At 47.0% G+C, this 225,331-nt stretch overlaps 1 protein-coding gene across 2 annotated transcripts; it reads right to left on the bottom strand.

Annotated features, from left to right (window-relative positions):
- Positions 1-63,421: 63,421 nt before the first annotated feature.
- Positions 63,422-224,786, bottom strand: LOC135912816 (sodium-coupled monocarboxylate transporter 1-like). 2 transcript variants are annotated; one of them, XM_070523223.1, is made up of 15 exons: positions 224,383-224,786; positions 181,129-181,194; positions 180,493-180,544; positions 172,906-172,973; positions 140,663-140,820; positions 129,326-129,466; positions 118,676-118,805; positions 115,669-115,757; positions 100,248-100,357; positions 98,615-98,682; positions 94,277-94,363; positions 90,106-90,278; positions 81,980-82,083; positions 63,633-63,730; positions 63,422-63,561 (listed from the first exon to the last, which is right to left on the bottom strand). In XM_070523223.1, exons 1-15 carry the CDS (start codon positions 224,722-224,724, stop codon positions 63,475-63,477), a joined length of 1,773 nt encoding a protein of 590 aa, XP_070379324.1. In that variant the 5' UTR covers positions 224,725-224,786; the 3' UTR covers positions 63,422-63,474. The 2 variants fall into 2 exon arrangements, with proteins under 2 accessions (XP_070379324.1, XP_070379326.1); XM_070523225.1 differs by lacking the exon at positions 129,326-129,466.
- Between the last annotated feature and the right edge of the window lie 545 nt (positions 224,787-225,331).

Genomic DNA, 225,331 nt, shown 5'->3' with positions numbered 1-225,331 from the left:
TCTCAGAGTCCACAAAGCGGCGCGCCAGCTTTCTTGAAACAATTCCAGATGGCGCTCGCCTCAGCCGCATCGCGGCGCACACGATGCTACATTTGCACCAGACAGCCCGCCTTCATGCATAGGGTTCACCGCGAGCGTTTCCCGGCAAACATTACGGTTGCATACGCTGCAGCTGCCGGGAAGCGTGAGACGCAGTAAGAGATCTTTAGTTGCTATTACGTTCCGCACTTAAAGACGAAGCTTAAGCTTCCTCCGAAAATTTTTTTTTTTGCTTTCGGCTAGGTTGGCCCTGACACCTGCGGTCCTCTGCGCCTGGCGATGTGGAAGTGCGAGCCATTACAACGTGCCATGAGCATGCAGCTACGACGGACGGTCGTCAAGTATCGCTGCTGCGTCCTCTTACTAAGGATATGAGGCACACAATGCCAGGGGGGGAGGGGAGGGGAGGTTGAACTACAGCCGAATAACCCAGACCACTTTATCCGTTGGGTAGTGAACTACGCTTGCACTAATTCGTTGCTGCAGTACCTGCATCAAAGCAAGCTGAATGCATTTGGTATTTGTTGGCATTTATGCCTCGCGCCAGGTCCACATAATAAAAAACTTGCGATACACTCCCATAAAATTACTACAGGTGAGGCGGCGCACACTACAACAAGATATATTATTAATCGGAAGCGTCAACATGGTTCTACGTGTAATTCTGCGTATTCTACACAGCGATATGTATCCTATTGGTGACAAATCTTGATAGAACGTACGCTGGTTACAATAGCAGTTAGACGCTGCTGCTGCTACAAATACAATCGTTTTCTTTCATTCATGTTGAGCGACATCTCCCTAGTATTTTTTTTCAGTGTTCATTTCAACAAAAACAGAATTGCGCTTCTCCCTAGCGTGTCAGGTCATGATCACGCATTTATTCCGCTATTATTAGGCCAGAGAAATCTGTTTACCACATTCTGTGTACGCAATATAGATGAAGGACGTCTAACAACGCTGTTGCCAGGCACAGAAACAAGGTAAGCTTACGGGCAGTGTGCACGAAACACCTCCAGCAGATGTCGAAGTACCATCAGTCATTTTGACACAGCAGTGACATCTATCCCACCGAAGGACGCAACTAGCGGATGGAGAAGCGACACGTGGAACACGCTCTCGTCCGAGCTTGACGTATATAGTAAACAAATGCACAGTGCGAATTAGTACCAAAATTGCTGTACAAAGGCAGCAATAAGGCCGATCATCTTTATAAACATAACGACTTTTTCGGTGGCCTGCTTAATCAAGTTTTTACGCTTTAGCAAGAAGCATTCTCAATAAAAATCTTGTCGCATCATCTTGTCATTGCTAGCACAGCACAGTTGCATACTATGCATCAAAATGCATTGTGAGCACTTCTCTTAGCATGTTTATGTATAGACGCACTTTGGAGCCTGTTTTTGTGAATATTGTACATTCGTACTCAGAAATAAACAAAAAATGTTCTCCTACAAGTTTGTTCAGAAAGCACAAAAGAACAAAGATTTACTTGCCAGTAAATTTTGGAAAGAAATGTTTTAGGCAACCATGGAAGAAGGAAAAACGTTCTTAGTGGTACAGTGATTTGATGCTTTCACCAACATACGCAACAGCGATCTTTACATTACGTGACGATGAGTTAAATGAAAAAACTCTTCCTGTTTATATGAGGTTTCTATAAAACTTAAAGATAATAAACTTATCAAAACATAAAAATCTGCTTCAGCTTGATGAACCGGCCTGGGATCAACCAAAATTACATGAAGTATGACTACTTATTAACAAAAAAGCATCAGTCACAAAATTCTATCCTGCAAAAGAGTCCTATCTCATAAGCGGATGGGATAGAGCTGCTCACTTTCAGGCCTGTGGTGTCGTGTTGCACCATCCGAAATTAATCTAGGCAATTAGCATGCTCAGACATTTCCTTTTATCACTTCAGTCAGTTCAACCTTGTCGCTATGTATTATTTTCATTTGTGATTATTTCTCGTGTCCTGATAATAAATGAATATATGTAACAGAGTTCTGCATTCCGCAAGAGGCCATTCCGTCGAGGTAATACTTTTGATTCATTCTACTGCCTACACCTTCTCAAAGCAAACAAAAAGAAAGAAGATATATATTGTGCTGCACGAGGAAATAGATAAAAAGAGAAAGTCAGATATTTTATTATAATTCTAATAACGAGTACAAAGAAGCAGTCACATGCAAATACGACTGGTATTAAAATAGGTACATAACTGTTCGAAACAAAATTTTCATCCAGCAGATTGTAGAACGAAGGTATATATGAACGCTTATGGGTTTTCCAGAGTCACTAATTTGAAGCAGGGAAGAAAATGGTGAAATTAGAATATCGTACCATATTACCTAAACACCAGTGTTTTACTTTTGTCTGCGTATCTTTAAAATGACGCTTTCAACTTTCTCCAGCAGGTTGCTGAGAAAGTTCAAATTTAGGTTTAGTCCTCCCTAGCCTATAGGCGCCCACTACGGGGGGGTTAGCTTGAGTGCTCCAGTTGCCCCCCCCCCCCTCCCAAGACTGAACATGGTGTCGATGGTCATCATGTATTCTTTTGTACTGTTTTAGACAAACTGACTGAAGAACTACAGTGGTCTAAAAGTTGAAAGAACAGCACAGCCTTAAACAGCGTTCTTTTGTGGCCAGAAAAAGCCGACGGCTTCGACACCCTCATGCGCCTATTAACAAGGCCTCCGATATTAGGCCACTTTGATGCATCTGCACCAACTCAAATTCGCACAGACGCCAATGGCCATGTTATAGGTGTTCTCCTCGCCAAATAGCAAAATGAAGTCGAGCACGTCATTGCGTACGCCAGTCGCCTGTTGTCCGCTTGAGAGCACAATCCTTCTATAACTTAGCGCGAGTGCCTCGCTCTGGTGTGGGCAGTGGCTATATTTCTCAACAATATTTGGCTGCCCGTTTTCTATCATCAGGCAACAACATGCCCTGTGCTGGGTGTCGTCAATCAAAGACCCGACTGGCCGTCTTGGTCACTGGGCACTCAGACTTCAGGAGTATTCTTTCGTTGTGATGTGCAACTGCGACCGCTTACATCTAGACGCTAACTGCTTGTCTTGTAATCCCGTCGAACCTCCTGACAATGACGAACAGGACGCCAGCACTTGCCTTCTGGCCATTCATGACTTTCGCGACGTCGTTACAGAGCAGCGAAATCATTGAGCACTTGATTTCAAGACAATCAGATCGCTCAATCAGAATGCTCGTGCTCCATGCCAACATTCTTTATCAACGTAACATCAGCTCGAATGGGCCAGATTTACTGCTAGTGGTCTCTCGTAATCTCCGTTCTAGTGTTCATGCTGAGCTCTACGACGCACCCACTGCCGGACACATTGACACCACCTGTACTTGCAAAAGAGTTCGACCTCGCTTCTACTGGTCAAGCATTTACCGTTCTGTACGACGCTACGTTGCGGCTTGCGATCCATACCAATGTCGAAAAAGGCTATATGCTCAATCTGCTGGCCACCTTCATCCAATCGATGTTCCAAAAGAGCCTTTGTTCCGTGTCAGCATGGACCTTCTTGGCCCCTTCCCTACATCCATAAAAGGTTACTAAAGGGTAGATGTTGCCAGAGACTATACGTCGCACTATTTCATTACACGTGCCCTGTCCACCAGCTGTGGTACAGATGTAGTAAACTTGTTACTTCAAGGCGTGATTCTTCACCATGGTGCACCAAGGCAGCTGCTGATACATCGTGGCCGCTACTTCCTGTTCGAAGTTGTCGATGACATACTTCGTTCTTGATGCACGGAACACAAGCTCGCAAATTGAACCCTTACGGAAATGTTATCTATATGCTTTTCAGAAGAACATCACGATTGGGACAGCATTCTGCCCTATGCGACATTTTCACACAATACGTAATGTCACGATACCACAGGCTTCTCTTCTTTGTTCCTCTTGTTTGGTTGCCATCCCACTCTGCCTTTTGTCACATCGCTATATTCCGTGTCACGACATACAACGGAACACGTCTATGATTGATTGATGTTTGATGTTTAATGGCACAAGGGCCAGGCATGGCGAAAGAGTGCCATGAACACATCGATGAAGCCGTTGGTCGTGCTCATACGGCTCGCCTGATCGCCTGTGATCGACTTACAGCGGCTCAGGCGTCGAAAAAGAGTTGCTACTACAGTCGCCACCATAACGCTTAATTATCTACCGGAAATATTGTTCTGCTGTGGAGTCCAAGTCACCATGTCGGCCTGTCCGAAAAACCGCTGTCACATTATACCGGGCCCTACAGGGTAATGCGACGATTAACGTAAACTACAATATAACCTCTGTTGAAGACACGGCATCGTAATCCCAGCTACGAACTCATGTTTTCCTCCTGTTCCGCTTAAGCAATACAGTTCATCGAGTTCGGTATCAATCTAAAAGGTGGTTAATCTAAATCTAGATGTTGCTTCAATCCTGGAGGTTATCTTACGGTGCATTTAACAGGACCATGTACCCATGAGGAAGACGAAGAGGAAGTGGTAGGCTGTCTCCTGCAGCTGTGACCTTTCTACGAACCACTAACATTCCCTTACATAAACAGTTGTAAATACATTGGTGCATCGGGCTTCCAATTCATAACAATGTGGAACGTGGTTGTAACGCAGTTGTTTAAAATAATTCTCAGTACAGATTTACAATGTCTTATTTTAAACGATATGCTTCGTCGCTAACATGAATGTGTTTGTTAGTCAGCGCTGTTGTCTCTGGCCCTCTCCTCGTCCTGTTGTTTAGCGCTCTTTTTACTGCTCGAAAAGTAGCGCGATTCTTCCAAGTTTGTCACTTCTGCGCCGGTTCTACGTCATTTTATTTCCACGTGGCTCGTGCTGCGTTTGTGATCCTACTTCTTAGTTTGCTACCGCCATCACAAGGCAATGCGTCCGTTTGATTCACTCATTTTTTATTTGAAAAAGAAAATATACAGCAGCCGTCAATCCTATAAAAAAAGAAAACATTGGTGTTTTACGTGCCAATACCGCAATATGATGTCAGGCACACCCAATTATTTTGACAGCCTCGGGTTCTTTGCCGAGTACCCAATGCCTAGTAAATGGACCTTTCTTATTTCGCCCCCTTCCATACGCGGCCGTCAAAGCTGGAACGGAATCACTTGCCTTTAGACATTGCAGTACAACGTCAAGCCACTACACAAACACAGCGGCTAACCATCTGTTTAAGATGGCTGCTAATGTTAATCCCATTAGCGCACTACTTCATGATTAGTGTGCACTTGATGTAAATGACGTGCTAGTCATGAGATATAACTAGTGGCACATATCCAGTGGAACATACCTTGTGTTACGAACCGAGCTTTTTGCATAAGGGCAGCGAGAACTCGCAGCGAGCCGTGTTTTTATTAGCCCAGGTTGGCGAGAAAAATGCTCATTCGAAAACGGTGTGTAGCTAGTGCCAGAAACCCAGTGAACCGAGTTGGTGCGACAGTTGATTTCGATAAGGTTCTCTCGGCAAAGCAGCCCGCTTACCTAGGTAAGAGACCGCTGACTACGCAGTGGCCCAGTTGAGGTGAAAGAGGTTAGCCGAGCACATCCCTCTGGCCAGGCTGGAACGTTATAAGTAACGTGCACCCGCTACAAGAATGTAAGAAGATAACGACCCAATAGACTTCTCATGTTGCAAGCAGAAAAAAAGGGTAGGTCGAACAACTGAAAGACAATCGGCAGTGACACCTAGGACTAGTGCTAATGTGAAAGCATCATAGTCCCTTAGGTAAAATGGCTTTCTCCAGCGTTCCTCCTCAGCGCAAGTTCCCGTTTGCGTTCTACCTTCACCTCGGTCAGGAAACATTAAAGCCTCCCAAGTGTCTCAACGCGCTCGCTTGCCTGCGGGACTCATGACGTTACACCACCTCCCACATGGCTGCGCCATCAAGTGTGCAATGACGCACGACGTGGTCATGGCTTTATTCAACAAGAACCATGGAGTCGGCGGGGTGAGGGGATGGCGTGCTAGCCTCACACCTTGGAGATACGAGGTTCGACTCCCACCCAGACCAAATGTTTCCATTGGAAGGCATTAATTTACATTGTTTCCAGCAACTCTCTTGGAGAAGTTTGACCTCAATCTCAGTGTTTTGTGGCGTGTTATTACTCTTTGCGCTGTCGGCCATTTTTCGTGCCATCTTTCGGTCACGCCGACGACACAATCGGGTTTTCGTGTAAAGGGGCGGAGCCCATAATGCTTTCGCACTAATTACCAATCATCTTGGATATGTGCAGGTTACTGTGCATATTAAGGCGATAGCGTTAATGGCCCCATGTCGCAGAAGATCCGGTGTCGGTCGTCGTGCCGGTAAAAAGGTTTTCGAACCACCGTACCCGGGTCCTCGATGTGGCGCACGGGAGCTACTGAAGTTTATGAATTTCTCTAATCTAAATTAGGTAGAAAGACCACAAAGTACGATTTAAACGCAACCTACAGACATAATAACGTCGGATTGTAATTTGACTATACAAGAAAACATGACTCTTTTACACGAAAACTCAAAGAAGCCCCTTTTCCAGCGTTTCTACCATTCACAGACCGGCCATGGTGTCCGCCATTCGCGCGCATTGACGTATGAGCATCTCGCTGGCCACAAAGCGGCACGGCTGGTTTCATGCAATACCTCCTGATGGTGCTTGCCTCCGCCGCGTCTCGGCTCACGCAATAGGCGGCGCTTCTACAAGAAAGCCCGCCTTCGTGCATAGCGTTCGCGCCCAGCGTTTCCCGGTAAACATTACAATTACATACGCTCCAGTTTCCGGGAAGCGACAGATGTCAGGGATCTTTGAACGCTATCGCGCTCCACTCTTAAAGGCGAAGCTTTAGCGTCCACAATATCTTCTTTGCTGTATTTACCGCTATCAGTCGCGTACGGTATTTCCTGTCCGCTGCTGCTAGTGCTTCGTTTTCTGCAGCATTTCTTTTGTTGCGATGACACGTACATGGACACACCATAGGTGCATTTCTGCCATCAGCATGAGTTCCGTATAGAGTTCAAGGGCAATAAAATTGTGTGCGGTATGTGTGAGTGAGAGCGTGCGAAGATGAGCCGGCGATCGCGGCGTAATCTTGCGCACCTAAGGTAGGAAAGCGCGGACGAAGCGTGCCGCCTTTATTCGCGTGCCGCGGTCACGTGCAAGGCTCCTGGGGGAGGGTAGAGAGGGGTTAGCCTTCTTCTCCGGGTGGCCCCCAGGCTCATCTTTACAATTGCTAGTAGGTACAGTGGGGCGGGGCATGTTTCGCGGCGCTCGACGTTGTTGCGCAGGCACGAGTATGTGCGGGTGCGAGAGAGTAAATCTGGCGGCCTTTGCTCCTTGAATGTGTGACTCTGCTTAAGCACTACGGAGGAGGCTTCTCAGCGCGTGTTGCATGCATTTGTCCCCTATACATGCCGTCATTGCGGAGTGCGGTTAGGCTCCGCAGCTGGACTCCCGCGCGATGAGTCAGTGGGCACGGACGCGCCATTTGGTGATCGCTGTGTCTGAAGAGGTCAGTTCATGAGGGTTGCAATGTGGGCTTCTTGGTAATGCATCTTCAAGGGGTGTACGGTAGCGCGATTAAAAGACGGGACAAAGGAAGACACACAGGGACACACACAGCGCTGGGTGTGTACCTGTGTGTCTTCTTTTTTCCCGTCTTAATTGCCCTACCATACACCCCTTGAAGGGTAAGATTCTGAGTGGAGTTGTGTAAGCCACGGGTCGCTTTTTTTGTCGCGACGATAGATTTGATTTTTTACAAGCATTGCTACAGGAGGGCACATGTAACCGGCTAACGGAGACCTCAGTAGAGCACCTGAGATTATAATAAAGCAGGCGGCACAGGATCCCAAGGGGTAGCGGGGGGAACAAAGCTGAAAGCAGGGTGGCCCGTGGGTTGGAACCGCGGAGGCGGAAGCGGGCCAGCGGGTGTTCGCATAAAAAAAATTGGCTGTCCGCGATAGCGGACAGCCGATGACATGCACCCCTGGCACGCGCAGGCCTATGCGAGCGCCAATCTACGGGCAGTCCTGGTTTTAGCTTTGTTGTCTACGCTGCCACTTTGGTGCCCTCGAGCAGCTGCCAATATTGCGAAATAATGCCACCTTGTTTCAATTAGTGAAAACACACGATTGAATAAACATAATTAATTCCAGCCGCCAACTTGTGACGCTAAGTTCAGCACTACTGCGCCCCGCTACTTTTGCCGGCACGCCTAGGCAAACACGTATACAACACGCGCTAAGCAACCCCTCCGTAGTGCCTAGGCAGAATCATATATTGAAGGAGCAAAAGTCTTTTTATTTCCTCTCTCGCACCCGCTTTTAGCTGCGCATGCACCAAACGTCCGGCATCTGTGCAACTGCCGCGCCCCGCTGTACCTACTACCATTTGTAAATACGCGGCCCGGGCAGGCGCATCCGCCCCGTTGAAAGCCCTTTGCAACGGGGACAGAGTGCGCCGTGCGCTGTGTTTTCGCGGCTTAGTTTGCGTTTATGCGAGAGGCAGCCCTAAGATCAATTCGCTCACTGCTACTGCGGCTCTTTCTCACCCCAGCGATTTGACAGCGAGTTTCCGCGGTCATTGAGTGAGATATGTTCATCTTTGCCTATTTGCAGATGACACCAAGCTTGTTACTTCAGTTAGTATAGCTATGCTTCCAAGTTTATACAGCCGGTGGAACCACTGTCTATGCTTCCTATAGCTGTCCGCTAATGTACTAACGTCATCGATGTTTCGCCTTTAAGGCGAAGCTGCGACTTTTGCAAGAGACACCAAGTCGAACAATGATGATATCGCTTGATCATGTCTCGAGGTTGTCAGGAAAGACACGGTTGCTACTAAGTGTTCTGATTGCTCTGGGAACTGCTCATGAGCGGGAAATCGCTGACGAGTGGCAGAGACAGCAGCAAAAGAAAAACAGGGCACCAAGAAATCATGGCAATGCTCTACATGCAAAGTTTCAAAGTTAAGGAAGAGTGACGGTACTGTGAAAGCTAAACCGGAGCAGGACGCTTACATCACTGCAGTGCTTAGCATCATGTATTAGAGAATAGTTTTGTTACTTCCACTCCTGAACGAAGTTAGCAAAAAGACACTGTTCAAAGTATCGAAAAAGCAGTCCAATTTGCTGTCTTGTATTCAAAATATGATACACTAATGACTTTGGTCGCTACGCAGTCAGAGGAAGCTGCCGAACCTTGGGCAAGAGTAGACTGAATAGATGGTCCGCCTTCACAACAGGAAGTATGGGAGCTATAAAAAAGAGCTCAACGAACTTTACCAGTGCAGCCGGCGATAAAATCTGAAAATGCATGGAGTAGAACAGAGTGAAGGTGAGCATATTGCAAAGAACGTCAATGGTGCAGCTAGGAAATGAGATCTGCCTGAATTTAAATCAAAAGGTGTTGACGCAATGGACAGGCGGTCTTCAAATCTCGAGAAATTATTCAATTTTCTAGTGAAATTCAAGGCGCGCTCAGTGAAAGAACAGCGGTCACAACCGAAAGAACTTCCGTTAAATAAGGTTCCTCACATTCCGTATTGTGACAACTTGACTGCTTGTAATTCCAAAAGTGTTAAGGTGGACTAGATCATCGATAACTGAGAAATAATGCCAATATTTGCGACAAGGAATGCCAGTAAATTGTTTAAGAAGAAGTAGGGTAACCCTGCCATGTAAATAGGAACAGAAGAGGGCCTTACAAAAAATATCTAAAGGCTGTGCTTTATTCAACAAAGCCTTGCATATTTATGGCCACAGTTAATAAACCATCTTTTAATTACCGTTACTATGACATTGCTTCAAGTCTTAGTGCCATTCAGCACAGGTAGTGTTGTCACTTTTTCCATCTGAATACACGTAGCTTGCATAACAACAAAAATAGGTTACCTTTTACTCGGCAGTGAGGGCATGCATTTGAACTTCTGGCTTTTACAAAACTTGGTTCAGGGATCGTGCTGGATATGGAGCTGTTTAATAATTTTGAATGCGAATGCCTTTGTCACGGAAAGATTCTGGAAGGAGGCGTTGCACATTACCCAAAGAAAGGACTATGTTATACCTGAGAACTCCATATTTACGAATGACTATGACTCAGGTGGTATCTCGAAGTGCACGTATACAATTACCGAGGTTTAACGACCCTCCCCCTCCCGCCGCCAATATGGTTTCGACCAAGTTTTTCAGTTTTTCGTACGATTTCTCGAATAATTTGCATGTCTAGCTGTTGCAATAGTTCTTTTAGAAGGCTTCAATGTTACATTGCTCACTTGCCATAGTACGACGAACAATCCTGTTGAGCTTATGAATGTTGCCGGGTTCTATAAGATTATTCGGTAGTAATTCCTCTTAATGCTGACTCTCAGACAGTGATAGACTTGTGCTTTTCGAACTGAGTAGATGATAGCGCTAGATGATAACCATAGCAATAATCGAACACATGCCTTTTCTTAAGAAAGACAAGCGAAAGTACAGAACCCAGACAATATTTAATCCGTAGGCTGACTATTCGTAATAGCATTCCAGAATTTTATAGCCTATTAAGTTAGGCTCCCTGGAGAGATGTCCACAACTTAAAAGAGCCTGATGTATGTATAACACATATTTTAAACAAATTAACGGATGTTTGAACGCGAAATTTCCAAAACGTAACGTACAATTATGCAAAAAAAGTAAGAAATTTTTGAATCACTAAAGAATTGCTAGAAGGAATAAAAAATCGCGATGATGTCTGTCACACATTTACAGTAAAGGGGAACAGCAGAATGCTTTCTGAAGATTAAAAAAACAAGAAACATGCTAAACACCAATTTAAATATAGCATGTAGTGCGTACTACGTAGACAAGATCACGATAACTATTAATATTTATAAAGGAAAATGGTTCCTTTCGGGGCCTTTATGCGCTATAAGACAATCTGGTGCACGAAGGAATGACAATTGATGGAATCAGCTTTTTTAACGCAGTTCCGACAGACAAGCTTTAAGAGGAAGCTTTAGCTCGCGTGCTCCTATCTAAATACATGTAAAAGCAGAATTCGTTTTTCTCGGCAACCACTGCACCAAATATGACGAGGTTTGTTGCATTTAAAAGAAAAACTCAAAATCTAGTGACTTTTGGTTTCGAATTTTGATTTAGGTTGTGAATTTTTTTTTTAAATTGGCAAAAATCAAAGATATTAATAAAACGGCACATTCAAGTTTACAAATCTGTAACTCAGCAACAATAGTCGATTATACAATTCCATGAATTGGATCTAATAGCACATCTAAAGCGGACAAAGTTGATATGTTAAACAAGACTGTCCAAAAATATAGTAAAATGGAAATACAGGTTTTGCAGAACCCTTGTAAAACACGTAACAAATTAACGGAAGATATAAAATGACGTATCGAATTTGTCCACTTTCAATGATCTGCCCGATCTCGCTTACAGAAGCGCGATATCTGCTCTTGATGCAGAGTTATGACTTTGTAAACTTCTTGCTTCTATTTTTTTCAAACTTCAATTTTTGAAAATCTCTTTAACAAAGTTCAGCAGGTAAATAGAAATTCTGTGACAAACAGTCACTAGAATTTCACTTGCCTTCTCAAATGCAATAAACTTCATTAAAATCGGTCCAGGGGTTATCTGAGAAAAACGTTTTTGCGTTTTTACAAGTATTTGAACAGGCCGCGGCGGAGTTGGGCTCGAGCTAAAGCGTCCTCTCAAGTCATTTTTTCATTTCATTTGAAGAACCTTTGTGGCGAGGGTTTAAGACCACTTAGCCTCGAATACATTTTAGGAATATTTCCTTAATTGTAGAGTGGCGTATTCTCCGTGACACATACCTGGTTACCCAAGTTACCGTCTGAGTGGTTCGTAAGTTGTGTGTATGTACATACATACATACACACAAGGACCGAGTGGCACGCATCCGTTGCTTCAAGTCAGGGTCTTAGTTTCTTCGAAAAGTGGTGCCTACCCAGTCCCGCATCTACAGTGACTTTTTTCACTCTGAAAAAGGTTCGTTGAAGAAAGGCGCGTGTGTGCACATTAGAATATGCTCGCTGACCCAAGCTATGGCGATGGTTGGTTTCGAACCCCACTGCCTAAACACAGAAACCTGATACACTAACCATTCGAGCAGGTACCGCGCAATGACATATGTAGGTGGAAAATCGGTTAGGTGCAAACATAGATGGATTGATAAATACATATCCCGCGAAGATAGGCGGATAGATCTGTCTGTCTGCATACATACATACATACATACATACATATATATTTATATATATATATATATATATATATATATATATATATATATATAAATATATATATATATATATATATATATATATATATATATATATATATATATATCCGTTTACGTTAACGCCATGGCCCAAGTTATCTACTTGCTTGGCGGGCTGCATATGTGCTCCTGGTCATGACAGTTGCAGTAAAATTCAATTATAGGGTTTTACCTATTGAAGCCACTTTATGATTATGAGGCGCGCCGTAGTGGGGGAGTCCGGAAATTTGGACCACGTGGGGTCCTTTGACGTGCACCTAAATCTAAGTACACGCGAGTTTTCGCATTTGGCCCCGATATGACAGCCTCATGGTCGTGCCATAGCCGTGATTTCAGCTTCTTGATCTTGCTCTCGTCATGCCTCCGTCGTAAGGCCTTCTACGCCACAACCAGTGACCAAAGTTGTTGGATAGCTTAGGCCACTAAGTCCTGGCTTGTGGTCGTTATGCCATTGTGGTCCATTCATTGTCGTCAGTCAAGCTTTGTCATCCGACCCTCGTCAAGGCATCGTCTTCACGCAATCGTCACCACATACTCAGTGGCCTAGCCAGAAATTTCGTTCGGGGGGGGGGGGGGGGACTCATATTGCAGCTCAGTCTCCTCCTTAACAAGCTTTAGCTCGGGCGCTCCTCTAAATACATGTAAATCCGTTTTCACGGCGGCCACTACACCAAATTTGACGAGATTCACTGCATTTAAAATAAAAACATTAATTCTGCTGACGTTTAGTATCGATCTTTTCATTTAGGTTGTCAGTTCTTTACTAAAGCTTAGAAAATATCACAAATTTTCAGAAAACGAAACTATTAAGTTTGACATTCTGTAACTCAACAATGAAAAATAACATCGCAATTCTGTGAATTGAATCTATGGACAACTACAGCGGACAAAATTCACGTTACACATGAATCCCAAAAATTTAATGTTATGGAAATAGGGCTTTTGCAGAATCCTTGTACACAACGTAACCAATTCACTTAAAATACGAATTGACATACCAAATTTGTCCTCCTCGACTGTTACAATAGCTGCCGTTTACAGAACCACGATATCTGTTCTTGATGCAGAGCTATTAGCTTTTAAACATCGTGCTTGTAATTTTTTTCGAGCTTTCGAATTTTTCAAGATATTTACACAAAATCCAGACCCTAAATCATATTTCCGCTTCCAACAGACACTGCAATTTAACGTCCTCTCTCAAGTGCAACAAATCTGAAGAAAAGTGATCGAGGAGTTGTCTCAGAAAAGTGCTTCTGCATGTTACATGCACTTGAATAGGCCGCGTCGGTGTTGGGCCCGAGCTAAATTTGTCGAGGTTTCAATTACATGAATAATAACTGCATTGACATTGCCAAAAATGCTGCAAACGAATTCTTGAACGCTACACACTGTCAAAACAAGTAAAATATGTATTTTCCATAAAGGGATATACTCGTATGTGCCAAAAATTGTGCCTAGAGTAACTGATTTCAACGCTTCCATGTTTTTGCATATTAAATAAGTAAAGAAAATTAGGAAAAACACGGGCAAGACGGGAGATGGAAATTCAAGACGATGAGCAAAATGCAAACAAGGTGAAAGCAGGAGCCAACGTTTCGACAAGTGTCCTTGTCTTCTTCAACACCTTGAAGAAGACAAGTCCACTTGTCGAAACGTTGGCTCCTGCTTTCACCTTGCTCACGTTTTGCTCAAGTACAGAAAATATTACACGAACTTTAGAACTATATCAGTTCGAAACCCGCAAAGCAGTGCATGCCGCTGATTTGAAAAAAAATGTAATGGCCATGAAATGAACAAGTTCATCACAAATGTGTTAATGAAACTTTGTCATTGTCATTCAAAAACCTTGTCTACATTTCTGTATGAATGCAACGGCCAGGGAAAAATTATAATGACGCTCTCCTTCATTCTAATGCATAGCTCAGGAACAGCTGTCACCGGTCGTGTATTATAAGTAATTGCGCCGAAATTATAGTCACAAGAGAGTGCACGGAGAAAAAGGGGGAGTTGTGCAAAATATACGAGGGCGAGTCAAATGAAAATGAGCCAGTGGGAATACATAACAAACAGGGTACTTTATTTAAAAGTAGTCTTCATGAGCATTTAGACATTTCTTCCATTGACTAGCGAGTCGCGTGATTGCCCTCTCATAAAGCTCCTTGGGTTGCTGCTTCAAAAAGCCTGCAACTGACTCTTTCACGTCATAGTCCGACAAAAATCTGGTTTTCTTGAGCTGTTTTTTCAGCTGCCCCAGCATGTGGAAGTCGTAAGGTGACAGGTCTGAGCTGTGTGGGGGATGTTGCACCGTTTCCCAGTTGAATTTGCCAGTTTTGTAATAAACACATCAGCGACGTGGGGACGGGCATTGTCGTAGAACAAGATGACCCCATTCGTCAATTTTTCACGTCGTTTGTTCTTCATTGAGATTTGCAGCCAATCCGTCATTTCACAATATTTGAAATAACAGTCCCTCAAGATTTAGCAAATTCTATCAGTAGTGGCCCCTGACGACTAAAAAAAAAACTCAACAACACCTTTTCGGCGCTAATGACCTCTTTTGAGTTCTCTGGGGGTGGTGAATTCGAATGTTTGCACTGTAAGCTTTTCCGTCGTGTTTCAGGATGGTAGTAGTGGCACCATGGTTTGTCCCCGATCACAGTTGCAGACAAGAAGTCGTCACCCTCGTTATGATACTGGATCTGATGACTCATGGCAGCGCCGTACTTCTCCGTCTTGTGGCAGTGGTTCAAAATCTTGGGCGTCCATTGCGGACACAAGAGCCGATAACCAAGATGTTCAGGAATTATGGCGTGAACCAAACCGTGACTGATTTCCACACGCTCTACCAGTTTGTTGACGCTTATTCTGCTTTCTTGTCTCATAGGATCAACAACCTTTGGAATTTTGTTTGGGGTGATTGCACGATGGCTTTGGCCCGGTTGTGGATCGTCTTTGCAACTTTCACGTGCTTCTTTGAGCCGTTTATTCCAACGCTTCACAGTGGACAATCAAATGAAATGTTCAACGAACATGGCAGCCATACGGCGACTAATTTCGTTTTGGGAAACACCTTCAGCTGTCAAAAACTTCATGGCACCACGCTGCTCAACTTCTGGAGCATCCATTACGTCATGCAACCATGTTCAACCCAGTGTATGGGAGCATTAAAGAACATTTATCCCCACACCTGCGTGCCACTTTTGTGAATGAGAGATGCCTGTGTGCCACGCGCATGCGTCGCAGATAATTAACCAAACCATGATTGCGCAGAGTGGGTAGGGTAACTTTCACTCACCCTCGTACATTATGAATGCAAAGATAGAATTGAATATATATATATATATATATATATATATATATATATATATATATATATATATATATATATATATATATATATATACCCTCGTACATTATGAATGCCAAGATAGAATTGAATATATATATACTTGCAGATATATTCAAATCTATCTTTGCATTCATAATGTACGAGGGTGAGTGAAAGTTATATGTGTGTACACATGTGTGTGTGTAGCGAATTGCTATTGCAATGCGGGAAATAGCCTAGAAATGCTCCTGCCAGTTATATCTATATTTAGCAGACATAAACCTATTTCTCAATCATACGTGGCGGACAATGGGGGATGTGAATTGAACAAACTTCAATAAAGGTCCTGCAGGACGCACGTCAGCGCGCAGTGGACGGCTCCCACGCAGGGACCGATAGGTTCCCTGCCTGGCGGCGGCTGCGCACACCTGCTGGACGGCCCATTGCTGGACTTATTCCACTTGTCGGAGGTAGAGTCGGGCAGAGCGCTTCTGCACTCCTAGAGCATGTGTGCGAGTGTCGCCGTGACCCCGAACGTGGGGCGTGCGTCGTTTAGGTAGACGTCCGGGTAGATGATTTGTAACGTAGTGGGGCTTTGATAGGTATGTGTATGTATCAAGCGTAGCATTAGAGCTTGCGGCCTGTTTAGTTCGGGATGCGGGGGCGGAAACAGACGTCGTCGCAAGGTAAAGTGTTTAGCGATTTCGTTGTACGTTAGTGGGGCTTCCCTGATGGCCTCCAACTGATCCAGACGCGGTTGCGCGCGGTGACGGCGCGGTCGGTAAGCGCGTGCGCAGCGTCGTGGGCTGTCTCGCTGAGGTAGGGCGGGGCGCCCGGTATACGACCCAGGTGGACGGGAAACCAGATGACGGTGTGGTGCTTGAGGGTGCTCGGATCAGCGCCGCAGAGGACGCCTAACGCATGGTCAGAGACGACTCCTCTCTCAAGCGCTTTGATGGCCTGTCTCGAGTAGCTGAATATAATATTACGCTTGTTGTCGAGTATTACCAGTGCTATGGCCACATGCTCCGCCACCTCGCGGCCGCGTATGAGTACCGTGGTGGCGTTTAGGGTCCGCTACGAGGACGAGACCGTTACCGCGGCGAAAGCTCGGTTGCATCGGTAGGCGGCGGCGTCCACGAAAGCGACGACATCAGCTTTTTTGTCTATGAGTTTTACGAATGCGGTCGTCCGGGCTAGGTGCCTGCCTTGATTGTGTTCCGGATGTACGTTTCGCGGAATGGGTGCGATCGCGATCAGGCCGCGCAGCTAGCGGGGCACCGGCGTAACCTCCCGTGGATCCTGGGTATTCGGTGGGAAGTAGCCGAGCTCGCGCAAGATGTGACGGCCCGTCTTCGTTGCTGTCAATCGTATTTGCGATCTCTCCCGAGCCTCAGTGATCTATTCGACCGTATTGTGCACCTTAAGCTTGAGGAGTTGATACGTTGGCGTAGTGATCGGGAGCTCGAGGGCCCGCTTCACCATGTTTCGGATGAGTATACTAAGCTTGACACTTTCCGATTGTTTCCACTTCCACAATGCTGCGACGTAGGTAAAGTGACATAGGACGAATGCGTGTACGACGTACCACACTCTCTCCTTTGAGGCCGTCGTGACGGTCGGTCACTCTACGTATGTCATATCGCGTTGTCCGTCTTTGTCGTCAGCATGTGCACCATTTGGATGTTTGATCCGCTCACCTCCACCATCATTCCCAGTACTCGGTTGTAGTCGACCCTAGGATGGGGCGACTGTGTCTGGTGCGGACGATGATGTTACGCTCGGTCGGGGGTTTTCACCTGTTAGGCCTATTGCCTTGTCGTTTCCGACAGTACAGCAACAGCTCCCATTTGGCGGAGGAGCACTTGACGCCCGTGTAGTCGAGGTAGTAGTCGGCGCCTTGGACTACCTCCTGCAGAGCGGATTAGATAAAGCCGTCCTACACCGCAGAGCAACAGATGATGTTGTCTTTCGGGTATATCGTAAAGTTCGGGCCTAGTATCTTCGAGAGGCGTTTGGAGAACCCGATGATCACTAGGTTGAACAGCGTCGGCGAGAGGATAGAGCCCTGTGGGTGCCAAGCTGTCCGAGTTCGACTTCCGGTATGAGGTCTCCGGCATGGAGCACGGCCTAGCGACGGGTTAGGAAGGAGCGGACAAACTCATAGAAACGGCGCCCCAGCCCTAGGTCTGCAAAGGCCTTAAGTAGTGCCGAGTGTTTGATGTTATCGAACGCCTTTTGCAGGTCGAGGTCGAGTATTGCGCGGGTGCTCCATGTGGCCCCAGCGTCTATGAGTTGGTGTTTCAGGAGAAACATCGTATCTTCCGTGGAGAGCCCGGGTCGGAAGCCGATCATGCGGTGTGTGAAACAGTCTTAGACTTCGAGATACCGCCCGGCTATTTTGAGTATGAGATGCTCGGCCACCTTACCCACGCACGACGTGAGCGAGATGGGGCGAAAATTATCGACGCCAGGCGCCTTGCCCGGTTTTGGAACGAAGATCGTCTGGGCGAGTTTTCAGGCGTCATGTAATTGGCCCGCCCCCATACGACATTGATGGTGCCTTTGAAGTACACGACCGAGGGGTCGTCAAGGTTTCGCAGGAGCTTGTAGGTTATGATATCGCAGCCCGGGGCAGAACGGCCGTTAAGTTTGTGGAGAGCCCGGCGCATATCTTCGACGGAAAATGAAAAATTCGGTGTCGAGGAGGGTGTTGTCGGTACCTGTGAAATTGGGATGTAGGGTTCGCGGGCCTGTGGGTTTCGGAAGGTACTTATGCACAAGGGTCTTGACGACATTATCCGCCGAAGCGACGCTTTTGGCCTGGTGAATGACTTTGGTGAGCGAGTGGCGCTGACTTGGGCGCAGGTTGGTTTCGTCGAGCAGGTTTTTGAGGAGGTTGCACGTCTCCCCTTTACGGACCCGTCCGTCGACCCAGTTATGGACCTCGTCCCACTGCTGTTTGGATATGATGCTGCAGTGTTCCGTTATGTTCTTATTTAATTGTGCAATGCATTTACGGTGCCTGCGGTTGAGACGCTGGCTTTTCCATAGTGTCAGTAGACTGTTTGGCCTCGAGCAAGTGAGCGAATTGGCTGTCCATCTTATCAGTTGGCATGTCCGTGCTGACTGCTTCCGTTTCTTTACAGACGTCGGCCTTGAGCAGAGCCGTCCACGTCTCGAGGTTCGGGGCAGTGCCGGGAGGGAGTCGTGAGGCGCGAGTCTTGCAAAAGGGATCCCACCAGACCCACGTGCACGATTTGGGCCTCCTGACAATGGTGGGTAAGAGCACGGCCAGTATGAGATGGTCGCTGCCAAGATACTCCGCAAGATTGGACTAGCGGGCCTCGGCTGTGTTCTTCACGAAGTAGAGATTGGGGGTGATGTCTCTATGCGGGAACGTGCCGATGCGGGTAGCGAATGACTTGTCCGCCTCTACGGTGAGGTCAGATTCGTTCGCATGCTGCCAAAGTGCGGCACCCATGCGGGTGTCACAGACGTAACCCCAGGTGATATGCGCAGCGTTGAAGTCGCCAGCTACCAGGATCCGGTTGGAGCCAGCAAGACAGAGGGCTCTCTCGAATAGGCGTAGTAAACGTTGAATCCTTTGTCTTGGGCTGCTGTACATGTTGAAGGCGTACACACACTGCGGGAACCCGTCGCTTGGGAGAATCTCCGTCATGACGTTGTCCGCCTCGGACGTGGCGAGGTCGTGCGCGAAGCAGGTGAGCTTTTTAGAGACCAGCGCGGCCGTACCGCGTCCTCTCGCGAGGCCGGGTAGCCACTGATAACCTGTGAACGTGGCGGTGTGTGTGAGAGTTTCTCGCATTAAGATTCCTTGGGGCTTGGCGTCGTGGCTGCGTAGGTACTGCTGCAGGGAAGCTTTCGGAGCAGTGAAAATTCTGCAGTTCCACTGCCACATGCAGAACAGTTCATCTGGCCTGGACATCTTGATGCTTGTTGGGGTCAGCCCGGGCGCCCGACGGTTGGAAGGGGGCCGCGTGGGCGGGTGGAGTAGGAGTGGTGTGTTGTGGCTAGACTGGCTTATGCTCGGCAATGGCTGGGGCTACGAAGATTTCGAGATAATGTTCGCCTTTACCCAGCAGATTGCCGTGGGCCGTGATGGGGGACTGCACGTGGGCCACATTCTCTCTGAGTAAGCGGAGGGTCTCTTTAATTGCCGACAGTGTACTTTTAATTCGACTAATTCGGCTTTCAGTTGTGGTCAAGTGCGAGCGACAACGCGTTTCTTGGCCGCACTCTCGCCGTCGGCGCTACCAGCGCTAAGAGATTGCGGTGGTGGTGACGGGGCTACTGCCTTGGCGGCGTTGTCGGCGGCGCACATAATGGGTGCGCGCGCGCTCCTGTCGTTCTGTAGTTCGGCAATGACGGCCGTAAGTTTGAGGATTGTTTTTTTCTAGCGGCGTTTTTGCGTTTCAGTAACGCTGTGTCGGAGGTGTTAGTGTGTGTATCGTGCTCTCGGAGTGAGCCCAACCTCACTTTCTTCTTCTTCGTTCTTCTTCCCTGGACGACGTGCGTCCAGGTGAGTGTGTCTCGCTTATTGCTCGTTATTTGGGCCGGCGAGCTTGACAATCGTTGACATAAGCTAGCGGGGTGGGATTCGTAATAAGAGCCGCAACGGGACCGGGGCCTGGACATGGAGGAAGAACCGGAGTGGTCCCGAGATGGGCCGCGCGGTGCATCACGGGAGCGGGCCCGGGTTCGGCTGCGGGATATCTTTGGCCGCCTGCAACGGCTTCGGGAACGGCCCCAAGATCCGGACAGGGATTGGTTGTTGACAGCTGCCAGAGAACCTCCAGGGAGGTGCGGGTAGTCGTCTTTGGTGGTAGCGATTGCCACTTTGTCTTTGTAGTACAGTCGTCTCCGTTCCTCGTCGAGCTTGCTCTTGGCCATCGCCATCATCGCACCACGAATGGAATGTGGTAGCGTTCCTTGCAGGCTTTGTCGGCGGTGAGGTGGGGGCCGCCGCATAGCTTACATTTTGCTGGACAGTGGTGCCGGTTCTCGTCCATGGGAGCCAGAAAAATTGTTTGAATTTGCATTGATTACCAGCAATTATATAAAATCTCATCATTACGCAGAGACAGATGGCAATGAGTGCGCTACAGAGGTTCCGGATCTTGCCCTTTAGCAGCAGTACAACGCACAGAAATAATGCACATTTGCTATAAACAATTTTAATAAACAAACAAGTAATTGTACTTGGCGGTTATGTCTACAGCGTAAACGTATGGCTAGTTTAGGTAATAGTATTGTCGAGATTATACGCCACAAAGTGAATGATTATATGATTATACGCCACAATGAATGAATGAATGAATGAATGAATGAATGTGTGGTTTTTATTGGCGCAAGGGCCAGTTATGGCCAAAGAGCGTCATGCAAGTGTTCTATGGAGTTGATGTGACGTGGCTGTGAAGGGGCCTAAAATATAGTGGCTGTCAAGTGCGTAAAATGTACGAGTAATAAAATTATGGCGATGACAAATGACGCGTACTATAAGCATTGAGGTGCATTTCAAAGTAATGATACGATATTAAAAATTGCATGAGTTTCTAAAATTAAGTAGAGCACCATGGCCTCGTTAGAGCCCTTGCGACACAAGGGCCTGGAGGCATGTGCTATATAAAACAACTATCACAGCGGCATCTTCTGGAAAGAGGATGCGCTACGAGTTTAATGGTCTTATGACATGTAGCACAACATCATTTAAAAAGTTGAGGACTGCTTTGGTGTCAAAAAGCGGTCCCTTACCGAGAAACATAGCCGGGTCTAGAGGGATGTTATAATGGTAAGCGAGCGGAAAACGTTTCTTTCTCTCCGTTTCGGCTTCCATACACTCCAGGAGCACGTGGAGGATGGTAAGCCTCTCACCGCATCTACCACAGGTTGGAGGTTCACTTTCAGTAAGCAGATAACTATGGGTGCCAAATGTGTGTCATATTCTGGGGCGACGGAATAGGACATCTGTTCACCGAGATTTTGTTGGGGAGGGCCAAAAACCTAACTGGGGCTTTAAAACGTGCAGTTTGTTATTTGTTTGCGCGTTCCATGTGCACTGCCAGTGATGTCATAGTTTATTTCTTAAGAAAGGCCTCAAATCTGTGACAGGCACACCAGTGGTAGGGTTAACAGCTTGCGATGTGATTGACATGGCCATCTCGTCCGCAAGGACGTTACCTTCGATTCCCCTATGGCCAGGGACCCAGCATATTATGATGTTCTGGTTAGATGAGCACGCTTTACACAATACCGAATACAGTTCATTGAATGCGGGATATTTATGTTTGTAGAGTGGCATTAGGGCCTTCACGATGCTTAAAGAGTCTGTGTAGATCACTGCTTTTGTAAGTTTTGATCTTCTTATATGATTCACAGCAGAGAGTAATGCGTTGGGCCGTAAAGATGCTTGTTTCCGGATGCAGTACATCGGATTCCGCGAAGGATGGGCCGACGGCTGCATAGGATACCCCGGCATTTGACTTCGAAGCGTCTGTGTAGAACTATGCGCAGGAGTGTTTTTACTCCAGTTCTAGGAAATGCATTTAGATTTCGGCCTCAGGAGCGTGATCTGTAACTTTTATAAAGGATATGTTACATTGTATCACCTGCCACTCCCAAGGAGGTAAGAGCTTGGTTAAGTGCATTAAGCGATGCTCGAGGAGTGGGACATGCATTTCATCGCTAAGCTCCTTCACACGCAGAGCGAGAAGGGCTGTCTTATGGAGGGGCGATTGCTGAAGAGTGTAGCGCACGTCATATCGGTAACGGTATGAAAACATCGATGTTCAGGATTGGAGCGTGCTTTAAGGAAATATGTAAAGCTAATGTATGATCTCTGTAGGTGGAGAGACCATTCATTCGATTCGGCATATAAGCTTTCAATTGGGCTTGTTCTGAAAGCGCCCGTGGCTAAGCGGATACCTAGATGGTGAACAGGGTCTAGCATCTTTAGCGCACTTGGGGCGGCAGAGTTATATACTACGGCAGCATAATCTAATCGTGACCGGATGAGACTCTTATAGAGATTCATTAGATACTTCCTGTCACTACCCCACGTAATCTGGGATAGATGTTTCATTATGTTCATTGTTTTAAGACATCTTTCTTTAAGATGTTTAATGTAGGGGACGGAAGTGAGTCTGTAGTCAAGTATGACACCTAAAAATTTGTGTTCTTTGTTTACAGGTATCTGTTGTCCACGCAGTTCTATGCAAGGATCTGGGATCATTCCTCTCTTTCTGGTAAAAAGAACGCAAGAGCTTTTGTTAGGATTGATCTTAAATCCATTCTTGTCTGCCCGCATTGAGACTTTGTTTATGCCATGCTGTACCTGTCTCTCGCAGACTGCGAGGTTACAAGATTTGAAAACTATTTGTATGCCGTCCACGTAGACAGAATAAAAGATTGCCGGTGGTAATGAAGCGCGAAGCCTGTTCATCTTCACGATGAAGAGTGTGCAGCTGAGCACGCCTCCTTGGGGTACACCCGTTTCTTGCGTAAAAGGACATGATAGTACATTGCCGACTTTTACCCGGAAGGTACGGCTGGACAGATATCTTTGTATTAGGTTTAGCATATTCCCATGGATGCCCATTTCTGACAGGCCTCTTAAGATGCCATAACGCCACGTTGTATCATAGGCCTTCTCCATGTCGAGGAATATGGATAAGAAAAACTGCTTGTGTACAAATGCGTCCCGGATATTTGCTTCAATACGTACGAGATGATCGGTTGTGGGGCGCCCTTCTCGAAAGCCGCACTGATAAGGATCAAGCATTTTGCTCTGTTCAAGGAAATGCATGAGTCGCCGATTTATCATTTTTTCAAACACCTTGCAAATGCAACTTGTGAGGGCTATCGGGCGGTAACTTGCCACTGAGGAAGGGTCTTTGCCTTGTTTCAAAACAGGGCCCATAATTGCTTTCTTCCATGCGGTTGGAAGGTACCCTGCATCCCAGATGGTGTTGAAAAGTGTGAGTAGTGTAACTTGTGTGTCATTGTGCAAGTTTTTGAGCATTTCATACATGACTCTATCAGATCCTGGTGCAGAGCTGTTGCATGCGCTCAGGGCAGCTCTCAGTTCGGCAATACTAAAGGGACGGTTGTAAGGTTCATTCTCTCGACATTTTTTTATTATTGGCTTACGTTCTTCTATTTGTTTATATTTCAGGAAGGATTGCGAATAATGATTTGAACTTGATACGCTCTCAAAGTGCTCCCCAAGTGAGTTTGCCTTATCTTGCAGTGTATCGCCATGTTTATTTACTAGAGGGAGTGAATATGTTTGTCGCCCTCTAATCCTATTCACCCTGTTCCAGGCTTTGGCCTCAACTCTAAACGAGTTAATACTCGATAAAAACTTTTGCCAACACTCTCTTCTGGCCTGTCGGTGGGTTCTCCTGCCTTGAGACTTAACTTTCGTAAAGTTAACAAGATTGAGTGATAGAGTGATACTAGTTTAGGCAGTTTCTCAAATTGTTTCTGATCGCGGAGCTCCAAGAGGAGGTCACCGCTAGCCATCCTCGACGCCTCATACCCTGGCCCAAAAACTTCGGTCAGGGGCTTCGATACAAGGAATGGAGAAATTGTTCGTACTGGTTTAGCTGGTGTTTCAGAATGGATGACGTGGAAACGAGGGAAAGATTCTTTGTGCCGGTCAAAAAATTTGAATACTTCATCGGTGCGCCCTCTTTTCTGAGGGCGATCAGGGAGTGGGGGAAGGAGTTAGCTATAAACATATGTGAGATTTCGGCAGCAACGCCAGCCGCCCATCGCGGAATCCTACAAGGGGACGCTGCATCATCATCACCATCATCACCATCATCAGCCTAGTTGCGCCCACTGCAGGCCAAAGGCCTCTCCCATACTTCTCCAACTACCCCGGTCATGTACTAATTGTGGCCATGTTGTCCCTGCAAACGTCTTAATGTCATCCGCCCACCTAACTTTCTGCCACCCCCTGCTACGCTTCCCTTCCCTTGGAATCCAGTCCGTAACCCTTAGTGACCATCGGTTATCTTCCCTCCTCAATACATGTCCGGCCCATGCCCATTTCTTTTTCTTGATTTCAACTAAAATGTTGTTTACCCGCGTTTGTTGCCTCACCAAGTCTGCTCTTTTCTTATCCCTTAACGTTACACCCATCATTCTTCTTTCCATAGCTCGTTGCGTCGTCCTCAATTTCAGCAGAACCCTTTTCGTAAGCCTCCAGGTTTCTGCCGCATATGTGAGTACTGGTAACACACAGCTGTTATACACTTTCCTTTTGAGTGACAATGGCAACCTGCTGTTCATGATTTAGGAATGCCTGCCAAACGCACCCCAACCCATTCTTATTCTTCTGGCTATTTCAGTCTCATGATCCGGATCCGTGGTCACTACCTGCCCTAAGTAGATGTATTCCCTTACCACTTCCTATGCTTCGCTGCCTATCATAAACTGCTGTTCTCTTCCGAGACTGCTAAACAATAGTTTAGTTTTCTGCAGAATAACTTTCAGACCCATCCTTCTGCTTTGCCTCTCCAGGTTAGTGAGCATGCATTGCAATTGGTCTCCTGAGTTACTAAGCAAGGCAATATCATCAGCGAATCGCAAGTTGCTAAGGCATTCTTCATTAACTTTTATCCCCAATTCATCCCAATCCAGGTCTCTGAATACCTCCTGTAAACACGCTGTGAATAGCATTGGAGAGATCGTATCTCCATGTCTGACGCCTTCCTTTATAGGGATTTTGTTGCTTTCTTTATGGAGGACTACGGTGGCTGTGGAGCCGCTATAGATATATTTCAGTATTTTTACGTACGGCTCATCTACACCCTGATTCCGTAATGCCTCCATGACTGCTGAGCTTTCGACTGAATCAAACCCTTTCTCGTAATCAATGAAAGCTATATATAAGGGTCGGTTATACTCTGCACATTTCTCTATAACTTGATGGATAGTGTGAATATGGTCTATTGTTGAGTAGCCTTTACGGAATCCTGCCTGGTCCTTTGGTTGACAGAAGTCTAAGGTGCTCCTGATTCTATTTGCGATTACCTTAGTAAATACTTTGTAGGCGATGGACAGTAAGCTCATCGGTCTATAATTTTTCAAGTCTTTGGCGTCCCCTTTCTTATGGATTAGGATTATGTTAGCGTTCTTCCAAGATTCCGGTACGCTCGAGGTTATGAGGCATTGCGTACACAGGGTGGCCAGTTTCTCTAGAACAATCTGACCACCATCCTTCAACAACTCTGCTGTTACCTGATCCTCCCCAGCTACCTTCCCCCTTTGCATAGCTCCGAAGGCTTTCTTTACTTATTCTGGCGTTACCTGTGGGATTTAGAATTCCTCTAGTCTGTTCTCTCTTCCACTATCTTCGTGGGTGCCACTGGTACTGTATAAATCTCTATAGAACACCTCAGCACTTGAACTATCTCATCCATGTTAGTAATGATATTGCCGGCTTTGTCTCTTAACGCACACATCTGATTCTTGCCTATTCCTAGTTTCTTCTTCACTGTTTTTAGGCTTCCTCCGTTCCTGAGAGCCTGTTCAATTCTATCCATATTATAGTTCCTGATGTCCACTGTCTTACGCTTGTTGAATTACTTAGAAAGTTCTGCCAGTTCGACTCTAGCTGTAGGGTTAGAGGCTTTCATACACTGGCGTTTCTTGATCAGATCTTTCGTCTCCTGCGATAGCTTACTGGTTTTCTGTCTAATGGCGTTACCACCGACTTCTATTGCGCACTCCTTAATGATGCCCATGAGATTGTCGTTAATTGCTTCAACACTAAGGTCCTCTTCCTGAGTTAAAGCCGAATACCTATTCTGTAGCTTGATCCGGAATTCCTCTAGTTTCCCTCTTACCGCTAACTCATTGATTGGCTTCTTGTGTACCAGTTTCTTCCGTTCCCTCCTCAATTCTAGGCTAATTCGAGTTCTTACCATCCTATGGTCACTGCAGCGTACATTGCCGAGCACGTCTACATCTTGTATCATGCCAGGGTTCGCGCAGAGTATGAAGTCGATTTCATTTCTAGTCTCACCATTCGGGCTCCTCCACGTCCACTTTCGACTAACCCGCTTGCGGAAAAAGGTATTCATTATCCGCATATTATTCTGTTCTGCAAACTCTACTAATAATTCTCCTCTGCTATTCCTAGAGCCTATGCCATATTCCCCCACTGACTTGTCTCCAGCCTGCTTCTTGCCTACCCTGGCATTGAAGTCGCCCATCAGTATAGTGTATTTTGTTTTGGCTTTACCCATCGCCGATTCTACGTTTTCATAAAAGCTTTCGACTTCCTGGTCATCATGACTGCATGTAGGGGCATAGACTTATACCACCTTCAATTTGTACCTCTTATTAAGTTTCACAACAAGACCTGCCACCCTCTCGTTAATGTTATAGAATTCCTGTATGTTACCAGCTATTTCCTTATTAATCAGGAATCCGACTCCTTGTTCTCGTCTCTCCGCTAAGCCCCTGTAACACAGTACATGACCGCTTTTTAGCACTGTATATGCTTCTTTTGTCCTCCTAACCACACTGAGCCCTATTATGTCCCATTTACTACCCTCTAATTCCTCCAATAACACTGCTAGACTCGCCTCACTAGATAGCGTTCTAACGTTAAATGTTGCCAGGTTCAGATTCCGATGGCGGCCTGTCCGGAGCCAGGTATTCTTAGCACCCTCTGCAGCGTCACAGATCTGACCGCCTCCGTGGTCAGTTGCTTCGCGGCTGCTGGGGGCTGAGGGCCGGGGTTTGATTGTTGTATTCATATAGGAGGTTGAGGCCAAGTACTGCACCAGGGTGGCCAATCCTGCTCTGGTGAGAGAGTGCGTTACTGGTTCTGGTCACCGGTATCAGGCCGCACTCCAGGCCTGTTTGTGGAATTTTCTCAGCACACGGGGTTCTTTTGTATTTTCCGGTGGAGAATTGCGCGGCACCGGGATTCGAATCACAGTCCTCTTGCACGGGAGACGGATACTCTACCGTACCCGCAGGATTTATATTAAAAATTAAATAATGGAGTTTTACGTGACAAAACCACTTTCTGATTATGCACGCCGTAGTGGAGGACTCCGAAAATTTCGACCACCTGGGGTTCTTTAACGTGCACTTAATTCTAAGTACTCGGGTGTTTTCGCATTTCGCCCCCATCGAAATGCGGCCGCCGTGGCCGGGGTACGATCCCGCGTCCTCGTGCTCAGCAGACTAACACCATAACCACTGAGCAACCACGGCGGGTCCCGCAGGAGTTGTACGCTTAAATTAACCTACAGTGGTGCCCTATTTGATCAGTCAAGGTGGACCAATCTGAGCTCGGTTATACCGCATGGATGGCACTCCGCTAGAGAACCTGGTATTTATGACCTGCACATGTGTGGCCACACATAAGTGAGGATATATATATACATATATATATAAATTTTTAGGAGGGTTTCCGTACATTGATAAAATGAAGGAAAATACATTAAAAAGAAAGAAAAAAAGGGGGGAGGGGAAAGGAACATAACATGTTATTTGAACTCGTTACCCTTCAATGTTGCCCGGAAAGGTAGCTCAGTCGGTCGGTTCGTCAAGCCACCGGTTACTTTCAAGCGCCATAGCTCCTGCTGCGAGCCTCACACTTATGTGGAAAGGGACATAATTCGAGGACATAATTCTTGGAAAGGCATAATTTCTTGGAAAAATGGCCGCCAGAGGAGCAGCGTGAACTCGAGCGGCTTTAGAGACTATGAAAACTGCCTTAAAAATTTAGACTTTGGGGGGAAGCTTCATTAACAAACTATAACACGGCAATCAGCACCCGAATATAATTATAACCCTAATAATAAATGTAAATATTCATCTCATCTATAGGATCTAATGCGCGCGCTCTTGCTTTGTCTCTGCGTGTAGTAGTTAAGAGAGCCAGTTTAAGGGCGGAGAAGAGGGAAGAAAGGAAAGTCTCTGAAGCAAACTTGCAGCGCCGTGGTTTTAAAGCGCAACCATGGTAGAAAAACGGAAGGCGATATAAGCGTGCGTGGCCACGATACGCACACGACAAACTGCCTTAAAATATTTAGACTTGAGGGAAAGCTTCGTTAACAAACTATAACACGGCAATCAGCACTCGAATGCGACGAGAAAAATTATTGAGACGTGGAAAATTCCCTTGAAATAAATCTGGTTTGCGAGACAAATGCTTGTATATATTGAACCTCTTAAAAGATGAGCGGGGAAATATGCGCTCACCGAGAGGGCATCGTCAGCACGAGACCACTACCAGGCACCTTACAGAGATGTGGAGAGCTTCGCGGCCGGAACGAAGCCTCCCCTCTCCGCTATAAATTGATATTTCGCAGCAACCCAATAGAAGTGAAGCACTCTTCTTTAGGTTTCTTTAAAAAAAAACATTGTTCACTTTCCTACTAGATAACTAAAGTTATCAACATATCTATTCACTTCACTCTTGCATGTTTATATTTCGTTTTTCTAGTTTTTCAATTTGAAGACTTTACTGCATCTTTGACTTGTTCTGTTGTGGATTCCTGAACCACTGTCTTAATTCTACTGCTCGGGTTTTACTTTTTATGATTTGCAGTTTGTACTACATTTACATTGCATATTATTCCACTTAGTGAGTACAACATTGCTGTTTTGTGCTGTCTATTTGCACAAATGTATATATGTTCTGACAAGTGGTGCCCTTTCAGCAATTTACAATGGGACCTCCTCCTGTATACTCATGTAAGCAAATATTTCACTTGACAGAAATAAACTGAAAGTGACAGTGAATTCTTCGCTGAAGAATCGCCACTACAACAAAGCATCTGTAGAGTCTACAAAACCATCATCAACGCTAACGCTATGCAAGAAGGTTGTACACTACGGTAAAAAGCAGTCCAATGAATTTTACATGTCTTAACAGTAAGTGTTTCTGATTGCAATTTAGAGAAAGTGTTTTCACTACAGGGGGCATACCCATTCGAAACACCTGCCGAAGTACATCCTGATATGGTTGAAGAAAACAAATTAGCGCTACAAAGACGCGGGCTAAAGGAAGAACATGTGCGGCGGACAGGCGTTAACTTCCAACTAAACGGTCATTTGATGAAACAGGATTATATACACAGAAACAAGAAAAGCACAACCGTGACTTCGCGACCTCTCTATGGCATCAGAAAAGCAATCTCTTTTTCGGTAAGTGCCACTGACGGGCAGGTAATTCACGTGCATTCCGCCTTTGCAATGCAGACTTCTAATATCTCTCTTTCTAGCCTCTCTCTAGATCGTGTCAGGAACCTGGTGTCCCGAAGACACGGACGGCATTTGTGGCGTTTACAGTGTTCAGCCAGATGGCCCCCCGCATTGTTATTTATGGCCCAATTGTGCTCACGTGCCCTCTCATTTTAACACCGTCCGGTAAGACCCATATAAACCAGGCTACAACTTAGGGGTGTCTCATATACGACATTTCTAGTGAACTCCGTGTACTGCGCTGCATGTTTCTTATAGGACATTGTTCGGGTTTAGCCTTTGTCAGCATAAAGCATATCCTTGCCAGTGTAGAGGGTGCGCTGAAGAGAAGGTTAACATTGTGTCTTTGCGCAACCTTCTTGAGGTTGTGGGACACCCTCTGCCAATAGGGTATAACTTGTAATCTCTTCGTATCAACTGACTTCTCTTTGTTAACGCCCTCGTTTACTTGTTTGATCTTTTGCAGAAGCTTATCACAGACGCTTATCACAGTCTGAGGTTTTGAGGCCTGACATTATGAGTATACTTAGAATCTTAAGCGCGCTACTGGATGTACTACTTACTCCGAGTTGGATGCTTTAAAGCGCAGCTATTAAGCTCTTATTCCTGCGTTCAGCGCCAGCATCTCTCGGCGCAACCGAGGAAACGCGTGCGGCGACGGATGAAAGAGCGAACGTGGAGCGCAGCGGCGCAAGAAAGACGGTGATAGCGAAGAGAGAGCGAGGAGGAAAATGCTGTAAAAGGTCATGGCAAAAGCGAAAAAAGTGTAGTGCCGCGTAAGACGTGTTCTGCGGCCACGATCGCTATGGTGTGGCGCCAGTGTAGCCTGCTTCGTCTGTTTCCCGATGACACCATCGATAAGGCATGCGGCGAGATAAGGCATGCGGAATACACCGATACCTTAGATGGAGAGAAAGCGCTGCATGACCGGAGGTCGGTCGTGTGTTGGACACTGTGAATAACACCCACGTGTCCACCACGCGTTGCTTATCGGCATCTTCCGATTAGTGAGCTAGTGTCGTCACACTTCGCTCCGTTTGCAACGTTCCGTACGAGACGGATTGCTCGCGCCGGTCAATGCTTCGCGAAATGAAGTTGAACTGCGCTCAGATCTTGATTTAGGGAGTATACAACTTATCGCAATTTTTTTTTGTCAATCTGGATGCATATATGCACACTGCAGGGTTGCTTTGTTAGGATATTCAGTGCAAATCCTCAACCAACAATCAAAATATATGGCGATAAAATTATTTGTTTTTTGCCAAGACTTCTAAGAATGCAGGAAGCTCGACGGAAAGCAGCACTTTCTGCACTGGAACTACGTGACCATTATTTAAAAATAACAGACAAACATGATAACAGAGAAAAAAGGGAAAATCCCTGACGATGATTACTGCGCACGCGATACACGCGTTTATGTTCATATTCGTTCGAAACGATGCCTACTCGGTAAAACACAGAGCGTAGTGATTACCTGCACAAACAACAGGAACCACATATATGGAAACCGCTTTTTCACCTAACACGCAAACCTATTCTTTCCCTCTCATCATGCGCTTCCTTTACGCAGATATACTGCAGAAAATATTCATTTGATGGTTCACAAGGCGGAGAAAGTTACCGAGACGAGGATCGGTTCCTCACAACGCTTGCATAAAGTAAAATTAAATCAATTCTTATAGAGTTATCGGGCATGGGCTGACGTAATCTACAATACGCATGCAATCGACATGGAATGTCGGTTAGGCTCATTTTTGTTTTTGAGCCTGGGATTTTTTGTCGCTGCACTACACGGGCGCAGACACCTGTACTGGCTATGGATGCCCTTTCGATGCCATTGGAAATTCGTGAGTCCGCTAATGCTGTTATTTCCGATCAGGACGAGGTGAAATACTGCAACCACACCGGCGCAAAGTTGAATGATGTACCTGAATGTCAAGGTAACCGTGATGACAAACACCTGCCTAGCCTTGACTCCTACGCGTTCGCAAGGAACAGGAGTTGCGCGATGAATTCTTTTATGCGAAGCATACTAGCCGCACAGCCACGCTCTTCCTTGCTGCGCGGAGCGCGGCCGCGTAGCTACCATTGAGGGTATGAGCCATTGTTCATTGCTGCGCGTCTCATATGTGGGTCTATTCTCTTTTAAGTTTGCTATGTTTGTTATTAAGTTGCTTCTATTTTTATGCGTTGCATATTACAATAACTCAGTTCAGCCCTTGGGCGCGGCCGGGCAGCCACCATTGACCTTTAGCGCAACCACGTGACGTGACGTCACGACAGCCGGAGGAAAAGATGGGCCCCAACTCGTGCCATATGCAACGCATTCTGGCTTAACCAAGCTAAGCCTGGCCATTTCTTTATGCGAAGCATACTAGCCGCACAACCACGATCTTCCTTGCTGCGCCGCGCGCGGCCGCGTAGCCACCATATGACGGCATACCAGCTGCAAAAACGGAGGCTCAACTCGTGCGCTCGCTTGCGGCGGCGTAGCTACATAGCCGAGTTCGCTTCCGTGCGGCCGTAGCCGCCCGCCCACCAGGGCGCTGTCCGATGAAAGCCATCTGTGAGGGGACAGAATCCGCGACGTGTTGTGTTTTGACGGCGTAGTTCACGTGAATGCGAGATGCAGCAGGAAGGTACATTCGTTCGCTGTTGCTGCCGTGCCTCCGCGCTCCAGCGGCATGACAGTGAGTTTCCGTGGTCGTGGACTGAGACGTGTTCATATCTGGTTTTGCGCGCGTAACACAATGCTTGTTAATTTAGATGGTATATTGTAGAGGTTAAAACGGCTGATAAAACTACTATCCTTACTTCGTATAGCTGTCGACTAATTTGCTATTACGATGGATAGTTCGCCTATCGGGGCGAAGCTGCCACTATTTCAAGAGAAGTGGAGTCGTACAACGCTGATATCTATTTGTCATGCAATTAGGCTTTCACAATTTTACTCAGTTGCTTTTACGCGTTCTGAATGCGCTGGGAACTGCTCAGGACCTGGAAATCGCTGATGAGTAGTAGAGACAGCAGCAAAAGCAAAACAGAACACCAAGAAAACATAATCATTGCACATTGTGCAAGTTTCTAAATACTAGCACATAGAGCTTTAATAGAGGAGTGCAAACAGCAGACATGAATTACTGATTGGTAACACACACCAAAACACACGTAATACGAGCCGAATGAGTACTGATTTTCAGGGACGCTGAGATCACTGTGACCACTGTGAATATGGACAGCAGCTCATGGCGAGAACCACTAATTTGTTAGTCACTGCGCAACGAGTAAATAGTATGTACTTCTGACATCCAGCTTCTCTGCAGTACAACGTAATAATGAACCTCACTGCCAAAAAACTAGCAAGTTGGAAACATCTCACACGCACGAAGACACTACAAGCATGAAACTCAGGCTAAACAGTTATTGGTTCAATTTTGCGTATGGTTTATTTAGTACCAGTGCAGTCGGATATGTATAGTAAACGTCGATTCCTCTTCACTGCAGCGAAAATTTGATGCGATGAAGCCGATAGATTTTGGTGTGAAAGTTCATCACAGCCACCGCTACTACTGAGAACATATAGTAAAAACTGGATTTGCATATATATATATATATATATATATATATATATATATATATATATATATATATATATATATATATATATGTATATATATGCGGAGGCGCAGTGTGCTTACCCGATCGAGCTTAAAATTGGTTCCGATAGCGTATCACTGCTTAATACGTAATGCTGCTGTAAAGCCCATTTGCGCACAATTATGCATTGCAGAGAATAACTCGGTTTATTAGTTGCTTTATTGTTGTTCGCGAGTAGGTGTGTAAAGAGGGCGCAAACAGAGAGAGTAATCATGAGGGCAAAACAATGGCTTAAAACACCACACCAGGATCGCCTCTGAATGCCTGTCGATGCACATATTAAATATGGTTCATTGCTCATACTGTGGCCTGAGATGACGTGTACGCGCATGTGTAATTAGGGACTCTTACTATAGCCCCCGTGAGAGTTGAACACAGCCCCATTTCAATCTCAGTATGCTTCACGGCAGTGCAGTTAGTATAACTCACCATATAAATTGTGTGTAATGTGGTGAAGATAAAGCAAATCTGTCGACAACTATTAAGAAACACATGCAAGGCCTTTGCCCACGTAGGTATATATATATATATATATATATACACATATTAGAACATATGTTTCTCTGCTCTGCACTGCATTTTGTACAATTGAGCCCATAAAATGTCTATATTGCAGTGAAGCTCGTTAAAGCAAATTTGTCGACAATTATGCGATGCATACAAGACCTTCCCCACGTGTGGATTTATGTGAGCTCTGACTACGTTCTAAAAAAAGTTTACACCCTTTGTGTTGTATTTTGTCGCCCCAAAATATTCGTCATTTGTCTTTCCCGCATTTCCTTTTTTTAATGCTGCGAGGCCGTTACTTCCTAGTCACGAACGGCTTGCGCGCAACCAGCTTGACACAACACTCTCGACAGGAGTGTAGCGAGCGCCGAGTTTTCAGCAGACGAAATGCAAGTAAGGCAGATGACGATTATCGCTGCGTTACAAGACAAGCCCCAAAGGGTGTAAAATTTTTTTCGAGTTTAGAAGAGTTAACTGCTGGGCTAGTTGGTGATCTTGCATACTGACATGATATTGCGCCAAAAAACAACGTACACAAGAAAGCGCCCAGGGTGTCGTCTTCTTTCTTGTGTGTTGTTTTTTGGCGCAAAATCTTTTCAGTTTTTTTATAGTGCATGGTGGGCTGTCAGTGGCTGTGAAATCTTGAACATCTAGCTTCTCTCTCTCTTTCGCTTTCGAGAGCAAATTTAGTTGCATCTAGAGAAACCCCAGCCCCAGGCCTGGAAAGCTTGATGCTCCGTGTTAGATGGCCGGGACTAAAGAAAGGAAGTGAGAAAAAAAGAAAAAAAACACACTTACATACACATCCATGCGTGCGAAATGCACTTCCACAAAAGTGATTTTCTCATTGCCTTCGTGGAGCACAGCTCTGATCCATATTTAGTTGCACCATAAATCATGTATTGTGTAGCTACTGAATTCCTAAGGACAGTGAAGGCTGTCCTTAGGACAGCCCTCACTGTTACAAAGCCCCTGCAAATATAAATCACTGGTCCCTGTCCTGGTCAACACAACAGGGGGATACATGTATGGCACGCTGGACAAATAATTCTAAATAAATTCCTCTTGAGCGCATGGCTGTTAAAGAGACCTATATCATTTTGAAATGTGTGTAAGTTTAGCTATGAACTGGTTAAAGTGGTGATATAGTCGTGGTCGAGGTAGGCTTTTCTTGAATCTACTGTGTGCAAAACACACTCACGATTGTTGAGAGTGAAATCGTTACAATTGCAGTCAGCAGAAAGACCCAATGTCTGCCTACATAGCTATATATTCTAAAGTGCTCAGAGCACGTATTCAAAATTCCACCATCTTGCTTGACTACCATGTCGTTTGTTTGAAAGCGGTGAGCTCACTGGCTACATTTTCAAGAACCATTACTTTCAAAGATGTTTGCACCTGCTGCAACATCACCATCTCCCTTTCGTGGTGAGAGAAAGCTCTATTCGAACTGTTTATGACATCTGCACCTTCTTTGTAATCCCTGTTATTTAGAGGCATACTTGATCAAGTGCCTTTACAAATTCACTCTCCTTCGCTAATAATAGTGGCCAGGGTAACTGTGAAAAGACCATCTACCACTTCCCCTGTCAGTGAAGCCACTTTGATGTCCAATGTCAGCCCGTTTAGAGTGTACCCACCCAAATATATAGCTGACCTTTCACAGATGCTACGATCCTGGGTGCTTGCCCATATCAACAAAGAAAGCTACGCATATATATCTAATGACTTTCTAAAATAAAAGAATCCGAAAGACACTTATAGACACCGTCTGTCTTTTGTGCGAGGGAACTGTCTCCACTTGCGTCCTTTCTTTCTTTTAACCCCTTACACCCTCACCTCCATGCAGGGAAGCCAACTGGATGTACGTCTGGGTAATCTACCCGGCGTTCCTTGTTCCTTTCTTTCTCTCTCAGATGTAAACCCCATGCAGGAAAACTAAAAACCACAAGAAATCTAGTCAGCCATACCTGTTGAAACTAAGGTGCGACATGCTGAAACCATCTCAGACGTGTAAATGCACCTAAAATACAAAGACAAAAAAGGACAACACACACGTAGCCCATGCACTACTGATTCTTGTCCTTTCTTTTAATTATCCTTGTATCTTATGTACTTTCACAAGCTTGCAATGCTGAACCAACTTGCTCAACTACCTACATTGCTTAAACCAATCCAACTAATCTTTGGTTAATGTATACTCAAGAATTCGTGCGATGATTAGGCAGATTCTTCTCTTGCAGAACGTCATCCTACCAAACACCAGAGAAAGGAGTGATGCTGATATGGACACATAAGTTTTGTTGGCAGTGGAATACGTTAGCTGGGGAAACTGCTGCAAGCATTGCATAGCATTATGCGTTAAAGCTGGTGAGCAAGCTGAAGTGCATGACCTGCAAATTTTCTGCCAATAATTTGCATTGTCAGACATGTGTAACGAAAGTGAAGAAAGGACTGCTGGCATCTGGACCAGGTTCTTGCGAAGTTCGTAGCAACTGCTGCTATTACATTAAAAGACAAAATGAAACAACCACTGTGTCATTTGAAGAAGTATTCTCGCTTATTGCCTAATCAAGGAAGGACAGGAAAAGCGTAGAGAATGCTGCCTTCCAAGCTTAATCACAAGCAATGCAAAAGCAACCTTGGAAATCGAATCAACTGCATCATTCTGGGCAGAAATGGGAGTAGTAAAAATATGGAATGACATTCAAGAGTACAAAATGTCTGCACATTGGCCCAGCACATATTAACTATATTATTGCTCCAACTGAAGAAAGCTGTGCTGAAAAAAAAAAGAGCAGCAGGGCTTGGAGCTGAGAAACTGCATGCCATAGTCATAATAAAATCAGCTTTTGCCATGACTGGCAGGAGCTATGTCCACATGTACAAGCATCAATTGCCAGCAAATTAAACTCCACCAAAAAGGAACTGGACTAGACAAGACATTTGCATGAGCTTTGGCAAAGTGTTATCACCTGGCATTTCTGCTTTCATGGCCTCACCAATAAAATAAAGTCGCATAAGTAATACAATGTTGCTTTTGCTGTAATGGACTTTCTATTGTGTATTTGCTTGTGTTAGTGCGTGATTTTTATGTAGTTTTATAGGTGCAACAAAGCACTAACCTTTTTGTTATAATTTGTGTTGAAAGATTTCAATAGTGGGGGTTCTTACTCCTGCATGTTTTATGCCAACCCAGTTTTATATTAGCTTGTGCCACTGAATGTGTGGTTGTGTTTGTGATGCCATCGTGTTCGTTGCATTGTCGTGATTCCAGCTTTGTCATGCAACTCTCACGCTACCTGTGTTGGAACCAGATGGCTCACATGAAAAGATATGGGGGCCTCAGCAGCAGCACACCCACCCGTTGTTGGTCGCCTCCGTTTGAGATCAAAAGCAAGTTTCACACGAGTGTTTATTTCGGAATGACCGATAGCAACACTTCACCTTGGCATAGCCAACGACCTGCAAAATACTTCACATAACATCAATCCCCACATTGCGTGGGATTTGCGCAAGTTTATCTCATAGTTTTCATGTAGAGCCTTTTGGACCTTTCTGTGAGGGACAATAAAAGGGCTTTTTTATGTCTAACTCCTCTGAAATATATAGAATTCGACACCTTGCATGCTAAGCTGCAGCTCCTTAAGTCCCAAACTGGCATAAAGAAAGCCAGGACCGCAAAATGATACTGGACTGGACAAATCAATTTTCAAAGATTTATGTTGCGTTCTTGACCTCTTTTCCACAGTTCCTGCGACAAGTTTGTGTGAAAAGACATTCTCAATGCTAACATATGTAAAAACCAGGCTGAGAAGCTTTATGTAAAGAAAGGCTTAGCTGGCTGATGGTGCCTTTGGTGAAGCAGTGACTTACAAATTTTTTATGATGTTATGAAGATAAATAGCACTATAGCATGCTCACTTATGCTGCAGCTTTCTTTCCTGCCATGCAACAACAAGAAAGCAAATGAGTAATTGCAAAGTAATCTGCATATTGTATCCCAGCTGTATTGTGAGTGCCACTTTACCAGAGAGTCCTGCTGACCTTCACTTCACTTTTCCAACACAACATGTCGTCATCAAGCCATACCCTTTCGTTGGGTGAATATATGTAGGGATGCTCATTCACCTTTATGTCAGCTTAGCTCTGTCAACAGCATATGCACTAAAGCTACACACTCTTGCTAGCTACTTCAAACATTGCAACTGAAATGAATGAAACACAGTTGTTAACAGTAAACTATTCATGAATGTATTTAAATACTTGTGCAACCCTCTTTTCGGAAAGACCATGTGGTGCCTACTGGTGTAGAGATGTCACTTGGCAAGTAAGAAACTGATGTGCTTTTATCTGAAAATATACTTCGTTGATGTTTTGTGTGACAAGGTGCCTGCTGTCTCAATGAGCACACTTTATGGCTGAGAGTATTTTTGCTGTTGCATCTGCCTTGAAAAAGTCAGGATCTTTAATCTTGCTGCATTAGAAAACACCTTGACACAAAATGAATGTAACCCTTATTGTCATTGAAAAAAAAAGGTGCTGAAAATAATTCGGTGAATACACCAGAATGAAATGCAGGGACTTGAATGGGAAATGGGTGAACAGATTACCAACGACGTTTTGTGAATGCAAGCAGCTGACACTTAACAGAAGAAGAAAGCCCTGAAGCAAGTATCCGGCTTGCAGCGAAAGACCTGTGCACAACTAGGATGATATTGCAGTATTCATGGCAGGGACGTGACCGTTCAACCTTGCGCACTGTAACACTCTATATATCTCTTTCAAATCTTCGTGTACCAACATGTACAAACTGTAAAATGATTGCTATTGTCCTACAGACAGTTTCCATGTTTATTGTATTCTCATTTTAACAGCCAACTTTAAACTTCCACATTGAGAGCTGGACGAGTTAGTGCATTTTTGAAAAACTAGAAACAGTGCACGAAGTATGAAGGTCAGTGAAAACGCAACAGGAGCACTGACTTGCATATGAATTTTTTATTCAGGTATATATACAAGAACAATATGCACACACCTGGCAATGTAAAAACAAGCAAGCAAATGAAGTGCAGACTATTAATCATGATTGACACTGCTACAAAACACAAGCATGAGTGACATCGTGAGTTGACTGCGACATGGTAATAAATACATGCAGAAAGCCATCCTAGAATTTATATGGAGATTACGTGATTCAATGAATTCTTCAATATGCTTATAAGCTATGTATTCTAACATTTTACTTGAATAAAGTGCTAAGAAGATCAATCTATATATAGCTACAAATGCCTTAGTCACCAGATTCAAAAAGAAGAAGGTCTTTCGTTTCTTTCAAAGATGAAAGAATACCTGTTGTGAGAGAATGGTGAGAAATAACAGCGATACTGAAGAGTCCATTGGGAATAATATAATGTACCAAAATGCATTAGGAATTACTTCAGGAACTCCACACTTCTTAAATTTGCATGCGTACTTCTATATTTTAAGAATATTAAGGCATACAAATTTAAAAGAGAAATGCCACTACGTTAGTATTTGTCATAGGAAATGATTTCCTAGGGGTGCATGTACAATGGCCCCCAATTGAAAATTGTACCACTAAAGCTCTACCACATGTGTTAGACTCCTGTTGACTGTTTCAACTCCAGGGAAGTCGCACAAGCCTGTTTCCTTAGTGAGTGAAAATCAGTGAGAGCAACTTGGCCTTCTTTGTAGAGCAACGACATTTGGCAAAAATGAAGCACGAAAAAGTAGAGACGTTTTGGTATAGCCTCTACAGTGAAAGATCCACTCAAGATCCAAGTGTTGTACCATACTTTTAGAAGATAAAGCATTTATTTAAACAGGTGCACAGGCTGTAAATCAGAGCATTCCCATGCGTGTGATACATACTGACAATCACCACAAAACCTATCGCATTACTATTACTTCCACAGAGAATTTTCGTTGCTGCTATGGATTGACTGTCTCACTGCACCACAATCTATAGCAACTAATGCATTGGAAATTTCAAAGGGTTCATGAAAGCGGGCTGGGCACTGGCCAGACTGAAGCAGCGGCACTCCACGCACTGTTCAACGCCCAGCCTCGTGTGAGTCACTTAAAACTCGTCACGGACACTTGCTGACACTGCCTTCAGGCGGGAACATGCCTTTCTGTTAGATTCACGTTTAACGTCCAGGCTTTCGTTACTAGGCTTCTGCGTGCGTAAGGCGACGCGAAATATGTGAATGCACTTTGTTCATCGAAAACCGGCGCCCTTACTTTGCAAAGTGTTTTGGTAATGTGCATCCACCTTACATCGACGTCAATGCTGCCGCGCACCACTTCTGTGTTTTAGAGCTCGCGAGCAGTGTGTCGACGTGGTCTCCAAGGCCAGGCGGGCATCCGGCTTTACCAGAAGACGTAAAAAAAACTTAAAGTGCTACTATGACACACGCTGCAATATGCATTATCCGCGTCGGCACCATATGCAGTCAGCCCTGTGTTACCACGGCCCTTCACAGTCTTAATAGTAGATCGGCGGCTGGACCTGACGGAATAACTAACAAGATATTAAGAAATCTGGATGATGAATCAATTTCTTATCTAACTGAACATTTCAATGAGTGTTGGAGAAAAGGGGTATACTAAGAGGAATGGAGGGTGGCCAATACTATCCTCATACCAAAGCCAGGAAAACAACTCACTCTGGACAACCTCCGTCCTATTTCCTTAACGTCCTGTCTAGGCAAAGATATGGAACATGTCATCCTAAATTGACCCACTAAATACGTTGAGCAGAACGACATCCTCCCGTACAACTTGATCGGCTTTCGTCCCGGGCTGTCAACTCAGGATGCTATGCTGATCAAACACCAGCCTATGCAGGCCAGCCCAGCGCATACGAAAGCTCTTTGGGATTGGATGTGGAAAAAGCTTTTGATCGTATAAAGCATAAGGCAATACGCGGCGTCCTCTCGGAGATGGGGTTAGGTATGAGACTCTTTACCATGATTAAGGACTTTCTTAGAAATCGAACTTCACAACTCATGCTGGGTGAGCTTAAATCAGAAGCTAAGAATTTGGGAAATAGGGGCACTCCACAAGGGGCTGTGGTCTCACCCATGCTATTTAATTTAGCTATGTCCAAGGTTGCAAGAAATCTGGAGAAAATTGAGGGTATACATTATGTGGTATACGCCGACGACACAACCATATGGAGTGCCAAGGGTAATGTAGGACAGACAGACACCAGATTACAGGAAAGCTTATATGTTGTAGAGAACACACTGAAAGACATGGGGTTGAAATGCTCGGCAGCCAAATCAGTTTCTTGGTCATTAAACATCGCAGAAAAGGTCGCAAACAAAGATGTTACATTCCGGAAGATGAGCCAAGGGTGTGCTTATACACTCATAAAGGATCCGCAGTCAGGCTAGTTGAAACAATCAAGGTTCTTGGGTATCACATAGACGGGAACAATGCGAACTATAGAACAATAGAACATATCTCTAATAAAACAGATGAAGTCATTAGGTTACTAAGGAGAATTACCAATAGACCGCGAGGCTTAGGAGAGGACAGCGCTTTGAGGCTAATGCACGCCTGTGCTCTCTGTCACTTCACTTATGTGGCTGGATTATGCAAATGGAAGCAGGCAGAACTTAACAAACTTACTGTGATGCTCAGGAAGCTCGTTAAAGTAGCCCTAGGGATACCCAGTAACGCTTCAACTGACAAACTCATGAGTCTAGGGGTGCACAACACAATGGAAGAAATCGCGGAGGCTCAACAGCTAGCGCAACACGAAAGATTGACAAAATCACGAGATGGCTGGAACATATTACAGGCAATAGGTGCAGAACTGAATACATCAAGGAGCCCAATAGAGGCTGAAGTAGAATTAAGGACTGACGTTAGGAACAAGATCAGAACCGACCCTCTCCCCAGAAACATGCATCCAGAATATAATGTCGAAAGGAGAAAGGCAAGAGCTAAAGCACTCTTGCAGGAAATAGAACAGTAAAACCAATTGGCAGCTGTAGTTGATGCAGCCTGGGTGAAAGGTAAAGAAGCATATACGGCCATTGTCTCAAATTATCAAGGGAAAGTGGAAGATGCTATCGCTATTTTTACTAAGGACCCTATGGTGGCGGAACAAGTGGCAATTGCTCTAGCCATCAGGAGTAATTAGTGGGCCTGCATTTAGAGTGATTCGAAATCCGCTATAAAGTGTTTTGATAAAGGCTACGTAGCTGGTGTTGCAGCGAAACTTTTTGAAAACATCGGGATTTTGAGAACTGAAATTCGATGGTTTCCTGCGCACATGAGAAAAGTGGACGAGACTCGGATAAACCTCAATGAGGTTGCTCATGACTTGTCACGAGGACTTGCTAACCGTGACAGTCACAACCGAGCCGTTCACCATCAAGCCAGGGAATCTAGAGATCATTTAATAACATATAATGACATTACCAAACACTACTATTTAGGACGCAGGCAATTCCCATTGCTACATTCAAAACTCAACAGGGCTCAGGCAGTCTCACTGCGCTTATTTCAAACAGGTACATATCCCACACCGTACACCAATAATAACATATATCCATTGAGGGAGATTAGGATGGACTGCAACGATTGTAATGGCATCATTGGAATCAGACATATGCTGGCGGGGTGCCCCGTGCCTCTCCCCAACCTCATTGAAGAATGGACACAGTGGGAGAAAAGGATTCAAAGCCCATTGTTTCAGGATCAACTAAGGGCCGTCCAGAGGGCCCATAATGTGGCTAAAAGGCTTGACCTGACAGTGCCAACGTGGGAGCGGCCCGCCTTGACTTAAGTCGAGCCTCCGGACCTCATTCCAATAAATGTTTTCACAAACACAAACCACAGCCCTTCGAAACCGACAGTCCAAATCAGGCGACATATCGAGCTGTTTCGTGGATGCAGTACAGTTCGTTTGCAGCTTCTGTAGCTTCGTAACGCCAACATTATTCGTACTCGCACATATTACAGAGGGCTCTAGTACTACAGCACTCAGCACACAGCCACAAGGAACCCTAATGATCCCTTCACTGCGAGCACGCATGTAGGCCACAGAACACCTGCAGGCGCCGACAGTCATTTTCTATTTTAAAACGAAGCATAAAAGAAATGCTTTATTTATTTATGCCTAGTGCATTTAACAACAGAATAATAATGTTAGCGTTTTATGTATTTTTAATAAACTTTCTTTTTGTGACGTCATCATGCGTGGCAGCAGCGGACTCCACTTGGGGGCCTCTGCTGCCACATGCGTGCACCCGGCACCGGCCATTTTTGCAGTAGTTAAGCGGCGCATCACGATCACAAGCAAAAGAACTTATCAGGTATAACTACTTGCTATCTTTCACGTATTCTCTTGTGGAAGCAGCAGTGTGATGTCTTCTAGTGTATAAAGCAGCCCCCAAATACTTTTATTTCTTATCTTAATAATGCTTAGGCTGTTGACACACATTTTATTCAGACCGATATCCCTTGTATGGAGAGTAGCAATATTTAATTCACATGCAGCTTAAAGGGACACTAAAGTGAAAGTGATTTCTTCTCCATCAGTAAATCACCGTTCTACAACACCAAAAACACCACCCTTACAACGATAGGACGTTTGGCAGGCGAGAAAAAGCGCAAGAACGAAATACGGGTGGCGACGCCTACTTAAGTTCCCGCACCTGGGGGCTGTGACGTCATGGATTTTGATGGCATCTTCTAGGGCCTACTAATTATATATAGCGGTACAGATTGATTACATTGTGTTCTAAAGGAACCAAATATTAAACCTGCCAAGTTTCGCGAACCTTTATTCAGCCAACGCGGCCCAAATGCGAAAACAAACTTTGGAATCCCTGACGTCACGCTGACGTACCGGCGCTGGCGTTTCGGCGCGAAATTCAAATACTGATACTTGGACCTTCAATTTCTCATCTAATATTCAAACTATTTTCTTGAAATGACTGCTTGCAGGGTTCTCAAACAATGCTTTATTAGTCTACACTGATTTATTGTTTCCCTTTTGTGTCCCTTTAAGCACCCTAGAACAAGTAGTGTTTATTTGCATGCCTTATACAGCCACAGCCCACTACATTATACATGTGGCGTTTTTTTTTCGTTTCTTATAGCGAAATTGTGTTTTTTCAAGTTGTGATTTTCTCAAAATTTCTGTTCGAAACATGCAGTAGAGAGCATGGCACAAGTGCAAAGCAACTCACTACATCTATTGAAATGAAGCTACTCGCCGCTACAGCAAAGGTATTCTGTGGGCTTTGGCTCCAACTACAAGGTAAACTACCGGTTTCAGAAAGGAATAAGCTTGATTTAGGCTGTATTAGCTCGCTAGTCTTTAGGTACATGTTATATGTTTGTAGCAGATGATAAGAATGTTTGGTGATATTGAGGGTTCACCATAATTGATTCGAACATAAAAAAACACTACATGAATTTGACTAATCTGTGTTCCATATGTTACTGTTCTGCCCCAAGAGATTCACCTTCAAGCACATGGTCCTCATTACAGGAACCCCGGTCTACTGCAAGAGGAAGGGGCCGGAGCCAAATTTTCAAGGCTTTTACACCACGAACAGAGAAGCGAATGCAAAAGTATTTGGATGAGATATCAAGTCTACGAAGGACTGCGACAATACTGTGAAGAGGCTCAGCCATCATTGCACGATCACGAATATTGGCCGAGTCATCAAGGAACCTCAACAAAGACGTACTGGAAATTCATTGACAAGCGCAAAGAACGCATCCATGTTTACACGGACGGTTCTGGAGCAGTGGTAATTCCCTCAGAGTATGTCACCATCAAATTCAAGCCGTCTCACATTACACCATCGCCGGCAGCAGAACTCGCAGCTATCCGTGATGCTCTGGAGTTCATTGGTCACAAATAATCACATTCATGGTCCATCTTTTGTGACTCGAAGACAGCTTCCAGTGTCTGCTGTCCCCTTTCAACCACGGACTTAATGTGCAAATTATTTATTTATGACACCATCAGGGTCAACAGACATTACAGAAGGTAGTGGTTAAAATACAGAGCGAACAACAAAATTTTAACTGCAAGAAAAAGCAGCACAATGTTTCTAATTATGCAATAGTGGTTATGAAGAGGCAGAATACATGTTACAAAGAATACTATATATATGAAGAAGCGGTCCACTGTTTCTAATTATATAATAATTGCTATAAGGAGGCAGAATCCAACAAGATGTTACACAGCATTGGCTAATGAAGTCACAAGTTTTTCATGATCTCAAATTGTTACTACCAATTTGGGAAAGCAGTTCCAATCATTTGATGTGCGTGGTATGTAGGAGTGTAGGAATGATTCTGTTTTACACTACGGAATGCCAACTTTATGAGCATGATCCAGAAGGTGCGAAATGTAATGGGGAGCAAAAATTAGTAAATTGTAGAGATGATGATACAGTTTGTGAAAAAGGCTTTACCGGAGCATTGCACGTCGAGGAGCAAGAGTACGCCGTTTAATGTTAGCTTTCATTGCTGTGATGCTCGCAATTCGGTTGTAATTACAGAGTGTAAAACGGACCGAATTATTTTGCACCATTTCAAGCGAATGCACCCAATTATTATAATGCGGATCCCAAAGCGATGCGGCATGTTCTAACTTAGGGAGAATAAATGTTTTATATAGCATTAGTTTGAGAGACGAAGGTGATTTTTGCAAAGTTACGACCAAGATATCCTAGCAAGCAATTAGCGTTGCAGACAACATGAGAGATGTGAGTACTCCGTGTTAGATTGGTACTGATGTGAACTCCGAGGTACTTATATGAAGATACGGTCTCGAGTAGGGCAATATTTAAGTGATAAAGGGGTAAAATACTGCTATATCTGGACACTCGCATGAATTTACATTTTTAATGTTTTTTCCATAAGTCATGTATTACACCACTCAAAAACTGCGTTAATGTCAGCTTGAAGAAGAACGGCGTCGTTTGCACCTGTTATTTCTCGTAAAATTGCGCAATCATCGCCAAAGAAATGAACGGCCAAAAAACGGCTAAGTCCAACAAATTAATTAGTCGCAGACATTCGGCTACTCCACCATCACGCAATCAACAAAGGGGACATCATCAACTGCGAGTGGATACCGAGTCGCTGCGGAATTTCGGGAGCAGTGCGAATGACGCTGCCCGATCAGCCCACGATGGGGCTCATATTCTACTTATACCACTGTCAAGAACAGATGCAGACACAATTCTTCACTCCTGCGCACACGAGCTTGCGCAGAATCTGTGGAACACCTGTGAATTCACGAACGCACGTCTCCACATACTGGGTCGACGTCAGCAACTCGGTCTTCCACCACGGATATCATGAGTGGAAGCTGCAATTCTCTGCCGCCTGTGGCTCCTCGTGGCATTCACAAACTCCTATTTGTTCCCCATTGTAATGGTCGACAGCCGTACTTTCGACACCTGCGGCTGCGAGGACACGATGGAGCACCACCTTTGTGACTATCCCTGTTACAATGTACAAAGAAAAGTGCTCGAGACCGCGCTCGAAGACCTGGACACTCGCCCCTCCACAGAGGAAAACGTTCTAAGCCGCTGGTCCAGACGGGTTTCGGCACTCAATGCCTTCAGGGCTTTGCTGAAGTTATTAAGGACATGCAAATTGTGTGTCCGTCTTCGAATGTTGTAGCGCCTAGCATCGCGTTACGGTGAAAGTTTTTCTGTTTCTTTTTTCTGGCTAACCTCTCTCTGGCTAACCTCTTTCTGGCTAACACTGGCTAACCTCTCTGTCTTTCGCTCCCGTTTTTCTCTCTCTCTCTCACTCTTTCTGGAAATTCGTAGTGCTGAGATGCACATGCCACATATGAAGAAGCACACACGACGCTGGCCAAAGGAGTTCCGTTAGTTTGACCTTCCTTGATCAGCTTCTTGGGTCTCAAATACCATTTGTGCAAACTACAAATTCTTTTCTATGAATGCCAATATTTTCGTTTAAAATTCGTGGTAGAGATCATTGCTCTTCCTGATGCAAACATTGCAAGTTTACCTGATTCTTTTCTGATGAATAATACCAGTCACTATGTAGTAGCATAACATATCTGTAGTAGTATTTTATATTGTACAATGCTATGAGCGATTACTCTCCTGAAATCATTGACGTGGCTTCAGCATGTGCCTTGCATTACCTTCAAAACGATTTGCTATGTAGCATTGGACTTTCTTTAACGTTTTTGGCCTTCAGTACTTGCAGAACAGAGTGGCTTCTCTCTTGGGTGCACGCTTTCTCATTGCCACATTTAATTCCTAGTATCTTTGAGGATTACTCTTCTTGTTCGATAGTATGCGTTTTCGCATTCTTTCTTGCAGCGGGCATTCGTGAATTGTGCTTGTGGCCTTCCTCTGGCGCGATTTGGCGTGAACGAAGATCAGCATACGCTATTACCTGGTGTGGAGTATATGAAGTCGATAGCCGCATGGGTGGTAAGGGCCGCAAAATTGGCCGCCGATGGTGATTCCTTTGAAACCTATCATGTCTATATAGAGGCCAAGTGGGGCACCGAGTATGAGGCACACTCGAGTATGGCCCCCGAAAGGGAAGAAACGTACAGGCTGAAAGCGAGTTAACGCTAAACAGCCGGGTAGCCCATGTGGGTGTGTTGACTGCAGCTGCAATTGCCTGCGTCGCCCGATGGCATCCAATGCAAGGTGTTCATATGGAACGGCGACTGTCAGTGCAAACAAGTGGGACACTCTGACCAATCTACTTGCGCTCCTGCTCCTCGTTACAAGACGGCCGTGTGCGATGACGAAGGTTGGCCGTTAACGAGCTCGCGGTAATGATTCCAGTGTATCTCGACATGCAAATTTTGTTTCTGTTCTTGATTACAAGGTGCACTTCTTGTCAACTACCATTTAAGTCGCACATTTCATTCGCTCGGGGCTTGTTTGTGTGCGCGTCAGTGGAGCCTCTTTGTTCTGCCGACAATCAGAAGGCACCAGCTACATGGCAGCTCAGGCAATGAATCATGCCGTATAGACAGCAGGATAAGCACAGTGCCTACTAGCGTACCTGTGAACAGCGGCCACATCAGAAATTGCTCTAAAAAGCTTCAGTTCCACTTCATACATCTAGGCAAGTCCCATGTGCTTCCGCTGCTTATTTTTGCACCACAGTGGAAAGTGCAGTTTGGATTTCACAAATCTGGTTCTTTATTCTATGGGTAGGCGTGCCGGCCGGCGTACTTCACTGCTAAGCCGCATCATGACAGCCGGAGTTGCTCTGTGGCCTGAGGGCTATCGCGAAGCGTGCGTTGTCTGCTACTCAGTTTGATGATATTGCGTGCCCATTACAATTAAATTTTTGGCTTTCACAACACAACCACACAGAAAAATGGTTAAATTATGTTGAAGCACTGAATAAAAATCTGGACGCCTAGCCACAAAGAGTTCTTACGTTAAAAGCATTCGTGCCTGCCAACAGTTGTGTAGGACATATTATTATTGAAGGCGATCAGCCAGTGAAAAACAGCACTATGAACTTTTGTGCCATACTACGTGCATATCATCGAGGCGATGGGAGCTCCCACTTCTCCGCGACGAATCAAGAATTCAACGAGGGGCACTTCAAGAAGCACCCCGTGATCTCCGCGACGAATGAAGAATGGGCGCGAGTGACGTCAGCCAAGGCCCCACGGGTTCCTGCCAACCAGGAGTCGCCAGGGGAGAATCGGCTCATTGTGAAGAGAGTCGCTTCCAGCTGCCCAGTTGGTCTGTTGCGCTCGTACAGCTACATGTGCGCTACCATTCACTAATCATTCACTAACTCTAAATATTGTATAAAATTTTTCGTTTCTTCTTCGTCTGCGGAAAGAGTTCGTCTTTCGTCCTCCACCCCGAAGTCACAACGCTGGATGGCAAGCTGTGGGATTCGAAGCCACATAGCACCCGCTACGCCGTTCAACGGCAGCCAACAATGTGGTGTCAGCTACTGCGGAGGGATCAGTTCCCGACGTGTGCCTTTCGCATCGCCAGACCTGTCACACACGAAAATTCTAAGGACAATACCTCAAGTATTATGAAAGTGTTGTAGTGGTATTGTCTTAGTTCGCTTCAGGCCTTGCATAGATTTCCGGCTTGGGAAGCAAAACTAATTTAGAGACGAAACCGGCTGCGAGCCGTCAAATCGCGATGCAGGAGCTCACGATACAGGGCCTTGATGTTTGTCAGGAGACAAGCATTTCGGTTACCGCAGCAAGGCGAAAGAAAGTCAGTCTGGACGTAATGAGGGCACAAGAGGTAAGTGAGGAGGAAGTCGAAGAGGTTTGGGGAGAAATTCTTCAGAGGAGAAGCGAGAAAAAATGCGCGAGGAGAGCAGTAAAGACACGAAGAGGCAGAGGAGAGAAAAATGTGCGACGAGCGGGATCATGCTCTTAAATTGAGAAAATAGGAAATAGAGCAAATTCGCATCCGCTCGGTGAATTCAAGTCCCCTTTGCGCTAGAGACGATACGCATAAACTGAGAATACAGAACCTGATGCTCCCGTACAGCATATGCGGTGATATCGCACATTTTCTCGTTAATTTCGAACGCATGTGTGAAGAGATGGAGCTGGACGAAATCCTTTGGTATCGAAAACTTTTTTCAGTTGTCCCAATAGAGGCCACGGAAGTTCTCGCACTCTTGCCTAAAGAAGACAATGAGAATTGTGCAAAGGTGAAAGCTACGCTTCTTCGCAAATACCGCCTGTCTGCCGAGGCACTTCGAGTGTGCTTCAGACAGGCAAAAAGGGGCAGCGAGTCGCACACTGAGTTCGCGTACGATTTAGTCTAGCTTAAAAGAGTGGCTCAAAAGTCCAGAAGTGTATGGTAACCACAAGGTGCTTGAATGCATAGCACTGAAGCAGTTTTACCGTGTTCTTGCAGAAGAACTTAGACTTTGGCTGCAGGACAGGCTCCCAGATGTAGATCTAGTGAAGGCAGCGACGCTCGCGGAGAAATATCAGACGCACCGAAACTTCCAATGAAAACCGATTCCGAAACATGGGCTATAAAAAATGACTATATCGTAAAACGACATTCCCCTCGCGACCCAATTTGGCCGAATAAGAAATCATGCATGAGCGACGAGTTCAGCAAAGCAGTATGGGCTAACGCTGAGGTGGCGAAGGAACGGCTAGCAGAGACAGCCCAATCGGCTCGGGCCGCTAAAACTAAGGCAGACGTAGAGCCCGCGTTCGGTGCCCGGATACCAATAATTTGCTTCCATTGCAACAAGGAAGGCCTCATTCCCTCAAATTGCGAGGAGCGAATCGCGTTCGCTAGCATTAGCCAGTCAGACGAAAATCTGAGGCGGCTCGAGCCATATATGCAAGATGTCTTGGTAAACAGGAAAATGTGCAGGGCACTCCGCGATTCCGCTACCACTATGGATGTTACTCATCCGTCCTGTGCTTCTCCCGGGAACTATACAGGGGAATGCGCCTGGATCAGAAATGTCGCAGGAGGGCACAGTGCGTGCTTGCCAGTTGTCAGGGCAATCCTCGAGGTCCTTTAGGAAGGTTGCAAATGACCGTGTGTCCAAGTTTACCCGAACACTTTTCATTTTTCGAACAAAGCAGAGCACCTTTTAGCAAAGGAGGGCCGGTCGTCCTCTACCAGTCTCGCTTGCATTACCGTGATCGCGGTCACGCGCCCTCTCAAGGAAACATGAAACCTCATTTTTAAACCCGGAAACTGACAATGTAATGTCTTCACAGCGGCGGTCTTGGCCTTGAGATATGGCTGATGAAAAGCAGAGGACTCGCACTTGTGATGGAAGAATTACCAAATCAGTAACATAGGGTGAGGAGCCTTGTGAGTCTCGGGAAAACGGGGCGCCTAGGGCTGAAATGGAAGGTTCACTGCTTAGTCCCGCATCCTTTTGCTGGGAGCAGCTTAGTATGGTTGAACGAGAGGCGCGTATCGCGGTACAGAAATGTGACCCTTCGCTAACTGTGCTTCAGGCTAATGTGAATGAGGAAGTGGCCCGAAAGAACCTCTCGTTCTACACTAGGTCAAGTCTCAAATAGCGAAAATATCAGGATTACAAGGGTAAGACATACGACCAACTACTCGTGCCAGAAAGGTACCGACCTCAGCTTTTAGTGTTAGCGCACAAAAATGACTGGGGGGGGGGGAGGTCACCTAGGTATCGAGAAGATAAAGGCTATGTTAACGCAAGATTTATATTGGCCACGATGCAAAAAAAGAGGTCGAAACAGTTGTTAGATCATGCGGTGCATGTCAGCGAGTTGGTAAATCCAAAGACAAGTGACAGAATTTCACTCAGAGTGAGACCGGGCAAATATGAACTTTTTTCGATCGCCTCAGCTGTGTGTTGCCTGCCCGAATGAGTGTAAGAAATTGCTTTGCAAACTATTTTTAGCTGGTTATTTTCTTTGAATGTCTATTCTTTGAGAGCACTATTTGTGAAGGTCTGTATCCCGAGCTCTTTATCTGGTGGGCGTTTCATGTTTAGTGGTGCTGTGCTGAGCACAGAGGGGGTTAGAATGTTTGTTTTCATGGAGTTTGGTATGGCGTTGTGGAGAGCATTGGGGGGCTGCTCACTTTCACCGAAGTGGTTGGCGATGATTTTCGCTCATTCCCTGAGCGCTGCCAGATCCAAGCAAAGGAAAGACCAGCGGGTGACAGAGCGGCAAAGCCATTTTCTTGACCTCACCAATGACGTCAGTCAATCAGCACATCGCATACGTCGAACCGCGCCGAACAGCACGACTTCTGGATGTATTATCTGGCGGCGGGAGTGCTGTTGTGCCATACTACGTGCATATCATCGAGGCGACGGAAGATCCCACTTCTCCGCGACGAATCAAGAATCGACGCCATTGATGTCAGAACCTGCTCCGGCTGGTTCCTGCCGGCGAGGAGCCTCCAAAGCGGAATTAAAGGAAAACCCGCGCATTGTGAAGAGAGAGAGTCGCTTCCAGCCGCCCACTCCGTCTGTTGCGCTCTTACATATACATGTGCGCTGTCAAGCACTATCTCTAAATATGGTACATAGCTTTTTGTTTGCTCTTCGCTTGTGAAAAGAGTCTGTCTCTCGTTCTCCACCCCGAAGTCACAACAGAACGAAAAGCTTTGTGCATTCGGCCTGTGGTGTTTCTTGCTGCAAGGAATAATCTTAAAAAACGCCAGTTATACTGTCTCTTAACACGCTAAAGGCACGGTGCGCTGCGCCCGTGGTCACGATAGTTCCTCGAGTTATTTACTTAGAAGTTTAAAGAGTGAAGTGGATGATGTGTCTGATGTTCACAAATACGAAACTTTTCATGGTTTGAGACAGAGTCAAGGTGTTCCTGCACAGAAATACACTAGCCGGAAGTGCACCACACACTTTGCGTCAAATCGCAAGTTCGGCTACAAACATGCAAAGAACGGGCTAAAAGATCACTGATATTACGCCGCGAGATCCACAACTTTCCTAGAAAAGTGACCTTCCACATTATCCCCCTGAGGAATTGTTTGAACCCGATTAGTCATGTTCGAGCTCAGCTTAAAGCAGCAATTAATTGAGCGTATTGTGCACATTAAGAGGGTGAATCTGCGGTTAATGAGTCACACTGTTACTTCAATAAAACTGGGATTTGGGCGAGTTGGTAATGCCACATTATCAAATAAAACAGCGCCCAAAAACTAGGATGGATAGAAGAAATGCCACGTACAGACCACAAGCGCTGTAATCTAGTCCTTCGATGTCAAACCGACCCTCCTCTGAACGAAACTCCAGGAAAATGAAAGACAAGCAAGGCTTCGACACGGTGCTGGTCGCTAAAATAATCCTCAAGAGAGAGTGAGACCCACTTGCACACACGCTTCCAGCGAAATGATGCGTAATTGAAAACGATGCGTGTTGATAAAGGAAGGATGCGTACTCGTACACAAGTGAGGAAGTGAACCTGCCGAAACGCGGCCGACCAAACAATTCTGTGGTTGAAGTTTGACGACAGTTTTGACAGTACGACGACAAATGTCAACAGGCACATGGATGGATGAAAAACTTTGTTAGGGTCCTTAAGGCTGCGCCCTAGCGCGCACCGGGCTGCTCCCACGTCGGGACAGAGAGGCCGAGCCTCTCCGCTTTGTCGCGGGCCCGTTGGACAGCCCATAACTGTTCTTCGAGGTTGGGGCTGTGAAGAAATGTTACTTTCATCGCCGCGTAACGCGGGGCATCGCCAGAGCATGTGAGGTAAGCACCAGAATAAAATTCAGCTCCAGGTACAGCGGTCGCTTTTAAGAATAATACGAATAGTGCAGGAAAGATTAGTCTTTCTTTTTCCGGCTGAAGCCTTCGGAACAGGTCGCTTGCGAGCACCCCAAATTTGATCTTACGAATGGACTCATCAAGCTAAACGCAATGTTCGCCTGCACTTCGTTTTGACGAGGATTATGATATTCCTGTCACGATCCACCGGGGCTCGCGAACAAGTGACGGCTTGAGGCACCCTCCGATAGACGGACGCTCCGCAGCGTGGTGGTGCTGAACGATAACTGACCGCCGAGCAGCCATGCTCGTCTGTGTTAATTGCGGTGCTGTGACAAATGTTGCCCGCTGAGCTTGGCAGGCCACCGAGCCTGGCGGCGAACGAACCAGGCATGTGACGCCTGTGGGGGCGTCACATGCTTGATACACCCCTTTACCCCCCAGTTTGTTTGTGAAATAAGAAGAATGGCTGTGGCTTAGCTAAGGTTAAGCCCAGGATGCGAACCATACTAGCCTTTATTTTAGTTGTTGAACCACTGTTTAGGCTGCTGAACTGCTGTTGCTTTGCTATATTTGGTTCGGCTAGAAGAAAAAACAACTCATGCGTTAGCGGGAGGAATGGGAGTTAGGCCGCAGCACCAGCTGTGCGACCGCAGGCGAGCGCAAGAGTTGAGCACAGCTTGCAGCTGTTGTGACGTCGGTGCCCTAGCGGGAGGAGCGCGAGTTAGGCCGCAGTACCATCTGTGCGACCACAGGCGAGCGCACGAGCTGAGACCCGGCTACGTAGCTACGCGGCCGCAAGCGAGCGTACGAGTTGAGCCGCCGCTTTTGCAGCTGTTATGACGTCATATGGTAGCTACGCGGCCGCGCGCGGCGCAGCAAGGAAGAGCGTGGCTATGCGGATAGTATCCTTCGCATAAAACAAACGCCCATGTTCAAAGTATGATGCTCTGCCTCCACCCCAGGTGGGCCGACGCTGCCTGCAATTCAGGTGAGTAACGGTCCAGTGGCCTCCGTCGTTGAGTACTCCGCTTGGGCAACGGTGTTGACGGGTCGGGTGTGGCAACACTGCGTGCTGCCTGAGCGAGCTTTGCTCCATCCGGAGGCTGCATAGTGGTCGGCTTGTGAGTGGTGCCGGGCTCGACACCGGTCCAATGGGTGCCACAGCACTGGCTATGGTCGCCGCCTGCGAAGTGGTTGGTGCTCCGCTGGAAACTACTGGTGCTGCCGCTAGTCCTCCTGCGGGCTGGAACTCAGAAGTGGCAGTCAAGGGTGCTGGCCAGGTCCCGAGGCAAGGCCTGACATGGTCGGCGTGTCGGTGCCACATGGCGCCGTCTGGCATGCGGTCGAGCAGCGATGAGGCGCTGGCAGGAGACACCATCTGTCCGGCCGACCAGGATGGGCCAGAACGGAAGTTCCTGGTGAACACTGGAGCTCCCGACTCGGGTGAATGTCCGGGACGGCACCCTTGTTCAGTAGCCAGCTTCTGCTTCAGCTGCTTCAATAGCACTGTGGAATGGAGGTCGGGATGCAAGACGTCCAAGGGTGTCTTGACCATCCGACCCAGCAGGAGCTCACAGGGGGCACGCCCAGTGACATCGTGGGGCGTGGTCCGATAGTGAAACAGTATCCTAGCAATCTGCTTCCGGAAATCCCCAGTCTGGTTCTTCTTGAGCTTGTCGTTGATGGTTTGCACCACACGCTTGGCTTCATCATCATCCGGCGGATTCCGTTCTTCGTCAGCCAGACCAGGTACTGTGCGCTGGCGAAAGGAGGACTATTGTTGGACACGATGACATCCGGCAACCCCTGGGCGGTGACGACCTGTTGTAGCGCTGCAATGGTCACGCCTGCTGATGGAGTGGTGACAGGTAGAACTTCCACCCACTTTGAAAAGGCGTCCACCACCACCAGGAAGTAATGGTCCTTGAAGGGTCCCCCAAAATGCAAATGTAGACGGGACCAGGGTCTCTGTGGGAATTGATAGGGGGTTATTTCCACATGACGCGAGGTTCATTGATGCTCCTGGCAGATTTGGCAGCTTTGCACCAAGTGAGCGATGTCCTTGGCCAGGCTAGGCTACCAAACATGGGTCCTGGCCACCATCTTGGTCTTTTCTACACCAGGATGACCCGCGTGCAGCAACTGCCGGACCCTTCTTTGGAGACTTTGTGGGATCACCACCCTAGAACCCCGCAGTAGGCAGGCCTGCTGCAAGCTCAGCTCTGCGGCCTTGTGCCGATAGGCCTGCTGCACTAAATCCTCTCCACGGTGCACCACCTGAGACAGGACTGGGTCCCGGCTGGTCGCTTGACATACTGAACATCTGGAGAGCACCTCCAGGCACGCGTGTTCCAGCAATAACACTTCCGCAGGTTCTGGCACAGCATCAGGCACCTCTGGCAGGGGCAGGCAGCTCAGGGTAACAGCAGGCCCCAGGTCCTTTCCCGGACGTCAAACCTGTTGGTAACTGTAAGCTGCCAGCCTCAAGGCTCAGCGTACCACTCGAGGTGATGCCTGCACAGGAACTGCCTTGTCAGGCCCCAGCAGCTCCAACAGCGGCTTGTGGTCCGTGACCGCCTCGAACTTCCAGCCCCACAGATACTGATGGAAGCGTTCGACGCCGAACATGAGGGCCAAACCTTCCTTGTCCAGCTCGCTGTAATGTTGCTTTGCAGCGTGAAGCCGACGAGAAGCAAACGACACAGGGTGTTCCTGGTCATCTTTGTATCGGTGTGGCAGGACGGCTTCCACACCATACGGCGACACATCTACGGTAAGGACGATAGGCTCAGCAGAATCGAAGTGCAACAGCACTGGAGCCTTGGTGATTAGCTCCTTGTTGTACTGGGATGCCCACTCCTGCTCCTTCTTCCAGACCCATTGTTGACCATCTCGAAGCAGAAGATGGAGCGGATGTAGATGCTGCGACAGGTTAGGCAGAAAACTCCTGTAGAAGTTCATGAGGCCCAGGTATCTCTGAAGCTCATTCTTGTTCTGGGGATCGGGTGCCTTGAGCACCGCATGAACTTTGCGGGGAGCCGGGGCTAGGCCTGCCTGGGAAATGACACTTCCCAAGTACTCAACGCCCGGGGCTAGGAAAACGCACTTTTCCAGCTTGAGCTTGAGGCCAGCGTCGTGCAGACGTGCCAGGACGTTGTGCAGGTTCTGTAGGTGGTCCCCGTCGTCGCTGCCAGTAACATGATGTCGTCCAAGTACCCCGCCACGTGCCTCATGCCCCTGAAGAGGTTGTCCACCTCCCTCTGGAATATGGCTGGGGCCAAGGCCACGCCAAAGGATAAGCGCATGTACTGAAAGAGCCCCAAAGTTGTCGATATTGTGACATACTTCCGGGAGGCATCCTGGAGCACCAGCTGCTGGTAAGCATCTCTGAGGTCGAGCTTGGTAAACTTCTGTCCACCGGACAATGCTGACCAGAGATCTTGAATCCGGGGCAGCGGGTACCTCTCGACGGCAGTGATGGGGTTGATGGTAACCTTAAAATCCCCGCAGATCCTGACACTGCCGTCTCGCTTGAGGACTGGTACGATGGGAGCAGCGAATTCAGATGTTCTGACAAGTACCAGGATGTCCTCTCGCTGTAACCGTTGCAGTTCCTGGGTGATCCCGTCCTTCAGGGCGAACGGCAATGGGCGAGGCTTGAAAAAACATGGCCGGGCTCCCTAAGGTACATAGATTCCAGCCGTCGTGCCGGCAAATGTGCCAACCCCTGGCTGGAAGAGGGACTTGAACTCGGTCAGAAAGCTGGAGACGTCTTTCACCATATGCACGCTGGCTTGCTGGTACTTGCTGTAGACGAACGCCCAGTGCATGAATCCAGTTTCGGCCAGGCAGCGTCGGCGACGACCCCTTCGTTAAGTAAAGGGGAAGGGTTGTCTCCCTGTCGCCAAAGCGAAAGCTGACCTGTGCCTGACCCTGGACCTGGGAAAGTTGCCCGGAGTAGCTGCGCAGCATCGTGCCCGAAGCCACGACGGACACGCCGGGGAAAGTATGCTTGAAGAGTTTCCCGGCCCAGAACACGTGGACTTGCTCCTCCTAATTTGCCAGGTGTACCCACCTCCCGCGAACGGCTCGAGTCTTCCGTACAGCGGCATGGCGGCAGCGATGGGGTGCGATGTTTGGCCGCTCTCGGCGGCGTGGCACGCTCCGTGGGTACTCGTCCCCAGAGTCACGATTATCCCATGCAAGTACATCAGCTCCACTGGTGAGAGAGATCCGCTGCATTCAGAAATATGTGCCAACCTATGGCGTCACGGTGAATACGGTTTGCAGTTTAAATAAAGTCATAAACGCGCCGCATTTCCACTATAATACGGCGGCAGCAGCAGACGAAGCGCGGCACTTCCGACAGGCCTCAGGCCACAGCGCCGCGTTTGTCGTCATGAAGAAACGAAGTGCTGAACTATGCTTCACTGCCGCCAGACGGCACACCTACACATCTGGTCAGCGTACCCACGCTTTTGCCGCGCACGTCGAATTTGTGCGGGCGATGTTTTCTACTAGCGGCGTCTCGCAAGTACGGCCTAATGTATACTTGCGCAGGTAGTATTCTAGATGTTCCCGCATTCCTCATGCGATCGCGAACCGCACCGATTTTATTTCTTCATATGGCTTTGGCTTATCTCGCATCTGGCTATATTGCAAGCACTTCTTTAAAAAAAGAATGAAAGGCTGAACATAGTGTCGACGCTAAAGAGGACAAGGTCAACGTAACTGCGCTTGAAATACAATATGAATAAGATACAGAAAGAGTGAATATTAAGCATTAAAAAAGAAAAAGAAATACGTAACTACCTTGTACGCCAACCTTGTCTCCTTTACCGTCGACGCTTGTTGGCATATCTTCTTTTCTTGCACGAACAAAGCCAAATTTCCTTTGTCCATCTTCCAGATGGTAAAACCGTATCATATTCTCAAGTCTATTTTAATAAATTTAATGTCTCTATAAATGAATGCGCCTTAGTAAAGAAGGCCTGCTGAGTACACTTGGCTGTCCGCAAGGATGAGTGGGGGTTGGGGGGGGGGGGTATTTTTTCGTTGCATCCAAGCAGACGTGCTGCTGCCCCAAATGCGAAGCTTCTTTTTTCTGTACTTTTATTGCTTTCTTTTCTGCTGCAATTCTATGCTTTTATTCTCTAATACTGGTTTTAGTGTTCTAAGGCTACAATGGCACTTAATCAAATGTACTTGCAGAACCATATTTTGAGTGAGGTCCCTTGACACATTAATTTATTTTGACATTCGTGATGTGGGGGAAGTTCTTACCTTACTGATCCGGCAGCTTGGAATACTAGACATAGTTGCAGACAGCTAGGCTGCTATTGTGGCGACCCGACACGCTCTTCGCAAAGCCTGAAATTACTCTTAAAATGCCTCATAGACACCGGAAAGTTTGCTGTCGGCGCAACGAGACATTCAGTGTGAGCGCGCGAGTTTTGTCATTTATTATCGCGCAGCTGCTCGAGCAATCGAAAGTGTTTCGGTCTGAACACGAGAAATGGGGGCACTTCGTCAAGTTGGCAAGTAAAACAGAATGATACGAATATATTTCAGAACAGGATTTGATGTTTATATTTTTTAATGATACATACCACAATTGTTACCTTTGTTTTCTTAACGTAAGTGCCTTCCCACGTGTGGTACTGGCCCAGATTTTAAGAATAAGTGGGCGAAATGCTGGAATAAAAATTGAACCTATTGTATTAGGAGGCATGTGACCGCTATTATTCGTTCAGCGGACAGAAGAACACTGTGTTTATTGCTCAAGAACACTGCGCAGTCATCAATCGGGCGATGTGTTTTTTTTTAAAGTCCATGCCAGCCAAGAAACTCTTCCTGCATTTTGCAAAAAATGAAGAAGCCTTCAGGCTCAATTTTGTTCCTTTATAAAGCGTTCAGGTGGCTGGTGTTTCCTTTTTTGCGAAGAAGCGGTGCCAGTAAGCCAGGCGAGTCTAGAAAATAGCTTAGACATATTCGTCATGATTATGATGATAGTCGTAACCTACGGGGTGTGCCCGCTTAGGACCATAAATTAGAAATATTATGGCAGTAGTAAACGTAACACAATGAAGCACCCTAATGGAAAAATAAAAAAACAAGGCATGAGCCATCGGTGTTTTTTTCATGACATTTGTTTGGGGGCTATCGTTCTCGAAATTCCGAGTAATAACATTGTCAAGAATGTAAGACAGGGTATGAGAAACCTTAGTGACAGAATCATGTGGCAATATAACCCCCGTATACAGCATGTCATATAGGAAGGCGTACCGTATACAGTACCCGAAAATATATCCGGGAAATTTCGTTAACGGACAACCTCACCGATACCGACGCCGGATTTGCTGCCAGGAGCCCGGCAGATTGGCTGTCGGGTAGCCATATTAGCGCGATAATTCCCCGAGAGTGAGCGTGACCGTGTGTCAAAATCAGCCTGATACGTGGTATTGAGCAGCGCGTGGAGCGGCAGAAAGCCTGTGTTTGCTGGTGATAGCGCAATCGGCTTGTTGTGGCACATGGCACCTGAGGTACGTTCAACTCTTTATGATTTCTTCATTTTCCTTAACCATACTGCAGGCCATTTCATTGCCCCAACCATGAGGGGCATTAGAGCAATAAGTTCGAAAAGTGAAGAGACTATACAAAAATAAAACCAAAGATCTGCCTCTAATACAACCCTAGTAAAGTTAGCAAGAAAGGGGACACAAATGCAGAACACAAAAGAAAAAGCGGAACGGTACGATAGGCTTACAAATGGGTAACAAAAGATATGAGAAACAAAGATCGAGACTACCATTTCAACTATAATCTTCTAACACAAAAGAAGTTCACAAATTGATAACACATTGCAACTCACGCCGCATTTGCTTGCGAAAAAATACATTCCAGTTAAGTTGGGAAGTCGTTTGATTCCAAAACGGTTAATGGTACTTTATTGCATTGTTTCACTGTTTTAGGGAAAAAGCCCTTCTTCTACGAGTTTATATTGGAATAATCGCAGAAGTGTGTGTTTTATTGTATGTCTTGTTCACCTGGTAAAAATCGCGTTAAACCATCCCAATTGCTTGCTGAAAGCAATTCGGATTGTTTAACGGGATTTTTTCGGGAGCAAGCTTATGAAGGAAAAGAAGTCGGCCTCTTTTCTGGCACATTTGTAACGTTGTAATTGGAATCTGTTGTACTTGCATGAGCAAGGAAAGAGAATCTAGTCTTTCATATTTACCGTACATAAATATATCCGCTTTCCTGTGAGTACGTTCCAATTTTTCAGAGTCCTTCTTTGCGTAGCGATCACACAGTACCGACGGCTATTGCAACTTGGATCTTATACATGCATTATATGCTAAATGCTTTGTATTCACAGGGGCCTTTTTAAGCTTTCTTTTAAGAAAACATATCTTGAAAAACAGAAGTACAAATGTCCGTGATATGCGTGGACCAAAATAGATTTTTGCAAGGGTACGTCCCATGTACTTATATTTGTCAACTACGCAAATCGCACTCGTGCCAAGATGATACGTGAATACGCTGTGACTTTTTTTTTGCGACGCGTAGAAGTTTTTTCACTGGGTAGCTCCATGCTCCACTCTGCACACCAATCATCATTTGCCTGGAGGGCTGCCAGTAGACAGTTATAGTCGTCCGTGCACAAGACCTTTTTGAAAACAACACATTCATCCGCAAATAACCTGGTTCAAACATCATCTGGTAACATATCTAATAAATCATTTATGTAAATTAAGAACAACGACGGTCGCAGTATACTTCCCTTTTGAACTCCGGAGGTAACTCATAGCATGCTGGATGAAAAATTTTGCACTTGAAGAAATTTTTCTCTGTCTTTATTATACGCAGCAATCCATCCTACGATGTTGGACGGTAGACCAATGCATTACAACTTCAGCAATAACTTAACATGAGACATCTTGTCAAGAGCCTTACAAAAATCCAAGAATATAACATCCACCTCGCCAGAGGTGCCAAGAACACAAAAAAATCATGAACTGTGAAGTCTGAGTGACTATAGATCGACGTTTTCTAAAACCGCGCTCGTAAACGGGGAGTATCCTATGTCCAACAAGGAATTTCTTCAGGTAACTTACAATAACATGCTTCAACAGCTTACAGCACTGACAAGTGATAAAAACTGGGCGACAGTGAGTAACCAGCAGGCGACTCTCTTCTTTTATATATTCCATGTGGGCAATCACACGCGGGTGCGCCATGCTTAGTTTCATCCAGCTACGGAAATACAGTTTGAAAGTAGTGATTAACATATTCCGCCATGGTACAAGGGTCTGTATATGTGCAGTCACCAACCTTTATTTTCGATAATTCTGTTCTAGTCGGGTCAAAAAATCACCAGAATTTGGAAGGGCTGCTTTTATTGAACCTTTCAAAGTCCTTAGTAAAAAGGTTAGCTTTCGCTTGATTAACCTTAGTCAATAAATGATTCCTAAGATGAGTAAAATTCTTTGTCCTAGTTTTAGCTTTCTTTCTCAGTGGTTTTATTTTGAGCTTACAATAAAAAAGCTGTCTGGTTATCCACAGATTTTAATGACGCTTCCAAACACTTTCCCACGGTTTAAAATTTTCGAGAGAATACTTTGACGCATTAGTTACTTTCCCAGAAATTTTACACAAGCATTCGCCAAGTGGAAAAGAAGGTTTGGATTGTTCCACAAAGTTGCTATTAAAATGTGTCTTGGTTGGTTAAAGCGAGACTCAGGCGCTACCTATTCTGGCGTGCGCGTTACCGTGGGAAACCAATGTGCTGTCTAAATGAGCACTTATTCACGAATGTTTACATAGATACTTTGCACTGAACACAAAACTGTACGCGCTCCCGAAAGTCTAAGGAGCCCGGGAGTCAGCTTTCGAAATTAGCTGCAACAAAACATTACAGGGTGCCCGGTCACCGTTTATTTCTTGACTTGTTGACTGATATGGATACCGTAAAGTAAAATCGATATTCTATCACGTCACGGAACACTTGTAATTGTAACAACACTTGTGCTCGTCTATAGACTGGCGCCAGTTGATGTGGTGGAGTGAAAGGGCACTTTGACTCCTACAGTACAAATCTAAAGAGCAGCGCAGACAGAAATTCTTGCTGCCGTCATGGTCGAAATGTAAGAGTTTAACTACGTCCAGCTTGCTGTACACCATACACAACGCGTTTCTTACCTTTTAAAGATCCCTGTGATCCACAATATGAAATGTCCATGGTACTTGGCCTACATTGCATATGGCGTAGTGGAATGTATCATAAGCACGCTGAACCACCGCGAAGCGCTCGGCCGCTTTTTCAGAAATTTGTTGCTTACGTTCGCAGTGTGTGCACTGCACAAGGAACAGTGCCGCATTAGACACCATTATTGGTCGCATCCACGTTCTTAGCTGACTTTTGAGTTTGTCTCCACAACCTTAAATTTTCGTAGTGCTTCGTTTTTCTTAGGTTGGCTGAAGATTTTGCTCCCATGTAACACAGAAAAAAATTGGGCCGGGTACCGTGGTGAGATACATGGTTCAGAAGGGTTAGGTCGTAAGTAGAAATCACCGGCTGAGAACATCTTATTTTTTTTACTGCTCACTTTTAAATAGTCATAAAGAGCTCTCTGTCGACTTTTAGATTAAATACTGATCAAAGACAACAGAATGTCAGACTACAGGCAGCCATACTACAGACGTCAGCCAACAGAATGTCCGACAGTACGACAGACTGGAATTTTCTGTTGTGTTTTTCAACGGGGATATGCGTTCACTCAGCTTTTTAATTGTGCACTACATTTCTGTTATAATGACTTTAAAATGTCATCTGACGTACACCTCATCCTTTTATCTTCGTGTCCGTATGGCCTTGTTTGAAAAACCAGTTTCCAATTTAGGATTTGAGGCCTAAGTGCAGCTGTCTGAGGGAAATTGTATTTTTGTTGTGAAAAGTGATTTGGCGGCCTGCAAACAAAACGACACTTTGTAGGTGACGATATAAAAACTATTCTCGTTGGTGTACAAATATTTATTTCCCTTTTTATTCAGCAAGTGATATGTAATACGGTGAGCTTGGAGGAAATTTCTTCTCTATACGTGAGGCGGTCGTTCATGCATGACGAGGCTTTCGCCTTCTGGTTTAAATACACAATGTTCCTCGTAGCTGAATTTCGTAGCCTGTAAATTAGAAAGCGCTGATGTTAGTACATCTGACTGGAAGGACGCTGACATGGATATTGTTTACTCACATGAGGTTCCTTTTTCGACGCGTAGCCCCTGATCTTCTCCCATAGTCGCACTAAGGCATCATTGCATAGCCTTTTCTCCTCTCTTTTCTGAATTTCGCCTGTAGCGCAAACGAAAAAAACCATGTGTTTGTACCATATATATATTTATATATATACATATATATATATATATATATATGTATGTATATATATATATATATATATATATATATATATATATATATATATATATATATATATATATATTATAAAGGAGATTTCTGACTCTGTGCACACGTTCGTTATCTTCCTTACAATGGCCCCGCGGAAATAAAGGAGCCATCCTTGCGACTTAGTTTTCTGGAAGAACGGTAGAGTGGCGGTACGGCTTGAGACGCTGAACGTGGACGACTTCGCGGTTACGACGTCGCGTGTCGGACGGCGGCGTTAGCGGCTCAACTAGGTAATTAAAGGGAAGCTGAAGAGTCTGTCGAATTCAATAAGACGCTCATATACGGATGCGAAAACTTTATAAACCATGTAGGTAAAATTTGGTTTTTTTTTTTTCAGTTAGGAGCGACGTAATCATCGGTTGAAATTGCGCTGTAGCTCCGCCCCCCGTCGAATGCCGCGCTCTGCTGCTGACGCTAACAATGCGAGCGGAGACCGGAAACCGCGGTGCTGTGACGTCAACTCTAGTGTTTCTTTCCTTCGCAGCGTCCGCGACCATGCCTGACTGCGCTTATTTTCGCGTGCGTGCCATCGTAATCTGCTTCGATCGACTCTGCATTCCTTAGTTGGTGCGTCTGCGTGTATGTAGAGTGGTAGTCAACGCGCGTGGTAGTCAACGTGAGCGGTAATCAACTCACGTTGAGCGGTAGTCAACGTGAGCGGTAGTCAACAGATGAAGGTCACTACACGTACTGCATGAATCGGGCAGCTTTTCACGCGTTTAAACCGTCTTTGTAGATTGCCGACAGCTTTGGACAGCGCACAAATGCCGACGATCGCATCCCCGCTTACGTTCCACAAGGAGGCACGAAAGGAGGCAAGAAACGAGCTCACTAGATTGGCGAAAGATCAGCGAGATCATTAGATCACCCGCTGTGGTTGCTCAGTGGCTATGGTGTTAGGCTGCTGAGCACGAGGTCGCGGGATAGAATCCCGGCCACGGCGGCCGCATTTCTATGGAGGCGAAATGCGAAAACACCCGTGTACTTAGATTTAGGTGCACGTTAAAGAACCCCAGGTAGTCAAAATTTCCGGAGTCCCCCACTACGGCTTGCCTCATAATCAGAAAGTGGTTTTGGCACGTAAAACCCCATATATTATTATTATTATCACTACATCGCTTTGCAAAAAACATACTCACCAAAGAGCATTTCCAACACGAGGAGATCCCAAGACTTTACTTTCGTTCGCGTCGAAAGCTCTGCTCGCACCAGCATCGTTTCCTTCTTCGAGAGGCCGGCTCTTCGCAATCGGCTCTTACATTTAGGGAGTAACGCCGAACTCTTCAGAAAAACGCAGTCTCTGTAAATTTTCCATTACCGTCTCAGAAAAACAGCACCAAACTACCTGGCACCGCGCTTCATGTGTAGCGGCAGCGGTCGGTTACTAGAGTTGATGTCACGAGGCGCCCGACCAATCACAAGCGGAAACGAGACGCGCGAGCTGGGCGTGTCCGCTGCTGCATTTTTCCTCGAAATAAAATATATTTGCGCTTTATTTCGCTCAACTTCGATACGATATTCGAATTCGGAGGTTTGAAAATCATTATGTACAGCTGTTCACTCATTTTTTCTGGAAAACCTTTCAGCTTCCCTTTAACGGGTGATGTTCGCTCGATAACGCGGTATGGCAGGTCGTACTTCGGAAGGAGTTTTCAAGGGATCCCAGGCGTGCGGTGTGGCACTAATAACCAGACGAGAGCGATCGGGAGAAAAGTGGGAGTCACGTTCTGGACATCGTGAACGCCTTTTTGATGGTTCTGGTCGCCCGAGGTGAATCTGCGGGCCAGTTGGCGACATTCCTCGGCGTGTCTGGATGCTTCCGAGATCGGCAGGCATTCGGATTGGTCCGGCCGGTAGGGCAGAATGGTGTCAATTGTGTGCGAAGGATGACGGCCGTAAAGAAGGTAAAAAGGTGAGAATCCGCTAGTTGCCTGAGTCGCGGTGGTTTAGGCGTAGGTGCCAAACGGAAGAACTTGGACCCAATTAGAGTGATCAGGTGAGACATACATGGCGAGCATGTCACCAAGAGTTCGATTAAAGCGTTCCGTGGTACCGTTAGTCTGTGGGTGATAAGCAGTTCATTTACGATGAACAATAGCGCATTCAGCAAGCAGTTGTTCGATGACTTCAAATAAGAAGGCGCGGTCTCTGTCGCTTAAAAGTTCACGTGGACCTCCTTGACGAAGGAGAAAATGGCGAAGTATGAAATTGGCGACTTCCTGCACTGTAGCGTTTAGTAGAGCAGCACTCTCCGCATAACGGGTTAAGTGGTCTACCGCAACTATTATCCACCTTTTGCCGGTAGGAGTCTACGGAAGTGGCCCGCAGAGATCCATGCTCACGCGAACAAATGGTCTGGATGGGCATTGTAAAGGCTGGAGGTCACTGGCAGAGTTGTGGGGTGGTGCACTCATGACAAGAGCGGACGAACTTGCGAACTAAATTGTACATTCCCCGCCAGTAAAGCGGCGTCGAAGTATTTCGTAGGTCTTGAAGACTCCCGCATGACCACAGTGAGGGTCGACGTGGAACGAGGAGCAGAGCTCTGATCGCAAGATTCTCGGAATGACGAGTAACCAGGTGCGTCCCTCTGGGGCATAGTTGCGTCGATATGGTAGCTGGTCTCGTATCGCAAAATGAGGAACTTGGCGCCGAAGCGTACCTGACACCGGAACTTTCGACGCATCTGAGAGAAGTCGAGCAGAGATGCAGTCCCGGGATCATTACGCTGTGCAGCAGTGACACTGTCAACATCAAGAGATGATAATGTGCCCTCGCAAGAGGAGTCGTGACTGGTCTTCGGGGGAAGCGGCGTTTGGGATAGCGCGTCAGCGTCGGAGTGCTTTCGCTCGGAACAGTAAACCACGCGGATGTCATATTCTTGGATTCGCAATGCCCAGCGGGCAAGGCGGCCCGATGGATCTTTCAGCGGCGACAACCAACATAGTGCGTGGTGGTCGGCTACTACGTCAAATGATCGGCCGTATTAGTATGGGCGAAACATCACAAGCGCCCACACAATGGCCAAACACTTCTTTTCGGTAAGGCTGTAATTGGTCTCCACCTTGGTTAACGTGCGAGTCGCGTATGCGACGAAGTATTCTATGCGGCCAGTTTGACGCTGTGCCAACACAACGCCAAGGCCTACACCGCTTGCATCGGTATGGATTTTGGTTGGCGCTTGAGGGTCGAAATGGCGAAGAATGGTTGGCGTCGTGAGAAGACGGCGCAAAGTTTTGAAGGCGTCGTCACACGCTGGAGACCATGATGAGAGATCTCTAGCGCCACCAAGGAGCTGCGTGAGAGGCGATATAATTGACGCAAAGTTTCGAATGAATCGTTGGACGTAAGGGCAGGGGCCGATATAACTGCGGAGCTCTTTCATGGTGGGAGGTTTTGGGAACGCAGTAACAGCGCGCAGCTTCTCGGAATCCGGATGAATGCCCTCCTTTGACATGACATGGCCAAAAATTGTGAGCTGACGAACAGCAAATCGACACTTCTTCCGGTTAAGTTACCGCCCGGCGTTGGTCAAGCAAGTGAGTACGTGCTGGAGGCGGAGCAGGTGCGTTGCGAAATCAGGGGCAAACACCACGATGTCGTCAAGATAGCAAAGACAGATTTCCTATTTGAGGCTAAGCAGAACATTATCGATCAATCTTTCGAACGTAGCAGGTGCGTTGCAAAGTCCGAAAGGCATGACGGTGAATTCATACAAGCCATCTGGTGTAACAAAGGCAGTTTTCAGGTGATCGGTCACTGCCATCGGTACCTGCCAGTAGCCTGACCGCAAATCCAGCGAAGAACTCGACTCCCTGCAAATAGTCCAGAGCATCATCGATGCGTGGTAATGGGTGGACGTCCTTTAGCGTGATCTTGTTCAACCATCGAAAATCAACACAGAAGCGTATCAAACCATCTTTGTTTATGACAAGGACCCCGGGAGAGACCCATGGGATTTGGGAAGGTTGAATGACGCCTCGACGGAGCACGTCAACGACCTGGTCTGCAATGACGCGGCGTTCCGTAGCGGACACGCGATATGGTCTTTGTATCAGCGGTGAGTAAGAGCCAGTGTCAATGTAATGTTCGACCATCGATGCACGGCCAAGAGATGTTTGCGCAACGTCGAAAAAACGGCGGAAGTGCTGAAGGATTGCGAGAAGTTGAGATCGCTGCGAATGCGTCAGATCTTCGGCGATGAATTGGCTGAACACACCGGACCATGTTGAGTCGGGTACGGAGAGGGCGCTCAGTCCATGGACGGCAGTAGAAGGCACTTCGTCGAGGATGGAGACAATTCGTGTTCAATTGGCCGACTCGACGTAAACAAGGCATACGCGGCGAAGCAGTGATAGCGGTGATAAAAGATGATTGTAAATCGGCATCGTGCTGACTCCGGCGGCAAGGTCAAGAGCTGCAAAGGACAAAGAAAGCGCTTTTCGGGTAACAAAGTAATGAGAGGGCATGAAGAAGACCGTCCCGTCAGATATGGTACTACAGAAGACTGGTACGAATGTCGAAGAGCACGGGGGAATACTGGTGCGTTCTTTCACGACGATTTTAGCGGCAGGATGAGCATCAACGGAGGCCAGATCGCCAAGGTGGGAAAGTTCAATCTCAGCACGAACACAATTGATGATGGCATTGTGGCCTGAGAGAATATATATATATATATATATATATTACGCGTAACCTAGACGCTGGCTTTCGTGATATGCCGATTAGCTAGGCATTCGCGCCACACGTCGCTCCCTTTATGCCGCGCGAGACGAACAGTCCGCACTAACAACTCTACTCGCACCGTTCTCTTTCATATTTAAACCGTGTCCCTACATAACCATAATACGAAATATTGACACGGATTCACGTGTAGAGCTGAGCTCAAATTTCGCAACAGGGAATAACGTAATTATCGGTGAACACTTTTTTTCCTCCATTGAATGGGATAGTACCACCGCATTACTTGTGGCGTCCTGATCTGCAGCTTGTTCATGCACGAACTATGTGAGCTGTTACCCCAGGCGCACTCGAAGCGGTTCTGAATATCTGCTTTCTGTTTATTGTAGCTAATGGTTTTGGAGACTACTACTTCCAGTTATGAATGCGTTAGCGTTATTTGGTGGTACCCCAGACCCGTCGCACGAAAAGTGTAATGGCTTGTATCGCCACCACAATGCGTAATTTACCAAATTAAGACATTTTATCGCTATAGTAATGTAAATGTAGATCTCTGGTAATCTTATAAGTGATAACTGAAACGGGGTTTCATAACGTTGGACCACAGGCGGACGGGCAGCATGACGGGCACAGCAAAGAAAGCTCGCGGCCTGCGCTAGCCCCACCCGCCCAGAGAGTAACTCATTGCTGCGTGCGTTGCTTCATCCCCACAACACCATCCCCACATCCCCACAACATGAACAAATGAGCACCTGAAGGACGTCGGATAAAAACGCACGGTTTCTGTCGCTGAGCATTTCGCGCGCTGCGCAATGATGCTGGACAAAATGACGTAAGGTGAAGTTCTTAATGTCGTGACCACTGGCCGAAGGAAGCGCTGCCGTTTCTGTTTACCGCATTAGGTGGTCGACGGCGACGATGGCATATGTGTTACCGGCGAGAGAACACAGGCGGGGACCATAAGGTTTGATTCCGACGTGATCGAAGGGACGTGTAGGACACCGTAAATGCTGCAGGAGACCAGGCGAATCGGAAAAAGGTTTCCGTCGTTGCCACAATTGGCAAGACCTAACGTATTTGCGGACATATTTGTACACGCCACGCCAGTGATAGCGTTGTCGGAGCCGCTAATGTGTTTTCAATGCACCAGGCTGAGCATGTTGAGTGTCAGCATGAAAGTATGCACATACATCGGACCGCATGTGGCTAGGGACGACGAGCAGCCAATTACGACGATCTGGTGGATAGTTGTGACAATATTATAGTTCGTCCCGTATCGCAACATGCGTGGCTTGGCGGCAATGTGCACGTGGGTTTTCAGACGTTGACAGAGCAGAAGGACCATCCAGAAGGGACGCGATTCAGGGGTCTTCGCTCTTCAGAAGGCATGTCTTTGGCGGTAAGAGCAGCCAAGGCAAAGGCACCAGTTGAATGCGGTTGTGCAGTCACATTCACGGGAGATCTGGAGAGCACAACCGCGATAGAGTGCTTTCGCCCCGGTCGGTGCACCACGCGAATGTCAAACTCTTGCAAGCCAAGAGCCCAACGTCAAAGGCGACAAGAAGGATCCTTGACGGATGCCGACAAGCGTCGTGCGTGGTAGTCGGTCCCGACATCGAAAGTGTAACCGTATGAATAGGGACAACACTTCTTTGTTGCCCACACAATCACGAGCCACTGTTTCTCAGTTACTGATCAGGTGGATTCCACGTTGGCGAGAGCACGGCTAGCATAAGCGACAATATACTCAGAGAATCAGGGTTTGCGTAGCGCGAGTACTGCACCAAGGCCGACGCCGCTGGCGTCCGTGTGTACTTCGGTTGGTGCAGTCAGATCGTAATGGCGCATAATGGCGGTGAGGTAAGCAGATGCCGTAATGTAGTGAAGGCATTGTCGGCAGGCTTGGGTCCAATAGAAAATTACAAGGGCTAGCAAGGAGCCTCGTAAATGGTACTATGATGGAGGCAAAGTTCTGGACAAAGCGATGAAAATACGAGCATAAGCCCACAAAGCTGCGCAGTTCCTTTAGGCTGGTCAGCTTAGAAAACTCTGCGACGGCCCGAAGGTTCTCTGGGTAAGGAAGATTCCCATGTTTTGAGACTACATGATATATTATGGTGAGCTGGCGAGCCCCGAAGTGGCACTTCTTCAGGTTGAGTTGAAGCCCTGCGTTGCAAAGGCACTGGAAAATCATGCGCAGATGGGCGAGGTGTGTCGCGAAATCGGGGGAGGGGGGGAACATGACGACGTCATTTAGATAACACAGACATATCTGGCATTTTAGGCCGCGTAAGATGCTGTGCATCATTGGCTCGAATGTTGCAGGCGCATTGCAGAGTCCAAGGACATGACTGAGTTCGCACAGACCATCCAGGTAACGAATGCCATTTTTGGACGGTCACAGTCGTCCTTCGTAACTTGCCAATAACCGGAACGTAGGTCGAATAAACAGTATTCCGCGCCTTGTTGACAATCTAGGGCGTATTCTATGCGGAATGAAGGTAAACATCTTTTCTAGTAATTTTGTAGAGACGCCGCTAATCCACACGGAATCTCATTGACCCGCGTTTTTTTCTTTACCAGCACATGGGGGATGAGCAAGAACTACAGGAAGGCTTGATGACTCCATGCTGAAGCACGTCGTTAACTTGCTCCGTAATTACACGACGCTCTTCCGGTGATGCACAATAGGGACACTGTTACAAAATGGTGTTGATTCCGGTGTCCGTTCTGTGAACAACAGTGCTCGTTCGATCTAATAATATTTGGTGGAAATTAAACGAACTTCTGAACTCGTGGATCCGGAGTGAGGTTGCTGTCGATGGAAGGGAGAAATACGTCCGAGGACACGTCAGCGGATGCCAGATGCGGTGTCAATGCGTTCAGCTCAGGCTTCGGACTTTGCTCGAAAGAATCAATAGGCGCGATAACATCATACACGACTGACGGAACGTGGCCAAGCGGGTCATTACGGCATCAAGTGAGAGGGCATGAGGTATCCTGGTGATGTTCAAGAACGGCAAATGGCAGTGACGCACGGTGGCGGCGGCTGAATACGGTAGATGGCGTGAACACAACTGTGGTTTCAGAAAGGTCAGCACAGCAAAGAGGAACAACGATGGCACTGAGCGGGGGTGGGGGGGGGGGTGCGATGGTGTCACCGTCCACGACAAGCTTGTTAACACTAGGTACGGTCACATGGGCCGAAGGTGCATCGCCAAACACGACACAGTTCCACCTGAGCGTGAGCGCAGTATATAATTGCGTGATGGCGCGTGAAGGCTCTCCCAAGGATCACATCATGGGTGCGATCTTGTACGCGTTCCAAAATAGAACGGAGGTGGTCCGTTCCACCGAGCCGCACACGCTTGGTCAGTTTGAACGGTGTCGAACGCCATGACGTCAGTTGTGAAGTGATATCTACTGTCAATCATTCCGTGTTGTCTGCTATCGGACGAACGCAACGGAACGGACCGCCAATTTCGCGACGGAAAGAACGGACCGCCTCCGTTCGAGTTTGGAACGCGTACAAGATCGCACCCCATGTGAGCGCGAAGTCAACACAATAAAATCAATGTTCTACAGTGTGCCTCCAATGACGACTTTAATCGTGGAGGCTGCAACCGGATTAATTAGCTGTGCGCTTGCAATACTGAGGAAAATGCTGTGTGTCGGGTTGTCACTTTACAAAGAAAGCGACAAAGTTTCTGACTAATTACGGATATAGTGGCACCGGTGTTGACGAGCGAAAGAGCTCGAACACCTTCAACCAACAATATCGTCGAGGCAGAAGCGAGGACTTAGACAGGTCGCCAATGACGCAGCTCGTGTCTCCGAAGCTGCGGCAGTCAGTTTTTCGTCTCATCACTGGATCGGAGACGCATAGTTGACAAAGAACGGCGTCGGGGTGAGGGTGAGCGACGGGAAAGGAAGCGATGAAAGGCGGAGTCAGGCTGAGCGTTTGCGGTGTACACATCATGTGGCGCGTCCTTTGGCGTGTACATGTACTCTAAAATAGGTTTACACCCTTTCGAATGTATATCTTCCACACAACGATAATCGCCATATCCCTTGCTTGGATTTCCTTTCTTGAAAACACCGCGCCCGCTACTTTCGTGTCGAGAATGCTGCGTCAGACTGATAACGCGCATGCCGTTCATGACTGCGAAGTACCGGGCTCGCAGAGTTAAAGAAAGGAAACGCGGCCAAGACTGATGACGATTATCATTGTGCGGCAAGATACGACTCAAAGAGTGTGTACACGTTTCTTACACTGTTAGGCAAAGTTACACCCTTTGGGGTGTATCTGTTCCACACCACGACAATCGTCATCTGCATTACTTGCGTTTCCTTTCATGAAAACGCCTCGCCCGCTACATTCCTCTCGGGAGTACATTGTCACGCTGCCAACGCGCATGCCGTTCGTTACTGGGAAGTACTGGGCTCGCCGCGATAAGCAAATGAAATACGGAAAAGACAGATGTCGATTATCGTTTTGTGGCAAAAGAGTGTAGAGTGTAGTACTGGGACCGGAAAAAACAGTCGCGGCAGCGTGGACAAGGTGGCATGCGGAGCTGCGGCGAAGTGCGGACGCAAGAAGCATGCAACGTGACTTGGTATTCTACAGGTGTAGCATATGGGTTGGCCCTCAGCAGTGCGCCTCGTATTTAAGATGTGCTACTGTGCACCAGGGAACGGTGCCGGTGGCTGTCGGAGACGTTGAGGGGCGAATGCTGGCAGTCGACGCGGTGGCTGTGTAGCGGCAGCTCCGTAAATGAGTAGTGCGGCAACAGGTGGGCATCGGCTGAGAGGCGGGCGGCAGCACCTCGGAGATCTGCTCCTGAATAACTTTTGCGGTAGGTGGCGCTAGGTTGTGCGCAGGCACTTCTGCAGTCGGCTGATGCGACAAACACGACAGCTGCCGTGCCACTCCCTCAGAAACATATACGTTGATTTGCCACAGTAACGTACTGCGGTTACCACCTATGCTTAAGGCGGCAAGGGAATCGTCTGTTGCGTTTGGCCGCCGAACTAAGGCGCGTTGTTTACGTAGCTTCTCAAATCTCTGGCCCAAGGTTGTAAGCTCCACGACAGTGCGGGGGTCTTTGGACAGCAACATTTGAAAGGCGTCGTCGCCAATACCCGCTTAATCATCTCTTGCTCGGTCGGAAAGGATTCAGACGCTTACACAAGTCAATCACGTCTTCTATGTAGGTAGCAAAATTTTCGCCCAGCTGCTGCGCGCGTCCGGGGAGGCGTTGTTCGGTGTGGAGTTTGCGCACGGCGGGGCGGTCTAACACGTCTGCGAAGCGTTTCTTGGACGCACTTTGTGTATCAAAACCGCACTCGTGGTTGTGGTACCCCAGGCTTGCGATGTCTTTGAGATGAAACGAAACATTCTGTAGTTTCGACGGGTCGTCCCACTTATTGTGGACGCTCACCTTTTGGAATATCGTCAACCAATCTTCGACATCATAGCCATCTGTTCCACTAAAGAAAGGAGGGTCGCGCTGGCGCAGCGCGCCGGTTACGAAAACCTGCGGGGATTGGGCGACGGCCTGCTCGTTGGTTTCGTCAGGCCTTGTAAGGGCAGTTGGTAGCTTCCGACTTCAGAGCTACAGGTTTGACTACCCCTCCCCTCCACCACTTTGAAAGGGGGTTTACTAACTTTGGACGGCAGGTGGTCGCACCGCACAACGGGCAGAGCCAAGAAAGTCCCAGGCGGTGTCAACTACTCGCGATCTGTGGTCGGAGGTCCCGCCCAGTGTCCCTTTGCTGCGTGCGTTGTTTCATCTCGACTACATAGGCAACAATTAAACAAAAGAAAAAAAAACTGTTAAGAAAGATAATACACATGGAAACGTACAGCGCTGCTGCTAAGGGGCCTCATAAAGTAGGGGTGGGCCAGCAGAAATTTGGATGTGCATGAAATTGAAATTTGGGACTGGGCGAATACATTTTTTTTGGGTTGGGAGGGCAACTTAATTTGGAGATCACCAACATGAAGGTTTAGGGCTGGCCAGCCTAAATTCATGGGTGGGCCATCTAAAATTGGGGGGGGGGGTGTGGTGACGATACATTAGCAGTTCCCACATCAGATGCAGTGGAGACCAGTGGAGTTTCCGCATTCTTTTTGTCTTGACAAACCATCTTCAAAAATCTTTTGAATTCCTTGGAGCTCATGTTTAAACTACTTTTCTTTATATCAGGTGATTATTTCACTGTATTTTTGTCTCATTATTTCTCATGGACAGAATGTAAAATGTGTCGAGGTCACTATGTATATTTTAAGATGAATGAAATTTTAGCACCTTATTATTTTTTTGAGATCCCACCTCTACCGCGTGTTTTCTGAAATGCTTTCTGAACTCCTTAAGAATAGATAAGATAAGATAAATAAATGATATAAGCTTGATTTCCTTTACCACTTAGCATTACGTTTGGAAATGATTTGATGTATGAATAACTAAAATGTTTATACGAATTAACCTAATTAGCTTCATACCACAACAACCTTGCGGTTGAGGCGTAGCATCCAAAGGGCTGATAAGAACTTGTGGAATCGCAAAAAGCTCGACCCCACAAAATATTTTGCCTAATGAATTCCGACCATTGCAGGTAGAAAAAATGAAACAGAAAAGCTGAAGAGCGCAAATGTCACGCTTTTATTAGATGTCCATGAGTGACGTCACAACTTGCGTCTCCCTCCAAGCGAGTTTCTTTATCAGGCTGCATTCCAGCTCGCTTTAACTTCGCCCAGCGGTGAGGTGAAACGAGTCACATCGGTCATAAGGGAATAAAATGTTTTTATTCTATGTTTAACCGCTGTGATCCAATAACTCCGTTATATATGTGTGTTTGATGATAACTTTCATAGATAGTTCTCTGCACTTTTTAAGATGTTCTTAAACGGGTGACGTCTCCATTTCAGTGGCTAATATTTCTGTAGTATTTTCTCCACTACAGTACTAAAGAAGGTGCCGCCTGTGATTTGTAACCCTGGGAGCTCATTTTGTACGTTTTCCTGCGTATCACTACTGTTTCATTCATCTGAATGATTGGCTGACACCACTTATTTCTGTGACGTCACTGATTACCATCCCCTTCTCTTGGCACCCATGCTGCAATTCTGATATACCAATGGTAATCCACTTTTCGCGTTACACCGCCTTCCCAGCTACATTTCTTTCTGATAATGAGTTATTACATCGATCACTACCGCTTGCTCTGTAATCAACACCACTGTCTTGGTATTTCATAACGTCTTCAAGAGTCACATATTTGTCAGTTTAGTGCATATGTAGATACTATATGAGACGGACAGAGAGAGAGCTACCGTAGCAGCTGAATAAATACACTATCATACGTGTGATAAAGAGGTTGGTTAGGCTGCAATCGGCACAGCTACACTTATTAACATTTTCACCAATTTAACCTTATTTACGTTAAGTCAATGTAACACCTAAACTTCTATTTTCCAGTGATCTTATTGAAGGCTTCTTGGTCTGTTGGACGTATATCGTTAGCGCTAGAACCGCATTTTAGAACAAAATGCAAAACATACATACTAGTACAAGATGAATAAAACATTTTTGCCAGCTATCATTACAGCCGTGCGTTAATAATTCATTGGCGAAGCTAGAAACAACAACATCATATCTGTTTATTAAGAAAGTAACATTGTCACCACCCCATGACAATTCTTTTATCAACTAAATGTATCACCCATCTACAAGTAAGTTACGAGAAGATGACAGCCAATACAGCCTCACATGGATTCCTATTCTGAATAAAGTTGCAAGTTGCTGACTTGAATATACGGTCCTTGTTTAACTGCACCCTATTGTCGGTATGCAGGTGTTCCATTATAGAGGGGAAGACGAAGAAGACGAGTTCTTGATCAGCTGCTAGTCCTGCTTCGCTCTGGTTTTTTCGGTTAAATTTGTGCGTACCGACGCCCCCGAGGCGGGTACGATATCAAAAGCAATGACGGACGTTCCGCCTCCTCTGCCGCCAAGGTTGGGGGCTGGCCATCAAGTTGCAAGTCGGTCTGCTGCGCTCGACCACCTCAACGCGACTCTGCCAAGGTCATCGAGCTGCTCAGACATCGAGGACATGGATCCTGCGGCGGATATACCGAGGTGACAAATCGTCGATTTAAGAGGAAACTTCATAGGACATCAAGCGTGAGTGAGCTTAACTACAATAAGCCGCCCACACAGCAAGCGTACACAATCGCCTACATCCCCGTCGCTGCTACAGGCAACCTCAATTCCCTCAATAGGCAAACTCTCACTGCCTATCTCGAGAGACTGGCTCCAGGGAAAATCAGAGAGGTCCGAATTAATCCCAGAAGAAACATACTTACTGTTGATGTGACTACACGAACCATCCTCGACACTTTGAAAGCTGTAACTGAGCTAGGCAATATACTTGTCCGCTCATTCATCGTACATGGAGGCAGCACCACCGCCGGTGTTATTTACGATGTCGATACAGATATTGATAATGACGATCTCCAAACCCTAATCTCCTCAACTGTCCATATCATAGACATACACCGTTTTGGACGGTCGAGGTGCATAAAACTCATTTTTGAGGGAGAGATCTTACCAACACATGTAAAAGTGGGCTATGTGCGACATCCTGTCCGTCCATACATCCCTAGGCCCTTGCAGTGCCGTAAATGCCAGAAAATCGGGCATGTGAGTGCTGTGTGCGTTAACAAGATGACATGTCCGCGCTGTGGTTGTGACCATGATCAGTCGACGTGTGCTGGCTCTGACTTGAAGTGCCCTAACTGCGATGGGCCGCACGAGGCAACGTCGAAGGACTGTCCTAAATTAAGGACTGAAATGTCCGTGCTAAGGAAAATGGTACGAGATAGATCTACGCACAGAGAAGCGGCTACCAAGGTCCACCGCCACCAGAGGCGCTCACGTAATCGCAGAAGGAGATCAGCATCGACAACCGGACAACCTGTACTCCAGGAAAAGTCGTCGCGCGCTCCTGCTACTCCTCAAACGTCAGAGCCACCTTTAACCACGTCTACTCTTCTGAACACCAAGGACACTACTATATGGCCTTCCCTGCCATCTCAGAGTCCAGAAGTGCAGCCGGAACGCCAGCATGAACGTGAACCTTCATCGTCGGATGGGCAAATCAAGGCAATGCTTGCACAGTTGCTACGTTCCTTGCGAATGCTGCTCATGGGAGTTAAGACGCCCATTGCCAAGGCTGCGGTGCAAATTCTCGACGCACTAGAACCAGTGCTTGCTGCTGTATAAAAGTTAGTAAACGCCATGGCATCATCAACTTCAAGGTTGTCGCTACAGGAAAGGATAAGCGGTTCCGTAATATTCCAGTGGAACGCACGAGGTCTACGGGGTCGCCTGGGAGATTTTAAACAGAGAGTGCTCAAGCATCGGTTTCCAGTTATCGTAATATGCGAGCCGAATATGACATCGCCATTTAGACTCTCTGGATATGAACAATTCGCGTCTGCTACAAGTGGAAATACTAGCAAAGTTTTACTATGTGTGCGATGTGACCTCACGTATTCGCTAAACCAAGTTCCGGTGCATAGCAGCAACGAGTACGTCTCTATAACACTGAAGCTAAAGCGCCGGATAATCTCGATAATCGGTGGCTATATTTCTCCCAGGGGAAGATTTGACTCTGGACACCTGAAACTTGTTCTTGACTCTTGCCAAGGACCTCATATTATTGTAGGTGATTTCAACGCGCACCACCATCTTTGGGGTAGTAGGATCACAAATCTTCGAGGAAGTCAACTTCTTAGCTTCACAAGCAGCAATGATCTTGACATCCTGAACGATGGCTCACCTACGTTTCTTCGTGGCACAACGCACAGCAGTTGCCTCGATTTAGCTATCGCTTCACGATGTCTTTCGTCTTCTGCTGCCTGGTGCACAGATGCTGAAACGTATGGCAGTGATCACCTACCTATGTATGTACAACTGAGATGGTTTACAAGACTTCCAAGTTCTCATACGCGACGCACTGACTGGGATGCTTTTCAGAACAAGCTAGAAGAATCCTGCAACAGTGTCATTTCACCGAAAGAGATTGAAGAGCGCATTATAGCTGCAATGCACGCAACAACACGCATCATCCAAACATCAAATTCAAGAACATCCGTTGACGTTACATATGAAGAGCTGCGGGCAGCCGACGTCGCGCCGAGAGGAAATACAGGCGAACTAAATTGATATCAGACTTGAGAACGGCACGCCGTGTGCAAAAGAAAATTCAAAGATACTTGGACAAGCTCGACAGACAACGTTGGAGGACCTTTTGCACCAGCCTGGACCCACGAACACCGTTGTCCACAATATGGCATGTTGTACGAGCACTACCATCTCCTCCACAACAGCTACGTCCCTTCCGAGCTTTGGCTATCATCCAGACGCGCAGTGAGAAGGAAATCGCGGAAGATTTCTGCATACACCTCTCTGGATCTACAACATCGATAGCTTCAGTGCTCAGGTGTGCTCCTCCAACAATGGACGATCGCCTCGACCTCCCGTTCACGCTGCAAGAGCTACGTGCAGCGATTTCCTCTTCAAGACACTCAAGTGCGCCTGGTCCTGATGGCATTACCTATTCTACCTTGCGCCATCTAGGCCCTCGAGCGACTGAAGAGCTCCTGGCTTTATACAATCTCTCTTGGTCCTCGGGAACTGTGCCTGCACACTGGAAGACAAGCAAAATCGTGGCATTATTGAAACCAGGCAAGACACCCCATGCTATGCTTTCCTACAGACCTGTCGCGCTTGCCAGTTGCATAGGTAAAACCATGGAACGTATGGTTTTGACGCGCCTGGAGTGGTTTTTGGAGAAACGTAATATATATCCAGACGCAATGACAGGTTTCCAAAAGGGTAGGTCGTCAATCGACAGCGTCATTGACCTAGTGACAACTGTTGAACATCAGAAACGCCGCCGTCGATTAACCGCTACTGTCTTTCTTGATATCAAGGGTGCTTTTGACAACGTTCTACATGATGCAATTTTAAATGCCCTAGAAGAATGTGGCGTCGGGGGACGTATGCATCAGTGGATAGCCAGCTATCTTCAAGAGAGAACGATATTCATGACAACTCCAGACGGTGAAACAAAGAACCACCCCGTCTATCGTGGAGTGCCTCAAGGAGGTGTATTGAACCCAACCTTATTTAATATTGTTCTCATTGGACTGGTCAAAGAACATGCAGGCACAGTCTCGATCTCTGTGTACGCAGACGAGATCTGTATATGGACCACGAGCTTAACGCGCTTGCAAGTGCAAACGAAGCTGCAGCGCGCGGTGTTGATAACGTCGACATACCTAAACAGTCGCGGACTGCAGTTCTCACCGGAAAAAAGTGTGTCCATGGCGTTTACACGGAAGTCAATGGCCTGCTACCCCGTTATAATTGATGGAAAGATTATACCTTCAGTAACACACTACAAGTTTCTCGGAGTCATCATCGACCGTGACTTATCTTGGTCGAAGCACCTCTCCGGATTAAGGAAAAAGCTAGACAGCTTTACTCAGATCATTCGACATATGTCTGGAAAATCATGGGGCCCATCCAAGTCATCTCTTCTGCAGCTCTACCAGGCACTTTTGGTTGGCTACTTCCGCTACAGTGCGCCTGTACTTTCTCGGATTTGTACAACTGCTGTACGCACACTTGAAAGTGCTCAGGCTCGCGCACTGAGAATTTGCCTTGGACTACCACGATGTGCGTCTACTTGGGGCACGATTGCAGAGGCACATGCGTGCCCAGTTCGAGTTTATCTGCAACATGAGCCATTGCGAGTGCATCTTAGGCTACTGACCAGACACAGGAATCATCCACTCACGAACGTCACAAGCGTACGGTCTGTGTCTGCCTACTGAGAAGCCGTGTTGTCGCAGCAAGACTTATTGCCGTCGGACTTCCAACCATATGACATACCCCAAGTTCCACTCTGGACGATGGCAAAGCCAATGGTGAGACTCTCAATCCCTGGAATAACGAAGAAGTCGAAGATGCCGCTTGCTGGGCTCAAGCATTTCGCGCTATCATGCATTGCTTACATGTATAGATATTACGATCATGTTTTTACAGATGGTTCCGTGACACAGACCTCTTCCGCGGCGGCCTACACGGTGCCAGGAATGGGAATCGCACAGCGATTCAAGATAGGACACAGGACGTCGTCTACAGCAGCTGAGTTGACCGGAGTTCGAGAAGCAGTTCGCTGCATACTGCAACAGAGTCTCGAGAAGTGGACAGTGTTCTGTGACTCAAAACCAGCACTGCAACTCATCAGCAATTATATGAGTGAGAGAACGGCATATAGTCCTCTGGTTCATGACATCATGTCTCTACTTGCTGAGGCGTCACACCCCGGACATACCATCGTGCTGCAGTGGATTCCTGGCCATTGTGGAATAGCTGGAAACGAACAGGCTGACGCGGAAGCAAAAAAGGCGCACACTGACGGAACTATTATAAAAATTCATTTTTCCCGGTATGACATTAACGCCTTGCTCCATACCTCCCTTAAAACTTCTACGGCACGACATTGGGACAACCCCGAACATCGACAAGAGCGCCTTCATAGACTTGACGCTGGCTTACAATTCCGGCTTCCACTTCGGTTGCGGAGAAGCCAGGAAACACTCATTCATCGATTACGGCTGGGTGTTGCATACACCCACCGATACCTTCACAAGATTGGACAAGCACGGGACCCTGAATGTAGCGTCTGTCACACTCTCGAGACAATAGCTCACGTACTTTGTGTGTGCCCTCAATATGCGGCCGAACGCAGAAAACTCAAATCAATAGTTGACAGCTTGGACTCCCGTCCCTTTTCAGAAGAAAAGGTTTTGGGCGCTTGGAGGAGTGTTCACTGTGCCCAACGTGCCATGAAATTACTTTTGAACTTTTTAAGTGAGACTGGTCTAGACGATCGCCTTTAGAAGCTTTGAGACGTGCAGTCAATACGAAATGTGTTTGCGCTACAACTTTTTGGGACAATATTACTTTTTGTATGGACAAGATTACCGTTACGTGTATGCGCGTTCACTGCGCACCCGCATATTGGATAACGTGTATATAGTATCTCATTGTACCCATAACATAATCACCCGCCACCTACCTTTCCCTGTATTTCCCACTTCCCCTTTCCCCAGTGAGGAGTAGCAGGCTAGAGACACGCTCTCCAGGCCGACCTCTCCTCCTTTCTGCTCATTAAAACCTACTCCTCCTCCTCCTCCATTATAGATATCCCATTTTCACTTCCACAGTATTAGCGAGAACGTACTACAGACCACATTATTGAACCGTAGTTTTGCGGATCGTGTAATACTCCGTCAACCAAAAAGTTGAAGCTAAAGGACGCCTCCCACCGCAAACCAAGAAAAAGAAAAAAAGAAAGATAGTAAGCTATTTTTACCTGTAACCGCACTTATAAATACTGCAATGACAATAGTTCCGATGAAAGCGAAGAAGCTGCTCCAGAAGTATGACAGGCGAAAGATGAAGAACGTTCCTTCAGTCCTAGAATGATACAGCGCCAAAATGTCGAATAAGAACTCTAGACTCTCAATGATCTCAACAGTGTTTTCAGCTATAGATGCTGCTTGGTAAATGCATTATTGGACGCCATTGGCACGACACTTCAGCTCGAGGTGAGAGGCATATCTACATCCACGTCTGTTGTAGGCGCATAAGCGTTTTATTTAAAGACCATAATCCTTTTTTTGAGCACAGTGTTCATTCGATAAAACAAACAAGAAATATTGAGTTCAATTTTTCCAACAGCATTGCTTAGGGCTTAATATTTACCAGAATTTTTCGAAATATGTAAAAAAGGAAAATTTGTAAAGGCACAACTTTCATGCAACACTCTTCCCCATCAATTGAACGCATAGCGCTGGTTGATGCAAGATAAGCCTAACTGGTTTTGTATTGACGACCCTTTTATGGTGACAAGCTCAAATGAGGTAGTACACTACCTCAGAAACAATCAATACAAAGGCATATCAGCCTGATCCATCGATATTAGGGATTTGTGCTACTCCAGGCCCCAAGCAGCCCTACTGCGATGCATTGAAGACTGTATAGATAACTATGACGTAATTGCATTCCCAACTAAGGCAGGCATTTCATCGAGCGGGTTCCTAGGGCTTCTAGAGTTTATCTAAGGTGCAACTTTGTTGAATGTGACGGGATCATCTATCTTCAGGACGAAGGAGTGTGTATCGGGTCATGCCTGGCCCCTGTTTTGAGCGACTTGGTTCTCGTCCATCACGACAGACGTCTACAAGAAAAACTCGCGACACTAAAGATTTTAAAAACCTTTGCATACGTGGAGGATTACCTCGTAATGTATGATTTCAATTCGAATAACACTGAAACAGTGAATGACGTTGCTGCCGCGTTCAATGAACGTCTTCACAATCTGGTTATTACACAAAAGCTACCTCACAATAATGCTGTCCAGTTTTTAGTTGTGAAACTAAATTTGACCGCCCATCATTGCTGTTGGGAATATCACTCTACGGAAACAAAAATACTACTTCCGCTTGCCTCGCCACATTCAAAGTTGGTGAAGCGAGGAATCGCAAACCTTTCTTTCAGGAATGGGCTCCGCAAATTATGCCCCACCGGCTAAATGAAAGTATTATGGCAAAGAAGTCCGACACGGCTGTGGACGACACGAAGGACGTGGACAAGAAGACGCAACAGCGTAGGCTTAGCCGGTACAAAAACCAGGAACAGCGTCTAGCCCGAGCCCCACTTCAGTAGCGCTGGCGATCCGGCTGCGGAACTCGGCACGGCGCACTTCTTCTTCCTTACAACTTCCCCCCTCGCTGAAGACGGAGCCGCACAGGAGGCCTAAGGCGTGGTGAGGACGAAGGGCTCGTGATACGGCTTGAGCCGATCTACGTGCACAATTTCGCGGCCTCGGCGGCGCAGGTCCATAGGGGGCGTCAGAGGTTCGATAGCGTAGTTCACAGGAGAAGTTTGGCGTAGAACCCGGTAAGGTCCATGGTATCGGGATACGAACTTGGAGGAGACACCTTGTGTCGAAGTAGGAGGCACCCACAACCAAACAAGAGCGTCAGGCGAAAACTGGTGGTGGGGGCGCCCGTCGTCATGACGAAATTTATGTAGCGCTTGTTCTTGCGTTGTAAGGGAGCGAGCTAGTTGCCGACATTCTTCTACATACCGGGCGGCTTCGGAAGCCGGTGTACCTTCTGATAAGTCGGGACGGTAAGGGAGAATAGTATCGATGGGAAAGGATGGTTCGCGGCCATATAGAAGAAAGAAGGGAGAAAAGCCCGTCGTTGACTGGGGTGCCGTGTTGTAGGCGTACGTGACATAGGGAAGGATGAGGTCCCAGTTGGTGTGGTTGGAGGCGACATACATTGAAAGCATGTCGCCAAGAGTTCGGTTAAAGCGCTCTGTCCATCCGTTTGTATGCGGGTGATATGCACTGGTACAGCGATGAATGATGCGGCATTCAGCGAGAAGCTCTTGAATGACGTCGGCGAGAAAGACGCGACCTCGGTCACTCAGGAGTTCGCGGGGAGCGCCGTGACGTAGAACGAAGCGGTGAAGCAGGAAGGAAGCAACGTCACGAGCCGTCGCGGCTGGTAGAGCGGCCGTTTCTGCATACCTCGTGAGGTGGTATACAGCTACAATGACCCAGCGATTGCCAGCAGCTGTGTATGGCAGAGGCCCGTAGAGGTCTATCCCAACCCGGTCAAAGGGCAGCGAAGGGCATGGCAAAAGTTGCATTGGTCCAGAAGGGCGGCAAGGATCAGGCTTGCGGCGTTGACATTCTGTGCAAGAGCGAATTTACTTGTGCACAAATGTGTACATACCACGCCAATAAAACCTATGACGTAGTCTGGTGTAGATCTTGAAGAGACCGGCGTGTGCGCACTGAGGGTCGGCGTGGAACGCGGCGCATACATCAGTGTGGAGCTGCCGAGGTATTACAAGCAGCCATTTGCGGCCGTCGGAACTGTAGTTACGGCGATAGACAATTCCGTCGCGGATGGTGAAGTGCGAAGCTTGTCGGCGTAACGCTCGGGATGGTGGGCGTGCAGGTGAATTAGAGATGTAATCTATCAAAGACGAAATCCAGGAGTCCTTGCGCTGCTCCAAAGCCATGTCGACAGAAGCGAATTGGAGAAGTGGGTCGTCTAGGACAGACACACTGATAATGTCGGCGTGGACAGGCGAGCGCGAAAGAGCATCGGCATCGGCGTGCTTCTTGCCTGAGTGGTAGACAAACCGGATATCGTACTCTTGGAGCCTCAGTGCCCACCGGGCTAGGCGGCCGCAGGGATCCTTGAGAGACGACAACCAGCAAAGTGCGTGGTGATCGGTGACGACATCGAAGGACCGGCCGTACAGGTATGGGCGAAATTTTGTGATGGCCCAGATGATCGCGAGACATTCTTTTTCCGTGACGGAATAGTTCGCTTCAGCTTTCGTCAGAGTACGGCTTGCGTAAGCAACAACATATTCTTGGCAGCCGGGCTTTCGCTGGGCGAGCACAGCGCCAAGACCAACACCGCTAGCATCCGTATGGATTTCCGTGGGAGCAGTTGGATCGAAATGGCGCGGTATCGGTGGTGTTGTGAGCAGGCGACGTAGCGTCGCGAAGGCATCATCGCAACTCGGGGACCACGCAGAAAGATTGGGGTCTCCCCGAAGAAGCTCTGTCAGAGGTGCCATAATCGAAGCGAAATTTCGAATAAAGCGTCGGAAGTACGAGCAGAGGCCAGTGAAACTGCGCAAGTCATTTAGAGACGTCGGCTTCGGGAATTCATTAACAGCACGGAGCTTAGCGGCATCAGGGAGAACGCCGTCCTTCGACACGACATCTCCGAGAATTGTCAGCTTGCGTGCCCCAAAGTGACATTTTTTCAGATTTAGTTGGAGGCCAGCGTCACTGAGACAGCGTAAAACCTGCTCCAAGCGATGAAGGTGAGTAGGAAAATCAGGTGCGAACACTACTACATCATCCAAATAACACAAGCACGTGTTCCATTTGAGTCCTCGAAGAATAGTGTCCATCATCCGCTCGAAAGTCGCGGGCGCGTTGCAAAGTCCGAATGGCATCACACGAAATTCATATAAGCCATCCGGTGTGATGAAAGCAGTTTTAGGCTTATCTTCTGCAGCCATAGGCACCTGCCAATAACCAGAGCGTAGATCGAGGGAGGAAAAGAACTCTGCACCTTGTAAGCTGTCGAGGGCGTCGTCGATCCGCGGCAATGGATAAACATCCTTTCGGGTTATTTCGTTTAGGCGACGGTAATCCACGCAAAAGCGGATCGAGGCATCCTTCTTTTTAACTAAAACAACTGGCGATGCCCATGGGCTGTCGGACGGTTCAATGACGCCAAACTTTAGCATGTCACCTACTTGCTCATCAATGACGCGTCGTTCTGTCGACGAGACGCGGTAGGGTCGCTGCCGTAGCGGTGAGTGAGAACTGGTGTCAATACGGTGACATACAGTCGTCGTTCGGCCCAGAGAAGTGCTATGGCTGTCAAAAGCAGGGCGAAATTTCTCGAGGAGACGGAGAAGGTCATGGCGTTGCGTGGGGCTTAAGGCGTTGTCGAAGACGTGGCTGAAAACGTCTTCAGGCGATGTGGCAGGTACGGGACTACAGTAGAGGGTGTTAACCCCATGACGACCCAACAGGAAGTTCTGACGTGGTAATGGTGTCGTAAGGCTCCACAGAGCCGAGAGACTCACCGCGAAGCAACGCAATCGGGAATGGGAAGTGGTTGCGTATAGGAAGGTGAGTAGCACCAGCTTGAAGGCTAAGTAACGCAGTTGGGAGTGGTGAGAGGTGGCGGTGAACGAAAGCAGTGGAAGGCGTGAAGAGTACGGTAGAGTCGGAGGCAACGGAACAGGTTACAGGTGCCAGAACGGATGCGTGCGGAGGTATATGGATGTCGTCAGTGAGGGACAACTTGGTGCAGGAAAGCGAAACGTCATCAGATATGGCATTGCGAAGCGAAGAGAAGGCGACTTCCGCACGGGAGCAATCAATAACAGCTTGGTGAGGGGACAGAAAGTCCCAACCTAAAATAATATCGTGGGAACAGTGGGGAAGAACGACGAACTCGACCGTGTAGAGCACTCCTTGAATTTCAAGTCTGGCGGTGCACGCAGCCACCGGCTGGACGTGCTGTGCTGTGGCCGTGCGGAGTAAAGGACCGAAGAAAGGCGTCGTGACTTTTCGTATTGAGCGGCATAGTTTTTCGGCAATTACAGATATGGCGGCACCTGTGTCAATGAGGGCAAGCACAGAGACTCCTTCAACAGCGACATCAATAACGTTGGGTGGCGAAAGAAGAGGGCTTGAGCGTTGTGACGATGACGCAGTTCTTGCCTCGGGAACTGCGCCACTTAGTTTTCCGTGTCAGCGGTAGAGGGACGTCGACGCATCGGGGAGAGCGAGCGACGACGAGGAGAAGGAGAACGGCGGTCGGAAACTGGGCGAAGGCTTGGGCGGGGAAGGGGTAAATCATGGTCTGGACCGTAAGACGACGCATGGCCGTACGCGGCTGTGCGTGGGTCAGCGACGTGCCCGGGAATACCACACGAATAGCAGATGGGCCGATTGTCCGGTGTGCGCCAGGGATTAATCACTCGATGAGCTGGAGGTCGTGGCGGCGTGGGCGTAAAAACAGGGCGAGGCATCGGAGGCGAAGCCTGGAAGGTCGGTGGTCGTGGTCGTGGTCGTGCGACGGCGTCGGCGTAAATCAATGGGGCGGTGAGTTCAGGCGCCCGTTCCAGAGGAAGGACCTCGGACACTTGTTCTTCTATAACGTGTCGTAGGGTTGGGCTGAGGGACGAACTTGATGCTGGTGGGTTGGAGATCAGGGAGAGCTGGCGAGCAACTTCTTCCCGGACGAAAGCCTTGATTTGCGAGAGGAGGGTGGCATCTGGAAAAGGAGAGGTCAAGCCGGACAACGATATCTGATGGGGAACAGGACGGCGAGTGAGGAGGCGTTGACGGCGGAGCTCGTCATAGCTTTGGCACAGTTCAATAACTTGTGCAACAGTAGATGGGCTCTTTGAAATGAGCATCTGAAACGCGTCCTCGTCGATACCCTTCATGATATGCTTGATTTTATTGCCCTCAGTCATGGATGCATCGACGCGTTTACAGAGATCGATGACATCTTCGATGTAGCTGGTAAAGTTCTCACCAGGCTGCTGAGAGCGCGACTGCAGACGCTGTTCGGCACGAAGCTTTTGCACAGCAGGGCGGCCGAAGACCTCGCTGAACTTTGTCTTGAACACCGTCCAGCTTGGAACTTCGCTTTCGTGGTTCCGAAACCACAAGTGGGCAATTCCGGTGAGGTAGAAAGGGACGGTGGTCAATTTCGTGATGTCATCCCATTTGTTGTTCCGACTGACGCGTTCGTATGATGAGAGCCAGTCATCAACGTCATGGTCGTCAGTGCCGCTATAGATAGGAGGGTCCCGCTGGCGGAACGTGCCGGGGCATACGGTAGACTGGGGAGCAGGTGGTGGTAAGCTCGTGGCGCTTTCGGTGGTCATGATGGCAGGGAGAGACCGGCTGCGCAATTCCAGGATTGCAGGAGACCCAGCACCTCCACCAATAATGGCAAAGAAGTCCGACACGGCTGTGGACGACGCGAAGGACGTGGACAAGAAGACGCAACAGCGTAGGCTTAGCCGGTACAAAAACCAGGAACAGCGTCTAGCCCGAGCCCCACTTCAGTAGCGCTGGCGATCCGGCTGCGGAACTCGGCACGGCGCACTTCTTCTTCCTTACAGTTTTTTTAGACAACAAGAGCAACTACTGGAAGCAGGCTACCCTATCCACGTACTTTTATCAGTGGCAGAAAATGCGCTGAAAAAGCTAGCGGAACCGGGTGGGAAGCGATAGCGCAGCCGCGAAAGGAGAAAGAAAGTGGTTGTACCGTACATGCATGGTATATCACATGGTTTAAAGAAAGTACCCTGAAATATGGAAGTGGACGTCGTATTTTCAGCTCCACAAAAGCTATCAAGCATATGTAAGGCCACCGATCCGCTGAGTATGACGCGCCGAGGCTGCGCATAGAACCGTCGGGCTCCGTTTGTGCACTGCGCGCAAGGTGTCCTACATCGCTTCCCTTTCACGTGCGGTAAAGTATACTAGGGCAGACAGGCAGATGCCTCAATGACAGGCTAAGAGAACACAAACAAATATGGAATTGTTATAGAGCTGGACGTGTCTCCGTGCATTGTGATGAATGCGGCTGTAAACCGCTCTTTAATGATTCTATACTGGTGTTTAGAAATGCAGACAAAGATACAAGGGACACTGGAGAAGCAAGCTTCACTGAAAAAGAAGGTGCAAACTGCATCAGCGCACCGTCGGTCTCTTTGAGCAGAAACAAAATGACCTATCTGGAAAATTCTGGGTTGCGCGTACGATGATTCTCACTCGTGTGAGCCGATATGAATACCATGCTTTTCTGAAATAAAATCAAGCTGATAGTTAGCGCACCTCCTGTCGTCTTTCGTGTCCCTGTCAATCCAGCGCTATGAATTCAATTGATGCAAACAACCAACTAGCCGCAATATCTGCACTACTGTTCCCCAATTCTCTACCTTTACCTGTTTCATCGCATAGAGAGAGAAATGATGGCACATGATTTGTATGTTATGCACAAATAAGTTCGTTGTTCAATAACCCATAAACTGAGAAATCAGCGCAGTGTCTCATAAAGGGATGGATCTCATAAATAAATTATGTCCGTTCTAGATGTTCGAATAGATACGAGTGACAAAATTGTTATCTTGAGTTGTGTGGCAAATATAGTGTTATAAAATCGATGCTTCTTTTCCTAAATGTTTCATTTACAGCTGCTGTTGTGGAAAAAAGTGCATGGTATACGTAAAAAAAAACATGCTCCATTCGGTGGGCGCAGTAAGTTATCGTAACATCAATCCCTGGTTCAATGGATGCCGTGAAGAAAGTCTGTATATCTGCATGCATGTTTTTAGAAGGTCCCGAGCTAATTCGCCCTGGTATGTCTAAGAGAACATAAAGTCCATTATTTGCAATGACAATATATCACTTCAGTCCAATGGTGGGCTTGCTATTCCAGTAGAACGAATAGTATTCCTACAGTAGTGACTTCTTTCACGCCACCTTAACTACAATAAGCTCTTGCATTTACAAAACTTCGGCATATTTTGCCACACAGGCACAGTTCAAGGTCATGCCCTAAGGACCATTCGAAACGAGCTCATTTTAAGCTTATACATTCAGAAACCCCATTGGCTGGATCTTGGCAATTTGTGCGTTTTCACTGCGAAGTTATTTGTAAATTCATTCAAGCAGACGGAGCGGCATTGTGGTCAACTTGATCCATGACTAGCCGTAGTGCTTGTTCAATTCCAACCAAATAATGTACCTAGCCGCAAAGAAAAAAGAAACGTTTCTTTTTCTAAGGAAAAAATAAACTGCTGCATATACTTTCTTATATAAACAACCAAAATTTCTGGTTCTAGCTGACTTACCCGATGTTTGGTACTGTCGAGGTAATGTTAAGCGCTGCAAATGTGCTAGTTTGGTTCCCAGGGCAATAGTTAAGAGACACTGGAAGCCGTGCAGCTCTTGTTCCTCCTTTGATAGCTTCGGCCATGTGCCACAATTGGTAAGCAACCATCAAGAGCGTCGCGATGCCGGCGCCCTGCATTTTCATAATTAAAATACAGGAGATATTTAATGCTTCAATAGCCATGAAACTGCCACTGAAAATCAAGCCAGAAGGTACATATACTTTCTTGCGAAGCCTCGCCACATTTCTCAATGTTTCATAGTAGATTCCCCTTAAGAACTCTCACTGCATGTGTATGCAATTCTGCAGGTTTTATTACATGTCAGTTGCAAGAGACGTGACTCACCATAATGGCAGTTTATAATAATATTATCTCTTGAATGTCAGTACAATACGACTAAACATCAGAGCGATATACCACACCTGAAAATGTAAATGGAAAGGAAAGCCCGGCAGCACCCATGTCACGATGACTCGGCGGTATTGCATTTAGAATTGCCCCAACATAGCCACACAGCGCATTGCTGCTGTCGAAACGAGATATGCATGATACGTGCATTGAAACGGTACTCCTCTTTCGTAGTTCATTGAGAGTATTGGTAGCCATTAAGCGGCGGCGCCGCGAAGCTTTCGTAACGCTTCCGAGATGCATGGCGGTGGTTGGCGAACGCTGAGAAGCGCGCCAAGCGGCAGCCGATATTCTAGTTCGCGCTTTTTGTAAACACGCTGGGCCATCCGGTGGCGCTACCGAGAAGTCCGCACGTGGCCCCTTAGACGAGAATTGTGGCCCTGCCGCGAATCGTTCCCTCGATTGCCGCACACCAAGTGGCAAATACAGTATGAGCCAAGTTGGTGAGAGGTTCATTGAAGACCTGCCTAGTGCAATGATAGTGCACCTCGCTAAAACAAAACGTTGGCGTAAAGTGCGTTCATTGAAAATCGGCACATACCCAGAGCATTTGAGACCCAGTTACTAAAGGGTGGGGTTGTCCTTGAGGAACCCGCGTGGCGTGAGTTCCATTCCGCTGAACATCGCAAGAACCTAAAGGATCTTCATTCTCATTGTAGAGCGGTATAAACCTAAAGGGCACATATCCAGTAGCCAAGCTGGCGTAAAAATAGCTCACTGTAGACCAGCACAGACCGTTTGGCACATAGTCAATAGCCCTATTCGTCGTCAAAGAGATTAATTAAAGGGCGGTGCATCCCACGTCCCACATCTACATTGAGCCATGCTGGCGCGAAACAAGTGCGTTGAAAAGTTGCATGTACGCACACATTGCCCCGTACTCAATGACTCTAGTTGGTCCGAGAGTTGGTTTCGAAACTTGATCTCTCAGCAGAGCCAGCCCGATGTTTTACCCCTTAGACCACATAATACGCAGCAACTCAGGCTGCCAGGAAGGTGGTTAGATATAAACATAAATAGAAGGATGGATAGTTATCCCCCAAAAGTCTGTGAAGTACTCAAAGAATGCTAACTCAATAAATAAGTGAGTGAAGTTCACGCGATTTTAAGCACTTGTTGTGCACTATTTTCTCCAACTCCTTCCTACCTATTTTTGGTAAGCGAATCATGCAGAATAAACCTTTATTCTCTCCTCACCTCCCCCCTCCCCCAAGACAAAATGTTTGATTGCTTTCGTTTTGCTGAAGAATATAGTTGGTTATGAGCTTCACTATCTGTGCAGCTTACTTTATCGCATGGCTATTACTAAGAATAAAATCATATAAAAACTCTCCATTCCCTTTTCACCCTGTCACACTCCTTGTGGGGGATGGTGGATGAGTGTTGTTTGTTCTGTGTTGGTTTGCCGAGTAGATAATCTATTGGGAAGCTCTGCATGTTCGAATAGACATGTGCCCAATCGTGGGTTATCCGCCAGAATGGGTTGGTGACTGTGCGTGTTTCCGGATTGACACGCTGAACAAGATGAAACAAAAGTGAGGAACTCGACTGTAGAGAAGTGGATTCGCAAGAGAAGCACCATGTTGGGATAAAATGGAGGAAATGCACGCAGGGTTAATATTTCTGTTAAAATGATGGCGCTTTGAAATTTCCGCGAACACAAGCAGTAAACGAGAAAAAAAAGCTTCATTCACCAGTTATACACGTGAGATCCGCCGTTTTTGTATTTTAATTTCTATTCGCACCAGCGGATCCTTCCAGCCCACGCAGCACAGATCTTCGGAACGCTAAAAATAAAATAGCATTTACCGTTTGTCAAGCACCGGTGCGCGCAGTCAGGGTTAAGAGGCTCGCGTGGCTTGAGGTGCGGACTTAACGGCAGCGTTGAAGGTGCTAGAACTCTCCTCGCGCTACTCCCACACAGGCGCGCCTACCTGCGATGCACTCCTCAATAGGCTTCGTAGATGCCGCGCACCTTCTCTGCGTTTAATCCCATGTGCAGCCGGTCGCTGCGCATGTGTGGCCTAAAGCGAGCATCGGCGCAGCAATTCGCGTTCAGCGCTTCGGTGTGTATGCTAGCCCCGCGTTATATGAAATAAACGCTCGGCCTTTCTTCATCTTATCCGATACTTTTGCTTGTGTTCCAGTTCATGCTGATGGGAGGAACACACAAATCAACACATTACAATGAACACAGACGGTGGGAGCCTGTTTACCAGCAAGCACTTCCAAGACGGCTTTAAGATATTTGCAGAGAAGGGAAAGACTGTCCACAGGAAGGTTGTCTAATTGCTTATGAATTCAAAAGAGCACATGCATTGTCGTGTCCGCTTATGACTCTTTGAGCAAAGTGTTATGTGCGAGTGTGCATGAGGCAGCTAAGTATTATGTGATGCGCACACTGCTCATAACTAGAGTTTCATAGGGCGTTTACCTGATTTCGAAAATGTCCACACATGATTTAAAAATACAAAAAAGCAAGAAACAAAATACGAATCCCAGAAAAAAAGCGTGCATATTGAATGCACATTCTCGAATCTATGGCAAGGCATGTTCCGATGAAGCGGGTAAATCAAGGTTATAAAAGTGCAGTGCGTACATTTGTGTTTATTCTCCCCCAATGCAACCTGCATTCTCATGCAACGTTCATGTTTACGGAAGGTAGATGAGAAAATTTCATTCTGGTGCAATATTTTTTGTTCATGTGCTATATAATTCACATGCCTTGCCGAATTGCAAGCGCCAGTTTATGCGCAGGGCTGCCTCAACGTCACGAAAACGTGAACGTTCTCCGATGCTTGCCGAAATAAATTTGGCGATGAAAATGCATGCACAATTTAGCATGATGCTATCGAGTCAGGCAATCAGCCGACTCACTTACGTCCGATCATTTATGGCGTGACTGATGTTGCGACGTGCGGGTGCCGAATGACGCGGCACTTTTCGCCTTTCACGCGCTACGAGTAAAGCACCCAGAAACTTATTCTGCATGAGATATCGCGTTAACAACGACCAAATGGCAATTTGTGCATAAATATTTGCCACCGTGGCGAAGCTGCACTGTTGCCGGAACTTCAGAACACTGATAATAGTATAAATCATCATTTTTTTATATAATGTAAACTTCAGAAGCGACACCTTGCACAGCAGCTTGTAGCAGTCAAGCCATGTCTTACTATAAGTAAGACGCTTACTTTCCTGCAGATCAAACTTCTGTGCCATATACCTGGGCGAAATTTATGATTTCGTGGCTGGAGAATAATGCTGCCATACAAAGTACTTAGAATGATACTCAACATGCGTTGGCCGCGCAGAAATGCCGTTTTATTCTGCTCTGTGGTCATGCTTGTCTGTTTTCAGCAATAAAAAAAAGACAAAAAATTGGAGCTTTTATTGTTTTGCGGCCTCTCGTAAGCACGTGCATTATTCTATAGCACTTCAGCAATCTTTGTTCGGATCCCTATAAGTACCGTAACCATCAACAGTACGAAATAAAGATGGTACTGTCAAGCAGCAACTGTGAACAACCTGCCCTTTGTAACTTTGCAATTATCGCTTTCTCAGGCTGAATTGAGTTGTGCCTGTAACTTTGGTAACAGAGGGACCAGTTCACGTAGGCCATGTAAACTGCGTAAATACATTGCACAATGCAAGTAACATGACGTAGTGTTCTAAATACAAAGCAAGTTGGAAAAATATGTATTTTGAGTTGCTTACGTACCTTGCAGTGAACAAAAGGAAATAGCACAGCCAAGATGCACAATCCGACAAAAGGCGCCGTGATTGCTGTGTTCACCATTAAAAGTATCTGCAAAGAGTGTGATAAGTGGTATGGAATGGCAGCACATGATGTCGAAGAATATCACGCGGAAGACTATAACAGAGGAAATAACCACAAGTCAGCGCTTCTCTACCGCATGACAGCTGGCACGTTATCGCACGTCGTGTCATTGCAGAGCTACCACATCGTATCAAGCGCAAAAGCAACGACTTGGGAGAAAAATCGCTACCGATGGCGCTCCTTCTATGGTTGTTACTTCGTCTTGCTTAGCGTATCTTGCAGGCTGCGTAGTGTACAGGGTGTTTGACTTAACCTGACCCAAAGATTAAAGATATGCAAATACCACGCAGCTGGTTAAAACCAAGGTAATGATTTTTGCCGTCGCTTGGAAATATTCTGATTATTTTTTTTACATTCCACCTGAGTCGATATGCAGTTTTAATTAATAATTACACTTTTCCACGGTTGTTGTTAGATGAACATTTTTCAATGATAATGTGTAGAGCAAGAAAAACTACTAATACACCTTTCTGTTGCTGAATAAAGGGTACTTAAAAGAGTTTGTCCGAGCATGAAACAAGCTTGAAAATAAGCGCAAAGCCCCTCGAACAGCCAGTCGTGCTCCAGTTTCTGATTCCAGTTATACATTCCCAAAATATGCGGCAATATACAATTGCGGTTAAGTAATTTTTGTATTCCAGTTTTTAAAAAGACGTTCTTTATTTAAAGTTAGTGGATCATGGCAACATTAACATCGACTTTATTTCCGCTTAATCTGGAAAAAAATGCTAGTTCCAAAATTTGTTCGAAGTGGTTGTGCCTTGGGAACATAGTGCATAGAGTATGTAAATTGCAACAAATGTCCAAAAAGTCACGTAAAAAGGTGGCTGGCGAATTTTCATTTTTTATATGTCAATTGTGTATGTTCATTTTCTTGGCATGTAATTTATGCTTCTCCGAGTACTCCAGCTAAAGACAGCCGATTCTTCTGCGAGCTCTCTCCAAAAGATTATTCAGTGAGTTAACAAACAAAGAAGCAGATGGTAGTAGCCATGCAACATTCTCTCTCTTTCCAGTCGAACGATCCAGGTTGACCTTTTATCGTAGCCGAACTGTGTCATGGGGACCTTTTGGGGAACCCCTTTCGAGATGTAAATAGACGAACCGAAGCACAAAGATTTAATATGTAATTTCTTGTGAAATTTGGCATAAATGCTGCTGAAATTCACGAAGTGTCGTGAAAGCCTTATCGAAAGAATATCCCTAAAGAAAGAGTTTTTTCCCAACAATAAATTGCTTGTGGAAAGTTTGTGAAGACTCCAAGAATGATGCAAATTAGGGTGACCATCCACATCGTCTATTTTTGCAAGTCGCACAAACTAACAAAAGCAACAGAAAATCTTTATTCGTTCGTGCGCTTTGCAAAAATGGATACGTTCCAACTCCCCCGCTTTTCTGTTCTTCTAGACTCCGCCTGTTACACAGACGAAAAGGTCGATCGTGCGCGTTGTCTTCTACTCAGCGATTGTTAGAATTATAGTAGGAACGCTTGGTTTGGGACGGTTGTGCGTTCACAAGTTTTCACTAGAAAAATAGAAAACTAAATTAATTAAACCACGGTGGGGTCAAAAATGCTGGCTCCTGAGCAACAGCTGCGACGAAAAGAATGTTGCGTTGAATGGAAACCTAATGACAGCAACAAATAATTCTTTCGAGGGGTTGACACCAGTGGCAAGATTTGCATTCAGTTAGACGGCATCAACTGAAAAAAGAAAGATGACGCGACGCCAGAAAAGCACGGAGAAAGAACGGAATAGTCAACTTAGTGTTTATGGTGTCGCTTAAGTGCTATGGAGTTGTACACGCATATATGTAAAGTCGGACCAAGTTGGTCGATTCAGCTTTCTTCATTTACAACTTTCGAGGCGCCTGAGAGATCATGTGCAGCGGGTGCGATCAAATTTGTCGAAAGGCGGGCGCGAGGTTCTCCACCACATTTGTGTCCCTATGCTTTGTGCATTATTATTGCGACCATTTTCGCCATGCACTTCCAACAATATGCCTCAAATCTATCAATGTTCGCTGGATTGAGTGTTTGGTGACTTTTTTTTTATGTACCCCCAATGGTAGTTGGGGCTCCGGCAGCATTATTTTATGGATATGACGAAATTAAAATGGAAACCGCAACGTTTCTGAAGCGCTTAACAGAAGAAGACTTTCACACGCTCGTCTAGCCATAGAATGAGCGGTTCAGTTTGTCTGGTCCATCTGATAGGGAGAACTTCGCAAGCGAGCACAATGTTGTGTCGCAAAGCTTGCAAACGCATATTTCTTGAACCTACTGCACCAACTTCTGGGAGAGACCTCGTATATTCCACAGGTGATTACTAAAGTTACCATGGCTCTAAAGAACAGAGCGCCTGGTATTTACCTGCATGTCATGAGCGTGAGCTGCTTTCTCCTGACAGATAGCTCTCCTGATAGAATGTGTCAAATACAGAAGCAATAACAATGGCCAATATCGTTTACAAGGTTCATTTATAAAGCATGGACATAAGGATTGAATGCTGACGCAAAGGCCATTCGTTAGTTCTATGCCTAACCTTTCATTTTGAGAATCTTTATAAAACCACTCAGATTCCTCTCATTATATGTTAAAGGTCCCAAAGCCATTGATAATTACACTACCGCAGCCAGTCGTAGAGAGCAGAAGAAACGGTTCTAAGATCTTCATTTCAAATGAGGCGCAAGACTAAAAGAATTCCATGTCATCACAGACCAAAGTATAAAAATGAAAATAATAAAACATTTATGTAGACTAGCGAACGTACGGACGACTTGACAGAAAAGAAATTGTCTATTATTGTCAACGGGACACGTTGGATAGTGACTTTAGCGACGAACTTGAGGCGCTCACATAGGAAGCGCTGTGTGAGGCTTCCGGCCAGTAAGCAGTCTGGCAACCACTGCCAATTTATTAAAAAATAAATTGTTTCCCTAAATCGAGGTCTTCCTTCTGATAAAATCATTGCGCATTTCAGCAAAAATAAAAACAGTGGACACGTTCCCGATATCCATAGGTTGTCTTCAATGAATGGGATATCCAGACTGAAACTCAGTACGAGCTTTCGCCATCTCTTGTGTCTGTATATGGCGTTTCCTTTTACGAATATTTACCACGTGATTAAAAAATACGTATTGACGAGGTTGTGCGTGAGTATTGGCAAAAAAAGGGGGGCTCTCGCCTGGTTTTTATAAACATCATTAGGCGTTGAAAAAGTGCTGTGTCTCAACAGAGATCACTAAATATATATATCACATCGTACTTCCTTGCGAAGGCCTAAAAGACAAATTAAGCTGCAGAACATTTGTCGATCAATGCACCATACAGGTCAGAAATATTACTTTCTACGTTAGCCCTTCTGTTGCCGCACATTTCGTCATTTCAGCATCACCCAGAAACATGAGCATCCCCTCGCAACAATTACCATACCTATACTTGTGAACAGCTAGCCTGTCATACACTGACGGTGATTTTTCGATGAACTGCTGAAGTCACCGAACACTTTAAATAAGCCCACTGGTCCACAATTTCCTATCTGACTGCACGTAGACGGAGACGGAACGCTCACACAACTGACTAGCGAGCTGTATTGTGGATAAGAAAATACAGCCGATAAGAATAAGTGCTCTATAAGTTGACGTGGCTACCAATAAAGCCCCACGCCCGGGTGCATACCTCCGCGTATGCGAACACGTGGCAGCTTTAGTCCTGTATTCGGTGCAGCGGTCGTGTAGCTGCTCCTTTGTAGGCGCCCGAATCAACCGCATAATTTAGAGACTGACAGTTTCGAGTTTCTGGAAGGATTTCGTTAAAAGCTTCATCCTAATTTCAATACTTTTCATCTGCACCCACTTTCTCTAATGTCGCAATATATTCGCGGATAATGCGCTCTCCGTACCCCACGTTCTGACGTGGGTGTGTCATTACCAAATGTGAAACGACACGCGAGGTGCTTTTGGTGAACCGCTAGAAGGAGCGCGCCAGAGCGGGAGTGAAGCGTATTGTTAAATCCAGCAGTAGTTATGGCTCCCGTTTTAAGGGTGGTAACAATATTCCATTGGCGTATCCTCTACAGCGCTATATTTAATGGCTTCCTTTCTGTGGCCTTGTATTCATTTGCAGAGTTGTTTTCTGCATGTTAGTCCTTCAACGGCATTCTACATCTTCTAACTATTATATCACTGCGATATCTGGTAAACGAAGTATTTACTTACCCTAGTTAAGGATCCCATATTCATAATCAGTATGCTGTACGCTGTCATCAACAAGCCTAGAATAATAGCTGTAAAATTTGCAATAAATTGGCATAAGAAAAGCAGCCGCGACAAGTACATTGAATTTAGTGAAGCAATGGATTGGGCTGGTTGGTGGACGTTCATGATTATATGGCGCTACATTAGTGTTACATGGATGAACATAAGGGAGACGCGCTACGTACGTCCGCGTCTTATCCCTTATGTTCGTCAATGTAACACTAAGCGCAATATAATCATGAAGTACAATGAAATTACAGAAATTACAGTGCGGTCACGAATTCAACAGCGACCTGAACGACTTTCGTGCGTCCTTTCTCGAAACACTTTTACTGAAATGGAATTGCATTTTACACCACACAACGGATTGCTTAGTTTTCAATTGAAAAAGAATTCGAGATTTAGAAACCTATGAATATTCGGGGCCATGTGTTCGCAGCACGTAAGCTTCTTACCGCGATATTAGGAACAGTTACAGGGTAGACACTGGCTGACATACGAAGGCTGTTGCTACCGCTGAAGGGCATATTGTAGTTCAGCGGTTTAAGTTATCTGTAGGCTAACGCTTCGATTCTACATGTCGACTTCCATTAAAAAATGACGGTGTTTTCTTATTACCTCCAAATAGCACCTGCAATGAGGCGCAGCTCCTTTTTATTTTGAAATTGCGTTGCACAGTACTTTCCATCACACATAAGGAGTAATCATGGCACTAAGCAGCAAAATATACCCAATTAAAACACTGCATAAACTCGTGACCAACAAAGAGACATATGGCACACTCCATAGTGTTTCTTGGTCACTGGAGCCTTGTAAGAATGTTCTAAATATTTATAGAATGGCCTGAGCAGTAAAGGCGTCGTCTCATGAACACCATGCGAAGAAAGTGTTTCGAATGCTTCAACTGTAAGGGGAATTATAGCACCTACACCCGGAGTTCCTACTCGTCTCCGCTAGCGCGCTGGGATTTACACAAGGGCGAACGCAACAGAGCGAAGCATGGGACAATATGTTTAGGCTCGCAGCAGCAAGAGGGCTTGTGACGAAACACAGTGGCGGCTGCGGGAGAGAGGCTGCGCCACGTAGCACTGCGCTGCCATCTCGGAGTCCACGCGCAGCCGACGCAGCCACGCCCAGTGCAAAGGTGCAAAGGATTTTCTGTCTGTCTGACATACGCATTTTTGCATTTCTTTACCGTAAAATTGGCAAATCTGCATTAGTGAGAATGCTCTAGCGATCGCAAAATCAGCAAATATACTAGATGGGCCAGTTGCTTTCGATGAGGTTCAATGACGTCATTACGGAAGCGAGAGCAAGTGGTTTGTCGTTATTATTACGCGGGATTTTAGATTCCCTGCTGCATGCAGTGCAGCTAGGTTTGTTCGTCTCACATGTTAGCAGCAGCCTCCGTGACAGATCAGAAACGTTTTCTTACTGTGTTCAAAAAGCGTTTCAGGACCTCTCGAAGAAATAATTAAGAGCTCTTGATTTGTGACCATTCAAAAGGTGTATTAAAATTATTGTTCCCTAATGAATTACTCGGTGGGATATCTGACTTAGGCACAAAGAAAAAAGAAAGAGGTCTATACTTAACCGGTGCTGCGTGTTATCATCAAGACGTGCTCGTCTGCGCCTTTGTATCCACGCCAGATGACGTCGACGTAGAGGATTGCTGTTTGTGAATTTATCACTGATGATATTGTGCTGGATAGGAGTAAAGTATTTGTCGTCAACAGTTGGACATATGAAAAGTTATTCACATGAAACGGCTGTATCTATTTTAGTTTCTTGAAGCCACTCATAAACCATACGAAAGGTAAGAACTTTGAAAAAATATTGGAAACATGCAACATCAATTTTCACCAGAGCACTACTGCTGAAAGCAAGAAACATGACATCAAGGTTAGATAAACAAACAGAGTGACGACGAGGCCAGCAGAACGCTTCGGGTGGTTTTACTTCTCTCTTCTTTCTAGTCGGATCACAAGCGGGTGTTCTGGTAATGTCATCATCGTACTTTCAGTCGCCTAGAAACGCTTCGTATAAGAAAGAAAATCACTTGAAACACTAAGGTTCGAAATAGTGACTTGTCGGTTCTGAGCCAGGCATTTTCAGCGCATCGCCACTGCATGACCAGATGGAACAGTACATCCAGTTAATTATTGCACTACTAGGAGCATATTATGCAGGTAGGTACGTAGTGCTTCTTTGATAGTGTTTGTGTGTCTTAGTGTCATTGGAGCTATTTTTTTACAGTCAGGGGATATTGAAATGAACCCTGGTCCTGATACTGATGGTGTGCTTGCCGAAGTGAAAAAAAAACTGTCTGCTGGCCAAACCGCAATAATAGCTGCCATGCAGGGCCTTAAATGCCAATGCATGGCTACAAGTGCTGCACTCGCCAACTTAAGGAAGAGGTTAGCGGATCTAGAGGGCCATTATCAGAAACTAATACCAACGCAAATCAATATACAAACTATACGGGCGGCTACCGAGCAAGCAGCAAAGCTTGTTCATGCTCTGAATGCCCGCGTTGACGATGCATAGAATCGCTAAACAATCTTGTGTTTTACAGCTTTCCTGACACAGCAGCATCAGAAAGGTCGGCCGCGTCTGAAGAAAAAAAATTACGTCTATGCTCAGACCACCTGAATGTGCCACTACGAAGCTTCATTCCAAAACGAAAACACGTGTCCAATCTTGTGCGGTTATACAACAGCAACGTCCCTGTACTCACGGAAACGTGGCGTTGTAACTAAATCTATGACTCGGAAGTGTGGCTGATTTGCCACACTTCAGCGTCTTTCGAAAAGACCGTGCCGGGACTAGAGGAGGAGGTGTGCTTATTGCCGTTCGTCAACAGTTATCCTACTCTGCTATTCACATCACATCAGAATAAGAAATACTGTTTATTCTATGCCACGCCGCCCCACAGTCTATAATTTTAGGTGTATGTTACATGCCCCCTCGCAATAACGCCGAATTCGCTCGTAATTTAAACAATGTACTAAATGTGGTTTTCTCTCGCTATCCTAATGCCTACCTTCCTCTTTTTGGCGACTTTAACTTATCAGACATTGATTGGCAAAACACAGTACCCTCTCTAGCACGCCAAACTGAATCAAGAGATTTTCTCGACGTTTGCCTCAACTTTTTTCTGACACATCTCATAGTAGATCCAACGCGCATGACCCAAGACACTGCAAACATATTAGATTTAGTACTTTTCAACCGTACAGACAGTTTTTCGTCCATCACCTTTGTTAGAGAAATTAGTGATCACAAGGTAATCCATGCTTCTTCTCGCTTTGCTCCAGTTATGCGGCAGAAGCGCAAGAAAACTATACACTTATACGACAAAGGTAATTATGATGCAATATGTGAACGTTTTCAGAATTTTTTACCTTCCTTGCAAGATACGTTTCATAACTGCTGCATTCATGAAACTTGGCTTATATTCAAACAAAAAATAAACAACTTAGCGAACCGGTCCATACCCAAAATCAACTTTCGAACACATCAAAAAAAAAAAACATGGTTTACCAATTCGTTAAAAACTCTAGAAAACAAAAAGAAACGCATGTATCGTGCCACAAAATGCAGGATGGAGACGTGTGCATGCGACAAACACTACGCTGCTGAATGCGCATACCTATCAACGATTCGCAAGACGAAGGATGCATTCTTTGGTGTAGACTTTCGGAAACTTTTATTCAATAACACAAAAAACTTCTGGCAGGTGATAAATTCTCAAGAACGGCACAGTGTAACACTTACCAATGAAGGAGGTGAAATGGTCGACGATGTAGAGTGTGCGAGCCTTTTTAATGCAGCTTTTGTCTCTGTATTTACAGAAGAGCCTTCCACGTCCCCTTTTTCTTCGCGTACCAATGCAACAAGTGTTATGCCAAGCATTACATTTTCCCCAGCTGGTATTTTATCCTTAATTGACAATCTTAAACTGACATCGTCAGCCGGCGTGAATAGCAATAATTCTAAACTTTTAAAGAATACTAAACATGTCATCGCGGTGTTCCTGTGTTTGCTATTCTAGCAGTCGCTTTCAACTGGTGAAATACCATATGACTGGAAGGTAGAGAGGATTATTCCCATCTAAAAAGCTGGTGACAGGAATTGCCCGCCTAATTATCCCCTCATTTCATTAACGAGTGTGCCCTGTAAGCTCATGGAACTTGTCATGTACACAGAAATCATGAAGTTTCTTGACTCGAACAAATATTTTCATTCTTCACAGTATGGGTTCCGCAAAGGGTTTTCCAGCGAAACAAGTGACCATTTTGCTGCATGATATTCACCCCAATTTAGATTCTAACCTCCAAACGGACGCGATATTTCTAGACATTGCAAAAGCGTTCGACAAGGTACCACACCAACGTCGTCTATTAAAACTTTCTCTTCCGAACCTTCACCCCGACATTTTGCGATGGATTGAAGCGTCCATGAAAAACCGATCTCAGGTCGTTACAGTTACCAACCGTCCATCTAACTACTTATCTGTGACTTCCCGTGTACCGCAAGGATCTGTTCTTGGACCCCTACACTTCTTAATATACTTCAATGACCTACCCCTGCACGTGTCTTGCAACGTTCGTTTGTTCGCAGACAACTGCGTGATTTATCGAGCAATTACTAGAACATCTAATCAATGCTTACTTCAGGAGGACATTAACTCTTTACATCAATGGTGCGACCGCTGGTTAATAGAGCTTAATTCTAAGAAATGCAACTTGATGGTATCTTCTAGTCGACGCAACCCATTTCCTTACCAATACACAATTAAAAACATTCCCGTGTGTGCTGCGCTGTCTTACACGTACCTAGGTGTTACTATGTCTAACGACTTATCCTGGCCAACACACGTCAGTAATATAATTTCATCTGCCAGGTTATCACTGGGTTTTCTCAAGCGTCATCTAAAACGTGCCCAAAAACCTGTTAAACTACTGGCCTACCTGTCAATAGTCTGAGCGAAACTGGAATACGCATCATTCATATGGAATCCACACCAAACATATATCGTCAACGCACTCGAAGCCGTTCAAAACCGCGCCGCAAGGTTCATCCATTCTAATTATTCATATGACTTGAGCATATCTTACCTAAAGAAAGAATTGAATTTACTTTCCCTTTGTACGCGTCGGTGCACAGGAACCCTTTCACTTTTCCGCAAGTTTTATCACAGCTCGCTTAATCAACCACTCTATATTCTCCCCGCAGCCCGAACATCTCATCGTACACGGCACACTTTTCAAGTGGGCCGACCTCGCATGCGCACTGTTACCTTTTGCGCCTCATTCTTTTGCCTTGCCGCTGCAGATTGCAACAACCTGCCCCACCAAATCGCCTTCATCATTTGTCCTTGTGCATTCATGGAGAGTGTCACTCCGCACATTTACAATCAAAACGTCTTGCGCAAACAGACTTACATGCTCCTGCAATTTTAGTTTGTATTATTCAGGTCTATGTATATACGCTAACGTATGTAAGAGTTTAGCTCATGTAGTTTTTTTGTTGTTTGCGTGTTCAGTTATGTATTATGAACATGATGTATTAATGTATTCCCACCCCTTATGTAATACCCTTATCAATGGGTCTTCAAGGTAATAAAATGAAATTAAATGAAACAAAGACACAGTTAAACTCAAAAGTTTCGTGCTTGCTTCGCAGGTTACAAAAGCTTGGCGATATGAGCGGTTGAACGCTATACACAACAATGAATAATAGTGATTTCTTCTTGTGAACAATGGTATTCTTGAAGTAAAAAATGAGCAACCTCAAAGACTTCCCAAAGAAAAACCCAATATCAGCGTCCACAAGCATAACAGTTCGCCAACAAGTTCTGAAGCCAAACTTGTGTGTTCCACTCGGCTATCGCCACTTCTAGCCATCTGTTTTCTGACACAAGGAAAGCCATAGTCTCTTCCTTGTGGCATGCTTTATCTGTTTTTGTCGCATTCTTGCGAAGGCTATAATTCGCGAATATAGCAATTCCAGGCCACATCCCGCCAGTCAGCTACCCGTCTTCCTCCTTTGAATTATGGCCTCCATGACATTATATATGCGGAACGTTTACGAGTCTATGCTAAGCACCTTAACTTCCTCTGATTTTGACTCATGCGATCGTGGAAAGGCTGAGTCCGAATACATCCAGGCGCTTTGACTGTGCACCGTGTGAAAGCGGCTGAGACTGACGCAAAAATAAAGAAATTTGCCACGCACGTGTACCACATACAAAATAAAGGCGCGCCCTTTTGGAACACACAGCACTCCGCTTCTTTCGATTCAGCTGAGCGAAGGCAGTGTGGTCGAGTGTGAGAGAGGAAAGCCGATCAGAATGAAATAGTAGTAAGGCAGGTGTCCGTTTTTTACGATATCTATTTATTTACTTTGGTAGGATCATTACATGCGCCCGGATTGCAATATTAGGTACAAACGAGCACAACAATGCAAACATTTATTGCCTGTGCTATTGAGTGACATTCACGCATGCCAGTCAACTACAGAAAGGCGCAATTATAATAGCTGCCCTGAGCGGGAGTGAACGATTGCGCATAAGGAGTATTTATCGTACAGATGTCGCAGGAAAAGAAATGACTCGAATAGGGTGGTGCGGGGCTGAATATCTCGGATCTTTTGTTATGGTCAAGCCGTACATATCAAATAGATAAATAAATAAATAAATAAATAAATAAATAAGATGTCGTTTGTCTATAACCTCGGTTCTGAACCACTGACCAAAGTCAGGTATTGTCAATATATTCGAATCACAATAACCAGTGACCTCACCTGGAATAGCTACATTTCTAACGTGTGTAACTCGTCTTTCAAGAAGCTTTCGTCTCATCAGGCACAAACTAAAGCATGCTCCCTCTGGTACTAGATTACTGGGTTACACTTCACTCATGCGATCGAAACCGGAATATGCATGCATTGTGGGCGATCCCTATCAGAATATTAATATTAAAGCTTTAGAGATGGTCCAACACAAAGCTGTCAGTTTTTTTTTCATAAATATAGACTGAGTGACTCTCCTACTAACCTAATGAATCAACATGATCTGCAAACGCTGCAGCTACGTAGGAAAATACAATGACTGAAATTTATTTTATTGCTTAAAAACAGCTGTGTGTCCCTCCACCCACAGGCTTATGTTAAACCACTTACAGCACGTCGAACACGGCATCGTCACGCTGATTCTTTAACACCTTATAACACCTGAACTAACCTGTTTAGGTTTTCCTTCTTCCCGCGCGGTGCAACAGGTTGGCACAGCCTGCCATTATCACAATTTATAAACACCGATTCTATTCAACGCATGAATCTGTATTATTAACGGTATTGCTATGTCTGGAAGCCTTGTTACTGTTTCTGTTTTTTATTTTTTTACACGTCAATTTTCTTTGATACATTCCACATCTTCCTTATTCTATTATTTTCAGTATTTGGAATGGTCGCTCGTTCAACTTCTGGTACTTGTTTTTTTCCCTCTCACGATAATGGTTGCAACTGCTCATGTATGCTTGTGATACTGTTCTAATGTTTGTGAAGTTATGTTCCGTCAGTGTAACTTCTATTAGTCTTATTTAGTCGTCGCTTTCACTTTTTTCTGATCATTACATAAGTTGCATTGCTTTTTGTATTTCTTTTTCATGTGTGTATGTATTTAGAGGGTGTCCCGGCTAACTCGGACCAGGATATTAAAGATACCCAAGATCTCTAGAGAAATCGTACCGACTGTATAGTAGCCGTAGTCGTATGTACTTACGGCCAGCATTTTTTTCACCACGATGCATTACTGAATAGTTATTTTAATTAGTGATTCTTTTTAATTATTGTTTGAATCGCAACCATATCAATACAGTGTTGTAGGGCACCTTAAATAACATCGGAATCAAGCATTTATTTCATGCTGAAGTGGACCTGGTTGATTTTTTCAAAAAACAACAAAAGCCCACGAAATGCACGAAATACGAAATAGATGCGCACTTGCATGCCGCTACTCAAGCGCCTACAAGCATCCATTGAAAGATATACGGCTGCATTCTCTTTTCGCGGCCTCGTACAAGGCTCCGCAACGCTTATCCATGCGTCAGCGGCGTATTCTCTTGATTCCGCGACTATCACATAGCGTGAAGCACTGTATCGAGCTGCTGCCGCTAGTAAAGCCGTGTATCCGGGGCTATTCGCTTGGGAGCGCTTGAGTAGCCGCGCGTGAGCGCCTATCTATTTCATATTTTGGTTGTTTCGCGCACTTTTTCTTTTTTGGCTCGGAAAAACCAACGAGGCAAGGCTGAGCACTAAACAAATGCTTGTTTTCGAGGTTATTTGAGATGCCCAATAACATTGTCATTGATATGCTTGCGATTCAAGCAATTATTTAAAAGTTCACTATTTAAAAGTAAATAATTAAGTAATACTTCGTGATTAGAAAAATACTGGCCGTAAATACATACGACTACGGCTACTATGCAGTCGGTACGATTTCTCTAGAGCCCTTAGGTATTTTAAAATATTGGTCCAAGTTAATTGGGACACCCTGCATATATACGTGCATATGTAAATATTTATGTATTCTGCCCCTCCTGCTTGGGACCCCATTTGGGCCTGCCGTATTGTATGAATAAAAAAAAACATGAATAAATATTCTTAGTATTCTTGTTTTTTGGGGGGAATTGCATGCTGAAGGTCTCTAGTACTTCGGCTGATTTATGTCAGAGTTATCATGGGCTAAGTGGTTAAGAAAAGAAAGCCTGAACAACGCGCGACTAGTTTGCGATGGATCCCAAGATAAACATGTTTTGAGGGTGTTAATGCTCACATCACATCATAAAGACAGCGCAAAATTGGACGGAGGACCGAAAGAATTAATCAATGAACGCAAGCGCTGAAAGGAGGAAGCTCTCTCACACTCTCTCATGATTTCTTGATTGGGCCCCTTCGTTGTTGCGCTGTTTTTATAATGGATTACCAGGTAGCCTGTTCTCACAAATTTCTAAAGTTACGACGGCATGAATTAGTTGCAAAACGTGAGAAAGAACTTTGAACCACATCTAACTTTTTAATGAACAGGTTAGTGTAGGTGTTCCGTGTCATCATCATGACGATCATCGTAATCCTCATCATCCTATTATTCTGTCCACTGCAGGACGAAGGCCTCACCCTGCGATCTCCAATTACCCCTGTATTGAGCTAGCTCATTTCAACTTGTGGCTGCACATTTCCCAATTTCCTCACGCGGCCTATTTTTCTGCCGTCCTCTACTACGCTTCCCTTCCCTTTGCCTCTTTCAGCAACACTTGGGACAAATTTCAAAACAGTGATTGATGACTTCAACCAAGAAAATGTAAGAGCTGGGTTTAAGATTAATGTGCAGAAGACAAAGCTAATATCAATAGCATAACAAGGCAACAAACATTGAGGATCACCAGTCAGTCTCTAGAGCGTCTATAGGAGTACGCTTACACAGATAAATTATTCACAAGGAACCCTGATCATCCAGAGAAAGCTTGCAAAACAATATATATAATTTGAGTTAACAAGGCAGGCATTACTAAATACTGACTCGAAGTTAACCGTTGTCATTTAAAATAAAAGTGTATTATCATTGCATTCTATCGGTGCTTACATATGGGACTGAAACTTGAACGTTAACAAAGAAGCTCCGGAGAAACTTAACGTCCGCGCAAATAGCGATGGAACGAAAAATGTTATATGTAACTTTAAGCAAAAGGAACAGAGAGGTGCGGGCCAGAGAGTAAACGGCGATAGCTAATATTCTAGTTGACGTTAACTGAAGAAATGAAGCTGGGCCGACCATATGATGCGTAGGGTAGATAAGAGGTCGATCATTAGAGTTACAGAATAGGTATTCCATATAAATACCGTTTATTCAAGAATTGACTCCGCGTTGTTCGTATACAACACTACTCTTATTTCCTGAGGTGCTAGCTTAAAGGTATTGCTAATAAAAATGGAAATGTGGCTGCCTTTTGAAGCGTTCCTGCACCACTCCTCTTGTTTTAATGAAAAAAAACATAGCCTGCGGATAGCGTATTCTACGATCTGTGAACGACTCAGCCAAGTTTCCCAGTCATGCGCGATGCGTAGAGCTTCCAAGTGGAGCGCGACGTTACATTTATCCAGAACGCTCTCATTAAAACAGAAGCCTGCCCCTCAATCTTTTTTTCGGACGCATTATTTATTAACATAGCTGATTCTAAAACGCGACTGGTATTGATCAGCAGCTGACGCCGATCAAGTAGGGTGTTTGGATCAGTACGCTTTTGCCTACTGTTAGTCTGTATGTCTTCTGACGAAATTTTATGAACTAGCTGAAGTAAGCGAACATTTGGCTTCGAATGTTGGTAATGATTACGTACTTCCGGAAGAAGCCGGAGTTGGAAAGCGTGGACACAAGAATGAAATGCCTACGCAAATGCCTTTCATTAGTTCACGCTCACGCTCGGCCGCGAACGCCTGCGTATCGATTTAACATTCGCCACCCTGCTTATCCCCGTCGTAGGCGTCGGCTCTCGCTAATTCCGACTGGCCCTCGCTAATTTCGACTAGTTTTGAACGCTCCGCTACCCTCCAGCATCGCGAAACTTAAGGCCAGGCCAGTCAGACGACACATGTGATTGGCAGTGCACGCTCACTTCTGTCCACTCCTGGTTAGTCACGGTGGAAGATTTATCGGTAGCGCTACAAGGTGCTCAAGTTCGGTACGGCTATAATCAGTCGGTCAAGCTGGTGAAGGACAAAGCCAGTCCACACCACATAGCACGCTCAGATGAGCACATGAGCGCGAGCTTCCACTTTAAGCCCTGTCGTGCAGAAAGCGAACGCTGCGCATGTACGCACAACAGTTGCGTGTACCTGTGGTGCGCTACGCAGCGTAGATACCACGGCCGCTGTGTTGTGCTGAGAGGAGTCCACTGGCTAAGCGCACTGGGGCTCGCTGAGGAGAACCGCGTTTTCTTACGTTTGCTACGTCGTAGGCGTTAAAACCGGAAGTAGTGCCGTCTACGTTAACATCCAAAATCGAATTTGAACTGCGCGCTGCGGTGACTTTCTGTAGCCGGAACTATGTGGGCACGCCCCGCTCAGCCGTAGCCTTCACCGTGCAAAGTATTAAATGAGCTAAAGCGCCACCAAGGGAACATTTTATTGTTAATAATTCATGATTCTGCTAATCGCACTGAAGCACTTTTTGCGGATAAGTATTGGTGGAATAGCCCACTTCACCTTCAAATGCATTTCTAGACTTCAGCAAGAAGTGGTTCAGGGCCTCTTAAAAGTTATCGCTTCAAGACGTTTATTTCACAAGGGTTCTCTCGGGGAGATTACGAGACATCTTTAACGTTTTCGAGTACAGCAATACTTTAATTTTTGAGTAGCAATTAAATTTCAATACATTACGTTTGCAGCTTAAGGGGACTTTTTTAGATTTAGATGCTTTCCTTCCGATTTATCGATGTCGCACCACAAAATGTTCCGGATCAGGTCCTTATCTAAGGTTGTGTCGCCATTGAAAATAACTAATTTATCTGTATAATAAATAATAATCTGCTTAAATCAGGACTGCTCACGAGACGTTCTTCTCTTTGATGTAGATTAAGAATAGGAATCGAGTCCTATTACAGACTATAGAAACACATCTGATGTGCCACCAACAAGTTCATAGTCCGAGTCGTAAACTGCAGAATTTATTTATTGGCTGTTGATAAAAATACGGATTCAGTTTATGACATTGTCGGCTAAGCATGTAAGCGCTTAAGAACCGGAAGGAAGCATTGTAGCGTGTCGAAAGCTTTTCTGAAATCAAATTAAATACACTATGGCAGTTTAGATGCATTTTATGTCGATAAAATATCGTGCGAAAATTTTGCTAGCTGTGCAATGCTCAAGAGACTTCTTCAGAAAAAAATTAAGCGCACAAACGAAATCATGCCTGTCAAATGACGAATTTCCGATAAAAAAGAATGTGTTCTACCATTTTGGAGCATATAAGAATTCGGGAGATAGGTCAGTAAATGGAAACATGCTACCATGGGACAATTTTATGAACCCGAATTATATTTGCTATTTTCTATTTATTGGGTAGCAGAGATTTAGAGAAGAGTTTGTTAAAGATAACCTGAAAACGGTAGCTGCACACGCATTTAGAACGGAACATGGAAATTCGGTCGGGAACGGTCGAAAAGATAAATTTTATCGCTGACAGCATTTTTCCTACGCCATCAATGGATATTCGAATGTATCGCATGTCCGGAAAATAAATATGATCATCTAAATGGGATTGTTACGCACGTACCAAAAAAAAAACTAGAGGTAATGCGAAAAAAATATTATATATTCTGACGTCATCATTACCAAATTATTCCTTGGTAGGCATTAGCGGGACAGTACTTTCAGTCAAGAGAAAAGAGAAAAGTGTTTTTCAGCTGTGTCTTAACAGTACTCACCTACGGTACAGAAACCTAGAGGCTTAAGAAAAGGGTTCTACTTAAATTGAGCATGACACACCGAGCTATGGAAAGAAGAATGATGGGTGTTATAATAAAGGATAAGAAAAGAGCAGATTGGGAAGGGGAACAAAGGCGAGTAAATGGCATCTTAGTTGAAATCAAGAACAGGAAACCGCATGGGCCGGGCATGTATTGAGGAGGGTAGATAATCCTTGGTCATCAAGGGTTAAGGACTGCATTCGAAGAGAAGGGAAGCGTATCAGGGGGCGGCAGAAAGTTAGGTGGCCGGATGAGATTAGGAACTTTGCAGGGACCACATGGCCACAATTAGCACATGACCATGGTAGTTGGAGAAGCATGGAAGAGGCCTTTGCCCGGCAGTGGGCGCAGCCAGGCTGATGACGATGATGATGACTTTCAGACTGCCTGTTCTTTTGGAAAATCAATCTACTAACTAGCAATCCTATTCTGCCCAACGCATCATGCTTGTTGCTTCCATAGATACTAGCGCCAGAGTACCTACTATCGAGTTTTGCTGGATGCTCTACGGCCCCATCAATCTGCGGTGGTAATGCTGTAGGTGCAGCGGGATCGCTCGATGACATGTAATGGGGCATTGCGAGGTAAATATTCCATGTGTAATCGACACCGGATCGTTTCACATCGTGTTATCTTTACTTGTACTGCACGAATGAGCGAATGCAGTAAAGACCTGGTATCCGCGGCCATATAAGTTAGTGAGGGAACGTTAAACTTATTCCAAGTATTTTTTATCCAGTACCGAGAGCAGCTATCTGTACTGCTCTGGGAAGAGTAAATGTCAGTATGGAATTCTGCTGCTTTTACTATATAATCGCGATTGCTGATGATATCACCCGCTTACATTCCGAACATATACATTGCCTCGTCGTATGCCAAGTTTTCCTCTCACTGATTTCCCGTTGCGGCGATTTTTTACTGCTTCCTCAGTCTTTAGCACGGAGATATTTTGAATATCCCTTACTTTCTCCTTGTTGACCAGTTTTGACAATTCAATGAATTCTATAGACCTCTTGAGTTAGACACCTAAATGATTTGTCCTTTCTTCATTAGGTCCTTTGTTACTTGGGACAGCTTGCCTACGGATTGCCTTGGTGCCTTACTTCTCACTTCACTTCCTGAAATCAGTTTAGTTACGTTTTCATTCATTAATTCTATGCTGCCTTCGTCTTACTGTTCTAAAGATACATAGTTGTTTGCGAGGACCAGCTTGAATTCGTCTGTATTTAACCCTGCCGTGTCTAGATTGACCTGTTTCTTCTTGACTAATTTTACTCTTTCTTCTATTTGAGAGAAATCCAAGAGCTCATTAACCTACGGTCAGTGCACTTTGCCGTACCTAGAAGTAACTAAGGAATGTATTCATTATTCGGAGTCAATTACTTTACGCGAATTCTACCAACATCTCTCGTCCAGTGTTCCTATAGTCGCCGTCCTAATAGGGAATTGCTTGTTCTCTGGCTTGCTTTTCTGCCACTTTTGCATTGAAATCAGCAAAGACAACAGTATACTCAGTTAGCAGCCTTTTTATTGCTAATTCAGCATCTTCCTGAAACACTTCAATTTCTTCATGATAATGACTGGAGATTGGAGGGTAAGCCTGTGCTACCTTTTTTATCAATGGCCTATTTATTTTTCTTACGATGACAGCCACCCTCTATGTAATGCTGTAGAATTACTCTATGCTGCCCGCTATGATTATACGGATAAGAGATCTTTCCACGTACTCGCCGTTATCTGGAAAACCTCTGTAGCACAGGACGTGGCCGCTAGTCAGCACTGTGTAACTCTCACCAATGCTTTTAGCCTAACTTACGCCAATAATGTCATGGCAATGCCTGGTAATTCCTCAAAGGGCCTTGATAAGCTAGTCTCACTCGATAGGGTTCTCGTGGTAAACGTTCCCAGGTTCAGATTCCAGTGGCGGCCTGTCTGACCGATGCCTTGGTCAGGTGATTCGCAAACGCTGGGGACTGAGGGCCATGGGTTAATTGCAAGAGTCAGGAAGGAGGTAGTGGTGAAGCACTGTACTACTGAGGCCAATTCCTAATCTTCTGTGAGAGTTTCTTGGTTGAAGCATTCCTAATTTGATTTTACCTTGACCAGTATAGCCTCGCCGGCTCTCGGAACTTTTCTGCCGGTGCAATCCACCACCCTAAGCCTGTAAAGGTGGTAGACCAGACCAGGATTCGTACTTAAGAACTTGACACTAGAAGCCCGGTGCTCTATCTCTGCTTCAAACCACCACATAAAGATAAATATGCAAAAGCTATTCCTGCTCGCAAACAGGGCCGTATAACGTAAGACTACTGCAATATGTGTTTATTCCAATTTCCTGATGGCAAATTTACGTAGCCGCCGACGCAAGCATGGGGCGGTAATCCCGCAGGGTGGTCTGAACAAACCAATCAAATGCCCCCCTCGTTGATAGGAGATCACTTTTGTTTGCTTGAAAAACGAATAACATTGCCTGCACTGAGCGGCTTGTCTTATCTAATTGGCTCACAAGAGGCGAGGGGCATGCTCAATTGCAGAGGGATTCGATGGGGCTGAGCCACTGCACTGAATATCGATGACCGGATGAAGAGGGTGGTGCCGGCGTCTGCGATTTGTCCGCTTTCTCGTACTTAGATTGCGGTGGCTCGTCGACAATAGCATTGGCATGCAACGGAAGCTTAATACTGACGCTAAAACGGATCCTCGGCAAAGAGTTGGTAGAACGAGGTCGTAAACGTACCGAAAATTCTCGGAAACGTTACACGCCCACGCAAAAAGCTTTATTGCGCGCAAATGAACGCGTGCTCTTTGGCAGGGGCAAGTAGCCAGGGCCGGAGCGGTCGGCGGCAGCCATCTTTTATTCCTTTGGGAAGGGGGCATCCTGGGGCTATTAAGAAGAAAATTCAGTTTTGTTAGGCATATTAATGCATCTTTAACGCATACGCGTCACTTTGACGTAGTAGGTTTTTGAGGTATTGTGATGCCTTTGAGGCAGGTGAAGTGCATGCAGTCCGAAAACTTTTGACCGATAGCTGAGGGCTAATGACAAAAAGGCGTCGAATCAGAAATAACTACTTTCGTTTTGTTCAGTGAAATTATGCGTAATCAGTGTGTACATGTAATATCACATGGGGAGCTATCGTGGTTTTCGTTACGTCGCGTGACAGACAGGTGAAGTAGGGGTGGTCTAAAAAGTTTTCGACCAATTCCGGTAGGCTGATTGCAGAATTGGAATAGAATAGTTTGGAACCATTTTCCGTGATAGCGCCCCACATGTAACAACTGACACTATGTCACGCCTAACGAATGCACAGATACAAAGGCGAGATGACCAAACAAAATGTTCTTACACAGTCAAAAATCAGATCCAAGAATTTTTACCTTATCTCACAATAACGCTAAAAACTAGGAAATGCCCTGTAAAAAGCTTATCATAGGTGACGTAAGTTTGAGAAGTTATAAAACGAACAGCTTTCTTCGGCACTTTCTTCAATTTTAGTGGTCGGTTGACTGCGATTGGACGTACACCAATGACTCAAAGGGCGCGTAAATACATTGGATTAAAAAAGAAGTCATTTAATGTGAACACCGGTCACACAGAACTATGAGTTCTACACATGCAATTTTCAATGGCAACAGATTTTGCCCAATTACGATAATTAGACAGGGCTTGTACAACAGTTATAAAAATATGACTACGGGCAACAACGCGAAAGTCCATCTAGGATCCTTCGAAGAACCGCTTGCGTAACATCATTGTGCGTGTAAGCGATTAGCAAGGCCCGCGGGGCCGTGCTGTAAGTTTGAGGCGTCTGAAGGTTTTGATGCTGTCGTCGAGCACTCCAAAAGCACGGCCTTCTTTTTGTCCGGTAGCCCTCTCAATCGGTGCTGGCAGTAGGAGATGGGCTTTGGTACCAGTATAAACATACTGGGAAACGTTCCTGTTTCCTGAGAAATTACGCGATGAAACAATAATCTCTACATATATGTCCTCACTGCAAAAATATACGCCTTCAAGCGCATTATACATTTATTAAAGGGGACAGCTTTCTAGCAGCGCTCGGTTAGTCGCTGAACTTGATCTACATTGTCGACTATTTTTGCACATTTTTTTCGGGATAGTACACAGTATGCCTCGAATTGGTGGTAAATTACATAAAGCCGGAGCGAACAAAACGTACGCAGGGGCTGTGGACAACACAGGGCAATATACTGAAGTAAATAATAAAAGCTACATGAGAAATTCACTGCTCGTATCCTGCGCAATTATCAGTAGGACAAGCATCAAGGCTGGATTTAATTGTACAGAAAGGTATAAATTGAAGATTTGCCCACCGTGGAGCTTATTATGCGAGGCCTCAAATAATGACATTTTTGGCAGGTTATCGTGCTTCTCATACGCATGTGAAGTCGTTGTGCCTTCTGGATAAATTGATTGTCCCCCTCCGCTGCTATAAATCAGCAGCACTGCCCTTTGTTTAATCTCCTTACCTTGTTCCAGCACTCACAACGCCAGCCAAGTACAGCCCTGCGAATCCGGGTATCTTTATGAGTTCAGTAGTAATGTAGTGCGGTATAATCTGAAAACGAGGAATAATAATTAGGTTTAAATTCCGGTCTTAGTGCCTAATACGATTGTTATTTCCTACATAATAAATTGCTTCTTCAGCTCTAGGCAAGAACTTCAAGGAAAGCACAAGCATTACGAAATGTTCAAAGACTGCTGCAAAATGGTTGTCTGTCTTACAACTCGTATCGAAAGCGCGACAAGTCCGGCAGTGTTCTGGTTAGATAAGTGGCAAAATTTCAAGGAATGTAAATAACAGTTTCTCGCAGCTGCGGCGTGACATCATCTCTGAAAATGTGAAAGAAAATTGTCCAAATGAATGTTGCTATAAAAAACGACGCTCAGTTGAAGTAAATGCTGCCATTTTTCGACTTTCAGCGCTATAGACAATGCAATTTGTGCGCTAAAACTTTTAATAGGAAGAAAGCTCCAGAATTATGTCTGCCTGTTTATTAAGACAAAAGCCCTAAATGGCCCATTGCAATGGATCATACGGGAAAGAAGCAGCGCCTAGTCCAGTGATGCGAAAAAATCATCACCAGGAATGGTTTATACTCAATCACAACGTACTATACAATTCGCGTCATGCGCACAATCATATTAAAGCATTGGTGTCAACAGCGAACGGATAGAACTATCGATGAAATTCGAGAAACTCTTGACAGAGGCAAGCACGTCCTGCGCCGAGCGATAACGTTTAAAGTTTGTTAGCCGCTGAAAAGCGGTGACTAAAGAAAGGTAAATAACTATACGTGTGAATATTAATAATGGTTCCATATGTAACGCTCCAAATACGGCTTCTCTTGATGGGTAGGCCGAAACTTACTTATTCCGTTAGCAGCCATATAATACCATCAATGCAGGCTCCACACACACACTCCAGTTATTGTCGTAACAGTCTGAATTGCGCCTGATTGTGTCTCAGTTAGGTGGTACTATTGGTGCATTTGAGCGAGAGATATGAAAAAAGAAAGGAATGTGATTTCCACTTATGGTGTCAGCCAACATTTTCGGGTGCTAAGCGAAGCTCTCTGCAGAAGAAAGGGTGCCCCTGTCACTTATGCAGCACTGCTCTCTCTCGCTCTTTTCTATTTGAGTTGTTTGCGTCTTACTCTGTTTGTTAAGGGGATTAGCATTTTTTAGGGGGAACATGACCATGTTAGTGGCATCGTTTGTCTGTCTTTCTATGCGCCAACTAAATAACGCCAGCTTGGGTCACTGCGCAGTCTGCGATATAATGATTGGAACGCAGGGCTGCTGTGATGATGGAACAAATTTCGAAACGAACCGTCGGACATGTTTTCAGGCTATTAAAATATCTTCACCCCATGACCAGTTGGCGGCATGTTTGTTTGTCTCTATCTAACCTCTCACGCCATTTTGAGTCATTGGCTTTTTGCCGCTAGGTATGTGCCACTCTTCAAAGACAAAAAAAGAATTCCTTCAAAACGTATCTAGCTATAAACGGGATACAGAGGGGTGTGCTTGAGAGGAGTCCGGGTGCAGTACGTGCATCATACTTGAGGCGGTCCTGCGGTGGCAATGCGCTGCGTTGCGATGTTCCTTGAATGCGAATTGCATTTGGGTCGACAGTTATCAGCAGATATTTTATCCTAGAGCTATTGTTATGGTGAATGCTTATGCTATGAGTAGTTACAGGTTTCTGCTTATGCCACTCACTGAATTACCGCACAAGTAGCGCATAACAGTTAGCTCGCATTCTTCAGATTTCTCATTTTCTACGTGCCTACGCTTCGCTGCTATCGGCGCTTCTTAAAGCGCGCGCCATGGCGCGCGCGTACCGGCACAGCAGCGTTTCTTTGTAACTTTGGCACACGGTGGTTGGAAACCATCGCCGTATGGAACGGCCGTGCGGCCCCTTTCTTGAATATCACTTCTGATGTGGACGCAGTAGGCGTCAACGCACACCGGGCGCCGATAGCATCGTGTACGCTATAGCACCCATACGCTTGCGCCTCACCCGGGTTCACTAAATGAAACGACACCGTAATTTTTTTTATGGTGCTGACAGCAACCCTTCCAGTTAAGAGGTAGTAACACGCCAGTCGTTTTTATGTGCACTGGTGAACAGATTTTCCTTTAGTCTACGTTAAGAAACAATAAAACACTGCTTCATAGCCTCTCCTAAGGGCCCTGAAAAATGATATTGATGTAACAGCTTTTCAATTTGCCTTTCTGCTTTCAACATCCCCAAAATTCGCCATGTGATATTTTCACAAAAGTTAGTCACATATTTCTTTTAAAAGTGGCACGTGCGATCGACATGCTGAAACTCCACGACCGACAAGATCACTTTATTCTGGAAAGTGCGGCATGTGCACAAAGTATGCATGCCGCTCAGTCGCCTCAGCCAGGACGAATGATTTTGTTACGTGCATGTGTTTGTCTGCGTGTGTGTGTTTACCTAAACTTCATTGCTTGTAGATGGTCTGCTGCTCTTTTTTCCGAGCAATAAAATATCCATCATAGCATATTGGTGAGTGTGTCTTCCATTGAAATATATATTCCTGCCGTGGCATCGTATCGAATTAAAGTGGAGGCCGTCATGAAACAATGTTATTTTTCTCCGTACTATGTCGATGTTGGGGCTGGGGATGATTAGGCAGGCTGATGACGAAAAAGTTACGTCGATGATGACAGCTGGTATTGTCATCTAAATAATTGGACGGACGGACAATGCAAACCCTGTTCAGAGCAATTAGCTCCTGTCGCAGCAAAACTTACTGAACGAGTTCAACCGTACTGTTTGGCAGAGATGAGTAAAGTGCCGAAGAGAACATGTAAGAGAAGTTTTGTTGAGATTCATTGGCTGCGATAATTTGCTGGTTGTGGCCATTAGAAATGGAATGCCTCCTCTAGGGCTATAGTAGGTAATTACCCTGAAATAAGCTGCTCGAATAAAACGCTTACCTGGTCAATCCTCTGTATGGCACCTGATAGCATTGGATCACATCCTCTGTACCATATAGTCATCGCAATCCCCAATAAATTGCAGGAAGCGTATGGTAGAAAAAGTAAGAGAGCACCTGAGAGCACGGTTCTGCATAGACACAAAGAGGGTTTAAGAAAACACTTCCAGAACTTCCTTTGTTGAATGACTCTATATCGAAGTTCAAAAACCTTGGCCACGCTTTCGGTTTTCACAGCAACAAATTAGCCTTCAGTGCTGCACGTCACAACGCTATACCGATAAATTATTTCACAGTGTAAGTTGCGACGTATTCCTAGTTTATATTTTGTACTGGTACAGCTATACTTCGGTTCTTGTAACAAAGCTTTCAACTATGTTTGCTGATCCGAACATTTCACTGTTTTGATGTACGTAACATCACATGAGGGTAACTGAAACTCAACATAAAATTCACCATGTTAAGGCAAGCCGTAGTCGGAGGCAAGTTCTGCTGCCAAGTACCTACCGGGGAAATAGCCATAAGCGCGCTCCCAGCCTGTTGCTTGGCCATTATGGCACCTTTATATCATCGAATTGACGTGCCGCTTGATATCGGAGAGGATTGGCATACATCTACGCATACGTTGGTTCACAACGTGGATCAGAGAATGTGCCAAATTGCGGGCACCGACACTACGCCGCTTCCGCTTCGTACTGAATTGAAACTGTGAGCTGTATAAAACAAGGCTGAGGCTAACAGTGCGGAAGAATACAGTGGAATTGTGCAACAGCGAGAAGTTTTGATAATTCGATACGTATAAGCGCTCTTTATTATTATTCCATCGCGCATGGAGTTATAGCCTTAAGGCGTTGCAAAAAGTATCATCCGCAGCACTATGGGCAAGAGATAGCTCAAACTAGAAAAAGAAATGATAGAAGTGTTCAAAACACATCAGTGAAAAAATGGCATCCATCCCACTCTGTGAAGATGAAATGGCAGCGGAAGCTGACGACAGTAAAATCTTTCAAACGAAAAGCAAAGTGCTTTTGATGCCATTCCGTCTTCCTAGAGTGGGATGGTTGTCATTTTTTTTTTTCGCTGCGAGTCTGGCGTCTTTGCAGGTTCGGAGGTGCCCGCGCTCGCGATTGTCGTTTTCCTTCTGCATCGCGGGAACATTCTTCGTCGGTGGTCGCTTCGCGCCGGCGCCGTTTACATTCTCGTTGCTGTTCCCTACAGCGTTCCTGTTTCTAGCACCGATACCTCTCCTGCTTATAGACTGCGATAACTTTGACTTCACGCTATTGTTCATGGCGAGCGTTCTAATCTGTTCGGCATTTTGACATCCGTGGAGCCGCACTGCACCCGTATGCGTCTGGTAAAAATCACCAAGTCCGTTTCTGTTGCTGGACGCCGAAAAACCCTACGGAAAGTTAGCCACATACAGCTTTCTCTGTAAGAACTGCTCAGGCACGGGCGCTACACTTCTATTTTTAATACCCAATAGAGTGCAATGACAAGCATGGAAATTTAGGCCATTGCGTGAGTTAAGTTTTAATTGTTCTTTTCTCCTTGAAGTCGACCAAAGTCTCTTCAAGGTGATTATCGGCGTTGATGAAGCAGGAGGCAGGTTGGAGGTAACAAAACTTGAAGATATATTGCAACGGAAATATTTACACAGTCAAATACACAGTGAGCAAAAGAACACTGATACAAAACACACAAGTAAACAGCGCCTTACTCTTCTACTCTCTCTTAAGTTAGAGCCTAGCACAACTGTCACTACATACGACCAACCGAGTCTCACTGTTCTACCACTAAGTGGTTACGGCCCAGACTAGCGTTGCATCGTACGGAGTCTTACTGTTCTATCAGGTTTAGTGATTACAGCCTAGACTGAGGAACAAGCGCCTCGTCTCGATTGTTATAGGGGAAAGAGACAAAGAAAAAGGGCGGTAGGGTTGTTAGCCCATCCCACGGAAGCAATTTCCAATGAGAGTTGACAGTTTCTTAAGCCACAACCCAAAGGGATGGGCTTACTCTCATAAGTGAATCTATTGGAAAACCACCCTGTTTTCCCTCTTCCCACATCTTCTCCCCCTCCTATTTCCACGTGGTCAGTGACGGCCTCGGCAAACACGCCAGGCATGCACGATTTATTGAGGCCATCTCGCACCTCAGAGGCGTTTCTAGCCAGCAAGGGGGCTCGGGCGCTGGTGTCCCAACACCGCGTACCGTAGTCCCCCTCAAGGTTTTTCCTGGTAGAAAAATAATTACCGCTGGCGGCATCCGGACTCGGGTGCTCTTAAAACGACATTCTCCGAACGCGGCCTCCGCATGCGCACCGCGCCCCTCTCTACGGCGCGCACTGCATGTTGTAACACGACACCAAGCGGGCTCTCCCCAGCGCTCAAAACAAGATGCACGTGGCTGCCGTCCGAATGCGTAGGGGCGTGAACCCCCCGCTCCGTACGCGCCAGACGTGGTCAACATTGCTAGCAGCTGCGTCTCTAATTAGCAGGGGACTCAAGAGCCTGCGCCACAACGTCGCGTATACAACCGTCCCACTCGAGCTTTGTCCGCGTGGCCCTATTATGACCATCGGCGGAATGTCAACACAGCGCGCGTAAAAGCATGTTCTCCGAATCCGTTTTCCGCCTCTGCACCGCGCCCCCCGCGGCGGCGCGCGCCTCGGCTCGTCACCCAACACCACGCGGGCCGTCCGACCCCTCAAAAACAGAAACGGTTGCCGCCCGAGGCGCTGGGGGGTGGACGCTTCCCCATTCACAAAACGCATGGGCAACTCGCGGCACTGCAAAAGTATATACAAAACAATCATGCAGCCCTACGCCGTCCATTCTGCCTGTTCGACGATGAGCGGCCTAACACGTTCCCCCTAAAGAGTATACTGGGCTGATTTTCGCTCAGTGATACGATAAATCACTGCCGCGATTACGTAATGAACATTCTAATCACACCCTAGCCTAATTACATCACAACAACAAACACTTTCAGATAACAAAGCAAGAAGAGAGTAAAAAGAAATACACAATACATGTCATCAAACTATTAAGCACACGATTGCAGTTCCAAACTGTAAGAGCACTCTAGTGTCTCTGTGTCTTGAATCGGCACTCACAAAGTCCGCAATATACAGCGCCAAGTGAGCAGGAACATTCACGCCCATCCAGTTGGCATGGCACTATAGTATTACGCTGGCTTCCATGAGCTGTTGTGAAGCCTGGACAAAGCATCCGCGTTACCATTACTGACACCCTTCCGATGTCGCACTGACACGTGATATCGCTGGAAAGCCAGCGCCCATCTTGTCAATTTTGCCCCGTGTGGAGTCGAAGTTGTAAGGTACGACAATGGATTGTGGTCGGAAACCACGGTTATCTCGGCACCAAAAAGTCAGTAGTCAAACTTCTTTAAGGCCCATATAATAGCAAACGCTTCCCTCTCAATTGTCGACCATCGCGTCTGAGTCGGCGTGAAGCGGTGGCTGGCAAAGGCAATAGGCCTCTCCTTTCCCTCAGCTGTCATTTCCGCCAAACAAGCGCCCGCCGACGTAGCTGATGCGTCTGTGAAAAGCCAGTAGGGCTCAGATGGGTCCGGAGTGCTGAGCGCAACGGCCTCGCACAGGGACTGTTTCAGTGTCTCAAATGCCGTCTGAGCTTCCTCAGGCCAGGGTATGCTATTGGGTACCGCTTTCTTTGTTAACCGTGTGAGCGGGCTCGCCACCTCTGCATATTCTCTGACGTACTCGCGATAGTAGCCGCACAGTCCTAGCAGGCTGCGTAGCTCCTTTTTAGTGCGTGGTGGCACCAGATTGTTAATTGCAGCTATTTTCTCTGGATCTGGTGCGTGCGTCCCTGAACCGACAATATGCCCGAGGTAATGAATGTGGGATTGTGCAACCTGACACTTTTCCGGACTGGCTTTCAGCCCAGCCTTTTCTAGGACCTGAAGGATAATGTCGAGATGCTTTAAGTGCTCCTTCCACGTGTTAGAGAAAATGGCAATATCATCTAGGTATGCCGTGGCGTATGTCTGATGTTGCGATAAGAGCTTGTTCACCATTCTCTGAAAGGTCGCGGCTGAATTTTTTAGCCCGAACGGCATCACTTTCCGAACATATTGACCTTCATGCGTTAGAAACGCGGTGAAATTCTGACTCTTCTTTTCCATCGGCACCTGCCAGTACCCGCGCCTAAGGTCTATCACCGTAATGAACTGTGCTCTTCCCACTCTGAAAATCAATTCTTGAGGATTCATCATAGGGAACGCATCCACTTTGGTGACGGCATTTAGCGCGCGGTAACCTACACATATGCGGATTGTCCCATCCTTTTTCCCTACGCATACTACCGGATGCGCAAATTCGCTTTCAGTAGGATAGATCCGTTTCCAAGCCAAAAGTTCACCAACTTGCCGGCTGACTTCTTTCCTTAACAGCTCAGGTATCCGATAAGGGAACGTCTTCCTTGGCTGGTGCCCTGGTTCTAATTCTACCCATGTCGACCCACATTTGCCATACCCGGAATGCCGTCAAAGAGTGCACGATGCCTTTGAAATACAGCCTGTATTTCCGTCTGGGAATCAGCATCTAGATGAGCAACCTTTTCGCTTGCCACCGCCAACTCTTCGCGCCTTATAGTTGTAGGTTGCGGAGCATATTCTACCTCCCCAAAGTCATGGTCCTGATCGAAAATGACCCCAATATGGCTGACTCTTGCATAGTATGGTCGAATGTAGTTGGCGTGAATACTTTTCACTTTACCCTCTACTGTTTCAACCCGATAAGAATGCCGTCGCTCACGTCCAACCACTGTGAACGGGCCCAGCCACTTAGGTGCCATCTTACCATTCCGATCGTTGTCGAATACCAGCACTTTATCGCCAACCGTACAAGCTTTGTCTCTGGTGCTGCGATTATACGCACCAACATAGCTGTCCTGACGTGTTGCACTAGTTAGCTCAGCGATATTAGCAGCGGTCTCGAGTTGCTCCTGAAGTTGCTGTATATACTTAGCGGGGTTCTCTCTTAAAGTTGCAGGTACCGTCAGTTCTCCGGTCCACGTCCGCTGTAGTATTAGAAGCGGTCCCGTGGGGTTTCTTTCATACAACAGACGGAATGGAGCCACTCCGGTAACCTCACGGGGAACTTCCCGATAAGCCGATAATACAAGCGGGATCAATTTGTCCCAATTCTTCGAGTCTCTTTGAATGACATGGAACAACATGTTTTTGAATACCCTGTTCCATCTTTCTACGACTCCATTACTCTCTGGGTGTTCTGGGGTCGAGAACCTTGGTGCGCAACCTAATTTCTCGAGCATCGACTGTGTGAGCTGTGATTTGAAATTAGTGCCCTGGTCGGAACAGATCATTTCCGGAACGGCAGTGCGACTGAAAATTTCAATCAACGCGTCGCAAGTCGCCTTAGCTGTCAAAGAGCGCAGTGGGACAACCTCTGGCCACCTTGTGCAAATGTCCACCAAGCATAGCGCGTACCTATGGCCTCTCGCTGACGGTGTGTCTAAGGGTTCAATGATATCTACGTTGACAATTTGAAAAGGGTGCTCTGGCCTAGTGAGAGGAGTTATAGGTACTCTGTCCGTGCGACGCCTGTCAGAGCGAATTTGACAATCATGGCATGAGCGACAATGCTCAAATACCTCCTTCTCCATGCCAGGCCAAAAAAAATTATACCTAATGCGCACTTTAGTTTTCTTCGGGCCTAGGTGCCCTCCGCATAGTGACTCGTGAGCCAAATGCATCACCTCACTGCGCTTGTCTTTCGGAACAACTAGTTGTCTCACTCGGGTGCCTACTATTGAGTCCCAGTGGTATAAGAGTCCATCAGAGACGAACATGCCGGATTTCCCACTCCGAGCATCTTCCCACCCCTTCTTTAAGGTAGCGTCAGCTAGCTGCAATCTGCGGAACTCTTCTCTCTGGCTTATTGACGCATCCCTCTCTTCATCAATTAGCTCAACTTCTCCAGAAACACCTTCCTCCTCCAAAGTAACGTTGCAGGCTACTGCCTCGGCTTTCTCATTTCATCGCTCTATCCTCTGAGCAGGCTGGGCCGGTGCTACAGTGGATTCCAGAGAGCTGCTGGCCCTCAATAAATGTTCCCAATCTTCCTTGGTCAACAAACAATCTGTGCCCTCGACGAGCTCATTAGTCAACGCGCAGAGTTGGTCAACGTTCTGAGGTTCCGCTGCCATTTGCGGGCTATTTAACTTTACCGGCAACGTTGCTAGCTTTGCCTCAATAGTTTTACCAAACGCAGACACCAATCGTATCGTGCCTGAAGGCTCCACAATACATTGCGGAAGCAGACTCTCGCGTATGACAGTTATTTCAGTCCCCGTATCTAAAATCGCATCTGTGGATACGTTTCCGCATGAGATCGGGATCAACTGTAGGTTGGTCATGCCTTCACCTTTGTGTTTCAAGGCCTCTACCTTTGCAGTAAGGACTCCATCAGGTATCCCACTTCCCGTCTCGTCGGCTATCACCACCCTTTGTGTACTCGGCCTTGGTTCGGTAGCCTTCTTTGGCTGGTTTCCCTTGTCACTAGACTTCGGGCAATCCTTAGCGAAATGGCCTGAGCTGTGACATACGTGGCACTTGAGGGCGCTTTTCGCCACTCGCGTCGGCTTTTGCCCCATCTCTGCCGCTGATGGCTTTGAGGCATATCCTTTGCCTTTCGCTTGTTCCAAAGTTTGCAGTACTTTGGCAATCTCAGGTGGCTTAAGCCATTCCTCGCCTTCTCGTAGCCTCACGTACTCAAGACCCTCTATACTAAGGCCCGCTTTTATACGATCCGCTACCATGAGTTCTGCCTTAACTTCTACGCTGTCGGCCCCTCTTACTTGAAGGTAGTAGGAGAAATACGTTTTCACTCGCGACGCGAACTGTGACCACGTCTCCTCCTTCCGCTTCACTGCTCTCTCAAACCTTTGCAGATACTCCGCCGGAGAAAGCTTCAGTTCCATCAACACTGCCTGTTTAACTGACTCGTAATCTGTACTCTCCTCCTGGTTGAGGTTACGCAGTAGGTAGCGAACGCGCTCAGTTAGAGCTGGCATGACTAAATGCACGCGACTCTCATACGGTACCCCGTAAGTAGCAAAAAGTCTTTCTACCTCCTCAAACCATAAGGGTACATCCGCGTCACACGGCAGGCGGAACCCTTTCAGCACTTTTGCGCATTGCTCGACGGAGTCGAAGCCCATTCGCCTCCGATCGCCCCGCTCCGACTCAGCGCTGGACGACGTGCCATTGAGACGTTCAGCATTCGTCCTTGCCTGCAACAGCCTTTCGTACTCAATCTGAAGTTGTATACAGGTAGTCTGAGCATTGAGCCTTTGAATTTCAAGTTCAAGCGTTCTTGTATCATTCGGAATTTGCAAAGGCTGAGATGCCTGCTGCGAAAATTCCTGGCTCTGACTGGGTTCTCTCATTTCATTTCACTTATCGGAATTTAGCCTATCGTCATTTGATAACTCCCGATTCCGACCCATTTCCGCCACCGTCGCACCCTCAACTCCATTAGACTCCATTGTCTCTGCGCCCCCGCGTGTCCTCACCATTTGCTCTACGCATCAACTGCCATGCCAACTTGAGAAAGACGCAAGAAATCCTGCTCATCCTTTGCTGAATGCACTGTCGTTTTCGGATCTCCTCCACGGTGCCGGGCTTGACTGCTGTGGGATCTTCTCAAAGGTGCAGGAGGTGCTCGTTGGATGACTTGATCCTTTCACCACTGGTCCAGGATTCGATGTTGTAGAGCTCGCTGATCCTGTCGGCTGCGCCAGTTAAGTTTTGATTGTTCTTTTCTCCTTGAAGTCGACCAAAGTCTCTTCAAGGTGATTATCGGCCTTGATGAAGCAGGAGGCAGGTTGGAGGTAACAAAACTTGAAGATATATTGCAACGGAAATATTTACACAGTCAAATACACAGTGAGCAAAAGAACACTGATACAAAACACACAAGTAAACAGCGCCTTACTCTTCTACTCTCTCTTAAGTTAGAGCCTAGGACAACTGTCACTACATACGACGAACTGAGTCTCACTGTTCTACCACTAAGTGGTTACGGCCCAGACTAGCGTTGCATCGTACGGAGTCTTACTGTTCTATCAGGTTTAGTGATTACAGCCTAGACTGAGGAACAAGCGCCTCGTCTCGATTGTTATAGGGGAAAGAGACAAAGAAAAAGGGCGGTAGGGTCGTTAGCCCATCCCACGGAAGCAATTGCCAATGAGAGTTGACAGTTTCTTAAGCCACAACCCAAAGGGATGGGCTTACTCTCATAAGTGAATCTATTGGAAAACCACCCTGTTTTCCCTCTTCCCACATCTTCTTCTCCCCCTCCTATTTCCACGTGGTCAGTGACGGCCTCGGCAAACACGCCAGGCATGCACGATTTATTGAGGCCATCTCGCACCTCAGCGGCGTTTCTAGCCAGCAAGGGGGCTCGGGCGCTGGTGTCCCAACACTGCGTACCGTAGTTCCCCTCAAGGTTTTTCCTGGTAGAAAAATAATTACCGCTGGCGGCATCCGGACTCGGGTGCTCTTAAAACGACATTCTCCGAACGCGGCCTCAGCATGCGCACCGCGCCCCTCTCCGGCGCGCACTGCATGTTGTAACACGACACCAAGCGGGCTCTCCCCAGCGCTCAAAACAAGATGCACGTGGCTGCCGTCCGAATGCGTAGGGGCGTGAACCCCCCGCTCCGTACGCGCCAGACGTGGTCAACATTGGTAGCAGCTGCGTCTCTAATTAGCAAGGGGACTCAAGAGCCGGCGCCACAACGTCGCGTATACGACCGTCCCACTCGAGCTTTGTCCGCGTGGCCCTATTATGACCATCGGCGGAATGTCAACACAGCGCGCGTAAAAGCATGTTCTCCGAATCCGTTTTCCGCCTCTACACCGCGCCCCCCGCGGCGGCGCGCGCCTCGGCTCGTCACCCAACACCACGCGGGCCGTCCGACCCCTCAAAAACAGAAACGGTTGCCGCCCGAGGCGCTGGGGGTTGGACGCTTCCCCATTCACAAAACGCATGGGCAACTCGCGGCACTGCAAAAGTATATACAAAACAATCATGCAGCCCTACGCCGTCCATTTTGCCTGTTCGACGATGAGCGGCCTAACAGCGTGCATACAGAAACAAAGCTCATCAGACATAAGACAGAAGTTTGGCGGTCAGCATTACTGCTACTACCTCACAAAGCAGCGCACGTGCATTACAGTTGTGCACAGAAAAAGCACAAAGCACTTTGAGATGACAAATCACACCGCACCGCAAACGTATAAGCACGCGCTATCGTTGGCTATCAATTATGGCCTCCGGCCAATAACTCGAAACAGCGCGTTCCAACACTTACCCGAGTCAGCTCGGGTGGCGCAGATGGACATGATTATGGTCGTAAGATTTCAACACCCATATCGTAAATACACTTCATAGGTCGCCATCTGCGACGACTGTTTAGGTTTTGTGTATCGAATTACGCTAACTATTGACAGAAGTACCGAAAGTCCAACCTATGCCACCCTTACATATGCGCATTTTTTCGTCTACAGCGCTTATATTTGCAGCGGCGGGCACGGCAAACTTACTGAGCTTGCGAAGACTAAACTTTGGGAACACGTTTTTTTGTAAGATTGTTGTTACGCAAAAATTTGTTCGTAAGTTCCCATAGAGAATTCCGCCCCTTGTTTTTTACGGTATTATATGGTAAAACTACCAAAAATATATATTTGTCCTCAGAGCATGAAATCTACGTTTACATACCTACACACACTTTAAGAAAGCGGAACGTCCTGTGCTTTCTTTCGCGGAGTTGGACACGTCTACTTGCTCTTCTTTCATTCAAGTAAGTCCGGCCATTGAAGAAGAAAGTGAAATCGTTAACTGGGCTTGCCCCGGAGTTATCAGGGTGAACTGTTGTACGACCCCGGAGACAGCGTAGTCTGGTGTCGCGTGCATCACCTTGCTTGCTGGTTGCGGATTGGATTTTAGAACTTAGATTTAGATTTAGGCTCCCCAGCAAGGCACGCAGCTAAGACCTTGCTGATGAAGAAAATAATCCTTGGTGAAATCTGAAACAGCCGCCATAGTACGTAGGGATGAAATTTCTAGAAAAGGCCAGCTCTTGGTCATTGTATGTTGCGCTTGCTTGACACCTGAGAGACACAAAGCCGTCGCTATCATTTTCTTACGCCGAGTAGAAAGGCGATTAGAACATTTTTTTAGCAGCGTTTACCGTCTCCAATTTACCGTCTCCATAAAGGCATTTCACATATCGTTCGCATGAGCAAGTCATCCTGCAGAATTAGTTTGGTTGGTTGGTTGGTGGAAAGGTTGGTTTGTGCATATGTCTTAACATCTTGACCATGTGATCCATGCCAGAGCAGTAAAATGGGAAATCGGGCTTTGTTAATATTTAGTAAAATAAAATATACTCCACCAATAGAAACCAACGATTCGTTGTTAGCACTAAGAATATTGGATTAACAGGAAAAAATGATAGAAGAACGCAATGGTGGCAACTGTAATTAAGGGATCGAAGGAGCTGAAGCCGAAAGTTCAGCTCACAAAACTGAAAAAAAAAAGGAAACGCCTCGTCATTGCGACAGCAGAATTGCATACCTTCGAGCTTTCTTCGCTGAAGGAGATGCCATTATCCGCTGTACAACCATTTGGTCAAGACATAGTCGATATATTGCCAGTGCTGTTGTTCCCACAATACAGGACCATACGTTTTCGTCGATGGTCAAGTTGAAACTGAAACTACCAAAAGAAGTAACGTCGGCATTCGCTCATCCGGTGTATACGGCAGTAGTATCATGTTGCGAATTTGGTTTTATTGAGCAGACTGCGTAGACATGAAAGACTCCTCTTAATACCACTGTACCTGGCAACGCAAAGACGCGTACAAAATCGTGTCGATGGCATTACCATTACCTAGAATAAAGGCACATTTCGGTCATATATACTCCATTTATTTTCTGTGTATAGTTATTTGTATAGAAAAACCAGCAAAATGTGAAAGGTGTAGCTGTACTGCACTAGTAAAGCTGCGCTGTGCATTGGTAACAAAATGGGTTCATCGTGTCCACAAAATGTAAAACTTATATTCGGGAAGCGACAAAATATGAACAAAATTAGCTCTTTTCTTGTTTTGTAGAAATACGTTGTTATTAGCACCTCCAAATAAACAGTGGATGCATTAAGTGCCGACGATTGGGCACCAAGTAAACTGCATAGGAATTAACAATGTCTTGTGGCGGTGTGCAGATTTTGAAAGTCCTTGAGAGAGAGAGAGAGAGATTATGGGGTTTTGCGTGTCAAAACCACCTTCCGATTATGAGTGACGCTGTAGTGGGGGACTCCGGAAATAGGGACCGCCTGCGGTTCTTTAACGTGCACGTAAATCTACGTACACGGGTGTTTTAGCACTTCGCCCTCTGGGAAATGCGGCCGCCCTGGCCGGGATCCTTGATCATGGGAGATTATTAAGGATGGTAACGGATTTTATGGGGTGACTGACTTTTTTCGTTCTTGAAAGTGACAACCTAGAGACCGACACAAACCCCAAGAAAAAGCTGTTATTAGAGTCAAGCTACACAAGGCAAACGCCAAGCAATATAAGCTCTTCGAAAGGCAACCTCCGCGCCATGTATGTCCATGGCCTGCGTATTGCTACTAATAAGAAGAGAAAAGAACACCGTGGCGCAACCGTACCTCCCTGTCTCAAGCGCCGACACTACCCACCTCTCGTGAGGTTGTGGCTAACGTTAATACTGGGCAAACAGAAAGGCGTCCACCCCAGTCCTTCCCGTCAATCAAGGATACAAGGAAACATAGCAAGGTGGCTATCTGGGCTAGTTAGTGATTCATACAAATGCTAAACAGCGCGAAAAACACGAGGACGAATATTAACCAGACTTACCAAGCGCTGTCCCAAGACGCACAAACACTCGATACCGTTCAGGTTACTTCTCTCAGAAAAGGGATCCTGGCAAAATAATTTGGGACGGTTATTACAAGGCAAGTTGCAACCCCCCCCCCCCCCCCTTGTACCTTAGCTTATCCATGACTGAAAATTCAGGACAGGTCGTGGAATGTTTGATGCAGTAATCACACTGCTGCATCAAAGCTTCCACGGTTGCCATAAATTACCTGCATTATTCAAGAGATATACTGAAGGACTCTGAAGAAGGTATTGATCATTCAGGAGTTTTGCAATTCAGAAAAATGGCTGGCATGAGCGCTCGTGGGTTACTTCACCTCTTCGTGCCTCACGTCCGCTTTCGTGGAATAAAATGGGCGTATCTATATTCAGAAAGAGGGGGTTTGAATTGTGTCTACCATAGCACTGGGTGTGGTGACTTGTGTTGGCACATGAGGGGCCGAAAAAAGGACGACTACGTTCGGTACAGATATCAGAACAGTGTTCTCAGCAGCTCACACGTGCTCGCTAGAAGCCACGCCTTCTATTCACATCCGCTCATAGTAAATTCGTAACCAAGGCAAATGTGCAGCCACATTTCTCAAGTGCTTTGGACAATTCTGCCACCACGCCTAAGGGGGGGGGGGGCGCATTTTCTTGGAGCAGGTGAAACGTCTAGAAAGAGCAGGTTACCCAGGTTCCTTCTTTCTCTCAGTAGCTGAGCCAGTGCATCGGGAAAAAAAACAGCACGGAAGCGTTGGTGATTGAGGGGTACAAAGGTCAGCCGAGAAGGTCAACAAAATCACGGTCATACCGTGCATACACTGCATGCCCCATCTGTCAAGCAAATAGGACAACGCTTTGATGTTAAACTTGTTTCCAGTGCTCCGAATACGCTGTCTCATTTGGCAAGCAGGAACTATAAAAAAATGCTGTGTCTCTCGTAATCGATCATGTGTCAGCATGAAATGGCTACCGGCAACGCAGATTGGTTAAAATAATTACGGCAATTACTGAGAACCATCTCACAGCCATCTCAACCATCCGCGGCACCATGGATGATGCCAACCCAGTTACCCAGCCTGGCGCCATCTCTCAGAGGAGGCGGCGCAAAACCCGCGCCGTGGAACTCACGGATGGCTGGTGTTGAAAAGAGCACAGGCAACCTTGTCTGCCTCAATGACAAAACATGACAATCAAGTGTTTGGTGCACTGTATCTGGTGTTTGAACGTCGCGCGATTGGAAATGACAAATAAAACTTCAGCGTACCAGAAGTTACAGCTTGAGTCGCAATTGAACAAACAATCGGAAGTATTCGGAAGCAAAATTTTTTTCTAATTTGTTTCTGCAGTAACTAGCATATGTAATGCGGTCCTGTGCTTCATTTAGCGCTACTCCGTATCCCTTAGTACTTACAGGCGCCGACAAAAGTGCTGACGTACGCGTGTGACGTACGCCGCTTGTGGTGATTTTACCCCCTAGAGAAGAAGAAGGAGCACGGAACAAGCGTTTCTACCAACGCCTCTGCGTGTTCCCCGTCGGGGACGTCCACCTCTCACGCCATGGTGCCTACAGCATCATGGACTCCCTCGAAGGTCGACGTCTTCGATGTTGTTGTCCCTACAAGGAATGGTCCCGAGACCGTCGTCGACGCGACGGCCTCAATAGTTGGCCTCTCTGAGAACTACTGCGTTCAGCACATGGTAGGCCTCAACTTCCAAGTCACCGTCAAGAGCATGGCTTCCATGACTCTAATCATCGATGCTGGCTGCCTCGTCATCGGTGACGAGCGTTTTCCTGTCATTCCCGTCGGCCCGCAGGTAATCAACGTAACCTGCCTCTTTTTGCCGTCCTTCGTTCCGAACGAAGTCCTCGTCCAGGCACTATCACCAAACGGCAAGGTTCTGTCTGTCAACCCTGGTCTTATGAGTGGACGACGTGGCATGCTCACGGGCACAGGCTTCATGCGTATCGAAATGAGTACCACAACCTCGGTCCCCAATTATGTGCGAGTCTCTGGTCATCGTGTGACGCTTGACTACCGCGGCTTGCAACGCGTGTGCCGTCGATGCGGCTCCAGCGACCACTACCGTGCACAGTGCACCACAGCGTTCTGTGGCCGTTGTGGTGTCCATGGTCATGAAAGTGACGGATGCGACCGTCCTTGTCGGCGTTGCCGGGATAGTCACCCTACGGTGGCGTGCCCTGTGCGGCGTTCATAGGAAGACGCTGCTACTGGAGCCTTTCCCCCCTTATCGCCGGCGTCAACTGTGGTTGCGACTGTGCGTGACGCCGTAAGCAAAGAAATTGCACTAACACCGCACTAACCAGCGTCAACAAATGAAAAAGAAGAGGCATGGAGCTCGGGAAGTCACAACGCGCCATGTTCACCGGCCTCCTCTACTGAAAAAGAAGACCGTGACGTGGCGGATCGCAACACGCCATGTTCACTGGCCTTACAAGCAGCGATGGACACGCATGCTGTGGGCTAAAGCGCCTTCACTTCGACTGCTACCACCACTCCTCTTGATCACAGCAAAGTCTTAAACGCAGATAAAGCACCTGAACCTGCGATCACTACAGTCGATATATCCACGAAATCTGCTGCGGCTTCATCCGCCTCAATTGCATCTCCTGCAACTGCGCAACCATTACATCTGAATGAGACACCAGCTGCCGAAGTTGTCGGTGACGATGAAATCAATCCCGCCGCCCTACAGCTACCGACATCACCCTCATCAGAAAACAGCTTCAGCCACGGAGTTGATAGCAGCGTTGTACTCTCGCCAAGCCTGGATGAACTCGACATAGAAATGGCGGCCCCACGAGACGTAAAGCGCGCTCATGCGTCAGCCTCTGGCTCGGACGGCGGCCCGGATCGCCGTGGCGAGTTACAGCGGCCCAAAAAACCTCGGCCTTCGAGAGGGCTGAAGAAGTGACGCGTGCACTGCTTAACCCATGGACTTATTCCCGGGGCGACGACTTGAACAGCACGACCAGGTCAGTTTCTCGATACATTGAATTAATTATGGCTGACACCCTGAAGAGTATTTCATTAAATGCACAATGGTTCCGAAGTCCGGTCAAACAAGCCGAAATTATCAGCGTGGCCCGCGCAAAAAATTGTGACATACTGTGTTTACAAGAAACAAATTTTTTTCACCCTTGGACATGTCCTTACTTTCAAACGCACTTTCACCTAGACTGTTTCTTCTCCTTCGCGACATCAGGATCTAGCGCAGTTGGTATTATTATTTTCAACAAAGCTCTCTTGCGAGATCATCATGTCCTTTATGATGGGACTGGGCGAATATTGGCATATGATTGTGTACTGTCTTCATTTAGGTTACGGATTTTGTGCATATATGGACCCGCGCAGGCCATTAAGTCCAAGGATTTTTTTCGTGACCGGGACGTGTATTTCCTTGACGGTCATCACGTGGTGCTTGTTGGGGATTTTAACTGGGTCTTAGACACGCGAGCAGATGTGCAAGGCCCGGGCTGGGGTCGCCCTGATTGGAACGCACGGGAGTTGCGTCACCTCGTCCAGCATTTTTCGTTGCTGGATACATATATACTTTTTTATGGTTCTTTATTTGCCTGGACCTGGTGAGGTGGTGCGTCGTCAAGCAGGTTAGACCGTGCCTATGTGCCAAGCAGTTTAGCTCAGTATGTCACCCTGTCTGATGTGATAACGTTACTTTTATCTCCTGTTTATATTTCTGATCACAAACCAGTTATACTTGAAATTCGCTTCCCTGCTTCCTCATCAGTAAAACCTTGGCGTCAAGACATACGCGTTCTACATGACGCGCGCTCACGCTCTTGCTTCTCAAGAGTCTTGGGCACCTCTGTTTCTAGATCTGACCGGGAGTCATAGGATGCACTCAAGATACAGTGGCGTCTGGACTGTTCAATTGAAGGACGTGCACTCAGACGACGTATGTCAGAAGAACTGGCGGGTACTGCCACGAAGCTCCGCATCGCCCTTCGGGTCACTAAACTGACTCCGTTGGTGCGGTCATGGCAGCGTGAGCTGCGGAGGCGTTTCCAACGCCTCATCGTGCTGTCGACTTTGTCAGCTGATGCTTGGCGATGCAGACGTAATCCGTGTGCACACCCCGAAGTTCTGCGCTTTTCAAGAAACTCGCTTTTTAGACAGCCGAATGCATTCGGTACTGCGGCTCCAAGAGCACTTCCTGTTACACCACCTCCCACGCGTGATTATTCGCTCTTTGTAACGCATTTTGAAAACATGGTGCATACGACCATGCAAATAGATCCTGGCTCTCGAGGATTTCTTACATTGCTTAGCGGGCTGCCTCAGGTTCCATCTGAGGTAGCTGACCGTCTTTGTGCGCGACCCTCAGCCGAGGAAGTGAAGGCAGCATTATCTTCCATGAAGCGTGACCCGGCCCAAGGGCCTGAGTGGTTACCCGTTCAGTTTTATGTAACGTTCTGGGAAGATATTGGTGCCACTTCCATATCTGTTATCAGCCACTGCTTTGAGAACATGGATGTCCCGTTTAGTTTTCGGGACGCTCGTATTGTGCTGATACCTAAGCATGATCCGTCATCAGTTCGTCCAGAGGAATGGAGGCGAATCACGCTTCTCAACGTTGACTACAAAACCTTCACAGTTGTTCTCACCCGGCGCTTGAGAAACCTGATGCCTTCCCTAATACGACACCATCAGGCATGCTCAGTCAATGGCAGAGAGATACACAGTCTTAATGACACAATCGTGACATAATGACATACACGCTGACAAGGTCGGCGCGTGGCCTCTTAGTTTCACTAGATCAAGAAAAGGCATTCGATCGCCTTGAACATAACTACATTTTGAACGTACTGACCTCGTTCGGCTTTTCGTCAAATTTTGTTGAACTTATTAGGAATACCTCTTCAAACATCCGAAGTACACTGTTCCTGGATGGTCGACAAAGTGCGCCGTTTCCCATTACTCGTGGCGTTCATCAAGGGTGCCCTCTATCCGCAGTACTCTTTGTGCTCAGCCTTGAACCATTTCTGCGCTCAATAGTGAGAAACCCTTACGTATGCGGTCTCCCACTGCCTGGTAGCGGTGCTGTGAAGGTGACAGCCTTCGCCGATGACATCACACTATATCTCAAGAATGAAGATAGCTTAACCCGTAGCCTTCGAATTTTCCCTGAGTACGGAAGTATTTCAGGTGCTGCGCAAAATTTTTTCAAAATGTCGTTATTTGTTCATTGGTTCACCACAGACATGCCTAAGTCCCCTTTTCCCTCTTCAAAAGAGCAATTCTCATCGCATTTTAGGCCTTGACTACACCTCTAATGGCATATCAGACTCTGTGTGACTCTCAATTCTTGAAGATGTAAGGCGAAATATTGAAGATGTTCAAGGCTATGATTTAACCCTATCAGAAAGAAGGTACTTAGCGCAGTCTGTATTTTGCGGCCGACTGTGGTACGTTTGTGACGTCGTACAGCTACCATTACGGGTTTCTAGGTCCTTGCAGTCCCTTCTTGGTGCCTTCTTCTGGTCGGGCAGTACAGAACTGGTCTGTCGCGAGGCGCTTCGGCAACCACGCTCTCGCGGTGGCTTCGCCTTCCCATCCGTGCCTGTCCGCTGCCAGCTGCTTGCTCTGCAATTCCTGCTCCGTCTGTTACAGCATGATCGGTGTCCAGCGCGGGAACTCGCTTGCTATTTCCTTGGCCCAAAAATTCACTTCATGTTACCGGGCGCACACTTAAATTGCGGACCACAAGTGTTAAATGCACCTACATTTTACCGTACGGCCATGGCATTTTATCGCCACATACAACAGGTATGTCCTGATGTAGACGTTCTCTAAAACCGTGTAGTAGATACTATGTCAGCCTTACTGCTTCCTCTAGTTCCCCCAGCCTGCCTCGCACGTTCCAATATTGTGTCGTGACATGTGATAACGGCGTCATTTCTGCCTGGCCACCTACGCGACTTCATGTGGCGTCTAGGGTGGCAAGTGCTTCCAACTCGGGACAAGCTTTAGCGTTGGGGCGTTGCCCCATCTTCGCTGTGTCGCAGTTGTCCCCTTCAAGAATCCAATAAACATGTACTGCTGCAATGCGTCGTTGCTAGGATATTTTGGAGGGCCGTGCATACTGGTTTTCATGGCCTTGGAGTTAACCGCTTTATTACATCTGGTCGCTGCTCACGTGGCCGCTTCGCGCGACTTTTAATTGCTGCGGGGGGCCTTCTGTATCTGGCGTAACTCGTGCGAGGCAGTTGCCGCGGGACGTCGTCGCCACGCTCTATTTTCACTAATGAGGAGGCTCTACTCTGAGCTGCTGTCGTTTCTGTCGGAGGAGTTGTTCTTCGTTGGAGAAGAAGAGTTCCTTCGACAGTGGTAATATCGTTTCCTGTCGGTGGCTGATGGGTGCGTATGGCTGAATTTTCGTCAAGCCTGCACTCTAAGAAGAATCCCGGGGAAAACGGGAGTAACTGCGCAGTTAGTCCCAAAAAGGGCGCTTTCGTCCCTCAAGGAAGTAACTGCATGGATGTGCGTGCCGTGTGCAAATTTTGGAGAGTAAGTGTTTAGTCCCTGGTCGGAAAGAGAGCAACGGGAGGACGAACGGCAACAGTTACTCCCCATGTGCTCCGCTGTTTTCGTCCGTGTCATGCAGTGAAGCGGCAAAAACTGTATTGTCTATAAATCGTGACTAGTCCAAAATTTGTGCACTGTCTATTGAACTACATGCAAAGCAGCACTTTGCCTCTTCGTTAGAAAATTGCGTGAAATTTAAAGTTAGAATGTGAAGAGCCATGCCCTTCGTGCGCACACCATAAGTGAGCGATACACATTAAACGCGCAAGTCATTGATAGACTGCCAGATTTTGCTGGTCAATAGTACCTAGGTTCCTTTCATTCCAAGGAGAGTACGAACTTAACTGAAGCGATGTGTAGCTCAAACGGGACACACTAAGCGACAGAGCAATCATCCGTCTCTGTCGATCGTCTTAGGTGCCCCATTTGAGCTCGCTACATGTTTACACCGCCTAGTGCCTCAGTTTAAAGCACCCTAAGAATACTCGGGCTGATTTCTTTTCGCACTCGCTTATGGTTGCAAGTACACTCAACGTTACACTCTCCCCGCACAGCATACACAAAATGCCGAGTAATTTTTGCATTGCCGCGCCTGCGTTCTGATGCTTAACCTGTCTCAATTTCCTACCCCGCCAAACAATCTGCCGTGGTGCAGATATATAACACACTTTCCATGAAGTACTCATGTGCTGGGGCTTCAACAATGCGCTTATGTCTAATATCCGTACGCGTTCGCCACACACTGTGCATGCACAAAAGCTGTGCACAGAGTGATCCGCCTGATTGACTGAGTGCTTTGGACAAAGTGACTAGCCTACATAGGTGTTATCACACCACACTGATCCGGCATTGACTAGTTGTTTTTTATGGCCATTTAATACTCGCATTGTACTTTCTTTTGCCAAGCCGGTAATAAAAAAAAAGAATCTGCCGTGGTGCAGTGGTTAGAGTAGATCACTTGGGATGCCGAGGACGCGAGTTCGAATCCTACTTTCGGGCACCTTTCTTTTTCAGCTCAGTAATAATCTTTATTAGGGTATAAATGCCGAATTTCATTAATTCCACCTTTGCGGAGCATCGGAAATAATAATCGTTACTCCCTTGAGGAGCATCAGAAAAGAGCAGCTGTTAGTCCTTGGAGGAGTATCGGCATGAGGAGTAACAGTTCATACCCTCGCACTTACCCCCTCAAGGGAGGAATGGTTGTGGCAGATCAGTTGCTCCCCTAAAAGAGTAACCTCAGTGCCCCGTTTCGTCCTTTTCTTCTTAGAGTGTGGTTCTTCTAGCCAGACCACCAGAAGTATTCATTTAATGCACATAGAATGCAGGTACCCATGATTTCTGTGTGTGTGTCCTCTCGTATACATGATCATTTTTGTATATACACATCTCGTGCACATCACTTCAAAATTGTGTAAAGTGTTCTATCACATCGTCATTCTACATAGCCATTGTGTACACTGTATATATTGAAAATAATTTTGTACGTGTGGCATTTAGTTTATGTGTAACTGTGCCTTTCCGTGGGTATACGTGTTTAGATGTTGGTGCGTGAGGACTCGGACATTACTTACGTTGAAAACGTGCTGTGTTTCGTTTCTTACATATTATCGTCCAGGTGGAATTGTGCCGTGATTATCACTCAGCGCTCGTATCGTCAATTGTCGAAATAAACTTTTTCTAAACACTGCCCACGCAGCGGAAGCCGGAGCAACGGCAAACTGCATTGGACCGCCGTCTACAGGCAGCATCTGGGATCACGTCTGCCGATAATAAAGGCCACAAATTGGCTGTCTCGATCCCAGATGCCGCCTGTAGGTGGCGTCGCGACGCAGTGTGCCGCTGCTCCGGCTCCCGCTGCGTGAACTGCATGGAGTATACTACTTTTGTGGGCGCTTGTACCTGTGTTGAATTTCGCACAATACTTTTCTTTCACGTGTCAGATTGGCAAAACGAGAGGTTCTGCTATTTTCCAGCACCAGGATTTTCCCGTATCGATTATTACATACGCGTTTCACACAATGATATCAGGAAAGCGCATTGACTCGCGTAGCAGCTACAAACTTTTTTTACAATATATATGCCTGCGAAAGTATATTCCAACTTTTTGAAGTTTGAACTACACATGCTCAAAACCGTCTTGAAGGGCATTGGTATACCGCAGGTGTCAGATGTATTTCTACATCTTGAGCAGCTGGGTGTAAATCAGCGTTGAAAAATAAATAAACAGCGAGAGTGAAGCATGCACACAGCAACAACGTACCATAGAACACTAAAGGTTTCGTGACTGTGGTAGTATTAGTTGGGAACATTCAGCTTCAGTATTAACGAACACGGGCACGAAAGTAATTTGTTCAGATCCTAGAAATACATTCCAAAGTTTAAACAAACTGAGTGAATCAGGCTAAGACGCCCCTACAAAATTTTGGCAAATCGATACCAGCTCAAACGAGGAGTGCTTAACGCGTAATATTCTCAAAAAAGCAAGCAAAAACTAAAGAGAACGCTTTATAATTTGGATTCTTAAGTAAAATACCTTCACAAGTGCTAGAAAAACAACTAAAAAAATATCAGAGAGCAAATAGCATGCATAATGATACTGCGGACAAGGAATTGACGTCTTGTGGTCTACTTATTTTTATACGCCTAATTGCGTAAGCGCCCGCATTAAGGAAAACTAAAAAAATGCTTCAAGATACGCTATGTAATGCTTCCGCAGCACACACGCCTCAAAGGCAGTCGTGAACAGATTCTTGATAAGTGCCGCATTATAGTACCACTCTTCGATGTTCCTGATTTATACTTTATGTCACGTGGGCGCTAGATGTGTGCTAGTACCATCTCTACCTCCAGGAGAAGAAACCGCAGATAATATACCCCGTTATTTACACGAGTAAAGGGAGTAAAGATAGCTGCAAATGAACATCAATGTTGCCGGAGCACACATTTGCGTTTCCCGCTTTATTTTTTTTTTGTATGCCACGCCACGTAGGCTAGTATCAAATATTCAATTATGCCATACAAAAAAGTCAAAAATTTTCTATAACTAATATTTTATCTGTATTAAGATAACATGCTCCTTGACAATTGGTTGTGTGCATGTCAGTTTAAGAAGTGCTACTCCCGTGCCTGCTTTCGTTCATCCTGTGATAAATTGTTCGCTTTTCGACGCAACTGCTTCTACTATGTATACTATGTATGCTGGACGCCATTTATTTTACGTTTCACAAATAGTATTCCTGGGTGGTCAAAAATTATTGAAAAGTTGCATGTTCAACGCTAGCCTAAACAAAGGCAAAATATAAATTGACTGGTCCTGTACAACTAACAAGCATCAACTTTTAGTAAAGAAAACAAACCACGCTAATTGCTATATCTGTGTACACGCAAACTCTAACATTTTTTATATGTTGTAAAAAAGGAAAAGACCATTTTCGCTGTGCTTTCAAAACCCCTACTTACTCTCCCATGTACATCCTGATGTCCGTATCACTCAGTGGCTGCACGGTTGAGTTTGCAGACAGCGAGTCCACCATGATCTTTCCAAGCACAATGGTAGGGCCGACCAAAATAATAATGAACTGCATGCAATCCGTCCATACCACTCCACGGAGGCCTCCCTAAAGAAATCACATAGCGCGTAAGCAGGCACAAGTTCAGACGAGAGGGGTACTTTAAATTTCCTCTCATAATAAAGACCACATTCTTGCCTTAGACTTCCTACGCTTCCCATATCCAACATTACTAAAGACTTATAAAATTAGGCAATCAATATCCTCACATTTTAGAGAGGCAGTTTATTTAAGCGTAATATTTTCGAAAGAGCAAGCAAAAGCTAAAGAGTACGCATTCTAATTTGGATTCTTAAGTACAAGTACCTTCACAAGTGCTAGCATAACAACTACAAAAATCAGAGAGCATATAGCGTGCATAATGAAACTACGGACAAGGAATTGAGGAAAGCACAAAAGACCGCTTTGTTCTTATTGAGCCAATATATTTCCGAATGAAGGTAATAGGTAAAAAATAAATCGGAATGCACATAGCGTGGTTACACACCAGCTGGCAAGGAAGCCAGGAAACCACAAAAGACCACTTTTGTTCTATTTGGCTAATATATTTCCAAACCAAGCTAATAGGTACGATGATATTTATGTTCCCAATAAAGAAAAATGTAAATAAAAATGGAAGGCACCTTGCCACTGCATGGAAGGGAACCTACAACCACAATTGGGAACTGCGGCGATCTTCCAGTTCATGTATTGTGAACGTTTCATTTTGTTGGACTGCCACCTAAAGGCATATTTAATGGAGTATTAGGAAGAACAACTACAACTCATGGTGTTTGTAACGGATCTAGACTACATGTTAAAGCCCATGCGTCACGTAGTGCATGACGCATGACCGAAGAGCATGAAAGTAGCCGATATTTCCTTCTATGCATAATGAGACATTCGCGATTAGGGAGCACACAGTGTGAAAATCAGACAGACTTGGAAGAGGCTAGAAGAACAAGCTCTGACTTTCAACAGACGTTTACTTGAAACAGGAGGGAGAATATATAGCGTAATTTTACTGTAAGTACGAATGTCACACAGCCATGACAGTAAAAGTGGGGCATGCAATTATTCAAATATTTCACTGCGAATGCAGTAGGGAACATTGACAAATTAGTTGCGCGCTTCGCATATCTAATATTCGATTTTTAGGATATGAGCGCCTTCTCTGAATGGCCTGGCCGTGATCTGCGCCTTTACGTGCGATGTTTATCGGTACATTAGCTCAACCGGACCGATCGAACTGATGCACGAACAGACGGAACAGCAACATGAGTGCGCGTGGAAAGCACATGAGCACGTGCGAATATTCGGCCGATTAGCCACCTTAACGCAGGCTGATCGCAACGCAAGTTCTGTCACCAAACATTTAGATTCAAGCCATTCCGAGCTCTATACCCATACGCAAGCAGAGAGGCGCCCGTGATCGCGGTAGTTCTCGGCTGGGCGGCCGCGGAACCTAACAATATTTCAATGGCCGTTAATCACTGATGAGCTGCCCCTGGGAACATCGTGACGACAAGCTTTCTCCTACGGTTTGCGGCCCGTTGTCACATCGAACAGTGGCGAACAGTCACGGCCACACCATTGGTAACACTGCCTATTTCGTTGAGCACAATCGGTGCTACGTCATTCGTAGTCGACGACTAAATTTAAGGCTTCTAGTTCGCCGCATGTATACTCCTAGCAGTCGCGCGACCCTCAGAAAGCGGACAAACTGCCTCACCAAAGAAAGTGAGTGCATTGGATGTCCACTGCGTATTTCGCGGCTGCCAACTTCTGGAAGTACCGCACGATGGCTCCTTGTGCCTAACGCCGTTCCTTGGAGCACAGCAGTGTCTTCTCGTAGCGACGTGTCATAAGACTAACTTTGGCTTTACATGGCAAGCTCGGAAAAAGCATGCGACAGCACGCTAATCCCCGGCTGAAGACGCATTTACACAGGTGGGAAATGGCTGCAGAGCAGGAAAAAAAACGAAAACGAAGGGGAAGGGGCGCATCGCGTGAACTTGCCCTGGGCCTCCGCATTTGAGAACTGTTTACCATCGGCACCGATGACCGCACAGAGTGGTGCCCAGTAACCGCAGCGGTAGCTTAGTGGCTATGGTGTTGGACTGCTAAGTACGATGTGGCGTGATTGAGTCCCGGCCACCGCGGTCGAATTTCGATGGGGGCGAAATGCGAAAACAGCCATGTGCTTAGATTTAGGTCACGTTAAAGAACCCCAGGTGGTCCCAATTTCCAGTCTCCCAATATGGAGCGCGTCATAATCAGATCGTGGTTTGGGTATGGAAAACCCCATATTATTTAGCGGTGCCCAGTGACGTGATGCACATTCCCCGATTTTGTCGACTGCGCAGAATGGCCTTATCTAGGTGATTATATACCACAGAAACCACATGCATAAAATGAAAGAACAATTGCTATTTTCTGGGAGAAAACTCGAAATGCATACTTTCTATAGAAGACTTTCAAAGGATTGCCAGTAAACGGGCCCTGAACCCTGTTTTATCTCAGTCGAGAAACGCATTCCAAGTTAAATTAGACTATTTCAGAAAAACTTTGCTGAACAAAGTTCAGCAATATGTTGCGAAGAAGCTGAGTTTTTGGCCATCAAACATACCTTTGGCGGTGCTTCCGCTCCATCCACAATGATTTGCACTGCGAAAGCTACGGCGGAGCAAGATGTGCCAAAACGCTCGGCCTACTGAACGTTGCCATGGTGCGCAGTTAAGAATTGAGTCTGAGTGTTTACGTAAACACCATTATTTCCGATTTTGGGGCCCAAGACGCGTCCATGTGCAGGAATTCTGGACATTATCCGTCGGAACTTTACAGAAATTAACAAAAATAATTTAATGGGAAAATTTTTTTTTTTCAAAGTTACATTTCAAAATATCGGCCGCTGGTCAACTGACTACAAGAACAGGGTAGTCCCTTCTAACTACGTATGTATTTTTACACTTAATGGGAACAAAGGTGGTGCGTAAAAGCAGCTCAGACAGGGGCGATGAAGTCCCACAACATGAGGAAATCCTTTGCACCCTCCAGGCAGAGGGCGCATTGACTTCAGGAAGCACCAAATTTAAACCGTGAAAGAATTTATCACAGCTGGTATTGAGACGATAATGGTAGAGGGAGTGTTATGCAGTCTGTTTGCACGCGCACGTTTTTGAGAGGCAGCCGAGATGGTAGAGAGTGGTTATGCGTCTGCATGTCTTGAGCTTGCCTGGGTACGGTTGTTTGCGAGTGTGCGCTCTGTGTATGTGTGTGCGGACGTGTGCCTCGGTATTTGCGTTTGTATGCGCGCGAGTGCGTGCGTCTGTGTGTGAGCGTTCGCGGCGTGTGTGAGTGCCTGCGTGCGCGTGTGCGTGCGGTGTGCGCTTGCTTGCGATGCATGCGTAGGCGCCTGTGAACGTGTACGCATGCCAACATGTGTTTTCGACTTTCAGCATGCACGAGTGCGAGCAAATGTGTGCTCGTTTGTGTGCGCATGAATGACTTTACGTGCGTATTGTGTGTGCGTGGGTGTGTGTGCATGCGTGCGCGCGTACGATGGATAGAGAGAGTACGTGCGTGTGAGGAAGTGAGCGTTTGTGCGCGAGGGAGACAGAAAGAGTGTGTGTGTATGAGGGGGAGAGAGCGTGTGTATGCAAGAGGGAGATAGAGAGCGTTTGTGTGTGTGTGCGCCTGCTAGTGCCTGCGTATTTGCTTATGCATGCACAAGATTGCGTGTATGCGTTTGTCAGCGTTCGCGGCGTGTTTGCATACGTGAACGTGTGCGCACGCGTTAGTGCACGCGTGTGTGCGCTTGCGTGCTTGCGGTGCATGCATGGCTGCGAGCGAATGTGCACGAGTGCGACCGTGCGTGTTAGTACTACAGCATGCATGCCTGGGGAGAAAACTCAGCGTGTTTGTGTGCGCATGGATATCTGTGCGTGCGTGGAGAGTGTGTGTGGGCATGCGTGTAAGGAAGAGCGTGTGCGTTTGTGCGAGGAATAGTCTGTGTATGCGTGTGCGTGCGAAGGAGTTTGTGTGTTTGCTGGTGTGAGCCAACATTTTCTTGCTTCCACCTACTCTTGGAAGCAAACGTGATGTGGAGACCATTAAAACCCCTATTTAAATCCACGAGACCAGAACAAATGACACTGCATTTGTAGCATTATCTCTTTCGGAAAGCGAAACCAACAAAAAAAAAGCGCCTGTGACGTCAGTATTGCCGCCTTTGGCTGGCACGGCCCCGTAAGAAGCTTCCAAGCGGTTTCCCTTGGTGATCTTACTTCTGTCAGCGGCAGCGTAATGTGTTGAGGGCAATGACGCTCTAACTCTGCACTATCATGAAATCGCGTAGCGTTTCTGTGACTAAGCAAGCTTTTGGCAGCGCACGATAGTTGCTACATTAGCGCTTCGACTTTACACGGCTTGTCTTCGGAAAAGCAATGTGAATATTAATCGACAGTACGGTAGGTAATGCACGGTACGCTAGACTTATTACATTTCGTCGGCGTGGAAATGCGGCCTCCTCAACTGGCATTCCAACCCACACCCTCGGATTTAGCGGCGCAACGCCAAAGTCACTGCTCTAGTGTGGCTAGAACTGCAAGGCATGAAAACTGGCCTCTCCAAGCTTTTCGGGATGCGCGATCACTTCAACGTGGCACTGTCATCGCGGGGGGGGGGGGGAGTGATAGAAGAGCAGTGAATTAGGGTCTGATTAATCTTGCATGAGTAATCGACAAAGCGCACAACAGAATGTTCGTGGACTGATGTATGATGAGGACATTCTGCCACTAGCGGACAATGCCTGTGATTTAGACACTTGAGAATATTTCTAGCAACGCAGCGACAGACCTCGGTCTTGAGTTTCGCATAGAGAAATCGGTAATTGTGATCTTTCATGAAAAGATAACTAATTACATGGTGCCAGTTTAACAGTAAGTCATACCCATAGTCCAACAACGTGAATACCTACGCGTACATATATGAGGTGCCCCACGCAACTTGAGCCAAAAAATAAAAATATGTAAATGCAACGTAGCTAGACAGAACAAAGGTAGTGTTGTTTGCCGTCGCTTGGAGATACCCAGATTTTTTCTGCCTTTCACCGGCTGTCTGTTGCTAATAGCGTGCTATATAAAAGTGGTTTAGCGAGCGTGAAAGAAGCAAATAAATCCACGCAAAAATGCCGCAAGACTGGACGCTCGAGGCACTTTACGTGTATTTGTGGGCTTCGTTCGCTTGCGGAAAAACACTTTGATGTGGCGGAGCAACAGAAATCTGCATCGGCAGTTCTTCATGTTCCTCTACGATTTTCTCATTTACAGTTTCCATATACTTATAATATTTGAAAAGTTGAATAATTAAGACTAATTATCTAATTAGGTGTAATATTTGAGTATCTCTAAGCGACGGCAAGCAACACTACCTTCGTTCTGTCCAGCTACTTTGCATTTATATATTTTTAATGTTTGGTTCACGTTACTTGGAACAACTTGAATATACGCATAGGTATTGACATTTTTTTACTATGGGTATGAATCTGTTGAATTGAAACCATGTAATTATTCATCTTTTCATTAAAGATCATAATGCACGATTTCTCTGTGCAAACTACGGCCTAAGTTCGTCGCTGCGTTGCCACAAATGTGGAGTCCACGTCAGAGAGAGAGTGATTACGGAGAGGAAGAGGAGCTATTGTTTGAAGCAATAAAGGGATTATCTAAATAATTGATTAGTGCAGTGGTAGGGGCGACCGCAGTTCATGGTAATAAACGCCTCCTGGACACCATTCTTGACAAGTATTTCGTCATCGGCCATACCTCCTTGCGTATTTCTTAGAGGCAGGCGTTGTGAATTACAACTCCGTTCTCGTGACAACTTACAAATTAGAGAACGAGTCGCACTTTTGACTCTTGAGATTGTGGGTATACTAACAACATGGGTTCAGCGAAACACTATTCTAAACAGGCAGTTTGGAATAGCGTAGCTTGGCTTACATGCGTAGGAGAGATAAGTTACATAAGTTAAACATAAGCAACACCACTGCATGTGCGCGTCCCTTCAGAACAGGGCCGTATCAAGGGGGGGGGGGGGCTTATGGGGCATCAGCGTCCCCCCCCCCTCCTATTTTTTTCGGGCTATCACGTGCTGCCGACCAAAACAACTCCTGGCACTGGAAATCATGCTGCATTTCGTCTAGAATTACCTTTTAAATTCTCAAAAAGACATTTCAGCGCGGACATTGTGAGATCTGGCTGGATTTCGCGGCAACGTCCATACACCGGGAGTCGCATACCGTAAGGCAAGGAGCCCCATCCGAGCCCAGTTTCAAGGCATTATTGATGGCGAGCGGGCTCATCACGGCGTCTCGCCGAGGCCGCAGAATCTACGCAGCACCTAAATTTCAACTCTGAAACTTTATGGGTATAAAGTTCTGAGAAACTGGCTGATGTACACTGATTTTTCTAATGTCGTACATTGGACCATACAACGAGAGAAGCCCAATGAACACACTATCAGACAAGTTGACAAAGCACGCAGTGAGGTCCGATGAGCCGAACCGTTGTGTTGGTTCATTTGTGTCGTCATGTCGCAGAAAAGAATACCAACTTTCGTTTTTACCTGCGCCAAAGCATTCATATCGATATACTAAAGCCACCGAAGGTAACTACGTTCTTATTCATTTTTATAATTTGATTTCTATACGGAAGGCACATTGAGCCTCTTCATTTTTTTTTCGGTACCCGCGGCTCCCCGGGAGCATCCAAAGCGGATGTGTTTTTCTTGTGTTGCCTCAATCACTGCGCGGCCCACTTCGTTGCGCGTTCGTTTTTCTCTGGCCGAGTGGATTTTTGTCTGGCAGAGGTTTGGACACTTTCTGGTTAGCAGGCTAGAAAACAAAACAATGCATCGTCGCTCGCCGCCAGCACTGCGGGGACTCGACGTATTGCAATGCGTTCGCTTGAGCGCAACCTCTCCGCAAAGTCTTGTCCCACCGGTGTAAGATACCGAAGAGTATGTGTATGGTTCTCTGCACCAAGCGTCGCATATTTACTTCGCTATTCGTTCGATAGCCACACTAGGAGCGCAAAGTAGGCATTCCATGGTGGCCAACATGCTTTCCTTGCGATTTTTTCTATTTCCGTGCCTCCTCCCTGTGGTATTGAGCGAAGGTGGAAGTCAGACTGCAGCCGTACCGAAGTAAAAAGTCGTTTATTTAACATATACAACCAATCTATATAATTAAGAACAGAAGCGCCCCCTGGGGAATACAGAACTGAAATGAATAACGAAACTGAATATCACATAATCCCTCCCTTATTTTTAGTGGTTAGTTGTTAGTAGGTATTAGTAAGGAAAGCCCCAAAGCATGCACACTTTATTTATTTACACATATTTACAACCTATGTACACAATGTCAGGCCACCAACTAATTGGTCTGATAGTCACGGAGCCAGGCCGGTGGCCGGCACTCTCGGGTCGGCCGCCGCACTGGCGACGGGCTCGTGGACTGCTGCTGCGGTATGCCAGGAGACAGTGCCTGCGTCCTGGGTGAAGGAGGCTGTAGCACGGCAGGCTGCAGCACATCGGGAGACAGCTGCTGCGGCGTGGCAGGCTGTAGTGCCACAGGAGACCGCGGCTGTGGCGTGGCAGGCTGCAGCGCATCAGGACACCGCGGCTGCGGCGTGGCAGGTGGGCTTGGTTCCCAGGTGCCCCTCTCCGGAACCCTGGAAAGCTTGGAGGCATTCCACGTGCGGCCGTCTCCAAGTCGGAAAGAGGCTGGTCCCCTCCTCTTGATCACCTCAGTTGCTGAAGAAAAGGCGCTGTCTTCCTTGAACCGAACGGATGGTTTTGTGATGCGGACGAAATCACCTACAGCTATCTCAGTCTTCTTGGCGGCTCTCCTTTTGTCCGTGTAGTGCTTGCTGCTTTGCTGCTGACGCCTAACCTTTTGACGATGTCGCGCCAACTCCTTGGCTGGGTCTTCAGCAAATGCTGGTGATGGGAAACCCACAGCATTCAGCCTGGTCCGGGGCATTCTACCATGCAGCAGAACTGCTGGGCTGACTCCGGTGGTGGCGTGCGGAGTACAGCGGTAAATGGCAAGGTATCCTGTGACAGCTTGCCGGAGTGGTCGCCTTTCGAGGAGTGAGACTTGAATGAAGTTTTTCAATGTGCGATTGAAACGTTCTATTTGCCGATTGGCTTGGGGGTAGTATACTCAAGAATGTGAAAGACTGATGCTTCTATGTTGCAGGAAAGTTATGAACTCACGCGAAGTGAACTGAGGTCCATTGTCACAAACGATCTCTTCCGGGTAGCCTTAACGAGCAAAAACACTTGTTAAAAAGTATTTCACGGTGCTCGTGGACACTTCGCTGCAAAAATACGCCTCTGGCCACATAGAATGGTAGTCAACAAGCGTTACAGCAAATCTACTGCTGTAAGCGGCATGCTCCAATGGATCAACGATTTCTAGGCCAAGCTTTTGCCACGGTCGCTCAGGCCATTCAACAGGTTGCAATGGTGCTGGTGATGTTTTGGCGGACTTATCTGCCTCAAGGCAGATATGGCAGTTTTTTACTGCCGTTTCCGCTTGCTTATCCATTCGTGGCCACCAGAACCGCTCACGCAGTCGCGCCTTCCTGCGCGTGACACCCGGATGTGTCTCGTGCGCGGTGCCGATGATCCGTGTGGGAGGACGGAACAACGAGGCGCTCTCCACGCAGAAGCAGGTTATCGACAACAGAAAGTTCTTCCCGAGTGGCGTAGAATGGTTTCGCCTCTTCTCGTATGGACTTGTTTGGCGGCCAGGAACTCAGCACGAATGACGTGATGGTTTCCAGGCAACTGTCGTCGAGGGCGGCCTGCCTGAACTTCTCCTTAGTCACGCAGACTGGCTCAATGAACGAGACCATTTCTTCCTGCTTAGCAATCTCTGACTCCGAGGTAGGTGCTGGTAGCCGAGAAAGTGCATCTGCTACAGTGTTTGTGGACCCCTTGCGGTATTCAACAGTGAAATTGTAGCAAAGCAGTCGTGCACTCCAACATGCGATTAGTAGTGGGAGTCTTGCATGTCCTTGTGACGACAGCACGGACACCAGCGCCTGGTGGTCTGTTCGAATTGTGAAATGGCGATCCCACAGGTACGTATGCCATCGCTCACAAGCCCAAATGCACGCAAGAGCTTCTCGTTCCCCGACTGAATATTTTCTCTCTGCAGGCGACAGTGTACGAGATGCGAAAGCGACTGTGCAGAGCTCGTGGCCACTTTGTTGCTGCAGGACTGCTCCCAGCCCACAGTCGGACGCGTCGATCAACGCAATTACTGGCAATGACGGATCGAACATCTGGAGGACTGTAGTCGACGAAAGCATTTTTTTTTGACCCTCTGGAAGCTGCTGTCTGCTTCGGCAGACCAGATGAATGGCTCATTTTTGCGAAGTAAGACTCTCATAGGCTCAGCCACTTGTGCCAAGTGTGGAACAAACTTGGAGTAGTATTCTACGAGGCCCAGGAACGAACGAAGGGCGGCCACATCAGTTGGCACTGGTCTGTTAACTATGGAGTGTACTTTCTCTGGAAGTGGCGAGATACCACGTGCAGTGACCTTGTGCGCTAGAAAGGCAAGTTCTGGAACGTCGAAAAGGCATTTGTTGTTCAGTTTCAGACCTGCGTTCTTGATCTTTTCCAGCACGGTCTTCAAGTTTGAAAGGTGTTCTTCTGCGGTCTTGCCAAAAATGATGACATCATCAATGTAGAACAACACTCCAGGGCAGCGGTGAAGGATTTTCACCATCATCTTCTGAAATGCCGCTGGGGCAGAAACCAACCCAAAACAAACTCTTTTAAAACGGAAAAGGCCATCATGACTGATGAAAGCTGTCAGATCCCTGCTGTCAGGGTGCAAGAGAACCTGATGGTAAGCGGAAGCCAAGTCAAGTTTGGAGAAGTATGTAGCCCCTACCAAAGCGTGAAGCAGCTCCTCTGTATGAGGCAATGGGAAACTGTCTGGAACAATAGCTTTGTTCGGCTCTCGAAGGTCTACACAGATCCTGATGCTACCATCTTTCTTGTTAACAACAACAATAGGGGACACCCATTCAGAAACATCGATGCGCTTGATGATGTCAAGGCTCAGCAGCCTCTGAAGCTCATTTGATACTGGTGACCGGAGAAACACGGCAGACGGCGAAGCTTCGAATTTACAGGCTGCACGCCTTGCCGTGTCTTGATGCGATGCGTGAACCCCTTAGTAAGACCCAACTCGGGACTGAAAAGTGAACTGAACTCATGTGCTAAGGCTGGCGGAAGAACTCTGTTACAGGGCTGCCTGCTTGACGGTGTGGAAAAAGAACAGGATAGCGGGTCAACAACAGTCGGCTGCGGAGCAATGGACGTGTATAAGCACTTGAGAGCAGAACCCTCAATGCTAAGATCCAAGGCTTTGATGCCGTCAAGACCGATCAGACAAGTTCCTCGGTGAACAACATAAAAACGTAGCGACGCTGTGCGGCCTTTAAACCGAACGTCTGCCTGGAAACAACCTAGCACTGGAATCAGCCGTTGAGAGTAGTCAAACAGAGTAACATGTGGAGCAGGTAGGAGCGTAACGCTCTGAAAATATCGACTGAATTCTTGCTCCGACAGGATTGAAACAGACGACCCTGAATAGACAAGGAATGTCAAAGTGACATTCGCGAGTTGCACTTGAATATGAATTGCGCTACGCGTGGAACGTTGCACAGTCAAAACTTCCTCAGCACTGCTGAATGACGAAACGTCTTCATGAAATTCAACTTCACAGACTCGGCCTTGTATTTGGGTAAGCTTGCGGTTGCACACCCTTTGAAAGTGGCCCTTGCAACCGCAAAACGAACAAGTCTTGCCTTGCGCTGACCACTGCGGCGCTGACGCGATGTTGTCCCGCGAGCCACATCGGAAACAATGTGGCAAGCCGGAGCGGCTGCTCTGTTCTCGGTTCCGCTGAGGCGGTTGGTTCCGCTGCGGCGCACGTGAGCCGCCCGCGCTCCTCGTTAAATTCTGCTCTGAGGTGGCTGCCGGTTGTGAATTCCTTTTTTTTTTTCGAAGAATGCGACGATGGTTTCCGACGCTGCCGCAATGAAATTGCTTCGACCGAAGCAGAAAGCTCCTTTAGCTCTTCAGCCGCCTGCTCAAACTGAAGTGCATTTCGAACAGAATTCTCGAATGAAAGTATGGAACCCTCGAGCAGTAACCGCTCACGTACGCGAGTGGAAGCTACGCCGGCAACGAATCTTGCGAGGCAAACGAGGCATCTTGCGAGGCAAACGAACAATGTGACGCTAGCTCCCGTAGATCAGCCACAAAGTCATGAGCGGACTCGCCTGTGTGTTGGCTGCGGCGGTGAAAGCGATGACGCTCGATGATAACGTTGCGCGACGTCGAAAACTGGTGCCGTAGTGCGGCGAGTGCAGAGTCGTATTCGTCAGGAGGGGCCACGACAGACTTGTCATCGGCGAGTGCTTCGACAGTTGGCGCGGCCGGCGCTGCGGCGCTGGTCCCTGCATGTAGCGTCTGATAAATACGCTGGCCCTCCGCCCCCAAACAATGCAAAAGAATAGCCTTGCGTTGCTCCGGCTTGAATGCGGCGGCTCCGGATGCCAGCAAGTACACGTTGAACATCTGCTCCCACTGTTCCCATGGCAATGAGGGACGGCCGGGCGTCGGAAGGAAAAACGGTGGCGGAGCAAGCCTGGTGAAGCTCATGGTGGGCGGATACGGACGGTGCAGCGGGGCTTGGGGTACGTTCACGACATCCTCGTCACCAATGTGGTATTGACCGAAGGATGAAGTCAGACTCCAGCCGTCCCGAAGTGAAAAGCCGTTTATTTAGCATATACAACCAATATATATATATAATGAAGAACAGAAGCGCCCCCTGGGGAATAAAGAACTGAAATGAATAACGAAACTGAATATAACACTCCCCAGAAAAAAAATACATTGTTGCGGTGCAGAAAGTTCTCCCATGGTGAAAGTTTCATTTTGTTACTTATTTTGCGGGAAGTAATGGGCCACGGAATGCTTCAGCTGCCGGATACTCATAATTATTGCCATTGTAGTTACATTGTTACGGGGAGAACATATATGCAATTACAACATATACAGTTACGAGTGTGTAGTGACGAGGGTAACCAAATCAACCGATCTTCGAGACACTTCAATGTTCTTTTCACCTAACACGGTCATTTTGTCCACAGCGGCACAAACTCGTACGTGACACTAAACCCCGGCGGCATAAGCATCGTCTCAATGCTTCCTAGCGCGTCGAATCAGCGTGCGAGTTACAGGTCTTGAGTCCCGAAACGTGCACAATATCAGTGCTTGGTGAGATAGAAGACGTCGAAGTCACAGGCGATATCTCATATGTGAAGCTGGTGACTTGGTGAAGAACTCGGTACTGCCCGACGTATCGCGGCAGCAGTTTTTCGCAGAGGCCAACGCGACGTGAGAGTAACCAAAGAAGGACAACTGCCCCAAGGCTGAAATGAGCATCCCGACGACGACTGTCGTAACGATGCCTTTGGATAGTCTGAGACGCCAGAAGACGATCACGGGCAATGCGACGTGCTGTGGCTGCGCGAGCAATGCCGTCCTGATCGTAGAACGCGGTAGTGTTTGCATCGGACGAGAGCAGCGAGTCAAGAAGCAGGAGCGGGGCACGGCCATATAGTAGATAGAATGGAGAATAGCCAGTAATATCGTGACACGACGGATTGATCTTAAAACGTTTTGTGCGCAAACAAACAGGGATGAAGAATAGGGGCAACACAAGGACGAGCGCTTTGTATGCAAACGTCACGAAGGGTAAGAAGCAGTCCAAATCCCGGTAATCATCAGACAAGTACAGGCAGAGCATATCCGTCGGTGTGCTGTTGAGAGGCTCGGGAACTCCCTTTGTCTGTAGATGATAAGCCGTCGTGAGCTTGTGCGACATTTAGCAAGAGCGAAGAAGGTCGTCAACAACCTTAGAAAGAAAACAGTGGCTTCTATCAGTGAGTAACTGACGTGAGGCACCATGATGTAGGATCACTTCATGGAGGAGAAAATCAGCGACATCAGTTGCACACCTCGTAGGGAGGGCCCGCGTTACGGTATAACGCGTGGTATATTCCGTCGCAACGGCCCCCTATTGTTGCCCAAGGACGAAGTTGGAAATGGGCCACGGAGGTCCCGGCCGATAAGGAAAAATGGCTTACTGGGCATATCTATAGGCTGAAGGTGCCCAACGGGAGACAATGAAGGCTTCTTGCGGCGTTGGCAAAGTTCGCAGGCAGCGACGTAGTTTTGAACACAAAGATATGGCCCAGGCCGAAAAAGCACTTGCCCACATGGTCGTACGTACGGGAGACACCCAAATGACAAGCGGTGGGCACTTCCTTTAAATGTGAGAGAATTGTCGAGCGCAGATGCTGTGGAAAGACGGGAAGCAGTTCAGCACAATGTGGATGCATATTTCGTTGGGGTAAAGTCCCGTGCTGGAGAACAAAGATACGGAGGGAAACGTCCTGTTGCTCCCAGGTAAGGCGTTCGATGATGGATCGCAAATGTGGGTCACGACGCTGCTCGTCGGCGATGCGGGAGAAGTCGGAGATCGGCAAAACGCGGTTATCTGTATCGGTTTCGGTGCCGTCGGTGGGTTGACAGGATAGCGGGAGAGCAGATTTGTAGGACATGCAAAAGGTGTAGTCTTGCAGGCGTAAAGCCCAGCGGCCAAGACGGCCTGCGGGTCTCTGAGTGAGGACTGCCAACATAAGGCATGATGATCTGTCACGACGGTGAAATGTCGACCGAAGAGGTAATGGCGGAACTTAGCAATGGACAAAACAAGGCCAAGCATTCACGTTCTGTTAAGGAAAAGTTGGGTTCTGGTGCTGAAAGAAGACGGTTAGCGTACGCAATCATGCGATTGGTGTTCCGCTGTCGTTGGGAGATGATAGCATCAATGCCATGGCAGCTATCATCAGTGCGAACTTCGTTGTAGGCATGCGGATTAGAATGACCCAGTACGGGTGCATTGATAAGGCGACTGACAAGCGTGGAAAATGCTACAGCCTGGTCAGGTCCCCAACGAAAAGTGGCGTCCTTTTTGAGGAGGTCTGTGAGAGGACGAGCGATTTCGGCAAGCTTCTAGATAAATCGCCGAAGATAGGAATACAGCCAGAGGAAACTTGGGACATTGCAAGAAGAACTCGGAAGTGGAAACTAACCAACGGCGCGAACTTTATTAGGATCAGGCAGGACGCCAGCAGGGTTAACCAAGTGACCAAATAAAAACAATTATGTGCTTTAACGTGCCAAAACAAGTTTCTGACTATGAGGCGCGCCGTAGTGGAGGACTCCGTAAATTTCGACCCTCTGGGGTTCTTTAACGTGCACCTAAATCTAAGTACATGGCTTTTTTAGCATTTCACCCCCACCGAAATGCGGCCGCCATGGCCGCGATTCAATCCCGCGACCTCGTGCTCAGCTGCCCAACACCATAGCCACTGAGCAACCACAGCGGGTGCCCAAATACTCGTATTTGGTGGTGGCCAGAATGGAATTTTGCAGAATTGATTTGTAGGCCAGCTCGTCGACAAACAGCAAGAATGGCTGACAGTCGGAGGTGGCTCTCAAACGTCGGTGATAAAATAATGACGCCATCAAGGTCGCAGAGGCATGTGGCCTTTTTGAATCCGCGCAGAAGAGTCAACCATGCGCTAGAAGGTAGCAGGTGCATTACACAGTCCGAAAAGCATCACTTTAAACTGGTGAAAATGATCTGGGGAGACGTAGGTGGTCTTTTCGCGATCTCCCTCATACAATGCGATTTGTGAGTATCCAGAGCACAAATCAATTGACGAAGAATACCTGGCACCGTGTAAGCAGTCCAGCGGGTCATCAATGCCAGTAAGCGCATACACTCCTTTTTGTAATCTTATTTGGTGACGCTAATCGATACAAAATCTCCCGGTGTTGTCTTTTATGACCAGAACAATACGTGACGCGCACTGACTGCAGGAAGTCTCGATATCTTTGGCGAGCATTTTGTCCACCTCCGTTTTGATCCCCTGGCGTTCAACCGCAGACACACGGTAGGCTCTCCGGCGTCTAGGAGGAGCGTCACCAGTGTGGATTGGATGGGTGGCGACATGGGTTCGACCTAGCGGGCGATAGCCAAAATCAGGGATGTCTTCGTAGGACATCAGAATGCGGTGAAGGGCGTCGCCGTAAGCAGGTCGTAGATCAATAGCTATCATTGGCGTAAACTTGTTGTTGCGTGAAGTAGTAGGGGCAGAAACTTCAGCTGTGTCGAATCGTGGTTCGGGCGTAGGAGCGGCTAATCCACAGTCTTCCAAAGAGAATACCACAACGAGAGATACACTCGCAGGAAGCACTTGTCGACACGAACCACAGTTCGGAAGAGGATACCACGCTCGATTGTTGGCAAGAGTTACAATTGAGCTTCGTAGTGCTAGTTGATGTGCCAGGAGGAAGTCCCAAAGTGGGGACAGGGGACGTAAAGGCCATCTAGAAGTTGTGGAGAAGGTGACATGAGGACGTAAGGCGCAGCATCAGGTTGTGGTCGAACAAATTTAGCAGAACGAAGTCGGGACTTGTGTTCGTCGGTTGGGTAGGCAAAGTGATGGGCCAGTTCAAGGCGAATGGTGGCGGTTGCGCAGTCAATAAGTGCTGAATGGGCAATCAGAAAGTCGATTTCAAGAATTACTTCATGTGGACACTTCGGCCAGTATAGGGATCAGGACTAACACTTGACGGCCGGCAAAAGTAACGCGGGCGGGGCACATTCCCCTCATGGCGGTTGTACTGCCAATGGCTACTCAGACGGCATGCGTCTGCGCAGGTGCAGGACTTTACAGAGATGGCTACGAAGAGCTGATCGCATAACCGACGCCTGAGCGCCAGTATTGCGAGGGCTTGAATGGGTACATCATCAACAAAAATTTCAACAAGGTTCGGTCGAGCAGCAGGGGCCAGCAGAGGTTTTGCAGCCCGAGTCGCCAATGCAGCCTCACCTGCAGGGACTGCATTGTTTAGTTTCCGGAGAAGCGGCCCGTGTAGGACAAAGACGAGGCACGTCTAGATGCAGGGGAACGCGGCTGATGGCGTTGCGGTGAGGGCGAGCGGCTAGTGGTGTTTTCCTGATGCAACGCTGGCATTGATATGGTTCAGAAAGAAGCGACAGAGGCCGAAGGTCTCGGTCGAAGCGACGATCAGCATATGCTCGGGGTGAGGAGTACCAGTGGCTACTACGGCAGTGTCGGAAGATGTGACCAACTCGGGAGCAAGCAAAGCAAATTGGCTGGTCATCCGCTGTTCGCCACTCAGATGGATTCCGAAATCAATCCGGGAAGGGCTGTCCAGGGGCAGCAGATGCAATCACAGGAGCGGTAAGGATGGGATGTGGGTGGAGGCGGACTGGAAGTCAATGTTTGCAATTTTTTGGCGGACAACAGCTTGAATGAGCGAGGTGGTCATGCGTACGGGGACAATGACAATCTTGAGCCAAAGCCTCAAGCTCGCAACGGATGACCTGTGTTAAGCTTGGCGTTGTAGGCAGATGGTACGCCGGAGGGCATTTGCAGGAGGAAGTGGCAGTCGTATTCGGAAGTTGGTCGAAACGTTGTACAATGCGTTCGCTCTTCGCTTGCTCAATATTTCGGCATTCCTTATTGATGGGCTCAACCGTTGAGCAGTTCCTGCAAAGTAGGATGTTGAACGCATCGTCCGCGATGCCCTTTAATATGTGTCCGACAACGTGTTAAAATGTAAACAACGTTCTTGAATGACAGAGAGAGAGAGAGAAATGCCAATAAGAGAAAGGCAGGGAGGTTACCAAAGTTTCTTTAATATATTTGTCCTCAACTTGCTAATTTCGCGGCCTTTACACTTTTAATATCAGCGGCACGCACTGCATTGCTGACTGATATAGTGCGAATGTTCCTGTGACACTTTTTTTACTTAATATTAGACCGAAAACATGGAAGCAGTGATATCAGTTATTTCGGGAATAATTTTCGAGACATGGTAGTTTATTCTTCTATAAGATAAATTCAATCTTTACTTGTCTTGACAGTGCGTAGCGTTTAAGAATTCATTTGCAGCATCTTTGGCAATGGTAATGCAGTTATAGTTATTGTATTTGATGCCTCGACAAATTCTATAAGGAAGAGGCCGAGCTGCAACGTGAGCCCCCCCTCCCCCAAACGAAATTTCTGGCTGCGTCACTAGCTGTGCTTATAAACATAAGGGAACTTGTGGCCTGCAGGCCAAAATAACTCTTGATATGGGCAGTCACTGCGCAATGATAAGGCATGAGGAGTAGGAGTAGGAAACACTGATGTTCGCCTTTGCTGATGTAGCTCCCCTTGACTTATTCGTGCCGACGCAAATTTGGTGGATGAAAGCATGCGGTTACCTTTTGCTAGCCACATCGGTTTGTATTTCTACGATACACGGAACACTTCCTTCATCAGCGTGTTAATATAGCACATTGTAGTGACGAGGAGGCAGCAGAGCGTGGCACATTGACCTGTCGCTAAACTAACAATTTACTGTGAGAACCTGTGCTCAGAAAAACTAGTTGAGATCGGGCAGAATGATAGGGAATGGCACATGCGTCGATTGTCGAAATCGTACGTGCTGCTCACACGCGTCGGCTATTTCTTATTGACTCATCAAATCTTCCAGCGTAATCGCTGGTGCCACCACAAATATCTAAAATGTACATCACTGTCCCGCATGCAATCTGACTACAAAAGGTTCGGTGACAACATGGACAACATATTGGGCCGGCTGCAAGAATCAGGTATGTTATGACACATGCAGGACAGGCGTCTTGCGCGGCACGGTAATAGTTAACATTTGTTTGCCGGTGAAAACTGGTCCCCAGGAAAAGATAAAGAAGTAGCAGTGTCAAGGTAAAAGTCCTGCTTTTCAGCATAGCAGCCAATAGGTTGGTTTTAGCAATTTCTGTTTTCCCTATCTTTTCATTCCGGTTAACCCTTAAAAAGAGACGAAGCGTGCTCCGATACCTTAGGATCGTTTCCACTGAAAGGGATCGGTTGAGCGCCCCTTTCCACACAGCAGGAGCAACTAACCGCGACGGCGCACATGCAGGAACGTGAAACAACGTTATCTCAGCGTTTCTCATGCGACAATAACAAAATGTGGCGCGCCTGCTGCGACGTGAAAAAGTGTCAGCAAACATACTTTTCAGGTTCGAAAAGCTGTTTCCCAGTCATCCAAAAGCAAGTTGTTGCGCTTGCAGGAAGGCGACATTCTTCTTTCAACAGTTCATTTTTGTGCAGTTTTAAGGGTCAGCAGCTTATGCGCCATTTTGCCGGCAGAGGTGACGAGTCACTTGAATAATTAAAAAAAACATTAATAAATAGAAAAGCAGCTAGGTTGACTTCCGGCACAGGTGCCTCCCTTGGTGAACGTTGTTAAGAACGGCCCACTGAAGTGCAAGTTTTGCCAGCCAGTTGCGACAGGGGCGTCAACTTATCGTGGAACGCCACCAAAACCCTCTAGCCTCACGGCGTCAACAATAGCCATGACCTGGACTCTCTGTCGCAGGAGCCAAGATGAGTTCGACGAAGCAGGTGTTGTGCCTGAACCCGCCACCGCCGACGTGGTCTGCTATGAACAAAGGAGTCCCCGGGGGACCATAGTTCGGTGTCCCTTCCCACGCGCTGTTCAAAACGCAAGACAATGGGCAAGCGGCCGCGCTGCGGGGGTCAGCTCGGGAAATAAAAGGCACCTCTCCTGACGTAAGCCCCGATTTCTACGAAGCCCGTCTGGCCTCTGTTGGGGACCGTGAGCCTCGCGTAAAGAAGTGTGCGTGTGAGTGTGTGTGTCCCGCCCGCAGAGAGGCAACTCGTTTACGATGACTGGTCGAACGTTTCGCTCACCTTAGGATCGAGGGAGGAGCGAGTGCTTATAAACTGCTGTTGTGCGGCTGCTCAGTGTACTTTCTCTCGCAGTCATGCTAGACTGATGAACTGCAACGTCCTTATGTAGATACTGTAAATAAAGCCATATTCCTCGTTCTCGATGAGAAGCAGTCCTTCCCTTCAACAACGTCCTCAGCGTGGATAAGTTGGACGATGGCATGGGTCAGCTACCATCTAATTCATGCCCGACTCCAATCTTGACAACTGGTTGTGACCGGTGGGATTGAGCCCCCCAATTCTTACAACGTTCATCGAGGTTCGGCAAGATTCCAAAATAGGTTGGTGGGTAGGCTGACATTCCACTAGCCCCTCCTCTGCCTAGGACCCTCATGCTTAATCGCAACATGACACTACCAAACAGGAATATTGCCTAAACTCCACCTCATGTTCATAATTTTTTCGTCCGCTGTGAAAACAAGTTTATGCACTGCATACAGATCCTCCGGCAGAGCTCGTCATTGGACTGCATAACGATCTAATCAGAAAGCTTTTCGGCCACTGAATGTATAATTGATAATGATGACGCGAATATAGTTGCGTGGCATACGGGGAAAGGCTCTTAAGTGCATGAAATGTGCTCATGTGCAAAAATGTTTTCAAATAGGGTTCGTATGATTGAAGGGACTTAAAATATGTTAGTATTTAGAAAGTATGATATGCTCAAGCAGCTGTCGACATTTACGTGGGACTGTTTCAGCTAACTCTCTCACTATGCAAGTAGGAACTGTGGCGAATTCCTATAGCGATTGCAGGCTCGTTACTGGGACACATATTTTTGTCCCACATATCTTTCTACAGTTGACTCATAAAGCCTGAAATTTTGTAATCGTGAGTGCAGTCTTACGCCAAAACGCGGTGCACCGCCCCTGTTCAGCTTTCTGACACTGACATATTGTGTTGTAATATGTTTGCAATCGTAGCGGGAATATTGCAGCTATGCCGATTATTCACTCTTAACGAGCGTCAAGAATGCAGCGGCAAATGGCCTTCCAGAGAACGAGTCCATGGGCATCCCACCAATCGTTTAGTGTTTGCTCCTGCATCGGACGGCACCATTAACCTCCTGAACGCTTGCGTTGTAAAACTCCTCATACTTCTGGGGCAGTTTCCTTTTTTTGGTTCACGACAGCCTGTGACAAAATCTATAAGGTCATTCAGCCTCCCCATGCGTTTCCGCACGTTCACGTAAAAGGCAGATTGGTAAAGTGGTTATTCATGCTCTGAGTATGTGAGATCTCACTGCTAACGTTTTATTCAAGCAGCCGGTTGCTATCAGCTGTGCTTATCTCCGCACTCGACCATTTCAGTTGATCATGCCAGCTGCCCATATTAGTGAGGCCGCGTATTATAGCTTTGGAAGGAATTCTTTCCTGTATTCTGCACCTGCTAAACTTAGGATATATATATATATATATATATATATATATATATATTAAACGCATAGGCAACGAATGGCAGAACGGCATCCCAGTTCATGTGGTCGGAGGCAACGTACATTGAAAGCATGTCGCCGAGCGTATGGTTGAAGCGTTCTGTGAGGCCATTCGTTTGAGGGTGGTACGCCGTAGTCGTAGGGTGAACAACATGGCACTCTTTGAGAATCGCTTCAACTACTTCCGACAAGAAGACGGGTCCGCGATCATCGAGCAGTTCTTGAGGTGAACCATGCCGCAGGATGAATCGGCGAAGCAGGAATGATGCGAGATCGCACGCTGTAGCTGCTGGGAAAGCGGCGGTTTCAGCGTATCGTGTAAGGTGGTCTGCTGCCACAATGGCCCAGCGGTTACCAACCGACGTCAAGGGAAGTGGCCCACACAAATCGATGCCAACGCGCCCGAACGGCCGGATAGGTCAGGGTAGAGGCTGCAGACCAGCTGGCGAGTGGTGGGGTGAAGATTTTCGGCGCTGGCAGTCGGGGCAAGAGCGAACAATCTTTTGAATGTAGTTGTACATTCCTCGCCAGTAGTAGCGTCGTCGGAGGCGCTGGTAGGTTTTTAAAAGTCCCGAGTGAGCACACTTTGGATCAGAGTAGAACGATGCGCAGATTTCCGAACGCAGGCTTCGAGGTACAACTAATAAACACTGGCGGCCGTCAGAGGTGTAATTGCGTCGGTGAAGCAGGTCGTCGCGAATCACGAAATGGACAGCTTGACGGCGCAATGCACGAGTAGTTGGCTGCGATGACGGATCAGCAAGGCAGTCTATGATGGAGGCAACCCAGGGGTCTTTGCGCTCCTCAGAAGCGATGGTCCCAATGTCGACGGAAGAAACGTGAAGCTGGGATATTGCGCAGCAGGCATTGTCATCTGGGAAGGGAGAACGTGAGAGGGCGTCAGCATCAGCATGCTGGCATCCATTGCGGTACAGTACGCGGATATCGTAATCCCGTAAGCGAAGCGCCAAGCGGGCGAGACGGCCTGAGGGATCCTTCAATGACGACAGCCAGCATAGTGCATGGTGGTCCGTGACGACATCAAATTGTAGACCATAGAAATAGGGCCGGAACTTGGTAAGCGCCCACATGATCGCCAGGCGTTCTTTTTCCGGGACGGTGTAATTGGTCTCGGCTTTAGTAAGCATACGGCTTGCATATGCCACAACATATTCAGGAAACCCTTCTTTGCGCTGCGCTAGGACAGCGCCGAGGCCAACACCACTGGCATCTGTGTGTACCTCAACAGGTGCCATTGGGTCGCAGTGACGCAAAATGGGAAGAGACGTGAGCAAACCATGGAGCTTAGTGAACGCCTCGTCGCACTCGGACGACCACGAATGGTGAGGTTCGTTGCTGCCAAGGAACTTCCTCAGGGGCGATATGACGGCGACGAAATCGCGAATGAAGCGCCTGAAGTAGGAACACAAACCTACAAAACTGCGCAGTTCTTTGGCGGACGTCGGTTTAGGAAATTCAGCTACGGCACGCAGTTTGTCTGGATTGGGGAGGATTCCATCCTTCGAGGCGACGTAACCTAGTATCGTGAGCTGCCGCGCTGGAAATCGGCACTTATTTAGGTTCAGTTGAAGGCCAGCGTTTTCTAAGCACGTCAAAACACGCCGTAGGCGTTGAAGGTGCGTGGTGAAGTAGGAGGCAAAAACAACAACGTCATCGACATAACATAAGCACGTGTGCCACTTCAAACCGCGGAGAACTGTGTCCATCATGCGTTCAAAGGTTGCTGGCGCATTGCAAAGTCCAAACGGTATGACGTTAAATTCTTATAAGCCGTCCGGTGTGATAAAGGCTGTCTTCGGCCTATCGACGTCGGCCGATACTTGCCGATAGCCGGAGGGTAAATCTAGAGATGAAAAGAATTCCGCTCCTTGTAGACTATTGATGGCGTCATCGATTGGCGGCAGCGGGTATACATCTTTGCGAGTGATCTTGTTCAGGCGCCGATAGACTACAAAGAACCGTACCGAGCCGTCTTTTTTCGTAAAAAGGACAACAGGGGATGCACATGGACTGTTCGAGGGTCGGATCACTTCGCGGCGAAGCATATCGTCCACTTGCTCATTAATCACACGACGTTCTGTGGCAGAGACGCGATATGGTCGTTGCCGCAATGGTGGTTGGGAGCCAATGTCAATATTGTTAGTGACAGCAGACGCGCGGCCCAGGGAAGGTTGCCCGACATCAAATGAAGAACGAAATTCTTCTAAGATGCGCAGAATCTGCGAACAGTGAGGTGGGGTGAGGCCATCGGCAACAGATCAATCGAACACACCTGTGGGCTAAAGGTCCTACGTAGAGACAGAGCCGAGCGTGTTATAACTGGCGCAGGACGTTTCTTCGGGAACATCCGTAATTCGTACAGCGTCGATCACTTCCACGTGGCCAAGGCATTCGCCTTGAAGCATCATCACAGGGTATGAGAAAGGGTTACAAAAATAGCTGTGGAGCCCTGTTTGACGTTCACAGTCGCAAAAGGCAGCACCAGGCCTGTTCGAGTAGAAAAGTGGCCCGACGGAGAAAGTAGTGCGATGGCGTCAGAAAGGCTGCTGCAATGCATTGATACAATCACTGACGAGTTGGGAGGAACGTTTGTGTCGCGCCTGACGAGTAGTTTGTTCGCGAAAGAAGCATTATCGGCAAGCGTCATATCTGAGATCGGCGACAGTTCTAGTTCGGCCCGTGCGCAATGAATGACGGCATCGTGGCGGGCGAGAAAGTCCCACCCCAGGATAACTTCGTGGGAGCACGAGGAAATCACAATGAATTCGATGGCGTATACAACGTCCTCGATGAGAACACGAGCGGTGCACGCCACAATCGGGTTAATACGCTGTGCGCCTGCTGTTTGGAGGGCGAGTCCAGCAATGGCCGTCGTAACCTTTGAAAGGAAGCGACAAATCTTTGCGTCCATAACTTATACAGCGGCTCCGGTATCTACGAGGGCATATGTGCGCACACTTTCAACTAACACGTCTATCACATTGGTCGGGCTACGTTGAAGATTTCCACGTTTCGATGCAGTCGCAGCCCTTGCCTCATGGACTGCGACGATTAGTTTTCCTCATCCCAAGCTTCGGGACGAGGCCGCATCGGTGATGGGGAGCGTCGGCGTGGAGAAGTTAAGCGGTGGATGTTGGCGGACCGGCGGAATGGTGGTGACGCAGCCCGAGGTTCATCGTCGTAATAAGGGTGCGGAGAACCCGCCAAAGAACTTGGCCCACTTGGTGTAGCGCTAGGCAACTGCACGCGACGACAGTGGCGTGGGACGTGGCCTGCATAGTCGCACGCAAAACATATCGGTCGATTGTCCGCTGTACGCCACCGAGTCGTTGCGGCAGGTCTCATCCATGTGGAAGGACGCGTTGAACATGGCGGCTGGTGAAGTGATTTTATAGCAGACCGTTGTCGGGGCATAGCGAGGACTTCGGCGTACGTGAGAGGTCCCCGTTGAGGGAGTTGTTGAGGCTGTGTGACGACTTCCGCGTAGCTGAGTGGCACAGCTGTCGGGATCTGTTGGGACCTGGCCATGACTTCGGCGTAGCTGTGAGGCGCAGCCGCAGTAACACGCTGGTGGTGCTCAGACAAAACCTCGTGCAGTTCTTACGCTATGACGCGGCGAAGCGGAAGCGCAAAACTTGGTGTAGGCGCGTGTACCGACTCCGGCTGTGCAAAATCCATCAACGAGAGTTGCCGGGCAACTTCCTCGTGGACGAACGCCTTGATTTCTGCGAGCAACGCTGCCTGGTTGGACATGGCAGCCAAAACAGCGAGGAGTTCGTCATACGGTAGAGATTGGCGGGTCAGTGACCGTTGCCTGCGGAGTTCCTCATAGCTCTGACATAGTGTGACAATTTCAGCCACAGAGCGTGGACTTTTGGCCAGCAACGTGTTAAAGGCGTCGTCTTCTATGCCCTTCAGGATGTTTCGGATTCGATCAGACTCCGCCATGGTCGAATCGACTTTCCTGCATAGGTCCAGGACATCTTCAATATAGCTGGTGAATGTTTCGCCTGGCTGTTGAGCTCGTTCTAGCAAACGTTTGCTCGGCACGCAGCTTACGAACAGCAGGGCGACCAAATACATCGGCGAGGGAAGTCTTAAATTTCGACCGTGTCTGGATCTCTGCTTGATGGTTGTTATACCACAGGCTGGCCACTCCAGCGAGGTACAACAGAACATGGCTCAGTTTGGCCGCTTCGTCCCACTTGTTATGGTCCCCTACCCTGTCGTACGCCGTGAGCTATTCGTTGACGTCAGTGTCGTCCGCTCCAGTGCAGATAGGAAGGTCGCGATGACGAGGCACCCCGGGACACGCAGTGGGTGAAGGAGGAGGCGTTTGCTGGGAGGCGTCTTGGGGCATGGTAGATTGTAGGGTGTAGGGTACGGGACCGGAGTTCTAGGATGATCGCCTGAGCGTTTCCCGCACCTCCACCAATTCTAAAGGTGTTTATTTGGCAGAGCTCGGAGCAGCGCAACGTCGACGGGCAGGGCAGTCACAGCTTCCAAGCACGAGAGCCGTTGCTGAGCAGGAGTGCTCGACGAACTAGCGCCCCTCTTCGCTTTTATATATATATATATATATATATATATATATATATATATATATATATATATATATATATATATATATATATATATATATATATAATCAGCTCGGATGTCGTCGGGCAGCATACAATGTCTTTTAGCCACGTCCCCGCTCTCCTAAGTCCACGTGTTAGGTAGCGTTATGGGTCGGCTGTTCCCCATCCTCCCACCATCGCTCTGAGAGGCACCGGCTAACAATCCCAGATCTAGCCCTGGTCAAAAAACACACTTTTAGGAAGGATAATTGCCCGAGTTAGTGGACGGTTTGGTAGCTGTTGCCGTGGCCCAATCTTTAGCGCAGCGCGCAAGTAATACGGAGGTTGTGGGTTGGGTTCCCACTGGCGACACGGCGATCAGCATACTGAAACGTGGCGACACTCCTCTCCCCTGCACCTGCATCATGTGGGATGTGGGACACGAGGGACTCGAGGCCAGCGCAAGCGTCAACCGGGCCTCCCCGCACGACATTCTGGACATGTCCCACCCACCCAAATCAGTGGATGAAACGGAAACAATACCGTCAACTTACCAAGCACTACTGCAGCACACTCGGCTTGGACCCAGGTTATACCCTCCACCACATCCAAAACAAATGAGAAATGAAGGCACCGACTACAGGCGACTCGAGAGCAATAACTTTACCCACGGAAGCTTACTGAATCATTTCCACCCGAGGCTACACAGCTGCACCTCTCCACACTGTAACGTGCCAGATAACCTGGCGCATCTCCTCCTGCAATGCATGAACACCCGAGCAAGCAGCACAGCGACACAATTATTAGCAGTAGACACAGACCCACATCTCCTCGCTGAAATATGGGAGGCTGTGATCCCCTAGCCGGACCTGGTCAGAACTCGTCGCCCGGAGGGCGATCGAAGCCAGAGGCTTCAATGAATAAGGGACCCTCCGAGATCGACTGACCAGTCACTGCTTCAAATTAAGATTTCTATCGCTCTCTCTCTTTATTATTTTCTAGGTTTAAAATCGAAGCCCAGCTGATTTGCGCGACGCTATATATATATATATATATATATATATAAACGAGAAGAAAGGGGGTTAACCGAGGGACCCGATAATTATTAATCATATAATGAGAAGCCAACACTGACACCAAGTACAACATAGGGGAAATTGCATGTGCTTAATAAGTGAAATAAACTAATGATAAATTAATGGAAATTAAAGTGGATGAAAAACAACTTTCTTCTCCTTTATTACTTAACGAGGGTCTCGAATCCGGCAACATTGATGCCTTCAGGTAGCATATGTGGGTTTATTGACCAGTTGCCTTCACCCGAAAAGATCACGTTCTCGTGACGCCTGCGGCAAAAAAGACGTTCCACATCCGCCGCCAAGGTCTGTGAGTGGGGGCGCTCGCTAACACTCCCAGGGTTCTACTAGTACACATAAATACCCAAGAAAGTGGATGGGGAAACGCCGCCGCGGTAGCTCAATTGGTAGAGCATCGCACGCGACATGCGAAGGTTGTGGGTTCGGTTCCCACCTGCGGCAAGTTGTTTTTTCATCTACTTTAATTTCCATTAATTTATCATTACTTTATTTTATTTATTAAGCACATGCAATTTCCCCTATGTTGTACTTGGTGTCAGTGTTTGTTGGCTTCTCATTATATGATTATATATATATATATATATATATATATATATATATATATATATATATATATATATATATATATATATATATATATATATATATGGCAGGGCTCGAGTGCGGAGCTTCAGGGCGAGGCGAAGGATATCAGCAACCTCCACTAAATGCGACGAGGTTTATTGTCGTTCACAACGTTGTGGAACGCTATGTATATCAAGGCACTGCAAGGTTGGCCCGTAGCACCGGGCTCGCTCGCGATCACGGCACGGCCCTTCGTCTTCCTCTTCAGATGGCACATACACAGCGGCGCGTCTGCTTCATTACAATGCCCCCGGAGTGAAGCGTAGCCATCCTGGCGACTCAGGGCGCGGAGAAGATGAGCGGGTCGTAATACGGTTTCAGGCGGTTGACATGCACAGTCTCTCGACCACGACGACGCAGGTCTGCTGACGCGGTGAGTGGCTCGACGATGTAATTGACCGGTGAAGTGGCCTCGTTGATACGGTATGGATCGTGATAACGCGCCAGGGGTTTGGAAGAAAGGCCAGGAATGTGGCCTGGTATTCAAAGCCACACAAGCGAACCAGGAGCAAAGTTGTGTGGTGGTTGATGAGCACGGTCATGTCTTGTCTTTTGACGTTCTTGAGTCTCACTAGCCAGGGCACGTGCCCACTGACGGCAATCTTCAGCATATTTGGCGACTTCGGAAGGCGGGTAAGGTTGTGGGTAAGGTTCAGAATTTGCAATAATTTATCATTTCTTTATTTCATTTATTAAGCACAAGTAATTTCCCCTATGTTGTCCTTGTCTGTGTTTGTTGGCTTCTTATGATATGACTAATAAAAATCGGGCCCCTCAGTTAACCCCCTTTCTTCACGTTTATATATATATACATACACCTCGCCCGATAATACCTCGATGCGCTAAATTTATTAAATTCAGCGCCCTTCAAGTCTGTGAAGAAGGGCGACCAGCAAAGCTGTGTATGTAGGCCCCTTAATGGCGAACTGCACCTGGTATTGCACTACCTTCAGGATCGGCCCATGTATGGGGAGTGCTTAACACCTACTTCGTCTCCACCTCGCGTCATTCCGGTATTGTATCGGCGCGGTTTGGGGGAGCTTTACACCTGGTTCACATGTGCCGTGGGTGGGCCCTGTATTACACTATCTGCGGGATTGGCTTACGTATGGGGAATGCTTAACGCGTGCTTCACCTCTGTCGGCCCGGCTTTGCACTATAATCAGGATCGGCCCAGGTATGAGGAGTTTTGTGTCTGCCCACGGACAAAATCCTAGGGCAACTAGCCCTTAACAGCTTCGCTGTAAAATTACTTACGTCTCTGTGTTTCCTAATTATTCATTAGTTATTTAATTGATAACGGCGACGAAAACCAGAGCACTGCCACTAGCGCGTTCGCGCGGTAGCACCGAGTGGCGACAACGAGCCAGGTGTGGGACAAGACGTCGACGCTAGATGCAATCATGATAGTTTTGTGCTAACACACGGACACGATCTTGTGGAAAGTATCCCTTAACGGCTTCACTGTTATAAATTCCGTCTTCTGCGTGTCAAAGCCACAATCCAATCCGGAGGCACGCCGTTCACTGCCCTGGAATCTTTACGTGCATTCAAATAAAATAGATTAGCAGTTTCCCATCTGGTTGCCATCTAAGTGCGGTTGCCGCGGCCCAGTAAGCTACGGTGGTGATTCGGTATAGGCAGGTTACCAAGTACGGGTACATCCTTAGGTTGACTTACCAGAAAATATCAAATTACAAGAGAAAAATGCAAGGAGGCAAGAATGCGGGATTATTATCAAAAACAAAAGGAAATATGGCGCTTCAATATGTGACCAAATCAAAAGAATACTATAAATGCGACCCCATGCAAAAAATTAAAAATAAAGAATGGTGGTAGGCTGCCACCGTCGTCAACGGTAGAGACAGAGCATATTCAAATGCATGTATGTGCAGGATACGTGCAGCGATAGACATGCAGCGATGGCGCAAGCATGCAGCGACGGCATAGAGGTAGAGCATCAGCTTGGTGTTCAAAAGGACCGTGGTTCGAATCCTGGTGCCGTGCAATTTTCAACCGGACAAAAAAAATCACGTCCTAATAAATTTGCATAAACAAGCCTGGAGTGCGGCATGATCCCGGTGACCAGAATCCGTAACGCACTCTCTCATCAGAGCAGGTTTGGCCACCCTGGTGCAGCACTTGGCCGCAACCCCCTATATGAACACAACAATAAAACACTGCCCCTCAGTCCCCAGCAGCTGCGTAGCAACTGACAACGGCGGTGGTTAGACCTGTGACGCCACAGTAAGCGCTAAGAATCTTTGGATCCGGACATGCCACCGTTGGAATCTGAACCTGGCAACGTTTAACGCTGGAATGTTGTCTAGTGAGGCGAGTTTGGCGGTGCTATTGTAGCAATTTGCGGGAACTAATTGGATATAGTAGGGCTCAGTGTGGTTAGGAGGTCAAATGAAGCATATACAGTGCTAAAAAGTTGGCCCGTCCTGTGTTACCGGAGCGTAGCGGAGAGACGAGAACCAAGGATATAGCTGGTAACTTACAGGAATTCTATAGCATTAATGAGAGGGTGGCTGCTCTTGTTCTAAATTTTATTGAGAGGTACAAACTGAAGGTCGTACAGGACTAGGCGCCTTCATCCAGTCGTGATGACAAGCAAGTTGAAAGCTTCTATGAAGACGTCGAATCGCCGATGGGTAAAGTCAAAACAAAATACACTATGCTGATGGGCAACTTCAACGCCAGGGTAGGCAAGAAGCAGGCTAGAGACAGGTTAGGGGGAGAATATGGCATAGGTTATAAAAATAGCAGGGGAGAGTAAATAGTAGAGTTTTCAGAACAGAATAATATGGGGATAATGAATACCTTGTTCCGCCAGAGGGATAATCGAAAGTAGACGCGGAGGAGCGCGTATGGCGAGACCAAAAATGAAACGGACTTCATACTCTGCGCTAACCCTGGCAATATACAAGATGTCAACGTGCTCGGCAAGGTGCGCTGCAGTGACCGGCCGATAAGATCTCGAATTAGCGTAGAATTGAGGAGGGAACGGAAGAAACTGGTGCATAAGAAGCTGATCATTGGGTTAGCCGTAAGAGGGAAAATAGATGAATTCCGGATCAAGCTACAGAACAGGTATTCGGCTTTGACTCAGGAAGAGCACCCTAGTGTGGAAGATATAAACGACAATATTACGGACATTATTGAGGAGTGTGCAATAGAACTCGGTTGTAACTTCATTAGGCAGGATAGCAGCAAGCTATCGCCGTGAAACGAAAGATCTGATTAAGAAACGCCAATTCATGAAAGCCTCTTACCCTACAGCTAGAATAAAATAGGCAGAATGTTCCAAGTTAATCAAGAAGCGTAAGACATCTGACATAAGGAAGTATATATATATAATATGGATAAAATATAACATGCTTTCAGGAATGGAAGAAGCGTGAAAGGAGTGAAGAACAAACTAGGAATAAGCAAGAATCAGATGTATGCGTTAAGAGACAAAGCCGCCACTATCATTACTAATATGGATAAGATGGTTCCAGTGGCTGACGAGATCTATAGAAATTTATACAGTACCAGTGGCGCCCACGACGATAATGGAAGAGGGAATAGTCGAGAGGAATGTGACATTCCAAAAGTGGCGCCGGAAGAAGTAAAGAAAGCTTTGGGAGCTATGCAAAGGCGAAAGACAGCTGGGGAGGATCAAGTAACAGCAGATTTGTCGAGGGATGGTGGGCACATTGTTCTAGAACAACTGGCCACCCTGTATACGCAATGCCTCATGACCTCGAACGTAACGGAATCTCGGAACAACTCCAACATATTCTTAATCCATAATAAAGGGGACGCGAAACAGTTGAAAAATTATAGACTCATCAGCATACTACTAAGGCATTCGCCAATAGAATGACGAACACCTTAGGATTCTCTCAACTAAAGAACCAGGCAAGATTTCCTAAAGGCTACCCAACAATAAACCATATTCACAGTATCAATAAGGTGATAGAAAAATGCGCGGAATATAGCCAACCCGTATATGTAGCTTTCATTGAGTACGAGAAAGCGTTTGATCAATCGAAACGTCAGCAATCAGGCAGGCATTACGCAATCAAGGTGTAGACAAGTCGTACGTAAAATACTGAAATATTTATGTGGCGGCTCCACAGTCACCTCCATAAAGAAACCAACAAAATCCCAATAAAGAAGGGCGTCAGGTAGGGAGATATGATCTCTCCAATGCTATTCACAGCTTGTTTACAGGAGGCATTCAGAGATCTGTATTGGGAGGAATTGGGGAGAAGAGTTCATGTAGAATACCTTAGTAACTTGCGATTCACTGGTGATATTGCCTTGCTTATTAACTCAGGAGACCACTTTCAACGCATGCTCGCTGACCTGGACTGGCAAATCAGAAGGGTGGGTCTAAAAATGAATCTGCAGAAAACTGAAATAATGCTTAACACTCTGAGAAGAGAACAGCATTTTACGATCTGTAGCGAGGCACTAGAAGTGGTAAGGGAATACATCTACTTAGGGCAGCAGTGACCGCGGATCTGGATCATGAGACTGAAATAATCAGAAGAATACGAATGGGCTTGGGTTCTCAGATCATGAACAGCAGGTTGCCATTATCCTTCAAGAGAAAAGTGTATGACAGCTGTGTCTTACCAGTACTCACGTAAGTGTTAGAAACCTGGAGGCTTACAAAAATGGTTCTACTTAAATTGAGGATGACGAGGCGAGCTATGGAAAGAGGAATGATGGGTGTAGCGTTAAGTGACAAGAAGAGAGCTGATTGGGTGAGGGAAGGAATGCGAAATAATGACATCTTAGTTGAAATCAAGAAAAAGAAATAGAAATGGGCATGGGCCGGGTATGCAATGAGGAGGGAACATAACCGATGGTCATTAAGGGTTACGCACTGTATTCCAAGAGAAGGGAAGCGTAGCAGGGACTGATAGAATGTTAGGTGGGCAAATGAGATTAAGAAGTTTTCAGGGAGAACATGGCGACAATTAGCACATGACCAGCGTAGTTGGAGAATATGGGTGAAGGCTTCGCCCTGCAGTGGGCGTTGCCAGGCTGATGATGATAATGATGATGAGACTTTCGGATGCTCTAAAAAGATGATGGGTTAGCAAGCTAAGGCTCTGTATACTTATTATGACGCTATGCTTTAGCAGTACATGAAACAGTGATCGTAATGAAGAGCGAGACTAAGTTGGCATAAGTAAGAATTCTCGGGATAGAAATATTTGCGAAATTGAGATAGTCTTTAGGCAAATAATGTTAAAAGCAGAAACTGAAAAAACTGTTGACATAATTCATTGAAACAGCGTTTTTGTGGCTAAATAAAAATATTTTCAATAATTATATGGGTTGTGCACAAGAACTCATGCCAATGTGACCACCTAAATATGGCGAGAAGCACAACGTAATTTGCTTACCAATGCTGTGTAGATTGTTCCGGAAAGTCCAATGGCAATGTTGCACCACAACAACGGAGCCTTGAACACTGTAAAAGGTGGTTTTGGTGAAAATAAAAATATGAACAAAACATACATGGCGGTGTGCTGTGTACACAATGAATTCAGACTAGCATGCAAAGAATGCGTGGTTGTGTATTCAGCACCCGCACTCTTCCACCAAAGAGCCAATGGTTTTGCGAGACATGTTGCAAGAGATTGCGAGAATGTTTACCGAGACCAGTAATAGATGACGCAGAAAGAAACTCAATTTTTTAAGCACAGAATCTTTCTTGGCGCACTAACATTAGTGCCGGGGGGGGGGGGGGGTATTTTTTTATTGTCAACAATCCTGAAGACAAATCTAACACCACCGTTTTGCGTAGGCGAAATTCGCTTGGCGAATGCCTTTGTCAAGGTAGCAGTCTTTTCACAGCCTGGAACGTGCAGCAGGAGAGTTTTGCTAGTGTAATCTGCAATTATTATACTTAAGGTCGCGAAATTGCAGTAGTTCATCACAGGGAACGTTGTAACGGAGAGCACCGGGTTACTTTCGACTACATGGGTTATTTCGCAACGTGAAGTTAAGTAAAGAACGCGAGCACTGCTGAATTTCCGCCTCGGTTGGCGTAGCTAGCTGCGAATTGAACCCACGGCCACGTACTTAGCCGCAGAAAGCCAAAGCCGCTGCGGCAGTGGATTATTGTCACACAAGCTGCATGTTCAAAAAATGTACGACACGCATAGTACAAAGGAGTCATGTGATTGTAGTTACAGAGCCCAGTCAAAGACGTGTACTAGTTTAAATTAGAAAGTGCAAGAAAATAGGAGTTAAACATGATGCGAGCTCACACCTGGCCGCACGGGTGTCGGTGTTTGCGGACTCCACCAATACTAACATAATTGCAACGCCTAAACGTATTGTTACTCGCTTTATCACCGATGTATATCATATTTGAAAGAACCGTGAAGTATGCCTCTCTCATACGTCCATCGTAGCGCGGCAAAAACAAAGCATTGAATAATAAATAGTAGCCATTTGTATATAAGCCAGTGTCGCTAAAGAAAGCGTTGTAGCGAGTACATAATTGTAGAAGGATGTGTTTTCTTTTCGTTGTTTGAGCGTGTGGCCCTTGAGTTTTGTGTAAAACCTTACCTCCAATAAATATTTCATTTGCAGAAAGCGCCAACGTCTGACTTTCGTTTCTGCGTTCGCGTGCCCTTGCGCGCTCATTTTCTATTTTTCTTAAAGCACTATATGCTCTGAAGAGCCGTTTTTATCAGGAATGTGGTTCGAAGTTGTTGCAGGGTAATCGACCACGCTTACTTGAATGTCGCACAAGTTTCAACCTAGCACTTCCCTCTTACGGGAGGTTTTGGGGCTATATCATTTCTATTACGTCCTATCAGCGTCATTTGAAATGTGAACAGCGCAGCGCGTGACCGAGACAAAAGGGAAGTTATAATGCGCGCCGCCCAGTCATGGCCACTGACGGGAGCGCATATCTGATTTGGCCGCACAGCGCTTGGTTGGGAGTCAAACAGCCAAATGCACTCGACAGGCCAGCGCCGGGCGCCGCCGCGGCTGCCAGCTCTATCACGCTGCGCAAGTTTTCCGAGTGAAATAATGGATGCGGCGCACAAGCGGCAAACCCCATGAGAGGATCTATGACGTTGACAGTGCTAACTCCACCATGCGCGCCGCTGTTCGTGCTGATAGCACTTATGGTTTCTGTGAGCTGCGCAGCAATATTCGCCTTAAACTGCAAATTTTAGCTTCTGTTCTCTTTTATTTTCATTTTCTATAATTTCATTTTTAATTTCTCATTCAAATGTAAGAGCCAGAACAGAAGCAGAACTATCTCACTAAAGGTAGATCGCGGGGTGCGACCACACCGGATGTGAGTTCCTGTCAACGCTGATGAGATTACGGCGCGCACTACACCTTCACATATGCTTGGGCCACACGCTCCGCTGTCCGCCTTTCATTTGATGCTAAAAGTACATGTGTGTGCGTGCGCGCAGGCGCGCGCGTGTGGTGCGTTCGTGTGCGTGTGTGTATACTTGGTCGACGAGCAGTACGAAAGGTTCGCGCAGAGCAATGCTTTCAAAAATTTCAAGTTAATGGAAGACATCGTCGGCATTTGAAGCGTGTGAGCGTTTCGATGCCCGAAGAGGATAACATCAAGCGTATCATGAAAATAATTCAATACTGCGCGCTCAAATATTGCTATGAAAGAGTCCTTGCACTGTTGTCGAAGCAATTGAGCTTTGCCAAAGCTGTAACTGCTTCCGCAGGCAACGTCTCTAAACCAGACGCCCTCGTTGTCCACATCCTATCCTATCAAGCCATGTTAACGCACTTGACTACACGCACCTGCTTTTTGAAGATGCAGGAATTGGTTCGCACAGATGTTGCATGCCCACTATATTTGGTGTCTTCTATGCCACCGTCCTGACAGTTCCTTAGACCTACGCTCCACAGCATCACCCAAAAGGAAGCCTCTCAAGGCATCCCCTATGTCTGCGATCCAACATCAGTTACTGCACCTCGGACGCCAGTGTCTGCACATAACCCTACCACCACCACCGACTTTCTCACCGCTACCTATGCGGTTACCAGAAAGGCTGCATTTTCGTAACATCCACCCATGACTCAGAGCATACTCGGAAGTAGCGCACCTCGGATGATCTTCCGATGTGCTTTGCATGTGGCAGTGCAGTTCACGTGACGCGCCATTGCTGTCATCGCATGCTTTCGTTTTGAAACATACGGAGAGCGCCACCCAAGCACAATCGCTCAAATCGTACCTATGCGTTGCTCACCATGTCCACGTCGGCACCCGCTTTATTCAATGAGCCGCCATACCTGGCACCCTGACCAGGAAATCTCATAGCCGAAGTTCGAAATGCACGAACTTTGACCTTATCGCAAAACACAAGTCCTCGAACCCCTCTAGTCAACGTCACTGCTGCCTAGCAAAGCAGTTGTCTTTGTTACTATAGCCGCCGTATCTGTCATGAGCGTGAAAACTAAGTCACATTTTTAGCGAAATTCGGACGCCATTGTTGGACCTGTTTTTTCTATCAGCAAGTTCGCAAAATATGACCGCCTCTGGCTGTCTGTACTCCTCGACTTGTCATTCAAGGACTTCTATATGCCACTCAGTTCCTCGTGCTCCGCTGGTGCTCTTGTGATATCATTTTAGGTTTGGGCTTACTTTCAAGCCACAGCACCGCTATTGACTGTTGCCACACCTAACTAGAACTTTCTGCGCACCACCACGTTGAGGGTGTCGACACCCGTCCTCTTTCTGATAACGTACTTGTATATGATGACACTACCGTTGCCCAGCGCGGTTGCGTCCTTGTTCCTGTGTCATGTGCTGCTATATCAGATGGTACTGTCCTCTTTACGCTCTTTGGTGCATTTATTCGCCACAAATGTCCTGTGCTGCTCTTCGCTCTCCTCATTCTTGAAATAGAGCCCAGAATATGCTTGTAAGCAGTAGATTTGCGTGCACTGTAACTTTAGTTTATCGTGAGTGCACCGATAGCGTTGAGGGCGTGTAGACAGCCTTTGCATCTATGACTTTGCTGCCCAATCAACCTCGGTGGAAACTGGCGCACTTGTGACCACACCGTAAACCAGTCGCTTCTCGACGCTTTCCACCACACCATCGACGTCTGAGCGCCTTCTTTTGAACAGAACCAACGTGTAGCCGGCCTTCAGAAATCTCGCGCTTCTTTCGACAGCGATACGACCCAAACAGTCGACAGCAACAGGTTGGGTCGCAGATTTACCGTTTCCCACTAAATCGACATGGGAAGCCACGCACTTCTACGACAACTTCCTTATCGTGCATCCGCCTCAGAAGGTCGTGTTATTGATGACCGGGTTGTCGGGATGCAGAAGTGGGGCGTTGCCAATCTTCAAAAAGTCCGTGTGCTCACTAGTTCTTCTCGTTCGAAAAAAGGATGATTGTTCGCTTCTGCGTGTGCTACCGACGTCTAACAAGATCACACGCAAGGATGCTTACCTGCTGTCACTTATCGATGACACCCTGGTTCTTTTGGAGGGCGCGGTCTTTTTTCACTGTAGGTTCGCGCTTCTGATACTGCCAAGTCCCCATGACACATCTGATCGACTGAAAATAACATTTTTCACTTCAGGTGGATTATGCGGATTCACCATGATGCCTTTTGGAGTATGCAATGCTCCAACCACTTTTGAGACGATCATGGACAATATTTTACCGGGCCTCAAATGATACAGGTGCCCCTGCTACCTCAATGAGGTATTGGTATTTTCCATGGATGTCCATAGGCATCTTTGCCATCTTGAGCATGTACTGCAATGCCTCACTGAAGTGGGCCTCCAACTGGATTTGATGAAATCTCGTTTCATTGCACTAGAGCGCACCATTCTTGCCCATGTTGTATTGCCAGGTGGCATTCTTCCTTAGGCAGCAAAGCTTCGCGCAGTGACTGACTTTCCAAAATCAAAGAATCTAAAAGAACTTCGAAGGTTCGTCAGCGTGTGCTATTATTTTGGCTGTGTTATTTGAAATGTTGCCTCTATGAGAAATATCTTTAGCAACCTACTTCGCCGCGACACAGATTTTTCTGATGGGTCAACAGCTTAAGAGGATCCCTTCACAACGCTGCGTCGCCTGCTAACGTCGCAATCGAGCCGGTGCCATTTCTGTCCTATAGGCCTCACGAGGTCCACATCGATGCCAGTGGCATTGGACAAGGTGCTATGCCCGTGCAGCGGAAATAATAGATTGATGAAAATGTCGTTGCCTACGCCAGGCGCACTCTCATTAAAACCATCTAATTACTCGGTTACAGAGAAAGTTATTTGTCACCTTTTGGACTCTACGTAAATTTCGGCCATATTTATGCGGTCGCCCTTTCAACTGACCATCACGCCCTTTCTTTATAGCCTATCCTCAAAAATCCATCCCACCACTTTGCTCGCTGGGCCCTGAAGCTACTGGAGTACGATATGCGCATTTTGTCTTCGTCCTGCCGCAAGCACACAGATACCGACGCCCTTTCACGCTCAGTGGTGTCAGCTCACAGTGCCTACGTCTCCTTCCTTGAGCTCACAATTTTCTAATTTGCACTACTCAACATGGCTGCGGAGCCGCGCAAGAATCCTTGGGTTAATGCTCTCATCAGCATCCTTTCTCACCCCTCCACCGCTTCATCATTCCGCGCTCTTTGCCACTAGGATAACCACTTCGCAATGCATGACGGCCTTCTTTGCCGTCTGAAGTACTGCTCTGATGGTCGTTAGAGGGTGCTCGTGGCAGCCCGCGGCCTTCGTGTCGATATATGCGCCGCTTTTCGCACCGACCCCCAGTGCGCACATTCCGGTCTCTGCAAGACCTGCACTAGACTGCGCTTGCGATTTTATTGATGTGGCATGTATACCTATACGCAAAAGTTCATTGGCTTCTGTGCCTGCGCTAACTCCGGAAATCTGGGGCCGTATAACGTAAAACTATTCCAATATGTTTTTATTCCAATCTTTTGACGTTAAATTTGCGTAACCACTGACGCAAGCACCGGGCAGTTACCCGCAGGGTCGTCTAAAAAGACCAATCAAATGGTCTCCTCGTTTACAGGAGGTCACTTTTGTTTGCTTTGCAAACGAATAACGTTGCCTCTACTGAGCGGCTTGTCTGGTCTAATTGGCTGACAAGAGGCGAAGAGCACGCTCAAGTGGAGGGCGATTCGATGGGGCCGAGCCACTGCACTGAAAATCGATAACCCGATGAAGAGGGTGGCACTGGCGTCTGCGATTGGTCCACTTTCCCTTACTAGCTTGCTGTGGTTTGTCGAAAATCGCGGCGGCACGCAACGGAAGGTTAAGATTGCAGCTAATACGGATCCTCGTCAAAATGAGTTGGCAGAGCGAGGTCGTAAACGCGCCGAAAGTGCTTAAAAACATTACAGGGCCACGCAAAAAGTTTTGTCGTACGCAAATAAACCCATGCTCTCCGGCAGGTGCGAGATAGCCGATGCCTGAGCGATCGGCGGCAGCCATCTTTTATTCCTTTCCGAATGGGGCAGCCTGCGGCTATTCAGAGAAAAATTCAGTTTTGTTCGGCATATTAATGCATCTTTCACGCGTCGAGTTTTTGCGGTTTTGTGACGTCGCACAACAGGCAGGTGAAGTGGGTGCAGCCCGAAAATTTTGACCAATTGCAGAGGGCGTCGAAAAAAAAAATAACTATTTTTCTGTTGTTTGGTCAAATCATGCATAATCAGTGTGTACACGTCATATGAGATGGGGAGCTATCGCTGTTTTCGTGACATCACGTGACAGGCAGGTGATGTACTGGTGGTCTAAAAAGTTCTTGACCAATAGCGGAGGGCTGATTGCAGAAATGTAATAGTTTGGAATAGAATTGAAAAGTTTGGGATAGTTTTACGTTATAGCGTCCCAGCTCCCAGACAATGCTATCCGCCAAAGTCCCTTCCGTGCCCTAGTAGAACCTCTGATTGCTTTGCGGCAAGATATAAGGCCCACTTCCATCAGCTACAGCTGGTAACCACTGAATTAATTTCGCGCTGCATCACTTGCCTCGCTATGCCGAAACATTCTCTGTCTGCCATCGCACGTGGCGATAAATTGTTCATCTTACAGCGTTTTGTTGTGTACCATGGTGGCCCTGGCGAACTCCTGGGTGACAGTGACTGTGTCTTGCTTTCCGATGCTTTGAAGGCCCTACTCGACGTTTGCCCACTCGTCCACCGTACGAGTACATCATTCCATCCCCAAAGCAACAGCGTGGCAATGTGCTTCAAGTGCACTCTTTGAGGGCTGACCATCCTAATTCAGAGCAGGTTCTCCTTATCATAATATACATACAATACAAGCAGTGTATCTAAGTTTGTAACCATAAACTTGAACTATATTCCACGACATTTATATCCAAAGCAAATGTGTTAGGTGCATAATTATGGTGTGAGCAGTAGTGACCAGCGTGAAACTTTTCCATGTGTGTGTAGATAACCTTTACATTTCATTGGTATTCGCGAGAGTTACATGGGTATCCACCTCACTCGCATGCGTAAAAATAACCAGTGGGTTTAACGAGCGGGGAAATGATGTTCTTGACTGGCTACAAGTTCAATTCGGTATTCGAGAGGATGTCGGATGTCGGCGCGACTGCACTGGAACTTTGAAACTTTGTATTTATTTGACACTAAGGTGTGCACTTGCGCTATCCGACGCGGCTTCTCCACTACATATTGCATTTGTACATGAGTATTCTCAAACTCTTCATATTGCATTTGTACCTGAATATTCTCAAATATGATCATTGAACTGTGTTTCATAAAAACTACCTCAGTTTTGGAACAATTCATTGTTTGCAATTAACCTCATTCTGTCTTACCTATTCCTTACATTTTCATTCTTCATAGGAGCATCACGGGATATTTTCAGCATTGAGACACTGCTACTAAACATATTTTATTTCAGGTCATATTTTCCTGTTGCGCTATGTCCCCCCCCCCCCATTTTCGGTTGCCCCAATATTCGATACGTACCAGTGACTAGCATCACCGATGCTGCCGAAATAGAGATGGCGCCAGTACTTTGCTGAAACGAGAATGACGACAAATGAACAAACAAATGGAGTGTGCAGGCAATAGTTGGGCTTATTTAGCAAATACGATCGGGCTGAGTGCTGAATCAGTATTTCATGTGCGTGGCATTAGGCTTTGCGAACCTTTGATTTACGAGCGTGAGCGACCTTATTCCATTGAGCGCGTTTAAAAGCCGGCATCCAACTCAATTTTTATGCTACTCGAATTTGTGCATTGAAGTTTTCGAAGCAGAAGGGCCAGTGGACGTCCTCATTGAAATAATGTGTTCAGCGAGACTTGTTATAGAAACGTGAGGACTCATTATTCAATATTTCACGACATGAATGCGTTCCTAATGAGGAATATGATGTCGCCAATTTTTTTCACCCTACTAAGCGCCTCTAAACTACAAGCTCAATGATAACACAGAATGATCGATGCAAAATATACATACAGTTGAGGTGTTGTAGATATACAAAGTTAAATCACATGTTGAAAAGAGAATATCAGCGTGAAAAATTGTTGAGAAAATATATTTTCGGTTATTTTGCCTGTCAGTGTACTTTGTGCGAAATCGATATGATTTTATCTACTTACCGTAAGAAAAATGTAGATGACACACGCCGTCAGAGAAATGGCTCTGTTGAAGCGCCAACGAATGTACTGCAGGAAATGGGTATTGGTTTAAAGTATGCATAGCTAGGAAATAATTAACAATATTTGCATGCGTTAGAGCCTGAACAATTAGCATCTGGAAGGCATTAACTGCAGTGTTGTCTGAAGGTACGTGAGAGTGTCAAAGGGATTATTTCATTTGGCGTCGGAACTTAGGTACTGAATTTTTCCCGGTATTATCGACAGCGATGCAAAAATGTTATATATAACTACAGCTAACATCGTATTTGTAACCTTTGTGGTACTTTACACGTAAAAGATGTTGCTCCGAGAGGCACAATAGATACTGCATACGTATTAAATAAATCATGCAGCATTACACATATTCTATTTCTATTTATTCTATTCTATTTATTTTCAACATGAAGCGTTTTTTGCATCGCAGCATGATGAGACCTCCTATTAATGATACTCACCTATCTCTTCTTTGAACCCAATTATGCTTTTGCAGCCTCATAGAATAACTGCGGTATTGTATATTACAGTTAGTCTGTCATGTGAGTTGTCTGCAGAGTGCAGCACAACACTCTGCAGACAACTGCCAGTCTAAAACGTATGTGTCCAACCTGTCATGGGCCCCCGCGACGCCTCATCAAACGAATGTCCAAGAGTTAACCGAGAACTCTCCGTCTCGAAGAAAATGGTGGGGGACCGCTTGACTCATCGTGAAGCAGGAGCTGACGTCAGGTGACGTCGTTCTCGTCGCAGACGCTCATCAAGGAATTCTGCTCGGCGCATACTGAATACGCGTGCCGCAAAGTCTCTTGCTGTTGAAACCGCTTCAACCCCCCTGCAAAATGTGTTCAAATCGCGTATTGATAATGGATCAGCTGAAAAGAATGCCGTGGATGAAGCATGGCCACCACTGCCAAGGATAAGCCCTGTGAATAAACCCCAACCAGGAGTGGCACCACAATGCTCCACCCTTCACCCAGCTGAACTGAGAGAACGTGACCGCCACATTGTAACAATGCTCCTCTTTGATAAACGCGATTCGCATGCCTGTGGGCAACTCGAATACACCAACAGCTCGAAGCGCAGTGCAAGTGATGGATGCCCTTAGCCCAGTGCTTGCAAATTTAGCGTAAACACAATGGCTCTTCCACTGCCTTCACTTTCTGACGAAGTGCACAGTGCGACGATTTTCCAGTGGAATGCCAGAGGATTTCATGCTTCTGCCAATATGTTCCTACGAACCGATTTCCCATTGCGGTAATATGTGAACCAAGCGTGCCAAAGCGCTAAGACTCTCCGAGTACGAAGCTTCTATGACGTCGACGTGTGGACATTTCCGCAAAGAAATTCCTTATATTCGTACAGAACTAAGTTACATTTCCCACTCGTTGCGGCCTCATGATGGAAACCAATACGTGTGTCTCCGCATTACAAAGAATAAAGTGGCCTTCACGCTTATCGGCGCACATCTCCCCATCTAGTTGGTTCGATGGCGGCTGACTGCGAGTCATACTGACGGCGACTTCTGGACCCTGGATTGTCACTGGCGGCTTTAGAGGGACCCTGAAACGCTTTTGACGATTTTCTACAAACGTACTGAGTCGTTACAGTAGGTCCTTCTGATCATTAATTGACACATCTAAGTGCTCTGCGTAAAGCGTGTAATTTATTATAAGGTTTTAAAAATGCACATCGCTGCCGATCGCAGCGCACTGCTCGGCGGAATTTTAAGCCGCCCCTACCCATATGACCGAAATCACCCATATGACGTCAGTGGGGCGAGCTATCCGATTGGCTGACCAGGGCGCGTGATCGATAATTTTTCCAACTTTATGGTAAACAAATGATCTTCGTAATAGTTGGAATGTTAGTTAATTTGTTTTTATAAAATGAAAGTAGCATAAAGAGAATGCACAAGAACGATTTTTCAGTACACTTAAGCACTTCCGGCACATAGCAAGTGTCGTCTGCTTGTGTTACAACGTACTCCATTTTGACGAGAGCTGCACGGTCAGAGTTGGTCTCAGTCTTTTCGCGAGCACTATGATTCAACTTTGTTGCCTTGTGGACTGCAAACGTAGCGACTGGCAATATGTCAAGCTGCGACATCGTGTCCCTCTGCAAGGCAGCGTACGAGCGAACTGGCTGCTGCACATCGGACTGCCGCTATCCGATCGGCGCCATGATTTGCGCGGTTGTGGCCGTCACTTTACACCGGAAGATTACTAACGCAATAGCGTTTCGCGAGTCCCGTATTAGGGCAAACGTAAGTGCAAGGGGACAGGGTCTGGCCGCTTGATTGTGCCGTAACGGGACGAGCCGAGATGAGCAGAAGGGCAAATGTGAATGGTCTGTCAGTCAGTAAGTCAGTCAGTCAGCCAGTCAGTCAGTCAGTCAGTGTTTTATTTTCACCTAACAAAAACATTTGTGAAAAAGGGGAGACGGCGAAAAAGCTGCGGGTACTGCAGCTTGACTAAGCACCGTCCACCCTGTAGTAGCAATGACAGGGTAAATATACAAGTAAACATATAATTACACAAGCAAAAAGTGAATAATTTAAAGTGACAGAGTAAACACTCAAGCGAAAGCAAATAATTATACACCAGTACGAAAAATTGTACATATGAGATCATTTTGGCATATAATAAAGCAAGAGAAGACAAATTGGCATCAATGATACATGCAACATTTATATAATGCAATACAATTTAAGGAATGCGCAGTTACAAAAACAAGCTAACTACATTAGTGGGATTTAGTGTTCTGATTTCGATGTGTTGCTGCTCATATGCGTTAAGAGTGCTTGGTAATGTGTAGCTAAGCCTTTGCGTTCCGTAAATAGTGCGTGAGAATGGAGTTTTCCAGGGGGGTTTATACCGATGGAAGTAAATACTTTGAGTAGGTTCAAGATTTGCAAGTGTGAGAAATGTGTCCAGCTTCCCGCGAGTTGCACTGCATTGGTATATATAGTTGGTTTAAGAAAAAGCGTGTTTGGTATCGGATTTATGCCGGTTGTTGTTTGTGCGCTGTGGCTGGCATTTCCTATTTTCACGAAGAAATCATTGAATTGTTCTGCAAGCTCAGTCCCGTTTAACGTTTTTCCGTCTATTTCCAGATTTTCGATTTTTGTGGGAGTGGCTCCTTTATTCAGTACTTCATTTAGTTTGTTCCACATGGCGTTACGTTGCTCTGGACGTTGTGGATCGAATATGTGGTAGTAGTAGTCCCTTTTTGCCATTTTCTTTATTCAACTTATTTCTAACAGTCTTGTATTCAGTCCATAAGTCCGCATTACGTGTTTTAACGAACTGCTGGTAAAGTTTATTTTTATGGTTTATCTGTCGCTTCAGATAGTTTGTTATCCATGGTTTCCGAGATTTGTTTGGTCTGTGATATGTCTTGAGAGGAAACGATTCAAAGTAATGTTCTTTAAATGTTGTTATAAAGTTAGTATGCGATGTGTTTGCATCTCCATCGGCCAAAATATCATTCCAATGTAATTGCTTGATACGGTGTCTAAAGTGCTCCAATGTTGCAGGTGTCACTGAGCGGTACATGAATTCTTCTGGTTTCACATAGGCCGGGTTGGTGTGCATTTTCAGGAAAATAAATATAGGCAAGTGATCGCTTATGTCAAAACTTAGTACCCCTGAAATGCTTTCTTCTGTCATAGAATTGGTAACAAACATGTCCAGCAATGACACTGTTGATTCAGTAACTCGTGTTGGCATAGTAATGACATTTTCAAAAGAGTTGCACTCAAGCACTGATAAAAATTCATTACTTGTAACTGAGTTCTTCGAGACATCTATATTAAAATCGCCACCGACAGTAAGCATATAATTCATAGCATTTGCATGTGACAAAAGACGATCAAAATATGTTAAGAAATCAGCCATATAACCGCTAGGAGGGCGATACAGAACGGCGAATACATTTGTACCCTTTTTGATACATAAGGTTTCGTAGTTTTTTGTGATAAGGCTGTATTCTTCAATTACTTCACAGAGCTCAAGAGTTGTTAGAATGGCAACGCCACCCCCTCTACTCTCTGTGCGGTTTAAAAAGAAATGGTTGAACCCCGGCAGCATGAAATGTTCTGACTCACTAGTATACCACGTTTCTGTGAACATTAAGAGGTCAAAATTTATACCACATGATTCCAACAGTAAAGTGATATCTCCTTTTTTTGGCTGAAGTGACCGTGCGTTTAAGTGCATCACTTTGAACAACTTAATACCGTTTTTCCTCGATTTCACAACGTGTTGAATGTCCTCAGGGGCGATATAACTAGCCGACATAACATTGCGAATAGGCATCATCGTATGGTTCTAACAATACAACTGTGAGGTGCTGCTAATCTTTTCCACATCACTTTCGCGACAGATAGCAATGATAGGTGACGTCTCCGTACGACAGGCAAAGATGTTCCTATTCCTTGTCCAAACGAACTTCCAACCGTTTTCGCGCTTTCGGGAAATTGCCATCCCCAGGATTTTTTTCATTGCCGGGCACAAGTGCTCATTTATATAGATTGGAGCATCGTTTTGCAATCCGATGGCAGTGTTCGTTCTCTTCTTTTTTTCTAGCGACGTTGAGAACCCTGTCACGTTTTTCCCGGCGTTGAAACTGGACAATGATATTCGGTTTACCTTTATCTTTAGTCTGCACCCTGTGGCACATATCGACGTCACAGGCTGATATGGGTTCTCCGATAGCTTCACCAACTTTCGTCAGGAGCTCTGCAAGGTTCTCATCATCTGCTTTTATTATTCCCTTGATTTCAATATTTTGATTTCGCGAGTATTGCTCCGATTTTAGCATGCTTATTTGGCAGTCGGCAACATCTTTTTCGAGAGCATGGATCCTGAGTTTGAGAGCCTCATTTTCCTTCTTAATACCTTTGTTTTCGTTGAGAACAAAGTCAAGTCGACGGATCGCATCATCGAGGCTTGAGCTAACATAAGTCAAGCTAGATTTTATCTCTTCAAATTCCGCACGCATCTTTCGCTCATCTGTGCGCATGCTTCGTTCGACAGCATCCTTTGTGCTTTTCCACTCGGCTCTCATTTCTTCTTTAAAATCTTGCAACAGCTTTGCGAACTCTTTTGAAATGATAGGTACAACAGGCACACAAAAGAAAGGGCACAGGGCAGCAGTGACAGTGGCTAAGTATTATACTAGCTATGTCAGATCAATGCAAAGACATGTGCACCAACCTGGAAAATGCAATGGATGCTTGTGAAAACGTGCGCACACCACTGTCACTGCTGCCAAAGTGGCGATCCGTGGGGCGGTGCTGGATATATGAGGACCAGACGCCGTGACCAGTTGAGGCCTTGTCCGCCAGTCGTCGCTTGCGGTCAGTCGTCGTTTTCCTTCGCATGCGTCGATGAGATAGTGGTTTCCGCAGTCGTTCAGCAGTGCTTGACAGTTATCGATATCCCACGGTGTTACGCTCTGGGAAATGCAATAGATGCTTGTGAAAACGTGCGCACACCACTGTCACTGCTGCCAAAGTGGGACGGTCTGCACGGTGCAGCAAAATGGTCTGCACGGTGCAGCCACCTGGAGGCATAGAGCTCAACCATACACAGTAGCAGCAACGAAGCGTATTATTGTTTGCTGCTGGTGCGTATTTTTCGCAGGAGTGTAATCATCAACACGTTGTTTTTATAAATGTTTAAAATGTTTTACACTTGGTTAGAGCAATATTAGCGCTGTGTTTGGCTGGTTAAGCGCTGCGCCAACAAGTGTCTGGAGCGTGCAGACCGATCAGGCCGCTCACGTACGTCCACGCCAAAGTTCTTTTATCAGCTTGAGTTTATGCCTCCAGTCATTTGCCGAAATGACCAGCTTGCCTGTGGTTAACGGAATACCAGACACGTTCGGCGCTACGACAGAATGCTCGCAACGCACGCTGCTTTGATAGCGCTCGCTTGGGGTCGACAGCCAAGCGGCTAGCGGAGAGGTTTCGCGCGGGCGTGGGCGGGTTCCAAAACCACCGGAAGTGGACGATGTGACGTCGCATCGTGACGCAGGACCAGTGAAGGCGGAGCTTAGCCCCGCTCGCTCGGCGAACGAGTTGAGGAGGAAAAGCATGGCTGGGGAGGAGGGTAACTTCAATCGCTTGTAGCTCCATTAATACGTAACGCTTCGCTTAAATTGTGGTGCGAATGTTCTACTTAAGCTGTACCCTACGCGTCCACAAAATTTGTCCGAACCGTTTCAGGGGCCCTTTAATGCTCATCATTTGGTTTGTGGAAGCTCCAGAATAGGTTCCAGGGGCCAGAAACTTGTGGAATTTGGTTCCCACCACGAACTCAGCTTTATGAATGAAAGCAGCCCAATGTACTTGCGTGGTTCGACTTAAGGCAGTTGCTTAGATTTGTCTTTGGTGCCACGACACCTTGGTCAAAATACTCGATGGTTCTTTGACATCGAGACTCATGGCAGTGACCATATTCCCACATAATTAGGAATCATTGGATTTGGAAACTTCTCCTTTTCTACTTCCCGACAAGTAAGGTGGGCAACATGTAGGACAAAGGTGGAAGAAGCATGCAAAGAGGGATTTACATGCACCATTGAAGACCTTATTACAAGTGTGCTGGAAGCATCTAAATAAACCTTTACACACAGAAAAAACGTATGGATTTCCACATGGAGCTCCAGCGACTCCGAACGATTCGAAGAAGGGCCGAGATGCGATACAGGCGCACCAAGTCAATTCATGACCTTAGAGTCGGTCGACGTATGCAGACGAAAATCCAACGTCACATGGGCAGGCTGGAGGAACAACGCTGGAAGACGTTCCGCGAATCACTTGACCCCCGCAGGCCACTGTCTATCATATGGAGGACTGTGCGCGGTCTTGGCTCCTCTCCGCAGCAACTCCACCCATTCTGCGCCGTAACCCTCCATTAAGGCCACCCGCAGGTTGATGTAGCCGAAGATTTCTATGCGAAGATTGCCGGCAGTGTGGCCACCATCAATAGCAAGATTCTGAGTAAGGTTCCTGCGACACTCTTCCCATAATTAAATGTACCTTCTCACTTGAGGAATTGGACGCTGCTCTGGCCCCATGCAAGCGCTCATCGTCGGCAGGACCAGACGGCATCACTTGCGCAGCTTTATGCCACCTACGTGAAGATGGCCGAGGTCGACTTCTGGAATTTTACAAGTCATAGAATGATGGCGTCATTCTTGAGCGGTGGAAGTCCAGCCGCTTGCTACCACTCCTGAAGCCTGGAAAGTTGCCACTTGATCTAGCGTCCTACCGACCCATGGCGCAGTCCAGCTGTGTTGCGAAGATCACGGAATGAAGTATTCTCACACGCCTAGAATGGTATCTTGAGCGCCACAAGGTATACTCCGAGGCCTTGGCTGGATTTAATAGAGGCCGTTGCTCTCTTGACAGCGTCATCGAACTCGTGACGTCTGCGCCGTACTGTTACGTGTAGCTGGAGCCCAATACTATATACAATTTATTTACAGGGAAGCTAACGGAAGGCCAGAATGGCGACGTGATATCAATCGGGCCCACGTCGTCTTCCTCCTCCACAGTGCAGCCTAACTGTGGCGGCTGTTCCGTAGCATCACCCCCGGTGGTAGAAGCACCGTGCCGGTGCTTAATCTACGTATCCGCGGTGAAAGTTGTCTGGTATGGCTTTAGTCTCGCCACGTGAACGATGTCACTTGCAGCCGACGATGACGCTGATAGGTCGGCGGGGATGACTTCATACGTGACATCGGTCACTTGTCGCACCGCACGGTATGGGCTAGTGTAGCGCCACAGCAGCTTTTTGGAAAGGCCCACACTGCGAACGGGTGACCATAGAAGCACCAAAGAACCCGGAGAAAAGTGCACGTTGCGACGGTGGCAATCATAGAGGTATCTCTGATGCTCCTGTGAGGCCTTGAGACGAGAGCGGGCGAGCTGGCGTGCGGGGTCGGCATGTGCGATCGCGTCGCGGGCGTATTCAGTTGCGCAACGTGTGGCCGAGTGCACCAAAGTGTCCAACGGCCACACGGGCTCTCCACCATATAGGAGATAGATGGTGAATAGCCGGCGGTGTCGTGACGCGATGAATTATACGCGAACGTCACATATGGTAGGTGAAGACCCCAGTCGTGGTGGTCGGTCACAGCGTGCATGGAAAGCATGTCGGTGATGGTCCGGTGGAGGCGCTCTGTGAGGCCGTTGGTCTGTGGGTGATAGGACGTGCTGAAGTTGTGCTTTGTTGAGAAGGAGCGGAGGATGTCCTCGACGACTGCCGACAGAAAGCTGCGGCCATGGCCAGTGAGTTATTGGCGTGGAGCATCATGCACTAAAATGATAGCATAGAGCAGAAAGTCAGCAACGTCAGTAGCACAACTTGTCGGAAGGGCTCTGGTGATTGCGTACCGCGTAGCACAATCAGTAGCGACGGCGACCCATTTATTTCCGGAGTCCAAGAGAGGAAATGGTCCAAGAAGGTCTAGACCAACACGGAAAAAGGGTTCCGGTGGGATGTCGATCGGCTGGAGGCATCCAGCTGGAGGTGTGGAGGCCTTCCGGTGCTGACAGGGCTTACATGCGGCAACGTAACGCCGCACGGAGTGGGCGAGGCCCAGTCAAAAGAATCGACAGCGCACACGGTCGTATGTAGGCGAGATGCCCAAGGGTCCAGCCAATGTCGTGAAGTTGTTGGAGGACAGTTGAACGCAGGTGTCATGGAATTACGAGCAGAATGTCAAGGCCGTGTTGATCGAGATTGCGGCGGTATAATCCCCCTCCTTAAGGAGAAACATCCGGAGAGAGGCGTCGCCAGGCGTTGACTCTAGATGGTCGATGAGGGCTCGTAATGAAGGATCCCGGCGTTGCTCGTTGCTGATTTCAAGCAACTGGGACACAGAGAAAGCGCAAGCGATGGCGCCCGTATCAGCCGGTTCGTCGACGGGGTAGCGGGACAAACAATCGGCATCCTGGTGCAAGCGTCCCGTCTTATATACCACGGAGAAGGTATATTCTTGCAGGCGTAATGCCCAGCGAGCGGAGTCGTCCCGAGGCGTCCTTGAGTGAGGATAGCCAGCAGAGCGCGTGGTGATCAGTGATGACACAGAAAGGGCGGCCGTACAAGTATGCCGGAAACTTCAAAACAGCCCACACAAGGGCGAGGTACTGGCGCTCTGTGATTGAATAATTGCGCTCGGCGGGTGATAGAAGTCGGCTGGCATAGGCTATAACGCGGTCATGTCCACGCTGGCGTTGTGCTAACAGTGCTCCTATGCCATGGCCACTGGCATCACTTCGAACTTCCGTTGAGGCAGACGGGTCAAAGAAGGCCAGAATTGGAGGCGTGGTAAGGAGAGTAGTGAGCTGCGAAAAAGATCCGGCGTGGTCAGGTCCCTAAAAAAATGGTGTCTCTTTCTTCATGAGATCGGTAAGGGAACGTGCGATAGTCGCAAAATCCTTCACAAAGCTTCGGAAATAAGAGCACAGCCCTACGAAACTAGGAACGTCCTTGGTAGACTTCGGAGCATGAAAATCCATAACGGCGCGAATTCGTCCTGATCAGGTCGTACGCCTCTGGTGTCCACGAGGTGTTCAAGGACGGTGATTGGCGGTGAGCGAAGTGACACTTTGACGAGTTCAACTGGAGACCGGCACGGCTGAACATGTCAAGAATCACTGAAAGATGGTCTAGATGCGTGTCAAATGTGGGCGAATAAACGATGACGTCGTCCAGATAGCACAAACAGATGGACCACTTGAACCCCTGAAGCAAAGAGTCCATCATTCGTTCGAAGGTGGCGTGCGCGTTACAGAGACCGTAAGGCATCACCTTGAACTGATAAAGGCCGTCAGGGGTAATCAATGCAGTCTTCTCTCGGTCCATGTCACCGAAGGATATCTGCCAGTAGCCGCAAAGTAAGTCGATAGAAGAAAAATAGGTGGCACCGTACAAGCAGTCTAGGGCGTCATCAATACGTGGCAACGGGTACACGTCCTTTTTTGTGGTTTTGTTCTGGTGGTGATAATCTACACAAAAACGCCACGTTCCATCCTTCTTTTTGACAAGTACGACGGTAGAAGCCCAGGGACTACAGGAAGGCTCGATAATGTCCTTTGCAATCATCTTTTTGACTTCCTGTTGGATAACAGCTCATTCGGACGCAGAAACACGATATGGACGTCGGTGAATATGGTTCGCATCGCCAGTGTTTGTGCCATGGGTCACGACGGATGTTTGACCTAAGAGTCGATTGTCAAAGTCAAAATTGTCGCGATAGCCTTCAAGAACGCGGCAAAAGGCTTCAGCTTGAAGAGGTGTAAGGTCAGAGGTAACCATCTTCTCAATGTCGACGTCAGTACCGTGCGATGACGTCACGGCATGGGCTGAGCTGTGACGATCTTCCACTGTGAATGGCTCGATCTCACCATCCTGCAAAGAGCTAATTATAGCCAATGAAATCCCCTGAGGCAGAACTTGCGCGGTTAGCGCGAAATTGAGAAGGGGAAGGCAGGTGTGGTTGCCAGTACTTATCAGCACAGTTTGCGGCACGGTAGCACCATGTGTAAGTATAACTGCTGGAATTGGTGCGACCTCGTAATTACCGTCAGGTACAGCTGGTGAGGACGACAAGTCGACGTGTGTCACAGATTGAGGTGGTAGGCGAATAAAATCCATGCAGCTCAAACGGCTTGGAGGAGGGTCCACAGGGTCGGCAAGAAGAGGTAAGTCAAGGCGAAGTGAGCGTGGCCGAACACTCAATGAGGGCCCTATGATTGGCAACGAAACCCAGACCGGGAATGAGTTCGTGAGGACAATGCTCGATGACAGTGAAGAGAACGATGGTTTGTCTCAGCAATGGTGAGTCGGGCAGAGCACATGCCAACAATAGCGACAGTCCCTCCGTTGGCAACTTGTACAAATCGGTTCGAGGCGGGCGCCAGAGCTTTCTTGAGCCGACGGCGAAGAGCAGCACTCATAATGGACACATGCGCCCCAGTGTAAATTAACACGCGCACAGGAACATTGTCGACGAGAACGTCCAAAAGATTCTTGTTCATGGGTAAGGTGAAGCGAGGATTTCGTGCCAATGCCGTCTTTGGAGCTTCACCTCCAGAAGCTGCACTGTCTAGTTTTCCGGTAGGGTGTGTGGCGAGTAGGTCGGAGAAGGAGCACGGCGTGTCGCGGGCGAACGAGATTGACGACGGGAGGGAAAAGGCGAGAGGGAATAGCGGGTTCGTGTCAAAGGTGTTGCAGGGTCAGATGATGGAGGGGCACAAAAGGGGCGAAGGAAAAGCACGCGCTAGAGGAGCGAGGGTGGTAATCAGGAGAATAGCGCATCGGAGAAGTCCAGTGGAAGTGGCGAGTGACATGTCCAATGCGTCGGCAATTAAACAGATCGGCTTGTCGTCCCCGGTTCGCCATTCGGAGGGGTTCCACTGTCCGTAAGAGGAGTAAGAAGAGCGCGGTGGGGACGTGCGTGGAGAAAGAGGTTCCGAGCGTATGGAACGACTGGATTGCAGACCAATGTTGGACAACTCTTGACGGAGGACGGCCTGGATCAAGGAGATTGTGACCGGAGAATGATCAGGTGACGGGAATGAAGGGGCCGCGGGTTGTGCCGCTTCGACCTCACGACGAATGATGGGGGTCAAGTTGTCACATCGCGACAGCTGGTGGAAGAGGTCGTCACTGGATGACGTAGCAGCTGTGTTGGGAAGTCGCATGATGTGCTGGGATACCCGACGGCATGCTCAAGACGGCGGCACTCCTTGAGGATAGTAACGATGCTGGTGACGTTCGTAAACACCAGTAAATTGAAGGCGTCGTCAGAAATGCCTTTGAGGGCGTGATCAACCTTATTGTCCTCAGACAAGGTCGGGTCACCCTTGGCACAAAGGGCCAAGAGGTCGAGAATGTACGACACGTACGACTAGGTCGGCGTCTGTACACGTGAGGCAAGGGCTTCCTTGGCATCGACTTGGCGACCGAACGAATTGACAAAAAAGTCACGGAGCTTCTCTTTGAATAGATCCCAGCTCGAGATGTTCTCTTCATGAGTCTGGAACCATGCAAGTGGATCTCCATCGAGGTAGAAAAGAACGTTCGCGAGCATATTAGTCGGATCCCACCTGTGACTGGTGCTGACACGTTCGTATAAGCGGAGCCAGTCGTCAACATCAGGACTGGCCACTCCGTTGAAAACACCAGGATCCCGAGGGGCGGAAACGGTGACGTAGGTCGAGGCTGCATGCGGAGACGGTTGCGTAGATGAAGTGCCGCCAGCACGAGCCGAAGGTGCACTGTCGCCGTTGCGACCGCTGCGAAGCTCCATGACGGGTACGGGGAAGGTTCACCTCCATGAAAAACATGTTACGTGTAGCAGGAGCCCAACACTATATGCAATATATTTATAGGGAAGGTAACGGATGCCAAAATGGCGACGCAATATCAAGTGGGCCCACGTCGTCTTCTTCCACCTCAGTGCAGCCTCACTGTGGCGGCTGTTCCGTAGCAATACCATCTCAATGGGTCATCATCAAGTTTAAGAATTCACGCGTAACGACATCTACAGGATGCGATCTGGGCGCTTCTATAGCACACCCGTGGACAGGAGTGGACAGGACATCTACAGGATCCGATCTGGGCACTTCTATAGCACACCAATATGTTCGATAGAAGCGCGAAGCGCTTCTATCGAATACATTCAAAAGAATCGCGTAACAAATGGGCAATATTTTTTAATTCGAATGCAGCCTTCCTGAGCTTGTGAGGTTTACGACGTGGCAATGTGAACAGCTGGTGTCTAAAATCATAGAAACTTGCTATTGCGCTTCTGAACGAGGGCATGATATCATTTTAAGTGGCTTCCGGGACATTGTGGCACCATTGCTAATCACCTCGCCGATGACGCTGCCCGACGTGCCCAGGCTTGTGCACCGACACTCCTTATAGCTTTGTCGAGAGTAGACACTGCAAGCGAGCTTCGCAGTATCACTCGTACCATCACGTTAAGTTACTGTCATAAACCACATAACTCAAAGTTTTGTTGATACCACCTCGACCCGTCACTGAAACTTAAATAACCAGCAAACCTGCACGAGGTGATGCAACGCTGCTGTGCCGGGTGTGGCTAGGAGTAGCATTCACTAAGTCCTACAACTATCGCACTGGAATGGCGGACTCACCAATGTGCGCTAAGTGCTAGTGTGAAGGGACCATCCGTCATTTTCTGTGGCACTGTTCTCGCTTTGATAAAGAACTTCAGACTCTCCAGCGTGCCATGGATAGACTGGACGACAGGCAATTTACAGAAGCAAAAATCTTGTGAGCCTGGCCTCACAATTTATTAGCCCCGAAATCATTTCACTACCTGAAGGCAGTAGAGTTGAGTGCTCGACTATAGACATCGTGCACCTAACTTAGTGCATGTGAAAGTGCCGTATAGACCCATGTTTTCTCTCTCTCTATCTCTCTTTCACTCCACATTCCCCTCCCCACGTTAGGTAGCAAACTGGACTCAGTCTGCTTAACCTCCCTGCTATCCTTCTTCCCTTCTCTCTCTCTCTCTCTCTCCCTGTATGTTAACCATCTTAGCTAGGCCCTACATTTTAAATCTCAGTAATGTCGACGTTGACCTCATTCGTAAGTTCTACATAGTTCCTGCTGGCCAGGTCAGCGACTATCCTGTTTCCAAGCGCACTTCCTTTCCGGAGCTAGTGTTTGGTCCGAAGAACCAACCACTAACAGCGACAGCAATATATTCAAATACGCGAAGAAAGGCTTGTATTGTCTGAGGTAGCATGTACTCTATTCAACATTTGCTTACGAAATAAATACGCAAATATTGAACGCTCAAGAAAGCACGCGCACATGGTTCACTAGAATAACCGCAGGGACTCCTGGTCGTCCAGGATGGTATCGTCGGGCGATCACATTCGGGGATACTTTCACTTTCGGGGGATTTCAGGAGACTAGCAACGGATGCGCGAGGCATCGACGGGCAACAGCGCTCTAGTCCCGTACAAACTGTGCTACACGCCCGACAGTTCCTCGTGGAATCAAGTGGAAGTTAAAATATGCCCGAAAGTAATCGCCCTAGAATGCCGCCTCTGCAGCTACTGGCTATGCCGGAGGTAATTTGAAGACTAGCGTGAGAAATGCGATATTCGAGTTGCTTCTTTTCTGATTAAGTACAACACATCTTTTTGCAACTGAACAAATATATAGATGAAAAGTTTGCGGCTCGTTATTTGTCGGTGAATAGCTCTCCACTGTATTTAAAGCGGACATTCCGGCCTTCTGTATCATTAGGTTCTGCAGCCGTAAATAGAAGCGAGCGCTCACAGTATTACAGTTCTTTAATTTACAAAACTGAACAAAGGCGTGTAGCGGAGGTCATTAGTAGTTGCGCAGATCTAAAAATGTCCCAGATTACTAATCTGTTATCGTGGAGGTCTCTTATATCAGAGCACAAAATGGGAGCTTTAAATATCACTTATCATGAAACCTAATTGCTTGTTATAATGCTGTTCGTTCACGGGTCAAAGGAATATGTAAGCTATGAGCTCTGCAGGAGGGTACGCAGCGCAATGTGACCATGTAGGATTATTATTGAGATAGCAGTGATAGGGAAACTCCCTCCACATTTCCGCGATTGGCGTCATTCTCGCGTGAGGTTCGATATGCAGTCGGTGGGGGACAATATCGTGGCCGGGCACCGTTTGTTATATGTGTGCGTGAAAGCGTGAGAGGGTGAGCCGGCAATCACAGCTCAATCTCGGCCACGCAACGCAGGTAAGTGGGGAAGAAGCGTGCCGTCTTCCGTTGCTTGCTCGGTTCCGGAGCGAAGGTAGGGAAGAGAGGCGAATTCGACAGCGGGTGGCACAGGCAGCCGCGCGCGCACGCCCGGGCCGCTGTATCTAAAAAGCTATCTGTGACTGGCACAGAGTCCGCCGTTGGCTGTGTCTTCGCGGCTTAGTTCGCACTGATGCGAGATCCAGTCCGAAGGTCAATGCTCTCGCTGCTGCTGCCGTGCTTCCTCGCTCCAGTGTTCTTACAGCGTGTTTTGGCGGTCATCGAGTGAGATGTGTTCATATTTTCGTGAGGTCTCGTGCCACCGTGCTAGTTAATTGGCTGAGTATGTTTAAGTTTACAGCTGTATATTTCAGATAAAACTGCTATCCTTAATTCGTATAGCTGTCCACTAATTTGATATCACAAGCGATGCTTCACCGTTGGGGCGAAACAGCAACTTTTTTGACGAGCACACAAAAGACAGAACGTGAACATTTTTTTTATGCGATTGGTACAATTAGCACCCCTCAAACACTTTATGGTGCCCATCTACCTGTCTATATCTCTCACTGTTTTCACGCACACTTGAGGGACTGCACTGTACCTGGACTAATGTGTAGAGCATGGGGCTGCTATACTGAGTCACACAGGTTCGAAAACAACCATTAGACCAACTTGGACTGCTGATTGTGTGCTGCTTTTCATTAAACATCTTTCATGCCAATTTTGGTCGCTGGGTATCTGCCGTTCTTTATGGATACTCTGTGAGGCTTATGTGGGTCACTAGGTAACTTTCTTTTCTCAAGGCCGGGGTATCACACAGGGGGAGGAAGGAGAAAAGCAGAAGGCAGGATAAAGGGGACTGGGTAAGAATAATATATATAATAATGAGAAAGGTCAAAAAGTGGTTAGTTTAAACATCAAAATGTATTAGTTATCTGTATCCGGGACCGATGATGTCTGATATGGCCGAAGGAAAGTTTGAGTTCTCGTTCTTCGCAACTGCTTCGTCGGGAAGGTGGTTCAATTCCTTAGAGGCCCTCGGAATAAATGATTCGCGACAGGTTCTGGTATGACATGGAATTATTCCAACCTATGGCTATGATGACTGCGACAGAATGTAGGTATAGATGATATAAGGCTATCTCGCAGGTAATAATTGTGCAAATATAGTTTAATCTATAAAACAAGGCGAGTGCACTTACACCGGGCTGTTAGTGGAGGAAGTAGCGAAGAGTCCTGCATGGAAGTTACGCTTGATGTGCGGCTATACATGCTATCAATAGAACGCGCGCCATTGTTTTAGATTAGTTCAAGCGACTGAATAAGGATATCGAGCTGCAGGTCCTAGATGGATAAGGCGTATTTCACCTTACTCCTAAAAAGGGTTTTGTGTAAGAATAACGTTAATATTACAGCAGCAGAAAAAAAAATTGCGAATATAACCTAGTATGCTGTATGCTGAATATTACCTAGTAGTATGCAATCAGCCTCACCAAATTACGTTTGGAGGGGTTAATAAAACACCAAACTACTTAAGGTCATGCGCAAGTATTGTGGGTAGAGTGCGTACTTGGAATACCTTTTGAAAAGTTTTATGGCCTCTGCATAGGTAGTGGTAGTGGTAATTTTACATGAGATGCTTGTTAGTGAGATAAGCCTGTAATTGCTGGGTAAGTGTGTGTTGCCTGATTCGTGAACTGCAATCGCCTTTCCCATGCACCAGTCGTGGGGAAGAAGAGACTCCTGTAATGACTGAGTGACAAAATAAGAGTAGAAAATACATCGCTACACTTCAAAATTTTTGAATTCAGGCAGTGTGGGCTGGCCGAGGACGTTTTTTTCATTGTTAATTAGGCAGCTAACACCAACCCAGTCAATAGAGATTTAATCGAGGGCAGAAAAGCCAGAATTGGATACAAGCGGTAATCTATGCGCCATTGCGGTAACATGGGAAGAAAACACATCACTCAATACATTACAGCATTCTTCAGGAGCAACAGGTTCATCATTAGGGTGTGTTAATTGGATTATTTCGCTTGGAGTACCGTTAGCTATGGTCCAGAATTTACCAGAATTAGTTTGCAAGATAGACGGAAGTGTAACAGAATAAAAATGTTGTGTTGGACTAGCGGCGGCTGCGTTGTAGTCACTTTAAGTGCGGTACTAAGCGCACCAAGGAACGCCACTGCGTGAAGCTTTTTTGCGACGAAACAACCGCGTTTTTTTACGTAGTCACTTCAAAAAGGGGTTGAACCACGGGGACCGTGGCTTGCAAGCGACTGTTCTTTGGAGTACGAAACTTTCGATTAGCGACGACAATGTATTTTTAAAAATGCACCAGTTATCTTCAACACAGTGCTGATCGCAATTAGCGATGTAAAAATCTGCGAAATTTTCCATTTCAGCGGTAATGGAAGCAAAATCGGCTTTGCTGTAATCACGGATAACCTTCGCAGTTTTCTTAACAGGAGCCCGTGTGTTCATATGAAAATTGAGTGCAAGGCGACCACTTAAGCCTTTAAAGTAAAGAATTGGGGAAACTGTGTCAGGGTTCGTAGTGAGAATCAGGTCTAGTATGTTAGATGAAGAGGCAGACACGCGCGCTTAAAAATTCAATTATGGGGTTTTACGGACCAAAACCACTTTCTGATTATGAGGCACGCCGTAGTGGAGGACTCCGGAAATTTCGACCACCTGGGGTTCTTTAACGTGCACCTAAATCTAAGTACACGGGCGTTTTCGCATTTCGCCTCCATCGAAATGACACCCGCGCTGATTTCAGTACAAGCTGGGTGAAGTGGAAGTCCAAACAAGTGTTTATCAACTCGGTACTCTGAGAAGACTGGGACATTACCGTGTCGTTATGCCAAATGATATCGGGAAAGTTATGGTATCTAACAACTAATTTGTTTCATGGGTCATGAAGGTCATCCCAAAATGATGTGGAAGCAGTTGGAGGGTATGCATGTGCAGAAAATGACATCTCTGTGGTCGAGTACAACACACACGCAAACAAGTTCAAGTGGTGTTTCTATGGAAACTGACTTCGAAGTGACTGTTTCAGTAACTGCAATCAAGACACCTCCACCTGATCGCACACCAGGATCGCAGCTATAACATGAATACAGTTTCTCACAGTCAAAAATTTTGCTATTTTTTATTCGAGCAGAGAGCCATGTTACGGTGAGGCATACGATGTCAGCAGCCCATGAATCAATCAGTGAGGGCACTGCAGCACGTTTATTTAGTAGAAGACTTCTCACGTGAGTGAAAAGAAGCTGATATGGTGTTATTACATTGCGCATGTGCTAGTTATGTAGAACAACTTCCTTCGATAGCTTGACGCGACCGAACTGAAGAGCGTGCTGCACGTGGCATGTCGACTTCGCATACATTGTCAGTGGTAGAGCAGCAAACGTAGCACTTCTTCAATAATAGCTTGTTTAGCCGCATTGAGTATGTCTTGCCCGTTGCTTTAGCAAAATCAAGTGGGTTTTTTCTAGAATGGCGTGTTGCTCAGCAAAACTCTTTGCCCACAGATACCCCGGTGGACTCCAGATTAGATTTTAGTGCCAGAATTCTATCCTTTAGTTTTGAGCAAGAAATTTTCATTATAATCGGGCGAGTCTTATTAGGAGTGTACGAGCCAATTCAGTTGGCTCTACATACCATTTTCTCGGCGACCTCAAACTTAAGATGATGAGATAAAAATTCACGCATCAATTTTTCGGACTGCGCCCATGTTTCTGACGGAGTGTCAGAAATACCATAAGATATTAAGTTATCACGGCGAGAGCGATCGTCTAGATCAACGAGACGTGTCAGGAGAGAGTAATTTTCAGTTTTAATGGCGTGAGCCACAACTGCAGGTATGTCAGCTGACGACGGGTTAAGCTCAAGTGATTCAACAAGCGATTCAACTGTCGTTAATCTAGTGGTTAAATCGGACACTTCATTAGTTCATTGAGCTTCCTTTTCTTTTAATTCGGCGACACCCCTCATAACCTCTGTGTGTCGTGAATCTATTTTTGCTGAAAGGGCAAAAATGGATCCAAGGAGTATTGCAATGCGTAACATTTGCGGGTCCCGGATTAAGTTCAACGTCACCCCATAAGATGAGTAGCCTTGCAGCAGACGCAGATTCACAGAGTGAGGAAAAAATGCACTTGGGCATGGGTAAAGCAGCAGACAGACGCTACGCGTACGTTTAAAGAGACGGAGCTTCACAAACCCGCATGTAGAAGCAAAAAGGGTATAGCAGCGACTGCATGCTTGCCGCTTTCCCGTACCCACTGAAAGTGGCCGGACGAAGGCGGCTGCTTAAGTAGAGCCAGAAGGGAGATGTCGTTCTTAGCGGCTGTGAATCCGTATGCAAAAGTGTGTAGATGGCGCCCTGGATTACTTGCTGGAACCGAAGATCTTGACTTGCGTCAGATAGCAGGAATGGCAGTAGTGTCGCTGACTCATTAAAGATGTCCCTGGTGAAACCGCACATGCGCAGGTCGGCGGATACAGCCATGCTCCAAGAAGCGCGATGAACTACATGTAGACGCAAAAAGGGTTTAGCGGCGACTGCATGGTTGCCGCATTCCGGTGCCCATGGGAAATTTGGCCCGAATATTTGCATGGCCCAAACTACAGGAAGACCTTCCTGCTCTTTGATGCAGTAGTTCTATATCGCAATTGTCAGCGTGTGGCTAATATACACAACAATGTTCTCTCGCGAATATTGCGACGTTGCTGAAGGACGACACCGACCCCGAGCATCGCTGTGCAGAAGGGTAGACGTTTTCTCATCGAAATGGCTCAGAAGGGAGCCGGATATCATGCACGCTCGAGGACTTGGAAATTACACTCGCAGTAATCATTCGAAGTGAAAGTAGTGCCCAAGGCCAACACCTTGTGCAGTGGTGACGCTATGCTTGCGAAGTGCCCGATGAAGCGCAGTAAAAAGGATTGAGGCCAACAAAACTCCGCAAGTGTTTCTGATGTCCTGGGTGAGAAAACCGAATCACAGCAGGTGTTCTGTCAAGGTCTGGTCACGTGCCATGATTGCTGGCAAGGTGATCCAGCACTTTGATTTTGTTTTTAGCAAATTGCAACTTTTAATGTTCAACTAAGGACGAGCTTTAGAAATCCAGGTGAAAACTTTGTCCAAACACTGAAGGAGGTGGCGAGAAGTGGAGGAAAAGGTAGCGACGTCGTCAATATAACATAAAACGGGTTTCACAATTCAGGCCACATAGATCTTTGTCTATATTACGTTCAAAGGTTGCAGGATCGTTACACAAAACGCAAGGGAATTACGTTAAATTTGTACATTCCGTGTGGTATTGCGAAGGCGGTGATCTCTTTGTCTGCTGCGTGCATAGGCATTAGCCAATAATCCAAGCCGATATAGGCAGTCTATAATTAATGAAGAGCCCGGACGAAATAACGGTCATTGTCGATTCGTGGCATCAGGCAGACGTCTTTGCACGCGATCTTACTTAGGGTCTGTAATCAATGCAAAATCGAACAGAAACGTCCTTCTTCTAGAGTACAACCAGCGACGACCAAAAGATTGATGATGATTAAATAATTTCGCGTTTGACCATGGCCGCGTCACTCTTTTAGATGATTTTTCGCTCCGCATACGACACGCCGCATGGGCAGCGGTGTACATTGAATGCTGCGCTGCATCGCAAGTGCGGCCGAGAATCATTCAATGGACGTCAAATAAGATCCGTGTTTTGAAGCAAAAATAAAGGTTCTCCTGCCTGCGCAACAAGGAGATCGCCGTTTATCATGGCTATTAAAGCTGCAGTGCCATCACGGTCAGGATCTGAAGGCGAAGGTCCTGTTTCCAGCGAAGAGGAACAAACGTAACAGATTTGGCATCGGTTAAGCAAGTAACAGTGATGCGTTTGGGCATCGACACCGGCTAAACAGCTGGAATAAACGTTCTGATGTACACTAGTCCCCATACGGCATCGGTCAGGTTCCTCCGCAGCCCTTTCCTTGCAGACCAATTGTGGGCCGTCCACCAGGCCGGCGGAGTGGCTGAGATCCTCGGCCCGACGTGGCAGTTGCCCGCTGCGCGCTAACACACGCCTTGCCGGACTTGAATAACATTTTCAACCAAGTAACGAACTCGTGCACTTATGTCGTAAAACCAGCAGCCTGGGAGGGGTGGTGAGTTCGGTGGACAAAAGTGTGTGGTGTCTTTGTGAAGGAGAGACGTGAGGGGAGAGGCAAGCTGTGCGAAATTTTTAATAAAGCGCCGGAATTTTGAGCAAAGGCCCAAAAAGCTTCGCAGATCTTTCACCGTTTGTGGCTGTTGGAAGTCGTGAACCGCTGCTATCTTTTCAGGGTCTGGTCGTATGCCGTCTTCGTCGACCAGCAAGCCTAGTACAAGGGCTTGACGCTCACTGAAATTACATTTCTTCGAGATTAAAATAATTCCAGCTTGCTGGATACAGTCAAGAACGATCGACAGGCGCTGATTGTGCTCGTGAAATTCCCGGCCGCAGATAATGACGTCGTCTAAATAGCACATGCAAATTTCCCATTTCAGTCCGCGGAGCACGGCATCCATAAATCGCTCTAATGCCGCTGAAGCGTTGCATAAGCCAAGCGGCATAACGTGGAACTCTAAGAGGCCGTCAGGTGTCACGAAGGCTGTCTTCTTCTTGTCTGGGGGGTGCATGGGAATTTGTCGCTACCCTGACCGTAAAACAACAGAAGAGAAATACGACGCGCAGTGGAGGCATTCGACGGCGTAATCTATTTTTGGTAGGGGGTACACGTCTTTCTTTGTGACGGTGTATAGGCAGCGATAGTCGACACAGAATTTCCATGAGTTGTCTTTTTTCTTGACTAGGATCACAGGAGCAGCCCAAGGGCTACATGATTCCTGGATCACTCCTTTCTGTAACATTTCTTCGACCTGCTCGGTGATGACTTTTCTCTCTGAAGGAGAAGCGCGGTAGGTCTTCTGACAAATTGGCTTTGCTTGCCCTGTATGGATGCGGTGTTGCATACCGGACGCCGGTGGTGTATGGGACGCTCGTTGGCCTTGAGCAAAATCAAACACTGTGGCGTAGCTTCTAGCAGGCACTACTCACTAGAAGACAGAGACTTGTTAATCATGCGCTTAAAGTCAGCAGAATTATCATGGTGGGAATCGGGGTTGGATATTTTTACGGCAGTTGACATTTCAACCATTTCGACCGGCAGTAACATTTCGACCATCAAAACTTGCCAGTTTAAGTACTAGCGGCAATGTTATGGATTGGGTTGAAACGTTCACTGTCCACAAACGAGTACAACCATCAGTGGTGACAACGAGGGAGCGAGAGACCATTACATTTTTCTTGAGCGCATTGCTATAATCGGGCTCGGCTAAACCACAACAAGAACCTGTACGACGGTGAGAAGTATTGACAGGTACAAAGATTGCAATCTGAGGGTGCAAACACACGTCTTGTGACACGGAGAGAACGTCGGCGGCATCATTGGTGCTATCCGTCATTGAAGTTCGCGCGTCGCGGCGAAGAGAAATCGCGCCACTTCCACAATCCAAACTTGCCCACCACTCACGCAAGAAATCAATTTCTAAAATAATGTCATGCGTTGTACGTACAAGCACAGTAAATTCACTTTGAAATGGCTGGTCCCCTATCGTAAGTGAAACAGAACAGACCCCAAGTGGGCGTAACATTTCCCCGCCAACTCCACGAAAGGTAGCCTACCGATCCCAAGAAAACATAACTTTGTGTCCAAGACGATTTTTGAAGGACAGGCTCATAACAGAAACTACCGCCCCCGTGTCAACACATTGCCAACTAAAACACACGCTTTGTTTTTGAACAGTTTTATACAAGGGGGCCTTGATGAAGATGAACATATTGCGACCGCACCCCAGTCGGTCCCACCAGCTAGTTTCCCAGCGGCGGCGGTGATAATGAGCGACGACGAGGTGTTGAAGAGCGTCGTTGTCGTGTCGGTGGTGGTGTGAGGCTGCGATCGGAAACGGGGTAGTCACTGCGGTTCGCGCGTCCCTGCTGCAGCTGCTGGAAGGAACTGGGATACGGCCAGGGCTCGTCAGCGGGCACGCGGAGTGTGTAGGCATTAAACCGTGGAGCGCGCTGCTGGCGGCGGTGACAATACCTAGCTATGTGTCCAGGCACACCCCAGCTGTAGCAAATGCGGGAGCCGCGGCTTGTGGCAAGTGACACCAGAGACATGGGTGTCATTGGTAGGAACGTACTCTCAGGCTGGCTGGTTGTAGGAGGGAAGAGCCCGCGGAACAAATCGTTGTGGTGCATCTTGTCGGCGTCCCAGACTTCTCGGTTGCGGTGGCAAGTTGCTGGTCTCCGTACGATCAGCATATGTCCTGCGAGGTTCTTGGTAACTCTGAGGTGCCGAGGTGGCTGGTGGCACATGAGATCGTTAATCAAATGCACACTGATGGCACGCATAAGCGTCGTCAATAACTTTAAGGCGTTCAAGCTTTTCTTTAACCACTTGCCGAATGACCAAGGAGATCTCGTCGTGGGTTGGGATGGACACACTTGCAATGGTAGTAACATTTTCCAAGCGTCCAAAGTTTGGCCCAATCCTTCTCATCTTCAGCGCTTCAAACGCCCGGCACTGTTTCTTCAGATCAGACGGGGTACTAAGATCTTCCTTCGTTATAAGAAAATTGTAAACATCCTCAGCGATTCCTTGAAACAGATGTCCTACTTTGTCTACATCTGTCATGGTAGCGCTGACGATTCCGCATAATTTCAGAACAGCCTCTATGTACGTGCGTTGTACAGGTTTCGCCAGGTAATTGAGCTCGTCGGGAAAGTGTCTGCTCAGCCTTCTTTTTCTTAGAGATGGGGTCCCCGAAGCAGTGGGTGAATTCTTCTACAAAATTTTCCCAGCTTGTCAGAACATTCTCGTGGTTTTCAAACCAGAGGAGCGCAGTTCCCGCGAGAAAAAAAACCATGTTATCGAGCTGCTTCGTAGTGCTCCAGTGGTTGTGGCGACTCACCCTGATGTAGTGTTTAAGCGAGCCGTCGGCGTCTTCGTTCACTTTCCCCGAGAAAGTGGGTGGCTCTCGCAGGGGTGTCCAGTAGCCAGCCTGAACTGCGTGATTGCTGTCTGGACCGCCGCAGGTGGGGTCGTCATTGCCTTCTCCGAAATCGGCCATGTCCGCTGCTTGTGGTCGTAAACCGGCCAAGCACGTACTCTGTCGGACAGTTGGTAGAGCTGGGTCACCCAGGATCGTCCAAGATTTACCCCCACGTCCACCAAAGATGTAACGAATTATGTTTATTTATAGGGTGAAACGAGGTCCGAGAGGGAAGCTACAGGCCAGGCCCAGCCGGCGCAGAGTACCCCGAGATCACGCGCGCACAATCTACTTCTCATTTCTCTGCCCCAGTCACGCAGTCTTGCGACAATATATATAGTGTTTCCTCTCAAATAACAACACATGATCCAGTTACAGCATTGATCCAGCCAGCCAAGGAAACAAGGGTTCAGGATATTATATATATATATATATATATATATATATATATATATATATATATATATATATATATATATATATATATATATATATATACTGTGTACATATATATGTGTACTGTTACTTTGAAGGGCATGAAGAAGGCGACATGTACTAGAGGAAAACAAAGTCAGGCAGCTGCCTGAACGCCTTCAACACCAGTTGTAAATATACCTTATTTTACACTCGCGGGCCTGCTTTCTTCCTGCAACATTTTGGTGAAAGGTACGGGGTACAATCACGGAACTTCGCAGCGGACGTCATCTATCTGCCGCTACAATAGCAAATCAACCGACACAAATGACAACGCCTCAGCAGCCTGTGCAAACGGTCATCCTCACTGATCCGCGGGACCAGGAGACATCTTGTGGCACGGACAACGCCGACGTCGAAGACTGGCTTACGATGTACGAGCGAGCGTCCGACAACAGGTGGAATCCAACAATAATGCTAGCAAATCTGATATTTTATCTGAGAGAAACTGCGAAGCAATGGTACGATACATATGAAGCTAAACTAAAGAGCTGGGATGTCTGAAAAGACAAACTATGAGACCTGTTTAGCAGACCTGTCAGTCGTCAGCAGGTAGCAAAAAAGAAACTTGCGCGCCACGCCCAGACGTCCTCAGCATCCTATGTCATGTACATTTAGGATGTGCTGGCCCTCTGTCGCAAGGCTGATAGCACGATGACCGAGGCCGACAAGATTGGTCCCATACTAAAAGGTATTGCAGACGACGCCTTCAATTTCCTGATGTGCAAGGATTGTGCCACTGTTGATGCAATTATAAAGGAGTGCCGGCGCTGCGAACAAGAGAAGGGCCGCCGTGTCACTCAAACTTTTGACAAATTGCCCAATACCGCCGCGACATCTTTTTTCGAAGACGCACCGCGGTTCGTTCAGTCGACACGACCGGGAGGTATAACGCGCATTGTTCGGTGTAAGTTTGAGGCCATGGCTCGGCTCCAGTTCGTTCCGACTGTCGGGAAAGCGTTCCCGCTTTCCCCCCTATACAAGTGGTCGTTCGGAAGGAAATAGCGAGTTAGGGTATTCCATTTCTCTGCTCTGTCCGCCTCACAAACACCTACCAAATTATCCCGGCCGCTCGATCCCTGACGTAAATTTTTCAGCCACTCCGTCGCAACCTAGCTGACTGGCGCACAGCGGATGATAAACCCATCTATTTAAATTCTTCCGGTATTGGACACATCACGCGTCATTGCCGGAACCATTGGTCGTCGCCTCCTCAGTGGCCGTCTCCTCCTCAGTGGTCCTCTCCGGGTCAGAACCGCCAAGTGCCAGACAATCGTACTCTCTCGCCCTATACGCCGGCCAGGAACATCAGTGCCGACAGTGCATCATGAAGCTCCAACCGCTCCCCGTATAGGCAAGGTCGTAGGTCCCGTTCGCTTCTCGTTCACCGCTCTTCTTCCCCGTCTGCGACCGGTCGCTTCACTTCAGGAAACAAGGCGGTGCAGCTCCCGGAGATGAAGATGCAACTCCGACCTCACCCACAAATCCTCTGTTGACTCGGCCTCTGCCTACATGTGGAAACCTACTGGTCATTCAAGTTGATCGCGTTTCCCGTTGAAGGTGTCAGTAGACTACTTTACGTATTAGTAAAGGTTTCGGCAGCTTTGTCCTACCTGCTTTTTCGAACGCCAAGCGCCAAACACTTGACGCCTCGGGTTGATTACGCTACTCGACTCGCCATACAATGACTTCCGTATACTGTGGAGTTCGTAGTTTGCCCATGCTGTTCCAATAACATCGTTTCAGGCGGGGACTTTGTTGCCGATCACAGCACCGGTATTGGCTGTTGCCACGCTGAACTTGAATTTAGCGCGTGTGCTGACGTTCAGTCTGTCGACTCTCGTTCTGCGGGTGAGAAACTGCTTGCATGTGACGACATGGCCACTCCCAGTGCTGTTCCCTGCTTGAGCCTGTTTTATTTGCTCCAATTTCGGATGGCACTGTCCTATTTACGCTATCTCGCATAGTTGTTCCCCATCAGTGCTCTCCATGCAATTCGCTCACTTCAGTCTTCACAGTGGAATCTCGTCTGCAACGCACTTCCTTTGTTTTTAACTTTATTTCTTGAAGGACACCTTGGACGTATTTAAATTGTCACCAGCATTGGTATCTTTGACGATTAGGCTGCTTGAACTTGTGCAGTCCTTGGCACACTTACTTGTAATCCGTGGTTTGATCAGCCACTCCCCGACGCTTTCCAAAGCTGCAATGACGACAAAGCTCCTTGTTGAGAACACTACAAACTTGTTGTCGCACTTTATTATTTTAACTGCCATGCGTCTACCCTGAGCCGCGCATATGCGCTTTCACGCGGGATGGGTACGAGACGCCAGGCACCTTTACGGCAACATGCTTAACCAGTCACCGTCTTCGAGCACCATGTTATTGACAATCAGGTTGCTGAGATACTCAAGCGCTGTGTTATCGAGCCTTCGAACAATGGCCGGGTGTGAGAGGTACTTCTTACAGGAAATTACCTCTGCCTTAACTACCGACATCTGAACAAGACCACATGCAAGAACGCATATCCGTTGCCGCGACCGGAACGTTCAAACATTAGACATGCAACTTTTGTAAGTGTGTCCCTTCGTCATTTCAATTCCACACGCATATATATATATATATATATATATATATATACATGTAGGTTGTAAGCACTATTAACGTACTTCGTCGTTTTCCTTTGTACATAGCCATCATCATCTTCCCTGTTCTACTTCGCCCGTGAGCTGGGGCGTTGCCTTTTTTTTTTGGAGAAAACAGCGCTGGACAACTTGATCGGTCTGGGTATTATAAAGTGGTGGAGGTACGTCAAGACGCCGACGTCCTCTCGTGTTCCCGTCCTCCCTGGAGCACCGTCCCGGTGGCCGCCTGCGCCCACTTACCCTTACAACAATGGAAACTTCCAACCCCGGCCCTTCCGGTGCCTCCAACCCTATGACACAGAAGACCCCGCCTCCGGCGCCGTCTTGGACGGTAACGAGCCCTCAGTGCCATCCCCCTGTCTTTGCGGGACTCCGCGGTGATGATATCGACGATTGGATCGACCACTACGACCGCGTGAGTTCGTGCAATAAGTGAAACGACACCCAGAAATTGAGACACGTCGCCTTTTACTTGAGCGCTGCTGCAAATACGTGGCATTTCAACCATGAATTCGACATCGCGGATTGGCCCACGTTTACCTCCAAGATGCGGCAAATCTTCGCCTCCTCGTCTGGCCATGCAGAAGTCGCTAAACAGAAGCTGGGAACGCGCCGCCAACTTCCACAAGAATCTTACACATCATACATAGAGGATGTCTTGGCTCTGTGCCGCTGTGCGAATCCTAGCATGACGGATGCCGAACGCGTTCGCCACATCTTAAAAGGCATTGGGTCTGTCGCGTTCAATGCCTTAATCATGCAAAATCCGGCTTCTGTCCAAGACATCACTTCAACGTGCCAACGCCTACACTAGCTGCAGTCTATTTGTCTTCCACATGACAGCAGCGATCCTCAGGTTTCCCATTCTACAGATCTGCGTGCTCTTACCCGCACCACCATCCGCGAGAAGCTTCAACTACAAGACATACAGCGTCTACTTGCCGCCTGCGCCCCAATCCCCACCTTCGTCTTGCGCGAGGTCGTAAAGGTAGAGTTGACAGCGATGACTACACCCACGACGCATCTTGCTCCAGTAGCGTGCCCCACGCCTACCTACGGGGATGTTGTTTCGCTACCCACCCCTACCGTGACCTCCGTGCCTGCTGACGTTTCCTATGACCGTTTGGCTTCGATGGGAACCAGAGCACGTGCTGCGGCATCGCACCCTCGGTGGCGTCCACCTCATCCGGTGTGTTTTTACTGTGGCACACGCGGCCATATACCTCGCTTCTCGCCAGCAGGATGAAAGACGAGGCTATGCTGAGCACGAGAGAGACCGCACTCACTGATTAGACGCCTGCTATCCCGGATCGTACTCATTCCCTCAACACGTTCTCCGTCTCTTCCAGTTGCTCCCAATCTGCCTCATAGTTCCCGTTCGGTCAGGTGTCGTTCTCTGTCGCCTTTCCGGCGCTCTACATCGCCGCTTCGCGCCACTTCCTATCTTGTCGACCAGCACTCGGAAAACTAACTTGCAGTTTTTGGAGGGGAAACTGCTTCTTATCGGTCTTCAAAAATTCCTCCTGTTCGCCCAGTCAACATTCTTTCTGTAACTGTCGAAGGCGTTCCCGCGTCAGCTCTCATCGATACCGGTGCCGCCATTTCTGTTCTTTGCAGTGATATGTGTTCCCGGCTTCGGAAAGTAAAAACACCTTATCTTGGACCTATTTTGCGTGGTGCTAGTAATGCATTCATTTACCCCGACGGACAGTTTACTGCTCGTGTTCTCATCGACGGCACACGCCACTGCATTCAGTTTATCATCCTTCCAACGTGTATCCATGAACCTGTACTGGGTTGGGACTTCCTACATTCTGCTTCAGCCGTCATTTCATGTAGATAGGAAGTTGTTCATATCACAGAGACAGCGCTTGCCGCTGTTACGGACTCTTCACTTTCATGCGTGAACTTGGCCACCGCTGCAGGCCACATCCTGCATCCTGCATCCTGGTCACGAAGACGTTGTAGCCGTAACATCCAGTCAGATCGCCGAAGGAGACGCGCTAGTCGCCCCTTCTTCCCACTGTACTTCTCGCGGAATTCTCATTGCCACCTGTCTCGTCCGGTTTTTCACGTGCCCTTCTGTCTGCTTGGAACACGACCCCAGATACTGTGATGCTGCTCAAAGGGATGACTGTGGCAACCTTAGCCGACACTCAACCTATCTCTATAGTCATGCTTTGCCCCTCTTCATCGCCAGCACCAACGTCAGGTTTGGATGATTCTTTCCCTCCTCCAGCCCTTCTTGGCTCTGACCTAACAGCCACGCAGTCCGAAGCCTTAATGGCGGTCTTGGCAAAGCACATAGCCTGTTTCGATAGATGTTCCCCTGTTTTGAGCCAAACTCCTGTAGCTACACACCACATCGAAACCGATGGTTCCGCTATAATACGACAACGCCCCTATCGTGTATCGCCGTCCGAATGAAAGGTCATTGAACAACAGGTTGCTGACATGCTTGCACGGAAAATAATACCTTCATCTAGCCCATGGACTTCTCCCGTGGTCCTGGTAAAGAAAAAAGATGGCTCCGTTCGCTTTTGCGCCGATTATCGAGCGCTCAATAAGATCACACGCAAGGACGTATATCCAATACCTCAAATTGACGATGCTTTGGACACACTAGAAGGGGCGGAGTTTTTCTTTAGCATTGATCTTCGATCAGGATATTGGCAAATTCCGATGAACGAGACTGACAAAGAAAATACCGCGTTCGCTACACCAGACGGACTTCATGAATTCAACGTGATGCCTTTTGGCGTTTGTAACGCTTCAGCCACATTTGAGCGCATGATAGACAACGTACTTCGTGGTCTAAAATGGAAGACCTGCCTCTGTTATCTGGATGATAATGTCATCTTTTCGTCTGACTTCACCCAACAACTTCATCGATTAGACGAAGTTCTCAAGTGCCTTGCAAATGCTGGTCTCCAGATTGATACAAAAAACGCAAATTTGCAAGCGAGAACATAACGGTATTGGGCCGCGTCATCTCAAAACATGGCATCCAGCCAGACCCCGAAAAGATTAGTGCCGCTCTCCAGTTTCCTCACCCCCAGCAGCAGAAAGATCTACGTAGTTTCCTCGGCTTGGCGTCGTATTTTAGTCGATTTATACGCAACTTCGCTGCAACAGCAGCTCCTCTACACAAGCTACCGGTTACCGGTGCCTCTTTAACATAAGCTAGCGACTTCGAGTCGGCTTTTCAAGATCTTAAGCGGCAACTTACTTCCGGACCAGTGCTTCGCCATTTCGATAATCGATCCCCCACCATACTCCATACTGGCGCAAGCGCACAAGGTATTGGCGCAGTACTTCTGCAACGTAATGCAGCCTCTAAAGAGCAAGTCATAGCATATGCCAGCCGAACACTTTCTCCAGCTGAGAGGAACTACACCGTTACAGAGCAAGAGTGCTAGGCTATCGTTTGGTCGGTTCAAAAATTTCGCCTATACTTTTACAGCTTCCACTTCACCATCATCACTGACCATCATGCTCTGTGCTGGCTGTCATCAATGAAAACATATCAGGACGCTTAGGACGCTGGATACTCCGCTTGCAGGAATGACTTTACTATAACGTACAAGTCTGGAAAAAGTCATCATGATGCAGACGCATTGTCTCGCTGCTCACTCTCGCTCTCTCCCGGTAACGCGCCGTCGTCTTCCCCACCAAGTCGTTCCGATGCTACGCCTGCATGCCTCACACAATCTCTCGATAACGCCCCTGGACCAAGTTACGCTTTCAGCACGCTCGGATTTCGTCTCGCTTCAGCGGGCCGACCCCTACTATCGAGCTCTCATGGATCGCCTTAGTGGGTTAGCCGCTTGCGACGCCAACTTCGAAAATTCCGCCTTCAAGGTGGCGTGCTTCACAGCTACGTTCACCACCCAACAGGTCACCGATGGGTCCCAGTTCTACCTCGCTGCCTTCGCCTGCGGGCAGTAGAGGCACTTCACGACGAGGTATCGGCTGGCCACTTAGGCTTCCACAAGACTTACGACAGCATAAAGACCCACTGCTTCTGGCCTGGCCTATCCACAACGGTGGCCAAATACATTGCCTCTTGTGCGTCATGTCAGCACCACAAACGCCCGACATCCCCTCCTGCCGGTTTATTACAACCTCTCGCTTGCCCGGACGCACCTTTTGAATTTGTTGGTATTGATTTATGTGGTGCGTCGCCGTTCACACCCTCCGGTCACCGTTGGATTGTCACTTCGGACGACCATTTAAGAATATATGCCGAGACTGCCCCTCTGCGATCCGGTACCGCTTCTGAGGTTGCCGATTTTTTCATGCGCTCCATCGTCTTGAGCCACGGGGCTCCTCGCGTTCTTCTCAGTGACCGTGGCAAGGCGTTCATTTCACAAGTTCTCGAGGAAGTTCTTCGGGCCTCTAATACCGTCCACAAATCTACTTCTACCTATCATCCGCAAACCAATGGCCTTACTGAGCGCTTCCACCATACGCTGTCTGACATGATTTCCATGTACATCCGTTCTGACCACACTGACTGGGATAAAATTCTTTCTTTTGTGACGTTGGCATATAATACTGCTACTCAACGGACCACCGGCTACAGCCCTTTCTTCCTTGTAAATGGACGATCTCCTTCCACCATATTCGACAGAGAATTCTTTTTCGCACCATCTTCGCCTAACGCGTCGCTTCCAGAAGATTTGCTGCGCGAGTTGCACATTGCCGTCAAATCGCCCAGCAAAGCACAGAAGCTACCCAAGCTGAGCGCAAGCGTCACTGCGACAACAAATGCCGTGACCTACGTTTTCACACTGGAGACCAAGTCCCCCTTTGGACTTCAGTCCGCACCCCAGGTCTCTGTGAGAAGTTTCTTCCACGCTGCATTGGCCCATACACCATTGTGTAGCAAACATATGTAGCGAACTATCTCGTCCGCCCAGTACACTCCGTCACTGACCGGCGCCGCCGAAATGCCGAAATTGTTCGCGTATCGCGGATGAAGCCCTTCACTGCGTGTTTAGATAACCTCTAATCTGCAGCCAGGCTGGCCGCTTCCATGACGGGGGGAAGTTAGTGTAAGCACTATTAACAACCTTCGCCGTTTTCATTTGTACATAGCCATCATCATCTTACCTGTTCACTGCTTCGCGCGTAAGCTGGGGCCGACTGGGACAAATTTAGACTCATCAGAGCTCGAGACGAACCCACCACCATAGATGGCCTCGACAAATGGGTTGAACAGCTAGGCAAGGACGTCAAAACCGCGACCAAAAGCATACCAGTCACAGCAGAAACACACGCAATAGACAACAGACTACTACACATGAGGCAAGCACACGAAAGCCTTCAAAAGAGATGGCTCAAACAAAAACACAACGGAAGACTGAAGCTCAAAATTACTCGCCTAGTTAAAGAAATAGAACACCACGCACAAGAGCTGGTCAAACAACAATGGGGTCAAACATGCGACCAGATGAATGGAAAACTGGGCCTAAAAGACACGTGGCACCTACCCAGGTACCTCCTAGACCCTGAAAATTGTAAGACTGCACATAACAAGAACATCAGCCGCATTACACACGAACACCCCCTTCAAGACGATGAACTCCTCGACGAACTCAGCAGCAGATATGCAGATACCTCCGACAAGGAAACGCTTCCCGAATACAAAGGACCTCCGAATCCAGGAATGGACGAGGAAATAACGACGGCGGAGGTAAGGGCGGCGCTACACAAACTCCGCACATCCTCTGCCCCGGGAGCGGACGGAATCACAAACCGAACCTTGAGAAACGTGGATGAGGAATCAATCAAAGCTATCACAAAACTCTTCAACCAATGCTGGGAAAATGGCAAGCTGCCGGCAGCGGGGAAACACGCAAGGATAACCTTCATACCGAAAGCAGGGAAGACCCTACAAACACAAAATTTGGGACATATCTCCCTCACGTCATGCCTGGGCAAATTGCTAGAACACGTGATTCTAGGTCGCCTGCAAGAACAGATGGACAAGCACGAACTCTTCCCCAGCACAATGTTGGGCTTTAGACAACACCTCTCCAAACAAGACTTCATGCTTAGACTATGGGAGGAGGTCAATAACCCTATTCACAGCAAACGAACCAAAGCAATCCTAGCTCTGGATTTAACCAAAGCATTCGACAAAATCAAGCACGGGGCTATCACGGAAGCCCTTTCAAATATAGGAGTAGGCGAGCGAGCCCACACCTACGTCAAAGCTTTCCTATCCGCTAGGACGGCGGAAATACACTTCGGGTCACTCACATCCGACCCTTTCACACTGGGAAGCAGAGGAACGCCGCAAGGATCGGCACTTTCACCCCTCCTTTTCAATGTCGTGCGCATATCCATGGCACAGCTGCTCGTAGGAATACCAAACCTATCGCATTGCCTACACGCAGACGACATTACACTCTGGGTAACCAAAGAGAACGACAGAGAGATCGAGCACCTATTGCAAACTGGAGCAGACGTAGTCTCGGAACACGCCAGAAAGATAGGATTACCGTGCTCCCCACAAAAATCTGAACTTCTCGTCATGAGATATAATCCACGAGGCTATACAAAAACTTCAGTCCCTATAGAAGTATACGTGGACGGCACCCTAGTTCCCGAGGTCCAAACGATCCGGATACTAGGTATGCACCTAAAAAGCAACGACAAAAACACAGTGACCATCAACAAACTTACGGCATGCGTGAACACAACCGGCCGTTTGATCCAACGCATCGCCAACAAACACTTTGGGATGAAGGAAGTGGATCTTAGGCGTCTAATCCAGGCTTTCGTGCTCAGCCATTTCGTGTACTCCCTCCCATATATCAACCTGTACAAAGCGGAGAAGGAAAAGGTAAACTGCCTCATAAGACAGACCTACAAGGTGGCGCTCCACCTGCCGAGATACACATCCACCGAGAGGCTCCTGAAAATGGGCGTCCACAACACGCTGGACGAACTATTTGAAGCACACGGAACAGCCCAATACGAAAGATTAATCAAGACACCTGAGGGAAGACACATCCTAAGGAAATTAAGCATCCCGTACGAGAGCACTCAAACAAACGTCGGACCCATACCCAGAGACATCTTCAATCACCTCAGGGTTGACCCAATCCCAAAGAATATGCACCCGGAGTATCACAGCAAACGGAGACAGGCCCGGGCCAAAGCACTCAAGAAACACTACGCAAACCACGAGGAGGCGGTCTACGTAGACGCAGCCGAACGCGGAGAACGCGACGCTTTCTCCGCAGGAGTAGTAGAAAACGACCTCAAACCAATCACCGTGGTCACCATTTTTGGAAGGCACGCGGATGAAGCGGAAGAAGCCGCGATAGGAATAGCTATCACAAATACCGCAGCGAAAATAATTTTCTGCGATTCCAAGACGGCAGTGCGTAATTTCGCCAAAGGCAGAACCCAAGAACCGGTGCTACAAATTCTGAAGAAAGTACATTTCCCGCCCCGCCAGATCAAAATCATCTGGATCCCTGCGCACTCGTCCCATCCCGGGAACGAAGCGGCTCACAGTTTTGCCCGAGGACTCGTCAACCGGGCAGTGAGCCAACCAATCCTGCGAGGAGCAAAAGAGCGCATGATAACCTACCACGAAATTACGCAATACTATATAAACGAAAGACTCGAATACCCACCCACTGGCAATTCCTTAACCAAAAACCAGCAGGCGACGTGGAGGCAACTCCAAACACACACTTTCCCCAACCCGTACAAACTATCCATAGTCTACCCAGGGACACACTCCTCCGAATGTACGCTATGCGAGGCCGACAAAGCCTATTTAGCACACATCTTGCACGGATGCCCTGAGCTCAAACCTAGACCCGAATGGCAGCTATCCAACCGAGAGCAGTGGGAGGCTGCGGTGACTAGCTCGGAACCCGCGGTTCAACTGCACCTCACGAAGCCATCATGACTTCCCACATCTAATCTTATAAATCATTGTGTGTTGACGAATTCCGAAGTTTTTACCACCACCACCACCACCACAGACAATCAAGAAAAATGATACGACACAACATAAGAAAAGCAATCACGTTATTTTCAAAAATATCTCATGGTGAGACAGTCAGTGCATTGAAGTGCTGTCTGTTACTTTATAGTTAATGCCTCTATTTTCGCGCGAAACTCAAGAAGAATACCATTCCTGGTTGTATCGCCATCAAGTTGATAACATTGTCATGTTGCAGATGTAAAATAGAGGTGGTTATATGCATCGACCTTGGGAGAATATTTTACCAATGTACGCCGATGGTTATGCCGTCTTTCACGTGACTTGCATAAGCTATATATTTCCAGTGGCGAATTTTATGAGTAATGCGATGGATTCCGAATACACACATCAGTCGGGCCGGTATCACTCTGGATTCTAATGTACGAGGGCCGTTTTTTCTTTCAACCTCCGGTCGCTCCGTGCAGGCGCTACGCGGGCAGCAGAAACGGACATGCGCTGTAGGCAACTGCGCAGCTCTCGCACTACACACTCCGCCATTGTTGACATTCAGTCGTCAGTCGGCATTGTGCTACAGCCACGTAAACATGGCTCCCATTATTCTTGCTCCCGCCAAGTGTTAATTGCGAAGTGTTATTCGTTTTCTACAGGCTGAAGGCCATGGTGCTGCAGAAATCCATCGGAGAATGAGTCGAGTGTATGGGGAAAACTTCATGAGTAATGGTGTTGTGCGTGAATGGTGTCGAAATTTGAAAGATGGACGTAATGATGTGCATAATGAAGGGGGCCAAGGACGCAAATTTGTCGTTTCAGATGACCTCGTTCAACGAGTTGACAGAATGGTTAAAGAAAACCGCAGATTCACCATTACTGCTTTATCTACGGAATTTCCAGCAGTTTCAAGGTCTGTTTTGTACTTTATTGTTACTGAACGGTTACGCTACAAAAAACTTTGTGCGCGTTGGGTCCCAAAAATGTTGACGGACGGCAACAAAACTCGACGAATGGCGTAAGCTTTGGAATTCCTTGAGCGTTATCAGGATGAAGGAGACAACCTTTTGAAATCAATCGTGACTGGGGATGAAACCTGGATTCAATACGACACACAGGAAACAAAACGACAATCACAACAATGGATGCATTCAAATTCACCAAACAAACTAAAGAAATTCATAAAAACCTTCAACAACAGAAAAACCATGGCTACTGTGTTTTGGGACCAAAAAGGTGTGTTGCTTGTGGAGTTTATGGAGCCCGGAACCACAATCACTGCAGCTGTTTATTGTGAAACTTTACGACGTTTGCGTAGAGCCATTCAGAACAAACGAAGAGGAAAGCTGACCGCTGGAGTTGTTCTGATCCATGACAATGCCCGTCCACACACTGCTGGAGCAACTCAACGGCTTCTCGAACAATCTGGATGGGACATTTTCGATCATCCGCCATACAGTCCATACTTAGCACCCTGTGACTTTTATCTTTTTCCTAGACTGAAGACGTGGTTTGGTGGGAAGCGCTTTCAAACCGATGGCGACCTTCAAACCAACGTCAAGGACTACTTGAATTCATTGGCGGCAATTTTTTTTGAAGAAGGTATTGCAAAGCTTGTCCACAGATATGCCAAATGCCTCAATCTCTTCGGTGATTATGTCGAAAAGTAACCGTAACTGTACTAATCTTAAGGTAATAAAATTATTGTTTTAGATGAACTTGTCTGTTATTGATAGCCTATCGGAGGTTGAAAAAAAAAACGGCCCTCGTATCAAGGACAAAGGCAACCAAAATGTTTGTTGGGGAATCCATAGATATATATTTGTTCTGAATAAACCTAACAGGCTTACGTTGAGCTGTTCCTAGTTCTTTATTGTTAGTTTTCTAATATGGAAACCAGAATGCTTTAGCATACTCTAAAACAGGGTCTCATGAAGGACATGTAGTCTATGAGTTTGGATTCGTTTAAGATATCGTTTAAGCTATAGCTACCTAGGTAATGAACTTTGTGATTTTAGTGCTTTTCAGATCATAGGTTAGCTTCATATGTAAGTATTTGCGTTACAGTATACTTGTGCAGGGATTGGCTAACATTAGTATAAGCATAGGACCTTCGTTGACTTTCGCTCCGCGTGACGTCTTGTCGTGAGCCGCAATTTTTGATCCGGTATCTGTGTAGCTTTGCACAACTACCGCAGTGGGCACATGCCAGCGCCATCCAACCCTCGTTTGACAATGTCTGTGACTTTATTCACCTGGCATGTATCACTAGGTGTGAAAGCTCATTCGTTCATGTGCTCAGTCACGGAGTTGGAAATAAAAATCTGGACAAGTTTACCTGTCAAAATGCCTTCTTTGCCTGAGTCGACCATTTGGTCATGATGGCAGTGACATGAACGGACCGCTTCCATATAATCTAGCTGATAACAGATGGGTTATCGTGGATGTGGATCACTTGACCTTCTATGCAGAAACCACCTGCCACTGCTCGTAACGTTGCATCCTTCCTTTTACGGTATTTCCTTTGCGCAGCGTTGCCCCTCACAAAATCCTAAGCGACAGATTAGCGCATTTCTTTGCAACATTTCGAAGTCCCTGGTCGGTTAATATCGAATAATTCAGCGTACCACTAGAGAATACCATCCGCAAACAAACGGCATGACAGAACGCTGCAAACACAATCTTGGCGATATGCTGTCAATGTACGTCGCGTATGACAATGGGAATAGCGACCAGGTTCTTCGTTTCGTCACCCATGTCAGCAATACTGCGCCGAAAATTACTAGTGCAATTCTTCATTAATTTCTTGTATACGGACGAGAACCTACCGGTAATTCGGACAGAATCCTTCCTTAAAAGAATTTAGAAATTTGCCGCCTTGCAAAGCTGCTGGACAGCAGAGATCCTGTCTACCTTACGACCGTTGTCTGCTTACTTTTTCCCCTGAGTCTTCGTTTTGGCTTAGGGTATCCGCTACGAAACCCGGCCTCTTCTACTAAATACGTTGGCGGCTAATGCGTTGTGGAGTAAACGTTTCCCGTTATTACTTTGCAGAGCCACTTACACCATCGACAGGTATGGTGCCATCGCAATTGCGAACTTGTCAACGTCCGACGCATGAACTGTACTATGAGTCCCTTCCTTTGTTTTCGCGTAATACCACCAGAATGGTGTATTTGTGTGCATGGAGGGTGACTGCAGCGAAGCAGAGTGACCTGTGTCTAAGCAGCTTTGTTATCGGCATGAGATTGTGCTTGAAGCGCTTGTGTAAACATCTCGCTTCTGCGACAGCTACCCGTTTGCCCCCCCCCCCCCCCTCTTCCTTTTCTGGTTGGAGTAAACCTGTTTACACTAACTTTACTTCATTTTGACAAGGGAGTTTGTCATATTCGCAGTAATTTTATAATTAAAGCACCATATTGGACACGTTAAGCAGTGTTGCGCAGACGTCCTGCTGCAACCCAGGATTCTGACTTTGAAGAACTAAGATTTTTATTTGATATAGTAATATAGCATAAACTTGGTGTACTGACAATGAAACTGTTTCCCGTCTTTCACCCTATGATACTTTTTATCCAAATCCTTCTCATGCACGCAACGGCGGGAATCCATCTTCATCAATGAAGGATAGACTTGTGAGACATGATAGTACACCTTACTGCGAAATTTTATAGCAAATTACTAAATATATTAATAACCGTCTGCTATCCTCCCCCCAAAGACACTGTGCTCTCTTTATTTAACTATTTAGATCCAGTTTAGGAGTTTATAAGCTAAAATCGTTTACATTTTTCTTGTGGTGGTGACATTAGTTTTTATAAGATGAATAATTTTTTCACACCATACCTTGAGCTTACATTGACAGCGAATGAATTAGTGAATGTCATTAACCTACCCGCTAGAATAATTCAGCATTAATCTTTACATGACGTTTTTTTTTCTAATATAATTCACGAAATGTTGAAGCTCGTCGGACACGATATGCAATTATTAAATATCCGGTTGGACACGATGTGTTGCATTGCACAATGGGACTGCCCAAAACGCACACTGTTTCATCTTACATGCAACGCATCCGAGGAAGATGAAATTCAATGCTTACATCCCTCCCAGGTATATATAGTCACAACTATTTTATTTTTATGACCTGTATTATTTTTTCGTATCAAGGTCATTACAATTGCAACTTTGTTCTAGTGGTTTACGCATCTCTCGAATCTCGTGCTTCTTGCGCGGCGATTTCGGGCGCCAGTTCGAAAAGAACAAGCGTTTCTAAGCGTGCTTCATGCATGTAGAATAATATCAAATTTTCAATGTCAAAATAGAAAAAATTAAAAGGCGCGATAGTTTACAGAACTTCATTACATACTGCCACTTACAATTAAGCTGCCCCAGGGTTCGTCTTCATTGTGAGTAGAACTCGCCTACGTAACATCGTCTGTGAGCTTTCCTTGTATTTTGTGGCTGTGTTCCCATCACGAACTTCCAAGTAATCTTATCATGATGACATTCATCCACGTAAGAGCGCAACACAGAACTTTCAATCATAGACGTTGGTTAGTGTAGATATTATCGAATACGAATCGGATACAAAAATTTGGAAAACGCTTAAGCTTCAGCTTGAAGAGTAGAACACGATAGCAATAAACAATCCCTGACTGTTTCTCTCACTTCCCGGAACTGCAGAGCATGTAGCCGTAATGTTTAACGGGAAACGCTCGCGGCGAGTGCTATGCTGAGAGCAATAAGAAATCCCTGACTGCTTCTCTCCCTTCCCAGGGCTGCAGAGTATGTAGCCGTAATGTTTACCGGGAAACGCTCTCGGCGAGCGCTATGCTATAATAGCAATAAAAATCGCTGACTGCTTATCTCGCTTCCCGGAACTGCATATTATGCACCCGTAACGTTTATCGGGAAACGCTCGCGGCCAGTGCTATGCTATGATAGCAATCAAAAATCCCTGACTGCTTATGTCGCTTCCCGGAACTGCAGAAAATGTAACCGTAATGTTTACCGGGAAACACTCGCGGCGAGTGCTATGCTATAATAGCATTAAAAAATCCCTGAATGCTTATCTCGCTTCCCGGAACTGCAGATTATGTACCCGTAATGTTTATCGGGAAACGCTCGCAGCGAGCGCTATGCTATGATAGCAATTAAAAATCCCCGACTGCTCTTCTCGCTTCCCGCAACTGCAGATTAAGTACCCGTAACGTTTATCGGGAAACGCTCGCGGCGAGCGCTATGCTATGATAGCAATAAAAAATCCCTGACTGCTTATGTCGCTTCCCGAAACTGCAGAGTATGTAACTGTAATGTTTACCGGGAAACACTCGCGGCGAGTGCTATACTATGATAGCAATAAAAAACCCCTGACTGCTTATCTCGCTTCCTGGAACTGCAGAGTATGCAACCGTAATGTTTATCGGGAAACGCTCGCCTCGAACGCTATGCTATGATAGCAATCAAAAATCCCTGACTGCTTCTCTCGCTTCCCGGAACTGCAGAGTGTGTAACCGTAATATTTAGCGGGATACGCTCGCGGCGAACGCTATGCTGAGAGCAATAAGAAATCCCTGAGTGCTTCTCTCGCTTCCCGGAGCTGCAGAGTACGTAGCCGTAATGTTTACCGGCAAACCCTCTCGGCGAGCGCTGTGCTATATTAGCAATAAAAAATCCCTGACTGCTCATCTCGCTTCCCGGAACTGCAGAGTATGAAACCGTAATGTTTACCGGGAAACGCTCGCGGCGAGTGCTATGCTATAATAGCAATAAAAAATCCCTGACTGCATATCTCGCTTCTGGGAACTCCAGAGTATGTAACCGTAATGTTTATCGGAAAACGCTCGCGGCGAGTGCTATGCTATGATAGCAATCAAAAATCCCTGACTGCTTATCTCGTTTCCCGGAACTGCAGAGTATGTAACCGTAATGTTAACCGGAAGACCCTCGCGGCGAACGCTATGCTATGATAGCAATAAAAAATCCCTGACTGCTTATCTCGCTTCCCGGAACTGCAGAGTATGTAACCGTAATGTTTATCGGGAAACGCTCGCCTCGAGCGCTATGCTATGATAGCAATAAAAAATCCCTGACTCCTTCTCTCGCTTCCCGGAACTGCAGGATATCTAACCGTAATGTTTACCGGGAAACGCTCGCGGCGAGTGCTATGCTATGATAGCAATCAAAAATCCCTGAATGCTTATCTCGCTTCCCCGGAACTGGAGAGTATGTAACCGTAATGTTTATCGGGAAACGCTCGCCTCGAGCGCTATGCTATGATAGCAATCAAAAATCCCTGACTGCTTCTCTCGCTTCCCGGAACTGCAGAGTATGTAACCGTAATATTTAGCGGGATACGCTCGCGGCGAACGCTATGCTGAGAGCAATAAGAAATCCCTGACTGCTTCTCTCCCTTCCCGGAGCTGCAGAGTACGTAGCCGTAATGTTTACCGGGAAACCCTCTCGGCGAGCGCTATGCTATGATAGCTATGAAAAATCCCTGACTGCTTCTCTCGCTTGCTGGATCTGCAGAGTATGCAACCGTAATTTTTACCGGGAAACGCTCACTGCGAGGGCTATTCACGCAGGCGGGTTTTGTGGTCGAAACCAGGCCTCTTGTAGGGGCTGTGATGCGGCTAAGGCGAGCGCCATCTGGAAATCTTTCAACGAAAGGGGCACGCTGCTCAGTGGACTCTGAGATATTTACGCGCCAGCGTGTGCAAATGGCGGACGCCGCCTCCGGTCTGCGCATTCGCGAAATACTGGAAAAGGAGATTGTTTGAATTTTCGCGTAACAAAATTATGTTTTCTCGTATATTGAAATTACAATCCGAATGCTGTCGTGTCTGTAGGTTCTGCGTAAGTCGTAGCTTATGGTTTGACCACGTATTCTAGCTCGAGAAATTGAATTATTTCAGTGAATTTCTTGCGTCTCATGAACGCCCTGGGTGTGTGTGGTCGGAAAATCTATTTGCCGATGCGACGTGTGACACCGGACGCCAGATTTTTCTGCGACACGGAATCCTTAACGCTATCGCGTTAATATTACGTAATATCCAACCAAATATCGAATAGTCAAACGCAGACGCCTGTATTTAAACGAGGTATAATACTTTTGATATAGTTACGTACCTTGCCTTTACTTATGTAGCGCAATAAAAACAGTACAGCGCAGTCTCTATTATGGACAAAGGAACCGTTCTGGAAACATGATCACTAATCGTTACAGTAAACAACTGAACGTACAGTTTTTCAACAACTTTATTGTCAGGTTGCAAGTCAGGTTTGTTACGAAGAAAGGGGCTGTATGACTAGCTTTCCAAGAAAGCTATGTGAATGGGTGCCGAAGAAAGATTAAACATTTGTGGGGGATAATGGTGATTAAGCACTTGTGTGTCGCACACACGTGTAAAAAGCACCTGTTTCCACATGTCCGTGATGCAGAAGTCATTCATGAGCAATAATAAACATCACAGGTTGAAGCGTAAAATATATAAGTAGCACAGGATTAGACTACCGGAAACACTTCATGATATACAACAAGAAACAATAAATAAAGCGTCTTCATTTACACCACCACTGCAAAACGAAAACCAGTACTTGTATTACACATGGTGTTTCGGCATTACGTCGCAAACTAGTACCATTGTCGTAGCTCTGATAATTTACAGTACTTTCTTTAGCCCATGGAGAAGAGCAGCCAAACTTTACCATTCAGTTCTTGCAAAACATTTGTTTGCCTTCATACATACGGAAGTACCGAATAGCTCCTTTTGGAATACGGATAGTTAGTGTGTAGCATTTGATATGTATTTGAAACTTCGAATATTCGCCCACCCCTATTCAATACCCTGACATTTTCTTTCGAACACGCAGTGCCTAGATCAGCTAGGCACTTTACATTTCAGAAGTGATTTTAGAGTGGTAAGCAGAATGTGTCTAGGCCAGTGAGTCTCGAGATATCGGGTTTTCATGCCGAAAAGAGAAACTGATGTTCCTTGGGATACCGAAGCAATATTATTTATGCTCTGCGGAGGAAATTCCATTCTCTGACAATTTATGTTTCGATTGGACATTTAGCCAGAGGAATCGCAGAGGTCTTCCAGGACCGCAACCAAGCACTGAAGATATCATGTTCTTTTTTTTATGTCGAGCATTTCGAGTTCTATCTTCGTTTCAATTCGTTCCCCGTCATGACTATAGGAGACGCTCGTTGTTATTCTCTAGAGTTATGCTCACCTGAAACACTGACGTAATTCGTAGCCCGTGGAGAAGTGGTACGATCACTTGTGTAGCCAGAGGCAAACAGAGCAGAGGCGTCAAGACGGCCAATCCGGTATGCCAGCCGTAGGCGTAGTAGTGTGCCGGGAAGGCTACCAATGCAGGCGATGAGAAGAGAGAGACCACCGACGAAGCCGCCAGAGGAAGAATACCAAGCGCACGGTTTCCGAGGAACATTTCATCCTTCGTGGTGGCACCTCCAATGGAATAAGCACTCCTCCGGAAAGAGAAATAAAGACCCAGCGATAAATTTGCTGCCACAAGGAATGCGAACAAAGCGTATTCCAGCAATAGCAGCATTGCGAACGACTCGCACGAGGAGCTTTTCAAGAATCGAGGGTTTTCGCTGGGTAAAAGGCTACTTCCGAAAAGACATGCGAGTGCAAATTAGATGTACTTTATGAAAGTACAAGTTAACCGTACTAGCGTTTCAAAGTTTGCTGTCAAACTAGCTAGAGATGTGCAAACTGTGCTTTGGCCTAATTTTCCTAGAACATCTGCTACGGCTTTTTCGACAGGCGCTCTTCATTGTACAATTGATATGAGAACTGCCACAATATTGTCCATTTAGCCACAGGATTCCTAGCAAACGCTTGCGGGAAAGCTTTATCTACTTGTGTGAAGTCGTTGTAGAAAGCCAGCTGCTCTACACGGCTAAATAATGGTTCAGCCTGCGTTTTGTCTTTCTTCTTTGTTTCTCATATGATAGTGGCAGGCGCAATATATTTTTCTGTTTAAATGATGCATTTGTCTCTAGATAGGCTTGTTTAGATTTAGTAGAAGACAGAGGCATTCCACGCATCATCATCTTGCGACACCGGCAGTAGTGGCAGCCGATTGCATCTGTTAGTTGCATTAATGATGTCTCCACTAACTTTTTGGAAACCGTTAATTGTGGGGTTATGAA

The sequence above is a fragment of the Dermacentor albipictus genome, chromosome 8, assembly GCF_038994185.2.
Source record: "Dermacentor albipictus isolate Rhodes 1998 colony chromosome 8, USDA_Dalb.pri_finalv2, whole genome shotgun sequence".
NCBI lineage: Eukaryota > Metazoa > Arthropoda > Arachnida > Ixodida > Ixodidae > Dermacentor > Dermacentor albipictus.
Note: the sequence above shows the minus strand (reverse complement) of the source record. Positions and strands in the feature narration are given on the sequence as shown.

Excerpts from the sequence above, each read along its gene's own strand:
- LOC135912816 (XM_070523223.1), bottom strand. The coding sequence starts at position 224,724 with ATGCTGCTATTGCTGGAATACGCTTTGTTCGCATTCCTTGTGGCAGCA. Across the intron at positions 90,279-94,276 it reads TTCCTTTTGTTCACTGCAAG|GGCGCCGGCATCGCGACGCT; the intron begins GTACGTAAGCAA and ends ATGAAAATGCAG. Across the intron at positions 82,084-90,105 it reads TCGACAGTACCAAACATCGG|GACTGAAGGAACGTTCTTCA; the intron begins GTAAGTCAGCTA and ends GTATCATTCTAG.